Source organism: Diceros bicornis, chromosome X (genome assembly GCF_020826845.1).
Source record: "Diceros bicornis minor isolate mBicDic1 chromosome X, mDicBic1.mat.cur, whole genome shotgun sequence".
Taxonomy (NCBI): Eukaryota; Metazoa; Chordata; class Mammalia; order Perissodactyla; family Rhinocerotidae; genus Diceros; species Diceros bicornis.
Window position 1 is genome coordinate 5,529,005 of NC_080781.1, and position 259,962 is coordinate 5,788,966.

The 259,962-nt window shown below is 39.9% G+C and overlaps 1 protein-coding gene and 1 long non-coding RNA gene across 7 annotated transcripts; one reads left to right on the forward strand and one right to left on the reverse strand.

Moving 5' to 3' along the window:
• Positions 1 to 38,985: 38,985 nt before the first annotated feature.
• On the reverse strand, positions 38,986 to 144,866 carry PNPLA4 (patatin like phospholipase domain containing 4). Of its 4 annotated transcripts, XM_058535395.1 has the most exons (8): positions 144,588 to 144,865; positions 143,114 to 143,306; positions 138,238 to 138,332; positions 137,934 to 138,069; positions 126,096 to 126,161; positions 115,761 to 115,913; positions 47,310 to 47,426; positions 38,986 to 42,680 (listed from the first exon to the last, which is right to left on the reverse strand). In XM_058535395.1, exons 2-7 carry the CDS (start codon positions 143,291 to 143,293, stop codon positions 47,313 to 47,315), a joined length of 744 nt encoding a protein of 247 aa, XP_058391378.1. In that variant the 5' UTR covers positions 143,294 to 143,306; positions 144,588 to 144,865; the 3' UTR covers positions 38,986 to 42,680; positions 47,310 to 47,312. The 4 variants fall into 4 exon arrangements, with proteins under 4 accessions (XP_058391378.1, XP_058391376.1, XP_058391377.1 ...); XM_058535393.1 differs by lacking the exons at positions 38,986 to 42,680; positions 47,310 to 47,426 and adding an exon at positions 114,531 to 114,726; XM_058535394.1 differs by lacking the exons at positions 38,986 to 42,680; positions 47,310 to 47,426; positions 144,588 to 144,865 and adding exons at positions 114,531 to 114,726; positions 144,437 to 144,510.
• Positions 144,867 to 145,982: 1,116 nt separating this feature from the next.
• On the forward strand, positions 145,983 to 216,807 carry LOC131400708 (uncharacterized). 3 transcript variants are annotated; one of them, XR_009217419.1, is made up of 3 exons: positions 145,983 to 146,168; positions 159,529 to 159,610; positions 216,281 to 216,807. It is a non-coding gene; the product is annotated as an uncharacterized LOC131400708 (long non-coding RNA). The 3 variants fall into 3 exon arrangements; XR_009217420.1 differs by lacking the exon at positions 216,281 to 216,807 and adding an exon at positions 163,322 to 165,657; XR_009217418.1 differs by lacking the exon at positions 216,281 to 216,807 and adding an exon at positions 160,423 to 162,694.
• Positions 216,808 to 259,962: the final 43,155 nt, after the last annotated feature.

Here is a 259,962-nt window from a genome sequence, read left to right on the forward strand (position 1 = left end):
TCATTTTACACAAAATGAACTGAGACATAGAGAAGTTACGGAATTTACCCAAAGCCTCAGAGATTACAAGTGGGAGGAGTTAGAATTTGAACCTAAGTAGTCAAGTCTCAGGGTCAATGCTATTAACGATGCTCATAAATTGGTTTTCTAGAGCTTTCCATACCGGTACGTCACCGACTCTTCAAGTATAGTAGTCAAAATTGCAAGATGAAGAATGATATGCATAGCACAATTTACCTTATTTAAATCATATGGCAATTCCTCCTGCATATTTATGTGCATATTACGTGTATCGAAGGATGCCCAGCAGACTCAACTGCAGGAACTATCTTCCACGTCTCTTACCTTCTCACTTTTGATTTTTATTTCCTTTTTTTCCTGTTAAGAAAATTTCTTTAGCATGGTTACTCAGTTCTCAGCAGTTCTCTTTCCGAGCCCACTTGTTTATTTCTATAGGAACTCATTATTTTAGACCTAGGCAGCCCAGGTCATTTTCTAATTATAATTTCTTTAAAAATATTATAACTCTTCTGAAATTTTTCTCCCGTATCTCCCATTATTTCAACTTGCCTCTGGCCATGGGGCTCAGCCTCATTCCTATGGATTACACCATCTCCCTAAAGGAAACGTACTTCCTTTTTGCCTGCCCATGAAAGGGGACATCTTGGCCCCTATTTGTGGTGGCCTGTTGGTAGCTCAGGTGGCTGTGGATGGCCAGGAAGGCTTTCATTTTCTTATGGTCTAGCTCTGAGCGAGGTGAAGACTGTGGTGTACCTCCTCCGCTTATGTGCTGGGAGATGTTTCCTGTGCTTCTTTGGACATGAGAAGGTCAGGGGTCTATTCACATTCACAACTGGCCTGAGGGGCTCCTCATGGCTCCAGTACAGAAGGAAGACTATGCAGAAACGTCCTATCTGAGAAGAGAATCTGACGTCTTTGCCCCGAATTTCAAAGATGTATTACTTTCTTCTAATTCCCTGGTTACAGGCTTTTGCCCAGAAGCACAGATAATAAAACTCCAGCATCCACCAGTCCCAACCCTAGAGACCTCAGGACAATGAGAGTTCTAGGGCACATTCTGCATACTTCTCCAACATGCTCCACAGGCATGATATTACTAAAGGGGAAAGATGGGGAAGGCTGCCTTCCTTCCTTAATCCTACGCACAACATTGTCAAGTAATAGTCCACCAGATTAATGTACCATGATTTGTTTATGCTGACAATTTTCACCACATGAACATCCTTACCCAACAGTTTCTATTATGTACCCAACAGTTTCTATTATGTTTTGGATATGCTTAGGATGAGTTCATACCAATATGAACACTGAATCAAAGGAAATAGGATTTTATACATTTGGATACATATTTCCAAATCGGTTTCAGAGGGCTGTACTAATTTACTCAATGCTCAATTTCTGCAGCCGTTAATCTCACCCATTATAGCTTACGATTCCTTCTAAGCCTCAATAAAAAAAAGAATTACAGCTGGGGCCTTTTTCCTCTTTTACTTTGTAAAATCCCCTATTGTTCCTCATAAAGTTTGATGGATGCTTATAATAAAATAAGGTTAAAGTGGGGAAAATGCACGAGCAATTCTCTTCAGGCAAAGACTTCTCTTTTGATCTCTTTCATTTGCCTCAAGATCTTTAAAGACTTCGCATCCCGCGGGCTTCTCTGGGTTCTGTTTTCGCCTGGAGATTTCTACATTCCTTAGGGTACAGTTATTTCTCCAAGCACAGAGCCAATAGGCAACTGGTTTCTCCAGGGAACTGGCCCGATTCTCCAGTACCTTTCAGAAGTGTGAAGGCGCTTCAAGTCTTGAGACCTGGTTTGGAAAAAAGTGGCCCCATTTTCATTTTTAGCACACTTTCAGAAGAAATTAGAAGAGTAATGTTTTACTCTAGGAGGTTTCATTAGCAGCTGAGTTTACAGCTGAAAGTGATTACATATTGCCTGAAATTGAATGAAGTTTTGACACTGCATTTGACTGCTCTAATCATATTGACGATCCTTAGGATGTTGAAAAGGAAAACCTAATCAGGAGATCCATGCCAACAGGTGAAAATATGTTCCCTCTGGAAACATTGAACTATCTTTGTTTCTGATTTAAATTATATTTGTAGTTAGTCTTGTTCCCAGGCCACTAAATTTCAATGACAAGAAGGAATTTGACGCTAATTTGAGCCCCGTGTAAATCTTCTGAGATTCCTCCGTGGCATGAAAAAGCACCAACCTCCCCCCTGCCCATATCCTCTGTGTATGTAAGATTCCTCTATCAGAGACCCAAACTTCTGTATAATCGCTTTCTTTTGTCTGTGGTATTTCCTCTCTCTATTGCTTCTCCTGAAATATTGTATGCCATGCATTTTTTTTCACAGTGGCAAAGAATAACACAAACACAGTATAGAGATGGAGACACTAACAGAATCACAGAATTATTGCAAAATGGTCATTTGTAATTTAATCAGTGACATAGGCATCCGTCTGTATTAGGATGTATAGGTTTTGCTTTGCTACTTCAAGAAATCCTAGACCCCTTTGCCTTCCCCCTGCAGGGTTTCTCTTGGCCTGGAATATAAATATTCCTGACTGTGCCCTGTCAAATTTCCCTACACAGTTGACCTCACCCAAAGCCTAAGTAGAAAATGTAGATTTTACTTGCACAGTTCCAGATGGTTTCTTACCAGAAATGCACATCTTCTGAGCCAATTCTCCAAATTGGTGTAAAAAGAATATTTATGAGGGCCGGCCCGGTGGCTTAGCGGTTAAGTGCACGCGCTCCGCTGCTGGCGGCCCGGGTTCGGATCCCGGGCGTGCACCGACGCACCGCTTCTCCGGCCATGCTGAGGCCGCGTCCCACATACAGCAACTAGAAGGATGTGCAGCTATGACATACAACTATCTGCTGGGGCTTTGGGGGAACAAATAAATAAATAAAATCTTTAAAAAAAAATAAAATAATATTTATGATATTCTTAATCTTCAACCAAGCTGAATAGACTACCGTGGCACTACTCTCAGCATTAGCAGAACGATTAGTGCCCCTCAATCTGATGGGCATGCAACGGTAGATTTTATTTATATCCGTCATTTTATCATCTGTTGTCCACACTTTAAGGGAAAGGGTAAGTAAACATTCCATCTGAGGCGCTCTTTATATTCTTGCTAGACAGAATTCCAAACATCCCAAGAGGCAGACTTAATATATACGTTGGTTGAGCACAGCGGTTTCTTTCTCTTTTTCAGAAATCATGACAGCAAGTGAGGCTCTCAGCCCTGCTGCTCTCCATAACACAAGGAGAGGTTTGGAGAGGCTGAAACCCCAAGCTTCGGTTTCAGCTCGTCTACCTATAGGGCAGGGGTTCTCAGCCTTGACGCTATTCACACTGGGGGCTGGATATGTCTTTGTGGGGGTTAGGGAGGCGGCTGCCTTGTGCATTATATTGTGTTGACCAGCATCCATGGCTTCTACCCAATGAATGCTATTAGCACCTTAGCACCCTCTCCCACTTGTGACAAACCAACATGTCTTTAGACATTGCCAAATGTGCCCTGAGTGGGGGGCGGGGTGGAGTAAAGTTGCCCCTGTTGAGAAGTATATGCTTCTTCAAGAACCTCACTAGCCACCCATTGGGACTTTACAGGAGAGCCGTCTTTGTATACTTGTATTTAATCATTTTCTTCTTACGTACCTAGAACTATGGTATCCAGTATGGTGGCCACCAGCCATGTGTAGCTATACAAATTAATTAAAATTAATTACAATTAAAATTCCATTCCCCAGCCACATGTGGCTACTGGTTATCATATATTATGGAAGATTTCCTTTGTCACAGCAAGTTCTATTGGACAGTGCTCACCTAGAGCAAATATCTCAGTGGCAGATCTCACGTCCAAGGGAGAAAACAAGGATTCTTGGGGAGAAAGGAATCTCATTCTTTATTTATAAAGCACAGATAGACACACAGCACATAAACATGTAGACGTTAAATGTACATACAGCACATCTGTGGTATTAAAACACACAAAAGGTGGGTGAGATTAGGAAAAAGGAAGTCTAAAAAGTCTCCATAGGTTAAGACAATATCCAAAAGAAAAGGGGGGGTGGGGTGAGAAACACTGATCTAGAGTGTTCTTTTTTCTCTTTTGAGATACCATGTGGAATCTGAAGTGGTAGATTTGAGAATGCAGAAGAGCAGCTTTAAGGTAACTCTAGGATGAAGACTCTTCTCTTATTTGCTCTTGTACTTAACGGCTTTCAAATAATTCAAGGTAAGTGAACATACGGTTTTCACTTAAAAACAAGCAAAGAAGCCAGTGAAATTCTGCAGAAGAGAATTTGGCTAAGTTATTAGAATTCCTCTAACTGCACGGTTATTAAACAAAGGGACCCTATTTGAAAACTTCAGATGTATTTTATGTGACATTAATACCGTATTTTAACATTTTTAATTTAATTGGAAGAAAAGAATGTTGTAAATGAAGTAATGTTTCAATAATGGATTAATTAATACATCTGATTTAAACAGAAAAGAAAGTACCCAGCTCTATCACCAGAGCAGGTTACTGTAATGGACACGTGTACTTATTTGCCCCCTTGACACCGGAAGCCCTTTGTGGGTTTGGGGAGACTATTAGTTGGGAGTCTTAAGGGGAGGCAGAGCTCTGCTATTTGCTACCAAGTAACAGGGTCATCTTCTGGCTCTCCCTGGCCTGATCAACCCCAGACCCATGACCTAATATTCGCCACTCAGATGTTCCCACCCACAACTTTATATCTGGAGCAAGCGACACAAAGTGTATCAGGCAGTTTAGAATTTTGGTCAGCTACACCATTTCTTTTAATAAATCTCCTTGCTTCTTCTGTTCACCAGCATTGATACCTATATTTTGCATCCAAGATTCTTATCTGAATGATAGAAGTATTTTCCATAAGACACATCTCCAGTAGGAGTTTCAGAGCTTTTACTACAGAGCTCCATGCTTTCTGGAACTCTGCCCTGCAACTTCTTGCCACCACAGCCTCTCTGAATTTTGCCTCTGTCTTCTCAATTCAGCAAGAGTGCCTTCCTCTGCTTTTACAGCCTGGAATGTTCTTCTGGGCACAAAGTTAGGGTAACTGTCATACTGCCCTTATTTGTTTTCTTAGAGGTCACATTTCTATCCCCACCATTGTGCAATATCTGAATGCAATTGTTTTATCTATTTTGTCCTGTTTTCTGGTTGTTTACTGTTTATTTCTTTTTGACCTAAAGTATAAATCCACCAATTCTCACATACTTTCTGATGTAAAGATATACATACTCAATATCAGGATTGATGTGTCTGAGTGTCACCTCATTTTTTCCTATCGTACCTGAAGTTGCCACACCAATTTCTCTCTAACTAACTCTTCACTCTGTCCACTTTCTTTTTATAAAATTTCACAGTATAAATAACTTCTTGCTTACTTATTGGTTCACTTGTTTATTAGATGTTTTCCCCTTAGGGCACTTTACTTTGTACATAGTAGGTGCCCTAAAAATGTGGTATTTATCTACCTGAAATAATTTAATCTCACTAATTTGTGGAATAATCATTCCACAATTAAATTTGTAAATTGAACCTATATTTTTTAAGAATATCATCTCTTTAAGGATTTTCCCAGCTGTAATTTTGACAAGAGGATAATTCCATATTATTTAGTTGAAAATAACAAAATACAAAAAGTTCACTGGATAAAGATTTGCCTCATAAAACATTTATCAGATTATATTACAGTTATTGCAATAATATCACAGATAGCCAATTGACTATTCAGCAAATGCTCTATGTTGTTTTTTTGCACATGCATAGTACCATAGGTGCTAAGCGGAAGTGGGTAGGAAAGTACTGGTCCCATTCTTTGCTCACAATGAGCAAACAATCTAGAGGCATGGAATATTATAGGGAGAGAATCCATGGAGATCGAGATTTTTTTCTCAAAACTGGGAATTATTTTAAATCATAATAATATAATAACATGTTGATTTTGAGTTAGGTAGAAAGAGAGACCAGAAAAATAAGCTGAGTCCAGATGATCAAAGTCTTTAACTGTCTTGGTAATAAATGTTACAGTTATTTTAAAGGCAGAGAATCTACTGGTGGTGTTAAATAGGAAAAGAGTAAAATGAGAAGAATCTCCTTTGGAACTGTAGCACAGAAAAGACTGTAAGGGGAAAATAAGTTAGGAGCCTCTAATAGTAGCGTGATGACAGATAACCATGGCTTAGTTTTGGTTGGTGTTGGTAGGATGGTGATTAACGGAGGGAAGGCTGAAAAATAGAATGAAAAGGAACAAGAAATGCACTTGGTTACAAGTCAGATATACAGAACCAGAGAAAGGATCTTTAGTTCAAGTTCCTAGTTCAAGACATTGAAAATTAACGACGTCATTAAAAGAAATAGAAAAGTCAGACCCAGGGGCAGTTTGGGGAAAAGAGAGAAGTTCAGTATTCAACACACTAAGATGTCAATAATAGCAAGACATTCAAGTGTAACCAGCAGAAGACAGCTGGGGATACGGTTCTGGATCGACTAGAATCACAGATTTGAGAGCAATCTCATAGAGGTCACAAAGATCAGGTATAAATTCTTCGTCTTCATAACATAGTAAGTCGATCCTCAGTGGGATGGAAGAGATAAGACACAGACATTCAAGGCACAACACCTATATAAAAGTGAATTAAGATGTATATGTCTGGGCTGGCCCCGTGGCTTAGCGGTTAAGTGCGCGCGCTCAGCTGCTGGCGGCCCGGGTTCGGATCCCGGGCGCACACCGACGCACCGCTTCTCCAGCCATGCTGAGGCCCCGTCCGACATACAGCAACTAGAAGGATGTGCAACTATGACATACAACTATCTACTGGGGCTTTGGGGGATAAATAAATAAATAAATAAAATTATAAAAAAAAAAAGATGCATATGTCTGAAATTGTTGGCCTGCTGAATTATGTACCACCTTTCCGGCTTTATGATCAGGGTGTTATCATTAACTTACATGTACTCTCCTTGCTTATTCATTGCACTATAGCAGTGTTTACCTTGTCCTGAGACCCATCAATATGCTACATTTCCCAACACGGCATCTTAGAGCAATGACTGGACACTTTTACTTCTATCACGATTCTTGACATTTTTGCTTATTCTTATTCAGTAGCCACAGTTCAACCTCATAAAGTAGTAGGTTATCCCGGAGGGACAGACAGAGTGGGCTGTTCATCAACATTTGATCCCAAACATAACTGAAGTATATTCTTAAATGACTTTTAAAACCTACTTGGAGTTCAGGGCCACAAAACATATTTATTTTTGATGCAGTTTGAAATAAGAAAGCCTATGGAAAATGAAAAGATTACTGCAGCTATTTTTCAAATCCTAAAACTTTAGATTATCCAATAAATTTTGCATTCAAGAAAAAGCTGCGAAATAGGTTACAAAAATAAGTCTCACGTCTAGAATTTCCTTTTGAAATACTGTGCTAAGAAAATATTATGGATGTAATTGGTATTTCCTTTGCATGGGCAGGCTGATGTTTTAGATATATTCCTCTCTTGAAATGCATGGAAGTCTTCCTGAAATAGATACAGCACAGCAGAAAGAAAGATGCATCTAAAACTTATGGTTTTATGATTTGGGCACAGGATGGTGCCAGCTCAATTTCTTTTTGGCAAATTAGACTGAGGGTAAGGGATGCCCCCCCACCCTTGCTCCTCATTTGGGTCACACTAAGTTTTAGCATGGAGGGGGCAACAGGTCGCTCTTTCAGGATAACTGGCAGGAAAGGACTGGGAGCATAGACTATAAGTCTTGGGAATAAAGATGGATGACAGAGGTGAACAAAGGCTTGGACACCATTGAGTAGGAGATCTTGAGGATCTGATACCAAAAATTTATATGCTCCAGTGAGGACCCTTCTGGGAATTCTCCTGGGTATTGACAGTATCCACTTTGTACGGTCCCCTTTCACAAAGCAGACCCACCAACTTCCTGCATTGCGTAGGCTGGCTCTTCAGCTCATACACCCTCAGTCCTTCTTCCTCCAGGCACGTCTTGATATCAGAACTGGCACAGAACAGTAAGTTTCCATACTTGACCAGTCCCATCAGCTGTTCTCGGTAGGCACGGAAGACTGAGAAAATAATTTGAATGAAATGATTTTGTAACTCCATAGCTGGGACTAATTAGAGTTACTCAACTGAAGGTCCAGCCAAGAGAATTTACTGTATTTTAACAGAATTAATTTAGTTGTTTGATGAACTATCAGTGGTTTGTAAAAAGAAAGTTCTCGGTTAGACAGTGGAATCAGACGTAAAGAGAACTTAAAAGGGGCAATCTGTGAAAATCTTTTTTAAGGACTGGCACACATTTTTCTTAGAGTATCAAGAGGGACATGAGAGCAATGCTTCTCAGCTGGAGGCTGTTTTCCTTCCAGGCGACATTTTGCAGTGTAGGGAGACATTTCTGCCTGTGATAACTGGAGGCTTCCAGTGGGTAGAGGCCAGGGATGTGGGTAAACACCACACAATGCACTGGACAGCCCCACCACAAGGATTATCCAATTGACAAAATGTAAATAATGCCAAGTTTGGGAAAGCACTGCATTAGACAATTCAGTGGCAAAAAAATGAAACTATAAATTACCTCAATTCCCTTCTAGAAAACCATGGCTTATCATTATAGTTGCTCACTAAAGCATAATTAACATAGCAAAGCTGAGTTTAAATATTCCTAATATTTAATCGAGATCTCCCTATACTCACTTCTCACTTCCTATAATTTATTAATTTAAGTGACTTTCGTAGTCTCTAACTTCTCTGGACCAAGCTTTCTTGAAAAGCCTTTTCTTCTGAGAGAATCTTATTATATATTTTTAATCCTTGGCACCCTGCGTTAAAAAATATCCCATTGATTTCTCGTTGCAAGGTGAATATTTCCATTTGTATTCCTCTGAACATGCTATAGCTCACACCACGTGATCCTCGGGGAAATTCTGGCCCCTCTTCCACTTAGCCAAATGGCATCCAAGTCTGTCTCTTCTTGAGAATTCCATGAGACTTCAAGCCTTTCCCTCCCCCTGAACTCCCCAGGGTTTTTTCTACTCTATGTAATGGACATGTCTTGTGTTGCACCTTGGACTATCTAACTCATCAATTACATACCTCCCTAATTAGACTTGATGTACCTTCACCACCTTTCCTTCTAACCAACTGAGTTTCTGCCATGTGTGAGTCAAGGAGCTTTGAGAAAAGGGATCACAGATGGTCATCATTTGCTTCTCCCACAGGAACTAGTACAAGTTTAGGCACGCGGTAGGAGTCTCAGTCAAGGCACACTTGTGGGCAAGTAAGAGATACTGCTCCAAGCATTCTTTGGCCAAAGTTTTACTCTATGGTACATAATATACATATCATATACATATTACAGGTATATATATATCATAGATATAAAATATGTATGTTTAGTATCTATCTTTATACCATATGTACAGTATATATGTATACATATAAGATATATATGTATGCCATATATCTTTTTTTTTTTTACATTCTTCTTTTTTTTTTTTTTTGAGGAAGATCAGCCCTGAGCTAACATCCATGCCAATCCTCCTCTTTTTGCTGAGGAAGACCGGCCTTGAGCTAACGTCTATTGCCAATCTTCCTCCTTTTTTTTTTCTCCCCAAAGCCTCAGTAGATAGCTGTTTGTCATAGTTGCACATCCTTTCTAGTTGCTGTGTGTGGGACGCCACCTCAGCATGGCCTGACAAGTGGTGCCTTGGTGCGCGTCTGGGATCCGAACCTGGGCCGCCAGTAGCAGAGCGCGTGCACTTAACCGCTAAGCCACGGGGCAGCCCCCTGCCATATATCTTTATATATATACCTGGTAGTTATCATAGGTGTGTGTATGTATATATTCTCTCTCTCTATATATATATATACCTATGATATATAAGTGTATATATCTAGACAGATGACATACATATACCTATATGTGTGTGTGTGTATATATATATATAAGATATATATGTATCTATGATATATAGGTATTTGAGGACAGAAACTGCAACAGAACTCGGGGGAGGATGAAACCTTGAAACTGTACGCTCTCAGGAGGAGTGGAGCAGGTAGTTTTGTCCGTGATCCTGGTTTGCTTTAAGGGGCCTGTGAAGTTTTACCTTTCCTTTTCTCTTCACTTTGCCTCATTTTTCTCTCTCTGCGGATGTTCTCTGCTTCTCCATTGTTACAGTCCACATATGGCCGTCCAGATTCCACATATGTCCTGGCAGCTCTGACCCACCGAGTAGTGTCCCAGGTGAGCTAGCGTACCTGGTGTTGTCCATTTCTGTTGCTCAGCATTCACGCCTGAGGAGCAGTAACTGTGAGCTGATGACGTGGTAAAAAAGTATATTGAAGAGCTACTGAGCACGTCACATAATCACCAGGAAAACTGGAGAACCGTGCTTGGAATGTGGGTGGGAATATTGAGAATCCTTGGAAGATAGGTCCAGCGGATGTGGCCACTGACGAAGTCACACCAGAGTCTGATGAGGCTACCACTGTCTTCCACACTGGAGGCTGATGATGCAGCTGTACCTCCATCCGAGACGCACGGACATGGTCCTCTGGCCCCTGGAAACTGGATGTTGTGGCCACCCCTTCTAGCAGGAATTCTCCAACATCCCTGACTTTTTGGATCACTATTGACAAATTCAACATCCTCATGGGAGGTGTCTGATCACAGACCCATACCTAACTATTTGAGAGGCTGAGACAACAAACGTGGTCCTTTGTTTTCTGCAGTAAGAGATGGACTCTGCTACCATGACGACAAGCATGATGGGTGTGTCCCATACGGGAAAGGGGTTTCATGACAAGTAATGCCATTTGTCCCACCCAGATAATTCAGGGTAATCTTCCTGTCTCAAAGTCATCTGGTTATTACCTTAACTCCATGTGCAACCTTAATTGTCCTATGCCAGGTAATGTAACATACTCATAGGTGCTGGGGATTAGGATGTGGACATCTTTTGGGGGCATTCTTTTGCCCACCACAGTGACTGATCTAGCCAGTGTGGATATGAAATGACATTTTGTTTAAAGGTCCTAGATTTGGAGTCAGAAGAATGGTCTTGTATGCTGACTCCAATATTTATTAGGCATGATCCTGGGCAATGACTAACCTTCTCAATTTCTTCAATTATAAGATGAGAATTGCAGCACCTCCTCCAAAGTTGTCTTCTTAATCTTAATCTTAAACAAGGTAGTTTCTGCAGAAGGAATGCAAAGCTTGTGTGGAGGTTATACACGATGCTACAGGAACAAGATAGATCTTGCTTTAAATCGTGGCTCTCCCTCTCTCTAGTTCTTCTCATCCTGCATTTTCTCATCTGAAAAAAAATGAGCACAACTTTATAGAAAAGTTCTGAGAATTAAATGAGGAAATTTAAATAAAGAGTCTACGTGTTGTGCCTCGTTCATAGTGAATACCTAACACCGGATGATATCTAAGTTTTTTTAGACCAGGATTTCTCAAACTTTGCACTATGGATATTTGAAGCTAGGTAATTATTTTTGTTGGGGGTTGAGGGGACAGTCCTATGCATTGTGGAATGTTTAGCAGCATCCCTGGTCTCTTCACATTAGATACCAGTAGCCTCCTTCCCCATCAGGTGTGACAATCAAAATATCTCCAGATGTTGCCAAATGTCCCTTGGGGAGAATATCGCCCCTCTTTTGAGGATCAATTATCTAAACAAATATCTATTGGATGACTATATGTTCTTTACAATATTTAATTGTAAGTTATATATTTAACTCATATATAAAAACAAAAGCACTCACGTAAATACCTGCTGTCATATATAATATGCAGCAACCTCCTCTCCACCCTGGAGTAGGGAGAAAGAGTGAGTGTGCCTTTTTTTTTTAACTTTGTTGTTGGCAGCAGATAAATATCTGATTTATTCAACACAAAAGAGCCTATGTTTAACATCCCATTTAGTTTGAGATATTCTTCCTTTTTTTTACTCAGCTACATTTATTTTGAGGCAATTACCACAATACACTTATCAGTTTAACTTAATCAAATGTGTACTCTCCTATTTTGTTAGAACACAAATCCAAAATAACAAGTGAATGGGGAAAGCTTATCTTTTTCACTAAAACCTATTACTTCTGCTATTAGAAAGAAGCCTCAAGCAGTCCAAATGCAAAACACATGGGAAAGCTAGAGCAGGCTCAATATTTTAATTAGAGTTAAGCCCAGGGAATGTGATGATAATGACCCCAGCTTTCCCCTTTGACCTGAAGGGGAATGATGCAAATTAAGTGCTCCAGCAGGAGAGAAAGTGTCAGCATAGGGAGTGCCTGGATTAAATTTCACAAAATTATACGGATTATTGATTAGGTTCTCAGTATGAAATACTGCAGAAAATTCACCTTCTAGATGGGGAAATTTTTTCAACAGTGAGGCAGACACTGAAATCACCACTTTGCTGACTGTCCATTTACACTGATCAAGGAAGTCTTTCCCCATAACCCAGAGTCCAATGGATTAAAAGGCAGAGAGACAATGTAGACCCCACTGAAACTTATGGCTCAATCATCAGAGTTAAGAAATGGCCAGCTGCCTATACGATGTCCAAACGTTGGCTGGGAGGCTAGGACACGTCCCACGTCAAAGTTGGGTGGGCCAATTAACTGCAGAAGTATGGAGAGCTTCCAGAAAATGCTAGAATCTTCAAGGTTTCTCCAGAAGCTTGTTTGATAACTAGGCCAGGGTCATAGGGCAATATGAAATGGATAAAGCTGAGCAGGGAGCCTCAAGGACGTCCAACCCAGAGTATAAAAGGTGACCCAACAGGTGGGTGGACTGTGGGCTCAGGGCACTGAGAGACAGGTCATAACTGACAGAGCAAGCTGAGAAACTTCTCCACTGGTAAAGGATCTCAACAATTGGGTCATGATCCAGGAAAATTAGATCCGTTTCCGGGGAATGTGATCAGGAGGCTCTGAGAGGAAAGCCATATCCTAGGAGAAAAGAGATTGGACCCTGGGAAGGTTACCAAAAATGGATACAAGCCCAGGGGAACATGAAGGAGCCACCTATGAGAACAAGAGCACCGGGGGGTCAGCTGGACTCAGGAGTCAGAAGTCTAATTTTGAGACTTGGATCACAAGATCAGAGATGGAGCAGCATCCAGAATTCAGGGAATCTCTCAGTTTACCCTCAAGATGGCGCTCGGCCAACTTCCAGAATTTTGTCTTGGAGCTGTCCTGGGGTCAAAGTCACTGTATGGACAGCATGAACTGGCTGTGTGTTTTGATCACAACCCAGAGACCTGAAAATCAGCTAAAAACACCAGCCTGCTAATGGTTCCATATTTAATGAAAGGTCTGGTATTACCTTCAGAAGATGGAGCCATTGCTTTCCCACCTAATTTGTATGAGTATTTATTTTCCAAAATACACATAGCCTAGGGTAAGGTTCTATTTTTAGTATCATCTAGACTCAGGATAAAGCATCCCTCTGAGCAGGAATATAAAAATAGAGAAATCCATATCCGTGTGGGATTTTTTGTCACTTAAATTATTGGTATTATTTTCATCTCTCAAATACGGAAGTCAGGAACTGTAAATAGGCCAGAGTCACTGAACCACAAAATACATGCTGAATGAAAATAACCTTTATTATCTTGCCAGAGGAAAGTAACAATAATTAGTATATGGGTATTTGTCTGAAAAGGATCTCTAGACCAGCCTAATAATAACAGTGCAGAAAATTAGAAATGAAGAGGTTAAAATGATAATCAACAGGGGAGGAAAACAGTGAAAAATCCATTAGCTTGGAACAAAGGAAGATAACTACATGTTGTCCCAAATACATTTACTTGGTGGGCTAACCCTGCATTTTATCCGCTGAAGATTATTTTGTGACCCAGCAGCTCCAATCTTTAGCAGTTGTGGGCTTCAAAGAGGAAAGAAAAATGCTCCAAATCTCCAGCTTCTCCTAGTGGCTAAATAAAAATGAGGGCTGCTGGCAGCCGATGGGAAAAGTTGAAAGGCAATGAAGAGAGGCGACTTTTGCAGGACAAATAAAATTAGGTCAGATTTGATATCTGCCTGACCCTTGACTAAGCCTGGGTGAGTGAATTTCTGAAGGATGAAGCTGGTGATGTAATCTTTATAGGGTCATTCTCACTCACTCCCGTGGTGGCAGGGAGGGTACTCACTGGAGTAGTTTCTCAAGGTCAAGGCAGTTTTTCCAGAAAGGCAACATTTTTAAACCTACGTTCATAGGTTTATCAAGGCAACAGTTTTCTTGGGCAGTGGAAAACCATGCAAGATTTAAGTTGAATGCAGAGGGCAAGAGACAGCAGTCACAGTTAGCTCGCCAACCCTGTGACATTCCAGGCTGCGCCGGGGTTCCCAATCCTCTTCAGGTCATGGAGTCCTTAGTGTCTTGGCAATTTCTTCATGAGGCCTCTAGGGCAAAAGAAAGACCTAATGGTTTTGGTCCAAACAATTTAAGAAGAATATGTACAGTAACATTTTAGTAAACACTCTTAAAAATAATATATATGAAATGGAAAGAAAAAAAGTATACTTTTATTTCATTCTTTAATGACCATGACTACTTACTAATGGGATGTGTATGCCTGTTGGGCACTGCATGACTTCACAAACCTGGAATCAGATTGCACTCACCCACTCTCATGTCCTGTTCCATGTTGACTTTTAACACAGAAAGATCCCAACACTCAGCTTTGCAAAGCTCTGACACAACTGAAAGCAAGTTAGCACGATTTAATGTTGAAACTCGGAACAACTGCCAGCAAGGAGTTTGCTGACGTCTATCAGAAGTCAAGTATTTCTGTGTTTCCCTCAAAAATATAAAATATCTTATGATGCCTCTGTGGATTATATAGTCTCTGTTGATGCAACACTTGACTCTGTTGCAGTGTGAAAGTGCTATAAACAATACATAAACCAGTAGACGTGGCTGTGTTCCAATAAAATGGTATTTGTAAATATGACCACATTTTGTTAAAACAGGTGGTAAGTGTAATTAATTTGGCTCACAGGCCATAGTTTGCCAACCTTTGTGCAAACACTTTCTATACTATATTGTATATGACTATTTCGAAGGTGGACATAGCTATAAATCTGCATTGTTTCATTTAACTTCCATAATAATCCATGTGTTATAATATCTCTGTTCTAGATGAAGGATTTGGGCTCAGGGATGTAACTTGCTGAAGGTCAAATGGTTAGTCATGCAATGGGGCTGACTGGTTCAAACCAACTTCTACAAATCGACAAAGCCCCAGTGCTTTCCACATCACCATATTGAAATGGAGTCTGGACTCAGCTTCTCAACAATTTTCTCTTAAACTTTGTCATGTACATTAGCTTCCTTGGGATATGTTGAGTTAATAATTTAAGCAAAGCTATAATTATATCCTATAGGATATATTTATATATGCTATATCCTTCCAGGAACTATCCAGCTACAACAGGGTCATGGATGTGAAAGATTCTAGAAAACAAAAGGTTATCTAAATTTTAAGTTTCTTACTCTCAACAATGACACCGTCATTCCTTTTTGCTTACCCATGCAGGTTTTTGCACAGTACTGTCCATGCCCAATACGTTTTGTAAACTCCTATTGAAGGAATACTCAGTTATTCATATTCACATCTCGATGTCTCTTCTTTCTCCACAGCACCAAAGTTTATTGATTCCTTGTCATGTCTAAATTCTTCATACCACAAATTCTTCTCCTGGGCCCTTTAACTTCTCTGATCATGGCTTGACACACAGGGATTGAGTAAGCGATTGCTTTTTGGATAGACAAAACAATTTTCTAGTTCAGAAAATATTGCTTTTGCTTTAGTCTGCTCTCAGAATCATTTTTTTTAATTGCTCAGAATCCTAAAGGCATAGAACTGAAAGGAAATGCCAAAGATGGTCAATTCCAGGATAAGAAAGCCAAAAGAAACCACACAAAAATCCAATTAACATTTTGGTTTTATACCATAACAAAATGGTTGGAGAGACTACCATAATATTTTTTATTTATAATACTCTTTTCAACTTAGGATATATATATAAAATATATAAAATGAATATAGTTGTAAGCATATACCAGATATAATAAGAGAGGTTTCAAAGTTTTGTTTTCAAATGTCTTGATTTCTGTCTACACTCATTAATGGCAACCATTGAATTCACATCCTTGTCTAGTTCCCTTTCCAACTCCTGTCTAAGTATAAAAGAACGAATATCAGTGTTCTTAGCAGCGATACAAGCATTTAGAGCTCCTCCCCAAAGACAACAAGAATAAGAATAAGGAGGAGGAGAGGAAGAGGAATAACAGAAAACAACCTCTGTAGAAAACAGGAACAAGGGGAATATAATGGTAAATTCACATCCACTTTGATCCAGTCTGATTTCTATTGGATACATTGCCCCCAATTTATTAAAAATGACTTGATTTCTTCAAAATATTGTGGGCATAGGCCAGAGCCAACGTTCATTGCTAAATTAAAATCTGACCTTGGTCACATTTCCACCACACAAGGCATGCTAAGAAACCCAGAGTTTGGTATAAGCGCTAAAGGGGCGCCGGGCATCTTGGACACCATTGGTCCTCAGCAGTCTCACCCACAGCAGTCTTTGAAGACTGAACTTGTGTCAGTCAAAAGGCTACTCAGAAATGAAACGCCCTTTGAAAGTATCTCCTTTTGTGGGGATGAAAAAACCTGGTATAGAGAAATGGACCTTCATGCTGATGCCACCCATCATTACATTTGGATTAAGAAATATAAAAACAAATCAACTTTTCCTTAACGTTACTTGTCGGAGATCATGCCAATAGAAGAGGTAAGCATAAATGATAAATCTCAAAATTGGTTTGGGGTTTGAGAAGAAATTTATAAACGGCAGTGTAGGAGGTAAAGTTACTTCATCATAAAAGAACATTCGTTGACCAGCTTTTCTGGAAAATTGAGGGATGGAAAAAAAGAGGAAATATACTTCTCCATTACGCAGACAAGTGAGTGATGTGACAGGTACGTTCCTTCTACAGACTTATACTAAATGTGTACGGCGTGCCAGCCTCTGCACACAGACAGACGTGGAAGACCCACTTCTGGTCTTCAAAGAGCTCTGGCTGGTTAAGAAATAGACAAGAAAATAGGAAAATATAATAAATCCTGGGAAGAACTACGATAAATATTTTCACAGGGCTACTATGAGAACATGATGGAAGGGCACGAAGAGAGGTAGTCTGGAAATTTTCCAGGGGAGGGTCCATTGGACTGAGGCTTGAAAGAGCACAATTTAGCCAGTAAAGCAGAATTAGAAGAGGATCATAGAGTAGTAAAAACAAATAGAAGAGGTCTTCTTTTTAGGGAAAAGAAGGGTTTGGATTCATGAAAATTTCCAAACATACAGAAAAAATTAGAGCATTGTATACTAAAGCCCCATTATTAAATAATAAACCCCCATGTAGTGGTGGCTCACAACGCCACCCCTCCCAGTGTCCATGCTCCTTACCATATGATTTTGTAGTTTTTTCCACTAGAGTCAAAGTCTATTTCGCCATTCCACTGACCTTGGGCTTGGTCATGTAACCTGTCTTGGCCAATGGGATACAAGAGAGGCTTCTGATGTGTTTGTAGGATGAAGCGAGCCTGTTTCAGCTTCTGCCATAGTTGTGGGAAGAAAGTGGCCCAGCTGACTGTCCCATCCAAAGACTGTGTGACATATATAGAGTCATGGCAAGGGAGTGCAGTCTAGACCAGCTGACCACCAGATGACCCACAGGCATCTGAGAATAAACAATTAGTCTCTCAAGTCACTCAGTGTTGGGGAGGTTTGTTACACAGCAAAAGCTGACTCATACACCCAGGTGTGCACCACCTAAATTTAACCAATGTTAGCACTTTTTACATATTGTGTTGGAGTTTTTAATTAATTTTTGAATTACAGACATCATGACATTTCATTCCAAAAATATCTTTAAAAAATTATGGGTATCTTGACCAAAATCACTTACTATTTTCATATCTAATGGTGAAATAGTTTCCTGAATATCATCTAGTACACAGGCCATATTCAGATTTTCCCAATTGTCCTCCAAGTAGAGGGTTCAAACTAGGATCTATTCAAGGTCATCTCTTTAGTTCTACATCAGTACCCCCAACCTCACCATTTTCTTAAATGATACTGACTTGTTGGTGAAAAAACAAATCAGTTGTTTGCTAGAGTGTTTTGGATTTATCTGATTGTTTTCTTATGGTGTGTTAACTTGCTGTCTGTCTCCCATATCTCCTGTCACCTGGAAGTAGTTTTAAAGGCTTTATAGATTTAGTGTAAATATTTCTGTTATGAAACCTGTCTATTGTTGTGTCATTCATTACATTAAGTGGTCCATGGTCTTTGGGTGTCTCCCATAGAGATGCAGACCACTAAATTAAGATGGTAGGAGCCTGATGTCTCCATTATATGCTTATATTCCCCACACCTGAAACCAGCAATTTTAAATGGTGACATTTTGGCACCATGTGAATATCCAGTTCCCTTTAACCATTTTTTAAAAAATAAGCTTTCATATTTCAGAATATTTTTAAATTTACAGAAAAATTACAAAGATAGTACAGACAGTTCCCATACACGCTACATCCCATTTCCCATATTATTAACAACTTACATTAGTAGGGCACATTTCTCACAATTAATGAACCAACATCAATAAAGTCCACACATTATTCAGATTTCCTTAGTTTTTCCCTAATGCCCTTTTTCTGTTCCAGGATTCCGTCCAAATACTACATTACATTTAGTTGTCACGTCTCCTTAGGTTCCTTTTGGCTGTGAAAGTTTTTCAGACTTTCCTTGTTTTTGATGGCCTTGACAGCTATGAGGAGTGCCAGCCAGGCATTTTGTAAAACGTGTGCCAATTTGAATTTGTCTGATGTCTTTCTCTTGTTTAGGCTGGGGTCATGGGTTTGGGGGATCTGTGTGCCATACCACCACATCATGTCAAGGGTACAGACATGACCTATCACTGTTGATGTTGACCCTGATGACTTGGCTGAGTTAATGTCTGCCAGGTTTCTCCACTGTAAAGTTACTTTTTTTTTTTTTTTAAATGTGTACCCACACTGTATTCTCTGGAAGGAAGTCACACTTGGGAGTGGGGAGTTAGTCTTCACCTCCTTGAGGATGGAGTAAGACAAATTATTTGTAATTCTTCCTCATGGGATATTTGTCTGTTCTTATTTATTTATCAAACATTTCATTATACTACATATGGACTCATGGATATTTATTTAATAATTTCGGTTATAATTCAATACTACTTTACTCAATCTGTCCATTAAATTTTTACATAATCGTTTACCATCCATTGATCTTTGCTTGATATATATTTTTTATTAGGAATGTACAAAATAGCTATCTGTTTTAACTCAATCATTGCTCATACATTTATTAGTTTGCACATGTTAGTAAAGAAGAGCTTTGCTTCCTTACCTAGGGTGACCCAGTACCCTGAAAAACACCGCCTCCTGGAAAGGCAGAAAGAGTTTTAATTGTAGCCCTTTAATCACTAATTTTCAGAGTAAGGAGTTGGTGTAACAGTCTACGAATAACATATTGATAATTTATTTTTTCAAAGTTTAATTTTTTGAGCAATTATGACATGGAAGTCACTGGACCTTGTTTCAAATACTCTTCACAAGAGTCCTATGAAGAAACAGAGTGCCTGGAGGATTAAATTAATTTGCCTAAGATTACCAAGTTCAGAAGTCCTGGCGCCATGGTGGAAACAAGTCTGCTGGTTCCAGAACCTATGATCTTAGCAGCCATCTATCGTGCACCCAAACACACCTTCCTTTCTTTATGACCCCTTGTTCTTTCTCACTCTTCTGAAGCTAACGAACGACAGCCTTCAGAGTCCCTGCATGGCTCCCCTCCAAGGCTTTGTAATAGCACACTCTTTTTCTTCTTAAGTCCCCCAAATTTTCTATGCATTAGGCTCCACCTAGATCTGCCCCTGCTCACATCTTAAAACATCTGTAAAATGTTGTTCTTTTATTAAAGAAAATCAATATTCCCCCTCGTCTTCTCTTCCAGCCTTTAGCAAATATCAAACCCTTATCCATCCTGCTCACTTCTCACCAGCACTTCTACTTTCCAGCACACACAGAAACAAGAATTTGCCCAGAATTGTGTGTGCATCATCTTTTCTTTTATACAACTAGTTCTGCATGCTTAGTGGGGCTGGGAGAGGGTGATTACTCCCAGCTGCCTTAGCTGCAGATACACAATGTGTGCATATAATAAAATGCAGACTGCAGCAGACTCTTTGCCCCCAAATCTGTGTGTCTGTCCCACGTTTTGTTATGAAATAAAAGAACAACATAGTATTGGCTTGAAATAGTTGTCAACTGTCCTTGGCAAGTAGTTGCTTTGGGTGCACAGAGGGAAGTGATAATAATGCCTTTGAGAGCTTTAAGATGGAAGTAATGTTAACACAATTCCTTTCCATGGGAGAAAAGGGAATGATGGAAAGAATAAGAAAATTTCTATTCTGATTCTGTATAAATGTGCACAGATCCTGCAGCATCTAGTTTTGTACAAAGCTATTAGAAAGCAAAGGCAACCACAGGTGTGTTTACCAGACTGCAGTCTTGACCTGCTCTTTCTAATGCCCATGTTTTATAGGCAGACACATGTTCCCAAAATTGGCTTTTCCTGGAGATTTACCTATTTCTCGGTGTTTTGCAGTCTTTTGATAGCACATACATTCGTTAAAGCCTGACAAAGAAAAAATTCTCTCACATAGCTAGAAAAAATTAAAATTCCTTTCCTCTCTCTTGAAAAAGAGTTCCCCTGAGAAATGTTAACACTGTGTCTGGACCTTTCCAGAAGTCAAGGGGGAGATATTGAGCAGAGTGACTGGTAGTTAAGAGAAGGACTTAGTTCAGCTAAATTTAGGCTTTCTGAATCATATCCCTTGTAGATGACAAATTTATTGACTCATATCTTTTTCTCACTTTTATAGATATTGTCTCATATTTCTTCATTTTTGAAATGATATAGAAAACTCTTTATGATGCATAAATGTTAGTAGGGCGGTGAGTGCTACATTAATGAGGGCTTAACAATCAGGTGCAACCAGATATTTCAGTTTCCTACACTTGCTATTCAAAGTGTGGCTTAGCGGCATCAGCGTCACCTGGGAGCCTGTTGGAAATGAAAAATCTTGGGTGGCACCCCAGACCTGTTGAATGACAGTCTGCAGTTTCACGAGATCTTCAAGTGATGTGCATGGACTTGAAAGATCCAGAGGAACTGATTTAGCCCAGCATTTCCCAAGTTGGCTGCATATTAGAAACACTTGGCAAACTTTCAAAAAATACTGATGCCTGCAGGATAAGTCCTGGAGATCTGATGTACAGCATGGTGACTATAGTCACTATAGTACACCAACACTGTAGTGCATACTTGATATGCACTAAGAGAACAGATCTTAATTGTTCTCACACACACACACACACAAAAGGTAACAACGTTGAGGTGATGGATATATTAATTAGCTTGATTGAGGTAAAAATTTCACAATGTATCATTGTGTATCAACGCAGTATAGTATAACATGAACTAGGTGTAGTGGACAGGGTGGAACCTAAGAAGGCCCATTTGATCAAAGTCCTCCCCATGTCCCATTGTCTTTGGAAGGCATAGCAAACATTTGTTTACCAAACATTTGCTTTTCTGTCTCCAGGTGAATTGCCTTCCTCCCCTTTGAGGTCCCGAACCACTACCCCCAACATCCTCCTTTGTCTTTAGCTGAAGATATTATTTAAAGTGGTGGCTTCAGCTATTTTGGTGAGTTACTTAGTTTTCCTGTGTTTCTCCCATGTATACATGTTAATAAACTTGTTTTATTTCCTCCTGTTATTCTGTCTCATGTCAATTTAATTCTTAGACCAGCTAGAAGAACCTAGAGGGTAGAGGAATATTTCTTCTTCCTCTTCAGTTTCTTATCTCATCTGGAAAAATGAGCCTTGTGTTTCCTTAGTAGGTGCTTTGGTTGGATGGATGGGGAGCTTTAACCAATAACTGAGCTCCAGGGAACACCAGCTTGCTACAGCAGCACAGCAGGAGAGACCTGAATCCCCAGACAACATGATAATTCAGACAACTTTTTGGAATTTGGGATGCTTTAAGAACATGAATCAGTAAGACATTCTTCTCCAGCGATGTTGAGATAACAGATTAACATTGCAGCTGACTAACTGCCCTTGGTGGAGAAGAAAGTAAAGGAGAAAGTGCAACATCAACTTGCCCTTGCTTGGCTGCTTCCACTTACACGTCATACGCTATTTCTCCTATAAAAATGTAGTAAAATGTGGATTTCCAATTTACAACAGAAAGGTAGACTCAGTAAAAGTTAACGTGTTTCCCATTTCCTGATGGATTAGATAGGGAATGGAATAGGTTTAACTTATGAATGAACTAATATGCCCTTTTTATTTTTCCTGGTCATTGATTCCATCCTAAGAGTGCCTTGGGTTTATATGGTAATGGATTATTCCATTTAATGGAAACACGCAGAATTGGGCACACAAAACTATCTTGTTTAATATTTCCACTGCTCCTTTCCTTTCCCCCAAATTTATGTCCATCACCCACTCCAGCTGACCATTTAACTGAATATTTATTGGGGTACAAAGGGAACGTGCCCTCGGTTCTTGTGAACTTTCTTCCTACTGTGGTTTTCACAGGACAATGAAGTCCACCTACATACACTGTTAAGATGCAGTTTAGGATGGAATGTAGATTAAGTTGTCTCCTCGCCAATTGCTGACATATTCATCTGGAAACACTTCATCAGACTGGAGATTGTCCCAGTGGTGGAGAAACCCAGGTACTTTAGGAACTCTGTATTTATCACCAGTGGATCTTTGAACTCAAAGAAGTCATCTGACCTCTTCCTGCATTGTCCATCCTACTACCAATACGTGGACCTCACAGTTTGTGAGAAGGCTGTTCATTCCAGGTACATCTGTGCATCTTCTTAGACACTCTCCTCCACTCCCTCTCAATATTAGAGCATCATAGAAAATGATCCACATAGTAAATGTATATTTGAAAATGTGAGCCATTCTATGGTAGCTGAGCTAGTAAAATTGTCATTCAATTAATATAATTCAATATCAATGGAACTATGGATAGACGTCTTTTTCAGAAATGGAGGAGAAAATCTAGTACTTAAATATTCACTAATGAACTGATCACCCTGATGCAAAATCACAACTAGTTTGATTCAATGCCTAAAATAAAATTTTTCCACGGTATATTACAAATATTGGGATGCAAGATGTTGAAATCACTTCCCAGCATTATTTTAACACATTGTGTTTTTACTAGAAAAATTTAAAAATGTAAAATCTGTGATAATTCTCACTGGACATTATGTAATGCTCCTCACTATATATAATATTACTGTGGGAGGCTGGAGATGGGTCAGAAATGAGAAGGAAGATGGTATAAAGTAATTTTCCTAGGAACTGTCTTCAAAGAATACTCTGGTGGCTAAGGAGAGATAATGGAATATTTCCCATTAGACAAGCAAATACTTGCCCAGTTAGGAGAAAAATATCCTTTCATTGCTCATTTTCAGTGAAAACTCGTTAATTCTAATTTGCTAATCTAGATGCTTGATAGTGTTCATAACAAACCTGGGGGTTTTAGCTAGGTTTCAACAGAGCTTCAATAGACCTTGAGTCTGAATTCACGTTTACAATAATGAGCAGTTTTTCAATGTATTCTACAGGAGAGTTTTTAGAACAGTATGAAACTTCAGTTTGAATGACTGGGTAAAATGACATTCATAAAAAATAGATGAATCAAGAACAATATTACTGAACAAGAAGAGTTTGTATTTGTTTCTTTTTCACAGAAATTGTCAATACTATAATACACAGGAGTTCTCTCATTTGCAGAACGTACTCATGGAATTGTTTATTTATTCTCCACTCAATTCATTGCCTAAGTCCATCTTGACTTTACATAATATATACCCACATACAGCATAATGTGGTATGGGTGGGGAATGTAGACAGTAAAGGAAGGTTTTATCATTTTGAACCCATATTTCAGACTTAAACACAGTTTTCTTTTAATCTGAATTATTTGGCTTATTAAGTATATGTACCAGAGAATTTACTCCATGACACAGAATCTTTGCTAATATCATCAACTCTTTGCTGAGTGGATCGTCACAAAAGTGAGGAAGCCACATTCACAGCAATAATAGCAGTATTTGTCTTTGGTGATTGACTTATTTCACTTAGCCTAATGTCCTCAAGGTTCATCCATGTTGTAGCATGTGTCAGAATTTCCTTCCGTTTTAAGGCTGAATAATAGTCTTTGATGCTCTCCCTTAATTTTTTACAGAAGAGGCACATGCTGAGATCAGTACTTTAAAATGGAGAGATTTTGTCAGAATTCCACCTGATGTAAGGTTTTCCTTAATCAGCTACCCTTGATTTAACAAACCTCCAATCCACACCATGTAATTCTTTTGCATGTCGCTTTTCTCTATTCTCCCAGCTTTTGTCTAAATCAATTTCTGTAACCTAACATGTTCTTCCAATAGCTTGACCATTTTACTTGATCACTTTTGGCTTGCCACGAATCCTGGGTAAATAAATCTCTGGTTCCTTTTATTTGCTGCTGGTTCCCATATCTATGATTTGCAGAATTCCTGGACCTGAACACACAGTGTTGTTACTCACTTTTGTTCCACTGTGGGAACCATATCTGGTAGAGAACACTGCAACATGATTTTCCCCTTGCTCACTTCATGTGAGTCCAGTACTGTGCGACACATATCCTGAAGCAGGATTGCAAATTCGGAGGATAACAGGTCAAGAGGTACAAAAATAATCTCTGTTAGAATTAATTAACAGAAACTTAATTCTCAACACACTGCATCCACTCTATTGATGTCTTTATGCACAATTTTTATCCTTCCCTATGGTGACTAAACAAATGGATTCCAAGTAACTATTGATACATTCCTCTAAACTTCTGGTATATTTTACCTGTATATACAATGTTATCTGTCACAGATGAAATAAATAGTCTGATAAGATCATAGAATTGTGGCAGAAATAATTTTAGATTTGTTCTGCACTCTTCATTTTCTCATCAGAGAAGGAAGAGACCAGAGAACAGAAACAACTGGCCAAGCCACCCAGGATCCTGTGATTCCCAATATTAAATCCTGTGCTCATGCCCCAATGACTATTTCCTTGGTGGCTGTTCCCAGGCACGTGTGTGCTGTAATATAACGAGTCTACTGAGTAAGTGGCTCACTAGGTGTGGGCAACAGTGGTGTCTTACTTGAAGAAGGACAATCCAAACACAAAAAAATCACTAAAAAGGAATTCCATTCTTTGTGTCTCTCCAAGAATATTAAAAAGAATCTAATTCATGGTCTTTAGGAACACTTTTACTTCCTCAATTCTGCCTAATTCCATATTCTAGATCCTCTGTTTCACAAACCTTCTCCCCAAACCATTCCTTATTTCTCCCATAGCACTTAAATACTACTCTCTTCTCCCAGTTCAAAAATCTACTGATGCAGAAGAGATCGACACATCTCTTTACCTTATTATTGGAACCCTAATGGATCATTTTTGGCTTAGTTTTACTTGTGTTAGATCCCTGTGCTTTAGGATGGAGTTTAAAATCTGCTTCCCTGAATTTACTGATCTGCCGCTGCTGTTCTATTGCAAATTGTCAGAGGCAAGATGAGAAGAGATGAGCTAAATTAAGCAAAGTAGTGGCTCTCTAAAGAATTAGCCTAAAGGGTGTCTATGAATGGACCAACACACCGGTAGGGGAAGTCTTGGATTTCAGGGTCTCTAGTCTTGACATTATTAGCAATTTGTCAAATGCAAGGACATGAGGCATGATCAAGAGCTTTCACATGATCTGAGACTTAGAGGGGTCACAGATATCCTAGTGAATTGAATCAGGATTGCAAATAGCTTCCTACCAGCTGGAATCATTACCAGGTCATAAGGTCCATTAGGAAAGAGTCAAAGACAAATTCAAAACAAGTACAAGATGGCCTGAAACCCAGGAAGGAAACTTTGCAGTCCAATGAGAAGTGCCTTTCGATCACAGGGACCTCAGGGACAGAACACCGGAGGCCAAGCAGTGATGCTGGGCAGAGGTTGTCCTGGGGCTGCAGAGAAGAGAGGAAGCACATCTGGAAGGTACAGAGCTTTAACAAATACAGAAGCAGTGCCAAGTCAAGCTGACCTCAGAAAAGGTTATGCCTTTGTTTAGAGGCAAAACAAAAGCACCCAGGGCTAGATGCTTGCAAACGTCGCCGACCAAAGTACATTTTAGCTCAATGTCAGTTGGAGTTAGGATCAGAAACAGGAACTATGTTACTCTGTCAACATTTTTTATTTCTAGCTCTCTGTGGAGAATTTCATGTTTACCCTTAGTTGTCTGATAAAAGCTCTGTTTGAACATTTCCAATCTCTTCTCCCATCAACTCGTCAAAATCCAAAAGATACTGACAGATAAACTATGAACCTACTCTTCCGAGATGAATGTTGAAGGCATGACCCACGTTGCTCAGGTGACCCAAAGAGAACTTTAAAAGAAAATAGATTGTGGATCCGTAGCACAGAATAAGGAAAAAAAAAAAAAACCCTCAAGTATCTTATTATTTCATAAGTTGAAGATATAAAGTGACTACCAAGATAGCTGAGATAGGCTCTCAGGCGTCATTCCTAGAGAAGTGTCTGGAATGAAGGAGGTAATGACCAGGTTGCACTCTGTGCAGGCTGGAACATAACTATGGGGCTGGAGTCAATCACTCTGACAAGGACCGAGACACACTTGAAGGCACTCGAGAGACATTGACTCCACGGTATATTGAAGTAGCTAACTATGGTGATGTTGAAAGACCTGAGAGTCTTGATCTCAGAGAAGAAACAGCCTGTGGGAGATGTGATTCCACATCTGAAGACCCACTGTGTGGAAGAGAACTGTACAACCTGATGAGGTGGAAAAGATCTTCCCTACTAGGCTCTGAGGTAACAGAGCAGCTCTTAGACGGAAGAGGGATGTGTCCCCAAGACCACCCCTCGGTTCAGGGATTCACTAGAAGAACTCACAAGACTCAGAAGTAGTTATATTCATGGTTACACTTTATCACAGTGAAAGGATGCAAAGCAAAATCAGTAGAGGAAAAGATGCAGGGGGCAAAGTCCAGAGGAAACCAACTTCCACAAGTCCTCTGTCAACAGAGTAGCACAGGATGCACTTAATTCCTCCAGCCATGAGTTGTAAAGATATGTGCAAAGTGTTATCTACCAGGAAAGCTCACTGGAGCCTTGGAACCCAGCGTTTTTATCAAGGGTCCGTCACATAGGCACATGGGAACACAATTTCTAAAGCCCAGACCCCTAGAGGGAGAGGAGATGTTCACCGGAAATCACATCACTTACACTACGTAGACGATCTTGTAAGTATCAAGGTTCCAAGTGTGAACAGCACTCTTATCAGCTGGAACTCTCCAAGAGCTTAATTCACAGGAGCCAGCCAAGGGCCAGCCACCAAAATGGGCATTTCTTGGGAACGCGCAAGGTTTGAACAGCCCAGGCCTGCTGAGTTAACTGTTTCCTGCACAGGGTGTCACGTTGGTGAGTCCACTGCAGGGTTTTCGTGTATAAAAACTGGCTCTCCTTGACTGCAGTCTCCTTTGGTCTGGCTCATTGTGGGACAGTCAGGGTAAATGCAGTGAGATTCACTTGGAGTTAAAAATCCTTGCTCTGTCCCTTATAAACTCTATTAATTTAAACAAATTATTCAACCTTAATTGGAGCAAATTTCTCAACCTAAGATATTTCAGTGAACCTTGAAAGAAATAACTTGCATGGTTTATAAAGTGTGCCCAGTAAACCAATGGCATAGAGTAGATGCTATGTGAATATGTGTTTCCTTCTCCCCTGGGTTGGGAAAGATAGGACTCCAGGTGAATGATTATGGTTAGGCCCTGTTCCTCTATTTCCCCAGCCCTTCTCAAACTTCACTGTACATATGAATCAACCAGGGATGTTGATAGCATGCAGATTAGGACTCACTAGGTTTGGAGATGGATCTGAAATTCTGCATTTTAAATGAGCTCCTGGGTGATGCTGGCGTGGCTGGTTCATGGACCACATGTTGGGTAAGGAGATGCGACACCACGCTCCATCCTCAGGTTGTGGACCTCATGTTGATGCCACACCACACTCCATCTCTCAGGTCCATGGACCACATATTTAGTAGAGAGGCCACAACACTCTCCATCCCTCCAGTGGTGGCAGTGTTAAATCATGGAGAAAAATGGATAATATATTTATTATAGACTCTTTATATTTCCACCCCTAAACATCCTCTTCCTTTCCAGCCACCTCACATCGATCTGGTAGAACCTAGAATGGTATGGAACAGTACTGTTCAAAGAACTACCTGGCTTTCCAATTAAAAGTGTGGATTCTGGGGCCCCACCCCAATGTAGTTTAGTTCTGAGAAGAAGCTCAGGAATTTGCTTTTTTGTTGTTTTTAAAGGAGAACTCTGTGTCATCTGATTTCGGGAGTGGAGACTCCAGGATTTCTATATGAAGGAGCTTAGGAGCGTCAATCTGACAGAAGTGAGGTTGTAGAGGCTGTTTAGAAACTGGGTTTGTACAGGAAGCACCTAGCTTTGGATGGCTAAGAGTGTGTATTTGTTGGGGTGACACTGAGGGAACTGATGGAGGTTTTTGGGTCTTGAAAACCCTTCCAAGCCACTCCTCAGTGCAGCCTTTGGAGGGACACAATTGTGAACCACACATGAAGAAGAAGTAAGGGCCCCTAGTCAAGTTCTTTAACTTCTGAAAGCCTGGTTTGTCTCATCAGTTGCAAGGAGATACCAATGCTTACCTCAAATGGAATTTTATAATCACAGAGCTCAGAGGACATGTCCAGGAAATTCTGTTTGTCCTTTCGATCGGTTCTCTTATAGCTGATTTGAGTAGGGACTTTCTCAGTACTCAGTTTCTTCTCTTTATCTCCTTCAAAAATGGCCCAGGGAGGGTTTAACAGTGAACCTGAGGAGAAAATGGAAGCTCTGGCCTCATGATTACATCGGACCTTCTCCTAGCAGCTCACACAGTGTAGCCATCAAAATGGACGAAAGGGAGACTGCACCAGAGCCATGCAGGGGCTGGAATGGCGCTGGAATGGCTTCCATTCCATGCTGGGATGGAAAATTCCTGTCTAGACTTCTAGTTACAGGGCCCCCTGCCTCTCACACACTAACAGGAGCACTTTGGCCCTGGATCCTGAAGTGGAAGAGATCTTGGAAGTCCCAATCCCAGCCCTTTGCTTGCACAGTCCAGGAAACTGAGATAAGGAAAGCTTTGACGGTGGCCTTGATGGCAGTATTAGGACTGCAAACTCTACCCCTTATCTCCCAGGCAGTTGTTTTGGTCACCACACCATCTGCTTCCCTACAAATAGGAGCAAATTAGTGTCTTCCAAAACAGGACACCATATGGGAAATGGACCTGAGGGTCAATAATACGTATTTGTATTGACTTAAGGCATAGTCGAGCTGCCGAGAGGGACGACGCTAGTTTTCCACCCTTGACATATTTATTAATAATTTAGGCAACGGGGAAAACAGATACTTTCTAGAATTGATATTAGTTGTAAAGTGTCATATATCAGCAAGAAAAGTGAAATTAAGCCAGCAGAGCAAAATGCTAGATTGTGACATTAAAATAGTGCTAGATACAACTTAGATGGGCAAATAATGCAAGATGTGAGTATAATGAGATACCTGTATGGTTGATTTATGGTGGTTATGTTTTAATTGTTTTTAAAAAATGATACCAAAACTCATCTATCCAAATGAACATTTCCTTTCAAAGCAGTCAACCTGTAAGGCCACATACTTATTCCAGTGAGGTTGACGCTACTTAAAAGGTTTTTAAAAATGCCTCCTTCGGAGTCTGAGGTGTTTTCTTTAAATATTCCTATTAACAGCAGATTTTCCCATGGAGCCTAGGTTGATGTTTGGGATGATGCAAAAAAATGTTTATTTAGGAAAAAAATGTGTGCTTTTATAAAGGATGTGGAAGGTTGAGAAAATCATTTGCAGTCCAAAGGAAAAAGGAGTGGATGCACCCAAATAGGGCTGATGTCTTCTAAATGGATCCGTGTGTTCTGAAGGTACAGTGGGACAATGAATGCGAAGGAAGGACTCGCCCTGCAGATGTGATCTATTCAGAGGACCTGACCTTAGTTTGAACGCAAAGCAGTTCTGAAGGTGCTCTGAGCTGCATTAGTCAAACATTTAGCCAGCATTCTCCAGGAAATGATATCTCTGTTTTCTGTCTCAGTCAAAGTTACTTCATTCCAGTGCCTCAATAAATTTTTACGTATATATAAACTCAGGTAGGAGCTGAGTCATTCCAATGTTCTTGTGATGATCAATTCTGGAAAGCAGTGGTAGATGTGTTGGGCCAACATGAAGACAGGCAGAGGATGTCTGATGATCTGTCCATTACACATGGCACTCTCCTCTACAGTTGACGCAAAGAAGATGAAAAGAAGAGACTTTAGACCCAAAGTCAAGACAGAGAGACAGAGAGAGGCTTCCTGCGTTTTCTTTGACTCAGGCTGATGTCACTGAGTCCTAACCCTGGTCTTCTACGATTCACTCAACACAAGAAACTATGGGGATGGGGAAGGGATTCATAGCAGCAGCTGTATGTTCAGAGTAAGCCCAGAAGAGAGCATTTTTGAAACATCTACTCCTTTCTGTATTTGAAAAACTCAACCCTTTGGTGCCTTTGCTGCTGAAAAGCATGTTCTGTCCCAAGGACTGAGGGGCTGCATCCTTTTCCAGGAAGCCATTGGCATCAGCCCCATCAAGAGACTCTGGGTCAAGGCCAGGTTTAAAAAAAAAGCTTAGTTTGATGGTCTTCACGCAGGATAGAAAGAAAAGAGAAGCCTGAGCAAGTGTTGAGAGCGATAAGCATGTTGTTGTTCTTTGCATTCACCAGTGACTTATTCCTAAGGGGGTCACTCATTAAGGACGACAATTGACAAAGCAGAAATCTAAAAAATATATTGAGTCACTGGAATGAAGCATAGATTCCTAAGGCGGGAATAAATTTGAAAGGCAGTACTGATATACAACATACAATTCTTATTATTTTTGTAGGTGTGTTTCACATAGTTTTTAAAACGTAGGTGCATTTCATATAGCTTAAAAATACAAATGCGGGCAAAACACCAAAAAGAAAAATCCTATTTTACACTGGTAGAAGGGCACGGGGTGTGAGATGGAGGAGCTGAGAAGTAGGAAGATGCAGCCTCATCCATTTCCATGGAGTCAGTGCTGTCTGTTGGCCAGGGTGTCTCGGTGTGTATCTTATATGGCCTCTCGTTCTCTAAGAGTCTGCACTTAGCTTCCTCAACATAAGATGGTCTCAGAGTTCCCTTCCCAGGATGTGAGAGGGGAAGCTGCAAGGTTTCTTGAGGTTTAGTCTCCAGACCTCACATGGCATCACACCTGCCACAGTCTACTGGTCAAAGCACATCACAAAGTTACCCCCAGTTCAAGTGCATGGAAAGTGATGCTGCCTGTTTATGGTGGGAGTAGAAACATGACATGGGTGGGCACTGGGAGGCGGTGAAGCATCGGACGTCATTGTGGAAGCAACCTGTAGCATTTCTTTCTGAATCGACTCTGAAAGAGGACATGACCAGCGTCTTGATTTCTGAAACTAGTATCTTCAACCCATGAGTGGCTCCTTTCATTACACAGTTTATAGCTACTGGAAAACTAAATCTGGAAGAAGGAAAATATAAAGGAAGATCTACAGAAAACAGTTAGTCTTGATTATATTTTTTTATAAAAACTACAGGTTTTGTTATCCTGCAGTTACATTTATTTATTTGATTGTTCACTTACATTAATTTACTTAGTTAACATATTTCAATACGTAATGCATGCATTTGGTACAAAATGGCATATAGTGAAAATTAAGCCCCCTTGCTGTATCATCTTCCTCTGTCACCCATTTCCACTCCCAGAAACAGCTATGTTGCTGTATTTGTGGAAAATTTACATTTACCTGATTTTATTCTATTCAGATGAAATATTCAAGACTAAATGAAAAGGAGACCCATAGAGTCAGGGAGGGGGATGTTATTTACTTGAAGTTAGCAACTGACTGTACCACTTTCTGCTGCTTCGCATATTAGAAGCATAAATGGCATGGGAGAGAGAAAAAACATGGAGATTAATACATACAAAAATCCAGGAACCCCACTACACCCCATCGTCCCGAGCTGCAAAACGCCCCACACGGCGACAGTGTGGAGGATGATAAATTATCAGTCTGCTCTCCCAAAGCACTTGAAAAGGCAGTTTTTTAAGGACATATAAAATATTAATAAGGTCCATACATTTCTTTAGCCGACACAATACTGATGCATCACGTCACCATTAGTACTACATCAACACTTGTCTGGGATGTTACACAGTGACAAAAGAAGGTTCAGGAAATGGACTTGAGCTTGTCGGGAGGCAGGAAGAATTACTGAGAAGTGTATAGTGTTCGTGATTCATTTCAGAAGCATACTTGGGGCAGACGCCAGGCTGCAGTGGGTTGAGGAGTAATAGACAAAAGACAAGTCATGGACAACTCTGTTAGTAAATCTGCCTATGAAGCAGAAAGAAATATCTAGAGTAGGTTGTATGATCACAGGAGTGATTTTTTTTTAACAGAAAAGACTTGAACATCAGCCTTATCTATTGCTACAAGCCAACTTATTGTTGGAGTAGAGCAAATTTTCTAGAGAGTCACACATACCCCATCCCATCTACAGTAGACACCCCACCTCCTACAACTATAGAGACACCTCAGCCCCCCCAAGATCTGCGGCAGGGATGACTGAGGAGGAGGTAATAACCACAGCCAGCATTGACTGGATACACTCTGTCCTGTCTAATTTATATAAGTTATGTCATTTCATCACCACAGCAATCGAATTGGGTACTTACTAGCTGTACAGCAGGTACAACAAGATGGGGAAACTGAGGTCTAGAGAGAGAAGCTAGTTTTCTTCAGGTCACCCAGCTAATAAGCAAGGCTGATGTCAGACCCCGAGCAGCCCGATTACAGAAACCACCATGCTGTCTCACTACCTCTGTCTGAGACACACACAAGAATGTCAGGAACTAGGCGAAAGCTTGCAAAGATATTTGATCATATAGATGGAGCTTGTTGTAACCACAAAATCCATGAATGCAGAGGTTGGGTCTAAGTGTTGTCTTTGTCTCTCCAGTTCCCTCTCATTTCCGTATTTCATTGTAAACACAATTAACTTTCTTATCATCAGATGCAGCTCTAAAGATTCCAGTGACTAACCGGTGAGAGAGCTAACTCTGAAGATAACATAGACTTATCTAGTCTATGGTAACTGAAAAGACTCAACACAGATAAATCTATTATCTTTGATACGAGAGGCATGTCTGTAGCTGATGGGGGGAGGGGTTGGGTCAGTGTAATGACTGAATTTTATATGTCAACTTGGCCAAGCTATGGTGCCCAGATGTCCGGCCAAAACTAGTCTAGATGTTGCTATGAAAGTATTTTGTAGATGTGATTAACACTGGCCATCAGTTGACTTTAAGGAGGTTACCCTCGATAATATGGGTGGCCCTCATCCAATCCCCTGAAGACCTTGAGCGCAAACACTGAGATTTCCTTGAGTAAAAGAAATTCAGCCTCAAGACTGTAACATAGAAATCCTGAGTGTCTAGCCTGCTGGCCTGCCCTCCTGATTTCAGACTTGCCAGCCCCTACGATAATACGAGCCAATTTCTCAAATGTAAATCTCTTAATATGTAGATAGATGGGTAGATAGAGACAGATAGAGATACCTATCAATAGGTAGGAAAGATAGAGATATCTATCTCTCTCTACCTATCTTATCTATCTATCCATCCATCCATCCAACCATCTATCCATCCATCCATCCATCCATCCATCCATCCATCCATCTATCTATCCTATTGGTTTTATTTCTCTGGAAAACCCTGCCTGATACAATCAGTGTGAAGAGACGACCAAGATCCTTGAGAGCTCACAGGTAAAACTCCTATTTGCCACACCAGCTTTCTTTCAAGTTGACTATGGCTAGATGACTCACATCCAGGGCATCCATCTGGGTAAGTCCACAGTATTTCATCTTTTATTTCCAACTGCTCTTCTCTGTGTTCAGTGTTATCCATCTTCACCATCATATATTTCTTCTTCTCTCCTGGTCTGTTTGTTTTCTTCTCTAATATTTCATTGGCAATCTGACGTTCTTTTAATTATTTCAACAGGCTTCTCCAATATAACATCCCTACAAAGAATCACTATTTACAAGCCACTTTAATATGTCAATTAAGAAGCACGATTTCCTATGACCCCAGGAGGTGAACACATGCTTTGGCGATAATGCATTCAGGTGAAAATCATGTCCAGTGAAATTAATTAATTGTGCAATTAATATTTGAGCATGGTTTGTATGTCTATCAATCTACTACCTATCTCGCAACCCAGCTGGCCAGGCATCAATACTAATGGACTTGTCTTATTTACAACAGTAATACCTAATCATTGTTTTATTCTAAATTTCACTTGAAACTCAACTGTTAACTCAAAAAAGTTATTGTTTACAAAGGCAACATAGCTCTATTATTTCGTTAAGGTCACTGAATAAAATTTAGGAGGTTTGGTGCCAGAAAATCTCCTTACACAAACATAGCTCTTGCAACTTATGCCATGAAAGCAAAACCAATAAACTGTTTTAATCTCTACAAACGTCTTACCTTATTTCTATGCGATATTCATAGCTAAGAAAACCTTTACCTTTTTCCTGTTCAGTTTGTGTGTGCACTTTAAGTATTAAATGGAAGAAACAGATTCCTAGGAGAGAAAGAACATATACAAAAGACATGTGAATATTTAATAACAAAAGTAGAAAATATATTACAAAATAAAGTACGAAATTTTATTGCTTCCTAGAGTGTCCTGTTTCTTTTAAAATCTCTTTTGTAAATTATTTTTCTTGGTTCCTCGTGCTGCTTAAATTTTCTCTGATGTCTTTGCAATGATATTGCTCTAGATAGCTGAATTATGTCAGATCTACAGATCACATGAGTATGTAGCCATAGCAACGGACAGGCCAGGTAACGGTTCTGATTTTATATAGATTCATGAGCCCTTAAAATTAGACCTTTTCTATTACAAGAAAAAAAAAAGAAACATCTCTACCTTTAAGAATTAGGTATACTGAATATTTTTATCCGTTACAATCATATGTACAAATGATTGCTTCAAAATTAATGTAAGAGTAAATGAGATACAGTGAATAAAATATAGATTCTATTTTGAAAATGTGAGAACTGTAAATTGTACACTGAAATAGAAAATCCATAAACCTCACTACTTCACATTAGTAGAAAGAATAGTCTAAATTACACTATGATTTGAAAGTATATACATGTTTACTACTTTAAGAACTTCCACAATATATGAAGGAGAGCTTTGCTTTGCAAAGATAACATTTTGCTAGGTGATGTCTAAATCTTCATGAATTCTCAATTAATGAGTGCAGCTTAATCTGGTATTTGTAGAAGTGGCTTTTCATCAGGTGTAGAACCTGGATTAACAGCTGATTTTCCTCTACCTACACCATACTTTCTGACACTCAAGAAACTCTCCCAGTATGGTAGATGAAAATTATAAGGAGCTGATGTAAACTTTTGAGGTGATATATTATGGGGCACATTTTCCAAGGTAATCGTTAAAAATTTTAACATCAATAAACTCTCTTCTTGCTGTGACCAACTCATTTTCCTCCTTAAAAATTGTCAATTAATCTTCATAATAAATGACATTTAATTTTGAAACCCTCCACCAGTTCATTCCAGCCTAAATTATTTTCATCACACCCTCCTCTTGATCATCCATTATTTTTAAGAATCAATATTCATGGAGGAAACTTAAGTGCATATTACTAAGTGAAAGAAGCCAATCTGAAAAGGCTACTACTGTATGATTCCAACTATATGACATTCTGGAAAAAGCAAAACTATGGAGACAGTAAAAAGATCAGTGGTTGCCAGGGATGGGGAGGGTGGATGAATAGGCGGAGCACAGAGGATTATGGGGGCAGCAAAAATACTTTGTATGATACTGTAATGGTGGACATATGTCATTATACATTTGCCCAAACCCATAGAATGTACAACACCCAGAGGGAACCATAAGGTAAACTGTAGACTTTGAGTGATGATGATAGGTCAATGTAGGTTCATTCTTGGTAACAAATGTACTGTTCTGGTGGGTGATGTTGATAATGGGGAGGATATGCATGCATGTGTGGGGGCAGGGAGTATATGGGAAATCTCTATACCTTCTTCTCAATTTTGTTGTAAACCTAAAATGGCTCTAAAAAAATTAAGTAAAAAAAAAAAAATTTCAATTCTTCCTGCTGCCTCATTGTTCTGTATATTCCAAGGAGACTTCCCAGTTCCTGTGCCCCTAGGTCTCCTCAAAGCACATGGACAGGAGAACTCTGTCAAATCTCTTAGCAGATAGTCCACCCACTTCTTTCCTTTCTCCTTTTCTGTCACTTACAATGTGAGATCTGCTAAGGATGATGTGACATATTGGTTGCAGCTCCTGTGTGGGAAGGTCTAAGGTCTGTATGTGTTTCTTCCCCATGTAGCCCTTTCTGTAAATTCTCTAGGCAGTGTTCCGTACTGTATTCTGGCCTCTTGGATACAGTAAGAGTGACTGCACTCACTTGCTGAGTGTGTTCCATGGACCAGCCATGTCACTAGGTCTTTGAAAATGCATTTCATCTACGTGTCACAAACATACTGCAAGGGCAGTATTTCCATCTTCTCCATTTTAAAGATGATGGAGCTGAGGATTGTTGACGTTTGGTGGCCAGAGAAGGTCCCTCAGCAGGAATTTTAGAACTTTATTCTAAGTAATGTCTTAGGGTCCTTCTAGCTCTGAAGTTTGATATCCAAATTTGTCATGGAAGTAAAGTAAAACAATTCTCAATGAAAGACTCGGGGAACGGTTTTTCCTGGGTGAAGAAAGACGTGTCTCTGTGTTCCCAGCTGACCGTACAGATGGAGGGATCCAAGATTTTCTAGGAAGGAAGTGAGGAATGTCTGAGGAAAGGCTCTGGATTCGCTCCTGAATTTCCTCCTCACAAGTGTGCGTTGGGGCCCAAGTTCTACTATTAAAGAGGAACCCCATCGCGTTAGACAGCCTTTTCCCAGGGGATGAATCACGGAGTCTCATTTTCACAGGATGCTGATTTTGATGCTCTGGAAAATAATTGTTTAGTGAGTAAATAAATTTGGGAGTCTTGGGTTACATAAATTTAAAAGAGCTTTATTTTTTTCTGTATTTGTTTTGCTGGTATGTTTTTAAAAGCATGACTTCCTAGAGTATTCGGCCTACTCAGTTCCATCTCTGAGAGAGTGACATAATATGTGTCAATTCACAAATTTGTTGGACTGCAGAACCCTGCTTTTCTTGACTCACCCAACACCTATTAATAAATCTCAAGAGAGTGTTCTTCTAAGGAACTGCTGTGTTGTCATTATTTTTTTTTGAGTGCCCTGATATAAGTGTAAATATCCTCGAAATGCTAATAGAATGAGCCAATGGCCATCTCTTAGACCAGAGTTGTTGGCTGCTCAGGAAAACCACGGAGGAATTTAAAAAACATTCTTGCCAGATTCAGATTTAATTGGTCTGGGGAGACACTGGAATTTTTGAAAGCTGCCCTGGTTATTCTAATGCGCAGCCAAGGCTGAGAACCAAGGGCTTAGGACTTAGTACAAAATTGGGTTATCCAATTGCTTTGCAATAGTGCTTACGACTTGTGGGTAGATTCTTGGGAGTGACACTTGGGTAAAGGCAAATAGTGATGGGTAAATGGGCGAAGGGTATATGCCCAGAGCATATACCCAGAGCATATACCCTCATCCATATACATCACGGATGAGAAGCAGCCAACAGGGAAAACTTAAAACCCTACATGGGTTTTAGGACGACCTGATACTTCTAAGATTGGTGTGGGCAGTGACATATGAGAGAAACTAAAAAAATATAAGGGAATACACTTTTCTCCCTCATTTTATACTTTTTCTTTCTGCCAGTCCTGGCTACTTGGGGACATGTAGTGAGGCAGATATTTACCTTCAAGTGGGAAGAGCTGGCGAGCAGAGTGATGGATTCTTTGTGTGTGCCTTATATTGTGCCTATCACATGTCAGTATCAATAAATGCTCATCAAGGTAAACAGGAAGTCCTGATTTTTAAATTCTAAATTAACACGACATAAAACCCATTCATCAAGAATCAGCAGTGTGCTAGTCATGGTAATTGTTGAACCAACTCCAAATTATAGATTTTACTCCTACGAAATTGCCTATCTCTAGCGGTGTGTGCAAGCTACAAATAATACGTTCTCTCTCTGCGTATGCAGAGTTACATTCATTAAAATGCATTCAATTTCTCTTTAATTTGTAAACTGAAGCAAGCAGTCAATAAGTTTCTCTATTACCTGTTTATTCACTTGCCTTTGTAGCTGGTATGCAATGCCACCTCTCTACAGGAAGTGGATATTTCATTTCCAATCTCAAATAATTAACCAGTGTGATTTTCCACCCTCTTCTAGCTGCCTGAGCACATCCCAACTGTGAGCATCCATTTTGTTCTCTATTATTTCACTTCCATCCCCTATTTCCTCATATGATGAAAATCCCAAGTGCAAATACATTTCAAAAGTATATGGTAAGATTTATTTTAAAACCCTGTCTACTTTCAGAGAAAAAGCTTCAGACTATAAATACATTTCAGAGAGGGAGAAAATGCAAAACCAATTTTTTTTTCTTTTGGCTTTTATGCTTCAAATCTCAAAGTCATTCATTTTTAATTTTCATCCTGAAAGCATTTTCTTTTCCATCTATACAATGCTCAAGCATATCAGGGAAGTTTAAACAATAAAGACAGAAAGTGTTTTGTTTCTTTTTTATTCTTTTAATAACACTGACTTGAAAATATCTCGTCAAAGAAAGGCTTTGGGAAACATCACATCGTGTACTGTGCTCATGGCTCTGCGTGCTGTGTATTATTTAGCGTATGCTATATGGGAAAATGCACTCTGCACTTGGGCTTTTGAAAGAAAAGTTTTCAAAAGGATGTTTTGAGACTGAGTCCTGCTTTTACCAAATCAGATTTGCAACAACGCGTGTTCACAGGTCCGCCACACACAGCTTCCATCTGATGCTCACAACTGCTCTTGGTTTGATGATCCGAGCATGCCCCACTTGTTAGTGCCGAGTTCTGTAACTTCAGAGGGCTCTGCATCTCCCTAACCTCTCTGTCCTGCCGATCCCACAAAACGACCAGTGATAGAGAAGGAGAGCAGTGACTGGATCTTGGTACAGACAGCTTAGCAGAAAGGAGGGCAGAGGCAAGCTCCAAACAAAATGAGCAAGTAGCTGCCCTGCTTCTGGTATTCACCGTGTCTCCATTCATCTGCTCTCTTCCCTGCCCTGTTCCTGGCAAGCTCCTCGGGGTCCAGGGTGCTGGAGGCCAAGGCTGCACTACAGCTGTCCCAATCTGAGATGCCATGCCTGAGCTTCCTGCGTCCAGTGTACATTTCCCCCCCAAATCACTTCTGCTTCACTTCTCTCCCTTTCCCATCATAATGCTTCCATCGGGCTAAACTTGAACCAATTAAGATGACCGAAATAATGTAAAAGAGACTAGTCTCACAAATTAGAATAAAAGCACATAGCATAAAAATTGACTTAATGGTGTTACTTCAGACCATTTTCTTGCCATTTGACTATCTCTTCTTGCCAGGCTTGTCTCCAAGGCCACTCCACCAACATCCTCGCTGCCTTGCACCCCATCTTCATGGCCCACCCTTGTGGAATGAATCTCTTCTTATTTAGCATGATCACAGTTTGTGTGTGTGTGTGTGTACGTAAGTTTTCTTTTTTTTTATTTCGGTAACATTGGCTTATAACATTATATAAATTTCAGGTGTACATCATTATATTTCAATTTCTGTGTAGATTACATCATGTTCACCACCCAAAGACTAATTACAATCCATCACCACACAAATGTGCCTAATCACCCCTGTCACCCTCCTTCCTCCCCACTTCCCCTCTGGTAACCACCAATCCAATCTCCGTCTCCTTGTGCTTGTTTGTTGTTTTTATCTTCTACTTATGAGTGAGATCATATGGTATTTGACCTTCTCCCTCTGACTTATTTCGCTTAGTGTAATACTCTCAAGGCCCATCCACGTTGTCACAAATGGCCACATTTCATTGTCTTTTATGGCTGAGTCGTATTCCATTGTGTATATATACCACATATTCTTTATCCATTCAGCCCTTGATGGGCACCTAGGTTGCTTCCAAGTCTTGGCTGTTGTGAATAATGCTGCAATAAACATAGAGGTGGATGTATCTTTATGCATTCATGTTTTCATGTTCTTTGGATAAATATTCAGCAGTGGAATAGCTGGATCGTATGGTAGTTCTATTCTTAATTTTTTGAGGCATCTCCATACTGCTTTCCATAATGGCTGCACCAGTTTGCACTCCCACCAGCAGCATATGATATTAAACTTCCATTGTGCATTTTATTCTGCCTAGTAGAGTTACTTTTTTGCATGTCCTGATTTAAATAAGCTACTTGAGGTCAGGGGTACAGTTGCACATTATCTTACCATTTTCTGACAATTCTGGTAGGAACAACTCCCTTCTTTGGGCAGAGATTTCTATTTTAAAACTCATAACGTTCACCCACACCATACCTCAATCCTTTGCTCCCCCCACTGAGGTAAAAGACTGGATTTTGTTAATGTTTGCATCCCCAGATATATAGACCTGAATGAAAAATATGGTGATGTTGTGCATTTGTGTGTGCATTGACTTTCTTTAATGCATGTTTCTTTAATTAAACATTTGCAGTTTAAAGAAACTGTGAAGTCTGTAAAGTCATTTTCATCCATCTGGTGGCATATAATACTCAAAGCCAAAAACAAAAATGTCTACTTAAAACTCATGGTTATCTAAAAATTATATTTGGGGCCAGTATATGATATAAATAGTCTGAAATAGGATAGCATACTTCTGCAAAAACAAGGATTTTTATTCTTTACAGCAACTGTAATAGATTTTTCTTAATCAGTTGACTTATTTACCCTGTTTTCTACTTTTTTGTTCTTGTTAACTGAGTCATATTTGGCTAATTTTAACTTCTTTTAAGTTTATCCAGAAACCCTAAAAATGGGAAAGAAAAGCATTATATTAGCAATGTCTATTTTCCCAGAATGAAGGGAAACTTTTGCTTGTAGAATTTTAATTTGCAAGGCACAATTTATAACACCATAAAGAGACATTTCTCTTGAAACCAAGAGCTCTATCATTTCTTTTCTCATCCGACATCTGCAGAGTGAGAGTAAATATTTCTTAATTTAGAGGAAGGTAAGGCTATTTTTCAAGTGAATCTCCTAAATTAATCCACTGGAGTAGGTGTTATTTCCTCCATCACACGTCTGCCTTAAATATAGTACCTGCACAGATGAAGCAAATGCAAAAATAGCTGTGGATTTAAATAGGTGATATTGTCTCATGTAGAAAAGATGAGTCTCGTAGATAACATAAAAGTAGTTGTTTTTTATACTTCTAGATTTTCAGTGGCTTCATTTTTTCATATAGTTCCTATATTTGGGATGTAATTTATGGAAAGGTTTAGCTTTGTCTCTCAAAAGCTTTTCATTTTTCTCGTAAGATTGAATCACTTGCTAATAAGGCCCTAGTGCTATATTTTTGGCTACCTATCCATCTATTTTCTACCTAAATCATTGCTATCTCTACAGCCTGTCTCGCTCTAGAAGCTTCTAAGGTGATAACATGTATTAGGAAATCTTATCCTTATCATGTATTATCCTCAATTTGAAGATATTAGACCTCTGGCATATGAAGGTTAAAAGGTCAAGGAATGTCTCCAGATTAGAAATCTGATTCTGGTAATATATGCAGCAAAATATCGAGCATTCAAAATATTTCAATTAAATTTACATGTTATCATGTGCACAATTGATACCAGGTCCTCAGATCCAGACTAAATTGGCTCACTCAGATGCAGTTACCTGGCCCATTTGGTAGAGGGATCATGCCTCTTGTTGCTTCCTGCCTTAACAAAATACCATAGACTTGAACAACAGAAACTTGTTTTCTCACAGTGCTGGAGGCTGGAAGTCCGAGATCGAGGTGCCACCATGGTTGAAGTCTTAGTCCATTCAGGCTGTCACAACAAAATACTATAGATTGGGTGGCTGACAAACTACAGAAATTTATTCCTCATGATTCTAGAGGCTGGGAAGTCCAAGATCAAGGTGCTGGCAGATTCGGTGTTTGGTGAGAGTCTGCTTCCAGGTTCATAGAAGGCAGTCTTCTCGCTGTGTCCTCACATGGCAGAAAGGAAGAGGGAGCTCTGTGAGGTCTCTTTTATAAGGGCACTAATCCCAGCCATGAAGCCTCCACCCTCACGACCTAATCACCTCCCAAAGGCCACACCTCCAAATACAATCATATTGGGGATCAGGATTTAACATATAAACAGTCTATGGCAGTTGAGTTCTGGCGAGGGCTCTCTTCCTGGCTTGCAGACTGCCCCCTCCTTGCTATGTCCTCATGTGGTGGATAGAGGAAGCTTGGGCACCTCTTCCTCTTCTTCTAAGGACATTAATCCAGTCATGAAGGCCCCGTCCTCATGACCTCCTCTACACCTTATCATGCCCCAATGGCCCCACTTCCAAATACCATCACATTGGGATTTAGAGCTGCAAACTGCGAATTTGGGGAGCCCACAATTCAGTCCATAGCACCTCCCATTCTAGATGAAATTTTAAGCTCACACTTTGAGGTCTCTTCTTTGCTTCTAACATGGACTGAGAGATAAAACATAAAAGGTAAAAATTGAAGAGTGATAGCCAAACTCTCAAACTAGGAAACCATCTCCTTGGAACAGAGACCAAACAGGAACTCCAAACAGCAAGTGACCAGGGATCCTGCACTCTAGGTACAGAAGCAGGGAGACACTAGGAGCTTAATTCCTGTGAAATAATGGAAGGTGTCCCCATGACTGTGAAACAGAGCCTGTCCTTTCCTGAAACAAGAATATTTGTGTCCAATATTTCTAGTCTCAATTGATTTGGAACTTCATCCTCTCCTTTAATATTTTATTGATATTCATCTGTGTACCAATTTATTTTACCTTTATTCAGGACGGCTTTTGATAATTAAACAAAAGAAGTTGTAGGAAAAATTTACATGACATCAACTATTCAAAACTATTTACCCCTTCAAAAGTAATTATCTACACAAGCAGAATTAAAGTGCGATTTCCCGCAATAATAAAATCTTCTTTTATTGGGAAGAAAGTCTATTGGGTCTTTTTTCCAGCTCTTACTGATGTTTGCAGATGAACGCTATCTAGCTTGCAGCCTCCCCTGATAATGTAGGCAAGTGAGACAGGGAAAGAACATAGACAAGCCTTCCTTTTAATCCTGGACTCAAAAGGCCTCTGCTGATAGAGATATTTTGTCTTGTATTCCATTCTGCTGTGTCTGGGAGCAATTTCTTTACTTGACCTTCTCTCCCAGTGACAGGAGTGGTTCTGGTTCCCAGCTGCAGCACGTGAAGTGTCTGTCCGCGGAACGGCCGCACTCCGACACGGGGCGGCAGTTCAGGTCACTCACATTGTGTGCAATGCTCTTACTCAGATGCATCTGATTCTCTTATTTCTTTTTGTACTGTCGCTCTTGAGCTGAGTATTATAGCCCTATGTTAAAAATTTAACTGAGGACTCTAATGTTGAGATAAAATATTTAGAAATATACTATTCTAATTTTTCCTAGAAAATACAACATCACACATTCAGTTAATAAACAAAACAACCAGACCCTAGAAGGAAGGACTAGAGGAAGACTGGAAAAGGATGAAGTACATTCAATTCTCCAATCATGGGGCTCAAAACCAGCGAATGTTCTTTCATTATTTTGCCAGCATATCCTCTTTATGAACATAGCAATACATTAATGAATAAGTGCAGTCACAAGAGAATGACAAGGATGAAATGCTTTAAAAAAAAATAAACAAACTAAGAGCATTTCTTAGGGAAATCCATGCCCACCCTGCATGTGGAGAGCTTCTTCTAGCTGTTAGCCCAGCTGAATAACACATGAATTTGCAATTCATGATACTCAAAAGGGAAAATAAGCAAAATAATATTATTGTGCATGAACCTTGCCTTTCGGAGGGGCAAATGCACCTATGCTCGTTTTATCATTTGGACAGAGTAATAAAAATTACCACCACTGCACAAGATATCACTCAGTCAAAATGACTTAGAAGGGAGAATACCGGCATGTTTTGGGACCAGAGAAGCTGCATGACATTGCAAAGGAGAAAGATGCATATGTAACGAAAGGCACAGGTATAGGAGTTTGCATTAAAAACCACTAGCCCAACAGTTAGGACAGCCATTCACTGACACTCCCCTGAGAGTGCCTGTCAGTGCAGACTCATTTGAATTTGGAACTGAAGAAATGCTAGTGAATCTTGGCTTAACCAAGGGTATCCTTTTGCAGAATGACAGGTATGATTCCTAATCCAATTATCTGCCTTGTCCTTCAAATAAATGTTATTGCCCCATGTCACTGCCTTTGAAGCACCATACACAGTCAACGGAATTCATCAGAAAAGAGCAAAAACATTAACCATTATATTGCTTATTCATCTAACATAAATAAGGACACTGCCTCAAATGTCTCCATCTTGATTTAAAATCCACGGCAATGTCCATTTCTAGGAGAAATAAAGGGTGCTTATGTCACCAGCTCATGGTCCTGAGATGAGGTGAGAAGTTTATTCCTACTCCTTTTAGCCCAGTAGCATATGTCACCATACAGCACAGCACACCTCCAGGGCAGCACATCAGGCACCTAACAGAGCAGAGCAAACCAGAGCTAGACCCCTCTCTCTGGCTCTCTCACTCTCTTTCTTTCCCACCTACCGAGGCCAGCTACGTGTTGAAACACAAGAGCGTTAAGTTTCCACGTCAGACAGACTTGGTTTTATTCTTGGTTCCACCTCTTATAACTGTGGCGACGGACTCAACCTCTTGGGTTCGGTGCTCTCCTACGTAAAATGGATGTGTTAATGCCCACCTCAAAGGCTAACTCTGAAGATTCATCAGTGGACATGCATAAATAGCTGAGCAGAATGTCTGGCATTTAAAAGGTCTGATACAATCAGAAGTGCTTTTTCTCTACGGATCTCCCATTGGGGCCTGGCCACCTTGTCAAGCCTTCCCCGACAAGCACCAGGTAAGTCAAACCTCCCAGACCCCAGATGGTCTGGAATCAGAACTGTGTTGGCAGAGCGTACAGCAGTGGCACTTGGCTCTGTTATCTGACTGCACAGAGGAGCTTGGAAACATAACTGCTTCAAACGAAGAGGACATATATTTTATTTTGACATTGCTCCAAAGCCCCCTCATTCCAACAAGCACCAAATCTTCAGATGCATGAGTTGCCCACAGGTATACAATTACTGGTCTCTTACCCCTTCTTCCCAAAAGCTTTCCTTCAAAGGAAAATCCTCCAGCAATGGATTGTCCCTCTGGAGGAAAAAAGCAAACCTGAGGCCTGCATCTGTATAGACCTGAGAAATGATGGCAGATCTCTGCTCAGCTGACCTCTGTCTCTGTGGCCGAGTGTCTTTCCAGTGTATTATGTGTGCGTTAGCTGTCTATTGTGTCAAAATTGTATGAAAACTGCAAGAGGAATAGGATGTGGGTTTGAGCCTGTCGGCAGGAGGCCTCGAAAAGAAAGTGTCAATTTTCACTGTCTGGTTTCTAGCCTGTCGTCAGGAGGTGATTTTATTCTCGCTAATCTAGTGACCAGGTGAGATCGTGATGGCTTCATTAGCATCTGCAGCCCCATATGCCACCCTAAGTGTGACAAGCATAAGCATGCTAATTTTCTTAAAGAAAGCAAGATTAAACTCTATTTCCTGTTGAAGGTGGGAAACAGGTGGTCTCACGAAACCTTATGGTTTCCAAATTTAAACCACCTTGTGAGGTTGGTGAAGGGCTGTGGAACGTGGACCCTGTTTAGTCAACACAGAATTCACTCTCTTATTTTGTCCCCAGTGATTAAAGCAAAAGTCAAGCTTTTCTGGGATTTTTGAGCCAAGGGTGAAAGAGAGGGATGGTGGAGGAGCACCTGTACTTTCTGGAAGGAATACCAGCCAGACTTCAGATGGCTCTTCTCTAAATCCAGCTCTTTCTTTTCTCCACAGGCAAATTTTATTCCTTGCCTGTTCCTGTCTCCTACCTCAAGATCCAGAACACTTTACGGTTCTTCTATGAGCTAGATTTATAAAGCTGCACATATCTCTTAATCATATTCCCCCAACTGAAATTTCTGAATTGATACAATTGGAATGGTTTTATTTAGCAAACACTCATAGCCCTTTCTGACTGCTGGGCCCTGTGTTAAATGCTTAAAATGCATTAATTCTTTCCATCTGTATGACAACCACATGTTGTAGGCACTCATGTTGCCTATCTCTGTAAAAGAAGAAATGGAGCACAGGTTGGGTAAGTAACTTGTCAGGAATACCGCTTGGATGGTCATGGTCAGGTTTGTCTTCCCAAATCCAGATCCTGAACACTTACTCCCTTCTCACCCCCCGCATAAAAGTGTTAGGACAATTAAGAAAAACAATGGGTGCACAGTATCCAGCAATCACAAAATGGAAGTTACCGATTTTCCTGAAAATGTATTATTTCTGTGACCTAGTCTCTGTCTCCCACGATTCATTCCTTTCACTATAGGACTTGCATGTTTTTTAAATTCCGTTTAGAGAATCACATTACCATCTCCTACAGTGACCAGCAAGCCTTATTCCTCATCATTCCCTTCCTCAAGGCTTGTAAGCTGCTTGGAAGAAGGAGCTCAATACCTGAAGGGTTACACTGGGTGTACTGACCCAACATCGATTATGGATTGAACGCTTACCGTCTATAAGGAAGATTCAGGTACCGAGAAGTGGTGAGCCTTCCGCAGGCTTTGTGTAGACGTGATGCTGCCTTCAACCCAACCCTCTTCTTTCTCTTCTTCACAGCACGGGTTAATCTGGTAGGAGATACAAAACTATTTCAAGGCAGAGACAAATATAGTCCTTCAAAATGTTTTTCTAATTTTGTATGAGTTATCTGTAGAAGTGTAAGTGGTTCATAGGAAGGAATTGCTTTTCAGAAAAGTACTTATAAGATACAGAAATCTGTAGGTTTACCTGTACCCTAACTTTGAAAAAGAGAAACATTTAAAAGGTAAGTGAATTTCTTCCTTAAGAGAAATTTTTATCATTTTATCACTTATAAATTTTATCATTTTGGATAATGTTCTAGATCTTCCTGGTACACAATCAGCTTTTTAAGGAATTGGGATTATTTGAAATTAGAATTTTAGGATTTATTTTATTCTTCAAGTATTGTAAAAACAAAGGTACTCATGGAGTATAAGAAGAAAACAGGATATGATGAACATAGACATGACTTTAAAAAGAAGAAAAAACCAGAAACCCAAAACTCAATGACTAAATTTGCATTGAAATTATTATAGAACTGACAGGAAAAAATAATCAATTTTCGGGCATGTAAAAACATGGGACACATTCCCAGAATGTAGAAAAATAGATTTAAATGGAAAGAGATTAAAATTATAAATGACAAAGAAAAGAATCAACTTATAATTAGTGTTCTTGAAGATGATTTGAAAGCAAGTGGAGCAGAAATCATAGCCAAGGTTTGTGACAAAAGAAAACTTTACTAAAGTGAGAAAACAACATGATTCCAGTTTGAATGGGTTCACTGGGGTTTCAGGCAAAGTTAATAAAAATAGAACCAAACTGAGACACGCTGTGCCATCATAATTTAAATAAAAGTGAAATAACATCTATAACTACCCGGGCAAACAAAGCAGGTGACACAAAAAGGAAGGAAGACTGGGCTGGTCCCAAGCTTCTCCGGAACACCAAATGGTGAAAGATGAAGTGACAACTATGCTATGTTGGGGAGTTAGTATTATTGACCCAAGAATTCTACCAAACGAGATTTTCCTCAACTATGAAGGCAACAGAAAGATATTCTCAGGCATGCAATGGTAGATGCACAGTATATACAATATAAGTAGCTTTTCCGAAAAAAAATTGCTTGAAAATATATTCCAGTTTACCAAGATATAGATTAAAATAATGAATAGAAAATTGTTTCTGATGATGAGGCTGACTGAATTATTGATTCAGCTTTTAGACAATTATTGAAAATGTGATTGTAATGGAAATAATGAAATCAATGTAATTTTTGAAAAGGATTAAGTGGGAAAAAGAATAATTATTGTAGTAACTACTGTTGCTTATGCACCTTCTAGATGCTACTCATTGTATCTTGGAATTCATATAAGTCATCTCTTTTCAGTCTTGTGATGATCATATGAGTTACATATTATACCCCAAATACATAGAGAAAGGAAAACAGAGTTAGATGACATTATGTACCCAAGATGATGTGGGAATCTTGTAAGAACTAGATTCAGGATTACAACCACAAATGTGATGGTTGTAATTAATTACAATATATTAGTCCTCCAATTTAGCAAAAATCTGGAGCATCAGTTTCCAAATGCGTCTGCACATTGGAATTACCTGAGGAACGCCAAAAATTAGTGATACCTATGTGTCACCCTCAGAGATTCTGATTTTATTTTCTGGGGTGTCACATGGTCTTTGGAGTTTTTAAAAATCATCAGATGATTCTAACATGCATACAAATTTGGGGACCACTAGTCTAGACAATAATAATATCTGATTTCCTTTACAAAGGCTTGGCATTGTGTGAGAGGCGCAGAAAGAAGTTTAAATCTGTCATTGTTCCTCTGGAATAATCCACGGTTGTTGGTGTGTTTTTCATTTTGATAATTAAAGATTGATTGAAGAGCACTTAATTCAAGTGCAGTAGGAAATACTGGAAGACTCTAAAGGGAGACATTCCCCTGGAATGAGGTTGAGCTGGGCCAATGGTGCTCAACTAGGGGGTGACTATGCCCCCAGCAGACACTTGGCAATGTCTGGAGGCATTTTTGGCTGTCATGACTGAGAGGTGAGGAGAGGAGTGGAGGGCGGCTATTGGCATCTAGTGAGTAGAAGCCAGAGATGCTGATAAAAATTTGGGGGGAAGGCATGGGTTCCTGCTGGAGAGCACGTGATATAAACTCTAAAGATACCTAACATGGTTAATTTTACCTGTCAACTTGACTGGGCCATGGAGTCCCCAGATAGCTAGTTAAACATTATTTCTGGGTGTGTCTGTGTTTCCAGAAGAGATTAGCACTTGAATTGGTAAACTCAGTACAGCAGATGGCCCTCCCCAGTGTGGGTGGGCATCATCCAATCTGTTTGAGGGCATGAAAAGAACAAAAAGGTGGAAGAAGGGAGAATTCACTCTCTTTGCCTGACTGCACGAGCTGACCATTGGTTTTCTCCTGCCCCTGGACTAGCACTCACACCATCAGCTTGGTTCTTAGGTCTCAGACTTGGGCTGGAACTACACCCCCTTTCCTGGTTCTCCAGCTTTCAGATGGCAGATTGTGGGACTTCTCGGCTCCCATAATCACGTGAGCCACTTCCTTATAATAAACCATACCTTCCTTATAATAAACACATCTTATAATAAACCAGATTGGTTGCTATCTTAAGATGAGACACTTACCTTAAGCATGGTGACAAGTGCACAACTGGCTTTGAAAGGACCTTTCTGCAAATCGTGTTTCACTCACAACTAATTGAAGCCTAAAACACTACTCAAAAAAGTTACGCAAAAAGATACAACTAATGCTCATACAACTTAACAGTCAATCAGTAACTGGGTAAGAAATCCTTTATCTGGGAAACTTCTGTTGGAGCTGTGTTCTCTACCAAGCATTGTAAACACTCAGTAATGTTTGGTGGCAACTGTGCATAAGCATCCTATTGTAAAATTGTAAGATAATTTATTCTGATGAAAGAAATCCACAGGCATTATCCTTAGCATCGAGAGGCCAGCTGTTAGAGAAATTCTTCCCCGAAACTCTTTACCCAAACAATCATTTTCTATAAACCAGCAATGGGTCTCAAAGAAAATAGTATCAGAAATCTTTCAGAGAATGTATCAAAAGAAAAAAGATGTCAGTTGAAAGTACAAACTGATTTTCAGAATGAATTGTTAGCCCACTGCTACCTTTAATCAACAAAGTTTTAAGTCTACTTATTAACTTAGCATAATGTCTCCTTCAGGTCTATTCATGTTTCCTTTCTTTGAAGGCTAGGATTTCTTCCTTTTTCAGACTAAATAATATTCTATTATATGTATAAACATTTTCTTTATCCATTCATCTGTTGATGGCCACTTGGGTTGTTTCCATATCTTGGCTACTGTGAATAATGCTGCAATGAACATAGGGGTACAGGTATCTCTTCAAGATCCTGCTTTCAATTTTTTAAGATACATGCCCAGAAGTGGGATTGCTGAATCACGTGGCAGTTCTATTTTTAATTTTCTGAGGAACCTCCATACTGTTTTCCATAGTGCTCCACCATTTTACATTCCCACCAACAGTGTGGAAGGGTTCCAATTTCTCCACATCCTCACCAACACTTTTTGTCCATCGGGTTTTTTTTTTTGATAATTGCCATCTTATCAAAAGGGTGTGAGGTAACAGATCACTGTAGTTTGGATTCACACTTCCATGACAATTATTGATCTTGAGCATCTTTTCATATACCTCTTAGCCATTTGTATGTCTTCTTTGGAGAAATGTCTCTTCAAGTGAAATACGTCAGTTACAGAAGGACAAATAGTGCATTATTCCACTTAAATGGGGTAAAAAAAAAAGTCAAACTCATAGAAGCAGAGAAAAAAATAGTGGTTGCCAAGGGCTGGGGAGAGGGTGAGATGGGGAGTTCTTGTTCTACAGGTATAAAGTTTCAGTTATGGTGGGCGAATAAGTTCTAGAGATCTGTTGTACAAACAGTGCCCATAGTTAACCATATGGAATTGTGTACTTCCAAATTAAGAAGATAAATCTCATATTCAGTTTTTTTAACCACAAAGGGACACAAGGAAACTCTGGGAGGTGTTGGATATGTCTATTACCTTGATTGTGCGGGTGGTATCATGGTGTTTGCGTAATCTAAACTCATCAAATTGTACACATTAAAAAAGTGCAGTTCTTTGTATATCAGCTACATCTCAGTAAAGCCGAAAAAAATTTTTTAAAAATAAAGTCTACCCATTTAAAACATTTACGGTAGCAAAAGTAGAATTAGGAGAGAAATCGTGTTAAATTCAAGGCAAAGAAGATACCGAATACTTTGTTTGAAAATCAACAGTACAACTTATTTTTTTCATTTCTGGGAGCTATAATATGATATATCATGGGAAAATTGAGAAAAGCACTTTAATAAAAGAAGCTTGCCTATTTACCAAGTCACAACTAGATAATGGGAAATTTTTCCATATCTGTATTAAAGGAGTCCTGCCAAAAAGAACTGGGAATCTTTCATGAATTTATAGGCACTGCTTGCCAACCTGATCCAATTTTTCTCTTGTTGAAACTGCTTCATTAATTTAATGTACAAGAAATAAATATTTGATGTGCAATTAGTTGGAGATTATTATGGCCATAATGGAACCTTTCCAGATAAACAGCTGCTCAAACACTTTAAATGCATGAAAAGCAAAGCACAAAATGGAAAATAAAATGACACCAGCTCGACAGAGGAAAAAAGTTAAAATATTCAATTAGTGAATAAGATGGCTGCTCATTTAGAAGTTTGGTGACAATTTATCAAAGCATAACAGCAAAAAAGCTGTGGCACACTTAGCCCAGTATCCACCTACCTGAATCATCATGGAAACATCTGCCTGCAGATGTCATACATTCTCGCCCAAGAAGAAGATATTATGGAAACAGATATTGACTAATTCCACCAATTCTTTCAGATAATTCATTTTACATATGGATGTATATCAATGAATATTTGCTGAATTTTGATTATTCCATATTAGCATTTACATGCATGCTGTGTCTATTTCCATATCCACATATGAACTGTTATGATTCCACTTCAGGATAGAATGGTGTCTATCTGGAGAGTTCAACATTGACTAGGCTGTTTTAATTTTGAATAAGCCTTTGAGGTTTCTTAGCACATGCTCAGACCCTGTGAAGGAACTCACGTCACTCAAGCACTTAAACTCCCTTTTCCAAAATTGTACCTTCCTTTCGAGATAGACCATAAGAACTGGAGTTAGTTGTCTCTCTCCCCTACTGCACTGGGAACCACCCGAGGGCAGATTGTGACAAATATCTCAGTATCTCCAAATCCTGCTATAGTTCCTGACAGAGTAGTTCAGTCATGTTCATTGAAAGGATGCCTGAAGCTATTTGCAATACAGAAAGAGAGAGAGAGGAACATCAACGGATGAGCCTCATGAGCTCCACAGAAAATTGTTCACTGCAAGTAAATAGATGAGGTCTTTTATTAAGAGGGGAGCAAGAGAAAGTATTCTCTTTGCCATTTTCCTCCTCTTGGGGAGACAACAGCAAAAGGGCAAAGTGAGCTCTTGGAAGTGGTAAAAATCTGGCTTGTGATTACAGATTTGAATATCAAAAGAGTCAGTGAGAACTGCATACAATAACGGATGTTCTGGTATACTCTTCTAGAAAATTGACTTGGGGCAAATTTATTACTTATTGTGGCTCTGTTCCATTTTTAGATTAAATTCTATAATCCATTGCATTTTACCCTTACTCTTTGCTCTAACATTCCCTTGGTCCAAGGGAGGTGAGATTCTGTTATGTTTTTGTCTTGACTCCCCTGCTGCCTCCCTGAGCAACACACACAGACACAAACCACAAGGACTGTGGAGAAACAAATGAAGGAGTAAAAGCATCAATTTAACACCATTTTGTCCTGATGGAAATGCACTGTCTAGTTACATATTGAGGCAGGTCCTCCCATGAACAGGGAGGGGAAATGTTCCCTCTCCTGGGATCAGGGTGGGTCTGTGATGTGACTAGGGCAGAGGAATGCTGTGTGCCTCCCAAGCTTAGGTGCTCAAAGGTAACACAGCTTCTTCCTAGGGCTTGTGCATTCTCCCCTTGGGACCAGCCACCATGCTTTGGGGGAGCCAGGGAGCCACACAGAGGAGTAACATGCTACTGCCCTGCCAACAGCCCTGCTCAGGCCCCAGGCAGTGGCCAGCACCATCTCCAAACATGGGAGGGAGTCACCTCTCAGGTGATCCAGCCCCCCGCTATCCTCCCAGCAAGCCAGCTGTTACCGCATGGAACAAAGACAAGCTGTGCCCATCAAGACAAGCCCAAATTGCAGATTTGTGGAAAATAAAAAATAAATGATTGCTGTTGATTTCAGACAGTAAGTATTGGAGTCATTTGTTGGGAAGCAAAACACAACTGAAACACATATGCAGCAGAACTGGAGCCACTTATTCAATAAATGTATTTTTAGCCCCTAGTATACAAAACCTTTCCAAATGTATGGCATTGTTGCTACTCGTATCCCGCTAACCTCCATTACACAGTAGGGAAAGGAGATTTAGTATAAACATCCTCCTGTGAAACCAGAACCTAAGTCATTTCCACTGGCCAGGAGCTTACATTATTATGAGGAAAATAGGGAAAGACACACAAATTAGCACCATAAAAGAGTAAGCAGGATACTTTGCAAGTTATTCATGCAAGACTTGTGTATTGAGAACTCCTGTGTGCCAGGAACATTGCTCTCTGCACTATAAATACAGCAGGGATGACAAGGATCCTGTTATCAGGGATCTTAGATTCATGTAGGTGTAGATAACCAACACACTAGCAAATGAAGAAAACCACTTCAGATAAAGAAAAGTGCAGAACACAGCCGGGTGGAGGAGCTGAGGGAGCCAGGACCTTAGATAGAATATCAGGGAAGTCTTTGATCAAATGGCATTTAAGCTGAGCCCTTGTGAAGAAAGGTGGCTGCCGTGCCAACACATGAGGAAAGAGGAAAGTGAGTAGAGACCGAGGGAGACTTGGAGAAACAGGGAGTCAGAACGTTAGGAGCAAAGGAGAGGCAGTGCAAAGAAAATCTTTTTGTTCCTTGCAGGACGTGGAAAGGCGAGTTGAACTGTATTATTCTGATTGCAATGAGAAGCTGCTGGGTGGTGTTAAGCAGAAGACTCTAATAATTATTAACGTACATTGCTTACAAATCTCTCTAACTGCCGCGTGGTTGCTGGGCTGGACTAGAAACTGGGAGACCAGTTAGGCGGCTACGGTCCCTCCTCTTTGTTCGCGGATTCTGCATCTGCAAATTCATCTGCTCGCTACAATCTATCTGCAACCCTCAAATCCATACTCGCAGTACTTTCGAGGCAATTCACGGACATGTGCAGAGCGTTGAAAAAATCAACATATTTCCAGCTAGGGCTGAACAAGGCAACACCCTGTCTCCTTGTTACAGCTCTCAGGCATAAACAAGTGTCCTTCTTGTGGTCTATCCAGTGCCACGTTTTTCATATTTCTGTCTTTTGTTGATGTTGCTGTTGAAAATGACCGCTGTGGAGATCAAGATTTGGCAACCCTGAAATATGTCTCTTTACCTTGTTTGTTTTCTCTGACGGACATTTGACCTCCCCCACTAACTGCCTAAAGAATTTAACATAGAAGACCTATTCTAGAAAGGAGTTACTGTCATCTGATGGCTGTAATGTAATGTAAAACAGATGTTACAATAGGAAAGGCACCAACAAGCCTCTCTTATTGAAAATTCTGTCTCTTCCCAGCCACATTCTCTAGGTGGCCCTGCTAGGAGTTGCCAAAGATTTACATTTATAAGGGGAATCTCTATTTGTAAAGGTATCTCCCTCTCTGTGCTCTGGGGAAGCGGGGATGGCCTCTCTAGAAACTTATCAGTGTGGAGGATAAGGCCTTAAATCTACACACCCTTGATTACTGTGATTTCTGTCTCCCTCCCCACCCCCAACATCTTCCTTTGTCTTTAGCTGAAGATGGTATTTAAGATGAGAATCTCTGCTATTGTGTTGAGAAACTCAGTTTCCCTGGTTTCTCCCATGTACACTCCCATGTTATTAAACTTGGTATTACTTTCTCCTGCTACCCTGCTTGTTAATTATTTGGCCAGCCATAAGAAACTTAAGGGAAAGGGCAGAGGGGGATTCTCCCTCTTCTCCCTCACCCCCAAGCATAGAGCTGAAGTGCTATGTGGTGTTCCTAAGCACAAGATGGCTGGGATGTGTCTTAGGGAGAAAACACACGAGTTAGATAAGCTTCTTGCAGACATGAGTTATAGTGCCAACGTGAATGAATCAACAACGTATATTCAGCAAGGTGTCTTTGAACAGAAACACACTTAAAACAAGGTTATGTACTCATCAGTTGATGAAAACGTGACCAGAGGCTCACAGGAGCCTAACCCTGATTTTCCCTAGGAGCAGCGGTTCAGTATTGACTAATTCAGAGTTAATCACAACTTTATAGAACATAACTACCGCGAATAACAGAATCGACTGTATTTCAGTAGGGCCAGGTGGGAGACAGAGGTTGTGGGGGTGAGCAGTGGCTGAGCTTGGTCAAGTGACAGGGTTTGAGAGGGATCTGGATGTCAGGCATAAGAAATCCAGCAACATTCCCGGGTTCTGACACTGAGTGTGGTGCTAGGAAAGGATTCTTCCAACGGAGAAGAAGAGAGGCACGTGAGGATTTATGAAGAAGGTAGCATTTGTGAAGAAGGCCGCATTTGAACTGCACCTTGAAAGAATGGGCTAACGTATGCAAAATTTATTTATTTATCACATATACACATCTTTATGTGGGAATTACATACAAGGCGCAGGAGAGTGCAGCTCAGAAAACTTATGAGCAAATTAGAGTCATTTCTTACAGTATGTTTTTTTTTTTTTTTGGTGAGGAAGATCAGCCCTGAGCTAACATCCATGCCAATCCTCCTCTTTTTGCTGAGGAAGACTGGCCCTGGGCTAACATCTGTGCCCATATTCCTCCACTTTATATGGGACACCGTCACAGCATGGCCTGACAAGTGGTGCCTTGGTGCACGCCCAGGATCTGAACCCCGGGCCGCCAGCAGCGGAGCGCGTGCTCTTAACCGCTACGCCACGGGGCAGCCCCATCTTACAGTATTTTTAAGGGATATATTTTGTTTGTACATATCAGGAACCCCAGCCCTTATCCACAGCAGACAGATATACTAACTCAAAATGAATCATAGATGTATGCAATAAAAAAGGCCCTCAGATTAAAAAAACTATAGCAAAGGTAATAAATGCATTTCTGTTTGTGAAACAAAAAAAAGGAAACGAAGGTTTTGACATAGTAACAAAATCAGACTGCAGAAGTTAAGGTGATTTAAGCTATCAGTCAGAAGTTAAGGTGATTTAAGCTATCAGTCACTAGAGAAAATCTAAATAAGAGAGAACTATTACTTTACAAATGAATAAAACACTTCCTTCCCTCCCTCCTTCCTTCTTTCTCTCTTTCCTTCCACAAAAGTTTTCAATATTCATTGAACTCTCCTGATGTTTCAGAGACTGCTCTAGAATCTACGAATATGGTAGAACCTACAGTCTATTGAGGTGAGGGGCAGAGAATTATCAAGCAAAAATACAGTTCACAAGGTTGTTGCTTTAAATGGGGTTAAATGGTATAAAGAAAAAAACAGTTACATATTACAGTTTGGAAGTGGGTAAGGGAGAGTGTGGGCAATTTTATACAAGGAGGTTAGAGAAGCAAACCCAGAATAATGCTATTTATCGCTAGAAAAATCAAATTAATGGAAGTATTGTTGTACACTAGATGGTAAATTTCTGTACAATCTCTACCTCTTAATATGCGGGCATAGACCATTTGTCCTTAACCAATATTTAGCTCTTATTTTAACAACGACTTTGTTTACTAGAGAATGGAGATTTAGCTGAAGCCAAGTGGTGGGAAACATCAGTTACGAAGCTGCGTGGGTGTTAGGAGGCACTCTGCATCACCCGCTACCTGATTCAGTGGTTTTCAACGTGGTGTCCTCAGGCCATATGCATCAGAACCACCTGAGACCTTATTTATAGGGCAGGAGACCTCCCTCCAGGCAATCTTATCTTTAACAAGCACATGGGTGATTATTTGGCACCTTAAAGTGTGAGCATCACTGACTGTCTGGTTGCAAATTCTCAATTTCTGGCAGAAGGTTGAGGGGGACGTATTTTGGGTGGAAGAGACCTATCCCATCTTTGTGATAATGAGCCACACTGGACTCTATCACTTCATTTGGGAACTGCTTAGGCCTTCCAGACTCTCAAGTCTTGCCTTTCCAGAACACAGAGATGTGAGTGATAGATCACGGGGCCAGAAGTTCCAGGCAAATTGAAGCTCCACTGATGCAGGAAAAGCCTCTTAACTTCCCAGAGTCCCAGTCTGCATACAGGAGTAGAGGGTCAAAGGGACGGTAATGGAAAACCACACTGCACTCTCCCAATGCCACTGGAGTCATACAATGAGACCTCGAGGGTCATACACACACGTCAAATGTTGATGCTGTGTTTCTGTGAAAGAAAAGGACCGAAGGTGATTGAGTGCCTACTATGTGCCAAGACTGCTTAAAATATTGTCTCAAATTAAAATAAACTGATGAAATTCTCCCCAAAGCAGTTTAGGGATAGCATTGCTTGCTACATTCTATAGGGAGAAATAACTTGCAGAACAGGAGAACAGAAATGCAAACCCAAAGCTTGGCTTTCCAGTTTCAGGTGAACTCTAAAAGCACAATTGATTTTTTTTTTTGTGTGAGGAGATCAGCCCTGAGCTAACATCCGCCAATCCTCCTCTTTTTTTGCTGAGGAAGACGGCCCTGGGCTAACATCTGTGCCCATCTTCCTCCACTTTATATGGGACGCCGCCACAGCATGGCTTACCAAGCAGTGCGTCGGTGCGCGCCCGGGATCCGAACCAGCGAACCCCGGGCCGCCGCAGCGGAGCGCGCGCACTTAACCGCTTGCGCCACCGGGCCGGCCCCACAATTGATTATTTTTGATTGTTTTTATTATTATTGATTTGATTATTTTTTTCTAAATTCTCTTTTATTTTTTTTTTAAATTAAGAGTATTTCATGTACTCCTCATACGCATCAACCAAGAAAGATTTTAATTTGGCTTTCCTTAAACAATCCATCATCTGCTCCCACACTGTTTAATAACATGTTCTAATATTATGATATCATGGCTGAGTTCTAAAAATGCATTTCATAACTTATACGGTGGCTTATCAGTGGCAGTAGGCTTAAAATAAATAAGAATTACAGATACTAGTCTCAGAGTTTATACATTTTTTATTACTGATAACCATAAAACTGGCAGACGTTTTGCCTAATCATATTTCAAGTATAGTGTTCAATGAAAAAAAATATATTTTTTTACCCGTGGAAACATTAGCAACACAGAAAAGTACATGTGAATAAAACTTTCAATTTTGGCAATCTAGGGGAGAAAACAGATATACTATTTCCTATTTGGTTTCTCTGCTCAAGACATGTTAAAAATCCCAAGCCAAAGATAATTCACGGTACTTAATCATATACTGTCTGATGTGCCTGTCATAGCACTGTTGTCACTCCTTCTATTGACTTATGTCTTGTGTGCTTATTATTAAAATATTTGTCCTGTGCCCGGGAGTAAGGAATCTGGCTGTAATTCTACTAGCTCATTTTAATGCAAATTTTCAGAATCAACATATTTAATATATCTGTATTGAATATTTACCAATTTGTAATAAAACCATATTTAAATATATGTAACAAGCATTCTGCATATAGCATATGATTTAATGGTTCAAATGTCTCCATGTGCAGATGTGTGTGCATACACACATATATACACGTATATATGTGTACATACATATGTATATATAAAATGTATGTATATATTAAAAAGACCTTATTTTTTTACTTAGAAGAATTCTTTTATTTATTTATTTTTTAAAATTATTTTATTGAGGTCATATTGGCTTATCACATTGTGTAAATTTCAGGTGTACATTATTATATATAATATGTATATATGATTTTTTAAAAAATTATGCTCCATCAGGAAGCTGTAACCAATATTTGTATGGGATCTAAAGGATTAAATTCATTTATGCTATATATACGATAATTCACTTAAAAATTTGCCGTTTAAATCAATTAACAGTCAGCATATTGCAGTCACAGAATTTAAAAGTTTTCCATAATTCTAAATTTTAATTCCATTACTACACAGCAAGCATTCACTGGAGAAAGTCTAGTACTCCTGTGGTTAACTGTACAACGTTTTAAATCCACTAAAACTTAATAAAATAATATCCTACAAACAAGAGAATTAATTTCTATTAACTATTTATCTGTTTGTATAGTCCCTGGCTCATCATAAATCAAATAAAAGGCTGATACCCCAGAGCAGTGAAGGACACATAATATACCTGTCCTAACACGATTTTTATTACCTGCCCTTTCCTCCGGAGGAATACAGTGAGCGAATTAATGAAATTGGCTTCTATTATTGACTCATTGCATTTTTTGTGAAGAAGCAACACTGGATGTTCAAAGATTTAAACTGAAAGTACACTAGGAATTCTAAAGTCAGTTGTAGAGAAGGGACAGGTGAAGACAAAGCAGGGGCTGGTTCCTGATGGTGGTGATTTTCAAGGCGGGAGGGGCGTGCCTAGGCCAAGGGGACCGAGGGTGGTTTGTAACTAAAGCATAAAAACCTTCAGCCAGATATTTTTGGCAGGAAGTCCAGGACAGATGTGGGAAACCCAAGTCAACTGCTAAACGCAGAGTTGTAAATTGAAGGTTGCTATGGACACGAGTCTTGAGCCCCCAAGGGCATCGCACAAACAGGGAACTTGATGAGAGCATTAGAGAAACAGGTGACTGGGCAGGGCTAAGAAGAAACGTCAGAAGAGCTGAGGAGGCTGTAAAATTTCACCCGTACCATTTTGTCCACGACCATTCCTGATGATAGTAAAGGTCATAAACATTAATTAAATTTTCAAAAGAAGGTGCATGCACAGATGAAAAAGTGAACTTCCCAGGCCAACGTCTTCAAGGAGGTCCCCAGTTACGGAGGTAAGAGAAAGAAGAACTGTCACATGAAACCAAAGGATATTTAGAAGGATAAAAGATGGTGCTGTAAAGGATGTGTCTCAGCAATGAAAATTAAAAACTCTAAAGGTGGAGCGATGGGTCAGACAGACTGAAAAGAGGCCAACAAGTCAAGGAGGCTTAGGATGGCATGGACGTGCTTGAAATGATTTAAGACGAGTTTTTCTCCAGTGGCTAAAATGAATGTTTTCTAAGTGTTAGTTAATAAATGCAGAGGAAGTTTACAGAGGATATCATCATGATCTAAAGGGACTGCAGTGGAAATAAAGTTTCCACTATGTGTAGTGGCATGAGTGTATCTTTAGAGATGGCGATCAGAGAATTCTGGAACAGCCTGTCATATAAAAAGTAGCGCAAGTTTTATCATCTTAAAATAGCACCATCAGGTGCCTTCTCCATGAAAGTCATTACGATGACCTGAAGCTGAGATGTTCTTCAATTGTCATATTCATCCACAAACTCATACCAGTGAGCTACATGGAAATACCTCAAAGAGCCCAGACAACTGTCTATTGATGAAGTGCTTTCAATATCTCATGATAAGATAGCGCTTATAGTTTAAAATGCCTTTTCACATACATTTACTCATTTAAATCCCTCAATATTCTGTGTGGCAGGCGCCAATCTGATTTTACAATGAGAAAATTGAGAGTTAGAGAGGCTGGGAGACTTACATAATAAACGGCAGAGGACCTGTCTTTATGTCATATGTCAAGTGCCATTTATGTCTTTTGACTCCTTACGGAGCGCCCTTACTCCTTTTCTATAACTGTGGGAAGACAGCAGCTATACCCAAAATGTCAACTGTAAAATCAGTCCTGCAAGGTGCACTTACCTAGGTATCTGAGAAGTAAATGTGCAACACTGGAAACTTACTTTTCTGTTCTCCAACTGTCCCATCTACAAAACGCTAATAAGAAGAAAAATATCTCAGCCATTGGGTGCTACGAGAATTAAGTAAATTAACACATGTAACCTTCCTAGAAGAGTGCTTGGCAAAAGCAAGCACATAGCAGATGTCTGCTATTATTACTGCTGTTGATATTGTTTTACTGCCGTTGAGATGAATGTATACATTTCCTTTGGGGAAGCCAGTGGGTCACCTGAGAGGCCTCTGCAATCTGTAATGAAGCGTTTTGTTGGCTCTCATTGAAGCAGGCAAATATCTGAATGGGTGAACAGGGATGAAAGTCCAGTTAACCTGCCTGCCCCTGACCTCACGCTCTCAGGCTCTCCTCCATCAGCAGCAAACACACACACACACACACACTCATACCCACACTCACACTCACACACCCTTTCCCCCAGACACGCACTCTCTCTCACACACATCCATTCACACTTATATCCACACTCACACATTCACTCACACATACTCGCTACCATGTGCCAGGAGGGACACATACTACCAGCCAGGGACACCATCCTCCTGGTAACACTGAAAAGGAAGCATGAGGTCCTCTCAGCTGTGTCAGGACTATTCCTCCAGAGCCATACTTCAGCAGCCCAGTATCTCGCACGTCCACTTGGAGGGCATCAGGCCCTGAGAACCACTTTTCCTGCTGGCATCTCATCAACATGGTGGCAGTAATCTCTTAACAGGGAATTGGGTAAAGAATAATATTCAAATAAATGACCGCTTACAGGCTCTCAGTGAGTGAGTAAATGTTGGTGTTAGCTTAGGATGGCCAATAGGAACTGCTGGCAGATTGGCAGAGGCCAGGAGGAAGGATGTGGGGGAGTAGGCTGCTGGGCCATAGCAACCACTTCACAATAGCCTCTGACCTCACAGAGAAGGCAGTGTCAACAAGGGTAAAATTACACCATAGTAACTTCAGGACATCGGTCCACTGACTCTGCTTTGCTGCCTTCCTACTTGCCTGCCCCTTGAAGGCACCACGGAATGGATTCATACATTAACTCAACAAACACTCAAAGAATGCCTGTTGGTTGCTAAGCAGTCTTAGTTGCTGGAAAGAGAATAACGAGAAAGAGTCACCAGGTTCCTTGTCACCTGGAGCTGACATTTGAGTGGGTGTGGAACAGATACTACACAAACATAAAAACAAATGAGAGAATAATGGTTGAAATTAGGGATAATGAAGGGGGCTATTGAAGTATACTGGAGAAGCTCAGCTGCTGTGAAAAAAATGAATGAGAACAATGGACTAGGGGGTCACTTGGGGGCAGATGTGGCTTCTTCAGTTGGTGGATGCGACAGTTGAACTGAGAATTCAATGGTTTGAAGGAACCAATCATGAAAAAGAAATGTGGGGCATGTGTATTTCTGGCAGGAGGACCAGGAACTGCTAAGGTAAAGAGTTTGGGAGGTTCCAGAAAGGTCCAGAGTATCCACAGCATAATGAATGAGAGGAGAGAAAGTTGTAGGAGATACAGTCAGAGAGGTAGAGACGTGCCAAGGGGAGAAGATGGGTTTTATTCAAATCAGGATGGAGAGCCACTGGAGAGTCAGTAGCAGTCCCATAAAATAACCCAATTTATAATCTTATAGGATCATTCTGGCTGCTGAGTGGAAGGTGGACTCGGGGGGTAGGACACTGTGAGAGAAGCAGAAGGGCCTAAGGATCCAGTCCCGGTCACTCAGACAAGAGTGCTATAAGTGGACATGACAAGAAGCCACCTGACTCATAATCCATTGATGAGATACAGATGAAAACTTGCTCTTGGACGGGATACAGGATGTGAGTAGATTATTTAGGGAAATGCTCTTCCAAAAGAAGTATAAAATGAAGTACAGATAACTGAACACTTTATAAAACCCAATCTTAAGCTACTGCCAGCATCAGGGCTAGCAACTCCAACTGGAATCATCATCACCCCTCTCCCCGCCACGAAAGGTCATTCATGAAAGGCCATAAATCTGAAACATCCTACAGAATAGGATAAAGCGTGAGGGCTCTCCAAGGAGAAAACTTATCCTGGGAATATTTCATATCATGCTTTGCTAAATTGCTTCTTTGTTTAAATTTTTAAAGATCACAATGTTTAAGAATGGATGCAATTGAAAATCTATACTCAGAAATTTTTTGACATGGCAAAATAGGGTGATTTTTTTCTTCTTTGCCTGAACACAATCAGTCTACTCTGCCTTGAAAGGACCACTTCGCAACACTGGCTTGCCACTGCCCTTTCTTTCCATATTGTAAAGATTATCTTTCCTACTCCACACCCAAAGAATGGCTTACTGTTATTGTAAATTTTAAATTGTGTACCTCCCACCTTTGATTTTCTTGCAGTCATTATATAGCAGTATCATTTCAGTTCCTGGAGGGGCTTGAGTTTCAATTTCTATTTTGAATTTGTGATTCCCAGCTCCACATTTTATAGTGTTCTATTTTGTGCATTCAGCTACTGTAAAAGGATTGCCTATTGCGTAGTTTGGGGGCATAGATTTATAGCAATTTTGCCTTTTTTTTCAATCAGTTCTTCCCAGAAGGCAGTTTGTTGACGTTTATAGAGTTTGGTCTATGACGGAGAGTAAGATGTGCTTTGCATAAGGACATTTCTATCATTGTTCTCGAAGTTAATGCTGTGTAGGCTCCAGTGGCCATGCCGAAATGCAGCGTGAGGTATGAATCATTTCCATTTTGATTTTTTTCAAGGTAGCAAAGGAAGACGAGGAAGTATTGCTGTGCTGCCAATGCAACCAGAAGGGTTTTTTTTTCCAAATGATGGTGATGAGAATGTCCTGATTATGTTCTGCATTCAGAGAGAGGGGACATTTTTGGGTGAATATCATTAATTCCCTGGCACTGACAGGGAATATCAAGTTGAATAAGGAAGGGCAGCATCCGAGGAAGGAAGCAAACCCTCCTGCAATCAAAGGCCATTGTCAAGAATGAGTCACCCCCCTATCTCTTCATACGGAGCCTCTCGGTAGGGGATATAAAAACAGAAAGAGACACTCAAAAGCTGTGCTGTCATTCTCGGTCCTCCCTGGCAAACTGCATCCCCAAATACCAGGTAGAGAAAGCTCTGAAAACAGCGGCAAGATCAAGGCCCGTTGCTGCAAAGGAAATGTTCCTGGTTAGACAGAAATGTCTGCAGACTCTGAAGAAAAAGCGAAGTGCTTCACTAGAGATTGTTGATGCCTGAGAGAAACCTGCGCAAAGTCTTTCCGGAGTCAACAGCGTTTATAAGGTATTACAGACACACACTTCCTGCACCTGTAAGGATGCGTTAACTGAGAGACAATCTGATATTATATCCTGTCTTGACTAGAGAGTATCTTAGAGAGATGCCTATTTGAGTACAGTTTTTGTAATTTTGCAAATGAATTACTGTACATGTCATCTACCGTCACTCATAAATATTGTGCCTACACAATAAAACATTCCTTGACTTTTAGTTGGGGAGGTGGCAAGAGGCAGAACAGATTAGTCCCTACAAATACATGTGTGTGCTTTCTCTTATCAGCAAAAGAAAACATTAGACTAATGAAACTCTCTTTGGCTTCTCGCAACAAATGTCAATCTAAATTCACAACCCAAGCTTCTCAGACTACCCATAATGAGTATTTAGGAGCACCAAATTCCTCAGGGTTTTCTGAGGGACCGTATCCTGATTTATACTTTATGTCCTTATTTTGTGCTGTGTCTTCATCTGGGAGTTGTGTCACACCCTTATGGTCGTCAGAAGATTCAGACATCAAATGAATGAACATGATTGTCTTTTGTTGAGGATGTTTATGCCTCATCTCCCTGAACATCTCAAGTTTCTTGGGGTGTCCAGAAGTCCTTTTCTTGGTTATGTTGAGGACACAATTCTGAGGCATAAGGCAGCCTAACTGCCAAACCCATCTTTGGGAATCCTGCAATGGACCGTATTTCTTTTCTAGATGATACAGCCAAAGGGGAGACATTTACATAACACAGCATTGCATGGATAACTGACACATTATATCTACGAAGACAAATGACACAAAGTAAAAACATAAACAACTGCAAAAACTATATTCTGAACCATTTGGGTTGGTGGAGGTTGATAATTAAATGACGAGCTCACTTAATGAGTTGGAAAAAACAATATTGCTGAACAACTCATAGATAACTCAGAAATAGACTGCAGACAACAGACTTGCCAGGTCACAGAATCTGAATTTTTCATCTCCCCAACTTCTAATCAAGCCTGGCCATTTTCCATGAGAAAATGCACCAGGTCTTTCTCTCAATCATAGACAACACTCATGCCGATTGCTGCCATCTATACTTGGTTGAGATGATGAGAGTTCTTCAAGGTTTTTTTTGAGACTAAATATTGCTTTAAAAATGATCATGCATTCCTGTTCAAAACACATATTTGAAGTTAGGCTACATAACCTATCTTATTTGGACTCCAATTAATGAAAAGGATCAAAGTACCCAAGGTAGAAGAAGTTAAGAAAATCATAGCACCTGCAGGAAATGGAGTATTATGCAGCTTTTAAGAATCACGTTTGCAATGCATTTACGTTCATGAGTTAAGGTTTGAAAATAGAATATTAATCAACAAATACAGGCTATACCACTATCTATATAGAATTAATTAAATTTTGAAAGATATATACATATATACCTAGGAGGCCTATGTATACTCCTACTTACACCCTCTTATGTACTTCCCCCACCACACTTAATACAGAGAGACAGACAGAGACATAGACCCAGAGACAGAGAGAAACAGAGAGAGAGGAAGAAGGAGGAAGAAAAAGAATGGGAGGAGAAGGAAAGGAAAAATATTCAGAATCTTGAGAGATGTTAACAAATGACTATCTCTGGTACAGACATTATAGGTTACTTTTCCTTTCTTCTTTGCCTTTCAAGATTTCTGAAATACAATGAAACATCATCCCAGCTTGTTATTCTATAAAATCAAAAGTATATGACAATGCTGAAACTCCACATTTCGTGAAAAGCATGTATTTCATGCTTTTGACCTGCTGGGGACAAAGGACTGGCCCAAGTCCGACACAATGAGATCGTTGGTGTCTTCTGATTGATGCTACACTGGAGACTCTGGGAATCGGACGTGAGCTTCTGCCCTTGCTTTCGGTAATAGAGGGCAGGATAATGCATGCATCTAAGAACCCAGACTAGAGACGAAGAGGCCTCCTTTCAACAAGTCCATGGCCCCGGCATGGCCACGGCCTCCCCAGTAAGTTCGCTTTATTTCGCCTTGAGGCAAAGAAGTGTCACAACATAACTGAGCCGTGGAATCACATCAGCCTGCCTGATTGTAGAGCAGGAAATCCAGTGTCTTCAGAAGGAAGAGAGCATTGCTCTAAAGGTGATTACTCTGCAGACAGATACGTGATGTCTGGCTACGTCTTCCCCAGAAATGACTCTTGCCCTCTCGGTCAGGGGGAATAGCAATGTTCACTTTGGACACGTATGAGGAAAATACAAATTGTGAAATCTATGGCTTAAATGTGCACACAAAGAACTCTGCTTTTTTACAACTAACGCTAATAAATACAACTTTCTTATTCCAAGGTGATGTTTTAGTAGGAATCTTCAATGATCTTGATTACACTTCAGCAAATGCATCATCACCAGGCAGCTGTTGTTCTGACCTGTGATGTCCGACAGCTGGCTGAGCTGCCATCTGGCATTCATTTGAGATGGTCACCTGGGAAACCTAAATTATCAAAACATCCATGAATCAGATAATCAGGTACCATCATTTATCAGGTAGCCACTTTGGGTTTGAACCAAACAAAGATGAACTTGAAAGGTGTAGAGACGGCAGCAGTGACACTTGAAAAAAGACCTTGCCCTGATCTATTTCTATCAGCTCAAGAAAATAAAGACAGACATTTCTTAACTTAGATCTCTCGTTGGACCAAATATTGGGGAAATTAAACTCCCCATGCTGCATGATAAAGATTTTTTTTTCAGTTTTTCAAATAGCTGAGATTCCTTTCTTTGACACACACACAAGTATACAAGATAGAGGCTTGCATATATTTTAATGTTATAATTTTGATTGCTATTAAGTTAAATCTGGGGAAATTTTTAAAAAGCATTTTAAATTCTTTAGCTGTGATTCTTGAGTTTTAATCTTTTTTTTTCATTAAACCATTTCCATTGTAAACACATTTTCTTATCTCTGAAGATAGCGCACACTTACACAATTTTTCTCATCTTCCTTGCCATCTCTTCTGTTCAGCGTTTTTTTCTTTTTTTCAGGAAGATTGGCCCCAAGCTAACATCTGTTGCCAATGTTTCTCCTTTTTTCCTTTTTTCTCCCCAAAGTCCCAGTAGATAGTTGTATGTCATAGTTGTACATCCTTCTAGCTGCTCAACGTGGGACGCCGCCCCAGCATGGCTCGATGAGCTGTGCGTAGATCTGCACCCAGATCCAAACAGGCGAACCCCAGGCCGCCAAAGTGGAACTCGGGAATTTAACCACTACGCCACCACTGGGCCAGCCACTGTTCAGCTTTTAAATAGGAGACTCTCCCAGGACTCCATCTTTGACCCCACCATGTTCCTCCAGCTGTTGTGTCTCCACAGCCAATGTTATCTATTCTCATGGTCACATAGAGCATTTGTACCAAAATGACTCCCAAATTCTGGTGTCCAGCTCTGACCTCTGCTCTCAAATCTTAAATCCAACTACCTAATTGATATCTGCAGTTGGATGCCAACAAGGCAACTCAAAATTAACCCATCGAAACTAAAGCCATTGATTCTAGATCCCACCCAAACTCAAACTCGGTCTTCCCATTTCTCCGTCCCAGGAAACAGCATGGCAACCTGGATTCACACACCTGATTCCTATCTTTGCTCTTCCCACATCCATTAATAGACTATATTAACAAGTCTGTCAACTCTACTTTTAAGTTATATTCCAAATCTGTCTGATTTTCTTCATTTCTACTACTGACATCTTACTCCAGGATGCCATTGTCTTTCATCTTCGCTGTTGCAAGAGCTTCCTAGTGGTCTCTCAGCCACCACTCTTCCTCTTACACAGTCCAGTAATTATTAACCACAAATTCCACAGTTTTGGTTATAAATTACCACTCTTGCTCCAAACCCCCAGTGCTTCCAATCACACTTAAAATGGAGTGAAACTCCTAGCTTAGCCTAAAAGGCCTTCCATGACTCTCTTTTACTTACCACTCTGTGCTCATCCCCCATCACTCGCCCTCAACTACAATGTTTCATCTACACTGGCTGATTCTTCAGTTCCTCAAACACGCTAAGCTAATTCCCGCCTACAGCCCCCTTCACTGGCTGCTTCCTCTGCCTGGCATAATCTTCCCCAGTGTGTTCACATGTGCAAGTTCTTCTTAACTTTCAGGTTTCAGTTTATACGTCCACTCCAAAAGAGCCAGCACTGACCCTACAATATGAAGTAATCTGTCACTCAGTCTCCATAACATTTCCCTGACTTATTTTCTTCATAGCACTAATTACTTACTACTTATTTGATTTTGAACAAGTGATATTTTTACATCTCATTTTCTTGGTCTTTAAAAAGGGCATAATAATATTCCATAAAGTTGTTTTCCGGATTAAAGGAGTTAATACATGTCAAGTACTTAGGGCAATATTCACACAGGCAATCAATAAATCTATTTTGGCACAAAGCATTCAATAAATATTAGCTGGCTAATATTAACTATCATATTATCTAGGATATGAACTAACTTGTTTTAAATCACAAGCAATAATTAGGCAATAATTCTGCCATGCAGTGCCCATATCCAATTTCCAGATCATCATTGCTGCTTCCAAACTCAAGCAGGTCAGATAGCAAAGGTCTTAATTTTATTCTCAAAAGTCCTTAGCTTAAAAATACTACACAGTGGCACTATAACCATTCTTGCACATGTCTTTCAGTGAACACATGTACACTTGTATGTTGGATATTTACCCAGGAGTGGAAATGGTGGGTCATAGAGCAAGCACGTATTCACCCTTGTAAGATACCAGCAAACAGTTTCCAAAGTTCTTTTTCCAAATTACATGTTTACACTATTTTTTAGGTCCAGTCAAGTGGTTTTAAAATGAGCTATGCTGAAACATAATTCTTCCAGAATATAATCCGTATGACAAAATATATTCCTATTAGCTCAAAAGATTATTATAATTAGGAAGAAATATATCAGCATAAAAATGATATAAGAATTACAAATTACATATCACTGTGCATTTGTATTGCATGTATCATTATTTGGAATATCTCATTATTTTAATTGCAACCAATTACTCCAGTTGGAATAGTCACAGCAAGCAGTATTATATATTTTAGGGATAAATTAAATATATCATCTAATAGCTCATCCTAACATCCTGCGTTTGCATTCATTAAAGGATCAAAGTTTCCATTAACGCTCAGAGGAATTTTGAATCCACATAAATATATCATTAGGCTGAAGGTGAACATCTTTAAGGTAGATTTAGCAGCAGGTTGGAATGTTAACATGATGGCTAATATGCATTTCTACTTTTAATTTATAACATGCAGTTATGATTCTGTTGCAATACTCATATCGATTGTACCATCTGTAAGGTTTAAAGATAACTAAACATGAAGATGATATTCTGTAATTGTTTTATTGGGTTTTTATTGTACGTGAATCCAATATTGTCCTCATTTGGCTTCATTATTGATTCCCTAGGTAAATAAATTATTTTCCAATTTCTTAAAGTAGACAAATACGTTTATTCAATAAGAGAAGTGAACATTTTGAAAAGAATTCTGTCTTTAAGCCAGAATTTCAAAGATTGTAGTATGAAAGTTGAATCTAATAATATGCCTTTCTACTGGACTTTCCTCTATCTACCAAAATAAAATGCCTTAGAGTTGACCTTCCACGGTTTGGAGCTAGCGTTATCATAAATTTTGTTACTTTGTTTTATTTTTGATGCTTCTTCCCAGCCTACCATCAAGACATACTTAATCTGAGTTGTATGCAATGTATTGTATGGTTAATTCATTGCCCCAGTCAATGTGCATGTTTGCTAATTAATTTTAATTTGGCATTTCACTTACACTGTTTCACCAGATTCTCACTACATAACCTGCCTACTTTTAGCTACATTCATTCTCTTCCTGTGTTTTCCAACTGCTTTTACATTGGTTTCCTCTTTTATTTGGCACATTTCTTGTGTATTTTTAATGGTTGTTGTTGTTAGTGTGGTGGAGTGGATTCTGACTCCTAGTGCCCCTGTGGACAGCAAAGTGGAACCCTGCCAGGTCTCTTTGGGCCATCCTCTCACCTTCTGGTGCTCTATCAGACAATGCTCAACTGCTATTGCTATTCATAGGGTTTTCATGGTCAATTTTTTTGGAAGTGGGTGGCCAGGTCCTTCTTCCTAGTCTGTCTTAGTTTGGAAGCTCTGCTGACACCAGTCCACCATGGGTGACCCTGCTGGTGTTTGAAATACTGGTGGCATAGCTTTCAGCATCACAGCAACATGCAGTCGCCACAGTACAACAACCGACAGACAGAGCTGTGGTTCCATGATCAGAAAATGAGCCTAGGCCCCTGGCAGTGAGAGTGACGAATCTTAACCACTAGACCACCAGGGCTGGCTATCTTTTAATTGGGGCTCATTAATTTACATTGATTAAGAAATAAGTCCCACAAAAATAAAAATACACTTAGTACGGCCTTAATATTGGGGGAACTAATCAATTTAGCTTAATTTTCCGGAATTTGTGCTTTTCTTTTTGTAAGGATTTAGAAGTGGATAGAAAATAAATCCATTTGGAACATGTACCACTCCCAGTTGTTAGTCTAAACTTCTTCACAGGTTGTTTGTATCCCAATCCATCAAAAACACAAACGTACTGTCTCAGTTCACTCAGGCTGCCATGACAAAATATCATAGGCTAGGTGCTTAGAAACAATAGAAATTCATTTCTCACATTTCTGGAGGCTGCGAAGGCCAAGATCATGGTGTCAACAGATTCAGTGTTTGGTGAGATCCCGCTTCCTGGCTCATCGTCTTGTCACTGTGTCTCCTCTCTGGGTCTCTTTCATAAGGGCACTGATCTCATTCATGAGGGCTCTACCCTCAGGACCTACTCACCTCCCAAAGGCCCCACCTCCTAACACCATCACATGGGGGTTAAGATTCAACATATGAATTTGGGGGAGACACAAGCATTTAGTCTATAGCACACGTTTTAATAACACAAAGCATTATTATGAAGGAATCAGAAGGCCATGGCTATATGCATTTCCCCATAACACTGTCATTTCTTCAAGGAATACAAACAATGATATTTCATAAAATTTTGATATAAAATAGGTGTGAGTTCTAGCGTCTAGTCGTTGCATTATAAGAAGGTCCCATTTTTATATAAGCAAAACTCAAGCACCATATCCTGTGTGATTTGTATTTACATCTTGGCTTTGGTGAGAGGGAGGTATCATAGAAAAACAAGGGCTTGGGAGCCTGGCAAATGTGAGTTCAAAACCATGCTCTGACACCTGACTTTAAGTTGATCACCTTACCTCTCTAAGCTGCCATTCATCCTCTGTAGGAGAGAGATGACACCTTCAAGAAAATAGTTGTCAAGCTCTTAGCAGAGTGTAATGCAAACTGCCCTTCAAAGTGGTTGTAGCAATTTATAAACTTCCAGTGCCATGTGAAAATTCCACTGAATTCTCTCCCTTATGGCCCAAACCAACCAGCTGCTAAGCTCCTACCATTTGATCTGGAAGAGAGTCAAGAATGGCTGTATGGCAGAAGCTTAGAGTGCCCAAGTGGGAAGGTGGCTGGTTGATGAGAGATGATGCTGAGAGTGTGGCAGGGTCTAGTTCATGGAGAACCCAGGGGTTGATTTCAGTTAAAGTTGGTCTTTATCCTAAAGGGCAAGACCTTTGAACACATTCTTCCCTTTGTCTAGACATCTCTGTCTGGTCTTCACCCCCTCCTCCCTATTCCTTCTGGATTGTCACATGTCTAATGCCAATTCCTATTTCAAATCTTAATTAAACGTCATCTTCCCCAAGATGGAACTTCTTTATTTTTTCCCTGACACACTTCGTCTAGTCCTTTTCAAATTCCTGGTTCATCTTAGATGCAACATTCTCCAGAAAGCTTGACTTGTATCTGTAATTGACTTGCGTGAACTCACATGTACTTAAATTCAGACATTCATCACACTACACTGCAATAGTTTTTTAAAAATGTGGGAGCCGGCCCCATGGCTTAGCGGTTAAGTGCGCACGCTCCGATACTGGCGGCCCGGGGTTCGGATCCCCGGCGCGCACCAACGCGTCGCTTGTCCAGCCATGCTGAGGCCACGTCCCACATACAGCAACTAGAAAGGATGTGCAACTATGACATACAAGTATCTACTGGGGCTTTGGGGGAAAAAAAAAGGAGGAGGATTGGCAATAGATGTTAGCTCAGAGCTGGTCTTCCTCAGCAAAAAGAGGAGGATTAGCACGGATGTTAGCTCAGGGCTGATCTTCCTCACACAAAAAAAAAAATGTGTTCTTTCTCCCATACATATGGCATCCCAAAGAAGACAGGAATGCTTCGCCTGTGCTCACTATCCTTTTCCAACTCCTCCATCACTCTCTCTGCTTAATCCTTCTCCTTCCTCTCCCTTCCAAGACCTCCATCCCACTAGCCTTGGACTTGCTCTTGACTAACTCACTTTCCTATCTGAGGACTCAAGTATCAGTCCTTACAGGAAGAAGTCCAACAAATACTGATTTAATGACACAAGAACGTGAGAAATATAAAGGATTCAGGGCTGTTCTTGCCATGCCTCCAACGAGCTGCACTTATAACTTAGTCTATTGTTGTTTCTGCCACTGTTGCTTAGAATTCACTTCGTTTTCCTTTCATTTCCTTTTTTAGTGAGTTTTCTAGTTTCCCCTAAAGACTTATTTAATCACAGATATTGTAGTACTTAATTAATTTCTATTGAGTATGGTCTCAAAATATCTAACACTTAAATGCAGGGTCTACTGTTTTCCATCAATGACTTCCCTAGCAAACACTGAGTTATTTACCCACAGAAGAGGAAATATACACAGTCTCATTAATCTCCACTCTGCCTAACCCAAAGTCCTCCTCCTCCCAGACCTAAATGTGAAACATATTGAGTATTAAAACTCATATATTATTTAGAGAGTACCATTGATTTATACAACTTTTCCTTGGTCAGAAGTCTGGTGATTCATTGGCCACATATTCAATTTGACTGCAGGAAGAGCTACTGTTTGCAAGAATACTATTTCCCAATGCATGAAAGTGTTGTAGTGGGTTTGTGGGTTAGTCAAGCAAGAACTCTCTGCTGGTATAAAAACCTGAGACATAGGTGTACCGTTTGGGGAATAAATTTTCTAAATACAGGCAACAGCTGAAAAGAAATTACAGCAATTATTAAAGTGGAAAGGCTTACACAGAATCAGAAATTATCCCACTACCAACATGTAGATGAAGAAATTTGAAGGCAATATGGATCATACTTCCAGACCTTTCCACAATGTGATGAACAAAGAACTAAGATGTGTCCAGGAGTACCACCCATTTTTTTAAATCACTTTTGTATTGGACAAGTGTCTATTCCTTGCTAAGAAGCCCACAGCAAACTTCTATCATTGCTTTCTTGTGCATGTCTTAAAATATTGACATTAGCTCATCTAACTTCCTAAAGTTATCTGAACACTCCAATCCCAGCTCATTCTTGGTATTTTTTGATGTTTGAAAAATTTTTTAAATAAATAAAATAAAAACCTAATGTCAAAATCCTAACACTCTTGGAAAAGAAAGGGTTAGAAGCAATTGAGAATCCATTCTCTCCTTTTACTGGAACCGAGAAAAAGAAAGGGGACCAGGGCAATTCCCCCTGTGAGCTTGCCAATGTCAGACCTCTTGGCAAACACTGTAATGGTATTTCCTAATGGGAGAGTCCATATCTTATCATCCACTTTTAGCCGAATGTAACTGGCCTGGCAAGTATAATTTATGGCTTTAGGGCCATGGCTCCCTGGAAAATGTTATATAAGCTGTGTAACTATCTGTGCAGTAGAAAAGGAGATGTATTACGAGAGAATAGCTCCCTTCTGTATAGAAGATGTTCCCACAAGCATCGCTCAGAGGCCTCACATGTTAAACCAGGGCCAGAGAGTGTCCTAACGAAAAAAGAAAGGATTTGAGAAGCATCTGACGATGCTAGACCTTCCTTTGATGGTGTGGAATTATTAATAAAGTTTGATATTGGGTAAGATTTCAGAGTGAGTCTCATTTTGATAATCCAATGTGTCTTATCTCTATGTTGATTTTATTTTAGTAGATACTCCTTACCCTTGCCCTAGACATAAATATGTCATACTTTAATATTTTATACATAATGTTCACTTATCTCCGGCATATTTGCTTGTAAAAAAGAAAGGCTCAAAATTAATGCACAAAGCATTCAACTTTAGAGGACAAAAAAAGAAACAGTAGAGATATGTTTCTTTAAGGATAATTTTCCATTTCCTCTGATTTTCTTATATATCTTCTTTTTCTTTGATTTGGTCTATATATCATGTTAAAATATAAGCTATTTGGTCATCGTGGACTGTGCAATCCATTTTGAGATTGACACACTAAAATGCCAGCTGGTAGCTTTTGTTTCCCATTGGTGGATTTCACAATAGAATAACTCAGTAGAGACCATGGTCTTTTACTGGGGGACCACCGTTCACAGCATCTGAAGTTTTTTCTCTTGGGGTGGTCAATTTCTTGAAAGAGGAATTCTGGCTGTCAGCAGTTGGTGGACAGAGGCAGAAAAGACTGGATAATTAATGAAGAATTTAGCCTATTTCATAGTTTTCAAGGTCAAGGAACTCTATCTTGACATAAAAATAATCAATAATCATGTTGGAACTTTGCAACAGAAATTCTTGAGACTAGAAGCCAATGGAGCAATGCCTTCAAAAACACACGGGAAAATTATTCTCCACCTAGAATCCTATACCAAGCAAAATTATAAGTCAAGGATGAGCGTAAAATACAAATATTTGCAGATATTCAAAATCTCAAAAATTTACCTTTTTTTCTGAGGAAGGTACTAAAGAGTCTGCTTTACTGAATGAGAAAAAATTAAGGGGAAAGACCATAGGCATGCCAAGACAAGAAAGAAGTCAAAGAAATTCCAAGAGTGACGATGAAGAGAAATCTCAGTATGGAAGCTACATAGCATGTCTGGAGGCAACCAGTCCAAGATGACACAGATATGTCTGAATATTTTTGAGAACAGATGTATGCTTCTGTGGGAGAGGTCAATGATAACTCAATAATAACTAAATAAAATTTGGACAAGCAAATAAAAGGCAATTACTAATTCCAGGGAAAACCAAAGAGCTGTACAAAATGAGAATGTAATCATTGTGCATTATATGGTTTAGCTGTGAATAATAAGTATACAGCTTTAACAATATAAACAAAGTAGACTAATTTAGCCAAAACTTGTATGAGGGTGGGGAGTAGGAGAATAAGAGTGTTTGAGTAGAAGTAGTAAGAGACATAAATCAATAAAATATAGCTGGATAATCTCTAAAACCAAAAGATTCAAAAATAGCATATGCTTGCTATTTTCAAAATAAGAAGTAAATATCTGAAGAAACAACTGAAGTAGTTAAAAATGCACACCTCCAGAGTTCCAAGTATGGGGAAAAATGGTGCAAAGGACTGCTGTTTTCCATTATAGCACAAGCAAGACAATTTTATTAAAAACATATATAACTTTAATACCTGTTTGAATTATACATTTTTACAAAATAAAAAGGTTGAGACATTCCTGCTGTCTAGAAACTGTCAATTTCCAACCCCTGGCTTTTCTGCCACAGTACTCAAACCATTTACACTTTATGAAATGGCTCACAGATGGGTGTAATCACTTTTGGGCACCATCTAATGGTGTTTTTCTCTTACTGATTTTTTCTGTGAAGTAGGTACCAAACTCAGATTCTCTTCTACACTGCGAAAGGAATACATGCATTGCTCCATGTAAATGTAATAGTTTAATCTGCATAATCTTTTAAAATTTTGTACCTTCTAAATTTTGGTGCCATCGGGCAAAGCTGTGTCCCTTTGTTCTAGCTAAACTTCTCTATTGGGAAACAAAGTCTGTCAAAATCTGGCCTTACTCTTTCTCAGGTTTTATCTCTTCCATCCTCTCTCATCGTCTCCACCTTGGCCATGTTGAAACTGCCCCCAAGCTTTTCCACATTCTGCATCTTCTAACATTATATTCCTTTACGCACCCCAAGAGAATTAAAAAGTTACTTTTTTTAAAGTTTTTAATTCTAAAACCTATTAAAACCAAGACTCCCTTCAGGTGAGTCTGGTCCATCCTACGCTCCCTTCTCTGCCCACAATACTGTAATTCCATTCGCTCTCACTTCCTCTGAGGAGCTAATACTTTATTTACATGTTTTCCTTTCTGAAATGAGATCCTCAAAGGTAGAGACTGTGTCTTAATCATCTTTATATTCCCAAGGTCAGCCTAGCACAGTAGCAGACACTTAGGAGAAGTGCAGTCAATGAATACATAGTGAATAAATCAGTGGACGAATGACCAGCCTACGTGTAGTGTAAGGAGAGAGGGGTCATTGTTCCTCTTCTATATGTAAAATTTTCCCCTGGCACTACCATCTGCACAAAATATAAAAAACAAACCTACAATGACACAAACCATTATTCAAAGACTGTTTCTATAAACACAGAAATGACTTAGCTCCTTTATCAATTCTCAAAACATCCAATTTTATGCTAAAATATAATGCCATTTTAATGAGGGGGTTGTCATAGTTGAAGTAATTGTGTCTGTCAGCAGAATAAAATTGTTTCTGTAATGGAAATCAAACAAAATACCACAAGATGTGTGTGTGTTCACTCAGACTGAACTTCCTGAAATTATTTTCTTGAGATAGCATTGATGTTTTACACTTTATCTGTCTTTGCCATACAATTACACATTATGCAGATGGAATATCAGTGACAGAAGTCGCTTCTGGATGTTACAGAGAAATTGTGTGCAAAGTTCTTTGAGTTGATCATGAGCTATTGTTAAACTTGTCTTGATTTTTTTGTCTCTCTCTTTTTTTTTTTTGGTGAGGAAGACTGGCCGTGAGCTAACATCTGTTGCCAATCTTCCTCTTTTTGCTTGAGGAAGATTGTCCCTGAGTGAACATCTGTGCCAATCTTCCTCTATTTTGTATGTGGGACGCTGCCACAGCATGGCTTGATGAGTGGCGTACGTCCGCGCCTGGGATCTAAACCCACGAACCCAGGATCCGAAACTGCGAACCCCAGGCCACCAAAGCAGAGCGCACAAACCTAACCACATGCCACTGGGCCAGCCCTTAATAATTTTTTTTTTAACGAATCAACATAGGGAAGAGGAAGGTAACCTCTACAGAGGAAGAAAATATAAATATACCAGCATGTGACTGGTGATAAATTAGGAGTGGGGAGAACACAAGATGATTTCTTTTTCTTCTTTTCACTTTTCAGTATTTCTCGATATTTCTAAAGGCTAAAATAAACAAATCCTCTAAGGACCCTCTATTCCAGGTGTAACCCGCAGACCAGCAGCATCTTGGACTTTACCTGGGAGCCTCTCAGAAATACAAATACTTGGTCTTCTCTCCAGAGCTACTGAATCTGAATTTGCATTTTAACAAGATCCCCAGGTGTTGCATATGCCCATTTAGGTTTGAGAAGCACTATTCTAAAAGATTCTGTCTTAGTATCTAGCAAAATGGATGTCTCTCCATTTTTTAGAAAATGTACTTGATATTGCCAATAATGCTTTCAGTTTTCTTAACATAAATTAAAAATATTGAGAAATATTTGGTGAAATATATTACTGCCTACTTTACTGGGCCATGGAGAAGGTCACATTTCAGACAACCTGGAAGGTGGGGAAGAAGCAAGTCATGTGGCTATCTGAGGAAGAGCATTCTGAGGAGAAGTGGGAATTGCCCTTGCCTTAGAAGGGTGACTGAGGTGTTCAAGGACCAGCAAGAGGCTTATGTGGCCCCTTGGAATGAGTTGAATGAGCAAGAGGGGAAGAGTAGTAACAAGTCATGGAAGGGAGTCATGAAGGGCCTTGCAGACCTTTGTAAGGACATTGATGTTTACTGGCAGGAAAATGATGAACTATTGGAAGGTTGGAGTAGAGGCTGGCGTTATCTGTCCTATGTGTCTCTCTGCCTACTGTGTTAGCAGTAGTCCACAGGAAAGAAAGTGTGGAATCAGGAATCCAGTTAGAATGTGACTGCCATACCCCAGGAGAGCAATGATGGTGGCCCATAGTGGGTAGTAGAGGATTGGAAGCAGTGGTCAGATTCTACTTGTACTTGGAAGACAGACACTATAGGACTTCATGAAACAAGGGATGAAAGGCTACAAAGGAAAGAAAGAGCTCAATGATAATTCTTAACGCTTCGTCTGAGTAGAGTTGACATTAACTAAGTTGGAGAAGACTGCAAGAGAAGCAGGGGTATTTTCTTTTTCCTTTTTTTGGTTATGGCATTGCAGGAGGAGTGATGAGTTGTTCAGATTTTGACATGTTAAGACTGAGATGAGTATTTCCTTCTTTCTCATGGTTGAATAAGCCATTTGTGACAACATGGATGGAACTTGAGGGCACTATGCTAAGTGAAATAAGTCAGACAGAGAAAGACAAACACTGTATGATCTCACTTATATATGGTATCTAAAGAAGCCAAACTCTCAGAAACAGAGAACAGAAAGGTGGTTACTAGGGGCTGAGGAGTTGGGGAAACGCGGAGATGCTTGTCAAAGGGTACAAACTTCAGTTATAAGATGAATAAGTTCTCGGGATCTAATGTACAGCATGGTGACTGTAATTAACCATGCCATATTATATACTTGAAAGTTGCAAAGAGAGTAGATCTTAAATGTTCTCACCACTAAAAAGAAATGATAATTATGTGAGGTGATGGAGGTGTTAACTAACCCTGCTGTGGTCATCATTTCACAACATACAAATATATCAGATCATCACACTGTGCACCGTAAACTTACATGATGTTATATGTCATTTATATCTCAATAAAGCTGGAAAAAAAGATTAAGATGAATATTAGGCATCCATGTAGAATTACTAAAGGAGAGTTGAATGCAGGAATGTAGTGTTCAGGGGAAAGATACAAACTGGAGATAGAAATGTTCTCATTATCAACAGAGAGGTTGGGTTTCAAGTCATTAGGCTGCATGAGATCCTGGAGGGAGGATGTGTAGATAAGAAAATAGAAACATGCAAAGACTAAGACTGGTCCACTGCCATATTTAAAGGTTGTGTAGGTGAAGATAATGGGCAAAGGAGCCTGTGAAGAAACAGTCGTGAGGTAAGGAGGAAAAGAACAGGAGAGAGTGAGGTGTTCACATGAGGAAAGCTTCCCGAGAAAGGGAGAGTGATGACTGTGTCAAATGATGCTGGTAGGTCCAGTCGGCCGAGGGCTGAGTTTGGCATTGCATGCAGTGGCATGGAGGTCACTGGTGACCTCAAAATGGACCTTTTTCACTGGGAGAGGTATGTAGAAAGCCTTGTTAAAAGAAAAATGAAAGAGAGAAATTGGAAGATGTCAAAATAAATAATTTTTTTCCGAGGTGTTTTAATGTCAGGAGAGAGTTATGGGGCAGTTCCTGAAAAAAGAAATGGGGGTAAGAAGAGACGTATTTTTTCTTTTCCTTTTTCAATTTTTTTCGGGGGGCTTATAATGGGAGAGTCATAGCCTGCTGCTGAATGGAGTGATCTAGTCCAGCAGGACTATCTGATAATGACCGAGAGAGAGGAAGAATTGTGGAAGTGAGAGAGAAGTCCTCTCTGGGGTACACGTGGGGGTGTTTTCATTAGATGGGAGCATGGATGGACTGAGGTCACAAGAGGGAAGGGTGGAACGTGTGGGCATTAAGGTGGGTAGGTGGGTAGACTGGAAAGCAGAGCTGGTGGAATCTCCCTACTGATGGTTTGGATTTTCCCAGTGAAATGGGAAGCAGGTCATGAACTAAGAGCAAGGATGAAGAGAAGGTATTGGACTATATCACACTGAAGGAGAGGGGAGAAGGTAGGATCCTCTGGATCCCTGCCATTCTGAGTGTGGTCTGCAGACCAGCAGCATCGGCATGACCTGGGAGTGAGTGAGTTATTATCAACCTCTCCTGCACTGAACGAAGCACAATCTGCTCTTTATCAAGATCTCTGGGTGATTTCTAAGCCAGTTGTTCTCAAATTTGCACATTGGAATCGACCAGGAAGATTTAAAAAATCTGGACGCTCAGGTCACACTCAAGACTAATTCCATCACAATGTTTTGGTGGTGGGACCCTAGCTTCAGTATTCTTTAAAACTACCCAGAGGATTCTAGTAAGAAACCCATTTTGATGACTGAGTGTTCTGGGTAGTAGGCAAGTGAAAGAACTCGGGAAAGCCCCCTGAAGGTCAACGATCCTGTGTTTAAAGAGACTATTCTGCTGGGTTGTGAGTTTTTCTCCTGCTATGTCCTGCTGCACCAGTGCAGACACAGAATAGACAATCAGGCGGATTTAACAAAGGCTAGGGGGTTGCCAAGCACTTGAGAACAGGAGATGTTCTGCTTGCTTTCCTGCCTTCTGTCTCCCACTTTTCTCCCTCTCACCCTTTCCAACCTGATCAGCTCAATTTGTAGCAGTTCTACATTTTAGCTTTCTGCAAAAGATTTAAAAGCAAGTTTTTAAGAGTTGAATGCACTGCTGTGTACTGTGCTTTTCCCCCCTGTATTCACGAGATCTTCCTGTCAGAGTTATGCAAACATCTAATACAATGGATTCTCATCTTGTGTGTTTATGTGTACGTGTATATAGGATTGGTTTTACCTTATTGCTCGGGGTTGAATAAACTCCTCAGTGAATCTATTGACCCCAGAGTCTTCACTATTATTTCCTTTTTTTTTTGCTTTCTTTCCCTCTTTTTCTTTTACTGATTTATACGGATTTCCAACTTCCTCTAGAATTATTTAATTTTGGTAACCTACATTTTCCAAGGATACTCTCCACTTCTTCAAAATTTTCCAATTTCTCTGCAGGGATTTGTACCTAGCGTTGCCTTATAAAACTTTAATCTCTTCTCTGTGTCTGCCATATTCAGTTTCTCACACCTAATTTTGTTGATTTCCGTTTCTGCCTTTTCATTAGACTTTACAGAGTTTCATCTGTTTTATTAATTGATTCAGAGACAAATTTTCTGAGCTTATTTATAATCATTCAGTTTTTTCTTTTTTATGAAATTAAAAAATATATATATAAAACTCACATGTTTATAGTAGACAAATTAGAATGTACATGTAGGAAATGGGAGGGAGAAATGGTCATCAGAGAAAACACGTGTGACATTTGACAGGTCTCTGCAAAGATGTTTCCCATGCATTTATGCGCAGACGCCATCTGCCTATGTGTATTTCATTTAGCCTGAAACTATAGTTTGAATCATCTGCTCTGTTCGCTTATGCTCAGTTTGATAGTAGAGAAAGTGATGAAGCTGGAGATGGAGTTATGGAGCCCGGAATTCAAATTCTCAGCCTGTCTCTTTGCTTTGTAACAAGAAGTACATTTCTTCTCCACTTTGCAAGGCTTCCTCCTCAAGTATTCTCTGTGGAGACAGGGGTCCTCATACCTACCCCACAGGGATGATGAGGCGATGGTGATTATGAGTGGTTTCCACCTCAGTAAGCATCCATCAGTATCAATGGCTGTTTCACAAGCATCTCTTGTATACATTAGCTTGCTTCAATCTTGATTATTGTAAATAAATTATTTTTAAATCCCTCAATATGCATTTTGTATATTTATCTGATAATGTCTACATTTTTTGGAAGTACAATTGGTGGATAAGTGGACTGAATGGGTTTTAAGTAAATAACCCTTCTGAAAATTCAATAGTTGATATGATAAATAATACTTGATATTATAATACGTAGCCCTATCTAACCCAGATTCTGAGAGAATTAGGCCCGAAGGTATGACTTTTCTTCTGTGCACCTATGTTACTACTAGTCCTAAGAAAATGGTCACTAAAATCATTCTTTATATTTTGTGGTTCAGATAAACAACGCTGGTTGAGAAAGAATTAATAGGAAAAATTAATTCAAATCCATTTACTATATTTAAGATGAATTTTCCTCAAAAAGGACTTTGGCAAATTGAGTATATTCAAGAGCAATAAGTGCCTTAGCAGAACTGGTTTTTAAAAATTTGGCATTAGATGAATTAAACTGTGAAAAATCGGTTATTTAATAAATACACCTGGAGCCACACAGCTTCAGATATAGTGACTAATTCAATCATTATTTAATTATTCACATTTTCCTTGTTTATTTTTGTCTTTTAATCTGTCAAGAGCAGAAAATTAGGTTACATCTTCAACTGTCGTGTTTCTGTTACTTTGCCAATTATTTTTCTCTTTTGTAGACTCACAGATTTCCTAACTCATTAATCTCTACTTTCATCTATACTTAGTTTGCTGTGCTTTTTCAGTTTTGTTCACTCTTCTTTTCCTTTTTGTAACTAAGTTGAAAGATTAGTGAATATATTTTTGGTTTTCTGTTTGTTTGTTTAATGTGGAAAACTTCCATGAGTATGAACTTGCCTCTAAAGTATTCCTTTGACCAACTCCCATATGCTTCCATATTTAGCCATTTCTGATCACCAACACCACTAACTGCCACTCTCCTGCTTGTCCAACATGTTCCAGTCACACTGAGCTTCCAAATGAGACGAACGAATGAATGTAATTGATATTTTGTTTTCCTCTTTAACTCAACTCAACGAATCTATTTATTTACAAATATTTATTTATTGATACATTGTTGAACAAAACAGATAAAGACTGGAGAAACAGCCAATATATAAGTAAGCACATGAATAAAAAGATACTTCCTCCTCAAGACAATGTGGTATTGCTAAAAGAATAGACAAATGGATGAATGCAACAGAACAGAGAGCTGAGACATAGATCCACAGAAATATAGTCAACTGATCTTTGACAAAGAAAATACAATGGGAAAAAGACCGTCTTTTCAACAAATGGTGCTGGAACATCCACATGTAAACAAATGAATCTAGACACAGACCTTACACTCCTTACAAAATTAACTCAAAGGCACCACAGACCTAAATGTAAAATGCAAGACTATAAACTTCCTAGATGATAATAAAGGATAAAATGTAGATGGCCTGGGATTTGGTGATGACATTTTAGATACAACACCTATCCATGAAAGAAATAATTGATAAGCCAGACTTCATTAAAATTAAAAACTTCTGCAAGAGAATGAGAAGACAAGCCAGAGGCTGGAAGGAATATTTGCAAAAGATATATCTGATAAAGGACTGTTATCCAAAATATATAAAGAACTCTTAAAACTCAGCAACAAGAAAACAAACAACCCAATTAAAAAATGGGCAAAGTGTCTGAACAGATGTCTCACTGAAGAAGATATACAGATGGCAAATAACTGTAGGAAAAGAAGCTCCACATCATATGTCATTAGAGAACTGCAAATTAAAACAACAATGAGATACCACTAAACAGCTATTAGAATGGTGAAAATCCAAAACACTGACAACACCAAATGCCGGCAAGGATATGCAGCAACAGGAAGTCTCATTCATTGCTGGTGGGAATGCAAAATAGTACAGTCAATTTGGAAGACAGTTTGGCAGCTTCTTACAAAACTAAACATACTTTTATCATATGATCCAACAATCATGCTCCTTGGCATCTACCCAAGGGAGTTGAAGACTTATGTCCACACAAAAACCTGCACGTGATGTTTATAGCAGCTTTACTCATAATTGCCAAAACTTGGAAGCAACCAGGATGTCCTTCAGTAGGTGAATGGACAAATAAACTGAGGTACATCCAGATAATGGAATATTATTCAGCACTAAATGAAATGAGCTATCAAGCCATGGAAAGACACAGAGGAAACTGACATGCATATTACTAAATGAAAGAAGCCAATCTAAAAAGGCTACATATTGTATGATTCCAATTCTATGACATTCTGGAAAAGACAAAACTATGGAGAGAGTAAAAAGATCAGTGGTTGCTGATCTTTCCATCTTTTCATCAGGAAGGATGAATAGGCAGAGCACAGAGGATTTTTTGGGCAGTGAAACTACTCTGTTTGATACTATAATGGTGGATACACACCATTATGTAGTTGTCAAAACCCAGAGACCGTACAACACCAAGAGTGAACCCTAATGTAAAGTACGGACTTTAGGTAGTAATGATGTGCCAATATAGGTTTGTGGGTTGTAACAATGTGCCACTCTTGAGTGAGACGTCAATAGTGGGGTAGGCTATGCACGAGGGGGAGCAGAGGGTATGTGGTAAATCTGTATTTTCTGTTCAGCTTTACTGTGAACCTAAAACTGCTCTAAAGAATAAAGTCTGTTAAAAAAAACAAACAAACAGATACTTCAGGTAAGTGTTTTTGAAGAAAATGCCTGAAGGTAATATGATAGGGAGTAGGTAGAGGGGGCAAATTTTGATGGGCTATGGGCGGCCTCTCAGTGGGAATTTAAACTCCTCTTCTTTGGGTGAGGGAGGCTATCTCATTTCCCAGGGTTTGCTGCTGCTGTTGGGGTGAGGAGAGTATTGTTATTACTATATTGTTATCAAAGTGTGTGTGTGTGTGTGTGTGTGTGTGTGTGTGTGTGTGTGTGTGTGTTCAGGTCAAAGAATATTTTCTGCATTATTTCTTTTTTTAGAATTTAGTATAATATTCTTCATCATCTAACATATGATCCTTTTGGTACACTTGCAAAAACAGAAAGGGCATTCCCTGCTTCTAGGACTCACAGTTTATCTATTAACCAACATTATTGATCACATTGTACATATTCTCTACAGTTTCATTTATTTTTCTGTTGACTTATTCTATCAAAGACAGAAAGGTGTGTCAAAGCTTCCCCCAAACGATGTTGTATCTTTGCATTTCAAAATACATTTTGTTAGTACATTTCAAATATATCTGGATGCTTTGTCACTCAACTCATAAATATTCATGACTATAATACCGCCATTGACATTTTATCTTAATTGATGAGTGCTTTCACGTTTTGTCCTTGACATATTTTAGTATCAAATGTTTGAGCAAGTCAAACTTTGCTCCATCCTAGAGTTGTTGTTGTTTTAAATTTCTTTTTGTGCAGATGAATCGGATAAACATTCATTTTTTATATGGATTTTGAAAAAGATAGAACTACATAGAATTCTGTAAAATCAATTTCAGCTGATTAAAAATAGAGAAAATCGAAAAGTAGAGAAAGATACTTCACAATAACCTAGGCTGATTAAAACAAGTAAAACAACAACCAAAACACTAAATGTTGTCATCATTCAATGTATACTAATTTTGAAAGGAAGTGAATGAGAAAGTCTAGCCCAAATTTAAAAAAAAAAAAAAGAGAGAACTAAACAGTAAAACATATTGACATACACAATCCTTGGTTAAGACATTGATACTTAATTTTTATTCAAAGTGCTTTCAAGTACCTGATCAAATCACGGTTTCCATTTTACTATCTGATGTAATTCAACCTTAGAGATGGTGTCACCATGACAAGCCTTGTTTCGTTGCACTTATGTATTTCACTTGGAAAATTGGTAAGTGTTAATATTTATATTCTTAGAGCTTTAAAATAAATGCATGAGATTTCAATGTTTTAAAGTTTAGAATGTTTGTGCAAAAGGCACACAGAAGATTTCATTTCATAACCATTATCATACTGGAAATGTATATCAAAACTATATAGACATATACAGAAGACAAGGGCATAGTTTTACAATAATCAGTATCACATGGATTCAGGAGTAAATTCTAAATTTTATCCCTTAAACATCAATTACATAAACTTTATGTACTTCAGTTTCAAAACTGGGAAATAAAAAGAATCAGATGATTGCTACAGTAGGCAAAGTAATGCCGCTTCCCACAAAGATGTCCTAATTCCATGTCCTAATCCCAGAACCTGTGAATATGTTACCTTAGATAGCAAAGTTGCAGGTGGAATTAAGCCTGCTAATTAGCAGACCTTGAAATAAGGGGATTATACAGGCTTATCCAGGTGGACCAATGTAATAGTAAGGGTCCTTAAAGGGGAAGTGGGAGGCAGAGTCAGGTTAGAGTGAGGTGACATCAGGAGACTCATGGGTCATTGCTGGCTTTGAAGATGGAAGGGGCCACAGGCCAAAGAATGTGGTCAACCTCTAGAAGCTGGAAAAGGCAAGAAAACATGTCCTCCCCTACAGCCTCCAGAAAGGACCGCAGCCTTGCTGCCATCTTGATTTTTAGCCCTGGGAAACCCATTACCCACTTCTGAACTCCAGAACTGTAAGATCATCTGTAAGTTCATAACGTTTCTATTGTTCATTAATTTGCATTTAGTAGATTCACTCACTTACAATCCAAATATTCGCCTAAAAGGCAAAAGACCTCCTGGTTGTCAAGAGTTGATAAACTTCTGTCCACACAGCAACATAGCGATGACTCAAAAAATGGTTCACTGGGAGGGGGTCGTCATTTGTACAACGAAGCTTTATCAGAACTTCTTTCAAACTCACCATGCTGAGCTCAGATAATCCGTTTTTTAAAAGGTAACATTATTCCAGTTTTGCAAGCTCAAGGTTTTAGAGCTTAACTGGGAATGGTTTGAATTCTACTCATTGTTTATTGCCATTTCCTGCTCACATCCATGCCATGGCTAGATTGAAACAGAAGGATAAGAGCTTAATTATTTTGCTTTCTATTTTATTATTTTCTATTAGTTAGTGTTAATGAAATGAAGTGCTCCTCTGAAGTTAGCAGAAAGACTCCTTGATAATGACTTTCTTTAGGCATCATTGAATTTTCTCATTTAATCAATAATTTCATTATTTTATGTGGGGCTTTGTAAAGCTCCTCCTTGTCTGTGTGAGTGTGTATGTGTGTGTGTGTGTGTATACACAACCAGTCTTGTTGCTTTAAAACATTAGTTCCTGTCAAAACTATTTATATAATTTTAAAATATTATAACTCTCCATGTTTATTTCCTACCAGCATGCTGTCTTGATTATATTAGGGAATATCATTATTTGGATCTGAAATTTTGACAAATGACCACAACAAATCTATTGATTTATTCCATTACATTATAGGAGAAGTCTTTATTGGTAACAATGCTGCTGACCTCAGAACGGTTCTCTCTTATTTTCTGTCAGAGAATAGATGTGGTTAACGGGCAACTCATGTCACCCGACTGTTCACAGGAATTCAGACAAACCACTGAAACATCTCTCTTCATCCAGGAAAACTAGAGAGGATGGAGTTAAATAGACAAAAATAGCATAGTCATTTCAGAAATCGAGATTTAAGAGAGGAATAGACGCACGAGGCAAGATGATGTTTGATTACGATACATAATGGATTCCTGAAACACTTAAATGTAATTAAAGATATAAAAAGGATAGAAGGAAACGTAAAAATGTCATGAATATACAGCACTGTAATTAGTTGCTTTTTTGAGACATAGCACTAGTGGCAGGCTCTTGTCCGTTAAAAAAAGAGAGAGAAGGCAGTTTAGGAAGAGAAAGATGATCTAAACGTACAAGGAGGCAGGTGACAACTGAGGGGGCCAGGGAAAGAGGAAGGAGAATAGAGACATAAATAAAGTTGGGGCAGCCTGAAAGAATATCCTCTAAATGATAAAAGCATTGTCTAGAGTGCTACATAAAGTTCACGATTTCATTGGCAATTTAATAAAATGTAATACAATTCAAGTGCAGTCTATATTGTCGAGATTTGGTATATTTAATTCTATCTTGCAGAGAGTAATGAATCTGGAATTTAGGTTTGGCAGTCTCCTCAAGAAAGCAACATTTCTCTTGATCCATCTGCTCTGATAACTTGCTCATTTGACTACACAAACGAGACTGCAAGTGATAGGAGATTCCAGTTATGTTGGATTAAAGATTCGAACACACCAGAGAGCCTAGAACCTTCCAAGACTTTCTCCCACTTGCAAAGGTCACAAATACAGACTCATAAGGGCATTTCTGAAAAAAGAGTGTCCTGGCATTGGTCAATCTTCAGTTAAATGGTCAGTACCGTGCGGTTTTGAAAGTCACAGTCCTTCCTCAAGAAGACATTTCGTGAAAGGACACCAAATTATTGTATATGGTAAGAAAAAAAATTCTTAAAGGTATACTCCTTTTGAGGAAAAAAATTGCAATTTTTAGTCTTAAAAACACTATTGGAATTCTAAAGCAGTGACAACGTCTTTTACGTATGTCTATCAGTGAGAGCAAATAAGTATAAAGGGATATTATACACCTATTGTGATTCTAGTGTTAGAGCAGGGTTTCTTGACCTCAGCACTGCCGACATCTGTGTCTGGACACTTGTCTGTGGTGGGGGCCGTCCTGTGCACTGTAGAATGATGAGCAGAATCCCTGGCCTCTACCCACCAGATTCAGTAGTAGCCTTCCTCTGCTTGTCACACCAAAAACGACTCCAGACGTTCTCAATGTCCCCTAGGAAGCAACGCTGTCTCAGTTGAGAACCACTGTTAGAGGGATGAGCTGTTTCTTACAACGCTGCTGTTGGGGAGATTTGTTTTCCTTTTTTCACATTTTTATTTTCTGAAATCTTCCTACCCTCAGCTCCCAGAAAATGTAACCTCCGTGAAAATACAGATCTTGTCTGTCTTCTTTAGCATACTCAGAGCCTAGCAGTTTTACTAAATACTCCTTGAATAAATGAATATAACCATAATCAAAATAAATCTGCTCATGCATTACTGAGTGGATAAAAGAAGATGAGATTTCGTTAATAATATATTTAAATCTATGTGAGCTCTTCTTAAGTTTTGTATTAAATGGAATTTTATTGACCTCGGAATAGTGAATTTTTACAGGTAATATAAATCTTTCACTTTCGCCCAGTTTCCTCTCTCCTAATTGGGTTAGAAACTCAACTAATAACCATTGTATTCAAGGCTGTGGAGAAATAAGCCAGAAACATATGAGATAGTGACTGCTTTGTAATTTGTAAACTGGGGAAAACTCTATAAAACGTTAAGACATCTTGTCGATTGAAAAGGAAAGAGCGATGCGCATAGTTAGGCTGGTTGTTTGGCCTTGCTTACTTCTCATGGGATGTCCTGGGGAAGGAAATGATGTGTTCAAACTTGCAGGAAGAAATTAATGGTGAACAAGCTTACAGACCTCAGGAAGAAATTAAGTAATTAGGGAAGCTGCAGGACGGGCTACGCAAGAAAGCTGGAGAGTGGACAATGGAAGCAAAATAAGGGCTCTACTATTATTACAGCAGGTACAGCAGGCTGTGAGGATGTGAGCTCTAAGCTCAGTCTGACGCTAGACATGGGCAGGACTCCAAGGTCAGAGCAGAAATTCCAACAATATCTGAAATCTAATGTGTTTATTCAAGAAAGGGTGGATTGCGAGCTGGCAGATTTGGAAACACCAGACAACTAGAGAAAATCGTAGAAAGTAGGCAGCTGTTATCGGGGATTCCCACAAGCAGAGAGAGAGACTCCTCCATCACTGGGGCACAGGGGTTGGGCCAGGAATTCAGCCTTCTTAGGTGTCAGAGCTTAACTGTGCATGAGGATGTGAGGGCTAAGAGTCCAGCTGAATTAGAGGGCTGTGAGGGGCTGATGGTAATGTGTTCTGAGACTCTCAGGTATCTTGTTTGGGGGCTATGCTTATTTCCTCTGAAGACTTCGCCAACTGAGCTTGTAGAAGAGCCACAGGGTGAGAAATGCCTTGGGCTGCAGTGGCCAGTAGGCACACTCCAGCCCCTCCGTGTACACTGGGCCATCTCCCTTCCATCTCATTGTGGGGTCAGAGACGACATGGGCCTTCTGCTGCTGTTGGCGGACTAAAGGGTAACCTGTCCTGTTGTACTGGAAGGAAGGAGGCAGGAAGGAACGGGGGCAGATGGAAAGCAGGGAGACAGGAAAGAGAAAAATGGAAAGAATGGAAAGATGGAAGGAAGGGAGAGAGGAAAGGAGGGAGGGAGGAAAGAAAGGATAGAAGAATATAATTTATATAACAATCTTAGATGATTATTCATGGATTTCATGCTTAAATTAAAAGCACACATGACACAGTTGCAAATCCAAAACGTGTGCGAAGTCATTTCCTCTAATTCTTTTGCAGATCCCATAACGTTCTGAGTGCAAAGAGCCTTCCCGGAATTTTCAGACAGAATTCCCTAGAAGAGAGCGTGCTTCATCTGCCTGTTTTCGTCAATACTCTAGTTCCCGGAACAGACAAAACATGATGAGCTGCAGCTCTTCTGGAATGCCAGTGAATAGGAATTATTTCCAGGCAGAATGTGCTGTTAGAGTGGCTTTCTGCAAATGTAAGCTACCGTCAGTCTTCTTTGAGTACCAACATACTCAGGTGCACTTTGTGGAGAATGATTCTTCCCCAAGTATACCCTCAAGACAGAACTTTTCTGCCACCATAGTTCACTGCTCAACAGTTCAACTGGGCATTTCCCCTTACTGTATCTATTTAATTCTTACCTTTTCATTTTCCTCCCTTTAAAACCCGCTTCTTTCTCTCAGGGCTTTCCTGAAACTACTCTCTTTGGGGTAACACGAATTTCTGCTCCTCACGTCATTCTCACCTACCTGACCTCACTGAGAAATTGGCTGCCGCTCTTGCCTCCACGTTGGGGTCACAGGAGCCTGCGTGATTTTCCTGCTGCCTCTCTTGTTACGTAGCTGACATTGCTGATCTCCTTGGTTCCCTTGATCCCTGGCTTTATGCCTGTACCCCAGCTGCTGCAGGCGCCCCTGTCTGCCCCCACTAGCAGATACCAGAGTCACCTGGTTCCTTTACTTCCCTGTTTCCCTCTGTCCCTTAATGGTTTCTCTCAAGGACACCTTCTTAATACATCCCTTGCATGTGAATCCTTGGCTTGGGGCTGGTTCTGGGAGAATGTGATACACTCCGTCTCCTTCTCCTTCATCTTTGCACCCATTATCACATCTTCAGGTCTGTTCCTCTCCTCCTGAGCACCTCCCACCACTCCTTTGGAAATCTCACCCATTCCCATGGTTCCATCACCTCCATGGCAACACATGCTAAAGAGTAATCCTCAAATCCAACCTTTCTCCCAAAGCTCCCAACTGGGTTATTTTCAACAGGATGTCTACAGTTCCACATTTAATATGTACCAAAGCCAATCCATCCCGTCTAGACCACACTTTCTCAAGGATGGACTTTTTCTTGTTGTTGTTCATCATTTTCTTCCCTTTCTCCTCTGCTCAGGGCCAAGACAGCCTTCTTTCCAGTGCTGAGGTTGGGGTGGGATTTGGCTGGTTACTTCTGGTTTACATTTAGGTGAGGCTCCACCTTAAAGATGGAAGTATCTCCTGTGAGACTACAGACCTTGGGGAGCCCTGCCCCCAGATGTCTGTCCCCTTTACAGGGCAAGGGTTCCACCCAAATCCAAACCCAAATTTGTGGAATTAGCCAATTGTCTCTGAGCCAAAGCAGCTTGAAAGGTCCAATATTCACCTAATTTCTCTGGGTTTAGGCTCTTCCCCAAAACTACTGGTCTGGCAATTCCATAGAGTCTTTGCAGTATCTTCAATGCTTTTAAGAAGTCTTTAAAAGGTTATTTTATCCAGATTTTTAGAAAATTATTTTCAGTCAAGGTGGATTGATTTGAATGACCCAATTAGCATTACTGGAAAAGGAAATTCAATGATTTCTCTTTTCTCCATCATGACTTTAATTCAGACCCCTCTAATCCCTTCACAGAAGTGTAATCATCTCTAAAACTGGTTACTTAAGTGTTTTCTCATTCCCACTCAGTGATGTCAGCCTCATCTTCCTGAAATTTAACAACGATCCCTTCCTCCTTCCACACTCAGAAGTCGGCAATGTCTTTCGACTGCGTGAGGAGTCATTACACATCCCTCAGGCAGCCCAACAAAAGTTTGTTTCCAGGATATGACCTAGTCTTATCTCCCACTATTCGCCATCCTGCATTTAGAAGATGCCTCAAATAAACGAATTACACATTAGGATGCTTCCTGCCCAAATATCTTGTACACGCTCTTTCTTCAGCCCAGAGAGATCTTCCTACTTCTTCACCAGCCAGGCTGTGCCACAAAGCATTCCTTGACCACCCCCAACCCCCCACTCCCGCAGCAGGAAAGCTCTCCTTGCTCTCTTTATCCAGCCTTTTTTCAATCTTCCGTGATACTTCTACCTGCCAACTTATATTCTCAGATTATTTTTTTTTTTTGTTTTTAAAGATTTTATTTATTTTTATTTTTTCCCCCCAAAGCCCCAGTAGATAGTTGTATGTATGTCACAGCTGCACATCCTTCTAGCCGCTGCACGTGGGACTCAGCCTCAGGATGGATGGAGAAGTGGTGCCTCGATGCGCACCCGGGATCCGAACCCGGGCCACCAGCATAGCAGCGCGCGCACCTAACCACCAAGCCACAGGGCCGGCCCATATTCTCAGATTATTTTTAATGTAGATATCATCTCCTTGAGTATTGGAGGTGTGTATCACCATTTGGGTACCCCTCTTCTCACTTGACAACATGTTGCACAGTGCATATTACACACAGAGTAATCCATCCTTAATTTTAAGATTTCTGTTTTGTTTGTTGTTTACCATTCTGGTACATATGGATTAATGTACGCATGTCTTTTTAGCAATGAGGAGAATTTCAATGCAGGTGGATGTGACTCTTACCAGGGTTAATTAGAAATTAACCTCATTAAGAGGCAACCAAACCACGTGCTTAAAAATCATAAGGAGAGGTGTAAGGGATAACAGAGCAGTCTGAACAGAAGCGGCCTTTTACAATAAACCTTAGGAGAGGTATCAGATGCTGAGGGAAAGTAAATCCAGGTCTTAGAACTGTCCTCCTCCATCTGTTAGAGGAAGAATGCTCAGATCCAAATAAGAGGACTGAGAATGTGTGTGCTCAGCACAAAATTAGCGTGGGCAGAGCTGAGACTATGATGCAAATTGAGGTTGCAAGCTGAGTAGGTTAAAGAGTTTGCACTTGGCTGTTTGTCCATTTTAAGCACCCACAGAACTCTGTTCTTCTGGGACAGTAGTGGGAACTGGCAGACAATGCTTAATAATTGCAAGTCATAAACTCAGAAAGACAAGGGACTTGTGGCTCAAGGAAAAACAGAAAAGATTATGTCCCTCAAAATGAGCATCATTCACCATAAAGGATGCTAACTTCTAAGCATTAACTTAAAGCGACGGGGAAGGAAAATCCTGAAACAGATCTTGTGAGCAAGAGATGGCAAATGGTAATCAATTGTGGAATTCGCCTTATTTCTAAGTTAATATCCTTAAAATGCTCTGAAGGCAGTAAGTTGTTTTGTTGTTTTGTTTTAATGAAAAATTGGAATTATCTGAGATTTCAATGATTTACTTGTCATCTTGGTCCCTCTAACTGTTTTCCTATAAGGTCTTAAATTTTGCATCCAAGAAGTATTCCACTTGTTTCTATGTTGCACTTGAGGATGTACTGCTATGCTGGCATTTAATCAATGGACAGTGAATGAATGAATGACTAATAGAATGTAATAGAATGTTATATGAACATCTCTCATTTACATTTCTTCCTCTCCAGATCCTACCCACACTTAGAAGATTTAAATTAGCAGAGAAACTGATTTATTATCTTCTTGGATATAACACGGCTTTCCAAATCTCTTCGTAATTTTCTCAGTGAGTAGTTAATTTTTAGAAGAACTCTAAACAAATATCTCATTGTTAGACTGATTATTTATAATGTTTATTAATATTTAAATACATATTGATAGAGTTTGTGTGTTATTGGATAGAGTTTATTTGGATAGATGTGAACCAAGGAATAAAAAAGAGGTAGTGTGAGTCTTTTCCAAATACTCGTCCCTTTTTAACTAACCATGGAGCAGAGGTTTTCTTCTCGATGGAAATATGAAAAAGAATAAGACACAACCCAGCCACCACCACCACCATCTCCACTACTACCAAGAAGCAAAGAAACATACTAATAAGAAATTCAAATAGTAAATATAGCTTAAGGCATGAGTTTCTGAATATGGATAAAATTGATCCTCACCATGATAAAACCAACCCAATGGAAGATTAATATGTTCTCCAAATTAAAACAAGGTACACTTCCCATTTGTTTATTTTTGTCTACCTGATCACCAAAATTTGAAAAGACTGATACTGTCCATTGTTAATGAAGGTGGGGAGAAAAATGTTCTCAGAAACTATCGAGAGAGTGTATCTTGGTACAACTTTTTTAAAGGGCAATTTGCCTAGAAACTTTCAGAATTTTAATTGCGTGTGCTCTTTGAGCCAGCAATTCTACCTGTAGGGGTTTGTCCTATGGAAATATTTGTAGCGTGCAAAGACAGATGCACAGAGATCAGACGGAATGTAAAAAGTGACCAAAAGTAGGAAATGATCATGTGAGTTTTAGTCTACTCAGACAAGGGCAGCTTAAAAGTAATAAGTTAGTGCAAGAGAATGATTTCTGTGACATGCTACTGGATGGGGAAAAAAATAAAAGGAAGTTGCAGAAGACTATATACTCTATAGAAAGTATGAACCAAGTCTATTTTTATACTAAAAAAAAAATGTACTTTTGTGTCTGTATATCTACACACAAGGAAACAAATGTATACCAAACAGATAACAATTAATATTCCTAATGTATAGATACAGGGGATGATTTGACGACATTTTTCCTTTGTTTTTTAACGTGTATATGCTTTCCCCTCAATGTGCATATACCATTTGAATTAAAACAGACACACAATTTTCAAGCAAGGTTTGCTGCCAGATGCGAAGTTTCTAAAAACACTCAGAGTCCATGTAGTAGAAGGCAGCTGGGCATTTGGCTGCTGCTCATTGAAAAGTTGTGGCTTGACAGCCTCAGAGTTTTTCTGCATTTTGTTTTAATCTTCTGACTTGTGTGGAGGAAGTAAACCCACCTGACACTAACATGTTGCATGTTGTCAGGCTCAGAAACTTCTCCATCTTCAAAATAACCCTGAGGGGAAAATACTTCAGCCCAAACAATAACATATTGGGAATGCTTTGCACGTAGAAAGTGATAGTAAAAATAAGTGACTTTTTCCTCTACAAAATTTCAGGAATATAATATTTCTGTGACTATTGTTGCAGATTATCTGGTGTCATGAAAGGTGAAAGAATAAGGCTCCTGATCATAAAAATCTGCAGAATGTAGGCAGAGTTTTAAATAAGAGTATTCATCGAGAGTATGAAGACATGCCATTTGTACAAACGCCGTCACAATCAGAAAACATTAGCAAGTGAAAAACAAAGGGGAATATAAATGTTAACAACTGTGTATAGTAACTCAGTACTTTCCATTAGCTCTGCTTTGTGTCATTGTACATTCATCGATTTCCTACATTTCGTTATACACTGTAAATAGAAATTTGTTTCTTTCCCTTTTTCATGCTTGTTCTCCCATAAATAACTTTCTATTGATAGTCGTAGATTATTCAGGAAGAGCAAGATAACGGGAACTAAAATAAGTAGGTAAGGAGTATTTTTCTTTATTTTAAACATTCCATCTGTCTAACTAAATTTGTGGTATGTAAAACACCTGTTTTTATTTCCAAGGGACAAATCTGGTTCTGAAGTCACAGCTGGTGCTCGTCTGTGAGGGTGTTCAGATACTATTTCTTGAGCAAGGCAGATGGCTATCAAAAGCAACTTCATCATTTTGTTTTCTGACCAACATCCCCAAATTTGGACAAACTCATGGGGACAGAACTGATAACCCTTCCACGTGAACAGTGCAGGACACCTGTTCAGTGTGTATGCATGAAAGACAACCATAAGCATGTAAGAGCTGAAGGGATCAAACACCAACAATGATAATCTCATAAAAATGATGGTAATAGAAACCAATACCTAGGACCAAATGGGTGAGGAGCAACAAGAATAGGGCTTTCCAAGAGCCACGTTGACCTAAACTTTCAGAGGTAATTGGTCTTGACCGGTCCCCTTCAGAACCAGCACTGGCAGAGAAAGCTCAACCCAGTCTGTATAATGAAGGTGAAGTTGCACAAAAAATAGCTTATAATGAATGTAGGAAGAAGGTGAGGGGTCCAGATTAAGTGAGATTTGGGAATTAAAGGTAGGGTTACCAAAAAATAAAATTGACACATTGTCAGAAGCAGTGATTTGGACAATTTCCTATGTAAGGGACAAAAGTTAACCATAAAAGCTGGACTTCTCCTGTTGAGGAATCAATTCTGGTAAAAGCAACTTGGAAGGTGCAAAAAATTCTCATGTCCTAGACCAGGAATACATTGGTTGATAAACCAGATCCTTCAATGGTGGGACGTCTGCACTGTTCTTTCTTTATCTTTAGGGTGTGTGAGATTATTGAAACACTGGACATGGTGCACAGTTGGTAAAACTGAAATGCAAGAAACACAACTCTAAAAATGCATGAGAGAATAAGAATATAGATAATAAAGAAACACCATTAAATTTAAGTTATTAGCACTTTTGACCTGATTAGCCTAAGTGAAGCAATCCAATTTTCAACACGTTCAATATTGTATGCTTAGTGCATCTGCTTTCTATAGTGTTTCAAGCATTTCAGAAAATCAAATACATCAGACTGTGATTTGAATTCAATGATTAGAAAAATTTCATTAGGTGTGCAATGTTTAAATGTCTATGGAAATCCAATTTGTTAAATTAAATAAGCTTTAACTTTATTGGTTATATAAATAAAATACAGCTATTTAGAAGAATGCTATATAAATATAAGTAAATTAGATATTAAAGTAAAATAGTGGTACTCTTCATGCACATAAACTTTTTGGATATTAAAGACTCTATCAACATTAAAAAGGGCAGATGCAGCAATATCTCACATCGTTTATGGCTAGTAGAAATGGGTAAGACTGAAATTAAACTCTAGAAATACCTGCTGGTAAAGGAGAGATGAAACTAAAGACACAATGTCCTCCGGAATATGGTAAATAAGATCCTGTAAATATGGAGGATATATTCCTAATTAAGAATATGTGATTTTTAAATATTTAAATCAAGTAATAGGAAGCAAAGAAGATCACTCCATGGAGGTATTTGTTGGCTATTTACAGAATTAATTCTTAATAGAGATGTTCACCATTGAAAGGAAAGTATGTGAAAGGAATTCACAGTTAAAGGAATAAGATGAAAGAATTAAAAGCTAAAGGATAATAAGTAAAACTGAAAGCTATATATACTTAATCCTACATCTGGATGGGAGATTGGGACCTCCTGAGAAAGAAGACCATAACTGAGGGTTTCAGAGTGAGGGTGGGGATGAGTTGAGAGTTGAGTTAAAGATATGTCAAGTGTGAATGTACCTCAGAGACCACCAAATTGAGGCATTCAGTAGGCAGTTGGATAAATGGATCTGCGGACCATATGGTGAGATCAGGGCTAGATCATGGGAGTCATCAGCTGATGGACTGCATTAGATCAGGGCTAGATCTTGGGAGTCATCAGCTGATGGACTGCATTTGAAGACCCATTAACCCGCTGAGAAGAATGAGTGGGCAAGGTGATCTGAGGATCATCCAGATGGGGTTCACCCATCTTGATGAACCCCAATGTTGAGAAGGTTGTGTGGAAGGACGAAACTGACATAGGATGCTAAGAAGAGCAGACAGGGACCCAGGCGGAAAACTGCGGGAAAGCATGAATGTTTGGGGCAACATGTTGAACTCTGCCAGGACGTGAAGGAAGACAAGCCATGAGAAACGCCCTTGTATTTGTCTACTTACACCTCCCTGGGAGCTTAGCAGGGGCAGTCTGGATGGAGGGGTGGAGGCAAAAGCCAGACCAGGATGGAAGAGGGTTTACAGGAAGTGGGTGATGGAGGTGGCAGTGGTACAACTCTGGAAAAGTTTGGCTCTGAAGGTGAGTGGAGAGATATAATGGTGTCTCAAAGGGGAAGTGGGGCCCAGGGGAACTTTCAATTTTTAATATGGGAGACAATGAAGCCTGTTGGTGATGGAAAGTATGAAAAAGGGAGAGGTTGACGATGTAGGAGAGAGTAGATAAATGATGAAAAGAGCTCTCTGAAAAGATAAGAGCTGACAGGCTAGAAAGTAAATGCACACATTTTGGGCTATGAGAGGGGGAGACACATTCTCTTCATTTTAGCAAGAGGGAAGGAAGAGAAGATGGGAGTGAGTACAGGAAGATTTAATAAACTGATTATGAGAAGTAGATAGAATTCCCATTAGATGCATTTTATTCCCTCCATGGTGCAGAAGGTGAGGTAAATAGGCTGATCTGAGAACTGGGGAAGCATGATACTTCAGTAGAACAGAAAAGGAACAAAAGTGTGGGGTAAAGAGGAGTGAATTTCGTAGATAGCAGAGGAGTGAAGTGACTAGCAAACATTTGCTACCAGCTCTTTTTAAACATTAAAATTAATTTAATAGAACTTGAAAACTAAGATTTTCACAAACTCTGGGTATAATAAAAATATAACAAACTATTTTATAAAGTCTTAAACTTTAAATTATTAAGTGAACTCCTAAAGTGATTCTATCATGGAGGTAGAAAGACAAATATTATCCTTATTAATCATTAAAATAAGTTACTGTAGAACATCCTCTCACTTATTAATAGACTTCTTTTTCTCAAATGGTAATGGAATTTGGATATTCATTTTCTACTAATGTCAAAGGTAATGCAATTTTCTCTAATGAGTTTAGAAACCTGCTCACCAACACCACAGTTCTATGTACAGAATTTTTTACGCAGTTTTGCATCAGAAATAAAATACCTTGCAATTGCGGTATTTCCACGTTTGTCTCTCAGACTCGCACACCTCATTTCTTCCAAGCCCCCAACTAAAAATAATATCTATCTATATATCTCACTTTCAAGATTACTGTCCCCTTTACATCCCTTTAATATCAAACATCTTGGAAAAAAATCTGTCTATAAAATATGGCAATATTGACTATATAATCTGCCACTTATTATCCTTCTAGAACAATTTCTTATTCCCACCACTATGGAAAGCACCATCTAAGAAGCACTGCTCAAAACTTAATGGATCACTTGGGAATGTAGTTAAATGCAGCTTCTGTTCGTTAGGTTGGGGACGAAGCGGGAGATTCTGCATTTCTAACAAGTGCCCCAGCGATGCCCCAGTATTGATTTATGGACCACAATTAGAAATGCAAGGACCTAAATCATCATCACTCAAGGACTTATTGATTCTTTTGCAAGCTGTCATGTGAAAACTAAAGACTAGAACCTTGTCTACATATTTTCACTCTTCAACTCAACGTTTGTTTTCTAGGACCCTCGTTCCACCAGACGGGCTCTCACCGATGGTCTCTGGTCACATCAGGTGGCTTTTCCATCCTTATCTTACTGGCTTTCTCTGCCGAATTCAACACAGTAGACGACTCACACGATGAAAGTGAACTACTCTGGCTTCCCTGGAGGAAGAGATTCTTTTAACAGCATTACTGTGCAAACATCAATTTTATTCTTTAGATAAAGCCAGTAATAAAAATATTTCTTTATTTACCTTTTTCTATATTGTTTGAGGCCAAGGAGGTAACAGGGGCTCTGAGTCTGAACCGTCAGAATATCCAACCCCCAAGCCCACAGGAGGTCGGAGATGGCATATGACCCTTCAAGCCCAATCAGAATTTTCTCTCGGACTTTTCTGTTAGGCCTATTTTAAAAAAATAAAAATTCCTCCCTATGCCCAGTGGCTGTTTAGATGGTAAAATATGAGGTTTGCTCAGAAACCAGCCACCTTCCTCACCATCTGGAGAGAACCTGTTCTAGAGATAGATGATATCTGATGACTTCATTTGAGCAGCTGTGTCCTGGTGTGCCCGATATACCCTGGATTATACAGCCAAATGCACCAGTCTTTCCTTCCTCTTTCTTGTATCCCACTTCGCCTTAAGGTAATTTGAATTGGGTTTCCTTCACATGCAACAAACATTTCTGTAATTAACTACTCTAAAATTGATCCTTTCTTCGGCTTCCCTTAAATAAGAAACATCTCTAATGCCTCCTTATAAAAATACGTAAAAGACACTAAGAGAAAATTCACCACAGAAATTAAGAAAGTTAAGGTTAAGAAATTACCTAACCTTTCTTGGCTGCCATTGAACATTTATTCTGCTAGATGAACTTTAACAACTATTTGTCACATTTTGAAAACAAAAATACTGAGAGTGTGATTGAAATTTGTAAAATTTGTGGTTTAATAGGAGAACACTAGATGCCACACAACATTTAGTCTTCCCAATCTGGAACATCATATGTCATTATCACATATGCACGTAAATGTGTAGAGTTTTCATGTGTCTCTTGCACATTTTTTAGACGTAATTCATCTTTTTTGCTATTGTGAATGCAGTGTTCCACTTTTTAAATTCTGCAAGTATGAAAGTACTATTAATTTTCATATACTACTACAGACATTTTAATGAATTCTTTAACTTCTCATAATACTTTTTCAGTTGATTATCTTGTCCTGAGTCATTCATTTATTCCTCAACTATTGAGGACCGGTGGTGTGCTAGGTTATATTCATGGTGCTAGACACAACTTACAAATGATAATGATTTTGCTATTTTTCTGTTTTCTTGTTTTGTTTTTATTTTTTGTTTTTGTGAGGAAGATCGGCCCTGAGCTAACATCTGCCAATCCTCCTCTTTTTGTTGAGGAAGACTGGCTGTGGGCTAACATCCATGCCCATCTTCCTCTACTTTATATGGGCCGCCGCAGCGAAGCGCACACACTTAACTGCCTGCGCCACTGGGCCGGCCCTATTTTTCTGTTTTTTAGGCTTTTATTTATTTATCTTTGTTCCTGTACTTTCTAGAGCTTCCAGAACCATTTGCATAAGAACAGAGATGTCAGGCATACTTGTCTTATTCCTGATTTAATGGGAGTGTCTTTCATGCTATATTACTAGGCATAAGGCTTGTCATTTGACTGTGAATAATTTTTTTGAATATTTTTAATTGAAACTTCTTTTTATTATTAACTGAGTGTTGCTATTTTATTAATCTAGCATGTACTTGAAAGTTATCAACTTACTTTAATGCACGTGACGACAATTTCTTTTTCCTTTAGGCAATTCGCATAGTGACTTAATTTAGAATTTTATTGTTGAGCTATCAGAACCAATTACTGAACGCTGGACAGACAGATAGATATCACAACCAAGTAGGCAACCAAGAAGAGAATAGATATGTATGTCCTATCAATGTATAATCTATATTAGCAGAATAAGAAAGCTATCGCTATATGTAGAAAATACAAAGTGTATCATTCATCAATGATAAATCAAACAAAATCCCCTAAATAAACTCAAAAAAGGATAACTTCATTAAATTGATTAGGATATTTAAGCTAAAGTAAATATTAAATTTAAAGATGAAGCTTTGGAACTGGTTCCTTTAAAACAGGAAAAGACAAGAACGACTTGATTGCTGCTTCAGTACAACACTGAGATAGAGGATATAGGAGAGAAAAGAGTTAAGTGGTATAATTATTAAAAAGGAGGGCCGGCTCCATGGCTTAGCGGTTAAGTGGGTGGGCTCCGCTACTGGCGGCCCAGGGTTCTGATCCCGGGCGCGCACCGACGTACCGCTTCTCCGGCCACGCTGAGGCCGCGTCCCACATACAGCAGCTAGAGGGATGTGCAACTACGACATACAACTATCTACTGGGGCTTTGGGGGACAAAAAGGATGAGGATTGGCAATAGATGTTGGCTCAGAGCCGGTCTTCCTCAGCAAAAAGAGGAGGATTAGCATGGATGTTAGCTCAGGGCTGATCTTCCTCACAAAAAAAAAAAAAAAAGGAACAAAGATAGCTCTCATAACTCATAGTCAATGAGTGTGTATGTGGACTACCCAAGAGAATCTATTAATTACAACTAAAGTTGGCTTTAGTAAGTGTGATCATTATACAACTACTACCGGCATTTCTATGCACTAGCCAAAACTATAAAATGTATTTTAGGAAATTAATTTAATTCAAAATAAGCACAAGAATAAATCTAATACAAGATATAATGCAAAAGCAGGACATAGAAAATATAAAGAACTCCTACAGGTTAAGAAGAACAAGACAGCTCAATACAGAAATCACCAAAAGATACCAAAGCTAATTCATGTAAGAGGAAACATGAATGGTCAATAAACTTTTTTCAAAGAATACTCACCAAGGATGGTAACCTAGAATGGGGAGTCAGACTAGAGCTGAGAGAGCATGTCATCCTCTGGGGATGAGAGTGGCGGTGGAGGTGGGAGATTGGTTATATCAGGGGATTGATCAAAGAATAACTATATTAAGTATAATTGAAGACAGGCAGAAAGCGATCTGGAATTGGATATGTCTGTGTGAACTCACGGATTGTCACAGATGATAGCTGATAGACAGATGGATGATGAATGGATGGATAGATACACAGATAAATATAGACGTAATGTTGGTACATGCATGTACACACACACACACGTAGACAAATTCACTAGCTCTATCCACGGAGAGGATCTGGGAGCAGCATCACACCAACAACACTGTTACTTGACTAATAAATTTGGTTTATACATATCGTAAATATAAATACCATTTTCTACTATAAAGAACTACCAATCCTTGGAGAAATGGCAGATTCCAGAGCTGGGGCAGAGAAAGCACAAGATAAGCCTGGAGTATCTTGTTCCAGAAAGCAAGGAATTACTCAGAGAATGATGAAGATCCATCAAAAGGACACAGGAGTCAGCCAAAATAGGTTCCCGTTCACCAAAGTGAGGACAACTAACATCAAAATAAATGATGATAGTAGCAGATTATAGTTCACTGAGGAAAATAAGAAACGATGAATCCATACAGACATAAAAAAACAACCGAAAGTTTGACGAGGAACAAGATATTTATATAATTTTGAAAATACTTCCTCACAAGATACTTGCTTATCAAGGGGAATAGAGTAACTTGATGGGGAAGAAGCCTGCCAGACATCATTTTAACTAAGATTAAATCATGTGCCATCTGATAAGATGCGATGAGAAGAAGAAGGCAGCCCTACACCTGTGATTTCCGTGCCAATCTCGAGAAAACATCAGATCAACCTAAATTGAGGGAAATGCTATAAAATAACTGTAGTGGGTTGAATAGTATCCTTCCAAAATTCATGTCCACCTAAAATCTCAGAATTTGACTTTATTTGGAAATAGGTGTCTAAGGATATAATTTGTTAAGGATCTCAAGATGAGATCATCTTGGATTTGGGGTGGGCCCTAAATCCAACAACTGGTGTCCTTATAAGAACTTAAGAGGACACAAACACACACAAGGAAGAAGCCCACGTGAAGACAGAAGCAGATATTGGCGTGATGCTGCCACAAGCCAAGAAACACCAAGGACTGCCTACAACCACCAGCAGCTGGGAGAAAGGCATGGAGCAGGTTTTTCTTCAGAGTCTTCAGAAGGAACCAACACTTCCAACACCTAGATTTTTGGACTTCTGGCCTATAGAGCTGTGAAAAAATAATTTTCTGCTGTTTTAAGCCATATAGTTGGTGGTACTTGTTACAGTAGCCCTAGGAAACTAATACAAAAACAGACCCATAATCTTCCAAACTCCCAGTGCCATGAAGAAATGGTCCAGACTGAAGTGGAGTGAAGAGACATGAAGACAGAGTGGAACATGTGATTCTCACCTGGATTCTTTTGTCACAAAAGACATTCTTGGGACAACAGGCAAAACTTGAATGGGGTCTGCAGATTCAATCAATGTATTAATGTTAATTCCCTGATTTTTATTATAATTTTATTTTATTGTGTTTTTTATATTTTATTGTGTTTATGTAGGAGAATTTCCTCATTTATCAGAAATACACACAAAAGTAGTTCAGGGGCGATAGGACGGACATCAGTTCGGGAACTGACTCAAAGTGATTCAGGAAAACTCTTTTTACTGAAATCTAATATTTACAATTGCTAAAAAAAGTTATTGTTTAAAAAATGTCCACCTTTCTAGTAATCAGGGAAATTTAAATTAAAACAAAAATAAGATTAGGAAGAGTTAATAAATCTGAGGAGACCAAGCGTAGGTAAAAATGAGGAGGGACAGGAACCCTCGCTCAATGCTACGTGTGTGAAACACATGCCTCTTCTTTGGAGAGGAGTTCACAGGATCTACTCAACATGAAGATACATGTAACCTGTGATGACCCCCCAATTCCACCTGTGCATAGATACCCTGGAGTTTTGCCCACAAATTGCACAAGGAAATGAAACTGGCAAACAGTTAGCCATTGATGATTAAGTAGCTAGGAACTAAAGTTTTTTTTCCTTTTTGCAATCACTGATTATAGCTCTTAGTTGTTGCCCCGGCCATTGTTAACTGTGCTACTTAGGCAATATGCTATCGGACTCCCACTAGGTTCCTATACATAACATCTCCTTGAAGCCTGGGTCACCATGGTAATGGATATTTGAGCTGTTTTTCAGGAATTAGGACACCCTTGTCCACTTCAGGCCGGTTGAGACCACCAACCCATCAACTGGGCCCGTGCAGATGTCCAATAAGCGACCTTTTGATGTCAAGAGGCTAAAGACTCCATCCTCGGGTCATGCTAATGCCGCCATGTTGTGAACATGCATCCTATGAAGAGGCATGAAATCTGACTATGCTTGTGCAGATCATCAATTGCCTCACCTCTCCTTACCTCTAACCATCTATCTCCACATTTCAGACCACCTTGCTCCCTACCCCATAAACATCCCTGAGTCCCCATTATCGGGGAGTCCTCATTCTCCCGTTTCGTCACTTGGCTGCCTTGTGATTAAAAAACTCTCTCTCTGCTGCAATCTCGTCGTCTCGGTGTTTAGCCTTCTGGGCAGTGAGCAAAATGAAATTGTTTCAGCAACAGAAACATATTTGAGATGGGAATAACAACCAACGTTATTTCTAAGGGTAGAAAACTTGAAACGACTTAAATGTCCAACGACAGAAATGTGGATAAAGAAATTTTGATACATTGATATACTAATTGAAATGACTGAGTCTGCCCTCCAAGTATTAGCAAGGATCAATCTTGAAAATATAAGGTCGAGTGAGAAAAATGAGTTACAGAAGGATACCCACTGAATGATGACATTATGTAAATTTTGAAAGGCACACAAAAACACTTTATTTTGTTATATATGTATGTGTGTGTATATGTACAGATATGTGTTTATTTATTACAGGCCAATTTCAGTATAATTGTTACCTTTGGGAAAAGGGAAAGGGAGGAAATAAGTGAAGAGGAGCTTTATCTTTAAAATGTAACATTTTTGTTATTTTTTAAATGTCTTAAGAAAATATGCTAATTTTCAACAGTTAAATTAAGGTATGGAATATGAGATGATTCTTTTAATATTTTATCTATTTTTCTTTTTTCAAGTATTTAAAAATATTGTATAATTAAACATAACTTTTCAAAATGAAAGTCCATTTTGATAAAATAAAACCAAAAACAAAGGTGAGGTTGTGCTATAAAAGGAGAGATGTATGGATATGAATGCATTTCTCTCTGACAAAGCACTCAGAACATTCCAAACCACCCCCACAACAGAAAGAGAATATTTTTCATTATTTATGATTTTGCATTATCTGTGCCAAAGCTTATTAAGCTAATCCAAGAAGAAAAGCATCGAAAGAGGATCCATCACAACAGCATCACTGCCAACAAACAAAACAAAACCAACAAAAAATTGGTGTCTCTAAAGATGTCTTCAAAATGGCAGCCGTATGTAGTCAGTCAGGTGTTATTCATATCAAAGACTTTGAAGATCGGCATTACAGTGACAAAAATACAATAATTTCCCACCAAATGGCAATACAACATCTTAAGGAAATGGAACCGCTTTTTGAACTCATAGGAAGGTGCCAGCAGGAGTAACCGTGGTGCTGATCTTGAGACACTTTATGTGAGGCCACTCTCGTTACTCTATAGCACCATATTCTATTTAATTTTGTAATTTAATACAGTCTGCATTTTTTAAAACTTTATTATTATTATTATTATTTTTTTGGTGAGGAAGATTGGCCCTGAGCTAACACTGGTTGCCAATCTTCCTCAAGCAAAAGGAGGAAGATTGGCCCTGAGCTAACATCTGTGCCCACCTCCCTCTATTTTGTATGTGGGTCGCTGCCTCAGCATGGCTTGATGAGTGGTGTACGTCCGCGCCTGGGATCTAAACCCACGAACCCAGGCCGCCGATGCAGAGAGTGCCAAACTTAACCACTATGCCACTGGGCGGGCCCCTAAACCTCGTTTGTTTACTCATTTACTTGTTACTATCTACTCACCCAGTGAAACAAATATTCCGTGAAGTCAGGGACCAACTAACTCTATTTGTTCATTTCTACATCTCAAGCATTTACCACAGATTCTAGCACATACTAAATTCTCAATAAATATTGATGGGATAGACAAGAAAGCAACAGATGAAACATCTTCTATCCAGTCCTTCTAATGCATGTAAACATTTTGTAAATCACTAGTATTTTGAAATGTGCATTAAAACTACATCAGCGCCATTTTGATCTTCCTGGTAACAGCCACTACTTAAATGACACTCTTAAAATGATATACGGATGCCAACCAAAGATTCACTGCCTCTAAGCAAATGTGATAGGTCAGTATAAGACTTGAATTATAGAAAGAGCCTTAAGCAAGTGTTTTACAGTACTGCATACTGAGTCGATTCTGACTCCATATGCATTCATTTTTAATAGCAAGTTGATTATATTTTACTGACAAGGAGAGTGCAGGCATTGCAAAACATAACAAGCAAACAAATTATATATTGTACATCGTTGGTATATAAAATAACAACAAATAAGAATGAAATCAGTTGTACTTTTTCATACTATTAGCCTAGAATAATAAATTATTCAAGAGAGAATCTAGCCAACTGATTATATAATCACTGTTGAAAAGTGACAGTGACCTATATCAGATATGATGTATTTACATATTTAAAGCTATATTCACTGCACTATTTGAAAATCTATAATATAGCTGAAAAATAAAAAATGTTCCAGTTTATATAATTGATTAATGATTTATAATCTGGAATTACTATCACCATTTTAGTAGATTTATATAGATAAAATACATATAAACAAAGAAATTTTTATTTATAGCTCTGTTACAGCAGGTAGTAAAATACTATATTAATAGAAAACAATTGGGTTTTGGGGTAGAAATTATTTCTGTGAGATATTCTATACCCATAAAATTAGATAAAATATATCTAAGACTTATGCTGAGTGGACAAGTAAAAAGGAAGTTATTTCAAATACACTACTGATTTTTTTTTAAATTTTTTTTTTTCCTTTATTTTTCCCCCAAAGCCCCAGTAGATAGTTGCAGGTCATAGCTGCACATCCTTCTAGTTGCTGTATGTGGGACGCGGCCTCAGCATGGCCGGAGAAGCAGTGTGTCGGTGCACGCCCGGGATCTGAACCCGGGCCGCCAGCAGCGGAGTGCACGCACTTAACCGCTAAGCCACGAGGTCGGGCCGAAATACACTACTGATTATTCTACCAAGCCATATTTGAAAAGTTTTGTTTTTTTTAAATAAAGGCATTTTTAACACAAATTGAGAACTTCAGTGTCTGTGATGTTCTAAAACTGGGTTAGAATAGTGTTTTCAAACTGTAAATCATGACCCATTATCAGTTCTGAAATCATTTAAATGTTTCACGACAATATTTTTAATAAAACGGGATAAAAATATCAAAAGCACTACATATAATGAGTGTGAGTATTGTTTCATGAAAAATTATTTTTATTTATATATACGTAAAATACATGCCTTTATGTATTGGGCCACCATATAAAGTAGGTCATATTCAAGAAAATTCGGAAGTCACGCAAGAAAATGGCGTACCAAACATCAAAATATATAACCGGCTATAATTTGCAATCAAATAAACTAACTTTGTTAGGAGAAAACTTTTCAGATGATAAGACCAGGAAACCAGTTCAAATTCATTCATGTCTTCAGTTCTGTGTTCAAGGAAAGGATCTGCAAGCTAGTAAGCTAACAACAATATTATCATGAAATATGAGGAATGATTACCGAGCAACTCATACAACCTTCAGGACCTTCCTTCAGTTTTGGAGTGTTAAAACTACCATACTCAAAGGATGATTCTCCTACTGTTTCATACTGCCCATAAATTCCAGGGATGCACCAAGCTCCTCATTTGGAGACAAATGGTGAGTCTCCATCTCCGTAAGTGACAACCTAATTGAAACTCTTTTGTGTTTACCAACCTTTTCGCGCTTTAGGAAGAAAGAGAGCGGAACTCTAAAACACGCGTAACAGGGCTGTCCTTCAAGAGGATTTTTAAACGTGAGAAATTCGTAGAAAAATAATTTTTAAGGCCTTGTCTACTTTTTCCCTAGTTGGTGGGCAGGTATTTATGTATTTTAACTATATCAATGGGGGATCCTTCGGGAGCAAGGAACAGACACTGGCTCTGGCTTTTTTTTTTTTTTTTGTGAGGAAGATCAGCCCTGAGCTAACATTCATCCTAATCCTCCTCTTTTTGCTGAGGAAGACCAGCTCTGAGCTAATATCTATTGCCAATCATCCTCCTTTTTTTCCCCCAAAGCCCCAGTAGATAGTTGTATGTCGTAGTTGCACATCCTTCCAGTTGCTGTATGTGGGATGCGGCCTCAGCATGGCCAGAGAAGTGGTGCGTCTCTGGGTTCGTGATCCGAACCCGGGCCGCCAGTAGCGGAGCGCGAGCACTTAACCGCTAAGCCACGGGGCCGGACCCTGGCTGCCTTCAAGTCACAGAGAGCACGCACTCTGAGGATATGATGCGGTGGGCTCCCACAATTGGCAGCAGCTGGAGGACCACGTTTCTAAATAGTGTGAAGGTATCAGGTTGGCCATCCCAGAGCACTACTCCTGTCCTGTGGTGACAGGACACCCGGCCGGTGGCTGTCACTGCTCCTGAGCTGATACTGACTTTCCTCCTTCATTCTCCCTTGCACACTCCCTTTGCTTTCAGCCACACGTCAAGAGATCAGAGCCCATTCTCCAGTGGAATGACCCACATCTTCAGTCCTGACTGATCTGTATCCTTGCTTCTGCCACTTGAGGTCACAGTAGTCTTCCATTAACTAATCCACTAGTGATGGTAGTAAAGAGGACAATCAAGGGAATTATAAGGTCACAGTAGTTTTCCACTAACTAGTCCACTAGTGATTGTAGTAGAGGGGATAACCAGGGGAATTACTTGTGTTTCACGCACATTCCTCCCTCCCCTCATTGTATAGCAGCAAATCTATCTCCCTTTGTGCTACAGACTGAATGTCTTTGTCCCCCCAAAATTCATAGTTGAAATTCTAACCCACTATGATGGCATCAGGAGGTGTGGCCTTCGGGAGGTGACTGGATCATGAGGGTGGAACCCTCATGAATGTGATTCATGCCCTTAATGAAGTCACCCCACAGAGCTCCTTTGCCCCTTCCACCATGTGAGGAGGCAACGAAAAGTGGCCGTCTATGAACCAGGAAACTGGTTCTCAGCAGACTGTGAATCTGCCAGCACCTTGATCTTGGACTTTCCAGCCTTCAGAACTGTGAGAAATAAGTTTCTGTAGTTTCTAAGCCACCTAGTCTGTGGTATTTTGTTATAGCAGCCTGAACGGACTGCGACACCTTGGTATCATGCGCCGCCATGATTCTGTTCGGCCAGTGGAAGGAGCAATCAGAAATGGCAAAGCGAAATAGATCCCTTCCCTCTATCAGGGGGACTGACGCTTGTAACTCCATTGGATGTGCAATTTCTGTCAGGTACTTCTGCTTCAGGCTGGTCAGGACAGTTTCACTTCCCAGTTCTTCATCCTTGCCAGGAACTAAGTTAGGGGGCCACTGTGAAGTGTGCCCAATGTCAAAGTGTTTCTCATGTCAGTCAGCCCAGCGATCGGTCACTCCTTTGGCAAATTTTGTCCTTTCCTGAAGCAACTTCTGGACTTGAACAGGCATCATCCTGAGCCTCTGGGCCAGCAGCTCTTCTTCCCAGCCCCGGTGAGTGATGGTTTGGGGGTGATGGTGGAGCTCTGGACTTGGCTGGCAATGGACTGAAAGAGAGACAGCCACCTGCACCTCTCTCAAGCTTTCTGGCCCTTTAGCTGCTCAGGTGAGCTCCATGAGGGCAGGACCCTACACGTGTGTCCCATTGAATCTTTGTGTGGCTCATTTCCAATCTCAAGGCCAAACGAGGGAGAGCATGTCATTTGGCCTGAACCTTCTAGCCCGGGATTGGGCACAGTTCTAAATACATGAAGCCTCTCAGCCTACAGATCACAGCGTAGGAACCAGGGACCCATCTGTAGGGCCATGAGCTTGCCCATAGTCGTCAAGTCACATGGCAACACTGCTGAACCTACCAGGAGAGGGCTTATGTTCTTGGACTGGCTGGAACTGTGCGGCTTTCCAGAAGCTGGTAGTATACCGATTCGCACTTTACTTGGTCTGCCCACAAAAGTGAATTTGAATACATACGGTTTAAAGAACATTTGTAAACACGATGAAATTGAGCATTAAGTAAACACTTCATCTCTGCACAGCTAAAATGTCCATGCCATGACCTGTTGCACTTTAGCTATATGCATATGTGCATACATATGTATGTTTAAGTATGTGTATCTGTATTCCTGTTTTCGACAAAGTAACTTTACCTTATTTCAAGATTAAGTTGGACATGCTATTATGAGTTGTGCAGGACTGCACATTCAGAAATGCTTTCTATAGCATGGAAAAGATTAAATCATATTTTTGCCCCTCTTTAAGTCAGTCAAGGGGAGGAAAAATTATCCTGAGGGGACATATGTGAAGAATACATAAATATATGTATTAGCATTGAGAAGGCAAAGCTTTGAGTTAGCGAAGCTTTGAGTTGTGTCACCAGAGGCAAATTAAGTGCAGAGTGAACAATTACATGGTGAATTCAGCCCACCTAAGTTGTCAATCTGCAAATGATAATAATAATAATAACTGTTATTATTATTGTTTAAAAATGTGTCCACTTTTCTTGACCTGAAAAAATTGCTTTACCTTGTGCTTAAAGTTATGTGGATAATTACTTAAATTTCAATTTTATTTTGCAATAGTGTAGACACTGCTTAGGCAAAAAAAACCCCAAAACCCTGAGCTTCCCTGATTATTGGTTCCCCAATTGTAAAAATAACAGACTGGATCCAAAAACTTGCATGATTAATATTTATGAATGTAAAAACAGAAGTAATAATATGTATCTGTTTTAAACATCAGAAAAAATTAAAAGCAGGACACTGAAATTTATCCATTTTACGTGCTTCTGTACATTTAAAATCATAATTCAGGGCCCAGAGCCGTACGACTGTTTCTCTGCAAGCTTCTGGTGTGCACGTGATATGTCTGATATTGTGAATCCAGAATGAAACCGAGTTTTGTTTTTTTTAATATACTGCTTGCTCCTTTAGAGCATTATTTAACTTCAGAACCAAATCTATTTTCTCTAATTGTCAATGGAAGCCGTGGGTTACCATAGTTACAAAGTAAAGAGTGTTATTGAAAAGAAGAAAAGAAAGACTAATGAAATTTTAAATGACAGATTCCAAGATATCAGGAAATTGCCCCAACAGGGAACTGGGAACTTATCAAGCCGCCAATCACAGCAATTCAGTGCAAACATATCAGTACCTGGGTCAGAAAGTCTCTTCAGGTTTTCCATATATTGGTTCTACTGCACTTCGAAATGCTGATCCCAGTAATACGGCCAAGCCTGTTGTTAAGGCCTGTCTGCCATTAGTCTAGCTGCATGAGGACGCACTTTACCCATCACAGAGCATGTTCTGTGACTTGCTCACACGAGAATTTGGTAGGGCACCCCTGGAGAAGGAATGCCGGGTGCATTCAAATTATGTGCTTCTTTACACTGCCGTATTTTCTCATGTTGGCGAGTTGCTGCACTGGAGACCCACCTGTCAATGGTCTTACAATGTGTTTCAAGGATGGTGCCAGCCACCAACATAGTCAAAGACATATGTGGTAGGTAAAAAAGACTTTTAAAAAGTCTAATACATTAAGATTTGTTTTTGCTTGAGAGAGGCATCAATAAAGAATTTATTGAAATGTCATACAAATAGAATATTCACATAAAATGATAAAAAGTAAGCAGAAAAATCTAGTGAATAAACAGACATTAGAATGAAGTGGGAATCCATCTGCTTCGTGTCACTTATTAAAATACCATAATAAGATTTAACTGCATGTTTGCTAGACTAGGAAAAAATACATACCCCCAGGAGCATCACCAGTCTACAGTGAGTCTCTGCATAACTTGTCAGAAAAGAGGCAATAGTTAGTGTTTATGTGCTAAAAATTGCCTACTTGGGGCTTTTAAGAACCACAAAATTGGGGCCGCCCGGTGGCGCAGCAGTTAAGTGCGCACGCTCCGCTGCATTGGCCCGGGGTTTGCAGGTTCGGATCCCGGGCGTGCACTGACGCACCGCTTGTTAAGCCATGCTGTGGCGGCGTCCCTTATAAAGTAGAGGAAGATGGGCACAGATGTTAGCCCAGGGCCAGTCTTCCTCAAGAAAAAAGGGGAGGATTGGCATTGGATGTTAGCTCAGGGCTAGTCCTCCCCACAAAAAAAAAAGAACCACAAAATTGATTTAAAGAATGGTTTCAAATGGTAAAAAGAGAAATGTATAACAAAGACATGCCATTAAACTGGTGTGTTTCTAACTGCTTCTTAGTAATTAAGAGTTCATGCTTGGCAAAGCCCCACAAAAACAGATTTAAGACAGTGTACATGAATTAGAATAAACCCACACACAAGTCCTCAAAGTGACAGGAAAACTACTTAAAAAATGGAAAACTTAGGATCACCATAACATGATTTAAAAATAATAAATGAATGATTATTCTGGATTTGATTCTTATTTACCAAGCTACTTGGTTGACTTGGTTCTTCGTGTTTAGCAGTATTTTATCTATTTAAGTTCCTAGAGTAGATACATCCGGTATATAGACCAATAGCTGAACATCTGGTGAGGTACGGTCTTGTAGGAACAGAGAGAGTCAGAGAGACAGAGAAACCGACACACAGAGAGAGAGAGAATATGAAGGACAGGCTAGGTTTTAGAACGAGGAAGCATCAAAACAGCCTGATAGTCACCTCAGTTGGGGGGCGAGGTTTGAAGGGAGGAAGGTGGGTAGGGGGTAAACTTCTACTGAAGAACAAGGAAAACATACCCAGTTTCAAAATCTTTGGGGCTTCTGGTCTACCCTCCTCTGGCCACCCTGCTACCTCCTTACCAGGAGGAATTGCATGCACCTATGAAAAGCAGACTTCTGTTCCTACACCCTTCTCAAAGGCCTTTAAGGATGCTGACTATTTCTCCAATCCTTCCTCTCTCATCAGTGCCCTGGACAGGAGGGTTCAGCCCAGTTCGGCCTGAGAACATGGTTCCTTCTGTTCTGGAACACTAGTATCTCATGCAAACACCGATGTTTCATGTCAAAAGGGTGCTGCCACATTCTCTGTAGAGAGAATGCACACATGGAAGCCCTCCATTTTCAATGGTCTATGGTTCACTCAAAGATCCTACCCTCCTACATTTTAAACAGGCTTTTCAAAGGACACGATTGTTCTCTGAAAAGGATTCCTTATCACCTGAGTGTATCCTTCTTAAAGATGTTGCCAAATTCTAATAAAATGCCTCTTATTTCCCTGCACTAAGTAATAATTTAAATATTAAAAATAATTACAAATATCACAAAAATAATAAAATTGACAGAGTTCTGATAGGTTTTTTTAAAAAAACGATTTAATTAGAAACCTCCATAAAGCACTGTCTGAAATGTGTTTTGCACTGTTATAAACTTTTAAGCATTCTATTCAAACCAATTTTCTTTAAGTAAAAACTGAATGGCGTCATCAAAGCCACGTTGAAACAGTGATTCCATTTTCCTCTTGCTTGGTGGGAAAAGGGCGTGGTTAAGCCTCACCAAGTTTGCCATGGACAACTAGGACAGAAAGACAAATTGAAGCTATAGGATGTTATGGTACAGGGAATGTACGTTATTTCTGTAACCTAAGCTTTCTTATCACAGATGCAATCAGCGATTAAAATAAAAAATCAGCAGGAAAAATTAAACTTAAAAAGCTAACTTCGGGGCCGGCCTGGTGGCATAGCAGTTAAGTGCGCGCACTCTGCTTTGGCAGTCCAGGGTTCGCAGGTTCGGATCCTGAGCACACACCAATGCACTGCTTGTCAAGCCACGCTGTGGCGGCGTCCCATATAGAGTAGAGGAAGATGTTAGCCCAGGGCCAATCTTCCTCAGCAAAAAGACGAGGATTGGCAACACATGTTAGCTCAGGGCTAATCTTCCTCATTAAAAAAAAAAAAAAAAACTAACTTCACCCATAGACTAGATGAGAGTTTCTCAGCCTTGGTACTATTGACATTTTGGGCCGGATACTTCTTTGTGGCGGGGGCTGTCCTGTGCATTGTAGGATGTTGAGCAGCATCCCTGGCCTGCACCCACTAGATGCCAGTAGCACCTCCCAGATGTGACAACCAAAAAGGTGTCCAGACACTGCCCAATGTCTCCTGCATATAATATCACCCACTGTTGAGAACTAATAGACTACATTAAGGGAACCAATACTTTTATGTAATTATTCAGTTAAGTCCCTAAGTTCTTCTCCAATATTTTTACATACTTAATTACTGCCATCTTTTTAAACAGGTAAACGATCTAATTTAAAATTGTACTGAAATCGTGCCAGTTTACTGACCTGAAAAAGAAGTGAAGAAACAGAATATATTTCACAAATAGGCAGTTAATAAATAATAAAAGGACTGTACACTCACTCATAGTCTATAGGTCCCCAGATCCATATGCATGATGATAATGTTGTAAAGTATTAAAATACATACTACTGAGAAGATGCAATTTGTACATAAAATTATTGATGAGCTTCCAAGGTTTTGGAAGCATGTGCAAAATTTTAGGAGATTAGGACTCTTCAAACCTCAGTGAACATAATTACTCACCATTATGTCCTGATTGGCGATGTTAACATACAGATCTAGCTGCCCTTTGTCCTGCGGGGAGATGTCCAGTTGTCCACTGAAGGGAGAGATGGTCACTGTCCGGCCTATAGGCAGGATGGGAAGGCTATTGGTAAGGCCTCCGTCCACCCACTTCTGTGGAAAGAAACACCCCTTGTCGGCACGTGTCAACAATACAACTCCCACGTGAAGAAAATGAGCACAGATTTCTCAACAGGACTGTTTCCTCCTAACACCTCCATGCCTTGGATATGCTCTTAAATGACTATTTATGAGGGCTAATTCGATTGGGGATTTGTTTTGGAAGCAAAACAAATTTTTGTACACATATCATGACAGGATCAGGAAACTCTCCAATTGTTTAAAAGCTTTAACCAGATTATTTTACATAAGATGTACCTAAATTTTTACTGATGACAGTGCGTTCCTAAGAAGACGTGTAACTAGGTTGGGATTCATTATTGAATCAACGTGGAAAGCCAAGTTTACTGTTGACACTGAAGAAACCATCCACCACTATAGCACATTCCATTTTTCTTATAAGAACTGGAAATCGGCATTTTCTGCAGCAAACTTAAAAATAAATAGAACAGCCAGAAATCCCACTGTTTCCAAAGTGGCTCCTGAGCTCATGAGGTCTTAAAGCCACAAAGGATGGGAAGTGCTGCATAAAAAATGAACGTTACTCAGAAGAGAGTCTGTGCTTTAGACCCATGCCCAAAGGAGAGGGATGGACTGAGCAAGATGGAGAAGCTTCTAGAAGAACTGTACACTGCGGAAGGACTGAAGAAACACAAAGACAATATTCGTTATGCCATTTCAAGGCAAAAGAGTCTCAATTCATCCTTGAACTGACGTATTAACATAATCAGCTTTAGCAATAAATATACACACACGCAAAACTGAAGTTCAAATTCTCTAAGATATATCTGTCATGGGAAATATCCTTCATTTGATATGCAAAAAAAACAGAAGAAAAAAAGTCTGGCAATGACTTTTGAGTACCCCTCACAAAGGAACCTCGAGTGGAGAAGTTTGTACACTGAGTTTCGCTTGAACATTTATTTAAAATGTAACATAGAAAAAACAAAGCTGGGCTGTTGAGCACAAAGGTGGAGAGAAGAGGAGGAATGGGTTAATATAAAATGTCCTTAACTCAGTTACAACAATTCATTCATTTTTTTCTAAGGTGTCTTTTTTTTTTGCAAGGAAGATTGGCCCTGAGCTAACATCTGTGCCAATCTTCCTCTATTTTGTATGTGGGATGCTGCCACAGCATGGCTTGATGAGCAATGTGGTGTATAGGTCTGTGCCCAGGATCCAAACCTGTGAACCCCGGGCCACCAAAGCAGAGAACGTGGACTTAACCGCTATGCCACCGGGCCAGCCCTCTCACCCCCCCCTTTTTTTTAAATATGTATCTACTTGTTTTTATTTGTCAAGCTGGTGACTAAATGATCCATACTGCACTGTTTACAAAGCCCTTGGCCAGCCACCAACTCCTCCAAAGCAAATAAAATAAATAAATGAAAAGTGAAAATTTCTTTTGAGGGAATTGCATTTTGGTGGAGGAGAAAACATAAGTAGATTGGATTAAAATGAAAGCGACCTGGATAATTTGCACATTGTCATTATTTTTAAAAGAACACACATTATTATATAATGATACTATGCGTATTACATAGACATACATATTGATATGTGTTTATGTATATGACGTGTATGTGTTGTATGCTTACATATATGCATATATGGCTATATAGACACAGTTTAAAAAAGGAAGGTTTACAGTAAGAAGGCCCAAAATACGTGGTTCTGTGCCTTATTGTCTCAGGGCTTTTTTTTTTTCTTTTTCTGATGCTCTGGGTGTGGACACCAATTTCTGCAATAAGTTAATATCTAGAGAGAAAAAAAAGACACCTTCCAAAATTATCTTTCATATTCTCCATAGAAGACCTCACCAATGATGTAAAAATTCATAGAGGTTTCATCAAGGGAAATTAAAAATATGTACTATGTGTCATATAACTTTAAGTAAGAGCTCATCTGACTTATTCAACTTAAGGAAGAGAAGGGCAATCTGGCTCATTAAATTGCAAAGTGTTCTCTTTTACCATGGGGTTAATGACTGCTGTTTCAGGGAAGTGAAAATCCTTTTTCCAAATTTTGTTCACTCTTGTTAGCTTACTCTGGATAAATGACTACAGAAAACATACAGCTTATCAAATGACTTGATTAAATCTGCAATGTTACTAGTTCCTCTGTAACTATAACCCCACCCGCTCAGATATTCTAAATGCAGTGCATCTTACTCCTAATTTATGCTCTCATGAGCTGTATTGCTCCCAACAGCCACACGTGCATTCAGGCACGCTGATTCTAGCAAAATTTCTAGAAACCACGGTAACAGCAGCAAGTATTCCTCAAGCTCCACAGTATAATGGAAACATTTTATATCTTGTATGTTACTGAGAGTTTAAAATTCTATATCTTAAATACTGTCCATGAATTCTCTGGTTGTTTGCTCCACATTCCTGTGAGTCATTCCCACCTCGTGGGCAGCATTCCATCAGCTGGTAGCTACTGCCATGAGCCTCTATGATTCCAAACTCTTCCTCAAGGAAAATAACTCTGCTGGTTCTTCCCAGGATGGTTTTGCCCTGTGTTTGTTAGTTTTCAACACATGGCACCATCATCCTCAAAGGAAAAAGAAGGCCACAAGCAGAACAAATTCCCCAGGCAAAATGTGTTGCAAAATCAAACTTGCTGCTGGCTGTACAGTTGCTGTCACTTGTCCAAAGACCCTTTCTTCCAACCTCTGAGCATATTCCAAACGTGCTCCACATTCAAGTGAACTGCTTGCATCCAAAGAGTTGTGAATAAACAACTGCTCAATAGAAAAGAAAATCTCATGCCTGATGGAGGAGTGGGGGTCTACTGTGATTGTTCTCTAAGGGTTACAGCACTGAAAACTGAATTAACAGAATCACTTTTAAAAGGCCAGCGGTACCTTCACACCCAAAGGGGCCCGATTATCATCTGCCTGTACTTGTCAAATTTTCCCCTACACACTGATGTGTTATGGGCACATATGAAGAACATGTGTCAAGGTTTATGAATTGAAGCAACTGTTGTTATATAATTTAAGGGGAAACTTAAAGAAAAACCTGAGGAGGTAGTCTCTCCTGAAAGGGCCTATTTATTCCTTAGGCAAGTACTTCCACAGCATCTAGTACACGCCTGGATATGTGTCAGACACTGGCATGTTTGTGATAGAACACCATACAGGGCTGAATTTTCTTCAGGTGTATTGTGCTCAAAAAACAAGTACATAGAAAATACTTTGTTGGAAGAATGAATGAGATGTTGATATCTATAATTATTATGAATACCATGGCACAGGGCCTAATGGTTTATAAAACTTCTCACATGTCATTTAATTTGATCTTTATAAGGACCCTAGCAAGTAGGAAGGTTGTGCTAGGATACTGTTTCCTCATTTTACAGAAAAGGCCATTGAGGCTTGCAGGGTTACTTGCTCTAGGTCAGGGGTTGGCAAACTATGGCCCACCATCTGCTTCTATAAATAAAGTTTTATTGGCACACAGCCATACCCTTTCACTAACGTATGGCCTGTGGCTGCCTTCCCACTGCAACAGCAAAGTTGAGTAGAGTGTCGATAGAGACCGTACGTCGCACATTGCCGAAAGTGTTTACCATCTGATACTTTACAAAAAGTATCTGCCAACCCCTGCTGTGGAGTATGCTGGCAAAAGGGGTGAAGATGGTCTGTTTACTTCAGTTCACTGTTCCTTCTCACACGTCGTAACACACATCGACGCGTGATGGAGGCAGGGCAGAGCAGAACTGTTTTCTTCAGGGTTGGGGAGGAGCGGACCAGGGAAAGCAGGTGTGGTTTGAAAAATAATTTTGTAGTTGCAAAGAAATCTTCTTTGCTTTCATGCTATAGAGAACAAACAGTCACGTCTGACAGAATGTTCTTCGTTAGTGATTCTCAAAATAGAGGAAAGAGAGAGAAAGAGATACCCACTCCCCAGTACATAGGGGGGAATCCCCCCATTCCAGAATCTCCCATTTGGGGTGAGAAAACACAGGAGGGGAGGAGAGACACATGAGATTTTTTAATCAAAGGGAGACAGGTTAAAATAAAACTTTAAAAAAGAGGTTGAGAAACCCTGCCATACTGACTTCTACTAACTAATGATTTTTGGTACATTGCTGTCTTCCTTAATTTTTGGATTTCTGGAAGTTGATCAAAAACGGTGACTCTTGATAGCCAATTTTGAGAAACCTCTAAAGGGTTATTTAGCAGTTGATATTCTGTAAATGCTATGTAGTAAATATCACCTGGGAGAGTCACCTATTTTTTCAAAAATCAAAAAGACGATACCAAAAAAAATGTTTTAAAAGCTGCTGAAAAACAAGAGCTTCTATTTCAGAGTAATGTAAATTGATAACCAGATTTCCATCAAGCTAAACCCAGCCAGTAGCCAGGTCAGCCACCACTGTTTGCTGTGACAGACAGTGAGCCACACAGCCATGTAAAATGTCTAATCCATGAAGAAACAGAAGCCTAAGGACTACAGTAATAACTTCACATAAATACATAGTAACAAAGAGTACTCTACAATTTTCTTTCCCACAGATATGTCCAGGATGACAGGATTAATAATCCATAACCCACGTAAAAGGCTCAATGAACTAGAAGAATACAATGATACATTTTCTCTATATAATACACAGTCAAAATATTACTTGAATTCTAACTCAGACCAAAAAAAAAAAAAAAAAAAAAATACTACACCTTTTCCTGTGATCTGCATATATCAGTTCTAGAGAATATCTTATTCTGTTATTCTGATATTTTATTCACTTGCCAATGGTAATGCTATCTCTTAAAAAAAACCTTATTAGTTAAGGACTCCTCTTACAATTCCTCATTCTTGTTCCAAACTGGTGACAAGTACCTGTGAAAATGTGGCCTGATAGTATGCTTAGCTTATTTGATCACTGGAAAGAGGCCATAGGTACTGAAAGAAAATTCATTAGTAAACATTCAAGACTGTGGGGCCGGCCCGGTGGCGCAAGCAGTTAAGTGAACGCGCTCCGCTGCAGCGGCCTGGGTTTCGCTGGTTCGGATCCCAGGCGCGCACCGACACACTGCTTGTCGAGCCATGTTGTGCCAGTGTCCCATATAAAGTGGAGGAAGATGGGCATGATGTTAGCTCAGGGCCAGTCTTCCTCAGAAACAAAAGAGGAAGACTGGCATCGGATCTTAGCTCAGGGCTGATCTTCTTCACCAAAAAAAAAATATATATATATAAGACTGAAGTTTAATAAATTTCTGTTCATTCGTTTATTCAATTGTTAATGAATATTTTCTATTAGTAGGGTGCTAAAAATGATCTTGTAGACGAAGCCAGAGAAAGCTACAAAAACTTGTAGAAAATTTTAGGAAAATCAATCAGTTTTCAAAGATGTCATACTACTTCAAACAATAGTTTAGAAAGGAATCATACTGTTATTTGCTATTGTTTAAGTTAATCTTAAGTCTTAGGAAAGTATGAAACTTTTAAGTGATTAATAATAAAAGATATTTTGGGGCCGGCCCTGTGGCACAGCAGTTAAGTTCACGTGCTCCACTTTGGGGGTCTGGGGTTCGCTGGTTCGGATCCGGGGCGCGGACCGACGCACTGCTCATCAAGCCATGCTGAGGTGGCGTCCCACATAGAGCAAGTAGAAGGATGTACAACTAAGACATACAACTATCTACTGGGGCTTTGGGGAGAAAAAAGGAAAAAAGAGGAAGATTGGCAACAGATGCTAGCTCAGGGCCAATCTTCCTCAAAAAAAAAATAATAAAAGATATTTTAAAAATGAAAATATTAGGTTCACAAATAACTATGAGTACAATCCAGTATGCTCACTACATAGGTCACAGCAGATGTGGACACACGGAGGTCTGTGTACTGACTAAGAGTCGCAGGGGCAGAGCATGGACTCGGCCCCATCTTGGCCACGGCCACACGGCGTTCCTCCGCCTCCCGTGGCTCCACGGTGCAAATGCAAGTCATGCCAGTTCCCTCTGCCCCTCCTGCTGCCCAACCTCCATCACTTCAGAAAAACAACCAAAGCCAACAGACAAATCAAAACCTGAGCTCCACGAAAACACGAAAACCTAGGAGAGGTGTTTTCAGCAGGACGGCAAGTTTTGTGTAATTTAAATCGTATGAAAAGCTCACACCCACAGTAAAACACTGCATTTACAGCAAAGTTCGCATTTCCCTGAAGATGGAAAGATTCTAGAAAATAATTGGCCTAGAAACCCTATTAAAGTGTGGGAGGGGACCAGGCTGATTGAGAGTCAGTAATAAGCAGAGAACGACACTGGCCAATGGTCGTTTTGTGGCTGTATAAATGAAGCCAGGGCCCCGAGCGCTCTGTCAATCACTCTGTGCACGGGGGCTCCTCTTCTCGGCCTTCGTTCAACCACCAAGGAAAAGTGAATGCTTTCAGGAGACTTTAGGTTCGATTCAACAAGTAATTATGATGCATCTACTATGCACAGATACAAGTAATCAGCAAGACACCTTGTGTCCTCCTGCTCAGGGTCGAGGGCCTCAGGGTGACGGTCTCTGTCTTTCTCCCAGCTCTGGGCGCTGCATTTCGTGCGGTTTAATTGTGGCTGTCCTATGCTCATGTCCAAGTAGTCAGTCATATAACGGGAAATTCAACTGAGGGCATCTGGCCCTTTTAACCATTCCTAGTCTGCAGGTCACACACCGAAGAAGTGGGGGTGGGGATGGATGGAAATGAGGGAGATACATTTGAAAGGAACGAACAAGGCAAAGCAGGCAAGAGGCATAGCAGAGATATAAACATTACAGAGCATCCTGGGAAAGTTGCCTCCTTACTACCTAGGTGACCTCAGTGAAATAGATGAACATCTCTGCATCTTAATTTCCTCATCTATAAAATATGGGTAATAATCCTTACAACAGATAGGAGAAGATTCTGATAGAAAACAATAACAACAGAAGTTTTACTTCTTTTTCTGGAAAAGAGAATATGAAGAGTAGACTGGTAAGGGTCCCCCCACCCCCCAAATCATTCAGGGCCCATGTCTTTCCAGCTCATTACTTGGCCATCTTTAGGGTGTGACTTGTGACCTTATGATCCACAATGGCTGCTAGAGCTCCAGTCATCACATCTAAGTTCTGGGCAGCAGGAAGGAAAGAAAGGTATACAACCTCCCTTGCTATAAGTCCCACAGTAATTCAGCTTATATTTCATTGGCCAGCACTTAAATGGGTGGCCACACCTAGCTACAAGGGAAGCTGGGAAATGTGGCCTTTTAGATACACAGCACTAGGTCCAGTTAAAAATTGGGATTCTGTTAATAGTCTTAGAGCATGCAGGGCTTCAGAGACTCAGCTCTGTTCTAATCTTGACTGCATCCTCCCTTTCCCCTAATCCCACCTGCTTACTATCACTTCATACTGCCTACATGCCACCTTCTCAGTCACTACCTCTTAATTATCCATCACATCAGTCATTCTGATGACTCTTGACTTCTGAACCCCCTTTTCATGATAATATATAATCTCATGAAATTAGCATTTTTTTTTTTTTTACCATTTAGCCATTTATGTCATTATGGTATATTATAAAGCAACAGTTTGAAGTAAAATCATCACATTTCAGATCATTATAAAATTAAAGTTCATAAAGTTGATTTGATGGCATCTCTATTCAAAATTAATATGTAAAAATAAATGTTGAGTTTTACTCATATAATAAGAGGGAAAATGCTACTTAACTTACTTTACAGTAATTAGGTAAAATGCAATACCTCTCAAATAAATTTTTAAATGACAACAGAGATCATGCTTGCTGGGAACTGAATATCTGTTAGCTCCGAGGGACAGTACCAAAAATAGGAAAAAAACCTGCTTTCCACGAGCTGATGTTTAAATTATGCTGTTCTTAAAAAAAAGAAATCAATGTATATGTCATTTCTACCTGGTCACAAAGAGGGTTTTAGCCTACTGCCCATAAGCACATCACTGCAAATAATGTATCATATGCATATGGCTAATAAACAGAGTTCAAACTGGACACAACAGTCACTCTCAGACTCTCCATGTTCACGTCCTCATTGCCTCTCCAGCTGCTTAACCTGTCCGTACCTCACCCTCCTCATCTGTCCCTTTTAGACGACCATCCCAGGGCAGACGAGTTTGGGCCCAGAATCGTATGGGAAGCACAGAAGAAGACTGCAAAGACCAGGAAAGCTCAAAGAAGGAAAATCACGAGGACTGACAAGATCAGAACGCAGACGCTTCCCCCATCATACAAACCAATTCCTCAGTGGTGAGACCATCGGGTCCTTGAGCACAGGCACTGTGCTGGACCCCTAAAGTGAATGAACGAATGAATGACAGATATTAAACCCTTTTCATGTACTCAGTTCTGAATAAATACGTATTACATATATATAAAACAAATGGCATTTATTCATCCATGAATATGTGTCTAATCTTGGGTACGTGTTAAATTGATACTGTATTTGATTATAACGTACACATATCTGATATGTGTTAAATAGAGACTGTATTTGATTATAAAGTGCACATCTCTGGTATGTATTAAATAAAGACTGTATTTGATTATAAAGTGCATATCTGTGGTATGTGTTAGATACTGTATTTGATTATAACATGCACATCTCTGGTATATATTAGATACTGTACTTGATTATAAAGGGCATATTTGTGTTATGTGTTAGTGTATTTGATTGTAAAATGCACATCTCTGGTATGTATTAAAAAGAGACTGCATTTGATTATAAAGTGCATATCTGTAGTATGTGTTAAATAGATACTGTATTTGATTATAAAGTGTATCTCTGTAGTATGTGTTAAATAGAGACTGTATTTGATTATAAAGTGCATATCTGTGGTATGTGTTAAATAGATACTGTATTTGATTATAACGTGCACATCTCTGGTATGTATTAAATAGATACTGTATTTGATTATAACGTGCTCATCTGTAGTGTGTGTTCAATAGAGACTGTATTTGATTATAAAGTGCATATCTGTGGTATGTGTTAAGTAGATACTGTGTTTGATCATAGAATGCATATCTGTGGTATGTGTTTTATAGAGACTGTATTTGATTATCAAGTGCATATCTGTAGTATGTGTTAGATACTGCATTTGATTATAAAGTGCATATCTGTGTATGTTAGATACTGTATTTGATTATAAAATGCATATCTCTGGTATGTATTAAACAGAGACTGTCTTTGACTATAAAGTGCGTGCAGGTGTAGAGGAGCGGCTAGGGTAGGGTGGTGAACGTTTCGTACACACGTGGTGCAGCATGGAGAAGGGATGTGGCTGAAATGTCCCTGGGCAGTGCTGAGAGCAGACTGCAGGTGGATGCTTGCCTCTAAAGGTCTCTAAAACAGCTGACCTCCTGCCTTGAGTGCCAGCCCCAGGTGAAGAGAGCTCTCCTGGAAGGAAAGCTGTTTCTTCCCCTCCTTGACAAACATCCCAGTAAGCGGAGGCCCTGGGAGAAGAGGGGCTTGTTGCCCAGCAGGGGGTCCCTGGGGGTGGCACGGAATGAAGTGGTCTGGCTTTATTTGGGGGGGCAGGGGTGCAGCACCCCAATGCCTTCTCCCACCCTGACAGTGCACTTCTGCTGCTAGCTGTTTACAGAGGGGCTGTGAAGAAGACTTTATTAGGGAAAAAAAAAAGTCTTTACTCCTTTAAAAAAAAAAAGATAAAGGAGCCGGCCCGGTGGAGCAAACGGTTGAGTGCCTGCGCTCCGCTGCGGTGGCCCCGGGGTCCGTTGGTTCGGATCCCGGGCGCGCACTGACGCACCGCTTGTCAAGCCACGCTGTGGTGGCGTCCCATATAACGTAGAGGAAGATGGGCACAGATGTTAGCCCAGGGCCAGTCTTCCTCAGCAAAAAGAGGAGGATTGGCAGATGTTAGCTCAGGGCTACTCTTCCTCACAAAAAACAAAAACAAAACAAAAAAGATAGTTTTTTAGGCAGATGAAAAAAGGAGCATCCCAGTCAATCATTCTCAACTGTGAGATCTTGACAATGACGTACCACAGCTCCCGTACATGATTTTTTTCTGTTAAGCGGAAACAAAACCATTTATGAAAAGCAAACGATATAAACTAATTGGGAGCCACCAGAATAATTATAAAAGTGGATCTTGCAAAGGAAATGTATGAAAACAAGAATTACTGGTAATTCCTCAGTGAGAGCAACGTTACCTGCCCTTTGTACTCCACTGGTTTCAGTCCTGCGTAAATGGGCACGAAGCTGCTGGCTAAGAGAACCTAGATGGGTAAAAGAAAGACACAGCTCAGGAACACAGGAATTAATGCTTGTACAACAGGTTTGATATGCTATTTACTATAAAATATTAAATTTTTCTAGAAAATAAGAAAATGTATTATGAAAAATTAAGTTCCATATATTTCAAGTGCACCATGGGACACACTTAAATAGAAGATAACATTTTTAATATTTGAAAAGACCCTAAAGAGATAGGTACAATGCAATGTTCTCTGTCTCAGTGGACTTCACCTGAGTAAAATCAGCATTTTAATCGTAGACAGCAAATCATTATGAAATTAAAGCCCAGGTAAGTCTAAATTCTGGAGTATGTACAGTGTGCAAATAAATTATTTACAATGTTGTATCATACACTGTAAAAACCATTTTAAAGTTGCACTCGTATTTTCCAAAAGAACAAACCCCTCTCGTTGTTACAGAGGAGATTAGCCTGCAGCTCGGGGATGTTCTAATTTATGTCACCAGGATGTCGCTAAGGGAGCAACACATTTTATGTGCTAGCAACATGGTCTGGATATATAATGAGACAGTGGCAGGTACAGACACCAATTATACTTTATCTTCCATTTAAAGAGTCGAAAAAGATTGCCATTTAAAATATGACCATTTCTTCCAACAGAAGAAGTTGGGTTCTGGGAGCTTTTCCGACATGTACATGTTTTATTTTGCAGTGTAGTTTCTGACTGGCTAGTCTTTATTTGGAAAGATACAGCATTAGATACTGAATATTTAAGCTACAATCTTTCAACCGATAAGCGAAGACTCTATGGCTGTTTGTTGTCAAAGATTTCATGAAATTTCCTTTTTTGGCGTATATTACTCAGAAATGGATTTTGGCCCAAAAACTGGTTTGTAAATCATCCATTTAGAATTATTGAGAACTCAGAGGGCATTTTCCCCAAAGAAACTATACCGCAGGTAGAATTTCTGAGGTCAGCTCTCAGAGGCCAATTTATTCTGAACTGCGACTAAATGATAGACCCAGTCAACAGCAAAACACGATTTCCAGAGGAAGAAGCCTCTCGAGTTGCAACTGGATGTGGCTGGAAGCCGTGGAAGCAGGATGTACGTGGGAGCGGCAAAGGCTTTCCTATGCAGTGGTTCCGCCTCTAACACATGTCTGCTGGATCCTCACGGCCAAAAAGCCCGCTGCAGGGAAGGCGTCTGCATCTTCGTCACAGAGTTGAGACCCAGCAAATACCTGCTGGCGTCCCTCTCTTCTCCGAGGTAGGAATGAAGGTGTCCTGTGCTTCTCCCCACTCTCAACTGTGGGAGAAACAAGGATTCTCCCATGTTGGTGGTGGCACGTTGGGTGCAAGGGAGAGGTCCTGACTGTAACAGCTCCCACAGCAACGGGCTCCTGACAGCTGGCCCAGAAGTATCTGGGGCATCAGATTTGGGTAGCGGCGAATTCATTGGTGTAAGAGCACCACACAGGGACTCCAGAGGGAAAGAAGGAAGGAAGTGACATGTGTTATGTGTCTCTGTTGTGCCAGGCTGGTGCTTAGTGCCAGAACCAGGTACATAATTTGCGGGCCCACACTGAAATGAAAATGCAGGTATTAAGAACTGCAAGAGGTCGACAGTGGAGCATTAAACCAGGGTACAATGACAATCTGGCACAAGATCTTTCAGAAGAAGAGGCAAAGCAGACATGCCCCTACTAAGGCATTCACCTCAAAATCTCTGCTTTCAAATGTGCGGCATGACAGAACGGCGTGCCATTATGTTAACCACACCCATTCCATGAGGCAAAGCAAGAGCATCATCTTGGGTGATTTGGGGAAGATCACTTCAATCAGTAGGCAGACAGAAGAGAAACCAAGCCTACTCAAGCCCAGCCTTCTGGGCCCCCGGTAGCGGTGACCACATCGGCAGACGGGTGTTGGTCAGAGAAGGGCTGTTTACAGTTATGGTCACTGCATTCACCCTCACTAAATTTGGCCCCACCATCAATTGGCTACTCCTTTAAAAAAAACAATTACAGACCCTAGGTATGTTTTGCCAGCACAATGTAGCTATTTAATGAAGTTATTTGGCAAAATGCAACATTGCACCACGGTAGCAATAACTGCAACAATATGTGGATAGTCCACATATTGGGAAATTACAGTACTTAGAGGTCTTTAAAGAACCAAAGGCACTCTATAAATATAACGATTTATTTCACTATGCTGGATAGACATATGGGCCCTGCAAAAAAAAATCACTACCCTTAGAGCCAGAATTATGTTTTTTTTTTTTTCGCCTGTGTCAAAGTATAATGTAAAGTTCATGAGTTAATGCCTGGATCTCTTTTGAGGTGTTTGGATGAAAAATGCTATCCAATTACTTTGCTACAGATAATAACAGTAAGAATCCTCCTAAATGATATGAGGAGTGCAGTGAACTGGAAAATACCTGTCACTCCTCCAAATCAATGTATTTGTTCTGTCATAGCCGACTCTCCCTTTCTACGGGCTGGTGATTTGTACATCAAACTAAATTTAGTGGGAAAATTAGCTTTTGATAGTTAAGAACTAAGCAGCTTTTCTTATTTGTAGGCAGCTTATTGCCATTTTATTGCAAGCAAATAGGATTTTCTAAGGAAGGAGACAAAGACTGACATTCCAAGGCTACATAATAAAATATTATGCCTAAATTTGTGCTTTTACTGTATCTGACCTCATTGTTTTCCCTGTGAAACATTTCTCACCAATAAATCTCAATAAGTCTGGAGCAGAGGTTCTCAATGTTCCCAGGGGTGTCTTAGTCCCCTGGGGACATTTAGCAATGTCTGGAGACAGTTTTGATGGTCACACTGTGTCTAGGGGGATGGTCCTACTGGCATCTATTGAGTAGAGCCCAGGCATGCTTCTAAACATCCTATAATGCCCAGGATGGCCCCCACCACAAACAAGTATCAGATGCCCAGTGTTAACAGCAGCCCAGTCGTGAGCACTAAGGCAGAAATCAGGGACCTTCTGTTCACGCTCCATTACTTGGCCCAGCACCTTAAGCGTTACACGTAGGTTAAACCACTGATTTGGTTTTTGTTTCATTCTTACTAAATACACAATGATAAAAATAAAAGTCAGTGACTTCTTGTAGCAACCCGTATAAAACATTGCCAAGTGCATATTCAATACACGTTCTGACTAGCTCTTTTCATTTTACATTTTATAGAAAAGGGGTGTTTAGAAAATTATGTGGCCTGAGTTCCTTAGAGAATAAATTCTCAACAAGTTTCATTTATGTCTAAAGTTTACTGTGGAGTTTAATGAGAATCTGGCTGTTTATTCAGAACCTGCTGGTGCAGTTGAAATTCAAAGACAGATTCAAATTTATCTTCCTCAGTCTTCCCAAGATAATGACCACTCTTAAATTCAGTCCTTATGTCACCTTCCCACGGCTAAACGTGAGCTCTTGCTGTAAGAGCATTCTGGCTGTGTGCAAGGCAATTTAGGACATCGTGGCAATGGAGACAAGATGGTTCTCCCCAAGAGGGACAAGGTTCTGCATGAAAGCCTTTCTAGGTACATATATTAAAGAGCATTCATGTACATCAAAACACTGTTTCAGACCACATATGTGCGTCAGTTTTAAACACGAAGAATTCAATGAATTGTACTAATTCAGACAAGTGGTGGAACACCACCACTCCGTGGCACGGTTAATTTCAAAATCAGTTCTGCTCATCTGTGGAGGTTACATATGACTTTCTTTTACACAAAGGATTTACCTCCCTAATTACGCTTTGCTGAAGGTTACTATTAAAATGTGCTTAGATTTCCTGATTGCAGGTTTCCTTCTGAAGAAAAATAGCCCAGAATAAAATCTGGCACTCGAAGGAGTTGATCTGCAAAATGTATACACTTGGTCGTTCAGGGGATAATGTGTAGAGAGGCCCAAAAGTAAAGGAATCGTGAAGTACCCATGATAAACATGAAGGGTGTGAAGAGATGAGAGTCAGGAGAGCAAGGAGCCCTGAAGGTCAGCAGGTATACTTGGTAAGTACTCAAGAGCTGATGAAGCAGTTCCATACATATTATTTCACTTGATCTTCGTAGCAATGTGTGGGGTAGTTGGGACAGTGTGGATTCTATCCTATGGATGAAGAAACTAAGGCAATGAAAAGTTGAGACTTGCCAAGGATCCCAGAGTCCATCAAAGACAAGGGCTAGGCTTTTCCATCCCCAAAGTACCATCTGCCTTTGCACAAACTGACCTCTCATTGGTGTTGATCTGCTGAAAACAATGGGCCTGCAGACACAAATGATCGATGGATTTGATCCTGCGTGGAAGTATTTTTATACATCCCCCCAACCCCCAAAAAGGGTGTGGCATCCAAAATGAATCTCTCTGGTTGATGGGAAATAAAGGTGCGATATTTGGAGGAGGGAGTCTCCTGGGGCTCTAGTTCAACTATATAAAGGGATCTCCCCTCTGTAGGTCATCTCATTGTGTGGCAGCAGACACCACCATGCGTTTCCCTATCTCAGCACAGTCACTATTGGGGAGGAGGGGAGTGGTCGGCACAAATACATTCTGGGCAAAGTAATACCTGAAGACCACATGTCTGTCTTATAACGGTATATAGAAGAATGGAAAAAACTGAGGGCCTTAATCAATTCAGGTGGCTATAACAAAATACCATAAACTGGGTGACTTAACAACAGACATTTATTTCTCACTGTTCTGGAGACTGGGAAGTCCAAGATCAAGGTGCCAGCATACCCCGTGTTTGGTAAGAGTCTGATTCCTGCTTGACAGACAGTGGTCTTCTCACTGTGTCATCACATGGTGGAAGGGGTGAGGGAGCTTGCTGGGCTCTCTTTTATAAGGGCACAAATCCCATTCATGAGGATTCTGCCCTCATGACCTAACCAACTCCCAAAGACCCCACCTCCAAATACCATCATAATGGTGTTTAGGATTTCAACACGAATTTTGGGGGGACACAAACATTCAGACCATAGCATTCTGCCCCTGGCTCTGTTACCGCACAAATGGGGTTCTCCTACCCAATGCACATAACCAAGCTAATTAATTACAGCATCAGCTTTTGGGAAAATAAATCAGCTTTATTCTGTGAGAACAATCTGCAGGCAGACAGCAGGTGTGTGCCCTCAGATCTGTCTCCCCAATCCACGGCTTGGGGCACAATTTATGGGATGAAAAGTAGGGCGGTCTGAAGTGTAGAGATAGATGATTGGAGGCAAGGAGGATGAGGTAATTGATGATCTGTGCAAGCGCAGTCAAGCTTCACACCTCTTCTTAGGGTGCATGTTCCCAAAACGGCAGTGTTACCATGATCTGAGGGTGGAGTTTTTAGCTGCTTGACGTCAAAAGACACTTATCAAGCATTTTCACAGGCCCAGTTGATGGGTTGGTGGTCTCAACCAGCCTGAACTGGAGAAGGGGTCTCAGCTCCTGAAAAACCACTTTTAGTTACTCTGCTGATAAGATGGGGTCAGTTAAACTGGTCCCGGAGAGCCCGTGGTTACAGTTCCCCCAAATTCACTTCCTTCTCGCATATGAAATACATTCATTCTATTCCAGTACCCAAAAATGTCTTAACTTGTTCCAGCATCAACTCAAAATTTTAAAGTCCAAAGTCGCATCTAATATCATCTCAATCATATAGGGGTGAGACTCAAGGTACCATTCATCCTGAGGCAAATTGTTCTCCAGCCGTGAACCTGTGAAATCAATCACGTTATGTGCTTCTAAAATACAATTGTGGGACAGGCACAGGATGGTCATTCCAACTCCAAAAGAGAGAAACAGGAAAGAAGAAAGGGTAACAGGTCCTCAGCAAGTCTGCAAACCAATGGGGCAAATTCCATTAGACCCTAAGCTTTGAGAACAACCCTCCTTGGCTTGATGCTCTGCCCTCCAGGCCCCTGGGGCAGGGGTCCTGCCCCTGCAGCTTTCCTGGCCAGCCCTGCCCCTACAGCAGCTCTGTGCCTGGTCCCCACCCCATGGCAGTTCTCTGCAGTGGCCCCAGCTCTGCACAACTCTGTGACTGAGTCTCATGCCAGAAGCTCCCCAGGACTGGAACCATCTCACGTCGGTTGCTCTACAGTTTGGGGTCTCAATGGTAGCCTCACCCCTGTGGCTCTGCTGGCATTGACCTAGTGGGGGGTCTCTGCAGTGGCTCAGTGCTTGCTGGGGCCCTTGCATTCTGGGCGTGGGAAGGGAGGGGCCTCCCTGATGGTCTCTGAATTACCTTTAGGTCTTTCTTCCATTATCTTGGACAATAGTCCTGCTCCTGTTTAGAAGGCTGATTAATCTTATTGGATGGTTGTTTGGCCCTCCCTTTTCCGTTCTGTTCTGAAGAAGCTCTCTTATTCTTTTCGATAAGGACAGGCTGAGAACGTTCCAAATCTTCAGTTCTGCTTTGCTTTTGATGAACGATGCCATCTTTAAGTCATTTCTCTCCTCTTGCATTTTACTATAAGCAGTCAAGAGAAACCAGGCCGCTCCTTCAACACTTTGCTTAGAAATTGCCTCATGAGATATCCAGGATCATCCCTCCCAAGTTGTACCTTCCACGGAAGAGTAGGGCATGAACACAATTCAGCCAGTTCTTTGCCATTTTATCACAAGGATGGCCTTTCCTCCATCATCCAATAACATTTCCTCATCTTTGTTTGAGACCTTATCAGAATGGCCTTTACCATCCATATTTCTACCTACACTCTATTCACAACCACTTAGTATTCTCCAGGAAGATGGAGGCTCTCTCTCCAGCTTGCCTCTTTTCTTCCTGAGCGCTCACCAGAATCGCCTTTCCATTCACAGCAACGCAGGCTTTCTCTACAATGTATCTCAAAACTTCCAGCCTCTGCCCACCACTGAGTTCCAAAGCCGCTTCCACACTTTTAGGTCTTTGTGACAGCAGCACCCCCACTTCTCAGTACCAACTTCCTGTCTTACTCCTTTGGGCTATAACAAAATACTATAAACTGCGTGGCTTATCAACAACAGACATTTATTTCTCACATTTCTGGAGGCTCAGATTTCCAAGATTAAGGCACCGGTAGATTCAGTGTCTGGTGAGAACCCGCTTCTGGCAGTGTCCTCACATGGTGGAAGGAGTGAGAGAGGTCCCCTGGGTCTCTTTTATAAGGACACCAATCCCAATGATGAGGGCTCCACCCTTGTGACCTGATCACCTCCCAAAGGGCCCAACTCCAAATACCATCACAACAGTGATTAGGATTTCCACATATGAATCTTGAGGGGGACACAAACACTCAGCCCATAGCACTGAGTTAAATCACCGTGGACACAAGATTCAGAATTCTGTGGAAATCCAATCCTAAATAAAATGAATCTTTGGACCAGATAATTGGTCAATGGAGGTTCTCAGAAAATAATCAACCATCATTGCAGTTATCAAATGAAAGAATAATTTTTTCATGCCACTAAATATAAGTATGAATCATCACACAGCTATCAAATGAAAGAATTATTTTTTCATGCCACTAAATATAATTTAAGTATGAATCATTACACAAACGCAAATTTTTATAGCTTTTTATTAAATACTGAAATGTCTTATTTTTTATTTTATTTTTTTTTGTGAGGAAGATCAGCCCTGAGCTAACATCCATGCTAATCCTCCTCTTTTTGCTGAGGAAGACCAGCTCTGAGCTAACATCTATTGCCAATCCTCCTCCTTTGTTTCCCCAAAGCCCCAGTAGATAGTTGTATGTCATAGTTGCACATCCTTCTCATTGCTGTATGTGGGACGCGGCCTCGGCATGGCTGGAGAAGTGGTGCGTCAGTGCGCACCCGGGATCCGAACCCGGGCCGCCAGTAGCGGAGTGCGCGCACTTAACTGCTAAGCCACGGGGCCGGCCCCAAAAGCAAATTTTTAAAAAGAGAAGGCCAGTGGGGAAGAGATGTAAAACCAAATGCCTTAAGGTGACAAAACTTGGTAGTAATCCATTTCCTGAGATGTTATAGATGTAGGTTAGCACATTGTTCATGAACAAAGATGGGAAGTAAAGGGTTTAATGATGAAAATTTGTAAGAAAGGGTGAACCCTACTCAGTATGCAGAAAAGGAAGTTGTGATTGAACACAAAATTTCATGACAGACTCACACGGGGTGCTGATCAGGAATGTGTGTGGCTTATTATCTTATTCTCTCATTATTTACTAAATATTGGGTGCATTCGACATGCACTTAGGGCTTTCCTGTTTAAAACACTTTTACATGCTTACAGTTGAGAAAACTGGGGCTCAAACATAAGTACAGTCATGCACTGCATAACGACGATTCAGTCAACAACGGACCGCATATATGACGGTGGTTGCATAAGATTAGTACCTTATAGCCTAGGTGTGTAGTAGGCTATACCATCTAGGTTTGTGTAAGTACACTCTATGATGTTTGCACAATGATGAAATTGCCTAACCATGCATTTCTCGGAACGTATCCCTGTTGTTAAGCGACACAAGACTAGTCCATGAGGATACTATCTCGAAATGAGTGACCTAGAGATGAACACTGGGAGATGCACAAAAAACAAGTAATAATCCAAGGGAATATTAAAAACAACTTAAAGTACACACACACACACCTAAGCTACAGGTTTCTAGTTGGATGTTCAGGTTCATAGTAAATATGATACCTATAATAAAAGGTAGCAGTCAGCTGATGGATAACGAAAAGCTTGGCATTTAAAAAAAATCTAATTAGTAAGAGAATAAATGAGTTAACGATGAAAATCACCAATATTTAGTACTCTCCCACATTCCTTTACTGGCTACCAATTGCTGCTTGGCATACTCTACCTCTGGTTTCAATCTCTTTCTCTCATCTACAGAATTTCCAGATAGCTGAAAGTAAACCCATGGCTGTGTGATCAGAGCCCGGTATGTAAAGCTTCTGGAGACTTGAGTGACACGTTGTGGAGCTGCTTCTACTCTTGGCTTTGGGAACCCCCTGTCTCCACTGGAGGTAAGTGGAAGGACCGGTAGGCGGCCTTCTTCTCTCCCTCCTCACTGACCTAGACAGTCAGAAGGACCACCCCACATGGTACCACCCCAGACAATGTTCTCCCACTGGCCTCTTCTTTCATCAGAACACACAAGCTTGATAATGTCACTACATAAGGGGGGTTTCTTTGATTTTCCCTCCATGCTTTTTCTTTTTCCCTTGTCTAGTTTTCACTCAGTCTTACTCTTTTGAACTAAATGCTCCATGAGTATTCCAGGCACATATTTCATACATTTTTATAGCCGCCATCTGCTATCAAGGAACTATCCATCCTTCCTCTTTTTGGTTCTGAAAAAGGTTAGAGCTTTCTACGAAACATTTGAAATGCTTTCTGTATAATCTAGGATAGATGTTAATTATGCAACTATTCTCCTTACTAGGTATTACACATTTGTGTCAACTATTTCTCTTCTGTTCACTGAACTCAAGTAATTACACCAATCGCTGAATAGTTACTATCCAAAACAAAGCAAATCAGAAAAAATCACGTTTACTTACTACAATAGTTTGCTATTGCTGCCATAACAAATCACCACAAACTTAGAGCCTTAAAACAACACAAATTTATGATCATGCGGTCTACAGGTCAGAATCTGGCATGAGTCTGACCAAGGCAAAACCAAGGTGCTGGCAGGGCTGCCTTCCTTCCAGAAACCTCTGGGGGAGAATTCGTTTCCTGCTCATCCAGATGTTGACAGAATTCAGTTCCATCTGGCTATAGGACTGAGTCCCCTCTGCTTTGCTAGCTGCCGGAGGGGAGCAGCCCTTAGCCTCCAGAAGACTCTGTGCTCTCCTCGCATGAGGGGGTCCTACATCTTAGAACCAACAACGGTGCATGGAATCCAGGAAAGATCTCTATTTTTAAGGACTTATGCTTAGTGTCGGTCCACCCAGATAATCCAGGATCATCTCTCCATCTCAAGACTCTTACCTAAATCTCATCTATAAAATCCTTTTTACCACGTAAGGGAACATATTCACAAGTGCTGGGGATTAGAGTGTGGACATCTTTGGGGGCCATTATTCAGCCGACCACATTCATTCCCACATAAAAGGAATTGAGAGGAGGTAATGTTATCCACCGTGTGGTGTAATCAAGCATAATGCTTGAGACCTGGACTGTAGTCCCAGCTGGGCCACTAACCAGCTGAATTATTTTGTCCAGGTCATTGAATGTGTAGGATCCAGATTCTTTGTTCTTTTCTTTTGTTTTAATAGACGCCACCTGACTTCATTTATTTATTGTTTGTATTCATTCACTGAATACATATTGATGGAGCTGGCACTGTACCAGGTGCTAGGAAAACAGCAGTAGACAAAACAGAGCAATCCCTGTCTCCTTGGAGCTTATGTTCTAGTGAAGGAGGGTAGATAACAAAAACTAAATAAATAAAGCACTAAAATATGGAGAATGCTGAATGCCGATAAATAAATTAGGATGGGATAGAGGAAACACCAGGGGCTCTGCCAGTGTAGAGGGAGTAGCTAAGGGCAGACTCAATGAGAAGGTAATGCTGTGGGGAGAATTCTCCTCTTGTTTAATGACACAATGACACACAGTCTTGTTCCTATACAAACCAAAAAAAGGTATACCATCCCATCACAAGCCTTATGTATCTGTATGGGGCACTGACAATTTGTGACAATTCAGGCATGGACTGACCAACTTCTCTCTTATATTTTGCAAGTCTACATAAGATTATAGAAAAATGCCTTTTTCTAAGATAGAAAGACTATTAATTTATAAGTGAGAAACTGGCATAATCGGTACACTGAGTAAAAATATTCTAATCTCTTAAGTCATAAAGTAATTTTACTTGTCAGTTCAACATTTCATTAGGTATTTCAAATTATATCATTCAAATGTGAAATTTGAACAGTAAGATTCAATAGTAAAAATCAATGCATTTATCATCTAATTCAGGCGGAACTTTTATCACTCATTTTCAACCCACCACCTTCTGCTGTATCCAAACACACATTCTCCACATTACCTGAAGCTTCCTACGATTTCCACAAAAGGAAAAAGAAAGAAAAAATTGCCCAGCTTTTCTAAGAAAGGTACACCCTTCCCAATCTACAAATATGTCATGTATTATGTTAAAAAGTGCATTGCTATTTGCAAATCAGTCAGCTCAAGTATTTCCCAGCGATCATGAATTCTCAACCAACTGACTTTCAAATGCATTTGGATAGAAAGGCCTCAAAACAAAATGGAAGAAATGAAACGGAACATGAGATTGAAAAGTTAAGAGACCTGGAGTCCAGAGTCGTTTCCCACTGGCAATCAGCACAACCTTGGGTATGTCACATGAAATCTTTCTATCCATTGCTTCTGTTAAAAACACAATAAAAGGGCAGTACTCACACCTGTCTTGATTGACAGAAGGACTGTGGAAGGATTGAATCAGACAGTATGTGTACAAAGTCTTACATAAACTGCAGAGTATTAGCTCCATAAATTTAAGGAATTGTTATTTCCACTAAACTGCATCAGCGCCCTGCTTCACAGATCAGCGAGAACATCATGAGAAAAACACTGAAGAGCATGGGGGCCTCTGGAGTCACGTGTCTTGAGGTGGCCTCGGAGGGATACTGGTTGATCCATCCATCAAACACACAATTTACTGAGCACTTATCATCTATCAGGCACGAAATGAGATGCTAGATCTAAGGAATGTGGCGATGCTCAGCGCTTGTGAGAACTATTTAAATCAGCACTTGCTGATATCCTCCAACGTGAAATGCGGCCCTGTTACCTTAATGAGGTCTTCCCTGGAGGGAAAACTTGAGACTAAGTAATTTTCTCCAGTCTTGGTGTTGGTGATAGACACGTGCAGTCGGTCGTGGGCCAGCTCGTGAGCGTTGGAGGGGAGAATCGACTCCATTCCACCTCTAAAGAAGAAAAAGTGACCCGCGTGATTATTGAACGCCTTTAATTATTGAACGCCTTGTAAATATTTTAGAAGAGAGAATACTAAGCTGAGTTTGCCACAGTTTATACAGAGTGTCCTCAGCATGCTGTCTTCACACACTGTGGGGGGTAATGGACTATATATATACCTCAATCGGGCCATGAAGTCATAGCCGGGTGTCACTGCCCCGAAAGGCTGCCCTCGGACTTCTTCAGCAAACTTGTAGGTAAATTCGTTACATTTCTGGAAAAGAAAATGAATAGGTGACTCTTATGTTTTGTCAAAAAAATTCATTCTAGTTCCAGAACTCTTCACCAATCACACAAGGCACCTGGACTCTATAAACGCAAGGCCAGACTTGGGATGCCACACTCCACAGGTGTTAGAATCCCCACCTGGCCTGGTCCTCACCCACCATTCCTGGTACCCAGGCAAGCTGTGTGTTCTTCCAATGCCACTCTCTTGTTTTTGCTTTTAAAATCACTTCAAATGGCACTGCCCACCTTTGGAAAATCCTTGAAGGCTCAATTCCAATTCTAACGTAGCACATTCTTCTACAGATTTCTCCAACACAATTAACCTCCTCTCCCACCCCAATTCTGAGGCCTCAGAAACATTTCCATCTCGGCTCTGCAACAGGGCTGGTTATTAATGACAACACCAACATCAGAGAAAGGGGTCGTGATGACTACCGTTTGCATGCACTGCATCAGAGTCTTTGGAGACCAGTCTTGGGCACTGATATTTTGTAAAAGTCCCCCAGGGGGGTCTAATGGGCAGCCAGGGCTGGGATCCATTGATGAGGCCCCTGCCAGCTCATGTTCACATAACCCTGCAAGATGGGTGTAATCATTGCACTCGACAGGTAGAGAGCTGAGGCTGGGAGAGATCAAGAATCTTCCCAATATCTCATCAAAAATCACTAGCAGAGGCAGGATTTGAACCCAGGTCTGTCTTTCACTTATTAATGAATTCATGCCTGCCTGGCATCAGGCCCTGGGCTAGGCACTGGGACTCAGCCAAGAATGAGACACAAAGAGCTCCTGCCCTCCTGGGGCTTAGGAGTGCCGCAATGAGAGATCACAGAATGCTGTGGCAGCACCTACGTGGGAGGCAGAATCAGGCTCCTCTTTCCCCCAGACGTCCACAATCCAGTCCCTGGAACCTGTGAATATGTTCCCTACGTGGCAAAAGGGACTTTGCAGGAGTGATTAAGGATTTTGAAATGGGGAGATGACCCTGGATTATCCAGGTGGGCCCAATGTCATCACAAAGGTTCCTATAAGTGAAAGAGGGAGGCAGGAGCGTGAGAGAGAGAGAGAGATGTGAAGATGCTGTGGGGGATCAGAATTGGCCACCCCAAAATGTGTCTCTTTGGCTTGACTATTTTTAAGGGCCAAAGACTCAGAAAGAAACTTTGACCTCCCCGCTAACTGCCTAAAAGAATTTAAGATAGAAGGCCTGTTCCAGGAAGGAGCTAATACCAAGTATAATATAAACTAGGTGTGGCAGACAAGGAGGAACCTAACGAGGGCTTTTTAATCAAAGTCGTCTCCATTTCTAATTGTCTTTTCAAGGCACAGTCAACATTTGTTTATCAAACATTTGCTTTTCCATCTCCTTGTGAATTGCCTTCCTCCCCTTTGAACTTCCAAACCACTTCCCCCAACATCCTCCTTTGTCTTGAGCTGAAGATGGTATTTAAGGTGGTGGCTTCTGCCATTTTGCGAGTTACTCAGTTTTCCTGGGTTTCTGCCATATATACATGTTATTAAACTTTGATCTTCTCCTATTATTCTGTCTCATGTCAATTTAATTTTTAGATCAGCCATAAGGACCCAGAGGGTAGAGGAATTGTCTTCCTCCCCTACAATGCTATAGTTAGGGCTTTAAAGATGGAGGAAGGAGCCATGAGCCGGGGAATGCAGGTAGCCTCTAGAATCTGGAAAAGGCAAGGAAACAGATTCTCCTCGAGAGCCTCCAGAGGGACCACGGATGTCCTAACACTTGGATTTTAGCCAGTGAGACCTTTTCAGACTTATGACCTCCAGAATTGTAAGAGAATAAATGTGTGTTGTGTTAAGCACTAAGTTTATGGTCATTTACTGGAGCAGCAACAGGAAATAATATAGTGAGCATCAACTTCCAACTTCAGAGGTCACCAAAGATTCACTCCAACATGACATCTAGGCTGAGACCTACAACATGAAGACGAGTTGGACAGGAGACAGAGGTGGAAGAAGACAACAGGCAAAGACAACAGTGAGCACCCAGAGAGGGGCAGAGACCTGAAAGGCATCGTCAGCAGTCACGAGAGCACACAGGGCCTGTGAGGCAGGCTGGGAAAACCCGACCCCATCCCAAGTCGACAAGGATCCCTGGAGTGTGGGAGGGGGATGTAGGGGAGTGAGATCATTAGACATGTGTTGGGTAAACTCAGTCAAAGTGCTGTCAGGTGGGCGGTTCGTAGGCCGAGGGGGTAGATGCAGGAAGCAAGCTAATGTAAGCTTCCAGGTGACAGAAGGGGGTGGCCTCCCAAGTGCTTGCTCTTTCTCCAAAGCTAGACTGCCCACTTAGCTTCTTTTCCTGTATTAATTTTAGTTACACACACACATCTCTGACCAGACTGGAAACTTACTAAGGAACGGCTTTACTCATCTTTGAGCTCCCCACTGTGCCTAGCCATGCCTTGCAAATTGTGAGGGCTGAGCTCTTAACACGTCAACGTCTCAATTTGCCCACTGCCTAAAATACGCCCGGTGTCAGGTGCTCCTCTTAATTATACAAGCGTAAGCTCGGAACTAGATTAATTACTCCCATATTTGTCACAACACCGCAAAGCTCAAGGAACTTACACCATCAGCAAGAATTGAGCTGACAGAGATTTGAGTAGGTGGTTTGCTAAAAAGATTCAAAGCGATCCTACGAGTGGTATATTTCAAATGCTACAAACAAAAGAAATAAAATAGCCTCAAATCAAATGGCTGAAGATTTATTCTGAAAAAGGAGAAATGAGGATGCCCTAGGTGAATAGACAGAATCTTTTTCCATCTTCCAATGTGAGCACCCAGTAAAGACTTACCCTCTATGTCGGACCAACATAATTAGATAATACAACTGGGTCTTCAGTTTATTGAAAAAATAAACAAGAATGGGTAATCCGACTTGAAAATATGGTGATATCAAGTCTCAAATTCAGGTAAACCATTCAATGTCTGAACATCACAGAATTTCAGTTAAGTGGCTGTATTATCTCAGTATTTCCAAATCACGTTAATTTGAAATCACACTTGATACATTTCCACAGCTGCTGAGGATTCAAAACCAAGTCTACCCAACTCCAAAGCTCAGGATTCCCTCCCACCTAAAGGAAAGACCACACTAAACAGGAGGCAACAACCCCTTACCAGCCCCCTGCTTCTGAACGGAAACAAAGTTGTGCAAAGGAACTAGCTTGCAACCCAAACACATGATTCTGATAGTTTTGGGGGAGTTTTCATACTTTATTATACTTTCTCTGATTTCAGGTTCTCATGCTGTACAGTCTCTAAAGTTTTTTATTTTTTTTTTAATTTTTTTTTGTGAGGAAGATCAGCCCTGAGCTAACATCCATGCTAATCCTCCTCTTTTTGCTGAGAAAGACCGGCCCTGAGCTAACATCTATTGCCAATCCTCCTCCTTTTTTTTTTTTTCCCCCAAAGCCCCAGTAGATAGTTGTATGTCATAGCTGCACATCCTTCTAGTTGCTGTATGTGGGATGCAGCCTCAGCATCGCCAGAGAAGTGGTGCGTCGGTGCGCACCTGGGATCCGAACCCGGGCCACCAGCAGCGGAGCATGTGCACTTAACCTCTAAGCCACAGGGCCGGCCCTCTAAAGTTTTTAATCACTCTTCTAGTTCCTTATAAAGCAACCACATAAAGACTGGAAGAAAAGATTTCTGAATCACTGGGCTCAGTGATTCAAATCCAGTTTGTCTTCCAGAAGCAGCTCACTACAGAATTGAGAACAAGATTTTGGATGTTTAAAATTTTGTAGTTTTGAAAATTTTTTTGTGTGTGTGAGGAAAATTAGCCCTGAGTTAACACTTGTTACCAACCTCCTCTTTTTTGCTGAGGAAGATTGGCCCTGGGCTAACATCCGTGCCCATCTTCCTCTACCTTATATGGGAACACCTGCCACAGAGCAGCTTGACAAGTGGTGTGTAGGTCCATGCCCGGGATCTGAACCTGCGAACCCCAGGCTGCCAGAAGCGGAGCACATGAATTTAACCACTATCCCACCAGGCTGGCCCCAGTTTTGAAATTTTAAATGTGACTTAAATTCATTCTTGGGAATGAATGTGTTGATCATTATTGGATTATTGTTCAAAGCCACTAGAGTAATTAATGAATATAATATTTTCCACGTACAGAAGCCAGCTCTCACAGTCAGCAAACGCATGATCACTGTCTAGAAGCAGAAAACAGATTTTTAAAACATAGATTGCATTAAATAAAATACTTAATGAAGGCTTGTTTTTATTATATCTGGATAAATTACTTAGAATTCAGGGCTTCTTACCGTGAGAATGAAAAACAAATTAAATTCCAATGTCATTCTACTTAATGGAAATTATAGGCCCACATATTAATTTATATACCTGTTTGTAAACAGGAACAAGCAAAGAGTTATTGGTCACACATCAAGGCCTTGAAAATAGGCCCTGTGCTCTTGTCATGATCAGATAAGGAAGAAATATGCTTTGCTTGAAAGAAACAGAACTGGAATCATAAGACTAAATAAAACATTCAAAAGTAAAGTAAGGCATTTTATATCTTTGTCTCCTGTCACCCAAAATAATCTTCTTTTCCAAATCCAGAGCACAGATCCTTAATGATTACATTTTAAAAGAAAAGTCTTCACCTTTTCTGTTTCCCAGGCAAAGGATTATTTCTCTGCAGTTAACTTAGTAGAGTTAACATTCATCTTTGTTGTTTGGTCTTAATTTCTTGATGAGAACACAGCCTACTTACTACTTAATTACCTCTATTTTTTCTGGAGCTGTTAGCAGGACAGAAGCAACCAAGGATCCCGCAGAGGCCCCGGCAAAGGCCTTGACATCCTTCAGGAGCTGTTTGCCATGTCTGCAAAGAGCAGATGCTGCCCCCAAGTGGTAAATGCCCAGAAACCCACACGCTGCAAATGACAGGTTGATGTGCTTCATTCTAGCTGAGAAACTGGCAGTACGAAAAACCAAAAATGCTGTAAGTTGGTACAATTCATTCCACATGCTGTGGAGTCTTATGCTAATCATCATTCCACGCCTGTCTTTTAATCTAGAATTCTCTGCTTTAAGCACAGTATTTTCAATTAAAGTCTAATTAAACACCCCAATCTTTCAAGGAAACTTTTTTCCCCTCTCTTGCCTTGACCCAATAGTTTTATTAATTAAAAAAAAAAAAAAGCTACATTCCACAGATACATAGATTATGCAGTCTACTGTTTAATTACTTGGCAAAAAGAAAAGATGGATAAATTCCAATTGGCAAAGCATTTGGTCTTTTTTCTCGTCCTTTTGAAACTTTTGGGGGGTAGGCTACCATTGTGGAAGGGTGAAATCATTACAGACTAGTGAATTCCACATGAAGGACACACTTGTTCCTTGAAAGTGCATCAGTACATGTCAAATAGAAGTGCTCTCCTCCACCCCACATTTCCCTTGCGAGCATCTGTATTTTTTTAAAAGAAAAGTCATGCCCAAAATTATTCAATAATGCTATGAGCAATTATTCAACAATGCAATATATCTCATAGCCAAGTTTCTCAAGACAAACTGAGGTCATGACTGGCAAGGGCAATTGAAGGCTTAAGGAAACTTGCTATTTGCAACAAATCTGACTATAAAGCTCTGTTTGCTGAAGCCTCAGTGGGCAGGATTTCACCACGTGCATAGATTCGTGCCCCCACAACGCTGCTCACTTGGAGAGCCTCAGGGTTTCTCCGAGGCCCCGGGACCCCGATTCCAGGACCTTCAGATTAGACATAGGCCCGAGCCTCGAATTTAGGAACCTAACACCGTTATTTGATGCACGAGGCCGGGCACTGTATGGGAGCCAGCTCAGCCACTGCAGCACAGCCCCGGTTTGGGTTTAATTTCTGCAGATCTGAGGCAGGGGCGGGGTGGGACGCTCAGTCTCCAGGTAGCCAGCCTGCCCGCGCAGGCCCAGTATCCGCCCCCGGCCTGGGGAAGGGGGGGCTGGGGTCACCATCGCGCCAGCCCCGGGGAGTCCTGCCCTGACCCTCCCGCCCCCAGGGCGGCCTCGAGGGGCTGAAGCCCGCCCCTCGCCAGCCCTGCGCTCCGCCCTACCAATACAGGCCTGCGGCACTTCCGTGTTGAACGGCCTCCTTAAGAGGAAGGCGGGCCCCGGCCGTCACTCAACGTGGCACCACCTATCAGGGCCAGACCACGCCGTGCCCCCGCCCAGGAAGGTCCCCCGGAAGGGGTGGGGCCGGCCCACCCGCGCAGGTGAGTGACGTCACCAAGACGACGCGGGCCTCCGCTCGGCCCCGCCTGCTCTATTTAAACCGCTGGACTCAAGATGGCGGCGCGCAGTCGGCCGCTTGACCCGGGTGTCCCGAGCGCGGGTAAGGGACAAGACTTTCTCCTTTCGAGTCTTGCTGTCTTCCGATACCTAGGGATGCGTTTTCGTCCCTTTGAGCCTTTTAGCACTACCTGCGGGCCGGTCCTCACCTGCTATTCCGCTGACCCTGAACGACTTTCATTTGCTGCACGCCGGAAGTGCTTGCCCCTCTTCAAGTCTGTTTTCCGGAAGTGGTTCCTCTTCTTTCCCCACCCTCAGGGCGGTCCAGGTGTCCCTAAGGGCGGGTCCAGGGGCTAGGTTCGGGCCGGATGCTCCGCGGCTTATCAAGGCCCACCTCTGATCTTTTCGTTAAGCATTATTGGAAAGGCCGGGCTATAGTTTTGGGTCGCGTTCACCTCCTCACTCGGCCTTAGGCTGTGTGATCTTGGGCAGGTTGCATAACCTTTCTGAGCTTCCCTGGTGACTTACCTGCAAAATGGGGTGGTAAAATCCGACTTGGTGCTGAATCGTGAAGCGCGTGTTACATAGCGGGCCCTGAACAGACAGCCGCTGTTTCGTCTGGTCACCGCTGGCCCTGGACAGACCTGAGAAGCAGCTTTAAATGGAGTTCCCCACCCACTTCAAAGGACTCTGATGAGTCTTTCTCTCCTAAACAGTGTCTTCCCTAATAGTAATAACAGGTGTTGGAGGAACCTCAGAGTTCCTGGTGGAAGGTTCTCCGGGTTCCCATGTTTAAGGACAGATTTACTGTCTCTGAATCTACAGAAGGGGATCTGAAAAATGCACGAGTGTCTCTGCCTTAAGCAAAGCAGGGAGGAAGGGGGAGCTTCTCAAATGGCTTTCACCTTGGGCTTTTCCTTTCCCTCCCATTTGGGCTGTCAGTCACCTGGGCTCTGGCCCACAACACTGAAAGTGGGAGTTCTGGATGTGATGACTAAGGAAGACATGTTTTTCGTTCTCATAACCAGCCTTCTGAGACAGCTGATCCTGAAGATACCCTGATGCCTGAGCACAGCCCAACTCCATTACTCTATGAATTCTTTTCTACCATTAGGATTTAGTGAAGGGGAGGCGAAGTGCACGTCAAGCAAATGGAGAAGGATGAGCTCTTTATTCTTTCATCCTTCCGCTGTCCTCTGACTCTGTGGTAGGTGTGGTCTCCCCATGGCAGCATCCCCCAGGAAACTTATAAAGAAAGAACAATCCCAGGCCTCACATCAGGTCTCCTGAGGCAGAATCTACATTTTATCAGACTCCCCAGGGATCGCTGTGTGTAGTAAAGTTTGTGAAGCCCTGGTCTAACTCGTCGTGGGGTGACATCGAAAGTTTAAGGAGAGACAAGGTCCATGAGGCCAGAATCTGGGATGGTGGTGGCAGAGCAGCTGTTTCCTGCATTTGGGCACTGCAAGCAGGTTGATTCAGAAGACGGATGAAAAATTTGTCACTGGGCAGCCTGGATGAGGACCAAGACCGTGGGATCCTTTGCTTAAAGGAAAGGTAAGATCACCTGTTGTTGACATACCTGCTGGTGAGTGAGATCTTACCAAATTAAGTCTCATGGGAAAGCGTTGAAAAAGCACCATAATTTAATTCTTAACATTTTAAACTCTCTCCTCCTTTCTCCCTTCTACCCCATATCATATTTATGTGCAACTAATTAAAAAGTTCGGCTCCCTAAGGTGAGGAAGAATATCAGATTCATTCACATTTGTCTTTGTCATCTCAGCGCTCACTTGGTGCATAGTATATGATCAATGAATATTTGTTTTGGGTGTTGGATTTAAGTAAATTATTCTTGTCATGTGAGTATGTAGTTATTTAATTGCCCTTTAAGAGCATTTTTCAGTAATTCCTTTGCGTGTTTTTGCTTCTCTGTTTTCGTTAGTAATTTAGTCTTGAACTGATTTATTTATTTAGGAATTTATCAAACATTTAAGCATCCATTGTGTAGCAAACGCTGAGCTGGTACAGGGCATACAAAGTTGACGAGGATTCAGTCCCTGGTCATGGGGGTTGTGGAAGCTAGTGGGCAGGGAGACACCTGATGTGTAATTACAGAGGAGTGTTCGTGTGCTAGTACAAAGCCCCCCGCAGGTGCTCTGGGTGTACACCCTGAGCTAGAGGCTGGGAAACTCTTGGCTCTGGGAGGCACCTACAAGAGCACCTGGCACAAAAGGAGAATCTCCAAGCCTGGCTGCCCCTTTCCCTGTCCCCAGCTTCCTCCCACAAGGTTTTATAATGTATCCCATCAAGACCAACGGTGCAGAAGGGATGCTTGCCACACCTGTGCCCAGAGGACAGGGGCTCCTCTCAGAATCTCTGTGTCTAATCTCGCTTGCAGTCTACTCTCTACGTAGTGTTGTTTTGTTGTCCAATCTTGGCATCTTAACACATGTTAATTCCTCTGTGGGGTATGCCGTCATTGCCCCTGCCGTACCCTCATCCTCCCTCCCGCTTGCTGACTCCTCATCCTCGTCACCTCCTCCCAGAGTCTTGCCTGCTGATTCTGAACTGTAAATATTAGACGCACACACTTTAATTTCAGGGGAATGTGGCCCACTGTTGGAGCACACCGCAGCACCCTTTCCCCAGGGGCATCGAGATAATAACTCCTTTTGGCCTGCCCTCTGAGCCTCGTTGAAGCATCCCCTTGTTTTGAGGCCACCATAGAATTCTGAGAATTCTTTTGCCATCATGGAGCAGAACATCCCATCTGAACCCACAGAGAAAGAGGTGGCATCCTTTGCCATGGATCACTGTCTCTAAGGACAAAGCACAAGCAGTCAACAATGAATGCCACCACATGGAGGGTGAGGGAGCCAGCCTGAATATAAAGCAGTTTAGAGGGTGTCAGGGCTGAGAGAGAGCGAACCAGGCCTAGGTGCGATGGCATTTCTGGAGCCTGCTCATGCAGCTGTGACCATCCCTGACTCACTCCCCCACTGCATTCACCCTTTTCTACTTGTTTTGCTTAAACTAGTTAGAACTGAGTTTCTAAATCTTGCAAGCAAACCAGTTCTCACTAAGAAAGTGGTTTTTCTATTGCACCTGATTTCTCTCTACGGTCATGCATTAACAACGGGGACACGTTCTGAGAAATGCACTAGGCGATTTCATTGTGCGAACATCATAGAGTGCACTTACAGAAACCTAGATGGTATAGCCTGCTACACACCTCGGCTCTGTGGTACTAATCTTATGGGACCACCGTGGTCCCTCGTTGACCGAAACACTGTATGTGGCGTGTGACTGTGTTGGAAATCTGCTAAAAGAACCAAGTACTTAAAGGAACACTTGGCAAATCCTTTCTAAATGGAAGAATATTTCTTTCAAAAAATACATGTGTTATATATGTAATATATATACATAACAAAAGACTTTGATAACATCTGAAAACAATTCAAAATAGACATCCTTAAGAAGTGTATTTATTTATGATTGGATACATCTGAGAATACATAGTAATCTATAGGTCTTAACATGGCATAGAAACTAAATATCAAGTTATTTCTATTAAAGAGAAACCATTTTAAAATGTAACATTTATTTATAAGCTTCATTTTAATTTAATATATGAAAGGTACCAAATATAATATTATGCATAGAGCTGAAACATAGAGATGGTAAAGATTTTCTGAGTCTTTCTATTATTGTATTAGAATTACTGAATTACAGTGCTTGCAATTGATATTCTATGTAAGTGTAAGAGCAGGTAAGCTTTCAAAATTTTCATATTAAAAAATATCTTTTATAGAAAAGGGGTTCATATCTTTGGTAGCCAGGTGGTGGTGTGGGGTGGTGATGGGAGAGGGGCACGAAATGCATAATGGAGTCCTAAATATTTTAGAAAGCCCAATAAAAGAAAATCTGTGTTCTCCACCCTGTATACTTTGTCGCAAAACAACTGTGCCCTTGGCCTGGCCATTCATGGTCCACAATTTGTATAGATGGATGGAAATAGTCCTTCTTGTTATCTTTCAAATAATTTTCTTACAGTGGAGGGGATTATTGGGGAAATAATGCCAGTGTCAAATAAATGATATTGTTCAATGATAAACAGAATGTCAGCTTCGGTGCCTTATCCTTCATCAAATTCACCAAAATACTCTCTTTTAATTTACAATACAGGATTTAATCAATACTCATACTGTTATCTAAAGAAACACCCTATTTGCTAAAACATCCAATTATCTAATCACCTCATTGCAAAGAGACAAAATAAGGATTTCAGTCTATTTTGGTTTTGCATCCGCTCCTATTTACTGGAATCTTATTATTAATAATTATGACACTTATTCACTGTCCATTACATGCCAGTCCTTTATACACGTTGTCTTGTGAAGCTTTTATAACAATGATGAGTGGTAGGGAGATACATTAGATGAGAATTTAAAGTTATAATAATTTTCCCACATCCACATGGAGGCGGAGATTATCAGCCCAGGTCTCCCTAGTTCCAACCTGCACACAGACTTTCCTTCCCTATGCTAGTTCAAAAATGAATTAATGAAATAGTAAGCTCTTATTATCTGCCAAGCGTTATGCCATTCAGCTGCTATGAATCTCAGAACCTTGTTATTCCTTCTGTTCTTTCCTTGGTCAGAGTTTGGAATTGGTGTTCCTGTTTAGATAGTTATAATTTACTAAAAAAATGGTAAAACTTCTTAATAAATGTGACGTATGAATTTACTTATTTATAATATTTAGGGAACTTGTTCACATCTGGAAAAGAAAAAGAAGTCAGTCTAGCAATTAATTAAAGCTGCCCTTTCTCCGTTCATCAATTACAGCAGTAACTCTTTTTGATTACTCCTTTTCCTGGAAGCTATGTCATAAAGTAAGTTCTTGTAAAGAGAATGTAATTTCCATTAGGAGCAATGTTATAAAAGGAGATCACGTCATTGACCAAGGTCTTAACTCCAAGTAAATCATCTGTCTAATGATTTGTCTTCATGCATTTGCTCACTCTTTAAATAAACTTTATTTAGCATCTAATATATGAAAAGGACTGGACTAGGCATCAGAAAATTTAAAAAAATCTTAAACTGTCCATTTTTAGTTCACTATTTTTTCTTGCTGGAATGTGGCTTCACATTTTTCTCTTCTGTTAAGCCCTACTTATTCTTCAAGGCCTAAAGCATCCTCTACTGCCTCAATATAGCCTTTGAGATTGCATTCATCCACCTTCTGTCAATGTTAAGTGCATCCTCCTCTTGGTTACCATGCGTGAGGCATTGCCATAGCATTTATCACCTTTTATTTCAGTTGAGATGTAGTTGTCTCCACTTTCTGTGTTCAGGGTTCATTTGGAGCAGGAACTGTCGTGTACTTCTTGGTTTTCACCAGCATCTAGAAGGTGACTCAAGTAGAGTAAATATTTATGAGTTCGGATCTTTAGTGTGCTGGTTTCAGATATCTAACTGGCTTAAGCAAAAAGAAAATTGCTAGTTCAAGTAATTAAGATGTTTAGAGGTAGGGCTGGCTGCAGGTATGGCTGGATCAGGCAGGAGGTGGGTGCTGTCAGGCTACCCTTGTGCCATTTCCTATCTATTTTTCTCTTCTTAGTTTCATTCTGCAGGCAGGAAATCCTCAGGAGGCTGCTGGCAGCCCCACATCCTCTTAGCATATCAGTAGAAAAGTTCTTTCACTGCCCACCTCCCAAACTTAGAAAAAGACTCCTTCTGGTTATGTTTTTATCACATGCATGTTCCTGGAAGAGTCAGTGTGAACAGCAAATTGTGACACAATGATGTGACCCGGTGATGGGATGAGCGTATGCCATGCAGGCATGGACAGAAATGAATGGAAGCATTGCCAAGTCCAGATGGAGTCCATTGGGCAAGCCTCCCTAGGAAGAGATCTGGCCGTCTAAATCAACATATCCACTACGTATCCAATAAATATTTGTTGAATTAAACACAAGCAGAAATGCAGCTGTAATCTCTATATAAAGCAGGAAAGTTTTATTTAGTCCTTTAGCTGTATAAAACTGCATAATACATATGCATCTGGCTAGTATTCCCCCAAACAAATAAACACAACTGTGATGTTTGGTATGTTGAAAAGTTAGTTGCAATATTAGGTATGTTGAGATGAACAGTAAATACTCTTTGGCATAAACATTGTTCAGCATTGAATTCACAATAGTTTTGTTTGGCTTCTTTGCATTATATGGGCTATTTGGGATGTTGGAGATGGTACAAGATTCTCGCTCACCAAGTCAGTGTAAAGGGGTGGAAAGGTTTCCCTGTGATAAATTTCCCTGTAGGAAGCTCTGGTACTCAGAGTCACAGCAAGGATCTCATCTTACACATAGGGTCAGGGAAGTACATGCTAGTAGATGTTTGTTTTTGGCAGCAGTGGGAATAATGACAATGCCCTTCTACCAAAAACATTTTGTAGAGTAGGAAGTGATCCCAAATGTCTTTCCATCATCTGTCACTTCAAAGCATTTTGGGAAAGAGTATAGTCACAATTTAGTGAGTGTCCACTAAAGTATCTCATATTTTATTTTAAAACCATGAATAAAGACACCGTTAACGCAAACTTTTAAAAACATTCTGTACAACATCTTCACTAAATTTCTAAGACAAAAATGACATAATATCCCAAACTGTATAGATGTGTTCCCTATTTGGAAAACTACAAATGAACAGATAAAATGGATCAGAAGTCTGAAATGGAGTCCAAGTGAAATTTTGAAAGGACCCAGGCTTACATGTAAAAGAAAGCTGTAATTTCAAGATCTCCTATTGTGGCTTGAATTCTCAGAAAACTGGCAGCAATGTCGGAGCTGTTAGAATGTGATCGTACTAAGAGGCAATATTTGTTGAACTGCATGTACTGATTCAATAATTCCTGGGGAAAAAAATTCCCAAGTTCTGATGAACTGTCCTAGATCCCTATAGGCCAGGTATATTTACAATAATGAAAACTTAGAATTCATTCTCTGTGAGTGAAGGAGATGGCAAGTTCAAAATCATTCCAACTGCATCCATTGCTTGGGGAAGCCTGTCTCCAGGTGCACTCACCTACTGTTTTGTATTCTCAATTCCCGCGTGGAAGCCAGCTAGCCCTATTTATGTTGTCATTTTAAGCACCAAGCTTTCTTTCCAATACTGTATTTTATTCTCTCTGTCCTCACCTTGGGGGAGCATGATCCCACTCTTAGCATGCTTTTGAAGTGCCGTCTTCAGAAAGTAAACTTTTCACAATATAGTTCTTTGAGTGGCTGCGTATTCACATTTCACTTAAAAAGCAACTATAAAGGTAGAACACACTCTAAATGTAAGTTTAACAGTCTCCAAAAGGCTCTTTTTAATTCTGAAATTTAATATTCCTATATCTTCGTGTACACATACTCCGAATTTTAGAAAATTAGCTTGACACCAAAGATGACCACATTTTCTAGTTTCATCATAGAAAAAATTCTGATTCTGCAGGGTATAGAAGCATTCGTAAGGTAACATGTAAAATGTAATTAAGCTTAATTTCACCATTCCATGAACATAGGCAAATGTTAAAGGTCATTTTCCTTCTGTTAGAAAAGAAACTAAAATATGAGTTTGCTTTGTGTTAAAAGAGAATACCTTCATAACAACGTAGACCAGCACTTCGGTTCAATGACCCCATTTTTTTCTTATGCTTAACATCTACCCAAGCTGTATTTTTGTTAGAGGTTGACATGTAATTGTTGAAATCATGGGTCGTTTCCATCATTTACACATTTTTCCTGACATTTGGTTCCTGCCTCATTTTTTTTTTTTTACCTTCTATGCCAGAATGTCAAATCATTGTGATACCTTATGCAACATAAAAATTCTCTATATGTGCTTTTTATTAGCTGTATATTTTACGTTGTTAGAGGAAAGAAATGAAGTCAAATTTGTGTTTATTTTTATTTAACGTACACTTGCATGATCTTTACTATTTGCCTCTTCTAACTACCTTATGAGTGTCAGTGCGTTTAACCTTCCTAAGAACCCTGTGAGGTCGGTACCTCCAGCAGCACTCACATTTTAAGGATGGCTACATGAGGCTCAAGGAGGCTAAGTGACTTTCTTGAAATGGCGCAGCTGGTCATTAGCAGAGCCGGGATTCATTTCCTGACCACTTTGCTCTGCTGCTTCCCCAGGGTCAGAGTCGAAAGTAGGTGAACACTCACGGGACGTTTCATTTTCATGAAGATGTTGATAAGTGAAGTGAGAAATGGTGCTGTCCAGGTTTAACTTTCCAGGATCTTTAGAGCCTCGTCCTCCACCAAGCCATTAAACATTGAATGCCCAAGATTTACCGTTGGGATCTCTTCCCTTCTCTCTCTACGTGTACAGACTAAGGTGGCACTGTTCATGCCCAAAGCTTTGGTGCAGCCTCTAGGCCTATGGACTCCACATCAGCTGATGTCATGGCGTGAGGACTACTAATTTGGATTGGCTACCTATGGGTGGAGGGAAATCAGGATATAATTTAGGGGAAGTCCCCACCTAAGCAAGGGGAAAACCCATCCTGCCCACTAGCACAGTTGAGGAGTGGGAGAAGGATGGAGGGACATTGAGAGAGAAAACCAGCATGCTCATTCTTCCACTTCTCATGGTTGTTGGGAGGGGGCTTGTAGACACAGAGAGAGAGAGAATGGCATGGCTACTTTCCCAGATATAGCTTTGGGAAGCTTGGATACTCTAGTAGAGTGGTTCTTTTTGTTTTGGTGAGGAAGATTGGCCCTGAGCTAACATCTGTTGCCAATCTTCCTCTTTTTGCTCGAGGAAGATTGTCCCTGAGCTAACATCCGTGCCAGTTTTCCTCTATTTTTTGTGTATGGGATGCCGCCACAGCATGGCTTGATGAGGTGCTGTAGGTCCGCGCCCAGGATCTGAACCTGTGAACCCCAGGCCGCCAAAGCAGGGCGCACAAAATTAACCAGTCTGCCACCGGGCTGGCCCCTACAGTGGTTCTTAATTCTGCTGCTTTTGATTAGTGTAGGCTGGAACTCAGCCATTGATATTATTATCAGGAAACAAACAAAAAAAAACTCCCAGGTGAATCTAATGTGTTGAGAACCACCATTCTTGGAGAAGTTTTCAATTTGGCGAACATGGCACCAGAGCCAAAATGCAGGTTTGGGAGAGGTAGGTGCCTACATGGAGAGCCTATGCTAAAATAAGGCTCAGGCTGGTGATCAGGGGATCTAGAAGATTCTGCACAGCCTGACAAGCTGTCAGAGAGAGGCTGAGAGAAACAGGACCAGCCTGAGATTGGGATACAGAATCTGCAGTCCCAGTGGAATTTGAGAACCAAGGCAAGAGACCAGGAGCATGGACTCTCACTAGCAAACCTGGCACTCCACAATGCCAGATGACGCCTCAGTGAATTCCAGTCCAGGAACCAAGGCAGAGCCCAGTGCAGAGCCTGTCTGCTACTTGATCAGAAGTCTCATCTCCACCTGAGCCACAAAGTCCCAGGAACAGTGCTGGATACACAATTTGCAGGGTCCAGTGGAAAAGGGAAATGCAAGGACCTTTGTTCAAAAGAAAGTGCCACTAAAATCTTTGTTTTTATTTGCATGGTCTGTCTCTCTCAACTTGTCATAGTTTATTATTTTCTACTTCGTGTCTTTCAAAGTAAAGAAAAATTAAAATTTTATTTATTTATTTTTTGTGAGGAGGATCAGCCCTGAGCTAACATCTGTGCTAATCCTCCTCTTTTTGCTGAGGAAGACCAGCTCTGAGCTAACGTCTATTGCCAATCCTCCTCCTTTTTTTTCCCCCAAAGCCCCAGTAGATAGTTGTATGTCATAGTTGCACATCCTTCTAGTTGCTGTATGTGGGACGCCGCCTCAGCATGGCCAGAGAAGCAGCGCCTTGGTGCGCGCCCGGGATCCGAACCTGGGCTGCCAGCAGCGGAGCGCGTGCGCTTAACCGCTAAGCCATGGGGCTGGCCCTAAAATTTTAAATTATTGGCATGAATTTTACCATTCATGTTGACACTGCACAGTGCCCATTTTGGAGACACATATCAGACCCTTTAACTAGGATGTGGAATCCCCCAATCACACAGTTCATAATTTATATCTCGTGAATGCATATATATTTCGTTTTTGCCAGAACAGTGAGGATGCTGTGCAAAACCAACCCAACTGTGTTGATTTCACTCCTTGATAACACACATTTCACCAACCCTCTCTACTGGGTGAATGTGGTAGAGCTGAAGGGAAAAGGGACTATGAGTTACTCTATCTTTTGCTTTTCTTCTGTGTCGTCACTTTCAGCTTAAGTGGTTGGCCGGTACAGGGAAGTGACATGAGGAAGAAAGGGTGTAATAGGGTTCTAGATTGGTCATTTTGTGTTTCTTACTACACCTGTGCCTTCTTTCTGCATTTGAAGAAAGTTATGGTCGGGCGAGATAACATGTCCCCTTGAGGCTGGCAGCACCCCTGCTGTCTCAGTCCTCGATGTAGCTTGCTTGCTTTGAGACTCGCTGATCTCCCACACATGGTGGGTCTACCCTAATTCTGCACTCATGGGGCATTGCAGACTCTATACACGAAGGGGGTGGCAAGGAAAAGCAGATATATTCATTGCGTGAATCTGCTCTGTTCATTCATATGCATACTTTACTGTCCCTTTGGACTTGACTTATAAAACACAAGTTCAAAGACAAAATTATTATGAATTTCAAGATGGCGACAGCAGAGTATTAAACCAGGTGTGGGGGCCTTCTGTGCTTGGGGCCCTGCTCGGAAATATTCTCCTGTATACCCAGATATTATCTTGGAGGAAAAGGGGAGAGAAGAAAGTTTCTGCTATGCCTGAAATGAGACTCTTGGTTATTGGGTTCTACTTATAAAATGAAAAATAAAATAACTTAAAAAAAAAAAACACCTCTCTTCCTGAGATTCATTGCCTTAGTTAAGACTCCCTTGGTTGCTGAGAGAAAAAGCAAAAGTCATCGTATGTGGATAAAGAAAATGGTTAGAATGTAGAACCCAGGGAAGGATGGAAGTCTGGAGGATTGGCCTAGGAGGTGGAAAGCCTTCAGAAACTATGGTTCCACCTTGGATTTCCTGAGTCTTGTGGATTCTCATCCAGCATCTCTTATTTCCCCTCCTCTCAGGAGATCTGCTTTCTCTGCTTCTCCAGGTGCATGTGACCAAACATGAGAGCCCCTCGGTTCTGAAGCTTACATAGCCTCAGTTCAGCCAAATGGCACAAAGAATAGCATCTCTTTCCCCCAGGCCGTATTTTTGGTAGAGAGATGTCATTGGCCAGATGTGTATCAGGATCCATCCCTGGTCCAACTGATAATGAATGACGAGGGGCGGGCGCCAAGGCCTAAAAGCTCGTGGGCTGGACAAATACTCCTGAAGTTTTCTGCTGCACCTTTTGTACTTGACTCAATGTCCTGTGCATAAAGAAGAATCATAATTAATAATAATCAGGTCACAGTTCCTCAGCCCATACTGTGCCAGAGTCTTTGCTAGTCATGTTCTATTCCTCATCTCAGTCTCCACCATAAATTCTCTGAAGTAGGTAAAGAAAGTGGCCTCACACACATTAAGACACTTTCCCCAGATGACCTGGACAATAAGGGAGCAAAGGAAGGAAATCCAGCTCAGCGCTGTACCCTTAACCGTGTTATTGGGAGAAATAGACAAAGGCTGGTTTTAGTATATGCTTTGTTGAGAGCCTGTGATCATTATCCATTTTCCCATGGTTGTGTGGTGGCTGTTCTCAGAGTTGAGAAAACTGATCCTTCATTTTGTTCAGGGAACCCAATTAAATTGATAGCAGCAATTAAGCACAGTAGATTCTCAGAAATGTTTGCCCTTCGTTAATGACTGTCTGTCAGAAGAGTGGTCACACATCCTCCGAGATGATGTGTGTGACCTACAAAAATTGATGCCAGGTGGATCTGACCTGCCTGTGCAAATAGGTTTCCTCCGTCTTTAAGATATTTGTTTTCTATAACTGTTTCCAGCGTGCCCCCTGCTGGCTGATGGGCATTGTCCATCGCAAATCACAGAAGGATGCTGCCAGCCAGTGAGAAGCCACAATTCCCAGGGTTGAGAGAACCCAGGGGGTCTCAATTTCACGCAGCCTTAGCCCAGTTAGAAACCAGATGACCCTCTCACTGTCCAAATTTTACTTTTCCCATATCACCTCTAGAGAGAAGCAGAAAGTTTTCAAATCAGATTTTTATCATCTGCTTGAATCTACATGTGCTGCATTGAAAAGGCTGCTTTGTGTTCCTTACTTAAGTTGTGACTGAAATCTCGCTATATAATTAAATATGTAAACATCTAAAAGAGGATAACTTAGATAATGGTGGTCATTTTTGGCTCTTTCATCTCTTTCCTCCTTCACCTTTACTCTGTAAAATGCTTATTGATTTCAAAGATAGATGAATTATATTCTGTCCTGAATAAAAGTCAAATGGTTATGGAGTAGAGGTACTTGTTTAGACTGTTTTTAATGTTTTTTTTTTTAAATGTTCACTGAGGTACCAAATAGCCATTACTTTACTAAGTCCACTTTATGAACTCATTTTTTTAGTGAAGAAAGCTAAATTTTAAAAATATGCATAATTTCTATATTCACTAGTATAATCATCTATTCATTAGCCCCCATAATTAGAGGTACTGCTAATGTAACCTCTAGGACATGAAAGTAGGCTTTAAAACTGTGTTTGTGTGTGGATACATGCATGCACTTAAGGGGGAATAATTATTTCACAAAAGAAGTGTAAGTTCTTTCTGTTGAAATTTAGTTTTTTAAGAAATAAAATATTCTTATATACAAAGAAACATATCATAGAAAATCTAGAAAATACAAATACAAATTTAGAGAAACAAAATATTGACTACCAATGTAAAACTAATGTGTATGATATATATAACACACATATCGGTAATTTACTTTTAGAGATTTCTATCTCAAATTTTAATTCAAAGCATTGTATAAAAAGTCATATGAGAGAATTTAACCAGATAACTGCTAATAACTGAATTGATTGTATAGTCAATGACCTAAGATTGTTAAATGTACATAAGACTCCTTTTTGCGTGTCTTGTGTCCAGACATCTTATCGATAACCCAGACTTGTGAGTATCATTTTAGCACATAACAGTACCCACTTGTGAGTAATTAGAGAACAAAGATTATGTTAGATATTGATGTTTTATTATTTACTAGGCTTTTTCACCACTTAAGTGATGTCTTCACACCAGTTTTAACAACCAAGCTGTTTGATTTTGTGTCTTAATAAATGTATAAATTATGATATGCCATGGGCCTTAATGCTAGAAGTATTTAATGCATGAAGAGTGAAGGGGAGGAAGACTATACTCTACCCACTCTGCGTCCTTTCTGGCTAGGCTACAAATTAAATTGACATGAGACTGAATAGCAGGAGAAAATCAAACAAAGCTTTAATAACATGTATACGTGGGAGAAACCAGGGAAACTGAGTTCCTCAACAAATAGTGGAGGTTTTCACCTTAAATAGATTTAGGTAAAGACAAAGAAGGATGTTGGGGGTGGGGGAGTCAGCCATGGGAGACCACTAGAAAGCACAACAATCAAGAATATGCAGATTTAAGTCCTCGCCTTCCGGACTGATAAGAGTTTCTAGAGATAAGGTCATCCCCCCCTCTTTCCAGTACAGAGAGGGAGATACCTTTACAAATGGAAATTTCCCTTACAAATGTAAATGTTTGTTCTTAGCAAGGACCCTCCCAGTCTATCGATAAAATAACCAAGGTAAAAAAAAGACATATTTTGAGGTGGCCAATTTTGATCTCCCACAAGAACAAGGATGTCTGTAAAGTAATATGATAGTTTTTTTTAACACACCAATCAGAGCTCATACTTTCAAGTATTTTATTGAACATGGTCGTGTTAAGAACTTATGAATTGTCTCCATAATCTATGACTGTATTTCTATGAGTGTATTCATTCAGCAGTGTTGATGGCAAGTGCTCTGTTTGCTGGCATTTTCACAGGCCCTGTGATGTCATAATGCATGAGCAGGTAGGCTGCCATCTCCTGGGGGAGAAAGATGACACCAGCTGTTGTAAGACAGGAGCTTAAACCTTAACAGGAAGGTGGCACAGAGTGATATGGGATCCTACCCAACCGAGTCCCTGGGTTGACTTCTTATGTAAAAACAACATGACTTCTAAGCTGAATGCTGGCCAATGGAATTAGAGGGTCTGGGTGAAGAATTGAGTAAGCTCGTTAATTGAGACCATATCATAGTCAGGAAAAGGAGAGCGCTCTTTTGGAATTGTCTTCAAAAGTTCAGGGTAGGGGCCGGCCCTGTGGCTTAGTGCTTAAGTGCACGCGCTCCGCTGCTGGCGGCCCGGGTTCAATCCCGGGCACGCACCGACGCACCGCTTGTCTGGCCATGCTGAGGCTGCATCCCACATACAGCAACTAGAAGGATGTGCAGCTATGACATACAACTATCTACTGGGGCTTTGGGGGGAAAAATAAATAAACAAAATTATAAAAAAAAAAAAAAAAAGTTCAGGGTATTATATTGACTAACCCATAGAGAGGCAAATGATGAACATTTGATGTAAATTGGATTCTTTTTCTCTAGGCTACAGTGAAGACTGAATACCTGCTAGTTCAGTAAAGTAGCAGAGTCATACTTACCTTTAAAAAGCCCCAGGATTTAGCAGAGGGAATGGCATGCAGTAGGTGCTCAATGAATGCTTCCTGTTAATCGACTACAAGAGGTCTGACAAAATGGTTAATGCACAACTGGAAAATTCTAGTTCTGGTTTAAAACCAGGTAAGTCTGAGTGCTGAGACTGACTTTTTTTGTGTAGCTTGCTAATTTATTCTGTTGCTTCCAGGAGCTCTTCAGCGATATGCGACTCATTTGAACAAGAGAAGCCAGGCTGCTGAGTCATATGGAACATGCCTCGAATATTCAAGGTGAGTACTTTGATAAGGACCGTAAGTATTTAGATTTTAAAATTCACATATATTTGTTTTAAGTCAAATCAGTTCGATTTAAAATGCTTTATTTTAAAATGACGATTTAAAATGATTTATCAATGCATGTGCATTGATACATTTACATACATACACGCACTCACAGACTAGAAGTTCAATTGACCTGGCTTAGGATAAGTCAGCATTTGTTTTACCATGCAGACTGTCTAGTTCAAATCCAGGCTTTACCACTTATAGCTGTGTGACCTTGGGAAGGTTATTTAACCTCTCATTCCTCAATTCCTTAATTGATACATTATGGATAATGACTACACCTAAATTATAGAATGTGTATGAGGCTAAATGAGTTAATATATGTATGGAGCATAGAATACTGTTTGTCACCTAGTAAGAACCGTTTAACTATTGTAGGGTTATCCTAAACCATAACACTAGTATCATTAAAAACATGTAATTTACCAGATCAAAATAATCTATAAGATGTTTGTTAATATATACAAGAAGATAAGATTATACTTAAAATTTAAAATGTTTCTGAAGTCAAATGAGTTAAATGCAAAGAGCATAGAATACTATTTGTCACATTATTATCCTTAACCATAATAATATTAATATTAAAAACATTTAGATTACTCAAACTAATATTTTAAAATAGTTTACCATTTAGCGTGAAGGTTTTGATTATTTTTAATGTTTTAAATATGTTGAAAAATATGAATTACTAAAACGAGAATGAAATTATATGGTTAAAATGAAAAAGCAGTAATTTAGAATACCTTTTCTCTCTTTAGATGAAAAATATACCCTCAAGAAATCCAATTCCTTGGAACTGAATACATTTTAAAATTCTAATTCATTTTTCTTGCAATTTATAGATCTGGCATTATTAAAATATTCATATCTTTGAGCTAATGTGGCATAACAAATTTAATTTGCAAAACAAAGCTGACATGAATAGAACATGATCCATAATCACTTTTTTTCCTTAAGCCTCGTGTTGCAGGCGCTCCATTAGAAAGATAGACAAGTCGGTCTTATTTTATAACTCCACAGAACTTTACAGATAAATAAACTCATAGGAAATCATAAAATAATAGAATTTTGGAACAAAAAGTTTCCTCAGAATTTATGTGTGTCATTGTTTCTCAGTTGAGTAGGGTACAACCCCACTGCCCTTAGCAAGGTTGTTTGAAATGTATGGGGGGGCTTTGGGCTGTTAGTTTTCACCAGGAAGTCTTCATGGCACCATGAAACCTGATGCCTGTGAAAGAGTGGGGGAATGGAGGAGGACTGGGTAGAAACAGCCACAGATTGCGTTGCTGGTCCACGGGGAGCTCCAATGCAAAGATTGCCCTGTAAAGTAGCAATGCGTTGGGCAGAAATGTCCAGACCCTAGACTGATAACCATACTCCACCATTGGCTGGCAGCTGCCCAAGGAGAGTGTGGCCTTGATTTAAACATGACAGCAGATCCCGAGGGGCTGCGGTTGGAGGCTGCCCGCCCACTGCACTCCTTGCAGCTGACCAACAACTTCTTTCTGGAAGGCAGATCTGAGCAGCCCATCTCCAGGGCTGCTAGTCACCTAGGTTTCTAAATCAAGGTAAGCATCTACCCAGAGTCTGATTGTTTACTGTATAGACCAAGGAGTACCAGAGGTCAATGGTGGTACATTTCTGGGGTATCTGATTGCATATAGTGTCTTATTTGAAGATTATTCATGTTTCATTTTGGTTTTTTTGGGAGATGGTGTGGGAAGAGGGTAAAGATTAGCACAAAGGGTTTTATTGTAATTAAGCTTGTCTATTTGAAGGGCCATTTACTCTGCATATAGCAGGGATTATTATTATTAGTTCTAGTAGTAGGAGTAATTATGGTAGTAAAAGGAGGGGAGTGAGGAGGAGAAGCAGTAATAGTAGTAATAATTAATAATTAATAATAATGTTAATATTTATTGGGCATCATGCTAAGGCCCACCATGTAAAATCTCATGCAGTATTTACAACACTACAAAGCAAGTATCAGTATTGTTCTGATTTTGGAGGTAATATAGAGAGAGGTTAAATAACTTGTCCCAGCTTATCGAGCTGATAAGTGATAGAAATGGAGTTCAGACCTATGTAGTAGGAATCCCATGTACCTGCTGCTGTCTTCTACCGTTTACAATCAAGACATGGGCTGGATTATTCTATATGCTCATTGTATAATGTAACTTGTAACTATAGATTTAATCTTTCATGCCTCAATTTCCTCACCTATAGAAAGTCAGTAATAATAATAACCAACCCGACTTTCTCATGGATTTAAGGTGAGAAAAAAAAAAGAGATGATGTTGAGAAAGTGTTTTGTAAACCATAAACTCTTTATAAATGTTGGTTGTTATCTTACTGGCATTAAATATTTTGTGTTCTAGATATATGCAGTTATAAAACTTTGACAATAGCGAGTGCTGTAAATTCATCTCAGGAATTGGGATCCCAGAATTGGAGAGCTGGAAAAGGCTTTGGAGATGATGCAGTTCAGTGGTTCTCAACCCAGCTGCACATTTATATCACTTGGGGAACTTTAAAAAACTTTTATGCCCCAGATTCACCCCACTTTCAGAAATTTTATTTAATTGGTCTGGAGTTGGGCCTAGGCATCTAAGTATATGTATATGGATAAGCGTATGTATTTATCCATGAAAATATGTGTATGTGTATATAGGTATATATATATGCTTTTGTGTGTCTGTGTTCTCCCAAGATGATTCTAATGTGTAGTTGGGGCAAAAATGACTGAATTGGACCAAGAAGCTTCTTTCTGATAATTGGGGTAACCGTATGTCTACGTAGGACAGTTCCAGTTGACACCTGTTGCCCAGTATCCATCTGGTTAGCCCACCCCCTTCCTCTCTCAGGTGTGGTGGTTTGGATGATAAATTATAGCGTCTGCCAGCTGATAAGGAACTGATGCTTTGGGAGGCTATTTTCCTTCTACAAAGGAAGTGAATATAATGTCCACCCTGGGCTTTTAAGGATTACCTGGGACTCATGTTGAACACCATGGGAGTGAGCAGGATGCTTCTTGAGATTCTTAAGCTGAGAGAATTTCTTAATTTTCCTATGATGAAAAGAACTCTTTAAAATAGAAATATGCTCTGTTTCCATGTAACCCAACTAAGTTTTGCAATACTGAAGTCTCTCTTCCCACCTGATTCATTTTTGCACGGAACATTTGATCATTGTTTATAATTGCTGAAAGCATCTTCTCTTGAATGCTATCGGTTGTTATTTAGGAAATTAAATTTAGAAAACAAATCAACAGCTTTATCAACTGTCTGAATACTAGTTTTCCGAATGTCACACATGGCAATGTGGATCCCGCTGGATATGACATGCCTAATGACATTTATGAAACCTCTGACCAAAAGGAAATTTGACATTGAGCATGAGATTTGACCTTCAGTTGCTCTGACAGGTGGTGATGCAGTGTTCATGGTTGAGACTTTCTCAGCCAATGTCAAATTCGATTTGGCATTAAGGTCAGGATAACCCAGAATATACATGCCCCAGAATAATTAAGATACTCTTCAGCAAGTGGTCTGGCTTTTAAAGGATACACAAGAGGTATGTATTCAGTACACACAGAAATCCATGGATGTGGGCATATTGCTATGGTACTAGTAAGAGTTTCTTCTCGTCACTGGGCAGATTGTTCCAGGATGACCCGATCAGAAGTGCAGATCTAGGAAAACAAAGACTGGCCTTCAGAGACGTTGCAGTTGAACTCTGAGTGAAACCAAGGGTAGTAGCAGTTCACATCACTCAGCATTACTAACTTTACTTGGTTGTGGAATCCAGAGATTGTATGGTATCCCGAAGAGCCAATGCAGTATCCCGGAGGAAACTGGAGTATTCACAGTTTTGCTCGTATACGATCATGTGTGAAAGTCAGAGATTGATTTTGATCTATCAGAGATTCCTTTTTTTACAAGTCTCAAAAAACCCTTCGCAAAGTATACTGACACTTTCCTTGATTTCAGAAGTCCGATGGTAACAGTGTTGATGTTGGGAACTGTGTTATGAAAGTGCAAAACGGCTCCTCAACCATCAGGGCTCTCTTGTTATTCACAAAAGAAAGGTATAACTCATATTATTAGGATTTAGAGTCCAGAAAATTCATACTCTTATATTAACTAATTTAAAAAGGAAAGGTCAACAGATTTCCCCAGACATTGTCTGAGGAAAGGAGACAATTAAAAGAGACATTTAATGCTATTCCGAATGTATTTCCTGATTCTTACAAGACCTGCTGGGTGCCCCTCCCCTGGATTCTTAGTGCCCCGTGCACATTCTTTTATCATGATTCACGGCACATTGCACTGTAAGTATGTGTTTGCAAGTCTTTGTCTAGCACTAGGCTGGAGAGCAGAAACCATGTCAGACTTATATTTGCATCCCCAGCACCTAGCGAAGAAATTAACACATAGTGGATATACAAAAAACCTTGATTTTTTAATAATTGCTTTAAATAACTGATCATAAAATGAAAAGGAGCTTAAGTATCCAATCAAGAATTATATCGTTAGAGATGACACATACTCAGTGAGCTATGATATTTAGGCTGAAACAAAAATATAAAATGAAACATCGTGGAAACTAGACATTTCCTATGAATAAGGCACTTAAACTCATTCAGTCTTTGGAGAGAATCAACTCCTTACTATACCTGCTTGGGATGGCTTAACAAAATCTGGTTTCACTCAAACTGATCAATATATTTTAATGACTCCACTGCAGATGCTGAAACAGTCATACTCATCAAAGTTCATTTTGAGTTAATCCGATCAGTGCGGAATGTCTTTCAACGTGGTAATGGCCAAAGCTTCATGGATACACTTTCTGGAATAATGTGATCATGAGCTCAAACAAGGATGACCTAATGCAAAGATTTTAAGAAGTCCTAGGAAATTCTGGCTCATTATCCGGGTGACAATCACAGCATACACAAAAAATGAAAGTGGATCACTACCACCACTGTCACCTTCTTAGAATGCCTCACCAGTGACAGCCCTTTTCAAAGAGGCCATTCAGTTGTCAACTCCAAAATGTAAGAACTCTGAGCCTTCCGGAGTCTGTTAGACTTTCAACGTGTTTTTCTTACACGAAGGGATCCATTTCTGAGCCATTGTGTCACATTCGTTGTAAAGAAAAAGAGCGGTATATAGACAGTTGGACTCCTGAACAGGAAAGTGCCTTTTGTAATATCAAGCAGTTACTGATTTCCCTGTGTGTGTTCAAAACAGTGTGAACCACCTGGCTGGGTTCAGTTGTGCCTGAACCATAAAACGCCAGATGGCCCCCAGACACCAGCCTTGCTCACTCATCAAAAGCAGCGTTGTCTCTATACCAGCATAGTGCACACATTGATGAAGTTATGCTGTTATCGGAGGACGTTTTATAACCACTCTAGCTTCTACGCCGTTACCATTCGTAATGTTTACAGACCACTTTGGGTTTTTTTTCTCCAAGGATAAATCAATCCATTTAATCTTGTTATCAGCTATACATCACTGAGGTATTTTGCTCTGTGGTTTTATCGGTTTACAAGATGAATGAAACGCTTCCTTTTGGATCTCCAGCCAGCATATGACGCAAGAACCGCTTGGCAACCTCAGGCTCCTGGGAGCCCTGTCACACACCTGGCTCTCTGACCTCTAGGCCATCAACGTTGTTTTTTTTAATTAATAGGGATTTGGAACTATGTTGCTGTTCAAAAACCAGATTTTAGAGAAAAATTTTCCTGAAATTAGCCCTGGGCAAGGAGGCAGAGTTGACTAACCCGCCTCGCGTTTCTTCAGAGGTCTTTTCTTTGCCTTTCTGCTTGAAGAAGAGGAGTGATATCCACTGCTCTCCACCATCCTCCATGAAGAAAATCTTGCAAATAATTCACTTTACAATTTACCAATAGCAGTACTTTATTTTATACGACATGAATAAAGGTGATTATATTTCTGTTTTTCAAAATAAATTTCATCTGAATAATATTTGTTCTGTTATTTCTTCATTTCAGTCCTTCATATTTTTTCATCTCAAAAAAATAATGCATTTTAGAAGCAAGAGGCTTTGCCATTGTCCAGTTCTAATTTTCCAAACATACATTTCTAAGATGATTTAAAAAGTCACACATTTTGGCTTTTGCACAAGCAATTGAGTTACATTTCCCAGGAATAAAACTTTTTTTCAGCAAAATCTATACTATAATAGCCATGATACGATCAATTTCAGATTTCAAAATGATGAGGAAATCAGTTATTAAATTAATTTTGAGAAGTGTTACTTGAGAGCTGCCTGCTGCTCTAGCAATAGTGATAGTGTATACCTTTCTTCAGTGGAGAACTTATTAGAATAAGTCTTTATTATTTATTTATTTATTTTTTGTGAGGAAGATCAGCCCTGAGCTAACATCTATTAGCTCCTCTTTTTGCTGAGGAAGACTGGCCCTGAGCTAACATCTATTGCCAATCCTCCTCCTTTTTTTACCTTTTTCTCCCCAAAGCCCTAGTAGATAATTGTATGTCATAGTTGCATTTCCTTCTAGTTGCTGTATCTGGGACGGCGCCTCGGCATAGCCTGATAAACGGTGCGTCGGTGCGCGCCCGGAATCTGAACCAGGGCCGCCAGTAGCGGAGCGTGCACACTTAACCACTAAGCCACGGGGCCGGCCCCTAGAATCAGTTTTTAAAATGGCTTGATATGCGGTCTATGGTGAGTGCAAGACCTGAGAATTCATTTGTTTCTTCAGCCTTTTAATCAGATTCTAGTAGAGATGTGGCTTCCTATTCCTAGAAAACTGGTTTCTCACAATAATTGTGAATATTTTTTTTTATTTCACAAACCTGTATGCTCTGGTAAGTTCAAGATTTCACATAGAGCTTAATAAAATTTGTTGCAGTGTTTGGTGACTCTCCAGGGCTACATCGGTTCGTCCTTGTCCAAACTGTCAAGAAACCATCATAGCCTCTTGAAATCAGGGTGCTGCCCACACTCCACACAGGTTGTGGTAGCTCCTCTCTGGCATGGCGTCTGATTTTATTGCTGCCCTTCTCTGGGCAGAAGGTCCACCTGCTCTCGAATCCCATTAAACTCAAAGTCATAAGGAGAGCAAAATTCTGTGACTGTAAACACAGTTTCTTATCTTTCATATCTATCCAGATATCTGTTACACTGCAAGGAATCTCCATCAGTTAAAACTAGTAGAGTACAGATGGCAAGCAAATATATGAAAAGAGGCTCCATACCCTATGTCATCAGGGAAATGCAAATTAAAACAACAGTGAGACACCACTACAGAACTGTTAGCATAGTAGGAATCCAAAACACTAACAGTGCCATACAGTGGCCAGGATGTGGAACAACAGGAGCTCTCATTCATTACTGATGGGAACGCAAAATGGTACAGCCGCTTTGGAAGAGAGTTTGGTGGTTTCTCACTAAACTAAACATATTCTCACCATACGCTCCAGCAATCGTGCTCCTTGGTATTTATCCAAAGAAGTTAAAGGCTTATGTCTACACAAAATCTGCACATGGATATTTATAGCGGCTTCATTCATAATTGCCAAAACTTGGAAGCAACCAAGATGTCCTTCAGTAGGTGAATGGATAAATAAACTGTGGTACATCCAGACAGTAGAGTATTATTCAGTGCTGAAAATTAACAAACTATCAAGCCGTGGAAAACATAGGGGGACCTGAAATGTGTATTACTAAGTGGAAGAAGCTAATCTGAAAAGACTACATACTGTATGATTTCAACTCTCTGATATTCTGGAAAAGGCAAAACTGTGGAGACAGTAAAAAGATCAGTGGTTGCCAGGGGTTGGAGGGAGGGATCGATGAATAGGCAGAGCACAGAGGATTTTTAGGGCAGTGAAACTACTCTATATGATACCCTAATGATGGATACCTGTGATTATACATTTATCTGATCCCATAGAATGTACACCACCAAGAGTGAACCCTAATGTAAACTATGGACCCTGGGTGATAAAGATGTGTCGATGTAGATTCATCGATTGTAAATGATGTACCACTCTGGTTGGTAATGGGGAAAGGTGTGCATGTGTGGGGGCGGAGCGTCCATGGGAACTCTCTGTACCTTCTTCTCAATTTTATGGTGAACCTAAAACTGCTCTAAAAAATTTAGTCTTGGGGCTGGCCCGGTGGTGCAAGCGGTTAAGTGCGCGCGCTCCGCTGCGGCGGCCCGGGGTTCGCCGGTTTGGATCCGGGCGTGCACTGACACACTGCTTGGCAGGCCATGCTGTGGCGGCGTCCCATATAAAGTGGAGAAAGATGGGCATGGATGTTAGCCCAGGGCCAGTCTTCCTCAGCAAAAAAAAAAGGAGGATTGGCAGATGTTAGCACAGGGCTGATCTCCTCACACATACAAAAAAATTTAGTCTTAATAAAAACAAAAACAAAAAACCTCGTGGAATAATCACATTTTGGTGTAGCATGACTGATGATTTTTAGAGATTGGAGCCTTAATTTATTGTATTTAAATGTAATTTAACCCTCTGGTTGTTTTAAAATTACAAATACTCTGTGTTCTCTATCTTGGTTGTCTGCATAGTTTCTTTGTAGACATTCTGGCTGTATGCTCTTGTTTGGCTTATTTTATGAGTCCATGTATATATCCTGGATACAGAAACGTGTTTTCTGCCTGTGCCTTCCAGACTGCATTCCCAGCCTTTGCCTGTGTTGCTTTTAAACTGTATGAGCCTGCCCCTTTCTACGTACCGGCACAGGTCAGTCACCTACTCGGCTGCTACACCTTACCAGGTGCCTCTAATTTGAACTTATGCTCTAAGATCCATGGGAACCCATATTTCCCTCTTTTCTCCAAATGTGTGGAGTTTTAATAATTTCAGGAATGATTTGCTAAGTGTCCACTTTGAGCCAGGTTTTCCACTAAACACTAAACATCACAATATCATTTACTCTGCCCAACAGCTTAGGCAAGAGCTGGGCAGTCATTTTATCCCTTTTTTGAGATCAGGAACCTGAAGTTTGCTGAAGTTAAGTAACTTTCCCAAGGTTATGCAGCTAGTAATTGGAAAGAGCTACGTAATCCTAAAACCCATACTTTTAGTCACCGTAATGCCTCCTGGTTGAGAACTTTGCTTTCAGCACTTGATGTCCTCCAGTCCTAATGAAGTCTAATCAGGCTTGGCCCCTGGCCACGTTTTCAGCAGCAGCATTGAGTGTTTCTGTATCTGTGTACTGAATTTCAGTCAAAGTTGTTTCTTCTTCCTCCATGACCTTGTTCTTTTATGGATTCCTTATTTGCGCATGTGGTTCCCTTGGTTTTGCTACCAACTTCCCCTCCCCTGTCCATTTTGTTAACTCCTTACCCTATGGCACCCACTTCAAACATGATGTCTCCTGCCAAGCTTCCTTGTTCTAAGCTCTGTGATGTCACTCCAGGCATGGAATGTGGTTGCTTTCCAGTATGAATCTGTGTTATACTATGAATTCCTTAAAGGCAGGCTCAGGTTTCATTCATCTTTGTATCTCCAACATCTCATGCAGTGGTAAGACCTTGATAACGATGTAATAGATATTTGCTGAAGTTATTCGAATTAACGTTTCCTGCCACTTTGCTCCCACAGCCCTGTTTGACTCTAATTCTTACTGTCACATCATCACAAGGTCATAGCATCTAAGAGCATCTTTCCACTACATCTTCTCCCCTGTCTTAAAATTGATCAACTCCACATCTCGTCTCTTCTGGTGTGGGTTGTGGGCACCTTATGTGCAGGTTGTCCTCAGGGCTTTTGCTCATCTGATTTGCCCTGTTTAGAAACCCTTATCCCCCACCCCAGCTTACCCTCCATCAGATTCCATGTGTCTTCCTTTTCTGTCAGTGTCTGCCTGGGCTCCTCTCTTTGCCTGGTGCTTCCCTGGGCTCTTTCTTGGTGATGCTTGTACCCTGTGGAATGATGTCACTGGCATGGCCAGGAGACCAGATTGTGTTTGGTCGCCTGTATTCCCAGAGAGATAGATCAGAAACACCTGTCTGTCTTTCATCTCTTGGTGGAGTCTTCATCAGTAATGGCAGGGTACCCCATGTTACTCTGTCAGTAATCCCCAGTAACCTCGTATTCAGCATCTGGTGATCTTATTAGAAGATCGCTGTCATTCTTTCCCTCTCTCTCCCCCACTTTCTCCATCCCTCCTTCTTCCTTTCTCTCTCTCTCTTTAAATGTTGGTCTTTGATCTTCAAATTAAAAGATAAAAATAAATTAAAAATAAATAAGTAGAAATTAAAAATTAAATAGAAATAGTTAAAAGATAGTAATAATAATATAATAATAAAAGAATAGCCATTGGTGGGCCCTTATAAGAAGAGGCCCCTTTTTTTGTCCATCCTTGACTCTCCATCACCATCTTTCTTCACCTTCCACTCTCCCATATGTCAAGCACCTAATGAACTTATATTATCAATTTTCAAGGATCACGGGTTTTCTTGTGCCTCTCTGCTTTTGTACAAACTGTTTGCTTCACTGAACATGCCCTCCATCCTCCCTTGTCTTATTTGTGTGCCTGGAATTTCCCCGCCGGTGCTTTGGACCAGCTACAGAGTCCCTTCCTTTGCCTTGGCATCTCAAATTGTGTTCTTACTAGTTGAGGCAGACATAGATGCTCCTTCCTTCCTGTCTTCGTGATCCCCTATTATAACATGTATCAACTGATTCATGACTGCTTATTTACATAAATATATTTATGTATATCACTGCTTATTTACATACAGATTTTGGATTTTATCCTGTTCCTCTTTGTATCCTAATACCATGCAATGTGCCTACTACATCCCAGCCAGGAAAAAGTTACTGAAAGGTCTTTCCAGCTGCAGACAGACTGTAAAGACATGACTCCTTATTCAGCCTTGGGCTACCTTTTGATGGAAAAGAAGTGACTTTCCTTCATGAACAATAAGTACAAACATCAACATCTATAATTTTTGCTTCAACATTGAATTGCTTATTTTTAAAAAAAATCTTCCCATTTTTATGAGTTTGCAAGAGCATGTAAATAGGTTAGTGACTTTCACCCAAACTATAATGAGAAAGCTGGTAATTTCCTTTAGGTATGTGTTGGTAGAGTTTCATTAGGATGGGGTTATATGGTTCTTTAAAAAAGCAAGTGTTTTAAAGTGCTGTGGAGCGTTCTGATTTGAGCACTTCCTGAGTGCCGTGATTTAGTGGAAACACACTAGGCTGGCTTTTCTGAGATGAAGTTGATGTCTCAGTTTTGCCTTCCATCAGATGTGTGACCTGGGCATGTCCCTTAAATATACAGCTCCCTCACTTGTAAATTATAGTATCTCATGTCATAATTTTACGAGAGATCGTTTGAAGATGCTCTATAAACATAAAGTAGCAGGGCTGGCCCTTTGGCGTAGTGGTTAAGTTCACATGCTCTGCTTCGGTGGCCTGGGGTTTGCGGGTTCGGATCCCAGGCACAGACCTACACACTGCTCATGAAGCCGTGCTGTGGAGGTGTCCCACGTGCAAAATAGAGGAAGATGGGCATGGATGTTAGCTCAGGGACGATCTTCCTCAAGCAAAAAGAGGAAGATTGGCAACAGATGGTAGCTCAGGGTCAAACTTCTTCACCAAAAAAAGCCAAAAAACGTAAAGTAGCATAAAAACATAAGGGTTTAATAATGTCTAGTTACTTACATTTATTTCACTGCATTTTCCAGTATGTATACTTCAGCTGCTTCTTTATGATCTTATTGTATGTTTATCTTCTTCCTTCCATCTCCTTTCCTCCTCTTCCCCCATCCCCTCCCCCCTCCTCATCTTCCTCCTCCTCCTCCTCCCCCTAGTCCTTCTCCTTCTTGTCTTTTCCAAACGATGCCTTCTAGTGACCTGTGCTCACCTGGGTATGAGGTCTTTGTTCTACAGCTCATTAAGATGCTCCCTACAATAGGAAACTTTAGGAATTTTTGTTTGAAGAGATTTTTCTCTAGAAAGGAACAACAATAGATAAAATGAAAGGCAAATAACATTGATGGGGCAGTTCTGCCTCTCAGCAGGAAGCATTCCTGCTGCTTTCTGCCCAGTGATTCACTGGCACGTCTCAGCAGCCCTCAGGGTGGAACAACCAGCTTCCCTTTACAGGGCGGAACATAGCCAGCCTCACACCCTGTGCCTGTCAGACCCAAAGCCTGCGCAAGAGACTTTAATGCTGCCTTCGAGACGCCTAACCATATAGTGGTACTCGGAGAGTAGTTTGGGGACCCGGGTCAAAAAAATAAAAATAAAACCCACTCTTTACAGATGGCCATCTTCCCCTGAATCTTTGCTTGGGATTCATACCAATATGTGACCCTCCTACACCCCAGGCTCTGTTCTGGACTTCTGGGTCCAAGTAATTTGTTGTGGCGCCCCATCTTGTTGCTCTTCACAAGCTTAGTACTTAATACAAATAATAAAAAATTCTTGACAGACGCAGGTATTGCTGACAGTGGGCACACTCATTCATATTCTTTCCTTTTTAATATCTCTGTTTGTTTTGGCACTGACATTTTCCTGTGAAACATTCCTCTGTCTAAAGTAAAGTAGCTCTATTTAATTTTCTTCAGGATAATGAATTCTTTACAAGGAAATGCTGTCTTCTGTGGGGCCTTATGTCTATTCTGTTACCTTGCCGCTGTGTTCTAATTTATTTACAGTTCTATTCTGTGTTTGAGAACAGCACTTTGCCATATGTTTTCAACTTTGTTTTTCTGCAGATGGCTTTTCCCCCTTTTGTTTAATTTCTCTGTGACGACTGTGCTCCATGCATTTTCACGTGCATCTCATGGTTATTCTATGACAGTTCATAAACCATGATTTGTGTCACACTGAATACGGTCATTCGATGAACATGCTAAATCTGCTTCTTGTATCACACATGTGTATACCCACATGGGAATTCTGCGGAATGCCTGACGCTGATAAGGTTCATCGACTCCTCAACATTGGTTTCCAGTTTTTTCCTAAGTGTTTCCAAAAACTCATAAAAAACAATCATGCATACCATCATCTATTTTTATTTTTCTTCTTAAAAACATTTTCTTGTCTATTTGATAGGACACATGTCCTTGTGAGTCAGTTTCTTGTGTTTAGGTCTTTTGTACCATTTGTTTCAAAAATAAATTTGAGAGGCTTTTATAGATGTTTGGTTGGAAAATAAAGCCCTTTAACGGAGATATTGCAAAAATATGAGCATTTGAAATAATGATAGTTGGCTGCAAAGAGCAGGTCTTCTAAATTTTACCAGTTCACTGATGACATTTTTTTCTCTGATTTCAAACTATGTCTGCTTATCTAATCCTCCTCTAAGGGCAGTCAATAAAGTAGACAACTTTGAAAAATTATTTCCCCAGCAAGGTAGTGGGAAATATATACATGTGTATACACATATACACATGCACATATGTATATACACACGTACATACATATCCATGCTTATGTACATGGATGTGTATATACATACGTGCATACGTATATACCTATATATGTATGTGTATATGTATATATATGATAGTAATGCATAGGTAGGCTGCAGCTTAACTAATTTAGTTGACAGTAGGATTTGTATAGAGGTGAGGAATATCTGAAGGGCAGTGGGCCAGAGAAGTCCCTGTCATCATATGCATTTCTAGTTAATTCTAGGACAAGACAGAGTATAAACCTAGAATATGTGGCCGTAGGTAACCAGGGTGTTTTGGTAGCTTCAGTGGTAGAAGTTGCCATTGAAGATTAGGGAAATCCATAAAGGTTCAGGGAAGAGAAAGTAGGAATTGAGTCCATCTGGGAGATGGAGAGAAATGCCAGCAGGAGGAGTCCCTATGGGTCATTGTCCAAACCAACCAGCCTGGAATTTGGTTTACCCCCTATTCCTAATAAGGAACTGAGTTAGGAAGAAGAAATCAGAACAGAAGTCAACAGGAAGGCTCAGTTGCAAGTGGGCCCATACCTCGGCAGTTTCCAAACTTTCTTGTTATCAAAAAAATGCATATTCACTGAGAAGAATACTTTGCAAAAATGCAGTTAACAAAAAAGAAAATAAGTAACCCCCAAGTAATTACCGAGATTCACGCTGAAGTTTTATTTCCTGTTAATTGGGGTTGAACTGGCATTTCTCTGTGAGATCATTGCTGACGTGCTGTATCACAAAATCAGGGTTGTGCACCATGGAGGGAGAACTCATCGGTCTGCAGGATGTGGGATGAAATGAGACCCCCAGGGCCAACAGAAGATCAGGGTAAAGCATTTGGACTGTGCTTGTGGGCAGTGGGGAGACATGTGACATGGGCGAGGAAGGTGGGAACAGGGAGAGGTGAACTGAAAAATGTTAATTATGTTGCGGCATCAAGGATTCTGTGAAGGTGGAAATGAAAGGACACTTAGCTGACATGTTGGCAGATGGTTCTGGGCTGGGGCTTGCTAAGATCAACTGAAGTATGGTGATGAAGGTAGAAATGAAGAGTAAAGAAAGGTTTGATGCTCTCAGGATGGAGAGTGGACATAACATGGCATTTGATGAGAGCTAGTGGGTGAAGAAGCGCCGAGATTGAGAGAAGTGGTTCTGTGCCCCAACTGGTAGAAGCTGACACTCTTCACGTGGAGTTGGCTGAGAGGCAATCGTGGATCTTGGTGTCTGGAATTCAGGGGCAAAGGGGAGAAATAGGAACAAACTGGGCCAGGCTACGGACTCACTTCATTTTGGAAACGGCCTCATGGAGGGTAGCCTGCAACCTAAATTCCTATTGTTTATACAGGTACACTGCTTCATTTCTAAATATTCTTTATGATCAAAGAAGACCAGGGCTCGCATCAAAGTCATGATCTGATGCATGAAGGAAATCTATATTTTCATGGAGTCCTTTGCCATGTTTCTTGGGTTCAAAATTCTTAGTGCAGTGTCCAAAAGTCCAATGTGGGTATTCCCGTTCACCAGCGGAAGCTGGCGTTACAGCTACTCTCCAGTCACATAGAAAGATGAGCTGGCTGAAAGCTCTCCTAAGACAGAGCCAGAAAATGTCAAGTAGAGCAGATCAATGTGCTTTACATTCTGCATGATGCTTCAGAAGGAACACTCAGAAGTAACAGATGGCTTGAGTGAGGGAATAGTACAAGAGAAGTACTGAAGTCATTTTCAGCATTGATGTGCAGGGATTTTTGAGTCACTGGTCATAAATCCTATTACATTATGACAGATCATAATCTCTAACATCAAGCGTGATGCTAGAATGGAATTTAAAAGAAGCTCCTCTATTCCAGTCCTTCGCCTTTAGACCCTGGCCATACCTTTGAGACAGGACTTCAAAGTAACCTCTGAATCCAACCAGCTGTCTTACTCAAGCCATGTGAAAACAGGATCCATCTTCCAATCCCACTGGGGCAATATAGAAAATGTGGCAGATCCTGAAAAAGCAAAATAGCAGTGCTCCATTAGTTGGGTGTTCTATGCTTAGATGACACATAACACTTCCCTGACAACCCACCCACCTCAACTTTCTCTCTCTTGCATTACACATATATCTTTAGTTAGGCGGACGTGGCAATATCATCCTAGATTTCTGAAGACCCGGAGGATAGCAGGGACAGAAAAGTTGGCAGCTGGTTGTAAAGCAGTTTGCAAATACAATCAAATACAAAATCATTACATCAAATCATTGTACTTCTAGCATGAGAATATAAGTGAACTAGCCATCGTGTTTTATAATTAATTATATATAATATAATTAATATGATTAATAAATTAATTGAAATAAACATTTTATGAACCTGAAAATTATAAAACCATTTACAATGACAGAGATAATTTAGTCTTACATATTTTCCACAAGAGAAATTCTTTGCAAAAAATTTTAAAATGCTGCGCAAAACGGCATAAGATTTTGAATTAGAAGTCCAGGGTTTGGGTTCTGGGTTGACCATTTTAACTCTTCATCCTCAGCAAGTTCATTTTTGTGCAGCACCTTCAGCCAAATGTCTAAAAGGAGGGACTGCTGATAGCAGCTTTTCCATTGGGTTGCTTTTGTAAGAGCTAATGTGTGTGAGAGAATGTGGTCAGCTGCAGAGTTCAATGCAAATTTAAAGGTGTTGTAAAAGTATATAGTCCTTGCTTGAAATAGCAATATATATACATTTTTCTTTTAGAACTTTATGCATAAGAAATTAAGTACTCCTCAAATAGTAATTCTGATTCCTTGAGTAGTAAAACTAGGGTAATTTCTTTTCCTGTAATACTCCATTTGATAGCAAGACAATAATGTTTAAGGCTTTCATAGGTTTAGTGGATAATGGAGATTAGAACTCTTTTTAAAAATGATGAAATTTGTCCTTGAATAAAAAGGTATTGCAGTCAAATTAGTATTCATTTGGCCTGTTTTATTCCAACTTTCTGAGCTATTTCCTAAAGAATCACTGACTATTTGCACCTCTTTTGAATTTCACAAAATGATATTTAGGGAAGAATTCTGTTTTAGAAAAATACAAAGTAAGCCACATTGAATGAGTTCCTATGGTAGGCAGAATATCTAGAAAATATTGTATAGCTGGAGTTCTGATGAGGCTCAAAATGTGAATACCATGGAACTTTCTGGTGAAGCTCACTAAAGCTTTCTCCTCTCCACCCACCTTGATTTCACTTGTATGAGCTGATTTATTTGGGGGCCTGAGAACACCGGGACAGGACAGGAAGCCTCAAACAGTGTCGACATTACAACAGGTAGATACGTGTCTGGTGAACTGCAGCGTGGGGATGGGAGAGGATAGGAAGGAACGATTGAGATGCCTTCAAGAGCCAAATCCCAAAGTGTGTGGTGTGGCCCTGAGGTTACACTCAATAAATGGAGGAAGCATTCAGCGACTTGGTGGGAGTGTTGGAAGGGAGAACATTTTCCAGGTTCACCCACCATCCTGGTGACACGTGAGGGTTTTGGGAAGAAAACCTCAGTAAGAGATAAAATGGCTATTTCTGGGAAACAGACCTTCTAGAAAGCAATAGTCCCTCTTCTCCTGGATATGAGCTGGTCTGCATATGGTGTATGGAGCTATAGTAGCTTCTCTTATGCCGTGAAGGACAAAGGATGTCTTTGAGCTGCTGCAGTTCCATTTCCTGTTAGAAGAAATAATAATTTCCCTCATGATAAAAGCCCTTTGGAGTTAAGATTTCTTTGACCTACAGCTGAAATGGTCCTGAATTATAAAACTCTTTTTTCCTGGAAAAAGAATGGGTTATTAGAAGATGCAGGGAGAAACGACCAGGGTAATTTGAACATATGTGGCTTGTCTCCTCTCCACCACTTTAAGTATTTTACGAGACACTAGGGAGAGGAGGAGAGAGGAATTAGGACGTTGCTTCTCCTTGCTCTTCTTTGTTCAGCCCCTATTCGTTCATTCTACATCACATCCCCATTCTAAAGGTAAGCAGAATGGATGACTTGATGATAGTTCGTCCCATCACAAACCTTGGGTAATTAACAATACATATGTGGAGAGAAACTGTTCCATGCGCTGTAAAGCTCTGGGTTGCTGGGGAACCATAAATCAATGGGTAGGTGTGGAGTCTTCAACCAAAAAGCTTAAAGGAAAAATAAAGCAGAAATGTCATCTAGATGAGTCTGTTCTTCCTAAACCGTTCGTATTCTCAAAGGATTTTCGAAAAAGTGTGCATAAGAAAAACATGTTGGGCATGTTGTTGGTACGTGCTCAGAGACATGGGAGGAGAATTAGACATCCTGGGAGGACTGGGTTACTGCAACTTCACACTAGTTCTGCTGGCCAGGAGTTTACGCACTTCATGTTAAAAATAAGGAGTCTGTCTTACACACATTGTAAAGCATCACCAAGTGTCCTGGGCCACCTTAGAACTTAGACTTCCTGGAAATGATTCTTTGAGTTTCCATCCAATGCTGTGACTCTACTCGCTCTAATTTTGGCAGAACTTTTACTTAAGCCTGTGGCGTCGGAATTAAGCTCAGAGCTGGGATGTTTGCCTTCCAGGAAGTCACTGGCAAACACCCACTCTTGGTTTGTTTTCCGAGTTGTTGCTCGGCTGATCCCCAAGCTTGTCAATCAGCCAGAAAGTGTGAACCCTGCAAATCATAACGAGTCCATCGCTGGAACAAAGCCTAGCTGCCAGTTTCAGAAGATAAAGTGTGTGCCACTCAGGAATCACATTTAATTCTGCAGCATTTATGTGCTTTATGTTTTGTAATCTTCCGTGTTAGACCATAAATGTGAGCTAATGAGAGAGAAACTGGGTTTGGCGGATAGTAGACACATAAAATAAACTCCTTTCTCTTGCTCTTGTACTTCTCTCCCTTTGCAAGTAGAGAAGTAACTTGTTAGAGGTGGTTAGCTAGTACCAGCTTCTGAAAAGGTTACCAATACAAAGTGGTGCACACATGAAGATAGATAGTAGGGTAAGATTAGAATATCTAATGATACATTTCGTAATGGCCAAGGTTAAGCCACACGGAATAATGAGAGCAGCCTAATTCTAAGAATGTAATATGTTTAGTTAATTGAAGTGTAACTCGCTGCTCACCGTAATGCTACAGTGAAATCTGATAACTACTCTGTTTCAAATATAATTTAATAAATATCTTAGGAACATCCAAAGTGCGTGAGGAACAAATATGGAAACTAGGAAGATGCAATGAACGTCTCCGCGACTCCACAACCATCAGTCAATAGGTTTTGAAATTCAACTAACAACTCCACCAGTGCTTTAATCTTTCTCCCATTGGAGATTTTGCCCTGATCTTATTTGGAATCTAGAAACTGCTCTTATTGTTAGTATTGAGGAAAAAAAAATAGATAAATAAATAATATAAGCTAAATACAATGCATGACGTAAATGCGTAGAGGTGACACTACATATGTGATGCATTTATATAATTTTAGCCATATTTGTATTTACTTGAACTTTTTTTCAATTGCTAATTTGATAAATGAGACAAGGAGGTCTTTAAGGAGAACATACTGGGATGTAGGACACGTGTTTTCTATACTCCCAGTGTTCTGTGATATTTCTGGATCCAAAATCATTCATCTTGTGATACACAGTAAATTAGAACTGTCCTTTCTGTGGTGCGTGGCAGAAGTTAAAAGGAACAGAGGCAAAGTTCAATGGGATGTCATTAATTTCTGAAAGAGGTTAAAAGTATAAATTTAATAATTCCATCATCAGTTAACCTGCTGGCTGAAGAACATTGCTAGATCTTTAACAAGTGGGATTCAGAGGAAAGTGGGTTATTCGTCCATGATTGGAATTGCTTGTCAAGCTAGTCTTAAGAATTTTGAGATTTTGCCCAGTGACCACCAAGAAAGATGCAATGTTCAATCAAAGAAGGCATGTGTTGAATAGAATGAAATACATTGTCTGCAAATCAGTGAGACCAAGTTAGAATGGCACTGTGTAGCCTCACTTGTATTTGATTTAAAAGCTTTGTGACTCAAGTGAAGTGAAAGAGAGCGATTGGGAGACAGACATTGCAAATGCTAGAGAGTGGTTTTGGTGGAGATTACTGGAGAGCTGTACTAATACAAGACGTGATTGTTTAAAGACATTTCCATAAAATGTATGGAAGTAAAAATATTGGGAATAAATTTCTTAGTGATGCTTTCTACATGGCCTTGCGTGACTCTCTTCATTACAACAGATTACTAGACATATTATAAACTAGAAAGGACAGAATTGTCTAGACAAAAGCTGAAGAAAGCACTTAAAGTGTATAATTCACTTAAATTAGGTCAAGACCTAGGGACATTGTTTAGAGAATTTAACAGCATTTTCTCATCACGGACTGGATCAGTGGATTGTTACCCAATGATGAAGAACATTGAAGCTTCCAGAGGCTAGGACTGCTCTTTCAATTCTTTCTACCCTTTCCTCTTGGAACCCAGCCAACATGACTTGGCATGTTTTGCACATAGTGACCATTCAACAAATTGGATTAAATCTTTAAGAATCAGATGGAATAGTTTCATAGACTCTAAAACTAGAAGATATTTTAGCTACCATCCTCTTCAAACTCTACTCAACAGACCAAGTACCATGTAGAGGAAGAAACCTGTCTTTTTCTTCTACCCTTCTAAGTTCTCGGCTGGGACCCCTGTAACAAAAGGCAGATTAACAAGAGGAAAGCACACAGATTTATTTAGTATAAATTTTACGTGACACGGGAGCCTTCATAAGGAAAGAAGACCTGAAGAAATGGTTGAACCAGAGTGTTTTTGTGCTGGGTTTGATGAAGAGTGGGAAGCCATGGAAAGATATGATGGGACAAAGGTGAGGTAATCCTACTAAACTGGGGGAAAGTTAGCAAGACCCGTTCATTCAGATTCCCCTGTGTCCCTTCGTCTTCAGAGTTAAAGATGCTCCTTTCCTCCCAGTGTAGGGAGGGCAGCTTGCACCCAGGGTTTTCTGACCTCTTTCAGGTGAAGGTCAGTAAGTCCTTCCTGCACATGCAATTTCTCAAATTCCATCAGCTAGAAATATTCAATATACCAAGATGTGTGTGTCCTGAACCCCAAACAGGTCAGGTGATTAGAATCCCATTCTTAGTGTCAGCGTAGTGCTCTTGACTATATGATACCATCCCCTGTAGTATGTTATTTACATTCTGTGACTTGATTTGACTATTATCCATGTTTAATTAGAAAAATCAAAATCTTGTGTTTAAATATTTAATACGAAAAAAAGTTGATACCAGCTCAACATGAGGTTGACATAAGGGAAGCCATATTCTAGAAAAGAACCCATATTGAACTTTGAATGACTTCTGATTAACTAACCGAGACATGCTCTGTGGGTTTTATGGCCCCTCCTGGCTGCTATAAATTGATAACTTTGTTCTCTTGAGTGCCTTAGGAATGTGATGACCCCGGCAGAAAGTCTATGCTGATAGCCATCATCAATGACAACTGAAAGATCAGGGTATAGGACATTGCTGTGGTCTCTGATGCATATCCAGTAAAACCAAAGACTATCAGGAACTAAGAACAGATGGATGTCCCCACCCTGAGATCAGATGCCTCCCCCACCCGTAGATCAGCCCCCTATATAACTGGCCTGTAGTCTTTGTTCTGTAAGATGGTTCTTTGAGACATTAGTCAGCCATCTTCCCCCTTGCTAGCAAGCTGTAATAAACTGCCCTTTCTCTGCCACCATCTTGCCTCTTGATGACTGGCTTTTGTCTCGTGGTGAGCGGATCACGCCCTTTGTGTGGTAACAAAGTGATATTTTCTTAAATCCTGGGTTTTTTTGTTGTTGTTGTTATGGTGCTCAAATATATTCTACTAGAGTCTGCATTTATTTCTATAAAGGAATTTGGCCAAGGCATGTTATATCACTTAACATATTATTTTAGCTCAGTAGCTCGGGAACACATCTCTTCTATAAATTAAGGTAAACTATACTCACTATGGTTTCCTATTTTATTTGGTCACATGACAATTGTGACCATTTATGGACTTATTTTTAATTCTTTTGACATTTCTTATAAGGAATTGCATATTTCAGAATGTTAATTTTGGTGACATTTATTGAATACTTAATATTATTAGGCAGGTATTAGAAGGGGCTACCAAAATAAACAAGACTGTTACAGATACAAAGAATCACAGAGCATTTAACTTGGAAAGAGCAAAATATAAACCACGTGGGGAAAATGAAATAGGAAGACACTGTATGAAATGCCCTGATTCCTCTTTTCCTGAGCTCTGTATTCATTGTCCTTCTTCTTTACCTTTTTCTTTGTTTTCAGGAGACAGGGTATAATTAGTTTGACTTTGTTTTCTTGGTTTCACTCACATTCTGCCTCCAGGAAATTACATCTGAGCATCTCAGTTGCAAGATGCATTACAGCCCCTTTAAGTCACACATTGACAGAATGTATCTTGATTCATTGCAACACTGGTTAATCTACTTCGGAACATGTGCGGACTGCAATCATTTAACTTTCGACGGGTTGCTGTGTTTCCTCGTTTCCAGTGTCTCATTGTCTCCAAATACCAGGCTCATAGTATAACTGCCTGAGCGCCCGGGTTTTGACGCTTTTGTTCCCTTTATTTTCTTTGTCACCTTCCCTCCTATCTCTGTTCACCAACATCCTCCTCATCCCTAAAAGTCTCATTCACATCCTCAGTTATTCCCATCTCTCTTCTTATTCCCCACATCCCTTCATCTCTTTATGATGGTGTCACTCCCTACCCTCATTGATGTCATTTGTATTTGTACTGAAGGTGATATTTTTTGAAAAATATTCCTGTGCTCTTGCTTGCCCTTGAGCATAGCTTCTCCCCCAGTGAAGTGGAATCATCCATTATCTAAAATGCCAATAAGGTTTTCTAAAGCAGGAAAGAGGAGAAGAAATAATGAGGTCATCGTTCACCTCTGCTCCCAGTGCCCATTGTTTTTTGAGAACCTGAGGGGAAGCAGCCCATCTTGAAAGTCAGGCTTTATCAGGGAAAAAGGGGATTTATAGCCAGCTTTACATGTGGAAAGGAGAGCTGGGCAGCCTCAAGGTCAGGTCTTACTTAAGTCCTAGAGTCCAGCAAGTAGAGTGTAAGACTTTAGGCAGGGATCAGCAAACTTTATCTAATGCTTCTAATAGTAGATATTTTAGGCTTCCTAACTATTCAGCTGTGCCACTGTGGTGCAAAAGCATCCATAGACAAGACTTAAATGAGTGTGGCTGTGTTCCAATATGATGTTATGTAGGATACTGAATTTGAATTTAAATAATTTTCATGTGTCACAAAATGTTCTCCTTTGATTTTTTTTCAACCATTAAAAAAGATTAAAAAAAAAAATCATTCTTGGAGCCGGCCCGGTGGCACAAGCAGTTAAGTGGGCGTGCTCCGCTTCAGCGGCCTGGGGTTTGCAGGTTCGGATCCCGGGTGTGCACCAACACACCACTTGTCAGGCCATGCTGTGGCGGCATCCCATATAAAGTAGAGGAAGATGGGCACGGATGTTAGCTCAGGGCCACTCTTCCTCAAGAAGAAAGGGGAGGATTGGCATTGGATGTTAGCTCAGGGCTAGTCCTCCTCACAAAAAAAAAAAAAAAATCATATCTTTTGGGCTGTGAAAAAACAGACAGGAGGGGCTGGCCCAGTGGCATAGCAGTTAAGTTTGCAAGTTCCGCTTCGGCGGCCCGGGGTTCGCAGGTTCGGATCCCGGTCACGGACCTACGCACCGCTTATCAAGCCATGCTGTGGTGGCGTCCCATATAAAGTAGAGGAGGATGGGCACAGATGTTAGCCCAGGGCCAATCTTCCTCAGCAAAGAAGAGGAGGATTGGTAACAGATGTAAGCTCAGGTCTAATCTTCCTCAAAAAAAAAACTAAACTAAAGCTAAAACACAAGACAGGAGTTAAGTTTGTTCTTCCTTGGGCTGTAGCTTGCAAACTCCTGATTTAAAGGAGGATCCTCTCTCTGCAAAACACTTTATCTAGGTACAGCAGGCAAGAAAGGAAATACTGTAGTTATTTGAATGGTGCCACAGCAAATCTTGATCCTCCTTTGGAGTTACCTGCAATGAGAAAGGGCAACGCAGAGATTGATAGGAAGGGAAGCCAAACACAGAGGGGCATTTGCCCTGCTTCTGGTTTGAAATTCTGGAAGAGAACTGCTTTAGAGATTGCCTCACCCTAACATGGGGAGAGGGAATCTTCAGTTTGTAGAAATGCATGCATTGTGGGTGAAGAAGAGGGCTGAACTTCCCACTTATGAGCCTGCCTCTGCTCTGTGCGGGCAAGGAGGGGACCCAGTTGGTCATAGAGACTCCCTGTGGGGGCACGGGAAGTGACTACTGGTGGTAAGTTTTAGGGTTTGTGTCAAGGGGCGACGTGACCTCAAAGCAGAGGCAGTGGGTGGAGAGTAGATGACACTTGGAGCAGGAGGAATAGAAGGAGACAAAATAGTCTCCACAGAAGTTGAGCTGTAGAAATAGGAATATGTTTCATGCATTTTCTCCTAAACTACCTTAATATCAATATTTATTATCTCCCCTTGACACTCGGAGTTCCTTGAAAATATAGTCCATTTCTTAACTCCCTTTGTTGCTACAAAATGTAACCACACTGCCTTGGAAATAACAGGTGCTTGATGATTATTTGTTGAATTAAGATGTTATGCTAGATTATATACACCTCTAATATTTTATAAAGAAAGGAAAGAGCCAAACTCAATTCCATTGAGCCTCTACTATGGAATTATTTTATAATTATGTCTGATCTTCATTGTCATTAATGCTCATAAATTCCTTCACAAGAATATTTGACAATATGTATTGATAAAATTTGCATTCTAACAAACCTTGACAAAATTAATATTTATCTTCCTCTTTTTTCTAACTTTTCTACGAATCTTTTGATGTTAGTGTTCTTTGGCAAAGTGCTATGTATAAACTGACACTTTCTCTTTTCTCACTTTCTTTATCTTTTTTTTCCTCTCATTCTTTAAGTGAGCTGACACTTATAGCTTGGGTGGTAAATTGGTTTGTCCAGAACAGGGTTTGTGGCAAGAGCTTTATGAAACTTTCGTAGTAAAATGTCTTGAAAGACAACATTTACCTAGATTTCATTTGTCAAAGGCATCCTATTTGGGACAGGATTTCATGTTGTTGAGGTTTTGGCACGTTGGAAAATGTGTAAGAGAAATATGAGTATTTTTCTCAAATCTGCATTGAATTGAAGGATAAGAAGAAGTCTGACAGAGATTTCAATGTTCCATTCAATGAAACATGTGAATGCACATTAGGAATATTCTGTACTCTGATTATAATATGGGGGTGAGCTTTGTTAATTTCCTTATGTAAAATAAAATGACCGTACCACTGCAAATAATGATTATAATTTGTTGAAATATAATTGTTTTTTCTGAAGTTGTTAAGGCCTAAATTCTGTCCCCTCTCAAAATTCATATGTTGAAGCGCTAACCCCTGGTACCTCAGAATGTGACTGTATTTGGTGATGGGATCTTTAAAGAGGTAATTAAGGTAAAATGAAGTCATTGGGGTAGACTCTAATCAATCTGACTGTGTCCTGATAAGAAGAGATTAGGACACAGACACACATAGAGGGAAGACCATGTGAGGACACAGGGAGGAGACAGCTGTCTACAGGCCTCAGAGAGAGGCCTAAGGAGAAACCCAACCCTGCCCACACCTTGATCTCAGACTTCAAGCTTCCAGAACTGTGAGAAATACATCTCTCCTGTTTAAGCCCCTCAGTTTGTGGTGCTTTGTTATGGCAGCCAGAGCAAGCTAATGCAGAGGCATTTGGGGATTTCTAGGTCCCAGGAGAGTTGGATGATTAAACTGGACATTATTATAATATCCTTTCTCTTGCTGGGTATCTTTTAGCTCATGACCTACCTTTATTAAAATAGGCATACAACTAGCAACAATTCAAGCATGCAGAACAGCAGGCCTGAGTTGGGCTCATTTGGACAATGTTTTGATGTTGAGGTGTCACCAGGGGATGGCCAGCTGGTTGGTCCCCAAAGGCTCATAGGTTCAATTGACTTTAGTGAGTTCTAGAAGTCCAGGGTTTTCATGGTTAGCTTTGAAGGTTCAGAAACTTGATTCAATTGGAATCCAGCAGGGGGTGGACTTAGGTTAGTTTTGATAACAGTCAAGATCAGTCGATCAATCAGATTTCTGTCCTCTCATCTGCCTCTTTAAAGGGCCTTTGAACATCATTATTCTAAGCATGATGTGTTTGTTTTGTTCAACATCCAGAGGGGTGTATTCATTCAAGTGCTTTAACAGCCCTTGCAAAGCTCTCTGCCAGGAAGACCGCTCTGCATGCATGTTAGTTGATTACTTGTTATTATTTGGGTGCTGTTCTTGGTGGTGGTATGGAGACAAATAGCCCAAATTACTGAATATCTCCTAAAGGCCATTCGGCACAACAGTTGATGAATTATGGGGGAGGGAATGCAGGAGAAATACTGCAAATATTTGGGAAGTATATATCAAAGATAGTTAATAAAAACTAGCTTACAGGAGGCTGGATCCCAACGGTCTCCTTAGAAATTAATTTGTAATTTTGTTGTTCTTTTGGATACAAGTTATAAATGGAAGTTATGTTCCTGGTCAGTTTGCAAACATCTGTTTAAACACATGGAAGTAGTAAGTAATTCAACTGCATTTGCTTGATTTAAATATATCTGTATTTGGAAGTTGGGCTACCATTTATAGCTGAGCATACTTTTTGTGCCATGAAATAAAAGTGTTATGCTCTGCACGTTGACCAAGGAACAAGGCAGCACGGAAATGACCCTTTTTCACTCTCTTAGCATCACCAACATAGGCGTTTTCTCTGGCTTGGCCCACGAGAATCAGATGATAGCTGATTGTTTACTTGTGGAAAGCAGGGCTAGTTGGCCACACCCACGTGTCTTTAACACTTAGCTCTTCTGGAAACATTTTGAAAGTTGGGGTAAACAATTTTATTACTCAGAAGAAAACCTCTCTGTTTCACCTTTACACATTCACAGCAACCAAAAGCAGAGGACAGAGCAAGTCAGTTCTTTACTTTTCCTCGGTTGCTTATCAGTCCATGCAGGATCCAAGAGACTTCTTTCTTCTTTAATATCCTTCCTTCAGCTCAGCATCCCCAATGACCCTTTTACCGCTCAGAACCAGAAACCCCTCCATAAATTGGGCAAGAGCATGAGGAAAAACTCCTTCTGCCTTGTGCCTTTGTTCATCTTGGCCATAGAGCTGATTCCCCAAGGCCCTGGGGCCTGGGTGGGAAGGGTATGTGAGAACTCGTGTGATTCTCTTACTCTTAGCCCTACCTATTAGCGTTCACCAGGGAGACTACTGAGGGACAAGGATATGGAGAAATAGAATCACTCAGGGAGCTGCTGATGCCCAGAGGCCAAGCAGAGAGAGTGAGAAGAGCCGTGATAGTAAAGGCCCAGAGTCAGGGCAGCACTGCACAGGGAGCTGGGGAAGGTTCATGGTGGGAGAGGAAGGGGAGTAAAGTCCATCCACCATTTCAAAGCGTGCAAATGCACTAGTAGCAAAGGGATTCATACAAATGCGTGCCAGTGTGATTGGGTAAAGTTAATTTTCTCAAACTACAAAGTAAGCGCATGAAGATATCCATGGCTACACTTTAACAGAGATATCGTACGGGCACTGTGACAAGTTCAATATTTCATGTATTGCAAACATATTGAGGATTATTATTAAGGGTGTGCGATGGCTTCAACAGTGACAAGTTGGGAGAGGAGAATGATAATCGATTTTATTTGGATTTCGATTTCAGTGATATTGCCAATAACTAAAATGATAAAAGAGATTTGCGTAGATTGCGCTCATGGTAAAAGCTCTAGCATGCTGTTCAGATATAAGCATGAGAGACACTTTTGACCCTGTCCTTCGATCAGGGCTCACCAAGAGCTCACACTCTCTCCGAGCATGTGTGCAGGAGAAGGCTGGAGTGAAGACAAGTGGGCCAGCACAAGAAAGGATTGCAATCGGCCTGCTCTTGATTCTCTGTCAGATACCTTTACATCATCCAAATGAAGAAGCTCTTGCCAAGAGGGAGAAAGTCTCCCGTTGGTCTTTCAGGGAGAGACAGCTGTCAGACCCAAGACGTATTAAAAACTTACTCTGGATTAGCTGAGTTTTCCTATGTGAGCGGGCCGTCTCTGGGGAAATTTTAGAAGGTGTGTAAGTCTAGTATCTAGGGAGAACACAAAGGGATGGGGGGAGGGGACTTATTCTTAACAGTTTCTTCACTCCCAAACAGCTCCCAAACTTGTAGCAACCCCCTATCCTGCCGGGTGTTTGCCATAGACACCTCCAAAGCATTCCGTCTTCTTAGTTGGGAGGTAGTGATAGAGGATTGGGAACACCTGGCCGCTTTCCTGTTCTGAGTTATTTGGGTACCCAGGTGCAAAAGGCTTAAACTTGCCCAGTGAATGAGAAAGAAGGATAGAGAGAGAGGCTCTTACTGCCATCTGGCTGAGCCAGCTGAAGAGTGAGATAGAAAGTCTTGTACAGCGTTGAACATCTGGCATAGCCTGTGGGCTCATCTGGAGACAGAAAACTCTGCAACAGGACATGCATCAAAACCGCTCCAATGCTGGCCCGGTGGCGCAAGCAGTTAAGTGCGCGCACTCCGCTGCGGCGGCCCGGGGTTCGCTTGTTCGGATCCCGGGCGCGCACCGACACACCGCTTGGCAAGCCATGCTGTGGCGGCGTCCCGTATAAAGTGGAGGAAGATGGGCACGGATGTTAGCCCAGGGCCAGTCTTCCTCAGCAAAAAGAGGAGGATTGGCAGATGTTGGCACAGGGCTGATCTTCCTCACAAATAAATAAATAAATAAAAACCGCTCCAATTGTTCTCATTAGTTTTCTTTGGCTCAGCTCAAGCTGGACGTCCATATGGACAAGACGTCCTGGGTTGGGTGCTCTCAAGTTGGGAAGCTCCTGCCGTGATTATGTTCTTGTGTCAATACTGATGATAGAATATGTTGAGTGTGTCCTAGAATAATGACTTACATGTGTTTAAGATGCAAATGAAATCCGCACACGTGAGATGGAGGTCAATGCCAAGGGTGTCCTCTTGGGGCCTCCACCATAAGACATATGACCCTCAGGGCTTCCTTGTGCCTGACACTTGAGGGTCATCAAATCATCTCAAATAAGAAAGGTCTTCTTAGGGGCCAGCTCAGTGGCGTAGCGGTTAAATGCGCATGCTCTGCTTAGGCGGCCCGGGGTTCTCAGGTTCTGGTGTCTGGGCGCCCAGAGACGCACTGCTTGTGAAGCTATGCTGTGGCAGCATGCCATATAAAGTAGAAGATGGGCATGGACATTAGCCCAGGGCCAGTCTTCCTCAGCAAAAAGAGGAAGGTTGGCATCGGATGAAAAAATGAAAGGTCTTCTTGGATTTTAACCTTATTTAGCTACTTGTAGATGTTATTATTAACATTATTGTTTATTAATCCATTTTCCTTTTGTGTATTATTTTAATTATTTTCATTATTAATTTAATTCCATTGCTATATATTTCATCTTCAAGAAGTGAAACCGTTGTTGAGCCATTGCATACCCCTAATCTAATCTTCAAGGAATAAAACACATGCCAATAGAATGGAACAGTACTAATAATTGTAACTCAAGAATATTTTCTTGAAATAAAAGATGCTTTGAATCTCCATACATTGAAAAGGCATACTCAATAGCTAGGAAAATTAACCCAAAATGATAAACAGCAAGATATATTCTAACAAAATTATCAGACTTTAAAGAAATTGGAAAAATTAAAAATCCACTCCAAGAGCTTCCATAAAGCAATGCAGCCCTTTTTGATTTTAGGACCATAAAATCTTTTTGGACTTCTGATCAGCACTGTAAGATAATAAACTTGTGTTGTTTCAAGCCGCTAAATTCATGGTTGGTTGGTACAGCAGCAATGGGAAACCAATACAGTGTCCATTTTATTTTCAGTTGCTCTATTTTCGCAAAAGAGTTTATGGGGATTTAAGAAACTCCACTACTGCCATCTTGCCTTTGAGATGCCATTTTCTAAATGATGATTTATTTAAGCTTTAGGGCATAGGATTAAGTTGAATGCAAATTATTAAATAATACTTTCCTCCCCAAAACCATGATTGGAAGCAATATTTAATGGATAAGAACGTGGTATTCATGATACTGCCTCTTAAATAAAATGTCTGTTTTTATAGAAAATATTCTAGGCTCACTCATTGTTTACAGCAAGGGAAAAGGAAATTGGTGTTTGATTTTTCACTCCTTTTTACCAACACACTTGTTATGGATATTGAAATCATTCCTGGAGGTCTTCTCTGTAAGTAACACATTCGTAGTTTTCAAAAACCATTCTAGAGATATCAAAGCTATGAGCTAGTGAAAACCATCTGTTTGTAACTGAGAAGGAATGAACCACAGTTGCCTCAATCTGCAGGGGCTGCGATATATGAACCGTCGATTAGAACCTGTGTTAAGAGATGAATAAATACAAGGACTTTTTGAAAACATCCTTTCAAATTTAGTGACTGTAGATGCTCGATTGGTGATGTGGCAAAGAGACTCACGTTATAATCACATGAGATAATTAAATAGGTGAAATTGACTGTGACATAGACTTAATAGACAAAATGTTCCTTTCTAAATTCTTCTTAACCTCTTTTATTTTGTTCAGGCCTTTTTGCTTGAGACTAAAAAAAAGAAATCCCAAACCCTGTAACCCATCTTCTTGTTTGCCATCATCAGACACTGTCTCCATTACACCCTCTTAAAGGTCTGATGCCCTAGAGAATTTTCATGAAAGGATGGTCTGCTATCCCTGATGTTCGTTTGTGACTCTCCCTGAAAGCAGTGGTTGACGGTGTTCCATAACTTACAGTAATAGTCATCTGGAACTTGGAACTCCTTTGTACAACATAGGTCACTTTTCTTATTATGATGGAAATCTCGTATGTGCATCAGAGGAATAACTTTAGGACGTGATCCTTTAGGGATTCTGAGCCTCGATTCTAAAATCGTATGTCAAATCAAATCAAATGCAGCTTTGGGACTGTATGCCGATTAACTTGCTCAGTAGAGCAAGCTTTGGCAAGCAAGTTAATGGTGAAGTCAATAACTCCTGAAGTGCTTTCTCCTGAGTCCAGTGGCCAAAGCACTCTCAGATCTAGGACGTTAATGTGAAACATCCCTCTACCTCTTTTTTATACTGCACGTATTTTTGCAAAGATCTGCAAACTCCTCTAAATACTATTTCATTAATCTTCTTTCCATCAGTCCAATGGCCTAGGCTTGCCAGGCATCTTATTTCCGTAGAGACTGAAGAAAGAGTCCAGAAAGGGTTCAGTTACGTTGTAGTAAATTAGTGATGACGTGATCGAAGACACATGGGGCTGATTTACCTCAGTCCTCTGCAGAATCATACAGCCTTTCTCACTAACAAAATCATAACTTATTTTTTTCTGCCATAAGTTTAGTGCCATGTTAGTAATTATAAAGCAGTAAAATACACAATTGCCCAAGAGGCACTCCCTTTGCCCCACCTTTCTGTCATTCTTTCTCCATCCCTCATCCCATCCTCTATGCCAGAAATGACCCAGCTCCTTCCAACTCATCTTCCTGTGTCCAGCCCCAACCTCTGTCCCAACTACCAGTTGAAGCTTCCTCTGGACATGCCACAGTGTGTGTGTGTGAGTGAGTGTGTGTGTGTGTTGGGGGGGAACACTCTGACTGCTTCAGGCCTCCCCTAGCACAACTCATTGATCCCCATCCCACATGTTGTTAATTGTGATTTAGCGTGCATAGGCCACCTCCAGAAAGAAGCTTGTCGTAAAATATTTCAGGGCCGGTCTGTGTCTCAAACTTCAGTGCACTGGCATAGCTTATCCATATGATACCTTGAACCTAGTAGAAGTTTAAAGAATATGTGTTAGTTAATAGGTTCATTGAATTAACATAACTAAGCTGTGGATATCAGAGGAGACTTCATCATTTCATCAGATATCGGCGTCTCTATCCTACCAGAGACTCTTCAATTGCGGAGATCTTGGGTTTTCATCTGCAACTTTGGCCTTTTTACAGTTCATACCTGCATACCTTTAGGTGCAGTGCCTAAATACAATGTGAATATTATTAGGATTTTTATAACCAAATTTAATGAGGGAAAAAAATCTTAAAGGCAAACGCTTCACTTATTTCATGAGAAAGGTGTAACTGTTTTGAGAATTGATTGGTCTGGTCAATAAGCGTAAAAGAGATTGGAGGAATGCAACTATTTATAGAAAATCATAGTGATAAGTAGAAGGTGAGCAGAATTAATTATTATTAATCCGACTGTTAGAGAAGGTAAGCACCTAGCTTTGGGCAGAGGTTTCCCTGTTTGTCTTGTCATGTGATGCCCATAAACACTACGTAGGATATAATTATACAATATTATTATGTTCATGCTACAGCTGACAGAATGCCAGGCAGAGAGTTGCCTTGCGTGAGGCCATGCCATTAATAAATGGTAGAACCAGGATTGTCCCCAAGCCTTTTGAATCCAAATCCAGAGTATGTCCTATTTCACTCTGGCTACCAAATTCTAAAACCCATGGAATCTCCCAAAATCTATGTATGAGCTTTAGGGGGGGTCATAAACAGCTGAAAACTATATATGCATGTCCATAATTACATTTTTCTCAGGAAAAGCTCCTCAATATTTCAAGTTTTTCAAAAGGTTTTATGACCCTTACAAACCATCAGAGAGAAAAAGCATAGGAAATGGAAACTATAAAACTTAAAGAGAGACAGTTTCCCATCTTTTCTGTTTAAAAAAATGTGCTCATCACTCCCACAGAATGGACCTTCAGAAAAACTCTTTTTTTCGCACTAATGGCTTATTGACTTTTTATGACGGCAATGGAGATAATGATAATTAAAGATGATGGGGTTTCTTCACTTATAGACAAATATAATACATAAATTGTGTAGCATTTCCGGCATTCAAATATTAGATAACCATTTGTTCCAATAAAAATCACTAACATTCCTTTCTTTCTCTCCAGACACCAGCCTCTCGATATAAAAAGGCATCTCTGAGCCATTGTTATAGACTTAGAGATATTCTTCTTATTTGATAGGGATAGCTTTGTGCTGTCCCTAACTGCCACTCCAAAGGGAACTCTTCTCATAGAGCAATCCTTTATAAAGTGCGCCCCCTGGTGTTGGGCAGTGCAGAATTGCACAACTTCCTGCAGTGGCCCGGATTCTACGAGCAAAAATGGAAAACAGTGTCGGGGCAGGAATCTGAGAATAGGCGAGCTCAGGAATAAGAAGCTAAACACTGACCACGTGTCAGGTAGAAACTGGACAATACACAGATGTCAAAGGACAATATGAATTAATGACTGACGAATTAGGCAGCCGTCAGACTGCCTGTGAAGATGGCATGCTATCCTTCAGTCTTTGACTGAATGTGGTACCAGTCTCCAGTGGGAAGATTACGTAGATCCTGAAACCAGGAGGTAAACGTAGGAAGGTCCCCTCTCACCATCACTCCTACTGACCCACGGCAGGACTTGATGCTTCCTGTCCCTGCAACTCACAGCTTTGCAGGGTTAGAGGTGCCGGTCCACAAAGGCAGGACACATTTGCCAGGGCACAAGAAAGAATCCCATGAAATGATAAGCTGCAGTGACTGCCTGGGCACTTCAGGCTCTCTTTCCAATAGGCGTGAAAAAGGGCGTCACCATTTTGACCTTCATCATCAGCAGAGATAGGGATGCGGTTACATGATGTGGGCAGGGAGGAAGAAGTGTGTCACCCAACTGACTTATTTTCACCAAAACGAACAGGTGCAACAATCCTGCATTTAGAAGAGCATTGTGTCTGGGTTCAGACCCCTCAGAGATGAGGATTTGTCTCATACCCTCCATCAGGGAAACCAACAAGTCGGCAGAGATGGGAGTGAGGGTGGGAGTATCCAGAATGAGATGCAGCACTGGGGCTGTAGTTTGTCCTGTTAACTTCTCTGTAGTCATCTTCCTCAGGAGGAGAAGCCAGGATCCTAGAAGAGACACATTCTGTGAACGGGGATGGATAACAGAGGTGGCCGGTGGGGGCCTCATGACATGCTACCCAGACCCCCTTTCCAGGAAGATCTTGCAGCCCGGCTGGGGGAGGGTGGTTAGGAGGCAGCTCCTTCAGAGTTGCTTCAGCTGCAGAGTCCCTTTACCCAAGGGCGTATCTTCCCCAGGGTGGACCACGTCTGAAGAATGCTTGAGGTGGAGATAGTCTTTCTCATCCAACTCAGGACAACTCTACCAGGCATATTTGCTCCTGAGCTCCTGAGAAGTTGGCCAGAGCTTTGTCAGGGCTGCATTGCCCTTCAGCTTTTCCCCTCCAAGTCCTCTTTCTTCCTCCTCCTTTCCACATGTAATGATCCATAATAAGTGCCCTCCTCCAGCACCCATCTCAGTGTCTGCTTCCAGAGAACCCATCCTGCGGCACATACATTCTCTAACAGTAATTTTTTTAATAAGAAATATTTCGGATGATTATCTACTTCTTGTCAATTTGTTTTCTTAAATCCCTCCTTTTCAGAATTTAACTACACTTACCAAGAATAGACTAGATTTGTGGAATTACTTTATCTACAGTAAATAGAATGTATGGATAGTTCATTGATAAATATATAACTAGATAAAGTGTTGTTTTAAAGCAAGAACAAATATGCGAAAATGCTCTGTGATATATTTTAGTTAGTTCTCTGACTGTGGGATTTGTTTCCTCATTGCATAATGAAGAGAAATGGCGGACATTGGTGAACTTTAGCTTGTATTTTTTATTGCTTTAAAGGAGATTTGTGTATATGTATTTATACATGGGTGGTAAATTTTTACCTTTGTGGAAATTTTATAACATTTTTATTTTTCTTTAATAATTTAATATTTTATTTTAATGTTTAATATTTCCTTCTTGAGAAGAATCTAAAGATTTATTTTTCCACATTGTATGTCATCTGAATTACTGCTACTAACACACTATGATTTCAATATTAAATAGCCTAACAGACTTCTCACCTGTCTATTTCTTTACTAAGTAATCAAATCTAAGACAAGAAAATTAAAGATTGCTAAAAACCTTTACTCTGACATAAAGAACATTAGTTGTTCCTGCAGGGGGCACTGTTCTACAATAAAAAAAAAGACCAGTCTATGCACTGGTCCTCTTGATTTTGCTCTGCCCTCTTGTTATAAGTTTAATATTAGGCTTCTTTGATTTTATGTTTAAAAAATATATTTTCCATAGTGTGACAACAACCATGTTTGTTTGTGGTAATATTTACTAGCAACTGATCTTGGTCCTTTATTTTAAAAAAATATATGGTTTTTGCTGTTGAACCTCAGATTCTTATTTTTAGTAAATTTTTTTAAAAGGTGTCCAAATAGTAATGCCTTAGCTTTCTGGAGTTGTTGTTATTATTATTATTAGTTTTACAAAACCAAGAAGCCAAAAGTTTTGTTGAATCATGCTGAATGTAGCTACATTGTTCGTCTCTAGGTAAAGAACCAGTGAGGGATGCCTGAAAACACAGCCTCAACCCTCTGGGGCTCTGACAGAATCACACCAGTGCTGTTTTGAAAGCGTTAGGACTTGTCCTGGGTCAGCTAAAAGAGGCAATGCCTTGGCAAATGGTTCTCTCTGTAGCACCTCACAGGATTTAAGAACTTAATCTAGCGCCTGAAACCTGGGAGTCTGTCCCTTGGAAAGACCCGAAGTTGGAGTATTGTTGCCAACTTGAATTTCCACTTGAAGTGCAAAAGAATGCTTGCCGTTTTCCGTCTCCTCTGCCGGGATTCACTTGCAAATAGGACTTTACCTCCGCTACCAAAGTAGAGGGAATGAGCTCTTAGAATCCTGAGGTTCCAAGACCTGAGTGGAGGCCTTCTTTTTACTGACTCGCTTTTCAACCCTTCTTCATATATAAGTCACTCTGTCTGTACAAGGATGATTGATGTACACCCTCAGCAAACCAGCCCGAGAATCAGGTGTCTGGTGGTTTTGCTCTGCACTCTTCTTGGCTTTTTACGTCTGTGTCAACCCGAGGCTTCATCCAGGCCCCTCCCTCCCCACCTCAATGCCCACCCTGAGCACCTAAGCCACTGTGTTGGGTTGCTTGCTGTTTTTTGGAAGTCTCCTTAGCGGTAACCTCAGTCAGGATCCACCACCCACGTTCTTCATGTGTCTAGGCTGTTTTTGCATTTCCTTTACCTCCTAGCCCTCTTCTGCAATTTCATTTGACGATACGGACTCTATGAATTTAATATATAGCATACTCACATGAGCCTTGTGAAGACCCAGTCTTTAAGGGGTGCTTCTAACTTAGTTTGCTCTTTTTTTTTCAGCTTTTTTGAGGTACAATTGATAAATAAAATTGTAAGATATTTAAAGGGTACAACGTGATCATTTGATATACATTGTAAAAGAATTCCCACTAGTTAATTAACACATGCATTACTTCACGTTTACCTTTTTTTTTTTTTTTGGTGAGACCATTTAAGTTCTACTCTGTTCGCAAATTTCAATTATCAATACAGTGTTATCAACTATAGTCACCATGTTATACATTGGATCCCCAGACCTTATTCATGTTATAACTGAAAGTTTGTAACTTTTTACCTTTCTCTCTAGTTCGCTGACCCTCCAACCCGTGCCAACCAGTTTTCTACAATCTGTTAATCTGAGGTCAACTTTCTTTTAGATTCCACCTGTAAGTGATACTGTGTAGTATTTGTCTTTCCTTGTCTGGCTTATTTCATCTAGCGTAATGCCCTCAGGGTCCATCCATGTTGTTGCAAGTGACAGAATTTCCTTCTTTAAGGCTGAATAATATTTCTATTTCTACATGATTTAGTCTTGGTAGGTTGTGTATTTCTAGGAATTGATCCATTTCTTCTAAGTTGTCTAATTTGTTGGCATATAATTGTTCTTGGTTTGTTCTTATGAGTATTAGAATCTTGCCTCCAATTGTTAGGAAATTTCTTTTCTTTTTTTTCAAGTAATTCTGTATATAACAATTTAAAGAGGATTTTTTTTTTTAAATCCAGGTTTACAAATACAGTGGAAAAATATTCTGAGGATAACAAAACCTACATTCTGTAATAAAACTCTATAGCTGTTAAGTGAATATTCAAACATTTATGTATATATTATCTATATATGTAATGGATTCTATAAGTTATACAGGGAGTTTATATAAGTCTCCAGGGTACACTTAGTGTAGAGATGGAGATGATCTGTGCCAAGCAAGCTTGCTGTTTGGGTGTGAGTTAATATTGGAGCTCCTGTTTGCACTGCATCAAAACTTCTTGCAAAATACCTTTAAAATTCCTCTAGCTCTATTTTATTAATTTTTGCTTTTTCATTTTGCTCATTATCCTCTGGGTTATAAAGGTAAACACTCAATATCCACACCTATCACATTCTAGACAATTTCCATGCAGAGACTTTGGATAGGACCCACTCACCCTTATTTGTAACATACAAGAGGGAAGTGTACCTCATCTCCCTTCTCGACCACTTCCTGATGGAACTACAAAGTGGCTTTCATTCACCCAAAAATGAAGAAGTTCAAAATAATAGCCATATATGGGGTGCCTCAATCCAGACTCTTATAGAACCATGTATAGCATGTGGTGGGAGGGAGCCTGTGTTCAGGGTTAGAAAGGAAATGGAATCTCACAAATAAGACACTTACATAATTATTTTCCTCCATGATAGGAGATGGAAAAAGTCACACTGTTAGGGAATGCAAAAGGTCAGAAATTGTATAATAGTCTGGGAAGACACTTCTTCAAGTGTGGTCTGTAGACACTTGAGGTACAATGAGCTGAACTTTCAACATGGCCCTAACTGCTCTCTGGGTTGCACGGACAGTGGGCACTTTGGGATCAAGGGGCTTCTTCTCTGTGTTGCATGCAATCTCAGCTCCTCACGACAGGAGGGGCTGTAAGTACGCAATGGGTTCCAAAGTGCCCAGGCTCCCAGCAGCTATAATTGGCTGGTGCCCAGTTCCGACTACCGAGCAGCCAAGAAGTCTGTGTGTCACTTCATGGGTAAGGTTGTTCTTGCATTTGTCCTGCAAACAGAGGAGAGCAATCAGGTGACAGCATGTGTAGTCTTGACCCACGCTGTGTCCAGCCATGCTGACCCTTGCGTACCTCTCTGTAGGAGGATGAGTGGATGGAATCAATGGCTTCTCTTCTCTCACTGTCCTTGGCTTTGGAATTTTCCTCATTCTCCAGTGAGTTCCGTTTCCTAACCCACGCTGTGACATTGTAGGATTTCCCATAAATGCTGATACTTCAGAGAGAGTGACCATAAAGTTGCTCCCGGTGCCTCCAGTGACCTAAAGTTAGAAGCACCTGGAGCTCTTCTAAAAACTTAAGATTTCTGGAGCCCAGACACAACCCATTGAATCAGGATAGAGCCTGCATTTTAAACTAGTTCCCAGGTGATTTCTACACACACTTGACTTTGAGAACTAATGATCTGAGACATTGTTTCTCAAACCTTAGAGTTCATCAGATGACCTGGAGGGCTTATGAAAACAGATTGCCTAGCCCCACTTGCCAAGAGTTTTTGATTCAGTTGATCTGGGGTGGAGCTCAATGATTTGCATTTCTATCGAGCTTCAGGGTGAGGCTGTCGATGTGGATCTGAACACTAGATTTAGAGAACCACTAGTTTAAATCTTAGACTTTAAGAGAAAAATGACAATAACTTGGTCATAGGAGCCTTTGAGGAAGCTAAAACAAATTTCTCTGGAGGCTAGATTCCTAAAATAAGAGAAGAAAAAAAAAGAAAAAACAAATTCCAAAGAAACGTACTTCTGGTATCCTCATTAGTGTATCTGAAAAAAATGAGGGGAAATAGACAAAGAAGGAGAGAGTGAGAGAAAGAATGACATAGACAACACTTTTTGGGAGAATGTGACACTTTGATACCATAATCACTACAACTGAATATTTTTGTCTACGTGTAGCATAAAACAAGAGCAAAGTGATATTTAGTAGATTTCCAGATTTTCACACCCCAGAAATGTGTAAATATTGTAAAACCACAATTTAAAGGCACATGTTGTTTAACTGAACACACTAAGCTGTCCCTCTTCTAAAGATCTAAAGATCTAAATGTGAATGTGAATTCAGAGATTGTGAGCATGATCCATATATGTAATTCCCCTTTCATTTGCTCAGTCACAATAATGAACCGTGGTGTGCATAACTTTTAAACATATGAATAATGACATAGGAAGGAATATTTGATAGCCAATTTGCCATGTCTGTTCTTACATTTGAGTTCATCAACATTCAGTGGCAAGATATTTGCTGAATAAATGAACAAATGAGTAAATAGAGTACATTATGTACTTTACAAAATTTTTAGGAATAAGAGGGAAGAAAAATAGTACCTGACTCTTTAAAAATAACTTGACTGAGATATTTCACATACCATAAAACTCACCCACTTAAAGCATACAATTCAGTGGTTTCTGATATATTCACAGGTGTATGCAACCATCACCACAGTCAATCTTAGAATATTTTCATCACCTCAAAAAGAAATCTTGTATCCTTTACCTATTACCCACAGAACCCCCAGCTCCCTCCCAGCCTTAGGCAACCACTAATGTACTTTCTGTTTCTATTGATTTTCCTATTCTCAACATTTCATATGAAGGGAATCATATATGTGGCCTTTTTGTTTCTTTCACTTAGCATAATGTTTTGAAGCTTCATCCATATTATAGCATGTATCAGAAGTCCATTCCTTTTTATGGCTGAAAAATACTGATTGTATGGATATATCCCATTTATTATTCCATGCATCAGTTGATGGGCAGTTGGGTTGTTTTTACCTACTGGCTGTTATGAAGTATCTGCCTCATTCAATGATAAGTAAGATATTCTTATGAGAGTAATTTCAAATGAACACAGTTCGTACCAGTTCTAAACTTTATGGTGTGGATAATTTAAACATTGTTTTCTTGAGTAATGTGGCTTCATTGGTGTTGAGTTGGTACCAACTTAAAAATATATATACAAAATTTCAAAACAATAATTTGTAAATTTATATAATTTTGAGATGAAATATTACATATATATTGTTTTGAAACAATCACCAAGTTATAGAAAAGTTGCAAGTAGAGTACAAAGACCTTTCTTTTTTTCCCAAAACGTTTGAAAGTAAGTTACCAATCTGATGCCTCAGACTCAACCCCGACTAGTTTAGTGTGCATGACTGTATGTAGACACAGTACACAAACATCAAAATGAGGAAGTTACCAGTGATATATAACTACCTTCTAATGATCAGACCCCATTGAAGTTTCACCAATTGTCCTATGATGTTCTTTCTGGACAAAGGAGGCAGTTATTATGCACTGCTGTGGGTAGTCATGTCTCTGTAGTCTCCTCAAGTCTGGTTCCTCATCTTTCTTTGACTTTCCTGATCTTGGCACAAGGGAAATTTACAGGCCAGTTATTTCATAGAATTCCCCTCAATTTGGGTTTATCTGATATTTCCTGATGGTTATATTTGGACAGCACATCTTTGCCAGGAGTAGCACAGAAGAGATGTTCTGTTCTTTTCATCGCATTCTATCAGAGGGCACAATACTTTGATTAGTCTCATTACTGATGATGATTTGATTAAAGTGGTCCCCAATTTTAACTCTCTTATTTTAAATAAGGTGATATCTTTACTTGATGCTAGCTCAATAAGCAACCAAGATTAGTGTCTATAATAAAATGATTCTATCAAAATTTTAGAGTTGAGAAACGTCAATTCCTCTTTTAATATTTGATAAATACCCCTAATATCAAGAATGTAGAATGACTACTTATATGTCATGTAGATTTCTCCTTTAATTTTGAAATCCATGTGGCATTTAGAAGTTGAGCAAAAGTTGAATGTTTCTGATTAAATTTCACTTAACTCTTCAATCTTGTTTCTGGAAAACCCATCAAACTGAGATGCCTTTGGAATAAGAACTTCCTTAAGTGTTTCTTTGGGAAAACAACAAGCCACATTTTGTAAAAAGATGCAAAGAATTTTACTTTCCAGAAGACTATTTCCCATTCTATATCTAATTAAAAAATATATTCTGTAAGGTATTTTCTTGTGTTTCAAACTTGTTTTATGAAGAGAAGATACATGCTCAGAGTAAACCATGATTTCTCACTATTATCATTTGGGCTGGATAGCTGTTCATTGTGGGGACTGTCCTGTGCATTGTAGGACATTTAGTGGTCCACCCACTAGATGCCAGTGGCATCTCCCAGTCCTGACAACCAAAAATATCTCCAAACGTTATAAATGTCCCTTTCTGGGGAACCAAAGGGTAGAGAAACAAAGCTGCCCCTGGTTCAGAACTACTGAAGCAAATTATAGAATTTTTATTTAATTTTAAAAACTTTCCCTTGAGAGACTATGGGAGTAATTATAGATTATAATTGGGATTTCTATTTGAGTAGAATTTTCAACATTTACATTATTAAATGTATTGGATTTTCAGTGTAAATTTCAAGAGAAAAGAAGACCAGACAGGATTAAAATTTAAGTATTTCTGGAGATAATTTTTTGCAGTGCAATACATGTTAAAAGAGATGCTATAGGAAAGACACTTATTTTTTGTTCAATTTCATCAGAGGTTGGACAAAGAATCACCCTTTTTCATGTCAGTTAAGCAAGTTGGCTTATTTATGAATACACATTTATAGAATTTCTTGTCAAGTACAAGGATGAATTCTAGGGAACTGCGGTCGTCAAAATGATGCTATGGTGGTTCTAACTGGTGAACAGAGCACCCATTCTGATAAGAATTTAGGTGGGAATATTTTTCCCGAGGCAGTTTACAGTCAAATCAAGACCTGCTCTAATGCTTTTCAATAGTGCCAACTTTCTACTTTTTTCAATCCTTTTCTATCAGATTATCACTGTGAGTATTGAGTTGGAAGGAACTGCAAACAATTTGAAATGGGTGTGTATTAACTACATCTCTTTTTGTCAAAGGAAATACTTTTACTAAATCTACTGTGTGTGGTAGGGAGGAGCTGGGGAACAAATAATTTCACTCGATATCTACTGAGTTCTTGGGTAGGTCAGAAATGAAGCGTGAGCAACCACAGGTGCTCAGAAAGGAATGCAAAAATTTTTCTGATGTGCTGTTTGCCCAGAATACAAGTATTTGTTTTATTGCAGCTTTGAAATACCTTTACAAATATTTTCTGGCAAAGCAAGCATTTATTTTGGAAACATTTACTTGGCTTTTAAAGTTGCTATTATTCAATTATTTGCTCAATACAGGGAAAAAAGTTTGGGAAATGCTTTTCAAGTTAGTTGTCACCTAATGGCTCTTTTATTCCCTTCAGGAAGAAATCTTTGGGGTTATGTGAGTGTTAAAATGGTCCAGGAATCAAATACCCGAGGAAGTCAGAATAAGCCAATCTGATTGTTACACAAACATGACAACACTTGGCAGAGGGTTAAGCATTTTAAAAAAGAAAACATAAGAAACCTGAAGATAAAAACTGGAGAAACACCACAGGCAGATATGAGACCAATAGAAATTAGCAACAGAAGAAGCTTCCAGAGAACAAGAAATTTCACTTTGTTCTGAGTTTCTTTTTTCCACATTTCCCATCTTGCTATCAGAAGCTGTCACGAGAAGTTACTAAGTAAGAGTATGATGCAGGCTTTAGCTGGGCATGCATATAAGTTTCTGCTAAACTAGATTATGAACAAAGGAGACTGTGTCCTAAAGACAAGAACACAATAATTTAATAATGAGATTCCGTAGGATGCCTTGGGTAAGGAAAAAGAAAAGATGACTCAGCAATTGATATCAGTCGAGACGTGGGGAGCTGAGGTCAGGAGCAGCGGCCTGACACCCATCTGTGAGATAAAGGTGTTGGCAGTCCCCAGTGGACACGCAGGGTGGAGTGATGAATTCTGAGTGACAAAGACTGGGAGAGTTTGCCAGTTGTAGTTGCATTTTTATTTCCGCTGCTATATAAGGCATATGGAGTGACAGAACTCAGTACAACAAAGACCGTGAGAGAAATATTTCATCTGGAGATAGATTGCAGAGACGTGAAGAAAAATAAAAATACTTTTATTAATAGTTTACATTTCTAATACAATTGCCTCACAAAAGTTGCCAGATCACCTCCTACCCACAGTATCTCAGCATCAGTTTTTGATGATGAGTTTTTGAGCGTGAGAAAGATACCCCTGTTTTATCCAAGTTGGGAGTCTGATACTCATAGATTTTATTACCTTGATTCAGAAAGCTAACAAATAACGCTTCCACTTCTAGAAGCTTCCCTCCTATGAGCCGGAGAGACATAAATATAATCAGTCATTTTTGTTTCCAAAGCAAAGTTGGATGTACTGCTTTTACCCCTTCTACAAGGGCCATCTGCTTATCCCCACTCTCCTCTCCTCTGTGCCACTTTCAACTTGCCTCTTCTTCTCTGGATGTCTCTGACCCCGAGCTCATCCTTCTTCTCTTCTGATTGGGCTGGATGCCCCATTTCAGGTCTCTGCTTCATGGCCTCCTTATGGTTCTGACTTTGTTTATAGCCCTCAACTAACTGCAGGTGGCCCTCCCTGCCTGTGCTCGGGATATATATATACACACACACACACACACTTTTCCTGGTCAGTTACCATTTCCTCAACCCTTTTCTCTTTGGCCACCTCAGATGCATGGCTGCGTACAAGGGGAGCTGCTTGAGAGAGAAGAGGTGAACCTATCATGTTCCATTCATTGTGGGAAAAGTAATATTGATGGGAAGGTTAGATCGGGTGATATTTGAGACCCTAATGCTCCACATTGGCACAAATTGGATCGTTGACGTTGGTTCAAGCTCATTCTTGTTTCCAATCCCATAACCACTGCTCCTCGGTTTAGCTAAAGGCAATGTTGCTAGGCTACAGAAGGTGTATGAACAGCCACATGCTTGAACCTCAGCTGAAGTAATTAACTTGCTTTTCACTGGGTGATAAAACATGTACTCTGGAAATACAGAGAGAAGGCTCTTCTTTCCTCCTTTTCTTCCTTTAATCTCTTAATCAAGCTGCCTCCTTTGTGGCACCAGAAAAACTTTTATTTTACAGTCATTGTCAGTGCCTTTTTTTTTCCCAGATGTATCATTATATGCCTAGGGGGAGGTGCCAGTCAAAAGTGGCTTGACCATAAGTAGAGAGAAGTCATTCCTTCTGTTCTTTCTTATGCAACTCAGCAGAGGTACTACCAGCTTCCATTTGAAGATGCTCTCATTTCTTTCTGCCAGAGGAGTGGAAATACTTCGATGAGTATTAACCAGAGTGGCTTCTCATGCATAGCAATGTGCATGATCATTTTATGTCCATTTTTATATTTCCAGAGCCTTTGTGCAATGCCTTGCACATACATTGTGCTCAATAAATATTTACTGAAATGAGTTAAACTAAGATCAGGTTGTTCTCCACGAAGCTCATGGTATAGCCAAAATTTGGAGTATGAGAGAATGGGCAGCATCTGTCATCATATAGATAAGTATTTCTAATAAAGTTTAAACTCTTGAGGAATTTGTCTCCATTCCGAGCCTCCTATTAGACTCATTCATAGGGTGGGGAAAGTTGAGAAGTCTTGTCAACACCGCATCAGTGGAACATAGATGAATTCTTTCCACCCTGAAATGTTATACATGGCCACAGCAATAATACATGGCTAGAGCTCTCTAGGAGCATTTGAACTCCACGGTTAGAGCTATCCAATACAGCACTGATACCATCAGAATTTTATTACAGAATTTCCATCCTGGCGATTCTATCACCCCAAGCAAATACTGCAACAGCAACCTATTTCTTGGATGAATAAGAACAAGTTCATTCATAGGAATAGCTAAACGCTTTATGCGAGTAGAACACAAATAGCTAATGCTTTAAGTTTAATATTTCTAACATGATTGAATATTCTGGCAATTCTGATATCTAAAAGTATTAAATAATATATTATGGCACTTAAGGTTTTTTTTAAAATATCTTTATTGCTGTCATTTCATATTAAATAAATAAATAAAATATGTGACCTTAACATTTTGTATTTCTTAAGTTTTCAGCAGTTGAATTTCCTTTAAGTCTTTCCACCAAAATAATCCTTCAAACTAAATGCATATTAACTTGGCTAATAAAAATATCACCTGTGTTTCTTGCTTAAGAAATGTAGCTACGTGTGTTACAAAAAATGGAGTTCATTTGCAAATACTACTCCATACAAAGGTAAACACAGGTGCTGATGAAGGACTTATGTTGGGGGGGGAGGCTGAGAATGTGAACAAATTGTGTTTCAAAATGAGAAAGAAAGATAAGAGCAAATAGCAAAATTCTGAAATAGTGTTCAAACCTGATGCTAAGAGAGAGACCTGGAAAAGGGTGGAAGGAGAATCAATGAGTTTCAAATGGGGTGTCCCTCCTTCCTATGGGGTATTTTTGAAATTTGGAGGGGGCAGTTTTTAGTTGTCACAATTATAGGGGGCATTCCACGGGCACTGTACTGCATGGGAGGGTTCTGCTCAATAGAAAAGCACCGCATGTCATATGCATCTTTGGAATGACCCACAGAAGAAATTTATATATTATTCTCCAAAGTTAAAAACTAACTTCATGACACATAGCAATCCAAGGCATTCTCTTTACGGTTTTGATATATACTGAGTATTTTAGGGATGCAACCAGCAGATAGCTTGAAGAAATAATTTTACTTTGTTTTGTTCAGAGTATCACTAAGAATTGTTCACAGCTTAAAAAGAAACCACATCACTTTTGACAATGTCCCTTGCTAAGTTGATGGTAGATACTCATGGATCGGGCTGTATGTGACGTTTCTGTATTTATGATAGATTTAAAACTATGCACAGATGTACTTATCTGTTTTCAAAATATCAGTTTTTTTAAAAAAAGTATTACTATTTAGTTGATCAATGTCTTCTCTTGTATCTAAGGTTGTTGTTTATAAATAGGAGCAAGCATATAACAGCCTCATTCTGCATTCTGTTGTCACTGTGTCCAAGCATTTCCATATTTAAAGAGATAATTTATTATAAATTAGATTGTCTTTATTTCTGCTTTATGTTGCAATAGGCATTGTTTCCTATAATGTTTATAATAATATAGGTGGGTAGACCATGGTACCTATGAAATTGATTTCAGGAGATTTAAAAAAGTACAATAATGAACTATTTCTGGGAAAGAGGGGGCCTGGTAAAGAGAAAAGAATCACTGATGGGAAAGCATGCAGGACTTGGGAGGAAGTGTAGGAGGGGGAAAGTGAAAGATTTTTAGTGAAGCTTTAGAACAAGCAGTGCAGTTTAGGCTTTAAAAAAAAAAAAATCCATAAATAAGTGTGGAAAGGAGGTTCTACTTATTAAGGCCAAGCAGATTCCAAGAAAGCATAGGAATGGAGTCACTCTGAGATGGACTGTTAGCAAGATGTTGAACATAAATTAAAAATAAATATGTATGGATTTTTCTAAACCTAAATAAAAATTGCCTGTTCGTTACAAAGCTGTGTCCTGTGGAGTAGACAAAGGTGAGTATACCAGTTCCCACTTAGGAGGAGTTTACATCCTAGTTTGAATGAAAATACATAAACATTGACATAGGAAAAGACAATTGGTTCAAAAGTTTAAGAATGGAATTCAAGTTTGTAAGAAATATGACTAGTAATGTTGCTAAAGGTGCTAATTCTTGAAGGATTAAGATAACCTGTGTAAGGTTCTAAAAGACTTATAATTACATTTATATAATACATAACTATATATATTCAGAATTATTATATATATCATTAATAATAGGAAATGAGTCTTTTCCTCCACTACTTAAAAGTTTAAAAATTATTCACCTTGAGAAGATCAGACACTCATCTATGTTTTCTTCTTGCAGTTTCATAGTTTTAATTAAATTCTCTAAATCATTCAGGATTAAAATTAGTATTTGATATGATGTAGAACTCTAAATCTTTTTATTTTACCCAAATTGCTTACCAATAGTCCTGGTACCATTTCTTGCACAATTCTTTCTTTCTCTCTTGAGTCGGGTAGTTCTGGGTTATTAATCCCCCTCCTCAGCCTCCTCCCATGGAGTTATGTTTAATCTCTACTGCTGGTTTCAACTCAGGAACGTTATACTAACAAAAGCCTAACTAAAGTCCTAACAATAGAGCATGCATGGCTTTATTTCCATGATCCCTCACACACACTGGTTATTTCCTATTTTATTAACGCTTACTGAATTTGATAGATGAGAAATATCTCATTATTTTAATAATATTGATAGTAAATTATTTTAAATATATATCAGTACCTTTTTTGGAGTACAAAACGTGGGAAATCATGTTTTCCTAGTGATTTTTGAATATTCTTTACTTCTCTAAAGATATTTTAACATCTGTCTTAGTCAGCTTGGCTGCCATAACAAAACTCCACAGACTGGGTGGTTTCAACAACAGAAATTTATTTCTCACAGTTCTGGAGGCTGGAAGTCCTGGATCAAGGTGCCAGCATGGTGAGTTCTTAGTGAGGGCTCTTCCTGGCTTTCAGATGGCCACCTTCTCGCTGTGTCATCACACGGTGGAGAGAGAGAGAGCACTGATGTCTCGTCTTGAAAGGAGACTAATCCCCTCATCAGGGCTCTACTCTCATGACCTTATCTAAACCTAATTACCCCAGGGGCTGTCCCGGTGGCACAAGCGGTTAAGTGCGCGTGCTCTGCTTCAGTGGCCCGGGGTTCGCCAGTTCGGATTCCGGGCGCACACCTACGCACCGCTTGGCAAGCCATGCTGTGGCGGCGTCCCATATAAAGTAGAGGAAGATGGGCATGGATGTTAGCCCAGGGCCAATCTTCCTCATAAAAAAAAAAAAAATGAGTCAACATTTCATAAAGGGCTGGCCCCGTGGCTTGGCGGTTAAGTGAGCACGCTCCGCTGCTGGTGGCCCGGGTTCGGATCCCGGGCGCGCACCAATGCACCACTTCTCTGGCCATGCTGAGGCCGCATCCCACATACAGCAACTAGAAGGATGTGCAGCTATGACATACAACTATCTACTGGGGCTTTGGGGGGGAAATAAATAAATAAATAAATAAATAAAATCTTTAAAAAAATAAATAAATAAACCTAATTACCCCAAAGGCCCCACCTCCCAGCATCATCACATTGGATGTTAGGACTTCAACCTATGGATGTAGGGGGACACAAACATTCAGTCCATAACAACATCCTTTCCACTCCATAGATTGCAATTATTCTCCCAAATATTTAATGAGTAATTCTCCTTTTTCCATGTTTTTGTTAAAATGCAAAACAATTAAATTTATATATGGTCAAAATTGTAAATTATTTTGTTTCTTTTCTGTAAAGATTATTGTGTATTGCAATATCAGATAAATATTCGCTCATATTTTCATCTAGTTCTCCAAAATCTTTTATATTTAATTTCTCAACCATCTCAAAAGGAATTTGTTGTATCTATGAGCTAAAAATTTTATTTTTCAAGAAATATCAATGAATAATCTAGTCTTCCTTAGCTCATTATCTTGAATGGAATGTTTAAATTTGGATCCTCCACAACAAGATTATTTATCTATTGATACTATTGATAACATTGAAACTATTCATATGAATTGGCATAAATAAATACATTGTTATAATTATTGCATCTTTATAGTATCCTTAATATATGATGGTACATGTCCTATGTTACCTTTTTGTGAAAAATTTCAAATGTATTTTCAAATATTTATTTTTTCCAATTTTTTTGTTACAATTTACAATTCTTTTTTTGTGTTCATCACATTCCTGAGACTTTATTCATTGTAACTTATTTATTCTATTATTATTATTAGTTTTACCTTGATTTGCCTGTTAGGTAAGATAGGAAATTCTCAATATCTATATATTTATTTCAGAGTCACCTTTTTTATTTGTGACTCCTAAATAGTATGGATTAGGAGCTTTTAAGCCTAATCTGGTAGCCTACATGTGCAATCTTAATTCTATTGTCTTTTTTGCATATACCGTTTTGATTATTATAGTTCTTTGTTGTGTATGTGTGTCTTTATGTCCCCGTTCCCCAACATGTGCTGTATTTTTTGTTGTTCTTCTTTTCATAGAATTCTAGAAGACGTGTGATTCTTGTGGTCTTTCTACTGAAGGTTATCTTTGTATTTTAAAGAATACACTTTAATCCACTTGTCTTCGATCATCATCATAATTAAAAAAATTTTATTTTTTCAGCATCCTTATATTTTCTCACTCTTCCCAATTCTTAGTTATCATTTGCATTCTGTAGAATATTGCATCTGAATTCTTATTAAATTATATTTTACATTGATTTTCAAGAGTTATTTGTACATTTTTATTGTTTTATAACCACATAAATAATACGTGCTGAGTTTTTTCTGTTACAGGTTTTTCTACTTGCCACAACTCTTTTCATCTTCAACTTTTATGTTCTTGACTTCAGGTTTTTTACTGCTAGGGTGGTTAGTGTAATGTTTTCACGGATGATATACTCCCTGATCCCTTGCGTGTCCTCAAATCATCTTTCAATTGTTCCCATTCCCTCTATGACAAGTTAGATAGGCGGAAAATTCTTGTATCGTGAGCTTTTTTCCTCAGAACTTATTAACTTGGCTCCAGTGTCTCTGGTACTTAACATAGTGGGGGAGTTTTGAACCAGTCTGACTTTGTTCTTTCAATGCACTTAATTTTGTTGACTAGTTCTGACTGGAGGTTTTTTCTATTTTTAATGGAATTGAGGTCTGTCGTCTTTAGAACACACACGTTTTTTCAGGATAGGTGGAGGTGTGGGTCTCATGATCGTTTTGTTCTGCATGAAGTGAGCCTTACAATCTCCGTACCATTCTGAATTCCAACTCAGGAAAATCCACCATTCCCACCTCAGCCCTGTCTTCTCTGCCCCTTCCTTCTTTTTGGAGAGGTTTTGTATACTTGTCATATCCCCACTATTCTGAGAGGGTGTCTAAAGTTTGTCCTCTCTCTCAATCATTCACTTCTTTGCACTGTGAGTTCTACTTTGTATTCGGGTGTCACAAGCCCCATGGATGTAGAAGGACTGGGGGAGGGGGAGGGATTGGATCAGCACAGGGCACTTCACAGCCTGCTTCCTCCCGGTACTTCTACCTGGCTCAATAATTGGAGTTGACTCCAGGAACTACAGATAATGCAGGGGGTCAGCAAGGTCCTTTGTTTATGGCTCATGTACAAGAATTCCCAGAATTGAATTAAGCTGAAGACCAACCAGCTAACTCTCCAGAATACCAGCTGCGAAGCCAAAAAACACCAATGGATTAAATTAGTTAATTCCTGTTTTTACACATAACCTCTCAAGTGACTGGAGAAATGTAGTTGGTTACTTCTATCAAGTAGATACAGTGTCTTCAAGTGGAAACACAAAAAACAGAAACACTCCTTCTATTAAAAAAAGACTCCTTCCATTAAACAGAGACTTCTGGCTGACCCTCAAACTCTGAGGCAGTTGACAGTCAACTGAAATATTCTGTTTCAATCATCTGAAATTCTGCAAATTAATAATGCATGGGACAGTGCAATAAACTAGAAACAGACTTTGTAATTCTATCCACAGAGGCTAAACTCTATCCTTAATGAGGATGAGTGGTTGACTTCACCTAATATGACTCTACCAAGTGAGTTAGGATGTTATGTTGCATGCCCAAAATACATTTCCTACATCAAACACAGAATAATACACATATGGTTATTTGTATTAAAAATATTTATCCTCCTCCTCCATTTAATAAATAGGGCACAGATATGGATATTTAGAGAATGTATTTGATAAATATAACAAATTATTAGATTACACATGGTAGCCACCTACTTTGATTTGGCTTTAGGTAACTCCTTACTATTTTTTCTTACTTACCTCCATCATCCTTATTGTGAGTGGAGATCCTTCTTGCCTATTCTGAGAACCGGGGTGGTCAGGTAGTGAGACAGATTTTGTCCTTCTTTTTCTCAAAAGTGTTTCAGGGGCCAGCCGTGTGACATAGTGGTTAAGTTCAGCGCATTCTGCTTTGGTGGCCAGGGTTCACTGGCTCGGATCCCAGGTGCACGACCTACACCACTTGTCAGCCATGCTGTGGTAGTGACACACATATAAAGTAGAGGAAGATTGGCACAGATGTTAGCTCAGGGCTAATCTTCCTCAGCAAAAAAAAAAAAAAAAAAAGTATTTCAGTGGGAAGTTAGAAATCGTAGGTATCACATTTGCAAGCCTGGCTACATTCTCTGTGACATTGGGTATGTTACTTTCTCAACCTTATTTCCACGTATGTTAATAGGAAGTAGTAATATCTGCATCCTGTGGTTGTTACCACACTCTCTAGCCCTTGTAAGCATTCAGTGAATTGTAGCTGCTATTAGTATTTGCAAAGTAGGAAAAAAGTGCATCAGAGACTAAGAGCCAGCTGTTCTTTTCTACAAGAACTCTCCCACAGGGGCTTCAATAAATAACTATTAAATGAATGATAAATGGACGAATGAGTGGGCACCCTAATAAACACAGGTACCACATGGCGAGGTATTGTCCTGGTTAGACTAGTACTGCCCACTTTCCCTGGGCCATCTGACTTTTCTAAGTGTCTTGCAACTTCTTACCCATAAGGTGAATTTCAAATGTGCAGTCTTCTTAAAGTCAGTTTTCCTGGGTGATTCTTCCTCCCTACCACTTCTTTTCCTTTAACCCCTTATCAACCAGGTCTTGAATCTCTGGTCCCAAATCTCCTCGAACCTGCATTGGGTCTTTGAGTTTGGAGTTTTTACATGCTGGTGTCTATATCCCAATCTTGATTTTCCCCTAAGGTCCTCCACTGGGTGTAACCCCTGTGGTTCTCCATGATCTGAAATACAATAAATCATTCAGCTGAAACATCTGAGATCAAATTTGCTTCAGGGGAACAATATTTCCAAGTTAGAGACCTTGAATATTGATATATAGGTTATGATATTTAATGCAGGAATGATAGTATTATAAGAAATAAATGAATTTTTAAAGTAGCTATGCATTAAAAACTTATTTCATACAAATTTAAGATGGAAATCAAAGGCAGCATAATTCATTATTTTGGATAAAGTGAACAGAGCTGGGGTTGCCTGAAAATGGAAAAATTAATACATTACCATAAAATCTGATTTATTGACAATTATCCTACCCCCTAAATCAGAATTTGCAGCACGTACGCTCTTCTTAAAAACTGTCAAAAGGGAACCACCTTACAATAATAACAACATCCAAGAAATTATTTACCCATAACTCTTAGCTGATGTGTAGACAGGAATGCAGTCATGTCTCCTGTCCTCAGGATTTGTTGTCACAGCTTACACTTCCATAGCTCTTTGCAAAACGCCCATCGGTATCTTCTGCCTAATTTCACTGTCTTCTTTTCAAATTTCTCCCTCTTCTTCTACATCCAGAGTAACTTTTGCTCAGTAGCACATGACCTCTGGTTCATGAAATGTGTGATATTTTCACAACTTGAGAAACTTTTTTTTTTTTTTTTGTGAGGAGATCAGACCTGAGCTAACATCCGCCAATCCTCCTCCTTTTTTTTTTTTGCTGAGGAAGACGGCCCTGGGCTAACATCGGTGCCTATCTTCCTCCACTTTATATGGGACGCCGCCACAGCATGGCTTACCAAGCAGTGCGTCGGTGCGCGCCCGGGATCCGAACCAGCGAACCCCGGGCCGCCGCAGCGGAGCGCGCGCACTTAACCGCTTGCGCCACCGGGCCGGCCCCAACAACTTGAGAAGCTTTTTGTTAACTTCCCTTGAGATCTGCATCACCCTGTAGATTGAAGATTGTGAGGCTGCGGCATCATTTGCACTCAGTGTCCAATAGATCATGTTGTCAATTACTGTGTGCACTCTAGAAAATTAATTTTCATTAATTATTAAAACATGATTTTTGAAAGTATTGTAAAAAATAATATCCTTTTAGAATATGTCTGCAGTATTCCGCTTTCTTCAAATCATTCCCAATTCCCCTTTGAGTCTCCTGGAATCTACTATTGATCCAGTCACTTTGTGAGTATCCCAGTGGGACCAAACCATACTAAGTCCCTTCTCTCAAAGGGAGGGGTTTGCATGAGAACCTGGGTCAATGGTTCTTAGCTTCTGCACTATTGACATTCAGAGCTGGATAATTCTCTGTAATGGGGGCTGTCCTCTGCACTGTAGGATGTTTAGCAGCATCCCTGGTCTCTACCTGCAAGATGCCAGTGGCACTCACTCCCCAGTGTGACAACCAAAAATGCTTCCAGATATTTCCTAATGTCCCCTGGGGGACAAAATCACCTCCAGTTGAGAACCACTGAGCTGGATTAATGTCCTCCTTGTACTGAGGCTTGTCACTAAGCCGCTTAGCGTGGGAGACTTGGCAGATTGTATCAGAACAATATATAGAAGCTATGGGTAGACCAATCAGTCTAACATAACTTTTGCTGCTCAGTTAAAAATCCTTCCAGGTGTTACTACAGATAGCTATCTGGACTGTTTGAACTCTACCTGACTAGGCACTCAAAATTAATGTGCCTCAGGATTTTGTGGTCAAACCAAAGTGTGCAACAATCATTAATGTAAAACTATGTAGACTGGAATAATACGTGTTCCATACATACACACATGAATTTGAAAAATCAGCTCAATCAAATAAAACAGCCTAGCCCTGAAAAAAATTTTTTTTTTTTTTGTGAGGAAGATCAGCCCTGAGCTAACATCCATGCTAACCCTCCTCTTTTTGCTAAGGAAGACCCGCTCTGAGCTAACATCTATTGCCAATCCTCCTCCTTTTTTTTCCCCAAAGCCCCAGTAGATAGTTGTACATCATAGCTGCCCATCCTTCTAGTTGCTGTATGTGGGACGCGGCCTCAGCATGGCCGGAGAAGCGGTGCGCAGGGGCCGGCCCCGTGGCTTAGCGGTTAAGTGCGTGCGCTCCGCTACTGGCGGCCCGGGTTTGGATCCCGGGCGCGCACCGACACACCGCTTCTCCGGCCATGCTGAGGCCGCGTCCCACATACAGCAACTAGAAGGATGGGCAGCTATGATGTACAACTATCTACTGGGGCTTTGGGGGGAAAAATAAATGAAATTAAAAAAAAAAAAGAAGATAATGGTATCTGCGATATAGCTATCCTTGGCTTTTTAAAAAAATTAAAGTAAAAAGAAAATCAAGGGTATTTTTCCTTCAAGGCAATATTTCTTCATTCATATTCCTTAACAAATCCAGTGTCTTTGAATACTAAGTATTTTTATTCTGCAGAAGTAAAGGCTTGCTTATTTCCCAAGTTATTCCCAGTGACTGAGAATGTGTATTCTCACCAGTGCATTAGCAAAATATTTCTAACTTTTGTGTCCTTGATATTTTTAAAGGTTACATGCCAGTCATTTTGTCTACCAGGCCCCCATGGGAATTTGTCTGGTGTTTCCTTATGATTAAATTTGGGTTATGCATTTTTAGCGGGAAAATCACCAATGTGATGCTCTACTCCTTGTATCTTCTGGAGGTAGATTTGTCTCATGACTTAGGATTTTTAACCTGGTGATTAAGGACGAGACTTCCAGGTTTTTCCACTGTAATCAGTAAGTATTTTGTGCAGAGGTACTTTGAGATAACGTAAATATTCTGTTCCTCATTAGATTTGCACCCACCAGTTTTATTATCTATTGATATTTCTTGAATGAATCAATTATTACCATGATGGTTGCCAAATAGTAATGTCCTAATTCCACCATTTCTTCTAATTTCCCCAGTTGGCATTACACTGTAAAGAAGAGCTTTCCCCTCTCCCTATTTATTTATTTATCTCAACATGGACTCAGATTCCTATTTTATTTAATAGATCATTAGCTATTTGTGTCATTATTTATTTGATGCTTATTTCCCACGGAATCTAACAATGTATTCATTCATTCTTTCATGCATTAATTCTTTTTTAGGCAGTGCTTTTCTTAGATTTTTTTCTCTTTTTAGACTGTACTTGTCTTTTCTACATTTTATCTCGCAAGGTTAATGCAATGAATCTCTTCAAATTCCATCAGTCTTTGTTTTAATGTGAGTGAATAAATGATCGACCCTCCACCTGGCTTCTCCTGGAGCAATCTGGTGCCATGTTCAGAACTGTCTCATGACTTCGTGATCCACAGCTTCAGCATCTCAGGAAAGTCCCAAGACAAATGTGCCAGTTCTCACTTTGCCACATTCTGATTTCTCCTGCCCTTGGGCCCTCAGACCACTCAAGCCACAGGACTGTCACTGCCAAGGGGAATCCAGCATTCTCTGCAATTGTACACTCACCCTACCCAGGCTGACCTAGGGTTTTGTTCATTGTTACTTCAACAATGAACTTGGTGATGGCTGCCATTCTCCTAACTTAGGAAATTAATGTTGATATGTGACAACCACAGATCTCATTCTTCTTCCTTCTCCCTTGTACCCAGAGTGTTCCTGCAATCCTAACAGGATTCGTTTCAACTTTCCTCTTTGTCTCCCCACTCATTCCCTCAGGACCATATCCCTCTCAGTCTCCTGACATCATCTTTTCCTTTCCACTTCACGTCACTGCAGATGTAGGGCCAAAGGGCTTATGGGAGGTCTGTGGATTTAGTTATTGTTCATTAAAGTGCTGTTGATCACTATCTTTTGCAGTGACTGCTCAACAAAAAATGAAAACAAATGCACACATGTATAAAAGTAAACTCTAATGGATAAACTTACTTCTTAATATTTTGTTTGACTTGAGAGATATTTTAACCGCCACTGGAATATTTGTCTGTCAGTGGTCCTAAACCTACCCCAAAGGGGGATGCTGATGGCATCTAGTCGAGGCCAAGGATGCTGCTAAACTGTTCCTCGTAGCAAAAAATTATCTCAAATGTTAATAGTTTCAAGTTTCAGAAACCCTCTTTAATATAAATTGTATTGTCTTGAGATAATTTTACATTTCGTTGTTCTTTTTATGGTCCCCAAACCTTTCAAAACTGACTGTCTTACTTGATTACTTACGATGCTTTCAAGATTCAGATTGTTCCAGACTCAATTCAACCTTCTCTATCTCATTGTTTATTTTCTCTTCTCTAATATTCACCATTTTCCCCCATGTTCAAGTTGGGGAAAGTGCAGTAGTGTCTAAAAGTTATTTTGGGTCACTGACCGCTAAGATGGAGGCCTGAGCCTAATTATTATCAACTTAGGTTGTAGAAATAGCTGTTGTATTGACACAAGCTATATTTATTTTATTTAGTTATTTTGGAATGTATAAATATTATGTATCATAGGACTATTTTGTTTCACTTTAAAAAGAAAATAGAACTAGAAGTTATGTTTCAGCTTTCCGTATTCTCCACTTCATGGACAATTGAACTTCATGGTAAAATATGAAGAGCTGTCCTCAAAAGAGAAGAATAGCTACATCCAAACTAGGAGAGAAAGAAAGTCTTCTAGTGGAATACTCGCATGCTGCTTTTACAAGTCATATCAGTGCGTTCGTTATGCGTAGAGATGTATTATCCTACCATGAATGCACTTTATGATTTCTTTTGTTATTCTAAGAGCACATTATCACTTTATTGTTTTCTACTTAATTGTGAAGACATTGTATGCCTTTGAGCAGTGTTTTACCCACCATGTGGGCTGGATTGTTGTCCAAAATATTCATATGGTCGTTGCTAGTTATAAGAACGCAGGCACTTTTTAAAACAAACATAGACACCTGAATTTAAGAAAAAATAAAAAGCTGATTAGAAAGAGAGCCACATTGAGATCTTAGTATAGTTGTCAAAATCTGTGGGTTTGGGCTGATTTCTATAGCACAACATTACAGAATGGCAATTTCCTATTTTCTGGCTTCCCACAGTGCACCAATTAATAATTTGCAATTTATCCCCAGGCAGCAAAGATCCTTACCTAAACTATTAGCTTCAGCAATTTTTTCTCCTGTTCTTCTGTAAACAGGTGCCATGAATTGGTCTTGAAGATGTAAAGACGTCTAGAATTCCTTCTTCAGATATTTAAAACAAAAATCAGTATAAAATAATTTGTCAGTTGGATCTGACTTTTGAGCAACTCAGCAACTCTCAGGTGAGAGTCCTGGCTCATATCTGAAGATGTTTGAAACGATTCCAGTAATAGATTATGAAAGATCCAGATGCCAGGTAACTCTTAGTTTTTCCTAATGCTATATAATACCTTGCATTTGTATGTATAGTTTACATTTTATTTAATATGCTGCATCATCTCATTTGATTCTTCAAACAAACACAGCACATTATGATTATAATTTGAACATGGATGAAATATAGTGCAGACAAGTTAAATGAAATAATTGGGAGGTGGTCATGTGAGTCCAAGAACTCATATTCTCCAAACCAACTCCAACGCACTTTCTCTGTATCTCACCTCCTTCGTCCCTGAATATTGTCTATGATATGGGACACACTTAGTAACTGTTTTTTGAATGAATACATGTTTGTGCTTGGAAGCAAGGAATATTGTGTTTTTGTTGTTGTTTTAATAACATTTGGTTTTGTTTGTAACATAGACAAGTAGACAAGAAGTATTAAACTAGGTTTCAAAACAGATTTATATCCCAATTCTGTTGAAATTGTGCCCACCATAAATTCTCTTAACTTCTTTGGTATGCACTTTTCTTATTTTTGGAAAAACAATCTGGAGGAGGGAATTTGAATAGATACTACGTAGGATCATTTTCTTGTATAAATGTCTAGGGTTTTAAATTTAACTGAACAGAAGCTTTAATTCAAAAGGTTTCTATAAAGTCATTGAAAGGTAATACAATTTTTAATTGGGTTTTTAAATCTTGTTCTTGTTTACAATAACTAAAATATTTACTTAAAAATGTCACATGGCTGTGGAACAGTTATTCTTAGTAAAATTAGAAATAGTTCTTCTTTACCTGAAGCTCCCGGGATTAACAATGTGTAGTTAATGGTCTATCTGGTATATGAAGTGTCAGATAATATTGCAGCTTTCTTGGGAGCACCTGTTTATGTATTTTTGGTAGTTCTGTTCAATTGGCTTTATATTTAAAGTGCAACATATTCACTTAGGTCTCACTGAAGGATTTGATTATGGCAGAGCAAATGTACACCTTATCATTTAACTCACAATTATGCAAAATTTTGTTTATACTATGTGTTCAGACATCTCTTGAGTGTCTGCTAAGGGCCTGACACTGCACATGCTAGGTGTGGCCTCTGACCTCCACAGGTTGCAAAGAATGGAGAGGTCACTTCTATGTGGTGCCCGAGAAGATGCTTAGGAAAAGCTTCCCAGCAGAGATATTTGAACTGTGCCTTAACAGGTGACATGTCAGGCAGGTAAGGATATTCTAGGTAGCAAGGAAAAAGGTAGTTTGGGTACAAATAGCAATAGGAACAATGGCATGGATACATGACACAATTGTGACTTTGGGCAAATGGAAGTCATCAGTTTGTCACCAGCATCAATGAGTAAGGGTCCATTGCAGGAAAGGAGGCTGTGGACACTGGTAGGGACAGACAGTAGAGGGCTCTGAAGGCCATGTTTCGTATGCTATCAAGTAGACCCTGGGGAGCTATGAAAGAGTTCAAGTTGGGGAGTTCCACGGTCAGCATTGTGACTTGGAAAACCCCTCTATTGGCAGTGTGGAAAAATGTAGCGTGTGAGAGGAGGGAGATAAGATGTTTAGGACTCTACTGCCACCATCCAGGAAGGAGATTTTGAAAACCAGAGCTAACATAACAGTAGGATTGGAACCAATGAATGATGAAGGCACATTTTAAAGAAAGTATATGGGCCTGTTTACCAGTTGGAGGTGAGGTTTTAGGAAAGGGAAGAGAGATATCCAAGGTTTTGATTTGAGTCACTAGGAACAGAGGGGGAGAAGGATATTGCACGGGCAAGTTAATGATTTTAGTTTAGGGATATCCTCAGTTTGGGGCATGGCAGGACATTTCTTTGGAAAAGTCTGGTGGGTAGTTGAATACGTAAGACAAGAGCTTAGATAAATCTAGTGGGTAGTTGAATACACAGTTGAGCAGGACATACAGACTTCCAATTCTTCAGCACATTGATAGAGCCAGGGTGACACCACCAAGCCTTACCAATGAGGATTTAAGAAGGCACTAGGGACAGAGTGTTGGAGCGTTGGGGGCAGTATTGGAAGAGCTCACAAAGGAGATTGTGTTACTATTTAGAACCTACATTATGTTTTGTGAGCATATAGGTGGAAGGGACTCTCAAGTTACTGCGGTTATCCTGTGAGGTAACAGTGTCTAGGCTAAAATGCCTGCTCTCCAGCTAACTCAGTATACATGTAGGTTAGAGTAGGAGATGGTGGAGAGGTCAACAGGGATGTGGTGAGAAAGTGGGGATGGAACCCAGATCTGCTTTGAGTTCACACCTCTGATCCAGAACTGGGCTGTGCTTGCCACCAGCCACCAAGTCACCACTTTTTGTCCATGTCTCTGTCCTAGTAGCATCTTCATTCCTGAAGGGGTAAGGACTTGCCTTATCCCAGTCCTGAACTCTGACCCCATAAAAAACCCAGTTATACAAGGAAAACTGCTGCACACTGTCATGAAGCCATGCCCTGTCGTCTCGAAGCTGGTCATCAATTAGACCACCAGCTGACATCCCTGATGTTGCACAGCTTCCTAGCTACTCACTTCCACCACAAGTGGAAATAGACTGTGTTGTGTCCTATCTCTCTATTTTCGCCCTCCTTGGGATGGTTTGTCCTACTACCAGTCAAGCCTTTGTTTCTGACACTATGCCCCTAGCTCTGAATTCTTTAGTCCTACAACACTCATAATCTGTGTAGCTTCTTAGTATTTATCGTCTACCCCTTTATTATGTCATACATTTTTTAAAGAATGCCCTTGTATTTAATCTCAAAGACCTATGAAGTCAGAGACTGTGAGCTGTGAATACTGTATGTATGTGGTATTTGCCAAATGCAGGTTAATGTGGGGCTGATCCAGGAGCTGATCACAGGATGAATTATTTTTGATCCTATCTAAAAACAGAGGTAGGAACAAGATTCACTTCTGTACCAATTAATGAAGAACTTTTGAGCTCCTACTATATGTATAGGAGAGTGCTGGGCACTGTGGAAGATTCAAAACTCAATCACACATGAGCCCTGCTTTAAAGAAACTTACTGGCCAGAACTAGTGACTGTTAGGGTTAGGAGTGATCTTAAAACATTATAAGCCCCACATTGTTCTCTTTTTTATTTTTTAAAATTTATCTTAAAATTAAAAGCAAATTTAAATCCATCCTTGGTTTAAACTTGTAACCAAAGCAGTAGCTATGGGCTTTAAGCCACAGTTATTAGACAACCCTGAAAAGAAAATGGAATATGTGTACGCTCGTGCTTTGAGATGCTAACTTATGTTTTGTCAGACCAACCTGGTGAAGATCAATAAATAGTTACACTAGTGTTATTAAAAATTAAAGATAAATCTATGCTCATTCTGAATCTTATCATCACAAAGTTGCAAGTCTGACTAAAAGAACAGAGAGCTTCTCTATAACATTACAAATTTTTTTCAGTAGTTCCAAGGATCATTGACTTGTAACCTGGAGTCTAGAATGTGTTTATTATCAATACATATTTGCTTCAGAAAACTTTTTTTGTTCACTTAAGATTTCAAAACATGTTTCCCATAGGAGGTTGAGGTGACCACTAGCCTTGGAGATAATCGATTTTTGATGACCTCACTGATAGAGTTAAATTCAAGCTAGGCAACTTTTTGTTGAAAAAATATATTTTTAATAAAATTAAGTGGGTTTAAAAAGTAACTTGCAAATAAAATACAGAATCTCAATTTTTCATGTGAAGTCCGAGCAACAAATGAAGAAAATGAAATAAAAAAAGAAGTTTCCTGGCTAGTGGGTCACTAGCCAGGACTGGCCAGTTTCCTGGCCAGAACCAGTCAGCCAGGTCTTCATTGGTTGATCCATCCATCCATCCATCCACCCATCCATCCATCCATTATTTCTTCCTTTTGTTAATTAAAACTTTCGGTGGAGAGAGCACATATTGATTACAGCAGGTACCAGGAATTGTGTTAGGTCCTGAAAATAGAAAAGCAAGACATACTATTTTTAGATCAATTGTTTTAAAGATGGTCCCTCAGAGGAGTTTCCATGTATTATAAAGATTTCCTCAGTAGAATTTTGAGACTCACCATATAATTCCACAAAGAGGCATTTACAAAATCTTCCTAAAATATGAGGATTGCAAGGGTTAATCCACTCACTTGCTTAAGGTAGAACTGACCGGATGGTAACTGGAAAAGGCATAAAATGAGTCTTTCTTATGTCTTTCTCTGACAACTTTCACTGCTAGGCAGAGCACCTCAGAGGTGTCTGACCCAGGGAAGCTGGAGGCCTGTAAGTAACTGTTGGAGTGATGTGTTAATAGTCCATAGCTGACGAGTGGGGACCCACAGAAAGACCAGGCTGAGGTTTCAGTGCGGGCCAAACACGTGACAGGAGTAATGAGGTGTTTAGCATTTGAAGGGGACTGATACAGCCCTCTCCACAGGCAAGTGGGAAGAGAAGCTTGTTTTTATAAAGCTGAGATGGCAAAGTAGCATGTAGGAGAGGGAAAGCATGGAATGGCGAGGTATGGGGAAAAAATGCTGAGAGCTGCAGAGAAATTGTAGGGAGAACAAAGACAATTCCATACTTGTAGTGAGTCATAGCTCTCATAAAATGATTGAAATTCGTTATTCATTACACTGATGGTTCATTAATTTAACAGATTCAGATGTTAACTGAAAATTATCTTTTTAAGATTAAAAATATATGCCTATAATATGTTTCCGTTCCTTTTAGAGCCTTTAGAAAAGATACAAGACTGCCTATATCTTCCAAATACAATAGCAAATAAATCCTAATCTAGTCATTAAATAAGTTAATGCATTTTAGAAAATTAGATTTTAAGAATGAAGCATTTATGGATTTGTAAAAATTTCTTGTTCAGCAGCATTTGTTCTCAGACTAGTGGTTAGGAAACACTGTTTCCTGATTTTGATAAGTATTTGCAGGGGTCTTGGGGTGAGTTTATGAACTTATTTAAATCGTGATTTGGGAAACTATCTTGTGATTGCTTTCAGTGTTATTTCAAGAAAATGTTTCATGATTTCTTTTTATATTGAAAATTGAATTAACTGTCACCTTAGTTCACCATATCTACCAGCCTGTCTTTGCCCAGCATGATTGTTGGCTGCATCATCAAGTCAAAACCAACATAGAAGATTAAAGATGCACCACTGCTAATGTTCTAAAAAATGTAGTTCAGATAGTAGGACACTGTAAAAGGAGAGAATCCAAAAATGATTGAGGGAGGGGCAGCATTATTAAGTAAAGCCTTCACAGTGACTGCTTCGCAGGATGTGGATGAATTTGGTGCATAAATTCAGTGTGTTTGCAGAAAACAATCCCCATCTCTGCTTAGAGACACACCCTGCAATGGTTTAATGTCATGGAATCCTGAGGACATAATGAACACCTCATTTAAAGGCAACAATGCTGCTGCCCATTTACCTAGATTATAATCTCCCCCTCTCCCATTTCTTGGATGTCCACTCAACTATCTCAAATACCACCCATTTGGCTCCATACTGTCCTATGTCATTATCAGGTGGGAAGATCTTCAATTAATGCCTAAAGGAAAAATACAAAAATTTGCCAGATTGGATAAATGTCCATTTAAATATTTTTTGAAGTAAGTTAATTTTGGAATGTTGTAAATATCCAATGCTGACATTTCTTACCTCAACATTACAAAAATAAAGATCATGATGTGTTCAATATGGTGCCTTTTTGTCAGGTGTTTAGTATTGCATTTGGCTTCATGAAATTTGGAATTTTTATGGCCGTTGTTACAGTAGGAAATTTCAAGGGAATCATTTTATGGTGTATATTTTACTTCTTACTCATAGCTTGGCTCCTGAGTGTATAATGTCCACTTTCCTTTAACTTTGTGAATTAAGTTCAAATATTTTCAAAACCCTCTTTGTGTTTTAATTGTTCTTGGCTTCAATAGGTCACAGCAGAGCCAAGTCGAATAGAAAAGTAAGTCAAATAAAAATCAGAAAATATTGGATTTGCCAAATGCTTTCCCTTTCGTTTAGTTGGGAAAGACTCTTGTATTTTGACAAAATTTGAAACAAAATTCTATTGTCCTTTACTACATCTCTTTTTCATCACTTGATTAAATGTCCAACATTGTTCACATGCATTGAAAGAGAGGGAGATGTTTGCATTATAAAACTAGAGATACATACTATAGTTTCTACACTTTCAAAGAGCTATAGCGACAAGTTATGGAATTTCATAAGTAGGAAAGTCATGGATTCTCTGCTCCATTAAGCCATGATATTCATTTTGCACAGACTACAGTGGGAGGGTGGGTGGAAGGGGGAAGGAGAACAACACAAAAATTTAATTTTTGTAAATTTGGATCTCATAGGAGTAAGGATTATAGAATGTTATATTGGAAAAAGAGTTTTTCCAATTCAGCTGCCTTCTTAATTTGTAGATACTCTCACCAAAAACCCTACACAGACCTTCATTAAAGAATGAGGAACTCACTACCTTCTGAGACAACCATCTTGGAAGAGATTTAAAAGTCGTACTTGTTCTGAAACAAAAGATCTCTCTGGAATCCCTCTGCCTTGTTTCTCTGGCTGTCCTTCCCAGCAATGCTGAATAGTTTTTAAAGGTTTCTAAATGAAACAACTTCTGGTATTTGAGGATTGTTGTCTCAAATATTGTGTCTCCACTCCAGGTCTTTGCTCCATTTTCTCAGCTCTCTTTCCCAAAGGAGAGTTCCATGCTTTCTCTGTTAGGTTCACCTTTTGAAACATCTCTCCAGACTGCCAATACTCATGTCAAATTGCTCAGTACTGAGAACAAACACCCTTAGGGTTCTCTGAAGAGGTGCAGTGGATTACAGCTGTTATTTATTTATTTATTTTTCTTGATGTTTGTAGTTCCATTAATGAAGTCAGAATTGCATTAGCTTTTGAGACAGTAATTACACTCTTGATTTATATTGAACTTACAGTAAAGCAACTTTTTAAAGTAGATTTATATACTATTCTCCCATATTTAATATTTATGGATTTGTTTTTTTAATTATAAATTCAAGATTTTATGTATTTCACCATTATGTTAAAATAATATCTCTGAGTAATTTATGAAAATCAAGTCAAAAAAATATTACTAGGTTGCAGGATTGGGGGTAGACTTCTTTATCCTTTTCATTGTTCTTTTTGAGTTCCTATTAATGTTGATATAATATTTGTGCCCTCATGTTAAAAATAAATCATGTTGGTCTTAATTGCAATTCCAGTTTATTCCAAACTGTCGAGATGTGGATTCTCTTTTCTAACTCATTGACTGTTCTTTCCAAATCATGTCCTTGGGAACGTCCATATCATCATCCAGGTGACCAAAAATACTGTCGGAAGGACTAAGTCAAGGGAGGAATCCAAGGCCCACCCATCTACCTTTTCTCACAAGTCAACATCAACTATAACATTGGTCTGTTAATCAGCAGTTCCTTTTTGGAGTCAGTTAAATAGCTATCAGAAGAAATTAACAATATTTCATAACCATGAGTTCGAGGACTGAGATTGCTTAGGAACAGATTTTTACATATCCATAAAATGATTACTCTGAAAAACATTATTTCTTAAAACATATAAACTAAAAAATGCTAGCAAGACTATTTCAGCCCAACTCAGCTGGGGAAAAAAAAAATCAGACCTCTGCCAAGGCTGTGAGGAGCAGGGAGAGTGGTTTGCAGGGCTGTACTGTTGTTGAAGGGAGGCTTCCCCATCCTCTCCATCCGCAGATCCCGTGCCCTGAATATTCTGGCTAAAATCAGCGTGTCAGCAGGGCTGTTCCTTCTGGAGGCTCCAGAGGTGAATCTCTTTTCTTGTCTTTTGCAGCTTCTAGAGGCTACCTGCGTTCCCTGGCTTGTGGTCCTGCATCATTCTGACCTCTGTTTCCTTTCTCTCATCTCCTCCTCTGACTCTGACCCTCCTGCCTCCCTCTTACAAGGACCCTTGTGATTACACTGGGCCCACCTGGATAATCCCAGATAATCTCCCTAACTCAGGATAGCTTGAGCCTCTTCCTGGGGTTGTAGGATCCCAAGGAATTAGAGAATCAGACTAACTTGTTTCTGACTAGTCTGCAGGTTGCCTTGTTTTATTTATTTTCTTATTCTTCATTTCGATCAAGTCTACTGTACTTACTCGAGCTTCCTCTTTCCCTTCTCCATGTGGAGATTGTCGGTACAGACAATCTATACTAATCTCCTAAAACATTAAGAATTCTGTACTTTTCCCCTTTAATCCTTCCTCAGATGTTTTCTCCCAGGCTTACATTCTTGAATTTCTAGATTTGAATTGTTGTTTCTTATTTACAGCCATTGGATCAAATTTGCCAGCTCTCCCTATACTTCTAGCCCATTCTCTGTCTTTGCTCTTTTCTCCCATGACATCCCTAAGTCACTGCCAACTTAACAAAAGTCAAACACATATCCTCTACCTCGTAGCTTCTCTTCTGACCCAGCTCACTCTTTCTGAAGATGATGGCATCTATGTCATTGGGTGGTTGTGAGGATTAAATTAGTAGACAGTTGTAAGCAGGTAGAACTGTGTCCACCCATGCACACATTCAATAAGTTCTAGCTATTATTATCATTCTTCTCTCAACCAAGCTTCTAGAAAGAGGGTTAAGCATCCACTACCTCTATTTTTCATTTCCTACAAAAGACGGTGTGTGCTGGTATTTAAACACACGGTCTTTGGTGTCAGACAGACCTATGGGCTTTTGTACCTATTGGGTGTGTGGTTTGGCAAGAACAGCTCTGCTCCAGCTTCTTTGTTTACTAAAATAGGGATGATGATATCTCTTAGTTAAATGATTTGATCTATGTGAAGCACTTAGCATAGAGTTTGGCCTCGATGAATATTAGCCTTTAATCATATACGCCTCAACCCATTGCAAAGCCACTTCTATCTGCAACCTGAGAATATTCCAAGTGGCTCCTTATGTCATATCCTTGTTAGTCTTGATCTTATCTCACCTCCTTCTGGTCCTCACCACCCTCTTCTGTTCCCGCTTCTCGGTCTGTTTCCTAAATTGGCAACTTCAGTCAAATTAGGAACTTCTCAGTCAGTTCCTAATTTGACTCCTTTGAGTCTCCTGTTCTCACACCAGATACTCTCTGCCAATAATCTCATCTACTCCCACGAGTGACCTCAGCCACCTCCCACCCGTATGCTGATGGGACCTGTGTCTCAGGCAGATCTCCTGGGGAAAAACTTCAAAATAAAATGTGGTCTAGTTCACATTGCTTCTGTTTGTTGTCTCCCTGTGAATTAGTAACCTCATTTTCTAGTCACTACCCCTTCCTCTGTTCCCTTTCTCAGTAAACTAAAATCTTTTTAGGAGATTTGCAAAGTCAGAAACACAGCAGTTGAGGTATACCCCTTCCTTTGTACTTGTCCTGTTACCTCACACAAATTGTCAATCCTTAGCAAATCTTCAGTCCTTCCAGTTTCCTTCAGTATCTGGCTACAGGCCTCTAAACTAACATTTCCATTTATTTTCTCCCCTCTGCCTGACTTTGAGTCACAGAGAACTAAAACTTGACTGCCAAGGTCTTTATTGGGACTCTATATTGCATTGTAGCTGACCTTTTCTCCCAGGATCTGGAGCAGTTCTGTGAGCTAAAGCCAGAAACTTGAGAGAAATTTTGGAGGATTCCTCCCTGCAGCAGACCATGCACAGGCTTGGATTTCTCCTGGACAAGCCATTCTCTGGCCACTAAAGTGGGCTCATAAATGCTCAGGTCATGCGTGCCCTTAACCAAGACTGTGGACAACGTCACCAAGAGCTTTGACATCTTGGCTTTCAAGGATTATGCAGTGGTGCTGCTTTCTTGAAAACTTTTCATCAGTTGGTCTCTTGGAATCCTCTGGACTAGATACCCTCAGAGTTCAACTCTTGGTTTGTGTTCTGGACCATGGCTTAGCGCAGAGAACCAGCCTTCCCCATGTGACGTAGATGAGACTCACTGTCCAGGCTTTCTCATGACACCCCTAAGACTTGCGGATGACTCCTGTGTTTGCCTGTGACAAGAACACACACTGACCTTTCCATTGTGGCCTGAAGCTGTTGACAAGCACAGACACAGACCTCATCTTTCTATTCTTTATCTCATGAGTGATTAGCTGAGATTAGAACAATTTGTCCCCTGGAACTAGCTAACCACAGAGAAGTGTTTCCGGTTCAGCTAACTGATTGAGACTTGTGCTTGCAAAACAACCCCAGCTGTTAATCAGCCCCTCTGGAACTTGTTTATCCCGCTCTATAAGAGCCTCGAGGAGATACTCTGATCTTCACATCTGAGGTGCTCTCTCTTTTGCAACAGCCTGAATACAAACATCTTAACTGTCTGGTGCATTTTGTCTCTGACAGCATTTTTCTCCACCTACTATTTCCAATTTGCAGCACTTACACTTTTCCACCAAATACATTTTTCAGTCTTCGTGGGATTCCTTCAGTCCGTAAACAAACAAAAGCCCTTATTCTCAGTCACCTCCTAGAAAACTAACCATTGTCTTTTTTATTTCTTCCTTCCTTTTTTCCAATTTCCAAAGTAATGAGAAGAAAAGGTAAAGCTGCCTCTCTATCTCCAAGGATCTGACTTCTGTGCTCTCTATAGAATTTTCTACTCTCCCCTGGCCGTGTTACTTTTAATTCTTATCTACTAATTCAGGCTTCTATCTGTTGATCATTGTGGGTCTTGTAGGGGAAACACACACACACATTGATAATGAGGGAATCATTCTCTCTATAATCATCAGAACTTTAAGTCATATATTCTACTAAAAATCTTAGCTAACAAAGAAATCTTTATTCTCAGATTCTCAAGATCTGCATTGTCATATCCCTTTTGTGTTCTGAAGGAAATCCCCTTCTTTTCAAATGCATATATTACCTTCATTGAAGTTACTTCCTTCTTGAGTTTGTGATCCCCCAGAAGCTAGCCCTGAGATAAGGATTCCTGTGCAAGTAGTTCAGGACGGGGCCCAGGGGGACAGTGGTAGGGGAGTGGAGCTGAGACAAGGGAAGGAAGGCAGCCGATAGGGTATTTGTTATCACCCCGGTTACCCCTGTGGGTGACTGGAACTTAAAATCCCCTGGAAATTCTGGAAGGGAGAGTGGAACATACCACAGAGTTATCCCCTCTGAGCGCAAAGGAAGCGGGAGCGTTTATACGCAGACTCAACTCTGTCACTCACTGGTGGAGAGCTGCTTCTGGAGGTGTCCACTCCTCAGCAGTTCAGGCAGGTAAAGTGGGCTCTGACTTCAAGAGCAAGCCCTCAGGCAAAGGAATTTGGGTACTAGCATCTGGCTGTCTAGTTTTGAAGCAGTAAAGAAGAATGGATGGGTGCTCACAGCATTACCTCCTCTCACTTATTTAAATCTGTTTCCAAATGAAATATGTTTACTTTTGAGATCTCTATGGATCCCAAAGAAATATCTGGAAGGTTTTGTAGCTTGGGGGTGTGAATAGGTTCCCAAAGAAATTTCTGAAAAGTTCTATTACTTGGGGTGTGAGTGTTGTGTATTCACATGTACTTTTTTTAAAAACTGGAAATTTTGGTGTGCTAAGGAAGTGGATGTAGGGTTTCCAGCCCCTGAATGGTGAGCACTTTCCGTCTTCCTTCTTTGCTTTTAAATTTTGAGTCCATTCTCTCTCCCCCACGCCCCCAATATGAGCACATGCAATGCTTCTCACATTCTTGAAAACCTGCCTTCCTCCTCCTACCCCACCTTCTCTGTCTCTTCCTGTGCTTTTCTCTCTCTCCTCTTTGCCTCCTTTCCACTTCAGTGTCCCTTCTTTATAATTTATGTTCTTCGATACATCCTGGGATTAGTAGACATGAGAATCCGTGGACCTTGAGCCGGGGGAGGGGGGTGGTTGAGTCATTGCAAGATAGTGAGAGGTCTGGGCCCTGAAGAAGGGACGATATGTGTAGGACAACAGCTTCTCTGAAAACTGGTCAGAACCAGCAGGTAAACAGCCTGCTGGTGAAATCATGACTGTTTGCTGTGAGTGAGTCAATTGTACTATCTGGACTTAGCTAACCATGAACCTCAGCTAATCTACCAAGCCCGCTCCAAGTGCTGACCTCAGTCACATTTTGGCTTTAACAAATCTCTTTGGGCCCTCCTCTGAAGCCTGCCCTACAGAGCCTCCGACCCCATTCCTCTTTCCTTACCATCATGCTTTCCTTCGTCTTCCGAACTCTGATTTCACTCCTTGTGACTCAATTTGAATTGTGTTGGGTTAACTAGAACTTCTACATAAAGGAATTTAAATCTTTCCTTTCTAAGCCATATATATATATGGTGAGTAGACACGGTATAAGTAACCAGAGTTAAATAGTTTGTTGAAAAAGAACAAGCTGTGATATTATCTCCTTCACAGTATACATTAGCATTATATTCTGATATTTGCCCTGATTGATACATTACCATCACATATGTAAAGTTTAATGGAAAAATTGGGAGGACATCACAATAAGTATAACAAATATATATGAGCTAAACAGAGTACATTAATTGTCTTTCAGTACCCAAATTCTTGTTACCTAAATTCTTACTGTCTTATTTGCCTTTACATTCAATAGCCCCATTCTCATGAACAGAATGGATTCAGATAATTTTTGAGATAGGATTACTTGGAGGAAACGTCAAATACATTTTTCCCTCAGAGAAATACACACTGAATATCTGAACCCAGGAACGGAGCAGATTTGGAAAAAAGAATGCCTATTTTTCACCATCCTTTAGAGACGTACCTTGGACATAAGCAGTCATTTCAGAATATAAGTTTTTAACACTGTCTAAATTTATTGAAGGCATCAGCACACAGGTAATTTACTATATAACATTGAGGTGAGCTAAAGGATTTGGTGTAAAATGATAAGGAATGCAACTTCTTCCCATGGACAAATCTCTAATAACACACTAGAAGAATTCGGTTTAGCAAATGTAACTTGAGCACCAAGGACCCCAAGTGTCTGTAATATAAACCAGCCTCTGTCTAATAAGGCAGCAGAGTCACACTCAATAAAAGGCGTTTCTGAAATTTAAGAATCTTGAAAAGTGTTACTATTCATTTTTATGGGCACTAGCAAAAGAGATTCTGCCAGAAAATGTTTCAAGTAGAGAATTCAGCGTGTGATTGGTGTTGGTTTTGGCTCCAGCCTTTGTAGGTCATCAGAAGTGTCTTTTATGGATGGTCCCTCTTTCTTTGTTCTGTTTTCAAATCTGTCTTTGGTTTGGGGTGAGTAATAAAGAATTGTATTAATTAGATTATAACAATCGCAGTCGAGACCATCAACTTTAAAAGCATCCCTTAGATGCCAATGAAACTTTAGGGGAAATTTTTTATTCATATTCCTGACCGTACATCTTGTATTTCTGACAATTTTTACACTTTCTGGTGCTTTGGTTTCACCAACAACAACCAGAACAGCAAAAGCATATGTGGTAAGGTTTTACTCGACTAAGAATGCAATAGGTAGAGATAATTTTGATCTGATGAAATTATGGAAATTTAATTTCCTAAAATAGAAGTACATAGAAGGACTGCTGAGCCAGGGGCTATTTGAGTGAAAACAAAACGATGTTGTCTGTGACTTTGGAGTCAGATGCAGAGGAGTCTACAAGTCAGGTCTGTTGCTGTTTAAATGTGTGGGTAACATAGGAAGCCTTGTACCGGCTCTAAAAACATTAAACAGATGCTGTTCTTGGGGAGGACAAACTGATAGAAGTTGAGTGCTTCATCATATATGAATTCATGATTAATACACTGTGTTTTAGAACTAGCTCGAGCATCCCTCCTCTTTCTGAGCTACAGCTCAAAAACATTTCTGTTTCATTTCACTGAGGTAAATGGCTAGATTTTTTTTCCACGTAAAATTACTTCAAGTCTTTAAAATGACATGTCAGAAAATACCAATGGAGACATGTAAATACATGTAAGTACTATATTTTTATTTTTCTTGTAATTAAATTAGGCACCTGGCAAAGCATATTAATACTTTAGGTCATTAGAAGACTATGCTACAAGGAAAAAAAAACAAAAAAACAAAAAATAAGGTAGACATCTTTGGCCATCCTAGTTTATTCAGCATCATAGCATGACTGAGGCTTTCCATATGTGTCAACTTTATCGAAAACAGAAGCCTTTTAAACCATGTGTATTTTTAAGGCATGTTCATCCATTTTTACAGGAAAGAAAACCTTACAAAATATATTGCCCATCCCTTTGCCCTGCAATAGAACCTAGAGACTTTAATTTTTGTGGTCAACAATCCAACGTCACCACCATGAACCTTTAGTTCTGTTTAAGCCTATAATACAGAGGTCATCCTCAAGGTAGATTGGGCTACATAAGACTGTTTGCCTTTACACTCAATAGCCCCCAGACGCCTTGTTTGTGGGGTTACTGGTCTTATTTTATAGTTTTCCTGCTTCCTGCTTCACTTTTATTTCAGCAACTGCTATGTTTTGGCAGCTGATGGAAGCTGGAAGCCCATGTGACATACCAACGTTTTTTTTTCAGTGTTTATCTGAAATTCAGATTTAACTGGGAATCCTATAATTTACCTGCAACCTTACCACACCCCTTTTCAGGAAATCCTAAAGATAGGAACCATGCTTCCTCGATAAATCCCAAGGGAGATAGCAGGTCTCATAGGAACTTAGAGAATCCCACAGAAGATTCCTATGCCCAGCACAGAAAAGGCATGGGGTTCTGTGTTCTTCAAGCTATGAACACCAGGAGGATTGATACCTCCACGCCTGAAGGGCTCATGAGAACAGGGCTAGATTTTTCTGAGAAACCTCCTGGGTTGAGCCGTGTTTGAATCGCAAGGCTTCTGTATTATTTAGCATTACGTAATAGTTAGACACAAGTAGTTGCAGCTTGTAAAAATAAAAGTTCATCTTAACTCACATAAATTCTGGAGGGATGATATCCTTGCCTAACAAAGTCATCAAAGACCTGGGCTTCCTCCCACCAGCCAGTCCACCACGCCTCATGCACTAATATGGCTGCTGGAGCTCTAACCTTCACATACACATTCTAGAAAGCAGAATGGAAGACGATAAAGAAGAAGGATGCCATTCCTCCTAATCCTCAAAAGCTACTATCCAGAAGTAACCCTTTGCTTTTGCTCGTTGGCCAGAACTTAACCACACAGCCACATCCATTTGCAAGGGAGGCCAGGAAATGCAGTGTCTTTGATGGGAAGTTGTATGGGCATCTAGAGATTCTGTTACTAAAATTTGGGGCAAAATTTAAATACATCTCAGATTAAGGATTGTGTCTTAGAACTGGAGACCTTGAAAAGCTCTTGTAATAGTTATTCCCAGAAGTCTTTTCTCCTCCTGCCGTTGCCCAGGTTAAATGTCATTTTATACAAGTATACTTTTGAAAGAAATAATGGGATTTCTAATATTTTAAAATTCTATTTCATGCAGAAAAAAAATGAATTAGAGGTACATTAGTGGCCAGTTTTAAAACATGAAAATTTATGCTTAAGGCAAAATAATGGAACGGGAAAAATTAAAATGTCTGGATTATTTGGAAGATTAAGACTAAACTGATGAAACTTTGGCAGTTATGGGAAACTACATCAAGTTTTTCAAGATTTCCATGAAGTTTTGAAAATGATGCTTATGAGATCAAGCTTGAAATAGAAAAGAGAATCCAGAGAGAACATTGTGCAGTATGTACTGAAATGTCTGTATTTCATAAATGAATTACCTCTAAGGCGGTTAAGGAGGAAGATGGGACGTAAATAATATCCCTTTCTGCCTCCCCGTCTCCTTCATCCTCTTCCTTCCTTCTCCAGGTTGTATACATCCTCGAAGAGAAGGCTTTTCAACTGCTGAAATACTTGTGAAATCAGGTGTTCTGTCTTCTGAAGTTTGGGGTTTTCTTTTAATTTGCTTTCTATATATAACTCAATCCAAATGCTGGAGTAGGAGGTCTTATATCAAACTTTCATGATTTCCTGTCTTCCCTCAATATCGAGGTATGACTATCGTTAACATTTACAAAGATGTCCGTTTGACAGGGAAGTTGACCACCAGAGTATGGCAGTCAGAAAATACTTAGAGAAGAACAATAGAATCACTGGAAACCAAATTTGAGTTAAATAAGGTGGACTGATGTAGCTAACATAGTCCGAGAGAAGACAGAGTGTATAGACTCCATATTTATTTATATAAATTTTGTAAATATACTCAATTTTTAAAAATGACCTAGACTTTATACATGGTATGTGCATAATAGGGGAAGTTTGTGATTTAATATTTGAATATCTACTATGAAAATGGCTATTGGACATTAGCCCCGTAAGCACTCTAGAAGTCCCTTGTTAAAGCTGAAAACCTGAGTCTCAGCCAGGTTTAGACATGACCAAAGACCGACGAGGATGCATTGTGAAAACATGAAAGGTCTTCTGTTCATCAGAGTTTCAGTGCCTTACATTTTAAGAACAAAGCAAACTATGGCTCAGATGTTCCCAAGTAGGAGCTCTCCATGAGAGGAAAAAAGGAATCTCCCTGCTCGTCTTTGGAATTTATCTCTGCCATGCACAGCACACCTGTGCACCGTAAGATTTGTTACAGCCCATTGGAGCACTGGGGAGTTGTGGGGCTACTAAATCATTTGTCAGGATAATGAGTAATAGCTGATTAATTACTACCTAGTTAATTAATCCAGGATTAATTAGGAGCTCTACATTTTTGTTATTTTTATTTTCCATTTATAGTTGTGAGTGATAACTTGGGTTTTAGGTTTTCACTCCTCTTTCTGCAAATAGAACCTGATGGTTTGAACAGATATCTTTCTTCATTTTTTACATTATTATCCTGAACAGTTTTAATCAAGTTTAACATTATTTGAAAAAAATAAATATATACAATGCAATTGAAGTTATTTAAATTGCATAGGCTCTGTGGCTAATAATAATTCTAACTGTATCATTTAAAGCTAAGTTGATGGTATTCGGAGGCAGAGACCAGAATGTTTCCCATTGTTGTGTGTGTGTGTGTGTGTGTGTGTGTGTGTGTGTGAGTTTCTCTTGACTTCAGAGTCCAGTAGGTGAATGCATGACCTTATTCTCTCGTTTGTCGGCTTTCTCCTGGTGAGCCTAAGAATGCCTGGATGGTTATGAAGCCATTGACTGAGGCCTGACATGGGCTGCTGCCCCCGTTGAGCCGGCCGCCCACTGCTTAACAGGTACCATCCTTGCAGAGACTCCTGGTGACAGGTGTGTGGCCAGCCCATGCTTCCTCATAAGGTCCTGCGTGAACAGTGCTCTTTTCTCCATGCCGCTTATCACAGAGGCATCACTAAACAGGGCAGATTCCATGGCCCGAGCTGGATGGATTAAAGGTTCCATTTAAAGAGGACTGATGGACACTCACCCACAAAGAGCTCTCCTTGGAAAGATGACAAAGGGATTACATTTCAGGGGTTTGAAGCCCTACAGGGATGTCTTTCATCCCTCCCAAGCATTCCTCTGTGTTACATTCAGCGATTCCTGACTGTTGAGAGGAAACCATTACACTGGATAAGAGCAAAGAGCCCTGAGGCCCTCCTTCTGTTCCATCCTGACTTTCCTGATGGGACCTTCCTGAAAGTCTCTGTCACTATCTCATTTGCTGTGACATTCTCCTTAGGAAGCTGCATTGAGGAGAAGAAAGGGGTTATGTCACGGCCCATCTAGGAAACAACAAACCCATCCACAAACAACTAGATTGAACCCTGCGCCTAGTATGATACCTGCTGTAACTTGACACCCAGTGAGCGTGGTTCCCCGTCCAAAGATAGAGTAAGAGAGGGCACAGAACCATGTTCTACAGTAAAAAACATAACGCAAGGTGGATTGAAATGAATAAGCTTAACTGTATTGCCAAAAATATACAGAATGTTTAAGCTTCAGTGTTTGATAATGATATATAATGGTTAATTTGACTATTTGTCCACATAGTATGGCCAAACATTGCCATTTCTATAGTTAGGTTAAGGGAGGTGCTTAATTTAATGACACTCACTATTCATAGAAGTCATTCGTTAGCTTCTGAACTCTGAGATGTTGGAGAACTAACACAAATAGAAAGACAAGCTCAAGAGCTGATGGAAGTTGAGTCTAAGGAAAATAGCCAATTGAGTCTAAAAAGATTATATTTATTTAGGTTTTGTTTACTTTTGATAAGTTCTTTTAATATAGTTGGGGATATGGTATATAAAATGCATGAACACACAATTGGTAACAATGCACAGTTGTTTTGCAGCACCAGAACGTGTAGTTTGCCAGCTGTGAGTAACAGCAAAACGATGCAGTAGTGATGTAAAGGAGTAAATTTATTTATTTTTTTCTCACACAACAAGAACTCGGGATGTAAGTAGCCCAGGACTGCTTTGCAGATCAATCGCTTGAGGACTTAGACTCTGGGAATTTTTTTGCTCTGAATTGGGAATTCCTGCATGATGGCTCTTGCAGCTCCAAGCTTAGGTCTAAGGTGTTGGTGGGAAGAAATGGAAGAAATTAAGAGCAAAAGCATGTGCTTGCAAGTCTGCCTTCTTTTTCCCATGGCTACCCCTAGTTGCAAGGGAATCTAGGATGGTGAATATTTTCACTGAGTACACTGTCATCCTCAACAGTATGTTCTGATAATAAGGAAGAAGGAGAGGATGGATGTTGGGGAGGCAAGCAGTGTGACGGGGAGATCTATAGGAATGCAGTAGGAGCAGAGGAGGTCCTTCATAAGCCACAAAGACTCCCCTATGATGCTAGAACTTAAAAGGGGGCTTTGGAATATTCACATAACTTCTAGAGGCAGAGAGATTTTTTTAATGGTAGGTGTTATAGGGACAAGCATGTTAGACAGGAATTCACTTTATACCCAAGACCAACTTGGTAACAAAGAATATATCAATGAACTCCCGCCCCCCTTAAGGGGGGCTCTCTGCCTTCAGAAGTTTTGTGAAAAATGAAGGATTTATGTTATCATTGGGAGAAAACTGTAACTAGAATGGAGGGCACATCAAGGGAATCACGGGGAAATTATTAAAGGACTTGAAAGACAGGCAGGGGTATGGGGCTTCATGTAAGAAGAAACGAAGCAAGTGCTGTTTAAAGCTTTCTGTGAGTGGATGGGGTGGAGCAACAACATATAGACTAAGGAAAAAAGGATTGGCTGTTTAGATAAATAGAGGAAGGAATACACCAAAAGAGTATTACAAAGAATCTTGCATGTTGCTTTATATTAATAGGTATGCAGCAAACTTGTGCTAACAGAAGCTAAAGGAAATAGAACCGTCAAAGATAGCCACACATTCTGAGTCTTCTAGCAACACAGCAGAATTGTGGTGTGACCGGCAAGAAAGTTGGAAAGAAGAAACAATAGGGGAAAGCATGGTTCAGTTTGATAGATAATCAATGTGCTCAAGTTGATAAAAAAATAATCAAGCAGGCTATTGGCACCAAGGATATAAGAGCAGAACACAGATGAGGGATGAGATCTGCAGATATTTAGATAGGATTTAATATCAAGAGGTTGCAATGGAAGAAGAAGGGATTTATTTTCCAAAAGGAAGAATATAGAGAACACCAAACCAGAACCTTGGATAAGCTCAGAACTAAGGAATAGGTTGCTGAAAGCGAAAGACAGCGAGGGGGTAGGGATGATACAGGATCGGCAATGGTGTGATATGATCACTTGGTGCCAGGAGAGAGCAAAGGTGCAGGAGTGAATGCCAGCAGAGTTCAATGTAGACGAGAGGTCCGGAGTGACGGGCAATAACAGGCACCTAGATTTCCGCAAAGGAGGCAATTCCTAACTCCAGGAACTCGCAGTCAGTAGATAAGAGAGAGAAACCATATTGCAGGTGTTTGAAGAGGGGAGGTGTGGATAGAGAGGCAATAGGCACAGAACAAAAATGCAGAAAACATGCATCACAGCTTGAAGAAGCAGTGAGGTGTCGGTCTTTTGTGTTTTGCTTTTCCCTTAAAGGGGGGTGATCTGAGCAGACGTGAAGACAGAGAACAAGGCCTACATAGAGAAACTGGGTAGACTTCTAGAGAAATAGAATTTCTCTCTGTTTTCTAATCGCGTGGCAGAGGGTGATACACACATATACGAACCTAGACCCAGTCCTATGGAATGTTCTGTTCTTATGGCATTATTTGTTAAAAAGGAAGATGAAGTTTTTTCCTAAAGACAGGAAATTATAATTTTTGCAGAAATATGTTTTTGCTTTAAAAAAAGGACCCTTCTCCTGGGAACTTGCATGGTATTCCCCATGCACAGAACTTAACATTCTTCAACAGTAATACCTGCATGAGCTAAAAAAAATGGCACCATTTAAAAATGTATGCAATTTGTGAATGTATACTTAAAGTAGCCAAAACTCACTCAATGCATGCAGGGGCCCTATTTTTTCACAATAGCATGCATAAGTGTTGCAATGCAATTAGTTTTGCTACTGACAGGAGCAATTCTTAATAGACACTGTCAAATGCTGTGGAGTTAGGTTAGGAATGGGCAGGATTTGAGGATGTTCTGGAGCATCATCCTGTCCAGCAGGGTGTATTTCTGTGAAATGTTCCTCCATTTAGAGGACAAAGCAAGTACTTCATCATTTTCAGAAACTTTATGAAGAGGGCAAAGGTACAAAAGATGAGCTAAGCCCATGTTTTAAAATATTTTTAGCTCTTAAGTATCATGCTTCAACAACACTAGTTAAATGGAAAAGAATCACCGAATCACTTATTTGTTTTATTTAGTTGAGGCCAAATCACATTTTTGGCTTGTTTTTGTTACATAGCATCCTTCATGTTGACTTTTCAAATACTGTATTTATTTCATAGATCTGTAACACATAAAGTTTACTGTCAACCTGCTTCAAACCCGGGTGGGAATATAATAGGTATACAAGTCTAGACTACAAAATTTAAAAACCCATGAATTTAACTCAAATGAAAACAAATAAAAGCTGAAGGTGATCCAAAATTTAGCAGAGAAAGAATCAGGTACCTGAAGACACACTTGCTTTAGTTTTTGCTTCACCACTAAAGGAATATAAAACTTAGGATTTCATTTGTCTTCTGGGTCCTCAGTCTTTTCATGTATAAAATAATAAGCTTGAGAATATGATCCACAACATCACTTTTACTTTTATAATTTTCATTATAAAATTATATGGTGCTGTGAAAGTAAAGCCATCATTTGATGAATGCTGTTTTCACTAAGCTTTAGAGACAGAAGAAAATGATATTGATAAGACTGATCAAAATGTCAGCTGGAAGGTGTGTGGCCTGGGTCTTCATAAAATGTAGTAATACAGGTAAACAGCTAAGAACACCATTCCTTGGTTACCTCTTATAATCAGCGCACAACTGACTGGACACAGAACATTTGAGAATCTAAATCACTGCTCCTTTTCCAACAGCCTTCATAAGTTGTTATAATTGCACCTTTAAATTGTTTTGATTTGGTCACAATCTTAACAATTCAAACTAGGTATATATATACCTAAATATTTAATTCATCCACATTTCTTATTTGTCGATCGTCTCTTCTGTCCCAAAAGCTTGTGTTATTTGATAGTAGAAACTTAGAAAAGGGACTTATCCAGTAGCAAGGCAAGTTGTTGTAAATCTAGAAAAAGGAAAGTTACCCAGTGAGCATAGTGACAGACATGGGGAGACAAATATCCTCTTTTTGGTTCTTGAGAGGCTTACTTCACATTTGCTCCTTCAAAGAGACATAGAGCCTGGTAGGCACCTCCTTTAAGTTACCTTCCTGCCATCCGCGTCTCAGCAGCAGCTGTCAGCTGGATCCTCCTGGTGTAGAATTTCTCTTTAGTGATCTCAGGAGTTATTCTTATCCTTAGGACTGTAGAATAGTAGGTTAGCACAGTAAACTGCACATAATTGCTAGTGAGCATATTTGTGCTTGTCTGCACACTGCTTATGTACGGCAAAAACAGTGTGATTCTCCTGTTCACGTTTGAGAATTTACTTTTATTAAGGAGTTTACAAAGGTCTTGGCAAGGTTTGAGTTGGGGACTGTTCTGCTTGTGCTGCATCATACACTGAGCTGCGTGAGGGCTGGTTTGCTCACTGTTGTATTTCAGTTCTTAATCCAGTGCCCAGCACAGGGCAGGCCTTTGGTAAATATCTGTGGAAGGAAAAGGTGTGTGAGGGGAGGAACAACACCATCCTCTTTTATCTCTCTAGCCCTCTGTGCTGTCAAACCCTTTTCTGGGATCTATATTGGTCCAAGTCCCATCAGGATCATTGTATATGTCTCTTTGTTATTTCAGGCCAATATAATCATTTCTGAGAAGTGTCAGTCTCCACTGCTCTTCAGACCCTGAAGTTCACACGTTTCCCTCATTGCATTTCTGTAGCTATGTTATGTTCCCTTTAGCATTTCTACAGACATACGCAATGCAGAACTTAAGGAGGCCTTCTATGTGTGTGTGCAAAATTATGGATTCTGGCTACTTGCTGCCACGAGGGAATAGTTTCTTCTCTCTATGCCCTGCTGGAAGGTGGAAGAAGAGGTCTAGATTAGGAAGATGGAGGATTTATAGAGCACCTGTCTTTTTAGATTAGAGGAAACAGCTTATAGATTGAATGTATTTTCCCATCATTCCAAGAAATATGTTGCAGGGTATTCGTGGTGTCATCCCATTGCAAGTCAGTCCTCTCTTGCCACCTCCACGTCTTCCTGTCTCTCCTACTGGGTGGGTTTTATGAGCAGCAGCAAGAGAAAACCTTAGTTGTTATATGTGAAGAAAAAGTTTAGGGAATGGATTCACAGTGCTCTGATGATGCGTGTTTTGCATTCTTAGGGGATATTAGAGCTTTTAACATCAAAACGTACTAAAGAATGGAGGCAAAGACCTTGCCAGAAGATATATATGTCTGTATGCTTTTGAACACGACAAGTTTTTTACCATGGAGAGAAAAAAATAGATTCGTTTCTTAAACAGTATAATAAGTGCCATGTGGTTAGTTTCCTTCATAGCGTTCAGATCTCCAATAACGTTGGACAGCTAGCTTATTGGAAAACATCAGTTTAATGTGACCCAGACATTTGACCCTAAGGGATGACCTCTGCACCTTTATGAAGAATATGCATTTCTATGGGACTGGGAGACTAATAATAATAACAGTAACCATAATAAGGCTTAGAATGTCTTAGGAGAGTTGCCCTTTGGCCAAGGAATTGCTTTCTCTTGTATTAGGAACTGACATGAAATTTAGGGCTAATTGCAAATGCTCAAAACCACATCTCCCTAAATGAAAGGCTGATTGAAAGGACAAATTAGGTTACCTTTTAAAGTAGCGGCTAAAGCTGGTTGATCAGAGCGATGTATGTAGACTGTGCAAACACAGAGGAGAGTGTATTGTATTTATTCTGACTGTACTTGTTGACCACCAAATGCATATGCAGAAGTACTGCTAACTCCTTGAAAAGTCTGGGAAAGCAGCCAAAGAACATTCCTATCTTGGCACAGAAAGGTGATTGCTTGAGAAAACATGAGAAAAAGTCACCTCCATCACATGCCCATGGGCAGGGCTTTCAAGTGGAGTGACAAGTTGAAGAGGCCCATCCAGATGAGGAGGGACATGAATGGATGGACATTTGGGCAAGGTCATGAGGCTCCTCCCAATCTGGGAATCACCGAACTTAAATGCATCAGGGATAAAGTGCGGCAAGTGCCCCAGTACCCAGAATACCAAACTAGTCACTTTCTATTCCTTTCCTACACAATGTTTGCACATTAGGGCTTCTTTTGAGCCTATCCTGAAAATATAAATTCTAAATAAATGTATATTTATTTTCTAAAAATTCTAAAATGTCATTCTACAGCCCATTAAAATTTTGGAAGAGGGTTCTTTCTGTGCTAGTCCATGTAAAGACCCTTTCTTTTCCTAATCAATCTTGAATTTTGAGAGTGTCTGACATTAACTTTATGTGGAATGAAGGAAGTTTGTGCAAAAAAAAAAAATCTATATATTTACTTTATTCCTATATATATATACACACACATACATATGATATATATGATACTCATACATGTGTATATCATTGTTCTCATTATATGCACCTCCTGCTGTTTATCATACATGTGTATGTGTGTTATCATGGTAGCAATTTTAATATAGAAGGAATCCACAGTCCTAAACTATCTCGACTAAGTATATCCTATAAGAACGCCACTCTTGTAGGAAACAGAAGAAGAAAACAGTTATAGTAGTCAAGCAGAGTCAAGGATTAGGGGCATGACTCACTTCTTGTCTGTATGATCCCATTTTAACTTCCGTGAGCTTCAGTTTCTTCCTCTGGACAACTGAAAAAGAGATTATACATGGAGGCTTTGAGATTTAGCAAAGTTCAATAAATGAATGCTCATTTACTTTATTCCTATCTGTCTATCAATCATCTATGTATGTATGTATGAATGTATGTATGTATCTATCATGTATCAATTTATTTATGTATCTATGTATGTATGTATCTATCTATGGCATTTCTGAAGATGCAGTATGTGGTTAAGACATACCCTCAGTAACAGAGGCACAGTCATGTATTAATGTCAGCAGGAAAGTTATTCATGGATTCAGCAGTTATTTAGTGAGTGTTAACTTTGTGCAAAGTTCATTGCAGAGGTTACTAAAATATTATCCACGATTATTAAAGAATTATAGTGCACATTTCCTAAATTTATGCATCCAGAAAGCAGTCCAGATTTTGTCATTGTTTTCCTTGGGTTTTCTTTACATAAATATATTTTCTTTGTTAAGGAGTAATTGGCAAAACTAACCTGAGTGGTGGCAAGCATAAGAGTTATGTAAAGATGGTATCACACTGTTTTTATAGGAAAATGCGTGCCCCAAACCCAGCCTTAAACATGAATGAAATCGCTGTGGTTTCAGAAATGATTTTTCTCAATCAATACGACCTTTGTTTGTCTTGTGGTGGTGTTATGTTTCACATTTGTTGAGCAGCGAGTCATGTTTTTCCTCATGTGCCTGATACCCCTGCTGTTTGTAAAGGTATCCAGGAGAGCAACATAACCTTAAGTGTTTCTGTCTCTAGAGGGGCTCAAGGTTTCTGCTAAATTAATTTCTTCAAGGCTGATTTGGAGAGGTTGGGGATGCTCTTTTAATCTTTATGCCCTGAACTCGGAGTTAAGGCCTTCGGAACAGCTTCTTTGTGACAAGAGGGAATATACCTTTTATTCCTCATTGGAGTAAGCAGCTAATGGGGAAGAAGGGGTCAGAGACCCGAGGAGGCTTGTTACAGGCGCTGGAAGGCAGAGGTCCACTGCTTCTGCTTCACAAGCTGCTGCCACATTTCCAACAGGGCTCGTCAATGCAGAGTCTAATCAGAGCTGTTCGCCTCTTAGGAATGCCCCCTAGGCTTACAAAACCCTGGTGTTGAAGGGACATGACATTCCCCAGGTAGCTTATAATTCAAGCCAGTTTGATCCATGAGATCATTGTGTGTTCTTTAATGGAGTCTGTGAGGTATAACACGGGGGAAAGAGATGATAAAAATCAGAGCTGGCCTTCCTCAAGTGTAGAGTGCATGACTACTTTCAAAAAAAAAAAAAATGTCCTGGTCTGATATTTCTTTTGGTTGAATGTGTTGTGTTCCAGAAAGTACCGTGGAGGGTGAATGTGTTGTGTTCCAGAAAGTACCGTGGAGGGATAAAATATTAATTCATTGTAATGCAGTCATTTTCTCCTATTAGCAGAAAAGCATTCTAAGGAAATGTGAAACCATTGTTCTCAGTATATGCTCCTCCCTCTATACCAGCAGTTGGCAAACTATAGCCTCTGGGCCGAATATATTGGACGACAGCTACAGCCGCTCACGGGCAGCAGTCTATGTCTGCATTTGTAGTACAACAGCAGACTTGAGTTGTTGGAAAGAGATTCTTTCGCCCACAGAGCCTAAAATATTTATTATCTGGTTCTTTACAGAAAAGTTTGCAAAGAAGTCTGGGAATCTCTGGTCACACTGTGATATGCCTTTTCTAAATTTTTTCTTGTGAAACATAACATACACACACAATGTGCAGAAACATAATTCTACCATTTCTGCTTAATGTGTATCGGATTATGCAGGATTTCAATTTCTTTTTGAATTTGTCTTAATATTTTTAAAGGAATGTGTATAATTTAAATTTTTAAATTTTTGGCATAATGTAGTTATCTTCCCCAGTTCGTTTCTAGCATCAATTGTATGTGCTTCATTTTTTTCTTTCTTGCTAGGTCAACTTTCCAGATGGTTATCAATCTTACCTTTCCTTTAAGAGATTCAGTATTTAGCTCTGTTCTACTCTTTTATTTCTTTGTTTTCTATTTTATTAGTTTGTGCTGTCTTTATTATTACCATCCTCATACATTTTTGAGTAATTTCCTTGAGTTTATTCTATTTCTTTAACTGCTTGCTTTGAGTTCTTAGCACAAGAATCTTTAACAATTTTTTTCCTAATATATTCATTTTAGGCTTAAAATTTCTGTCTCATTGTCTTTGATATTATCAGTTTGACTAGTCATGTGATATGACTTTCCTGTTAATTATCCTGCTTGACATTGGCTGATCTTTCTGCTTGTGAAAATTTATGTCTTATCAAATCTTGAAAGTTCTCAACTATTTTCTTTTAATATTGCCTCTTCGGCATTTAAAAAAGATCTCCTTGAGGGGCCGGCCCGGTGGCGCAAGTGGTTAAGTGCGCGCGCTCCGCTGCGGCGGCCCGGGGTTCGCTGGTTCGGATCCCGGGCGCGCACCGACGCACTGCTTGGTGAGCCATGCTGTGGCGGCGTCCCATGTAAAGTGGAGGAAGATAGGCACCAATGTTAGCCCAGGGCCGTCTTCCTCAGCAAAAAAGGAGGAGGATTGGCAGATGTTAGCTCAGGGCTGATCTCCTCACACAAAAAAAAAAAAAAAAAAAAAAAAAAAAGATCTCCTTGTATTCCATTTAAATGTATTTTGGACCTTGTCATTTAATCAGTTAAATCTAAAACTTCTTTTTAATTTTTCTACTTCTTCACCTCTCTGTTGTCCATTCTGCATTATTTCTACACATCTATATTATAATTCACCTCAGCTATCTTAATCTGCTTGTAATTCTTCCATTGATTTTTAAAATTTCAACTGTCTTTTTTTTTTTTTCCCCCATTTAAAAAATTCTGCTTGGCAGTCTCTCAAAAATCTGCCTGGCCGTTTTTATGGTATCATATTCCTTACGCATGTTGTTAATTTCTTTTATTTTTATTTTTTAGATATTTAATATATATTTATTTTGTATTTTACATTGACAATTTTAGTGTCTGCTATCTTTTGGGGTTGTATCCTACTGTTTGATTCTAATGAGTATCACACATGGTGGATGAAAATCATATATTTATGATATTTTGATTGTACTTTTTTTTTTCATTTGGATCTATCTCTGTGGAATTTCTGTGAGGCTGGCATTGAGGGTACTTTCCCTGGGAGAATTTATGTTTACTGCTGATGCCTTGGATCATTTCAGAACCAAGACTTCTTTCAACAAAATTTCTCCTTGGTGCTTCTCTGGACACTCAGAGAGTTTTTTGGCTATTCCTGCTTGGGGTCAGCTTGTCAGTTTTCATACACGAATTCTCAGGGGAGATTTTTTTTTTGGTGGTTTGTTTATTTGTTTGGTTTTTTGTTTGTTTGTTTTTCTTGTTGTTATTGTTATTGACCTTCATGCAGAGCCCAGAGGGCAATGATGCGATAGATCAGGAAGAGGCAGCAGAAAGGAGGTGGGTGAGCTGTGATGGTAACTATCCTGTACAGAACTCAGTGCACTTCTCCTGCAAGGTGAAAGACAGATGTGTAAGAGAGTTGTGCTAATCTAAAGAAGACCAAAAAGTCTGCCCTCTCAAACACACACACACACACACACACACACGCGCACACACACACACACACACTTTTATAATTACCTGGCATGTGTGAGCCCAGCAAATGTTGCCGAATCCATGCATGAACAATTCAATCAATTCACCTAAAATAGATGCGCTACTGTGTCCTGAATAAATGGCTCATGGTGAAATTGTTCTCGGGCTTCTCCATAAGTGTTCCGGTATTTGGAAAGGACAAAATGGTGTGTGAGCAGTTTACTGGGTGGGGTACTTTTCATAAAGGTGGCTTTGGACCTTCCAATTGAGAAATCTGTTTATCAGCTATACCTGGTTGGTGCGAAGGATCAGACATGGAGACTGCAGTAAAAGCTTGTGCTCGTTTTAGAGACATGATTTAGAGTATCGCCTAATATCAGACTGCTTGAAATGTTGATAATGTCAGTCTGGCACACATTCAACATCTTCTACCCTGACAATTTTTCTCTAATCAAATTGGGTTTGTAGAATAAAGAGGGTAACTTTGTTTGTCTGTACAAAAGCAAGTTTTTTTAGAGGTGAGTCTTGGGAAGTTGAAACTTACCATCCTCCAGCTTAGAAAGGCATCACATACTTTTTTTGGCTGGCACACTTCAAGCCAGGATATGGATGGACATACGAAATTTTACAAAATGGCCTATATGCCTGGGAGATTTTTTTCTCCTATGAAGCACTAAAGTCAAGTTACAGAATTAATGAATTTGGTCCTTGGAAGTTTGCTAAATTGCAAGTGCAAACATGAATGGACAAATGTCTGTTTCCATCTTCTCTTTGTGGTTTTGGTAAAAGCTAACTTAGGGACCACAGACTAATCTGACAATAGTTTTTTGTGTGTTTCTGTCTCTGCTCGTCCTGAGTAACACTGATTAGTTGACTGATACACTAAGCAAGGCTGGGAACTAATTCCCTTTATACTTGACTTTAGTGTTCTCCGAGTTGATACCTAAGAATCAGTACTTTTAACAAGTTCCCCAAGTGCCTCTTATCATCAGGCAAGTCATGAAAACACTAATTTAGGGAATTCACTCTCCATTAACCACACGTTCCATTTACAAAATTACCTAAGTGCTTGTGGAAATAATTTTATTCCCATTAAGCACCAAAGTCAAGATACAAGACAAATATATTTGGCCCTTGGAAATTTGCAAAATTCTCATAGAAAATAAGTTCGTAAATAATCTTCTCATTTGTGTGTATAATGTTGAAACTTTTAATTTGTTTTTCATTGATTCCCAGTCATTTGTTCTTAAGCTCTTACCCACGTGGGACAAGAAAAGCACCTTAGTAATTAGAATTTTGTTGTCCTTTAAAGTGTGTTATTTATTGGCTTAACAATCTTTGTATACTTGCTGTGTGCAAGACACAGATATCGTGGGTACACGGGAGAGGAAGTGATAGCTCAGGTCCAGAGCTGTAGCTTCTTTGGCTCATTGTGACCTGAGTCACTTACTGGGTAAGTCACTTGGGGCAACCTGTATAAGCTCTTGGAGTATCATTTCCCTCTTGTGTAAAATGAAGGAAATGAGTCCTCTGATCATAATATGGTGACATTAAAGTAAGACAATTTACGTATAATGCTTTCATGGTGTTAAGTATTCAAGAAACGATACTATCTCTTAGTATAATGGTGAGTATTGGTATAATTTTTATGTTGATGATTATTACTATTATCATTAGAAGACGTGGCAGTTGTCTATGAAGAAAACAGATGGGGAGTCATATATAAAAAAATAAATAAAGTTTAAGAACATATTAAATGAAAGTTTTGCAAAATGTATTAGGGTAGACAGCAGAGGGACAAATTTATAACATTGGGACCCTTTAAATATCTTATTTCTTCCCAGTAGAAAGATTTTGTTCTAACTCAGTTTTGATGTGTGTCAAATCTTAACAGCAATCAAATAATTTAGTAAACTTTGTTTGGTCAATTTATTTAACTAACTTTTTATTTAAAAGACAGATAAAAAGTTAATGACACAATAACATGGAAAATGAAAAGGTCTATTGATAGAATGGTTATATATGTAAAATTCTTATCTAAAAATGCACAATCCTAATTTTGTGTGTACCAGATAATGTAGCATTGAAGTGACTAAACTGATTTAAAAAAGTCAAAGGTAAATGAACGACAAAAGTAGTTTGTATAGGCACACATATAAAAATCAAATATGGGGCCGGCCCGGTGGCACAAATAGTTAAGTGCGCGTGCTCTGCTGCAGCAGCCCGGGGTTCGCCGGTTTGGATCCCGGGCGCGCACCGACGCACTGCTTGGCAAGCCAGGCTGTGGCGGCATCCCATATAAAGTGGAGGAAGATGGGCACGGATGTTAGCCTAGGGCCAGTCTTCCTCAGCAAAAAAAGAGGAGAATTGGCAGACGTTATTAGCACAGGGCTGATCTTCCTCACAAAAAAATAAAATAAAATAAAATAAAAAAATAAAAGTCAAACACACACATCATTACATTTTCTTTGACAAAAATTGGAATATTTAAGTGAACTCAAAGAGATTTGTACAAGGAAGTTCACTGTCTTAACTTTTCACTTTTTTGTAGGGAAAAATGCAGGAAAAACTCAAATATCTGTTAATAGACAAATAGTAAAATTGAGATATATCTATAGTATGTGATACAATAATATAACGTTTAAAAGGAATTCACTATATATGTGGCAAGATATCAAAAGCATTATGTAAAGAGATAAAAAGCAAGTTGTAGGAGAATATATATATATATATTCTCTACCATTTAGGTACATTGCAGATGCATATAATTGTGTTGTTTATAAAGATAGTTGTTTAAGAGAATTTTACTTAAAAAAAGAGACTGGTTATACATTAAATTATTCATGGTGGTAACAACTGTAAAAAAGGTAGTGGAACATGGGATGTTGTTGCCATGGATGACTTCATCTTTATGTGGAATGTTTTATGCTCTTTTTAAGAGTCTAAAACAAAAGTGACTGTGCTTTTGTTAATTCTGGGTGACCTGTACAGAGACATTTGTTTTAATATGTTTTATACTTCTGTGTTTCCTTTTATTAGAAGCCTTCAATAAATTAAAAGTAGACTCCCAGAAGATGATGTTATTTAGAGGAAGACACCATTGTGTTACGAGAGGAAATATATGTTTTCTCGTTCCCATGCTGTGTAAATATAATCAAATCACAGCTAATTAAATCCTATAGGTGATTTTTTTTTCTTTAAAGGAATTGAACCATCAGAAATTTCATAGCTTATCGGTTACCAGCATGAAGTACTGAGATCCATTCTTGACTCTGGCAGCTTCCAGCAGCTGCAGGCAGCCTGTCGGCATCTGTTCAATGTACTTTGTACATTATGGCGCACCATGATTTGGGTGCAGTTAGAAAATAATGGAGCATCTGGGAATAAAACTTTCCATCACTGTTTATAATTAATATTCACTTGGGGTTTTCACAGAGAAGTAGGCAGTGTTATTCTAATACAAAATATCTCTTCCTCCAAATTATTTAGAGCAAGTAGGCCTTGCATATTAAGAAAGGAGAAGCGGGACTTTAACAAAACTAGTATAATGAGAAATTTAAGCAGAAAAAGTACTTTATAGTTAGCTTTGTTTTGAGATACTGCAAATTGTCATATGGTTGCATTGTGTCCAGGATAATTCTTTGGTTTTCTTAGATCTCTTTTTATTAGGTAAAATGATCATTGTCAATACGTAAAGTATGAAATAAACTACATTTCCCTGGTCACTTAAAACTTTTATTCAATTGTAGTTGATATTTAATGTAAAGGCTATTTCATTTCTTGGATTCCTCCTCCTGAATCTCCATCCTGAATGATTTAACCGGATGTCCACTTACTCAGCTCCTCTCTGCTGAGTTCTGATGCCCAACTCCACCCCCAGTTACCATGGACCACATACTCCTATCATCAGCTACAAGCAAAGCACTCTGATGCCTGGTCACACATACATGCCTACTGTATACACACCTGCATGCTTGTGGGCACTTGCTCAACCATTAGCTGTTTGAGGGCAGGAGTCATGTTGAATTAGTTATTCTAGACACAGTACTTAGGACAGTAACTAACCCATGGTAGATAATCAGTGTGCCATGTGAAATGATTGGACAACACTTTGTTTTATACAGAGCTCAAAAGCGGAAATGGAAATCATCACACAAGACAAGTTCAAATAGGCTGACTCAAGACATGAAGACATGAGTGAATTTGGGTATAGGAGCTACAAAGGCTAGTAAAAAGCATGTTTTAAAATTTTTAAAATTTTATTGTGAAAAATTTTGAACAAATAACAAAAGTTAAGAACATAGTATAATAGCATAGTAAACTTCCCATCACTCAGCTTCAAAACGTATCCACTCATGGCTAGTCTTGTTTCATCTATACCCCTCCCCCACCCTTTTGGATTATTTTGAAGCCAACTCCACACTCACATTATTTCTTCCATGGAAGGTTCAGTGTTTATCTCTAGAATGTAGGAATCCTTTATAAAGAGTCGGGTAAATGTGTGACTTTGGAGAGCAAGCTAGGGCCTTTGAGCCTGTTTTGTGAAGGACACAGCTTGGCGTAATTAACAGACAATGGATCTGGCCCAGACAAAGCGTGCCTTGAGTGAAAACATTAATCAGACAACAGCAGTATGTTGCATTAATTAGAGGAACAGAGAACATTGCCTACTCTGCATTCCCTTTGAAAGCTCATCTCTTCCATGAGACACCTTTCTTAATGACTCCAGCCTTAGCTTACTGCCATAGCCTCTTTATCAAGACAGTATTTCCCACACAGGACAACTAACTTAGACAAAACTTTGTTTTATCATTTTCTGTTTGTGGCAAGCAGAGGTCTTGAGTAGATCGGAAAGGGTAAGAGATAAGGTAGCCAAGTGTTTGTCCAGGACGGTCTCAGGTTTTGCCCTTTGTTCCAGAGCAATGCCTGAGAATAAACCCTTTCTGCTGAAAAAATGTCCGGACTTGAATCATCTAGTATATGGTAACCCTAGATACAACTATCTTAAACTAGGTTGGAGACTGACAGTGATGGAGGGCCATTGTCCCAGTTCGAAATGCATAGGCCAGTCACCATGAGGCGACCGGATTTGCCAAGAAGCCATTGGTCAAAATTAACTATTTCAGGAGCTCAGGTGAATGGACAGACGAGTCCACAGATATTTTCAGTTTCAGATCCTCTGATTCCAGTGTTGAAGACACATGAGCTCTTCCCTTCGTTTGTGCATCCTGCTCAGGGAGGCAGAAAGAAGCTATCACTACATCCTGGGGACCTCAGTGAGTCTTCCACGGGGGCCAAGATCGCTGATTTCAATGGAGGGATGGCTGGGTCTTTCGGGAATTCTTCCAGTTTTAACACATTGGTGCTCAAGTGAGCAGGACTTATTTTACAAAGGAAATGGTAATCTTGAGAGCAGAGAGCTTTAGAGATTGGTGCTGGTTTCATGAGTGTATGGTGCTGGTTTCATGAGTGTATGCATATATAGGTTTCTACACATGCAAACTCATCAAGTTGTGTACGTTAAATGTGTGCAGTTTTTTGTATATCAATTACACTTCAATGAAGCTGTTAAACAACAACAGCAGCAAAAAAGAGAAGTAACAACAGCAAAAGAAGCCAAAAGGAGTAGTGTTTCATAATGGAATACTCAGCTATACAGTTACATTTATGTACAATATTGTAGGGGCAGAGACAAGAAGGAAAGACTGGAGATGTTGGTCATTGTTAGAAATGATAAAGGCAAAAAGTAGGATAGCATGTCTGGTAATGAAACCATGAATTGGAAAAATGTTATAGAGGTAGAATTGGTAGGCACTGTTGATAAATTTCCTTCAAGGGACAAGAAAAATTGCAAAGGACAAGATGAACCAGGTCTGTCAAACCGTAATGATGGAGAAGGTAAGAAAAAGGAAACATATGGGGAGGAAGATTTTCCTGTGACCTTTAGCAACACGTGGTCAATATTGAAGGAGATTTTCAGTGAAGATTGCTTTGGATAGACTAGAACAAATAATGCCCCAAAGAAACAAGACTAAAGTGGGTTAATCAGAGAGGGACTTTTTTTCCTCATGTAACAAATGGACCAGCTTTAACAAAATTTTGAAGCCTATCTAAATTGTAATTGCTTGTTTAATTGTTTTCAGCAGCTCTTTTAAGAGTGTGGTAATTTCATGGAGAGACAATTTGAACTAAAGCGGAAAGAGCTTTTCTTTTTCTATTCCTTCATCTACTGCTGCCTAACTTTAAGAGACAGGTATTTAATAGAAGCTCAATGAACATTTCTAGAAGAAAGGCTCACTTAACCTTACCAGGGACTCATAATTGTTAAGTATTTTCATTTTCTTCTGATACCCATTATGGTGAGTTAAGGGTTTATCACAGCATTTTATGATTTAGTTCAGAAGATCATATATTTATATATTCAGATCTATATATTGTGTATATATATATTCAGATATGTATAGTTCATGTATACACATAGATACATATATATAATTTTAGATATACACAAACTCATACAGAGGGTCTAAGGATGTACGTTCCAGGAACATGCATAGAAAGAAAAAGTACCAGCCTCCTAAGTATGGGTGCTGAAAAGAGGAAAACATATTTTAATGTGGAACTTTATCTTGTGAATTTTTTAACCAGAAGCCAAATATTTTCTGCCACTATCCCTCTACCAACACTCATGTAAAAAAATAAAATAATGAAAATAAAGTTCTACTTATATGGGAAATATAGTGAAAATCCTCTGTAACCCAATAAAGCTATATTTTTCCTCTTCTGTGCCATGCACATTCTAAGAACTTGCTTTATCTTCACGGTGTCCTGTGCCTAGATTCTTATTTTTTATTTTATTGAGGTAACATGGGTTTATAACGTTATATAAATTTCAGGTGTACATCATATTTCGATTTCTGTGTAGACTACATCATATTCACTGCCCGAATTGTAGTTGCCGTCTGTCACTGTACACATGTTCCCAGTCACCGCTTTCTCCCTCCTCCCTCCCCCCTTCCCCTCTGTAACCACCAATCTAATCTCTGTGTCTATGTGTTTGTTTGTTGTTGTTGTTGTTTTGTATCTTCCACATATGAGTGAAATCATACGGTATTTGGCTTTCTCCCTCTGACTCATTTTGTTTAGCATAATGTCCTCAGGGTCTATCCATGTTGTTACAAATGGCATGATTTTGTCTTTTTTTTTTTTTTTTATGGCAGTAACATTGGTTTATAACATTGTATAAATTTCAGATGTACATCATTATACTTCTATTTATGCATAGATTACATCATGTTCACCACCCAAATACTAATTACAACCCATCACCACACACATGTGCCAAATTATCCCTTTCGCCCTCCTCCCTCCCCCCTTCCCCTCTGGTAACCACCAATCCAATCTCTGTCTCTATGTGTTCGTTTATTGTTGTTATTATCTACTACTTAATGAAGGAAATCATACGGTATTTGACCTTCTCCCTCTGATTTATTTCACTTTGCATAATACCCTCAATGTCCATCCATGTTGTCACAAATGGCTGGATTTCATCGTTTCTTATGGCTGAGCAGTATTCCATTGTGTATATATACCACAGCTTCTTTATCCATTCGTCCCTTGATGGGCAGTTAGGTTGCTTCCAAGTCTTGGCTATTGTGAATAATGCTGCAATGAACATCGGGGTGCATTTATCTTTTTGAATTAGTGTTTTTGTGTTCTTTAGATAAATACCTAGAAGTGGAATAGCTGGATCATATGGTAGTTCTATTCTTAATTTTTTGAGGAAATTCCATACTCTTTTCCATAGTGGCTGCACCAGTTTATATTGCCACCAGCAGTGTATGAGGGTTCCCTTTTCTCCACATCATCTCCAACACTTGTTATTTCTTGTCTTTGTAATAATAGCCATTCTGACGGATGTGAGGTGATATCTCATTGTAGTTTTTCTTTTTTTTGCTGAGGAAGATTAACCTTGAGCTAATATCCACTACCAATCTTTCTGTTTTTGTATGTGAGCCACCACCACAGCATGGCCACTGACAGACAAGTGATGTAGGTCTGTGCCCAGGAACTGAACCTGGGCCACTGAAGTGGAGCACACTGAACTTAAGCACTAGGCTACCAGGGCTGGCCCTTATTATAGTTTTGATTTGCATTTCCCTAATAATTAGTGATGTTGAACATCTTTTCATGTGCCTGTTGACCATCTGTGTATCTTTGGAAAAATGTCTGTTCAGATCCCCTGCCCATTTTTTAATTAGGTTTTTTGTTGTTGTGTTGTATGCGTTCTTTATATTTTGGATACGTGATTTGCAGATATATGATTTGCAAATATCTTCTCCCAATTGTTAAATTGTCTTTCTGTTTTGTTGATGGTTTCCTTTGCTGTGCAGAAGCTTTTTAGTTTGTTGTAGTCCCATTTGTTTATTTCTTTATTGTTTCCCTTGCTCGGTCAGACATGGTACTTGAAAATATGTTGCCAAGACCGATGTCGAAGAGCGTACTGCCTATGTTTTCTTCTGGAAGTTTTATGATTTCAGGTCTTACATTCAAGTCTTTAATCCATTTTGAGTTAATTTTTGTGTATGGTGTAAAATAATGGTCTACTTTCATTGTTTTGCATGTGGCTGTTCAGTTTTCCCAACACCATTTATTGAAGAGACTTTACTTTCTCCACTGTATGTTCTTGGCTCCTTTGTTGAAAATTAGCTGTCTATAGATATGTGGGTTTATTTCTGGGCCCTTGATTCTGTTGCATTGATCTGTGTGTCTGTTTTTGTGCCAGTACTATGCTGTTTTGATTACTATAGCTTTGTAGTTTATTGTGAAATCAGGGAGTATGATGCCTCCATCTTTGTTCTTTTTTCTCAAGATTGCTTTGGCTATGTGCGGTCTTCTGTTGTTGCATATAAATTTTAGGATTCTTTGTTCTATTTATGTGAAAAATGTCATTGCGACTTTGATAGAAATTGCATTGAATCTGTAGATGGCTTTAAGAAGTATGGACATTTTAACTATGTTAATTCTTCCAATCCATGATCCTGTGCCTAGATTCTTTTTTTTCTTTTTGAGTAAGGACAAGTAAGACAATGGCCAATAGATTGGAAGATTTTGATGAGTTTTCTACCTAATAAAACAACAAGCGAATTGAAATATATTTGAATTCTGCAGAAAGAATCAGTAAAATCTGGAAAATTGTTAGTATTCACCCCTCTAATAGAAAGTCACATGGGGCCAGCCTAGTGGTATAGCGGTTAAGTTAATGCCCCCCTCATTGGCAGCCCGGGGTTCGCTGGTTCAGATCCTGGGCCCGGACCTTCACACCGCTTGTCAAGTCATGCTGAGGTGGCATCCCACATAGAGCAACTAGAAGGATGTACAACTACAGCGTACAACTATCTACGGGGGTTTGGGGGAGGAAAGGGAGAAAAAGGAGGAAGGTTGGCAACAGATGCTAGCTCAGGGCCAAACTTCCTCCAAAAAAACAAAAACAACAAAAAAAAGAAAGTCATGAAATTAGAGTCTTCTTCCTCCTAGATTTGGCCTCAATTATAAAGTGCAGTAGATTGGGTGTGTAAAAATTTAAGATAGGAAAACACTGTGGGATCACGCAGAGTGCATAATTAATTAGATTGTGGTCATATAAAACAGAAAGCCTGTGACAGAAAATAAGGCAATAAAATAGTTCAATTAGCTGCCTGTGTGGGGGTCTGTTAGAATGAAAAGCTGAGGAGCTGATTGTGGTCAGACAAAAGCAGTGAAACTTCTTCAGTCAGGAAAGTGAGTTTGTAAATGCTGAGAGGTGATCGAATCAAGTGGGTTGTGTACAGTCCATTAAATGAGATTGGGCAATACCAAAGCATCCCTGGAGCTTTAGAAAAGTGCTTGCAAATAGTGAAAACTAGTGAATGTGTCTGCAATATTTCATTACGCCAAGGATACACTCTTTGACTATGATTTGAAGGTGAAAGTGATCTAAGATGTTGATAAGTTACATATCCTTGTTTTAAATACAGGAGGATAATGTTTTAGGGAAAGTATATTTGTCCAAGGTCGTGTTACCAGTTAATGAAAAAACAAGGACCAGAAATCATTTTTTCCAGATTCCAGTGAATATTTTATATACCATACTGCTTCTTTTTTCTTCCTTTATAATTTTATAATTGTTACTTTAAAAGAGTAAAAGAAACAATCATCTAGTCTTTATTTAATTTCCTCCATGGCTTTTAAACATTCAAGTATATGTAAAGTATATATGGAAAGAAAAGAGAGTATTATTTTGAGCGTATTAACACTCAGTGGATCTCCTCATCCACGTTACCATGACAAATGGTATGATTCATCCCCTCAACATAATGTAATGATCCCCTTAAACATCTGGCCTTGCTCCTTAGAGTAATGAGTTGAGATCAGTTGAAAACATACATCTCAAATGTTTGACAGTTGCTCTTTTCTCTCTGTTGTTTAAAGAAATGAAATCTTTACAGATGCACAATTTTTTCCTACTCTTATTCTGCACCCTCTTGTCATTTTATCCGGCTACTGATCTTCATGGCATGTCTTCATTGCATTCTCTGAAAGTCGTGTCAGCTCCTAGCAATCACTCACACCTGTGTTCAGATGAAAATATAGTCTGGCAGTGAGTTTCATCAGTCAGCAGTCTCTTGTGTACTAGTTTTTCCATTTTGGTATTAAGCCATTTGGGTCTCATTCTCACTCATAAGAAAAAAAACATCAGCTTGGAAGTTTTTGTTGGGAGGTAGGGCAGGCTGACTTCTAGATGACTTCTGCTCCTAGGTGTTACTTTCATTGTTATGTTAGAGTATATATATAGAAAGAGGAGTTTTGCAGATGGAATTCAGGTTCCTAATCAGTTGATTTTAAGATAGCAGATTATCAGCATGGGACTAACCTAACCACATGAGCCACATAAAGGCCGAGTTTTCTCCAGCTAGTAAGAGAAGCAAAAGTCAGAGAGATGTAAAGAAGGATTGGACGCAAGGGAGATCCTCTGATACTAAGAGATATGGAGGGAGCTGAGAGCAGCCCCTAGGAGCTGAGAGGGACCCCAGCCGACAGCCAGAAAGAGGATGGGGGCCTCAGTCCTACATCCCACATTTGCAGGGAGCAGTGTTCTGCCAAGAAACTGGATGAGCTTGAAAGCGATTCTTCCCCAGGGCCTCCAGTTAAGAGCCCTGACCAGCCAACACCTTAATTTGGGCCTCGTGAGACCCGGAGCAGAGGAAGCTGCTAAGGTTGTGGTAATATGTTATGCAGCAAAAGAAAACTAATAGTTTTCTAGGGGTACACAAGACCTTTACTGTCATCAAAAAAAAAAAAATAGGAGAGAGAGACTAAGTCAAAATATACTAGAGTGCTAAGTTGTGCTATCAGAAAGGACTCTATTTGAGATTCGGGCTCAGTAAAGAAAAATATGTCCATGGCAGGGAGTACAAAGGGAGAGAAATCATTTGATTGAAACAGGATAGAGCAAGGATAAAGGGCGTCTCCGAGCGTTGCTGGATCTGTAAGCTTGGGGAGAAATAGGAGGGCTGCACATGAAGCCCCGTCATCAGGGAAAAGCTAAGTTTGTGTCAAGGAAAGAAGGAGAGGAGACTGTTTAGAGAAGATCTGAGGAAGTAGAGGAGCTTGCTGAGGACACAAACGCAGCGCAAAAGCACCATGGAGGGTTTTGGAAGGGAGGGAAGTGGAGGGAAGTTAATGGAGTGTTGGAGTAGTATAAGAATGAGGGGCAGTTAAAGGGGTGACCTGGTGGGATCCGCTGGTGGTGCCTGATGGCATTTGTCCTGATAGCCCCTTAGGACACAGTGAGGGAATCAGGCACTGAGTGGCAGCTTATTCCTGCAGCTTTCGGCGGTCAAGCCGTCAAGCATAGGGGAAATTCTCTCAGGCATCATGAGTTCAAAGCCCCTGAACGTCAATGCTGTGAAGTCAGGGGTGTGGTGTGTTTGTTCATTGCTGTAACCCAAGGTCATGGAACAACGCCTGGCACCTAACGGATGCCCCATCCATGTGTGTTGAATGAACTGTGAGAAGATGTTCTTTTCTTTGTGCTGGTCTTACGCCACCTGGAGGGAGGGGAGTTTAGAAACTGCCTCTTCTCGCAGGCACGTCGGGTATAAACTAAATCAAACGCCCGAGAACGTCTCAAAACCCTTAACCCTGGCGCTTAGATAAAAGAGAGATTTGGATTTATATTTTCACTCTTGTTTCTTTACACAGAGAAACTGTCCAACTGGCAGAACTTTTGATTTCCATTCCCCCCTCCCAGTCCCTAACCCCACAAAAGAATCTTCCCCATTTTAGCAAATGGCAACCTTTTTTCCAGTCGTTCCACCTCAATAGCTTGGATCATTTTTGGATTCTCTGTGTGTCTTACCCTCTATATCTAAGTCATTGACATATTGTGTAGGCTGTCTTCCAGCTGCCTCCAGAATACAAGCACTTCTCACCCCCTGTTCCCCTAGCACCCTACACCAAGTTATCAAACAGCCTTGTGCTCACCCTGAGGACTATCTCAGCTGTCCAACTGGTCTAACTATTTCTACTCTTGTCTTCCCACAGCAGCCACAGAGGTTCTATTAAAGCATAAGTCATTATCCTTGTATATTAAAGTATAAATCGTGATACTTATAAAGTGTATGTCATGATACTTGTATGTTAAAGTATAAGTCATAACAAAGCCCTATATTGCTTTCCTTCTCAATCAGCATGAAATCCAAAGTCTAGACCAACATCTACTACATGATCTTGTGCCCACATACCTCTCAGATCTCATTTCACCTCTCTTGACCCATTGTTAAGAGGCAGAGCCAACCATGCTGCCCTCCATTGGTGGGCATTTCTGGCTACTGTTTCCCCTGCCTGGAACATTCTCCTTCCAGATACCGGTAGTGCTTCCTTTTTTGCCCCAACTTTCAGAGATATTTTTTTCTCTGACTACTCTATTTAAAATTCCACCCACTCCCATCACTTTCCTCTCCATAACCTGGCATATTTTTCTTCCCAGCTTTCATGATCACCTGCCCTATTAGATATTTATCTGCCTGGCAGTTTTCTCTCTCTCCACATTAAAGTGTACGCTTCACGAGACCAGAGCTCTCTCTCTTTTGTTCACTACTGTATTCCCAGCATCTGAAACTGTGCCTGTCACTTAGTAACTATTTAATCAATGTTAAATGAAATGAATGAATGGCTTATTCTTTTATGTAAATAACAGTCCTTAGAGACTTGGCTTAAAAGATAGAGTCTTTCAGGAGAGAAGGAAGATTTTGTTTGATGAAAAAGACCAAAGAAAGGGAGAAGAAACAGTGTGAGCATGTAATAACCCAGTGATTGGATGGACAACAAGTCACAGAATGCGGAGCTGAGGTGCACTTCAAATTGTACATGAAGATGATGAAACAAAGATGGTAGATGCCCTTTCAGGCTCAAACAACTACATGATAGCCTGGCCAGGGCTAGAATAGTCTTTGGACTGTCCAAAACATAAGGCTACCTCATGAGGTAGAAGAAAAAGAGATATGGGAGGCAAATGAAGAGTAGAACTCTTTGTTGATTGCATATTTGCCAGTCCCAGTGCTGGATACTTATGCATTATCTCTTTTAATTTATTTATTTTAGAGAAGGTATATACAAATCTAGAGAAGAGAACACACTGCCAATTTGTGTTATCTTGTGTTTTTTATAAGTGGTGACATATCTTTGGTTTTAACAATGAACCTAGGGTTTATTCATAGGTAAATTTGACGAGGCAAAAACATATTAATTTTTTCACAGCACAGCACTGAAGGAATAGGCATACATAAATATTACAAATAAAAAATTTAAACCAATAGCATGACATTAGGGAGAAAGGTTTATTCATGATTGCAAAAAGAGGAGAAAATATTGGATAAACAATGACTAAATGACTACATCGGGTCAAATGATACTTCATGAGGAAAGTTTTAAGTATAGGTGAAGCAAACAAAAATAATTTAGAACTTAATCATAAAAGGTCAGAGGGAGTTTCACCAAGCTGCCATTTCAACCAAGTCAGCCTCACTTGCTGCCATACTCAATGACATATTTACATTCGCAGGTCCACTGTGGGGTGATTTATATGAATAAGTCATACTTACCATCTCTTGCCAATGTATTGCCTCAGATTAAAATATAAACACTCCATAACTCCTGCGCTGTGGTTTTGAAGTATCATTAGCTTCATCTAACAGCACGTTTGGTTATGAGCAAATAAAATCCTTACACATTATATTTAAACAACGTTTCAGTGATATATCGTGCTCAGTGCATTCCCCTTTATCTCATTGTCAAGTTGGACAAGCTAAAGTCTAGCAGTTGGGGCTTGGCCAGATCAGAGCTGGATCTCCTATAAATTAAAGATGTGCCTCTCCCACTGCCACTTCCATTTGGGCAGTTGATCTCTGTTTCGAGCCTGCCTCTTCTCTCCCTCTCTCCCTAAGCTCTAGGAGCCTTAAATGGCCACCTGCCTGGTTAGTGTCTCTCCACAATTCTACTTTCTTTTTTTCAAGTTTGAATTGGTTATTTTGCCATTTGCTTCTTCTCAAAACCTCTGAATTATCTCAGGTCTCTTTTCTCTTATTCCTTATGCCTTTCAGCAGCAAAATCCTGCTACTGATATCTCTTAGATAATTATAGTATCTGCTCCTACTTTTCCATGTCGCTGCTCAGACTTATAAATTCTCTCCAGAGCAGTCACATGAACTTACTGGCTATCATCTCTGCCTGCAGTTTCCCCATTCTAATCCATCCTGAATAAAGCAGAGCTAAACCCTTTCATTGCTTCTCACTGCCCATAGAGTAATATTCCAAAGTTCATCGTGACATGTAGATTCCCCAGACGAGCCTCACTCCATCCTTTAGCCTCATTTCACATCCTCCCTCCCTGTACTGGTCATACCAGCCACATAGAAATCTGTCCGTCCTCCAAGTACACCAAGCACGTTCCCACTTTGGTGACTCTCTCACAGCTGTGCAATACTTTTAAAGCCTGCTCAAACCCCATTACTAGCCTGAGCTCTAAGTCTCCGCTCTTCCTGACCTTTTTTTTTAACTGATTTAGAGCATCATCAAAATCTGCGTTGTTCCCTATCCTGTTGTGTATGTTTGCCTGTATCACAGATGGCTACACTCTAATGTGTGTGTGTCATATACTAGTCATCATGGTAACCTACCCAGTACTTAATAAAATGCCTTGTACATAGTCACTGCTCAGTAAAACATTTATGCTGTTTTCTTTTGATTCAATGATTGAGATTTGTCCCAGAAAAATACATAATGTATCCCTGATCGTCTTCTCCATAATAAAGTACTCTGTCTGATGTTATCATGGCTTTAACTAGTGACTAGTTTAATTGGGGAGTACCTACTCTAGAAAACCAATTTATTCTAACTCAACATTTGATAAAGATATATTCTCTCTCAAATAGGTTAGTTCCATTTTATTTTAACTCCTGACTAAATAAATTTAATAAGTTACCCATGAAAATGTCAGACACTGAGACT

Coding starts and splice junctions, on each gene's coding strand:
- PNPLA4 (XM_058535393.1), bottom strand. CDS start 143,293: ATGAAGCACATCAACCTGTCATTTGCAGCGTGTGGGTTTCTGGGCATT. Junction 138,333..143,113: donor CAGCTCCAGAAAAAATAGAG/GTAATTAAGTAG, acceptor TTTCTTTTCCAG/AAATGTAACGAATTTACCTA. Junction 115,914..126,095: donor CAGTGGAGTACAAAGGGCAG/GTAACGTTGCTC, acceptor TTCTTTCCACAG/AAGTGGGTGGACGGAGGCCT.